This window comes from Macaca nemestrina, chromosome 9, assembly GCF_043159975.1.
Source record: "Macaca nemestrina isolate mMacNem1 chromosome 9, mMacNem.hap1, whole genome shotgun sequence".
Taxonomy (NCBI): Eukaryota; Metazoa; Chordata; class Mammalia; order Primates; family Cercopithecidae; genus Macaca; species Macaca nemestrina.
In genome coordinates, this window is record NC_092133.1 from 8,223,190 (window position 1) to 8,511,547 (window position 288,358).

General features: G+C 42.1%; 2 long non-coding RNA genes across 3 annotated transcripts; one reads left to right on the forward strand and one right to left on the reverse strand.

Moving 5' to 3' along the window:
* Positions 1-8,720: 8,720 nt before the first annotated feature.
* Positions 8,721-110,321, forward strand: LOC139356040 (uncharacterized). Of its 2 annotated transcripts, none has more exons than XR_011607411.1 (3): positions 8,721-8,823; positions 76,150-76,243; positions 109,421-110,321. It is a non-coding gene; the product is annotated as an uncharacterized lncRNA (long non-coding RNA). The 2 variants fall into 2 exon arrangements; XR_011607412.1 differs by lacking the exon at positions 109,421-110,321 and adding an exon at positions 80,508-80,720.
* Positions 94,615-137,608, reverse strand: LOC139356039 (uncharacterized). Its single transcript, XR_011607410.1, has 3 exons — positions 137,494-137,608; positions 133,543-133,669; positions 94,615-94,780 (listed from the first exon to the last, which is right to left on the reverse strand). It is a non-coding gene; the product is annotated as an uncharacterized lncRNA (long non-coding RNA).
* Positions 137,609-288,358: the final 150,750 nt, after the last annotated feature.

Genomic DNA, 288,358 nt, shown 5'->3' on the forward strand with positions numbered 1-288,358 from the left:
TTTGTTATAATTTCTGTTCTTGTACATTTGCTGAGGAGTGCTTTACTTCCAATTACATGGTCGAGTAAGTACGATGTGGTGCTGAGAAGAATGTATATTCTGTTGATTTGGGGTGGAGAGTTCTATAGATGTCTATTAGGTCTGCTTGCTGCAGAGATGAGTTCAATTCCTGGATATCCTTGTTAACTTTCTGTCTCGTTGATCTGTCTAATGTTGACAGTGGAGTGTTGAAGTCTCCCATTATTATTGTATGGGAGTCTAAGTCTCTTTGTAAGTCTCTAAGGACTTGCTTTATGAATCTGGGTGCTCCTGTATTGGGTGCATATATATTTAGGATAGTTAGCTCTTCCTGTTGAATTGATCCCTTTACCATTATGTAATGGCCTTCTTTGTCTCTTTTGATCTTTGATGGTTTAAAGTCTGTTTTATCAGAGACTAGTATTGCAACCCCCGCTTTTTTTTGTTCTCCATTTGCTTGGTAAATCTTCCTCCATCCCTTTATTTTGAGCCTATGTATGTCTCTGCGTGTGAGATGGGTCTCCTGAATACAGCAGACTGATGGGTCTTGACTCTTTATCCAGTTTGCCAGTCTGTGTCTTTTAATTGGAGCATTTAGTCCATTTACATTTAAGGTTAAGATTGTTATGTGTGAACTTGATCCTGCCATTATGATATTAACTGGTTATTTTGCTCGTTAGTTGATGCAGTTTCTTCCTAGCCTCGATGGTCTTTACATTTTGGCATGTTTTTGCAATGGCTGGTACCGGTTGTTCCTTTCCATGTTTAGTGCTTCCTTCAGGGTCTCTTGTAAGGCAGGCCTAGTGGTGACAAAATCTCTAAGCATTTGCTTATCTGTAAAGGATTTTATTTCTCCTTCACTTATGAAACTTAGTTTGGCTGGATATGAAATTCTGGGTTTAAAATTCTTTTCTTTAAGAATGTTGAATATTGGCCCCCACTCTCTTCTGGCTTGGAGAGTTTCTGCCGAGAGATCTGCTGTTAGTCTGATGGGCTTCCCTTTGTGGGTAACCCGACCTTTCTCTCTGGCTGCCCTTAAGATTTTTTCCTTCATTTCAACTTTGGTGAATCTGGCAATTATGTGTCTTGGAGTTGCTCTTCTCAAGGAGTATCTTTGTGGCGTTCTCTGTATTTCCTGGATTTGAATGTTGGCCTGCCCTACTAGGTTGGGGAAGTTCTCCTGGATGATATCCTGAAGAGTGTTATCCAACTTGGTTCCATTTTCCTCCTCACTTTCAGGCACCCCAATCAGACGTAGATTTGGTCTTTTTACATAATCCCATACTTCTTGCAGGCTTTGTTCATTTCTTTTTCTTCTTTTTTCTTTTGGTTTCTCTTCTCGCTTCATTTCATTCATTTGATCCTCAATCGCAGATACTCTTTCTTCCAGTTGATCGAGTCGGTTACTGAAGCTTGTGCATTTGTCACGTATTTCTTGTGTCATGGTTTTCATCTCTTTCATTTCGTTTATGACCTTCTCTGCATTAATTACTCTAGCCATCAATTCTTCCACTTTTTTTTCAAGATTTTTAGTTTCTTTGCGCTGGGTACGTAATTCCTCCTTTAGCTCTGAGAAATTTGATGGACTGAAGCCTTCTTCTCTCATCTCGTCAAAGTCATTCTCCGTCCAGCTTTGATCCGTTGCTGGCGATGAGCTGCGCTCCTTTGCCGGGGGAGATGCGCTCTTATTTTTTGAATTGCCAGCTTTTCTGCCCTGCTTTTTCTCCATCTTTGTGGTTTTATCTGCCTCTGGTCTTTGATGATGGTGATGTACTGATGGGGTTTTGGTGTAGGTGTCCTTCCTGTTTGATAGTTTTCCTTCTATCAGTCAGGACCCTCAGCTGTAGGTCTGTTGGAGATTGCTTGAGGTCCACTCCAGACCCTGTTTGCCTGGGTATCAGCAGCAGAGGCTGCAGAAGATAGAATATTTCTGAACAGCGAGTGTACCTGTCTGATTCTTGCTTTGGAAGCTTCCTCTCAGGGGTGTACTCCACTCTGTGAGGTGTGGGGTGTCAGACTGCCCCTAGGGGGGGATGTCTCCCAGTTAGGCTACTCAGGGGTCAGGGACCCACTTGAGCAGGGAGTCTGTCCCTTCTCAGATCTCAACCTCCGTGTTGGGAGATCCACTGCTCTCTTCAAAGCTGTCAGACAGAGTCGTTTGCGTCTGCAGAGGTTTCGGCTGCATTTGTTATTCAACAAATATTTCATATGTATTTTACAAATTAAATTATATGTGAAATATATAAATTTAAAAGGATGGCTGTGCTAAAAAATGAGCTAAACATTCCTAGGGATCAGAAAAAGAGCTACAAAGCAGAAAGACTGGGGCACTGCACAGGCAGGGGTGGTGAAGATTTTATTCCTGTAGAATGACCTAGACAGGAGCATCCTATGTGCAGCTGGAGACCAGAGTTTGCCCTTCTTCATACCACTGAGGGCTGGATCAAGCTTTCTAATATGTGAAAGGAGACAGGAAAAGCCCTAATTGGTGTTACCTGAATGTGACGGTGGTGGAAGGAAGCAGAGGGAACAGCAATGGCAGCACTTGGGCCAAGCTGCCCACTAGCCCAGTGGCTGGCCCTGGGATGGCACCAACGGCACCATGGAACTACACACTGAACTACCAGGCTGAGTCCTGGATCCTACAGTGGAACTCCTTTCAAAAGTGGAGTGAATCCTCTCAAACCCTGCCACTGCCTTATCAACTATGTGTATTCTAAATCCTTTGTTGTCATTTCAAGAATGTTCACAGTATCTTCACCAGGAATAGATTCCTTTTCAAAAACCACCTTCTTTGCTCATCCGTAAGAAGCAACTCCTCATCTATTCAAGTTGTATCATGAGATTGCAGAAATTCAGTCACACTTTTAGGCTCCGCTTCTAATTCTAGTTCTCCTGCTGTTTCCAGCACATTTGCAGTTACTTCCTCTACTGAAGTCTTAAACCCCTCAAAGTCAACCATGAGGATTGGAATCCACTTTTTCTAAACTCCTGTTAATGTTGATATTCTGACCTCCCATTAATCATAAATTTTCTTCATGGCATCTAGAATGGTGAGTTTTGTACCGAAGGCTTTCCATTTACTTTGCCCACATCCATCAGAGGAATCATTATCTATGGAAGCTATAGCCTTACAAAATATATTTTTTAAATAATAAGAGTTGAAAGTCAAAATTACTTTTTGATCCATGGGCTGCAGAATGAATATTGTGTTAGCAGGCTTGAAAACAACATTCATCTCCTTATACATCTCCTTCAGGGCTGCTGAGTGAGCAGATGCATTGTAAATGAGTGACAATATTTTGAAGGAAATCTCTTTTTTCTGAGAAATAGGTCTCAACAGTGGGCTTAAAATATTCAGTAAACCATGCTGTAAATAGGTGCTGTCATCCAGGCTTGGTTGTTCCACGTACAGAGCACAGGCAGAGTTGGTTTAGCATAATTCTTATGAGCCTTAGGATTTTCAGCATGGTGAATGAACATTGGTCTCAACTTAAAGTTGACAACATTCACCTCCAGCAAGAGAATCAGCCTGTCCTTGGAAGCTTTGAAGTCAGGCATTGACTTATCTGGCTGTGAAAGTCCTAGATGGCATCTTCTTCCAATAGAAGACTGTTTCATCTACGTTGAAAATCTATTGTTTAGCACAGCCACCTTCATCAATGGTCTTAGCTAGATCTTCTGGATAACTTGCTGTAGTCTCTCCATCAGCACTTGCTGCTTCACCTTGCACTTTTATGTTATGGAGATGGCTTCTTTTCTCAAACCTCATGAGCCAACCTCTGTTAGGTTGAAACTTTTCTTCTGCAGCCTCCTCACCTCTCTCATCCTTCACAGAATGGAAGAGAGTTAGGGTCTTGCTCTGGATTAGGCTTTGGCTTGAGGGAATGTTGTAGCTGGTTTGATCTTCTACCCAGACCACTAACACCTTCTCCATATCAGCAATAAGGCTGTTTCGCTTTCTTATATGTTCAGTGGAGTAGCACTTTCAAATTCCTTTAAGACGTTTTTCTTTGCGTTCACAACTTGGCTACCTGTTTGGCACAAGAGGCCCAGCTTTCAGCCTATCTTGGCTTTTGACATGCATTTCCTGACTAAGCTTAATCATTTCTAGCTTTCGATTTAAAGTGAGAGATGTGTGACTCTTCCTTTCTCTTGAATACGTAGAGGCCACTCTATGGTAATTAATTGGCCTAATTTCAATATTGCTGTGTCCCAGGGAATAGGAAGGTCCAAGGAGAAGGAGAGATACAGGGGAATGGCCAGTGAGTAGAGCAGTCAGAACACACACAATATTTATCCGTTAAGTTTCCCATCTTGTATAGCTGCGATTTGTGGCACCCCAAAACAATACAATGACAATTGCAACATCAAAGATCACTCATCCCAGATCACAGTAACGGATATATGATAATGAAAAAATCTGAAATAGTGTGAGAATGATCAGACGTGACACAGAGACACAAAGTGAGCACATGTTGTTGGAAAAATGGACTTGCTTGATACAACATTGTCACAGACCTTCATTCTGGAGAGAATGCAGTGCCTGCAAAGAACAATCAAGCAATGCACAATCAGACAAGCTATGCCTCTATCTTAAAATTGTGAAAAATAAAAAATAGTTTTTAGGTAAGACATAGGGGCCACAACTGCATTTGATGAATGGTATTAACAAATTATTTCTTTCCACCCCCTGGATTCATGCTTCAGGGTACCAAGAAAGAATGTTTTCTTGAAGACCCCTATATTCCAGATGGAGGATTCTAAGGGAATAAGCTTGAGACTTGTGCTTAGTCAATTTTCTGTCATCACAGAGCTACAGGATTCTTTGGACAAAGCTCAACTGGCCGTCACTTTCTTTCTCTGTGGATTGTCTGTTGCTGACACAGGAAGCTTCACACTCCTCCACTTAAGGAATTATTCCACAGTGTGGATGGGTCAAGGTAAGTACCTAGTCTAGAATGTTTGTTTGGTTTTGGTCCTGCTATTTAGAGAAAAATAATGATGGGTCTTTGGATTTGCTGAGTGGCATCAACATTGTTGAGAGTCTATCCCTAGAAAAAATTCACCAGCCATTACTGTTGTTACCTATAGTAAAGTCTTTTTCCTATAGCAAAGAAAATTCCAAATTTCAAAGTTTGAATTTACTTTTTAGGTTTCTCACATACTACTTGAGATCCTTACCATATTCTTAATCCTTTTTTTCTTGATCATGACATAAACCCATTCAAGGAATAGACTTCCACTAACTTTTCTGCCTTGTAATTGTTTCTCTAGAATATTAATGCTGCTTGTTTTCTTTAAACTTAGTTTTTCAGGCCAGGTATCCCTGCAATCCCAGCACTTTAAGAGGCCGAGGCAGGTGGATCACCTGAGGTCAAGAGTTCAAGACCAGCCTGACCAACATGGCGAAACCCCGTCTCTACTAAAAATACAAAAATTAGCCAGGTGTGGTGGTGCATGCTTGTAATTCCAGCTACTCGGGAGGCTGAGGCAGGAGAATCACTTGAACCCAGGAGGTGGAGGTTGCAGTGAGCTGAGATCACACCACTGCACTCCAGGCTGGGTGACAGAGCGAGACTCCGTCCCAGAAACAAATAAATTAAATAATTAAATAAAATTAGTTTTTTAAAAAGAATATATTTGCCACAGAAGAGAAGATGGTGAGTAAATGACAAAAATAGTTGAAGTTAAAAAAAACTGTATGGCAAGAAAGAGAAGAACTGAAGAACAACAGTTATCGAATTAGAAGGTGATTTCTGTGTTGCAAGCCCATAGCTCAGTGGTGGGTCAGTCACCTTGAATAAGATGCAGGGCATCCCCATTACTAGGCAGCATGGCAGGGCACAGATGGCATTGGACTGTGGCAAGGGTGTGGGGGTGGTAAGTAATGATATCAGGAAGGAACATTAAAAACATGTGTGCTTGTGCCACTGCACTCCAGCCTGGGTGACAGAGCTAGACTCCATCTCAAAAAAAACAAAAAAAACAAAACAAAACAAACAAAAAAAAAACATGTGTGCAGACCTGGCACGGTGACTCATGCCTGTAATCCCAACACTTTGGAAGCCCAAAGCGGGTGAATCGCTTGAGGTCAGGAGTTCAAGACCAGCCTGGCCAACATGATGAAACCCCGTCTCTACTGAAAATACAAAAAATTAGCCGGGCGTGGTGGTGCGTGCCTGTAATCCCAGCCACTTGGGAGGCTGAGGCAGGAGAATCGCTTGAACGCTGGAGGTGGAAGTTGCAGTGAGCTGAGATCGCGCCAGTGCACTCTAACCAGGACGACACAGGGAGACTCCATCTCAGAAAAAAAACAAATAATAAAAATTAAAAAATACGTGTGTGCATTCTGTATATGCCATACCTGGGATCCTTCTATTACCTCTTAAACTATAAGAAATGAATTTTTTCACCTTATTTTTATTGGGAGTTTGATCCCAAAAAAATACATTCTGTTGCTCAAATTTGACTAAATACTTCTAGGACAGAAATATGCAAAAATCCTCATCTAGAACAAGGTACTCCTGAGTTGCAGATGGGAAGGTAAGAAAAGAGTAAGTATGTGTAAGCATAAAAAATCAAAACATAGTCAAGCATCTAATTGGCCAACTACCTTCTAACACTTCAACACTTGAATCTTCCTGGCTACTTGCACAGAATTGTTAAAGTAGAATAAATCATTTGACATGACTGGGTTTTAGGAAAATATGTGAGAGTCATTCAGGCACAAAATCAGCTTGAAATAGATGAAATTTTCCATCTGAGTGCTTCTACCGGGAGAGAATGTTTCTAGGAGTGCAGTATTTTTAATCTTGTTTTAAAATAAATACTTTAATGTATAAATCACTCAATTGTAAAGGCACTTCAATTTTATTTTCCTTTAGTTTTGAGGTTTTGGAATTGCTCTGTGCAGTTCCAAGTAAAAGCTCTTAGATAAAAGTTGCATGCTGAAAACCACGGTCACAAATATGCAAGTACAACTATAAATTTATACAACACTCAAGCTGTTTGTAGTTTGCAAAATTTGATAATAAAATGCAGAAGTGGGGTTTCCATTTAACACTCTATGTAACTGGCACTGCATGTATAACTTGGATGCAGGCAAAAGATGGAAAATTCCATGCATGGAGAATCTCTCGTGGTTGGGGCAGTTTGCTAATATCTTAATGAGGCAATTATGATAATTATGAAAATCTTAGCTTTACATTATTTGTGGTGTGTGCGTGTGTGTGTGACAGCCTTCCCAAGCAAACACAGTATTCTGATTCAGCCGCATTCAATGAGGAAAATTTCTGTGCTAATAATACAAAGTGGATCTTAAACTGCTGCATATTAATCAAATTCATTTAAGTGCATTCATTAATTTGTGTGTATAACAGCCAAACTGCAAATGTGGAGTTTGCTGATTTTGCACAAAATACATATATTAATGAATGCTAAATCTTCAACATGAGTAATAGCTTTAAAAATATTTTCATAAAGCAAAATTCCAAGGGGTAATACTGAATAATTGTTTTCTTTCAAATATTTCCACTTTCATTTCATTTTGTGTTATTTGGCTTTAAATGGAAAAAATAAATATGGAAGAGGAAAAACAATTAAGAAATAAAGGGTAAGCCCAAAAGACCATAAAAAAATGCAATATTGGACAATATTATTATTAAATTTCCTACCTCTCCAAATCACTTAATTTAAAAATAGGTTCAGGGCACCTCAGGCATGGTCCCATCTCTATGTACAAAAGAATATGAATTTGAAGCTTAATCAGGAAAAAGCCTTTCATTTCCTGTGCCGGAATGGAGGCCAGAGAGGCAAGAGAAAGGGAGCCTCCACAGCACTGGGCGTGGGGGCCGAGGGGTGTCTGTACACCCATATGTCTAAAATGAGCGGAAAACCTTTACATTTCCTCCTAAATCAGAGGAACTTCAGACTTGTGCTAACAGTCAACAATACCTTTGTGATGTATTACTTTTTACCCTCAATGCTAACTGCTCTGAAGACAAGACTCCTTTCCTTGCCCCTGTATCAGTCAGCACAGTGCCTTGCATGGAGTACGCATTCAGTAAATGTCAATTTAAAAATAACTATTGAGGCCACGTGTGGTGGCTCATGCCTGTAATCCCAGCACTTTGGGAGGCCGAAGCTGGTGGATCACTTGAGACCAGGAGTTCGAGACCAGCTTGGGCAACATGGTGAAACCCCGTCTCCACTGAAAATACAAACATCAGCCAGGTGTGGTGGCAAGTGCCGGTAGACCCAGCTACTCACTCTGCAGGCTGAGGCTGGAGAATCGCTTCAACCTGAGAGGGGGATGTTGCAGTGAGCCCAGATCGTGCCACTACACTCCAGCCTGGGCCACAGAGAGAGACTGTGTCTCAAATAAATAAATAAATAAAATAACTATTGAACAAAAACAGAATACTGAGTTACGAGAGATGTAGACATAGTATATACAGGGTCAGAAGAGTCTGTGCAGGGAAACGTCGAGAAGGCTCCAGGTCAAGGCTGCATGCTGAACTTCTTGAACATGGGATCTGATATGATTTGGCTGCGTCCCCACCCAAATATCATCCTGAATTCCCATGTGTTGCGGGAGGGACCCGGTAGGAGGTAATTGAATCATGACGGTAGGTCTTTCCCATACTGTTCTCGTGATAGCGAGCAAGTCTCACGAGATCTGATGGTTATGAAAAGGGGAGTTTAACTGCGCGGGCTCTCTGCCTGCTGCCATCCACGTAAGATGAGACTTGCTTCTCCTTGCCTTCCATCCTGATTGTGAAGCCTCCCAAGCCATGTGGAACTGTGAGTACAATAAGCCTCTTTCTTTTGTAAATTGACCAGTCTCGGATATGTCTTTATCAGCAGCGTGAAAGCCAACTAATACAAGATCCTTCAGTTTCTTCCTTCCCTGCCTGCAGCTCTGTGCTCTGACTGTGTCCAAAGGGGGCTTGGCAAAGGACATTCTAAGTGAGGAAGTCAAACAGATGGAGCGAGGTGGGAATTCATAGGTGGCACTGGGTGAGCAAAAACAGTGGGACTGAGTGTGTACCATAGAACTCTTGTTCTGTGTGATTTGGGGGTGGGGAGGGAAGGACTACAGTGAAATTACTAAGATCGGCTCCAGGCGTACTGCATTTTCTTGTTAATTAGGAGGAATTTGCCAACTTTCTTACAAAGCATCCCTGCTTAAGAACGGTACTATATATCAGCGTTCCCCAAAATGTGTTCCCCGGAGCTCTAGTGTTCTGTGAGGTATGAAGAGGTGGGGAAAGTTCTTTATTTAACTAGGTTTGTAAAATGCTTCTGGTTCTTTGTGCTGGGAGATTTACATGGTACATTAGAATATCCAGGGCTCTGAGAAGTCCTGCCTGAAGACATCTGTATACCTTTCGTGAACCTACTACTTCCCCCAAATAATTTGAACACACATGTGAGTTTCCCGCAATGTTTATTAACATTTCATGGGGCATTATTACTGCTGCATGTCTGCAATTCCTCTGCTAAATATTATCTTGTATTCTACCATGCAAACATAAAAAAAGAACGTTTGTATTTGAGATCATGTTTTAGATCATGTCCTTTGCAGCAACACGGATGGAGCTGGAGGCCATTATCCTAAGTGGATTAGCACAGGAACAGAAAATCAAGTACCACATGTTCTCACTTACAAGTGGGAGCTAAACACGTGGATACAAAGAGGGAACAAGAGACACCAGGGCCTACTTGTGGGTGGAGGGTAGGAGGAGGGTGAAGAAGGAAAAACTACCTCTCAGGTACTATGCTGATTCCCTGGGTGATGAAATAAGCTATACACCAAACCCCTGCAACATGCAGTTTACCCATGTAACAAACCCGTACAGGTATGCCCTGAACCTAAAATAAAAGTTGGAATAAAAGGAAAAGGAAAAGAATTATCTTGTATTGTGATGGTCACAGGAGTCAAAACCTTCTGTGAGTTCCAATGGGGATTATTGATCCATACCCTTACGTTCAAGAACACATCTCAATTGTTTAGACACATGAAAATTTTATCTTCTTAGCCTCACTTGCTCTCTTGTCTTAGCTTGTTTGCCACTCTCAACATCAGAAAATTCTCCTGTGCATCTCATGTAAATGCCTTGTCTTACCCTTTAAAAGACCGAGAAAGGATGATTTCAAACCAGTCATTAGTCATTTTTCTCCTCAAAATGGTACAACTGAAACCTCCGTTTTCTTTTCCACAGACTCATAACATTCCCTTTCTACTTTCTTCTCAAAGGTCTTAAGTTGTGGCTCCTTCTTCCTCCACTCCAGGATCCTTCTAAACACTCAGAAGAAAAGGAGGGTAGAACTGGGAAAACTCATTTGGTGGACATTGAATGAATGCTCAATTGAACGTATTTGCCACGTTCAAAATTAAGTGCTAAATCACTGACCAGTGTTAAACGCTATGATTCTGGTTGCTGTGTTAATTCCAGTTATGTCAAACACTTCTCATCTTATATCCAGGCGGTCTTTCTTCTTCTCTTTCTTTCAAACACTTATCTTATATCCAGGCAGTCTTGCTTGCTTGCTTCTTTCCTTCTTTCTCTCTTCCCTCCCTCCCCACCTCCCTCCCTCCCTTCCTTTCTTCCTCCCTTCCTTCCTTTTTTTGAGATAGGGCCTCACTCTGTTGCCCAGTGGCGAGATCTCAGCTTGCTGCAACCTCCGCCTCCCAGGTTCAAGCAATTCTCATGCCTCAGCCTCCCAAGTAGCTGGATTACAGGCATGCACCACCACACCTGGCTAATTTTTGGCATTTTTTTAGTAGAGACAGAGTTTTGCCATGATGGTCAGGCTGGTCTGAAACTCCTGAGCTCAAGTGATCCACCCGCCTCGGGCTCCCAAAGTGCTGGGATTACAGGCATGAGCCACCGTGCCTGGCCTGTTTTTCTTTCTTAACTTCCCTTTTTACATTGGCTCCTGTTGGGTCTTCTCTTCTCCTGCCAAGGTAATTTTTGATTCTAATATTATTTCACAAGATATTGATCACCAATTCTACTTCTTTATGCAGAAAGTCTCTCAACTAGGATGATGAAAAGCAATCATTTCCACTAATAATTAAAGTCCTGAAACTTGTAAACTGTTCATAAATAAAAATAGAATAAGATAATAACACCACCTTCACACCCTGTACTGTAATACGCTTTCTCGAGTGGGAGAGAAAGGGTTAGGCTTACAGCTGGCAGGCCAGGGCTTACACCCATCTCACAACACTCTGCAGTAGGTAATCTGGGCAAAGCACAGGAACGTGACCCACATGACGTGATACCGTCAGTCATGTCTGCTAAAGTAGGACATTAAGAAACATTCATGCTTTACCAAAATCCCATCTCTCTACTCAAGCTCCTTAGGAGACTTTCTGAGCATATTTTTTATTGTCACAGACTATGAAATAAAGGGAAAAACAGTCACCAGAGGGCCTGGGTTCAAGTCCTACATCTAATCACTCAGTGGTTACATGGCTGTGGGAAAATGGACCTCAGTCCCTGTTTTCTCATCTGTAAAATGGAATGACACTGGACAGTTGCGAGAACGAAATGCTATAATATATATGGAAGCCCTCTACACATGTAGGACATTATACTGGCCAACGGTTTCCACACTGTGCTCCAGAAATACTAGGGGCTGCATGAAAGGGCTTACAGGCCATTGAGAGTGAACCTAGAAGGCCACCTGCAGCCCCTGCACCCCCATCTCTGGCCCCACAAACACTTGACTCATAGCAGAGCCATCCTGATCTGTTTTGCAAATAGGGCTCCCAAGGAAGAATTACTCGGAAAGATTTAGCCGACAATAAAAAGGGGAAGAGGGTGGAAAACTACTGACAAAAATTAATAATCCAAGTAAGTAACTTGTAATTACAAAATGACCATTTTGGATTCACGCATATAATATTCAGATTTGTACATGTAAGGTACACATAATCTAGAGATTTGAACAGTGGTACGTGTATTGTACAAATACTAAAAGTAGACCTCTGTTACATATAAAATCTTGTTGTTCATAACATTACCATGAAAACCTATGTTTTGACTCTCAAAAGATGGTGGCTTGGGTTTTTGTTCTTCAGAAATAAACATATCAAGTGATGCTGTTCATTAAATTGCATGGTATGAAACAACATCGCACATGACACATATACATGACCAACACAACCAAACATTAAGCTGCACCACATGAGGTCTCTTAATTATTAGCTGTCATATTGAGATTAAATTGGGCATTAAATTAAGTTTAAAGAGAGATTAAATTGTGACATGAGGTGCAGTAAAGACACAATAGGCATTGAAAATAAAAGGCAATTATTCAGAATAAAATCACAGTCTTAAGGTTCTGAATACCTGTCTGCTTTCAAATTTAAATTTAAGTTTATTTTGGTCTAAAAATAGGGATGAAAAGGTGAATTTCATTATCTTAGTTCCTTAATTTTGGAAATCTTGGGTACCACAGTCTATCAGAAGTTTTCTAACACAATGTTGGTGAGGGGCTTTTATATCAGATGTGAGTTAAGTTTCCATCAGTTTGTGTTATATTTTATTCTTTTATATGATTATTTTCTTTACCTAAGTTCCTTTTTTAGTAGATAAAATATCTAATATTTAGAGAGCTTCTCAACCTTTTTTTTCTTTTAATTAGCTCATACTGCTCATCTCTAACCTTTGCAAATATCCCCACTAGCCAAAAGGATTTTCTCAAACTCTAACTTCTATAATTTGCATTATGAAAATAATAAGTCTGTATATTAATAGTCTTCCTTCATTACACTATGGAGTTTATGCTGAGATTCCAACATGCCTTTCCACTTTTTCTGACTGTTTGAAGATCAACAATGCAGACCACAGGATGTAATCAAATCTGAAAAACACTGTCAAACATGCTCTTTTAAAACTGTAGCCCATGGGCTGGGCTTCTTGGAACCTGGGCTTACAGACTTCTTGTGAATTTCGTTTTCATTAGAAATGCTTTCTCCCAGAGACATAAGACACACACACAAAATTGACCTTACCTAGGGTGTATAAATGATGTAAAATAGTTTCTTTCAGAAACGAAACAATAAATTCACCGTTTTATTTGCATAATCAGTCAACACTGAAAATACTGTGATAAGCTTTTTACTTCAAGGCTTCCGAGATGAAATTCTATATCCAGGACAGAAGTGCCATATGTCTACCTAAAACCTTTCCTTTTCTGATGCTGTTCTAGGACATAGTTCAAGTCCATGATTTGTACGTAGATCTGGCATGGATTTTGAAATTTCATTAACAGGAACAAATCCAGTTTCTGTTGATTTCTTCACAGAAATCTTTCCACCGCTTCAGAACATGCCTGGTGACCTCATTTATATGAACACTTTAGCCAGAACAAAACTCAACAAGCCACTGATGAATCCAGTGAAAAGGAGAGACCTACTGAGCCTTTGGGAAATGTATGGTGCCTTGGATTGGTCCAGGGATCTGAAACCTAAGTCACTCATTGTACGCAGGAAGCCGAACATAAGACCTTCCACAAACACTTTCACAAACAGGGGTCTGTTTACAAAATGTGCTCCCAAAGCCCACGGTCTCTTTGCCAGTGGTTGTCTGTCAAACGTCCAAGCTCTGCGGTGCCAGGGCAGCTTCAATTATTCACGTTTCCCAGGCCACACAGCCTGGGCAGAAAATAGCCACAATGACAGTCACAAAGCAGATTCCTCTCATTCTACCCCCCGTGGAGTCAGAAAAACCCTGTGATATGTGCCATGTCCCTCCCCTTCCTTTCCAGCTGTTGTGTGACTGAGATCTCCTGCTGCTCTGGGGCCCTGCTTCACTCCAAGCCTCAGAGGTGGACACCTTTGATACCAAGGTGACCAAACTCTGGTCCTGGTCCTACCCACATGAGAGTCATCGAGCTCTGGGCTGGGGTACACCTGAGTGACACATTCCTCCAAGTCCTGTTCCTCCACCACAGATCACAATCTCATAAAGGTTTTGGCTTGCATTATGGGTAAGACAGCACTGTGGGGTGGGGTGGGATGGTGGGAGGAATGAGAGATGATGTTTGAGCAGGGAGGAAGAGCAGAGGCGGGCCAGCAAGAGATGGGGTTGGAAAGCCCAAGGCACACCTATTTGGGCAAAGCAGAATCTTATAGTTAACCCATCCTCTTAGGCAGTTTTTCTCACCAAAATCAGTGTCGCAAAGTAGTCGTACAGCCCCAGAGGTGAGATGTATTGTGGTAAATAAAACAGTCTCTGAATCCCCTTAGAACTCCAGAGGGATTCCAGAATTCCCTTGGGCTTCCTCCAGATTGGGCCTGGATAACTGCCCAGGTGGTCAGGCTTTTATCAGCCTCATCCTTCATCCACCATGAAAGGACACTTCCTGTTGGCCTCCTGTCGTCCCCCAAGTCAAGGATCCCTCCTGCAAACGACCCGGCTCCTTCCAGGAGCATGGCCCAGGCCCCTATGGTGGGCCTTAGGGCTATAAAGGATTTCTGGGTCAGGAAGGGAGACTGCAGCCAGCTTCTCCTGCAGCAGTGCAACTTGGGCACTGGTGGCAGCAGCTCCACATTGAATCTCTGGAGACCCATACAAAATGGCTGATGGATAATGACAGCAGGTAATGGTGCCAGGGGATGGCAGTTGAGTAATAGCTACTGGGTAATAGCTGCAGGGCAATGGCTGCAGGGCAATGATTGCTGGGTAATGGTTGCAGGGCAACGGCTGCTGGGTAATTACTACGAGGCAATGGCAGCCGGATAATTGCGTAATGGCTGCTGGGTAATGGCTCTGCTCCCTGGCCTACATGCAGCTCGGGTCAGCTGCCAGGTGGGATGGGTAGGTCTTATTTCCTCCCGGGGCACATTCTTGGTGAATGTCCACCTCTGCAGAGCTGCTGACTGAGCCCTCGATATACCGGGATCTGCAAAGGAAACATGGCCGATTCTAGGCAGCGAACCACCTCCCTCTGTCCTTACCTGGCATTCGCATCACCACCCTTTCCAGTGTGCTTCCCTGTGAGCTTTTCACCACCTCTGTCCCTCAACCAAAATTCATCTCAACCAAAATTCAGACTGAATCATGCAAACATGTATTTTTCATTTCTCTCCAAGCAACTATTTATAGTCTCATTAACAAATTTTAAGTAATATAAGTAAATGTTACCCAGATCATCTTAAAGACTTCATCTCACTCAATAAACTAAATATCTAATGAGAAATGAAAACTGTGGATATTCTGTCAATACAGGTTGTTATGTAAATCTTCTGTCTAGTTTTTTTCTTTGTGTTTAAGAAAAAATATTTGTTGGTGTTATAATTATTGTTAAATACAAATATTTAGGACAAGGTAAATGCATAAAATTTAGAAGTGGTTGCCCAGAGATAAAATTATTTGCCAAAGCTTTCATAACTAAGAATGGCAAAGGCTAGAACGATATCCTGGGTATTTTGTTTTCCCACACAGTTCTTTCATGTCCCCTCCTGGTGTCTGTCAGAATTTATAAATACCAACTGCAAATTCAAGCATTATTTTCTAAATCAAAAAGTGAAAACTTTTTGGAGGAAGCTCAAAGGCTGTGCCTTGATTAGCATAGACAACTAGATTAGAACCAGTGGCTGTATCTCTTGGAGCAAAATCTTCCAATTTTATTCTCGTCACTCCCTGGGGAGCAATTGCAATTGTGGGTGCATTGCACTCTGGCCTCCTTTGATCTCTTTATTCAGACCTCCTGTTTACTGTATTAAAACAATTCACTTCATTCATCAGCCAGTCTTTCTTTGTTCATTAGATCAAATTATTATTATTATTTTGGTTAAATGCACAAGGAGGTGCATTTGGACTCATTTCTGCATTCTCTGTCACAGATTAAATTTTATTTTTTCCATCTTTTGAAAGAGTTGTGCTATGGAGATTTCCTAGACTAAGTAGTGTGCTGATTTTCTTTTCCCTGCTCTCATCCCTCCTATTGGATGCAGAGTCGAGTTTCCTTGTTATCATTCTTGTTACCAAAAAAGCAAAGATGATCTCTTTGGAGATGTTTGGAGAAGCTGGGGATTCCATTTTCTAGTGATGGGGTCAAGATGTTTGGATTGGTGACAATCTGTGTCCATCCTGTTCCAATTCTCTCTGGAGTAGGGAAGATTGCCTTTTCTTTCTCTTCCTTGCTATGCTATTATTTGTCAGTCTTCTGAAGCTAGAAGGTGATGCTGTTTAGCATGTAAATAAACCAACACTTTTTCCAGTAAATAGCTCTGTCTCGCATTATATGCCAGGAGCTCTCATCTACACAAAGATGAATTCAATTCCTGCATTGTGCTTTCCTTTCCTGTCCTTTCACATAGGTTTTCCTATGTGAAAGGTGATCACACTGTAATTATATAAGTCCCTTTTACTTTATTTTCTCTGATTGTGCCTCTAATTTTCCTAGTCTCTTCATAGATAGCATTTCGCATTGCTAATATAAAATTTCTGTGGCAGCCTCTGTGAATTAATTTGCTTCCTATAGTCCAGTGTTTTATAGATGATGTAAATGAAGGATATGGCTTGCAGATCTATTTAAAGAGACGTGCTTATACTTCACTGTTCTGGCCAGATGAGTGGGCACATGCTTTTGCGTTTTTATTTGAACCCCACCGAAGTTGGTCATTATATTTTGAATGCCACAGCACGTCTATACCATTATTTAAAGGATCTTGTTCATTCATCCATATAATGATTGGCATTGGCTATAACTTGATGCAATGTTACACTATTTTAATTCTTTCTCGGGCAATGTTATCTTTGATCGCTTCCTATTCACTGGGAAAAAAAACCCCACACAATTGCAATCCCACACTATGTTTCAGTGATGATGCCAAGTGCTCCCTGGAATATAGCTATTCAAGACGATTTCTCCACCCTCAGGCTGCTCATTAAAGGGATGGCAGTTTCTAACTTTAATGAATAAGGTAGAGTGAAAATTCCACTCTTCTTTGAAAGAGACTCCGTGGTTTTCTTTTTAAAAGTGTTTTCTGCTGCCTATTTCTTTGTTTAATTGGAAATGGTGTACACTCCTACATAACCATGGCCACAACTCAATATGCAAAGTATTTCCTTGTCACATTTCCTTTTTTGTGGTTCAAGTGTATATTTTATCAAAGAATTCCAGAAAAAACTTTGTATCTTTCCCCCAAAAAACACACCATTGATTATGTATAGTGCATCTAGACTGTCATCTTGTCCATGGGTAGAGTGACTCCTATATTTTGGGGATTTTACCTCCCTTCTTACCAAATACTGATTTAATACATTCTTTTAAACCAAGGACATTTGCGGCAGCTCCAAGTCCTCATTGAAAAGTTTAGCAAGAAAGAGCCAAGTAAGAAAGAATGACAGGGACCAGTGTTTAGGAAATGCTGCCTTCTTTTCAAAATCCAGTAGCCCCAAACCCAGCCAAACTTGAGTTCCTTTCTGTGTTTTAAAGGCATAAATTCTCTTTCTTCTTTTTACATAAATGAAGTCTAAAAATTTCTATGTATCTCACAGTGAATCACAACCAGAAAGCAGGAATCAAAGTTTAACGATTTAAGACAAGTTCTGGGAGAATCAGTTGCATCCCAGAGTTACTGCGTTGGTGTAGGAGTAAGCAGGGTCTGCATCATACTAGGTCTTGGAGACCTTCTTTCCTTAACTCCCACAGTTAAGGCCAGTACCTGAACTCCTGAGCACCAGCAGATTCACAATTGTGTAGCAGTCAGATGAGAGACAGGGCCCCATCCATACTAGGATGTGTATTCAAACTCTGAAGGTACTAGAGGTGCTAATGACGACCCCGTTCCTCTCGTTATTGTTTATTTAGCACCTGTTCTGTGCATGACCGTGTTCGGGCATCTGGAGCATCCAAGATATATATGCTATGATCTGTACTCCCCTAGGGCTTTCAAAATAGTTGAGAAGATGCATCTAATTTATTTGAAATGAGGAGAGAACAATAAGAAATAGTTAAAACTAAATGCTGGCTATGCTCAGTTAGCATGGGACCTACTAAAAAAAAATCATTACTTATTTAAAATTCAAATTTCACTGGGGATCCTGTATTCTCTCTGGCAACCCTAGCCCTATAGAGGTGCATGGTCAACATGAGCTGAAATTGATGGTCCCATCACTGGCTTCTGCTAGCTAACATGCCACAAGTGGTAGAGTGACCACTTGCATGTGTATGCTGTCTTACTATTCACAAAGCATTCCATATACATATTTACATTGAATCTTCACCACAACCCTGTGAGATAGAGATCACGAATCCACTTTTCAGATGAGGAAAGTGAGACTCAAAGCCCTTATCTGAGTCTCAAATTCAATCATCAAGGGGGATGGATCCCCGACCCCAATTTTGCGATCCCAAATCCAGTGCTTTTTTACTACACCACAGTGAACCATATTGTTCCACAGCTGGTGGGCTTTCTTCACTTCACAAAGCTTCCATTGCTTCAGTTTGGCTGCCAAGTTTCCTATTGGAGTGGCAACTTCCTGTCCAAAGCCATTTATTCACCACTCATTGTTTCTGGCTAATGCCACCCTCAGCCTGTTAGAAGAGTGAAGGGCTAGGAAGAAAGTTGTGGGGGAGTTTGCAATGGTTTTCCCTGGGGCTTTTCTCTACATCCCGTGTTTGGAAGTCCTTTCTGAATGAACTCAAACTTGGACCGAAAATGGAGATCGCCCGTGACCCTGAACTCGTTCAGCAGGCACATCAGTCAAGTTGGTTGCCTTTTTTTATTCTGGAAAATTTTATTTTGCTAATAATGATGAATATGGAAGTGAGAAAATAACCTTAACAATTGTTATTTCTGAACTTTAATTGTTACTTTTCTTGATGGTGTAATGCAAACTGTAAAAACATTCAAACTATATCTGAACCTAAGATATAAAATAGAGATACTTCTCATAATTCCACTTTCTTTTTCCACTTCTCAGAAATCATCCTTATAACAGATTGATATATATTCTTCCAAGGTCCTTTTCTGCATTTCTACAAATATACATATTCTAATTTTTACAAAAATGCAATCGTGTTGCTTCACAATGTTTTCCCACTTAAATAATTATCTTAAACAATTCCATGTCCACACACATAGATTTACCTTTTTTGTTTTCAATAGTTGCAGAGTATTCCATTGTATGTATAGACCACAATTTAATTAACCAATATCCTATTAATGTACATTTGGATTTTTTCAGATTTTAAAAATTATAACCAATATTATACTTTTTGTGAATGTTTCTAGAGAATAGGTTTCTAGAACTGGACTGTTTAGGCTGGAGAGTGCACTTTTGATATGTGAAAAAGCATTGCCCAATGGCAATCTAGAAGGACTTTACCTACTGCCCCTTCTGTCACTTCCTATTCAAGTTTATCTTGAGATTTTTCACATCATCTTCGTTTTTACAAAGGACATGAATTTTTATCCTATATGTGTGACAAATATTTTCCCCAGCTTATTCTTTATCTTGTGACTTTGTTTATCATATTTTTTATTGTGCAAACATCTTTAATTTCCAGGGAGCCTCATTATTTAGTTTTGTGTGATTTTTAGCTTTCTCACTAGATCAGAAAAGCCTTCCCTATGCCAACATTGCATAAGTCACTCATGTCTTTTTCTAGTGCTTTCATAGTTTTAGATTGTTACATTTAAATCTTTGAAGCATCTACAATCTACTGTTATTTCAGTGTAAACAGTGTGATAGAGATCTAACTTCATGTCTTCCCAATGGCTAACCATCTTAGTTATCCATCTTTTACCCATTGATTTAAAATGCCATTGTTATCATACATTAAACTTCTATATATACTTGAGTCTTTTTCTGGACAGTGTATTCTGACCTATTGGCATTTCTCCCTATTCCTGAGTCAATATGGCACTCTTTAAAATGCTGAAACTTCCAATATATTTTAATATTAGTGAGGGCAAGTTTTCTTCCCCAAGCTCTTGATTCTCCATTTGCACATGCTTATTTTCACAGATGAGTTTTTGACTCATTTTTATCATATTATTATATCATATCGCAAGTCAAAAGTTTTTCATGGGAATTTTTATTTTATTGCAGTGAATATACAGACGCTTCTTGACTTACAATAGGATTTTGTTCCAATAAACTCATTGTAAGTTAGAAATACATTAATACTCTTACAAAATCATAGCTTAGCCGAGCCTAGCTTAAACATGCTCAGAACACTTATATTAGCCTACAGTTGGGCAAACTCATCTCACACAAAGCCTATTTTATAATGAGGAGTTGAATATCTCATGTAATTTATCAAATACTGCAGTGAAAGTGAAAAACAGAATAGTTGTATGGGTACTTGAAGTACAGTTTCTATCTACTGAATTTGTATAGCTTTTGCACCATCCTAAAGTTGAAAACTTGTAAATTGAACCATAAAAGTCAAAGTTCCCTTTACTACCAACCACGGTTTTGGTCTCAGTCCTCTCAGCCCTGTTAGCAACTGGGTACGTGTCCTTCCAGACCCTGACCTATATATTTACAGACTAAAAACACAAGTGTGCACAGATATACAACATAAATGGGTTTCTCCCAGGGCTGGGCTGACAGCCAGAACATACCAAGAATACTGAACTAGTTCCATACAAGCTGGTTAATAGCCGCTGCCCCCAAGCCTCCCTGCTGACCCACTCTGAGCTACCCCAGCTTCTAATATTTATTATTACATCAGATTTTGCACATACATTCACCAATGGCATTGGTTTGTATTTGTGTGGGTGCTATTTTTTTGTGTGTTGTGTTTTGATGTCAGGATTATACCAGCTCTACAGAGTGATTTAGGAAAAATTCATTTTTTAAAAGAATTATCTGGAAAAGCCTAAATGTCACAGTTGTTGGTTCCTTTGGCAACAATTGTTTATTCAGCCATCTGGTACTGTTAACCTTTCAGGGAGGGAGGGCAATGCGGGTACACATTTCTACCTACCTGTTACATTTATCTAGGCTTCTTGCTCTATTTAGGTTATTTCTTTAGTTGAGAAAATAGTGATAATGTTTATTTTCCTACAAAATTATTTACTTGTTGAGAGTGCAGGCTAAGGAATCAAGCAAGGTACGTTGTCCACATCCTACCACCACCACTTACTGTATTTTTTCAAGATTTTTTTTTTTTTTTTTTTTGAAACACTGTTCCTCTCGTTGATTAAGTCTATCACAAGAACAGAAAACCAAACACCGCATGTTCTCACTCATAGGTGGGAATTGAACAGTGAGATCACTTGGACACAGGAAGGGGAACATCACACACCAGGGTCTGTTGCGGGGTGGGAGCAGGGGGGAGGGATAGTCCAGGAGTGATACAGAGCCTACTCCCGTGATAAGGACGTTCATCCATGACTTAATCACCTCTTTTTTTTTTATTATGCTTTATGTTCTGGGGTACATGTGCACAGCATGCAGGTTTGTTACATATGTATATATGTGCCATGTTGGTGTGCTGCACCCATTAACTCGTCATTTACATTAGGTATATCTCCTAATACTATCCCTCCTCCCTCCCCCCACCCCGCAACAGGCCCTGGTGTGTGATGTTCCCCTTCCTGTGTCCAAGTGATCTCATTGTTCAATTCCCACCTATGAGTGAGAACATGCGGTGTTTGGTTTTCTGTTCTAGCTATAGACTTAATCACCTCTTAAAAGTCCCACCTCTCAACACTGTTGCCTTGAGGATTGTTTCCATCACACGAACTTTGGAGAACACATTCAAACCAGAGCAACAGTTTATTTAGATTCTTTTTTTTTTTTTTTTTTTGAGACAGAGTCTCTCTCTGTTGCTCAGGCGGGAGTGCAGTGGTGTGATCCCAGCTCACTGCAACCTCCACCTCCCAGGTTCAAGCAATTTTCCTGCCTCAGCGTCCTAAGTAGCTGTGATTACAGGCACACACCACGACACTTAGCTAATTTTTGTATTTTCAGTAGAGACGGGGGTTTCACCATGTTGGTCAGGCTGGTCTCAAACTCCTGACCTCGTGATCCACCTGCCTCTGCCTCCCAAAGTCCTGGGATTACAGGCGTGCGTCGGATTCTTTCAGTTTTCACTTAATGTCCTTTTTCTGCTCCAGGATCCCATCCAAGATCCCAAATTATATTTAGTCTTCGTGTGTCCTTAGGCCCCTCTTGGCTGTGGCAGTTTCTCAGATTGTCTTGTTTTTGTTGAATGACCTTGACAGTTTTGAGGTCATGCATTTTGCAGGACACTGCTCTATCAAAATTCATCTTTAGGTTTTTTTCATAAGACTGGGGTTATGAGTTCTTGGGAGGGAGACCACAGAGGTAGAGGGCCAGTCTCATCGCATCATCTCGAGAGTGTGTACTGTGCACAGGATTTATGATCGTGCATGTTGGCCCTGTTGACCTGGCTGGGATAGTGCTTGTGAGGTTTCCCTGCTGTAAAGCTACTCTTTTCCCCTTTTCCATACTCCAGACTTTGGAAGGAAGTCACTATTTTTAGTCAACACCTAAGGAATGGGGAGTTACATGTCTTCTATTTGAGACCAGAGTATCCACATAAATTATTTGGAAATCTTCTGCAAGGAGATCTGTCTATACTCCTCCATTTATTAATCTACTCTAATCTATTCATTATCAGCATGGGCTCATAGATCTTTATTTTATATTTCCAATACTACTTTATTTTATTGCTCATAGAGCTCCACATTTTCCACCCTTGGGATCTCTTTCGGTTGGTTCCTGGGACACTCTGACAGCCCCCATCATTGCGGGGAGTTTCTATGTGTTTGTTTGTTTTGAGCACTTGTTTACTTTCTGTCCCTAAAAGAAGCTCCAGGCTCAGTTTGTGTGTTTCTTGCCCCAGTCCTAGAATCCGTCGTTTCTCCAAGAAGACTTGGTTCCTTTCACCGGAGGATGAGATTAGCAAACAAGCTCTGGGTGCTTGGTGCGTTTGCTACTGGGATGTTCTTTTCCAGCTCTCTTTTAAAACAATGTACCGCCCTTGGCTTTGTCCACTATGTTATTTTCATAGCTAAAATTTTCCAGCAATTCAGTGAACTCTTCTAGGAAACAACCAAAGATGGGTTCCTTTCTCCCATCCCGAGGTGTCTCTTCCAGTCTCTCTAGTGAGGCAGAGGACCTCAGCTTCTTGGGCTTCTGAGCTAGCCCTGAACTCACGGCACCACTCCCTTCAGTGCTTCCTTATATTACACTCAATTTTGAAGATATTTTATGTGAGCGCAGCAGGTCTAAATTTAAGTAAAAATTTCAACTGCTTGTCTTGCTACCAGTGTAAAAATCTTTGTTGAGGTGACAGTGGAATGAAGAGAGCTTCTAAGCAAAGTCAAGCTCACTCACGTGCGGGCAAGGATCACTGCCACAACATAGTCCTCTTACAGTGTGTTAAATTTCTTTTAACAAAATTTACAAGATTTACTAAAAATATTATAAAATGTATAAGACTTAAAACATCTTCTTAGAAGAAAGTGTGTAATTATTCTCCTTGTATGGTTTTTTAATGACTTTACCTATATTTTACATTTATTTTCTATTAAGTGCGTTTTCTCCATTTTCTCCTTGATTAGAACTGCCAAGAGATTGGGTCTATTTTATCAGCTATTTTGAAAAACTAACTATTGATTTTATCTATCAAGTTTACCTTTTTGCTTTCTATGTCAGTAATTTCTAATTTTATTCTTGAGATGAAATATAAATTAACCTTCTATTTGATTTATTGTTCTTTCTTTTTCTAACTTCTAGAGTTAAATGCTTAGTCATTTAATTTTAGTCTTCTTTGTTTTCTAAAAAATGTACTTAAGGAAATAAATTTTCCTCTATTAAAATACTATTTTGGCCGTAACCCAAGAACTTTGATTTGTTGTACTTTGATTTTTTCAGCTTCTAAATGTTCTATAATTTAATTTGTACTTTATTTTTAACTTGAGTGTTATCTAGAGGAGAATTTTTTAATGTTCAAGGTTTTAGAGTTATTAATTTCTAGTTTAATTGAATTATAGTCAGAGAAAGTGACATTTATGGCTTTTACCTTTAGAAACTGAGATTTCTTTGTGACATAATATATAAATATTTTGAAAGGTTTTGTGGTTTTGAATAGAATGCCTGTTTTCTGTTTTTTGACCATACACTTCTGCATATATCTATTAAGTTAGAATTGTTTATTATGTTATTCAAATTCTTTGTGTCTTCATTTATTGGTCAATTTCTGAGAGAGCTGTATTAAATTATCTCACTATTTATTTTGTTAGTATTGCTTTGACTTTTCTCACAGTTTTTGTATTGCACAATTTTAGATATAAAAACATAATTATTTTATCTTCTTAGTAGATTGCTTCTCTAAGAAGACCAAGGCTGGGTGCAGTGGCTCATGCCTGTAATCCCAGCACTTTGGGAGGCCGAGGCGAGTGGATCTCAAGGTCAGGAGTTCAAGATCAGCCTGGAAAACATGGCGAAACCTTGCCTCTACTAAAGATACAAAAATTAGCTGGGCATGGTGGCATGTGCCCAGCTACTCAGGAGGCTGAGGCAGGAGAATTTCTTGAACTCGAGGGGCGGAGGTTGCAGTGAGTAGAGATCATGCCACCGCACTCCAGCCTGGGCGACAGAATAAGACTCTGTCTCAAAAAAAAAAAAAAAAAAAAAAAAAAAAAAAAAAAAAAATTTTTGCTCCATTTAATATTATTGTTCATCATTTTCACCTTGGCTTGCTTAATATTTCCACTAGCTTTCTTTTTGTTAAGATTTATTGAATTTATAATTCATATGGCAAGAACTCATAATATTAAGCATTGCCTTTTAAGAATAAGTAAATTTTTACAGGTTTGAGTCCTGTTTTTCCAAATGTGTTCTTAGGTATTTTATCGACTTGTGGCTGTTATAAGCGGGATCTTTTCTTCTACTATATATTCTAATTAGTGATTCTTTTATGTAGTAAATCTATTTATTTTTGAATATTAATTGTGTAGCCAGCCACTTTAAGTTATATTTTTTAACAAGAGTTTTCAGTGAATTCATTTGGGTGCTCTGATTATGAGTCACAATATGTAAAATAACAATAATCTGCCTCCTTCTTTTTCCTGTTTCTCCTTTGCTTCTACTGTCAGGTTGCGTTGCCCAACATTTCCAGCAAATGAGAGATGAGACTAGTCAGAGGCACGTCTCTGATTTGTTCCCATTTTTAAAATGAATGCAGGGTACTGGCTGTATTGTGGTAACAAGGTACACCTCCGATTAGAAATGTGTTTTGTTGCAATAACAGAAAAGTTGGGTCATAGCGATTCAAACAAGAAGTTTCTTCACTCCAGCCACAAGAATGCCAAGTAGACGAGTGTTATGGTTCCTTCCATGGCTCAGCTGTGTCATTTGTCAGAGTCGGCTGCCTTTTCCCTCTTGACTGCAAGAAGCCTGCAGTACTCTGGGAGCGTGGTGGTGGTTGTTCATTTTCAGGAATGCAGGCATTTCCCCAAAAGCCCACTCCTTACCTCTGCAGATGTCTCCTTAGCAAGGGATGCTGGAAAACCAGGGAACAGAATGGGCTTATATAGCCTGCCTTTCGTCTACTTTTTCAAATGTATTAGCTAGAGTTGCACAAAATATTGTTTTGAATTCCTTTAGCTCCCCTTGTATCTATGGTTAGTTTTCTATTCTTACTTTTAATGTTGCTTTTTTGTGCTTTCTCACGTTTTTCTTGATTCGTCTAGTAAGTAGTTTATTTTACTGTGGGTTTTTTTTTTCTTTTCTCTTAAAGAACTGCTCTTGGTTTTATTCTGCCATTTTTGCTTGCCAGTTTACTTATGTCTGCATTTATCTTTATTCATTCCTTACTTTTGCTGTTTGTGTTTATTCATTATTTCTCCAAATACTTGATTTGGGTGCCTAATTCATTGAGTTTCACTCTCTAATGATTAGTAGTGAAAGAATTTAAAACTGGGTTTTCCTCTGAGTACAGCTTTAGTATCTAATACGTGTTGTTTTTGTTGTCATTATTTTTATTTACTCTACATTTGTGGTTTCGAATTCTTTGGCCTGAGAGTAGTTTAGAAGATGCTTGCACATTTATTAGTAGGGGAGGGTTTTTTTCCTCCTTTGTTATTAGTTTTAATTTTATTGTACTGTGGTCAGAAAATCTGAACCATTTATGTTTTCTTAGAATTTACTAGTCTTGTTTATTGCTCAACTTTTACAAAACACATGAATACTTGAAAAGAAATTGTTGTTGATTATATTAGTCGGATTCTGTGAGGTTTTCTTGTTTTTGTTTTTGTTTTCCTCTCTTTACTTACTTATTTTTAGTCTATAGAGGCCAGTAGTGACTAAAAAAGATACGCTAAATTCTCCCATTACTGTCTTGTTTCAAACAGTTACCTTTTTCTTTCCTGCAATTTTCACTTTATCTACTTTGATGTTATATTGTTTGGCTTATAAAGATCAAGCAAACATGCATTTTCATAGTGAGTTTTATACCTCAGCATTATCATGCTTTTCTCCTTAACTTCAACTCTGTCTAATATTAATACTGCTGTATAAACCCTACTACTTTCCATTTGCTGCCTGCTGTAGCTTTGGCCATCCTTTTACTTTCTAAGTTTGTCTTCTACAGCAGATAGCTGGATTTAGTTTCTTATCCCAAATGTAAATTCTTTTTTTAAAAATAGAACTTAACTTTTATCACATTTGCATTTATTTTTATAATAGCTATGTTTCATTTCAATGTTTTAATCTTATTTAATGTTTTTGGGGTTTTTTGCTTCCTTGGTTTTTCCTTTGTGTTCTTTCTTTCACTATATGTTTTTGATTGTTTATTGTCCTGGGGGCATATGGAATGTATTTAATCTGTTTTAATTCCTAACTAATGGCTACCTTTACAACTTTAAACAATATGCTTAACTCTCTCTCCTTTTATGAATTTAGGATATGGAACAGTGTGAGGAAATTAGGACTCTTGCATTTATTTTGCTTGATTCCCTCTCTTTCTTCCTAAGTTTAATTGGTATTTTCTGATAGTTTTACTTAGTATTTATCTTTTATCCCAGTCTTTTCATATTACATTTTAATTTTTATATAAAACATTGTATTCACTTTATAATAGCAAGTTTTATAACTATTTTTCATGTTTCCAGTAAAATATTTTATTTTTTGCATGCATAAACTTACATTCTGTTAATCACATAATCACCACAGTTAGCTTTATTGATGTGGATTTGATATTTACCTCAAATCCTTTTAAACATTGGTGTACCTAGTCTACATCTTCTCTGAGTTCACCAGAGTTTATTCAGCAGTTGTGCTTATTCACATATAAGGACAATATCTCTCTTTAGTCCTTGCACATTTGTGAATGTCTTTGTGTTGTTGTTATGTATGAGTGCCAGTTTAACTGCATAGCAGAAGCCTTGGGTCACTCATCTGTTTTCCAAAATCTATAAATATCTGTTGCCCTTAAATATGGTTGAACTGAGCTTGATTTTTACCATTTGAAGAGACTTGTCCTGTCTTCAATTAGTGCAGCTTTCTTTATTTCTAAAGTTCAGTAGATTCCCCAAGATACGTCTTCCTATTGTTGATCATGATTTCATTGAATTTGGTGAGTCTGTTTGATGGGAAGATTCCATTTTTTCACCTCAGGAGAGTTTTTCCCATTATCCTTTAAATCTCTCTCTTTGCATCTTTTGGTGTGTTCTCTGTTTCAGGACATTGGTGTTTGTATATTGATCTCTGTGGCGTGCCCTCCTTACCTGTCACTATTCTTGTTTCTTATTGCATTCCGTTCAACTTTCGCAAATCTCTTCCTTAAGTCTATGACTTAGTTTTCTGCAAAGCCAATTTTTTTTCTTATTGTTAATAATGGATTGAATATTTCTGCCTTGGGGTTTATTTTGCCCTCAATTTCTTTCCTTAATTTCCCATCCCCTTTTTGTGTTATTCTTATGACAGTCATCTGACTGTCTATCTTAAGTTTCATGGGCATTCTGTTTTAGTAAATTTCCTTGAGAGTGTGAGTATTTCCGATGATGCTGTCATTTAAGCTGAGACCCACCGGGTAAGAAGACATCCTTCAGGTGGAGAACCGGGGTGCAGCTGCACCTTAAATGCTGCTGGCCCGCAAGCCTTCCCCATTCCATAGGTTCTGTCCACCTCCTGTCCTTCCCACCAACAGGAAAAGGGGACACTAACTTCATCTTCAGTCTTACACCAAAGGAAACTAATCCACTGTTTTCAGGTTACACTGACCAATCTTAAATCCCTAAAGAGTCAATTAACATGCCATCTATGTCTTTTTATGTTAAAAGTTCATTTCCTTGGTCTTCATTGCCTTATCAAATTTAAGCAGTAGTGCAGCCCAAGTAGAGGCGGATAATTGAATCATCATCATGTCTGCAAAACCAGATTGTGAAGTCTTTAACCCTGGTTTTGGGAGTTACTGCAAATGGCCGTCTGCCTCCCTGTTGGTTAGTTGTTACCGTAGGCTGGTTCCAGGAGGGAGATGCAGGATCCTTTAAGCTGCTTCTTATTCCCTGGCTCCCCTGCAGGTTATCACAGAGGTCTCTCTGCCCTCACTTTCTCTAGGAATCTTTCCTGGCTCTGCTTCCTGAGTCTACGGTCTTGTTCCCTCTTCTTCCATTCTTTCCATTGGCCTGCTCTGACATCTGGGCTCTTTCTTTCTCCCTAGGCCAACCTCTGGCAGGATATAGATTTTAGAAACCCTGCCCCTCCCACATCTACAGGTCCTACCTAGATCAAGTCCCAGGCTCCCACTTGCCCAGAAAGGGGAGGTGAGGCATTCACAGGAAAAATGCAAGATACGCTGTGCGTACTCAGGTGACAGCCACGCACATCCCGCATTTCTTGGGTGATTCTTATTTTGGATATTGGTCATGGTCTGTTGAATGGAAAGAGCGTTCCTGGTGTTTGAAAGCATATCCTGACACTCACCTCTAAGTCTCTTGTTTCCAAATCCGGGGTAGAGAAAAAAAAGTGAACCCACGCTTCTTGTTGATGTAGACCAGTGAGTCAGCAGGGACATGGTTGGCTCTGATGCAGGTGTGTTGGTTGCCTTGATGATTCACATCCCACAGGAAGAATTGCTATTAGCAACATGTTATTCTGAAATGGTGAAGAACTTGTGAGAAAGTGCCCAGTGAAACAAAATACATCTGCCCTCAATTTACATCATTGTCGCCTTCCTGAAAATGTCAGTGGTGGATATGAAAACCACGCAAGGAATATTTGTACTTAGATATTGACCAGTGTTAGGTACTGGGATTGGATCATCACAAGTGGATTTTTTACCTACCTGAATGTGCAATAGGACATTTAAAAGCTGTGCTGAAGACAGGATAATGCTTTGCCATATGGGACTGTCCCATCTATTGCCAGACCTGTTAACTAACTGCCAGCGGTGTTCACCAATCACTGTAACAACCAGAAAATACCACTCAAATTTACAAGATGCCCCCTGGGGTGGCACAGCTCCCCTTGAGAACTACCAGTTTAGATAAAATGAGTCTTCCTTTCAGATACCTTTAATAGATCCATTGGTCAGATTGTGGGGTAGAAGACCATCAAGCAAGTTAATACTTATAAAGATTTTAGAACAATGCTTGGCATGTTGTGAGCTCTGTATATGTGGTTATTATGTAAGTAATGCATCAGTGATCATCTAAACATGCCGAAGTTTGTTAAAGTTAATAAGCAGACAGTTATGAGGGCTAAGCCCATGTGACCACTTGATTTTTTTTTGGTAAATGATATGAAATGTACACAATTTATGGTGGGTCGTTATGTATGTAAAAGGTAAGGAGAAGAATCTATATGTTTGCTTTTATAAACAAAGACACATAAGAAGCTAGTGATATTGTTTGCCTCTGGGGAGGACTGGATGGCTGAGGGATAGGGTGAGAGGAAGGCTTCACTGTATATGCTTTTAAACTTTGTTTTTTTTTACTGAAGTGAATGACATGCCTAATTTCATATAAATAGTAAATACATTTTAAAAATTTTAAACAATTGAGCATGTATTTCAGGATATCATGATTCTGCATGGCAGTGACATATGATTAAGAGTTTAACATAGATGACTGTGTTATTTACTTTTTATAACCGAATGAACTTTGAATAGTATTTCTCTTCCTGCTTGGATCTCCATTATCCATTATTAAAATCAATGTCTACATTTCCTGATACCATATTGTTTAATTTTCACTGGACACAGAAATACACTTACACCGTTGGTGCTCAAACCCAGCTCTCCTCTTCCGATTCCCAGGTACCGGGGACTTTGGAGGCTCATACACAGTGAAAATTCTGCATTCGAATTCTAACTTGTTAGGCTTTCTGGGACAGAATGACTGTGATCCCAATGCAGCCAGTGAGTGGGTGCGAGGAGGCTAGCAGGGCCTGTGAGAAGTTAGAAGGGTTAGCAAACAAGGATTGGAGGATCAGGGAATTTCCCAGACATAGAATCTCAAGTTTGGAAGGAACCTTTGGAGACTACCCAGATGACTCTTCCTCCTCCCTCCTTCCCATCTCCTTCCACTTCTCCCCTCTCCTTTCTTCCAACTTTCCCACCTTTCCTTCTTCTTTCCTCCTCTCCCTCCCCCACTCTGTACTTCCATTCCCCCCACCTTTCCTCTCTCCTCTTTAATAGATGATAAAACCGAGGTTCAAAGAGAAGAACTTTCTCCAGAATTACTAATGAGTGAGAGGCAGAGCTGGAATTCAAACCCAAGCCTCTTTTCTTCCTAGAAGGATGCAGGTGGAAGAGGCTATTTCCCATCTTCATGACCTTTCAGAGCAACTGCTTTGCTTCCTTTCCATGTGCGTGGCAGGGAGGGGAAGGGAGCAGAGGTGAAGACATTGGACTTGAAGGCATTTCTGTGTTGCATCAACGTTTAGAAAACACTTGGGAAGCGTCTAAAAGACAGTAATTTCAAGGCAAGGTGATATAGTTACAGTCTGTAGTGATGAACGGGACATGAACCCCTGCTGGAGCGAGGCAGGGTGCAGGGAGAAGGTAGCCCTGAGCGCCCACCCTGTGTGCACCAAAGGGGTTCCAGAGCTAACAGAAAACAACATCTGGGCTCAGGGGCAGACCTTCTCCTCAGTGCTAATATGTGGAAAGATTCTGGTCCTTTCTGTGCTCTGTCCTCCCCCAGGCCCCTCAGCATAACTCAAAGGACTTTTCTTATATATATATATATTTTTAAAAAGCCATAAAAACGCTTATTTGTACTGTCAGGGTCTGATGTAGTTTGTATATATCTGTCCCCACCCAAATCTCATGCTAAATCATCATCCCCAGTGTTGGAGATGAGGCCTGGTGGGAGGTGACTAAATCATGAGGACAGATTTCTCATGTATGGTTTAGCACCTTCTCCTTCGTGCTGTTCTCATCATAGTGAGTAAATTCTCATGAAACCGGGTCATTCAAAACTGTGTGGCACCTATGCCCCCCCTCTTTCTCTCTTGCTCCTCTTCTTGCTTTGTGATGTATCTACTCCCCCTTTGCCTTCTGCCATGATTGGAAGCCTCCTGAGGCCTCCTCAGAAGCAGATGCCACTATGCTTCCTATACAGACTGCAGAACCATAAGCCAGTGAAACTTCTTTTCTTGTAAATTACCAGCTTCAGGTATTTCTTCAGAGCAGTGCAAGAACAGCCCAATACAGGGTCCTTGTAACACAAAGTGGAATCTAAATCTGATATCCTAGCACCAACTTCGTCGTGGATTTGGAAAGATCATATGCTCCCCTTTCTCAGGGGGAAGTAGAGACATCTGAAATTGTCCAGCCTCACCTCAGACAAGTGTCCCTGAAAGACTTTCTTTGGTCTCCTTTCACCGTCCACAAAAAGCCAAAGGTGATTAAAAAGATTCCCACGTTTATTTTCAAATTATGTCAGAAAAGTAGATTAAAGGTTTTATGCTTAGGAAAATGAGGGTAAATATTCAAACATAAATTATGGCAGTATTAATAATTGCACATTTGTGCTAAGTAACTAGAAAATTATTTGAGCATTAATTCCATTTACATATGTTCATTCAGATTTGTATCCCTGAAGCATGCAAGTATTTGGGGTTTGAAACATTTAATCACTTAGTAAGCAGCCCTCAATGGGATTGCCATTTATTTATTGTCTTTATTGATTTTCCTACACAGAAGGATGCTTGTGGTATACAGCAACTAACTGCTGAAGTGAAAGAACTCTATCTTTTCTAGTGCAGAACAAAAGCTTCTACTTTTTTTCCTTGGGATTTTTTTTTTAAAGAGCAACCTATTTTCTTTAGATCATCCCAGCTCACAGCCAGAATGCTGTTGCTTTCTTCATTTGCTAGATATTCTTCTCCCATTAGTATGATATTTTGTTGTTTCTAGACAGACACATTGAGTAGTACTTGATTTTCTGTTCAGGCCGAATTTTCAGACTTAGTCCTTGCCTGGAGTGTGATGGACACCTCAGCATCCCAGAAGCACATTTGGTTCTTAGTTGATATGTAGGATGGACCCCCAACAGGTTCTTAATTGATACAGGACACCCCCCTACAACATGATACCTGGAAAAAAACTGAGAATCCAATTCATTGGTCTGGACATGTCATCTTCCTTAATCTGTTTTAAAAGAAATATCCTTGGTGACTTTGTAATAAATTTTTTATTAATAAGAGGAACTAAAATAAGCACAGCTGCTCCAGTGGCTAACGCATGTTAAGTGCTTGGCATGGACGAATGGATACCAGCACCAGCCTCTCTCCTCATCTTCCCAACAGCAGGTCCACGGGGTGGAGGCCACTAGTTAGGCTGATACCTGACATTGATGCTTTTGTCATTTAAAATAGTTGAAGAATAATAATTTTAGATGTTTCATTCCAATTTTATCTCCATTTCACAGATGAGGACTTTGGATATTGGCAAGGTTAAGTAACGTGCATAGCCCACAGTCACCATTGGTAAAGGCAGGACTCAGACCTTGGTCTGAGGGACTTCACACATATTCCTGACATGACACCAGCCACCTTTCATCCATTTCAGCTGACATCTGTCTGGCTTGAGGCCGAGAGGGGACACCTTGCAGTCTGCCCCAGCAGTAGCCATTTGAACCTCCCCCTGGTGCCCTGAGGCTCAAGAGCACTTGGAGGGATAAAAGTGGGAGTTGACTTGATACATGAAGGAGGAGAGTGATGGCTTACAAGGTACCACTCATTTTCTGGAGTTTGGAAATCCACTTGCATCTTCATGGAAGCCAGGCACAGAAATGGCCACTGAGGTAGGTGTTCCCACCTCTCTGACCCTGAGTCCACCCTGCTTTCATTTCTGTCGCAGGTCTCTGTGCTTTCAAGAGGATGCATCCTGAGGTCATTCATCCAACAGCATAGTCATGGGACTGACCCTTCCCAGTGGAAGCCCTACTGCTGGGGCCCCACTCACCTGGGGCCAGGGGAGCAGTGCAGGGGGAGTCACTCCAGGTAACAGAGGACAGAGCCAGGTGACCAGAAGAAGAAAAGCCAATCCAGGCGCTCCCCATACTGAGACTGGATCTTATAGTATTTTAGCAGAGACAGATCCAGAAAGCAGGATCTGGGCTGTAGGAACCAGAATTCCAGATAGGAGGCCAGGCCCTGACAAAGGCAGATGTCCAGCAAGGGGGACGCTGAGGCCGGAGAACAGGCATCAGAACTGTTTGGGGTTCCCCAAACCCCAACTCAAACCAGCCTAAGCCAAAAAGAGGTTTGCAGTTTCAGGGCTAACCCCTCAAGGAGGTAGAGCATAACTCCCCACCCCTTAAACATCAGCTACACTTTGTCACTTTCTTCCAAAGACTAGAGAATACAAAGAGACAGAAAAGTACTTCTATGGTGAAAGAATTTGGCAAAGAAAGGTGACCGGGGTTAGCATTGAGACAGAAAAAACTGACATTCCAAAGCTGGTCTGGCTGTCAGATAGACCACACAATTTTCCAATTAGACACGATCTCATAGAATGCCAAACTCAAAGTTATTCTGAGACTGATAAAATGAGACAAAGCAAGGCTACTCTATAATTTTGTCTAAGCGCAGACAATAACAAGGTCATTATGCCACCCAGAAAAATACCAAACACCCCGTCTATCAGCCAAAATAAGTGACTGCTACCTCTTTACCAATTCTAGCTTTTTCCTTGCGCTGGTCTCCCCCTCCCTATAGATAAGATTTTGATCGCTATATCCATCTATATATAGGTAGGTTGATATAGATAAGGATCAGCGTGCCTTTGGCTAGAGCATTTACTATATCCATCCTTGGAAGAGAAATAAGAAAAAATGTAAAAAGCAGCAGCTAGTTCAAAATCCAAATTCCTATTTTATAGATATAGAATGTCCAGGTTGCACCAAGATTAACAGGATTTCCATCCATCCTTAGACAGTAGTTCTTTATGTAGGCTGTTCAACAGGGTTGTGCCAGCCTGCAGGGGGAAAAACCAGACCAAAGGAAGGATGCTCATTTACCAGCAGGTAACGCTAATCACCCACACAACTTCCTGACTTTGTGTTTGTTGCAGAAAACCTTATCAGTTCAGTAATTCTAGTTAATCTAACTAGATGATATAATTATGCTTGATTCCGTAAGGTATATAGCAGCGATCTCCTATTTTGGTATCTGTTTTCCAATAACATTTTGATGATTGTGGGGGAGCGGGAGCTTGCCCCAGTTTCGCCTCCTGATAGATAAGATTTATTGAGCTACCCAATCATAGAATTGCCCTGCTTTTTGACAGCATACAACCTAGAAGAAACCTCCGCTTCCTTAGACCCACCCCCAAATCACCCGACCAAAGCCAAAATCCTATAATAGATTCTTTCTAACATCCTCCCACTGAGACACCCTACAGCTCCCCATGCTGTTTGTTCTCCCTCACTGCATGGAGAAAGAAACCCAGCTTGTCTACCTACCATGTGTCCCTGGGGATCTGTTACTGAAGGACACTCACAGCAGCGACGATAAATCCTGTACCCTTGATATCATGTGGGATGAGAATTGCTCTTAATCTCTGTGGTCTGCCTCTCCAAGACCCGTAACCCCAGTCTAACCGTGAGAAAAGGATCAGACAAACCAGAATCAAGGGACATTCGACGAAATACCTGACCATCATCTTTCAAAACTGTCAAGATCAATGAAAGCAAGGAAAGTCTGCACAACCGTCACAGCCCAGAGAGGTCTAAGGATACCTGATGACTAAATGTGGTATTCTGGATGGGGTCCTGGAGCAGAAAAGGGACATTAGGGAAAAACTCATAAAATAGGAATAGTGTATACAGTTTAATTAAATTTTTTTTTCAAATAGAGTTGGATTCAGGGTACAATTAAAATGATGTTGATATCATTGTGTCTCTCCATTTCCCATGTTTCCGTGTTGGTCTTTCTTAGGCAGAGGTACCCCACCTAGAACAATGTGACTGCTGTAGCTCAGGCCTGTGTGTTCCTTTGAGCTTGAGAACCCAGGGAACAGATTCTCAGATCGACCTTGCCTCATCTTGTGCTCTGAGTGCCCAATCAAGGTCATATGTTCCTTCCTGGACTCAGAGGTCAACTCCACTCAAACCCCATGGGCCCAGCAAGACTATTAGGGACTGAGGGAGAGTTCGTTCCCCAGAAGAAGGGATGCTTGGCAGCAAAAGCACATATCTGGTACCTACCTCTTAATTCACCAAGAATGCTTTGGCAGGCATCTCATTTAGACACAATCCAACCTTTGCCCAGTGATGAGAGTGATGATGAGGGTAGATACAAGTGGTCTTGAGACAGCCACAGCACCACTGCTTCCCCCCGACCCCACCCCTGCCAGTCCCTTATTTGTGGAATGGGAGGGTATCTAACCACATAGAACCAAGGGATTTGCAATGCATTTCTCAATTATTTGAACTGCTGAATGAGGTGTCATTTGTCCAGGTGCGTGGGACATAGCACTGCTCAGTGAAAGCTAGCTTAATCTCAGCCTTTCCTATTCATAGCCAAAGAATTACCATGAATAATTCTCTCTCTTTATGAAGAGTTAAGCAATTATTATAAGAAGGCCACTGTGGTACCTTTATAGAACTGCATTTCTGCCATGAGTAACAGTGAAGAATCTTTTATGCTATTAACCTGTGTAAATTTTAGACTTTTAAAAATAGTAAGTTATATAGGTCACTGCACTATACCTGTAACTAATTGCAGCATTAGCTATCAAATTCTCATTGTTGGTTAATTTATCTTCAAAGACTCAAGAATGCAATTCAAGGTAATTACTACCTGTATGCCATGCTTCATTTATGGCCTCTGTGAGTCATGAATCTTCTTTCTATAACTGAAAACATTTAATGCAATTAATTCAAGAGGTCTGCCACGTACACCATATAACCAAACTTAGCATAAATTGTATAAATGTGTGTTGTATTTTATGATCGCATCCTGGAATTCTCACAGGAAATATGACATCTCCTAGTAACACTGGTTGGATCAGGGGAGGGAATAGAGAATTGTGTTATTCTTTCTTCATGTTAATGAAGGTTTCATTAATTTTTTTTCCCCTTAAAAGAAGACTAGAAACCCTTGAAATATTTTTGCAATGCATTTCTCAATTTTTTGAACTGCTGAATTATATAAACACACCTTGCTTCTATTTGATTTTGATTGCTTTCTTGGCCTAGTTTCCCTGCAAGCATTTGGTCTGATTGAATAATTTTTAGTTGTGTTTTCTTGCTGTGCCTGTGCTAATCTGCTAACGGTTGGTTTTTGCAGCATTGTTACAATCTACCGACTTTATCTTTTGCTGGATTTTTAAAGGGGTATTTTATAGCCTGTCATTACCATTCACAGTAGCTTCTGGGCACTGTCATTCCGGCAGCTGAATGCAGATCCCAGCGTGCCACTCGCCGGGCCCTCTGTTCTTAGAGAGAATCTCAGCGTCTCCCGTAAGAGCCACATCATCATTCCTCCAGCTCTGCTTCTTGGCACATTTTTGATTTTTCATTTTAGATGAGTTGTTCAAGTTTCAATTGGAGAGATAATGCCATTTAAGATGAGGATAACTCCGTGATGCCTCAGATGATTTAATTGCAGCCTTTGCCTAGACTGCAGCACGGCCAATAATGCCACGCCCTGTGTATGGGTAGCCATTGTAGCACTTCAGACGTTCTCTAGTAACAGGACCTTGATGCTGAGGGACAAAATCTGCATCCTCACCTGTCAGATAAGGTGACAATGTCTTTTTGCAAAGCATGTATTGGCATCTTTCTGCACAAGTGGTCTTAATTTGGGTCTTCATGGTGGAATATTTATTGTCTCTCTGTCATGCAAGGACATAGCCCAAAGGGTGAGTGTGGTTACCAGACCATGCTCTACACGTAGGAACAAAGGACCCCAGAAGCACATCTGCCCCGGACTCAACCAGATGGGCTTTGTTGTCCAGACAACATAGGCGGAGACCTCACATTTCCAGGTGAGTTCCTCAAACATCTATTTAACCTTAATCCCCAATATGTACCAACCACAGAGCTGTTTGTGGCACAGAAATAAGAAAAGGACCTGTTGTTAAGGAACTGACATTCTAACCTATTTGCTTATAAATGGGCATTTCTGTCCTCATTCATTCATTCAAGAAGCATGTGTTGGGTGATTGCTGTAGACCAGGACCAGGCTAGGTATTACAGATACAAAGGTGAACAGGCAGCTAAGACATTATCCCTGCCCTCATGGAGTTGATAGTAGAATTCTATTCCTAGGTTGGGGAAAAAACACAGCAGAAACTAGTTGAACATATAGCGATAACCACACAGCTGGCATGTAATTGGAAAGAGTAACTTACTGGGGAGGAATCAAAATGACTCCTCCATACCTCTGATGACTAGTGACCATGAGCCCATCCCTGCTGCTTCAGTGGCGCACAGGAAGTCTAAACGTGCCTTTCTCTCTCTCTCTCTTTCTCTCTGCCTCTCTCTCTCATTTAGAAAATATACCTGGCTTTCTTTTTACATGTCTTCACGTGAAGAACCTGTTGAATTACTATTCTGCCACCGTATCTTGGGAGGGCGTAGATATGGCTTTATTTTGTGACAAAGCATTGCTCACTATACTAATGGATAGAAGACCAAACACTTTCCCAGTTGTTTTAAGACAGATTGGGGTAGAAGTCAGCAAAAATATTTTCTAGAACTCATGTAAATTGATTGTTTACCTCCAGATTAATTTAAGGGGCAATAGGACTTTTGGGCCAAAATTAACATTTTATTATAATTACTGCTCTTTAAAGGAGGAAGTGCATATGATCACAAAGTGAAATAATTCACTGGAGTTGTTTCTACTGTTGCTTTCCTTTAAGGTAATGGTTCTCAACCGGGGGCGATTTCGCGTCCCAGGAGACATTTGGCAATGTCTAGAGAACTTTTTGGTTGTCACAGTGGAGGGAGGATGGGCTACTGGTGTCCAAGGGCAGAGGCCAGGGGTGCTGCTGAACATCCTACTGCGCACAGGACAGGTGCATCACAAAGACTTATCTGACCCAAAATGTCAGTGGTGCCAAGGTTGACAAGTCCTGCTTGGAAAATAATTTAACTGTAGAGACATTGCCATGTGCCATGTGCAGGTGGAGTTGCCAAAACCAGATGAATTTTGTGAAAGCACGTCCGGCCTTCTCCTCCTGCTCCCTGATTACCTTCTTTGTCTATTTACCCATCATTTAGTTCCCTTGTGCTGCAAAGCTTTTTGTCTTTTTTTATGGACTCAATACTTAACTGTATGAGCTTTTCATTACCCATTCTAAAATCGTGACTGGTTGTAATGTAAATTGTATAACACATCTTCCTGCAGCTTCAGATTCTGCAACTTAAACCTCCTAGGCTGCTTATCTGTCTGCCACCACCTACCTGCGTTTTATGCACTGCACTTGGCATTCTTGATTTTTCCTTTCATATTAATTTCAATGGTGCCCGGAGGGTACCTCTCACCATATAATAGGTTGCTTTGTGAACAGTTCCAGTAAGAGAACCATTCTGCCCAAACAGTGAGATACTCTGGAATGTAAAAAAGATATCCTCGGTGTATCATTCACATTTCTAGCAGACCAGTGTATTTTGCAATTGTACTGAAATTTAAATGAAGATGAATTATTTGTTTCTCCTTTCACTTTAAAAGGGCCCCCACTATTGCAGGTAATACTCTCAGCCACACAAAATGCTTAGAGCTTGAAAAGTTATCCCCTGGACATGGATGAATATTTATTTTGTACTTAAATCTGCAAATCATTAAGTGTCCCTTGTCCTGAGATGATTATTTTCCTCATAATAGACTTCTGTTGCATTCACATTGTTCCAGCTTTTGATTGACCATTTGGAATATGACAGTTGCTTGTCGCATTTCATTTGGCTGCGGTCTCCCCTAGTTCGTTTTTGCAGTTATCCCTGGAGCGTACTTTGCTTTATGTGATGTCTAAAGAAGCTCGCCTCTGTCTTTTCAGAAATCTTTGTCCTAATGAGAAAACTAAAAAGACTTTCTGAAAATGTTGATTTTTTTTTTTTAATGCGATGCCTTTACTTGGCAAGGAATGTGGAACACTTCAGATTTTCAGCGATGCTGGATTTGAGCTGTTCACTTGAAAATAAAGTCTGTTGCATCACAAGTGCTGGTTGGCATCGCTGTCCTCCTATCAGTGGATTAAGAAAAGGCACAGCGAAAAACTAGTTTAAAATTACCAGTCGGATATTTTACAGGTGGATCTTTGAGGAAAGTCTGCTCAGTGTCTCACCCGAGCGCCTGTGTGCTGCTGATTCTTCCTCTGAACTGTGTTGCACCTTCCCATCCCCAGACGAGGTCCAGCACGATCACACGGCTGCTGCTGGGCTGGCTCTGCCCGTTATTCTTCCATCCTGGCACCACGCTTCTAATTTATCCTGAATATATGGAGACTTGAGCACTGATGGGATAGATTAAAAAAAAAAAAACCAATGGCAATCTTCTCTCCAAAAAGACAACATAAAACTAGATAAAATGGTCAAAAAGAATCACTTCAGAATGATTCTAGAAAATGATCAAAGGCAGACAACAAATTGAGATGTGTGTTTGGTTTTTTTTGAAACTACTGGGGCTTGGAAGGAACAGTGGGAGACTGTGGAATTTCAGCTCAGGGCAGTGTGGTATAGTCTCATGATGGAATACTACTCAGAAATAAAAGCGATTAACTATTGACACATGCAACAATGTGGATTAATCTTAAGATAATAATACTGAGTCAAAGAAGTCAGACAAAAGTATGCATTGTGTGATTCCAATTATATGAAATTCTACAAAATACACACTAATCTATAATGACAGAAATAGATCAGGGGTTGCCTGGGGAACTGAGGTGGAGGGTGTGCCAAGAGAGGCAGGAGAGAAGGATTATGAAGGGGCAGGAGGAGAGCTTTGGGGATGGGGATGTATTCATTATCTCGATAGTGATGATAAATTCACCAGTGTACACATGTAGCAAAATTTATCAAATTGTACACTTTAAACCAAGTGCAATTTATTGTATATGGACTGTACCAAAATAAAGTTTTTTAAAGGAATACTGATCAATGGATCATACTGCCTCTAGCTTGCCTGCACCTCATCTACTTCCTCAAAACAGTTAACCTACAGGTACCTAGTAGCTATTCCAAAAATGCTCCTTGAACTTGTGAATGAGTAAAAGAGTGAACAAATGCACCCACTTATCAACCTATCCTACATCCTCAAATAAATTCCTCAGTATTATCATTTCCCTCTGAAGAATGGGAGTGTGGAGTTTACCCTTTTGGGACAATTTTCTTGGCTAGGTAGAAATTGATACCAGTATCAGAACACTTAAACTATGGAGCACTAAGTAGCTTTTAAATTTATAGCTGTAAAATTTGTGGCAAACACAGAGTGGGTGTTACACTCATAATTAGAGCTATTTATTTTGCTGTCGGGAGGTTCCTAAGGATTGCTTCTGTCTCCAGACCTATTTCTTAAATCAATAAATTGATATATTTTAGACTATACTTCATACAAAGTGAACCCACATGATTTGTGCTTTTATAATATTATTGTAGTTACCTATCAGAATTTAAGATTCTCTTCTGAATATTCTCTTAAAAATAACTGATTATGACGGTTATAAAAACTAGAACTCTAGAACCAATAACTATCAAGCCCATGAAATATTTATAAACCACCTTTATTGTGCGTCTTTCCCACTGAATCCTAATATGCATTGTGTGGTCATTTGTTCAGCTTCTTGCAGATATCGGGCTCTTGCTCTTTGAAGAGCAGTGGATGATTTGTGTCCCAGGGTGATTTATGCAGCAGCTATTAAGCAATCAATAGCATTTTGCTTTTTCAAACAGTTCCTTAGCTTAGTTAGTTTCATAAAGTATCACTTTCCAATGACAGAAGCAGCATCCTCCTCTAGGAAAGATCTAGGTCAGAATTAAATTGCACTGAAATGTTTTACTTGTCCATGCTCCCATGATGGTTAAGTTGAAGCCCTGGGTCAAATGAGGGGTGGTCCACCTTGGGTAAAGAGGATGAGCCTTGACCCACGACCTGGCTTCAAATCCTGGCTCCTCAACTTCTTGGCCATGTGACCTTGAGCAGATTCCCATCTGTTTCCCGACTGATACAGAAAACAGATATAGATTAGGGCCGGGCGTGGTGGCTCACGCCTGTAATCCCAGCACTTTGGGAGGCCAAGGCAGGTGGATCACCTGAGGTCGGGAGTTCGAGACCAGCCTGACCAACATGGAAAAACCCTGTCTGTACTAAAAATGCAAAATTAGCCAGGCGTGGTGGCACATACCTGTAATCCCAGCTACTCGGGAGGCTGAGGCAGGAGAATCGCTCAAACCCAGGAGGCAGAGGTTGCGGTGAGCTGAGATCGTGCCATTGCACTCTAGTCTGGGCAACAAGAGCGAAACTGTCAAAAAAAGAAAAGAAAAGAAAATAGATATAGATTATAAATGTCCTTGCAAAATTCTTCTGAGGATAAAATAAGGTAATAGTGACTTTTTAAAAGCACCTAGCACAGTGTTTAACATATAGTAGACACTCAGTAAATGTTAGCTTATTTACTTATTTGCATAGACTTTAATTTCCATTTCAGTTAGTGAATCCAAGTCTTCGTTCTGCTAAGCTGGGTCCCAGTTTTGGCATCAGAAAAATGGGAATAATAATCTTGTCTTCGGGATCAAAGCTCGGTAACTTACACTGAAGAGCTTTGCCAACGGCAGAGAATACATAAATATAAGATGGTCATTATCTCTCAAAGCTTGGCCAGGCATAATATTTGCTGAAGATGGGAAAGGACTGTAACTAAGTTTCAGTGGCCTCATTGGGTAGGATAACATGCTGAATGGACAGGCCTAAATACAGATTTTCAACAAAAATATATTCATCACTTGGCTTGGGTGTGGGTCTGTGCTAGGCACTGGGACACACTGGTGAGCAAGACCTTGTCTGTCCGGCTCAGATAAGGCAATGCTGGAGCCCAGACAGTGGCGGTAGATGAGGGCCAGTCAGCTCCACTCCCTAATTCAGTTGGTTCTGCTTCTAAAAGTCCATCTGTTATTTCCATTTCCACCTACTCCCTAGTAAAATTGCCTGTCTTTACATCTTTGCTACATGTGTATACATATACACCTATTTGTACACATGGCACTTCTCACTTGTTTCTAAATAACAATCGCAAGTAATATAGAACAAATTAAAAGAATGCATTTTTGCTCCCATTTCCAAAGATTTTCTTTTCCTACCCTTTACTGCTAATTTTAAATTTTAATGCAGTACAGACAGCAAGAGTGGCCACTGAGATTTCTACTTTGGGGACTTTATTGAGATTTTTATTTCCTGCATAATTCACATTTTGTTTTTGTGAATGTTTCATGAATGTTTGAAGAGAATATATATTCTCTAGTTTGGTTTAGAAAATTCTATTTTAGAATGATTAGGTCAAACTTACAAATTGTGCTACTCCAATGTCTTATGGCCTTACTTATTTTTGTGTCTACTCAATCTGTAGATTTCTCGGAAGTGTCTCCTTCTGCCATGATATCCTCCAATCTTGTTTCTTCATAAAACCTCTTCTGTTTGCTTTCCTTTACTCACGAAACACTAACATTTCTAACATTTCTTTTTCTTTTTCTTTTTCTTCCCAATGCTATAGAGTTAATATTTTTTTTAAATCCTACTATATCTAGGGTTTAAGGACAGGAGGAAGAATTAGGTTCCTAAGCCCAGTTAGCCCTACCCTTCTATTATTACTACACGTGTTCAAAAACTAGTATGGCCAAAAGTATGTGTTGGGAGAGATGAAGTCTGGGCAAGAATTCTGGGAGTGCTGCAGCCACAGAAGTTCTACCGCACACAGTGTGATCGTGGAGGACCGACCACAGGGGACACAGCATGGTTGCTATCCTAAGTGTACGTTTAGCAGCTTTGTCACCGTTTAAGTCTTTCTCTGCTTTGTTTTACATCCGTGAAATGGGGATAGCAACAGAACAGCCTTATTGGGCTTTTGTAGGACTGAATGAAACAATGGATGCAAAGCACTGTTCTATACAGCACCGTTCGACAGACATGGTGACATACAACGGGGCATTTCAGAGAGTGTGAGCTCCCCCAGGACTACAAGCATGAGAGGCAAGGCTGAGCTTTGAAATCTCTTCCTGTCGGCCTAGGCCTAGCGCAGCACTGGATACAATTAGGCACTTAATAGATACGTTTGATTATTAAGCTGAGTAGAACTATGGTTCTTACACTTGAGAAATTTCCACTCTAATTGAGAAAAGAGAACAAACAAAAACTCTAATTCCCAAGAACACGAATTAGATTTACATAGATAGGCACAAATACATCTCACCAATTGCAGGTTGAGGAGTTACCGGAATTACTAGAATCATTGAAAGATTGGAGGATAGGCACAAATACATCTCACCAATGCAGGCTGAGGAGTTACTGGAATTACTAGAATCATTGAAACATAAGGGGATTGATTCCATAAACTCACCTGCAACCTAGAATCCATTTTAGGCCCCTTTGAAATATCAAAATGAAAGAAAGCCTTCACAAAGAATGCAATTTAGTATGTTTATTATTTAAAAATCTTTGTGAGTGTGAGAGAGAAGCAGTGACTTGATAAAGATACTAAACATGTTTCAATAAATATATTAGAACAAACTCATCATGAACTAGCACCCATTGCACATCACCTAAAGGTGACTTTTTTAGCCAATATTGCTTAAAATATTTTTTTCCTAGTGTTTTATACCAAGCCACTTATCACATTCCTATTACCTGTGTGGAGACATTTGAGTCTGTGACTCTTTCAGAATATCCCATTGCTTTTAGAACTTGTTTAACCATTCTGTTACATGTATTCAACTTACCTAACTCTGAGAATAGATTTGATTAAAAAAAACAAAAAAACAAACAAAAAAAAACCACCTTTTGAATCAATTGCAATCAATAACAAGGGTAATCAAGCTGGGTAACTCCTTCCACTTTGGGGTGAAAATGAAATGTGAATATAATGTAAGAGTAAAAGCACTATTTATATAATGCTCAGCATATGCCAGGCATAGATATTAACACATTGGCAATTATTATTATTATTTATTTTTTTGAGATGGTGTCTCACTGTGTTGCCCATGCTGGGGTGAAATGGCACGATCTCAGCTTACTGCAAGCTCCGCACATTGACAATTATCAATCTATCCATCAGCTAACTTAACCCTTCCAAAGAAGCTGTGTGAGATAAGTAGTGGCAGAGCTGGGATTGGAACAGAAATAACAGGTCACTGTTAAAAGTTCTCCGCTCTTTCTTACCAACTGGGCCATGTTGCCATTTGGAAGAAGTTGGAATGGTTTTCTTGTCATAACTCAAGTTCTAACTCGTAAACTGGTTTGAACTTGGGGCAGTACTGGGGTTCTCGGCACCGTAATTGTAAAACAGACATGCCCAGTGATTATTTCAGATTAGTGAAAATGTGAAATAGAGATTTATATTGACATTTTTAACTGCATCACAACTGAGTTTCAGAATTATTCATTCTACTTTCTAGTGGTGGTTTCCTTTGGAAAGAGAGTCTGGCTTTTCTCCCATTTCCTTATTTATAAGAGGCAACTAGCATCTGCCCACTCCCTGTGATGATGTGAGGAATAATTACACATTGTGTGCTTGGTTTTGAAGAGCACTATGTTAGAGACATGCTCTTCATTAATTATGCATTGGCCTTTATTGCATACTTTATACTCCTTCTGAGACTATAGTCTTGACTTCTTTCACTGATGTTGTAACAAACACAGTGAAATTAGTTTTCTTTGATCATTGCCTGTGGTGATCAAAAAAAATTATTTCCTGAAATATTTCTCAAGGGACACTTGTCAGAGATGGGACAGCATACCAGATTGGCTGGAGCCACACTGGCTTCCTTGAATGAGTTGGAAGCCGGGTCAAAGGAGCCCAGTCATCAATGGGAGAGATAGGTGATTCTTAAAGGGAACCTTCTGGCAACCCCAAACAGCATGGCTGAGGGGCAACCACCCCAGCTCAGATTCTGGGAGCTTTGAGTATCCAGCCAGGGTGATGGGAACCAGCAGAGATGAATCGGACGTCTGGTGGGCAGCAGTCATTGTTCCAGAAGATCTGACCATGAGCCCCAGGGAGGATTAGGGCAGGATGCAACCCCTGTGGAAGGAGTTTAGCAAGAGCTAGACCGGGCAAATGGGCGAGGCTTCCTTCCATCCTAGTGGGAGGAACAAGCTGCAACCATGTAGGGAAAACTGAGAAGCCAGAGGAGAGACCCTGAGCCAACCAAAGTGACTGGGGGAAAAGGGTGCCTTGGCTTAGGAGCTGCAGGAATCCAGAGTTCAACCCAGGTGCAAAGGGCTATAGGGCTGGGAACCAGGAAGGACCCTTAGTACCATGGGGTCAGTGGAGGCAAGGAGCTGCAAGGTGGGTCCTAGAGACCAGGAAATGGGGGCTGCACATACCCTACCTCTAGCAGGGAGGTTTGGAAAGTGAGGCATGCCACCACACGGTGCAACTCCAGGGCCTCCATTTGCACTGCAAGCTGGGTGAATTTCGTCCACCTCTCCCTCCCACTCCACCCCCTAACCACTATAGAGTGCACAGTCTGCAAGGCTTCGGGCAACGTTCCTGAGCCTTGGTTCTCGTTGGGGGAAACCATCTGCAGATCTAACTGCCAGGAATCAGGGGAGTGGGCGAGGAGGCAGCAGCAATCATTCAGCCCCGGGGGCTGCTGGTTCCAATCAGCCCGACGCCATATTCCTCAGCTTTCACGGTTTCTGGCCACATAGTAAAGAAGAAAGAGCTACATATAGAGGAAGAACAGTGAATATTTAGGGCATAGAAAAGGAGATATAAAAAGATATCATGCTGTGTGGACATGGTTTTCCCATGGACGGAATTAGCTTACAGTGTACTGATTTCTGCTACAACTCTATCTTTGTTATCTTTGTTATACCAATATAACAGAGGTGTAAAGGACATTTGTTATCGTGGTTCCATTTATTCTGTACTTAGCCTTTCATTTTATTTTTAAAATAAGTCCTTGAACATGAATGGTCATAGAAAATTTACTGTCCTGTAATTGCATATAATCCCCAAACTTCATCCAAAAACAATTCTTGGGTAGCAGAAAACTGTCATATTCAATTGTGTGTCTTCATAGCAACAACCATTGGCGGGGGGAAGCAATTTCATTTGCTTCATTTTCATACAGAGGAGAAGTCCAATTGTGCTTCTGTAATGAAGTCCCCTCACATCAAGAGAAAAGACTATGTCTTTGAAATGTGCATTGAACCCAAATAGAAAAGTTAATTCAAAATAAAAAGCAATGATTATCTTGTGTTTATTAATAAGATAAATATTTAATAAAATATCCCTGTTTTTCCTCTTTCTATTAAAAACGTGGCAATTTGAAAGCATTTTTGGACATAATAGCACATTAAGAGCCTAAGCTACTAATTGGATTAAATTTTCCAAACTTCTCAGCATTTTTACCTATATTGTCACAGGCTCATTGAGTGACAACAATTTTATCACGGCCCTTTTATGCCTGTCTTGGGATCAGGCTTTATCTGAATATTAGGGTCCTAAGATGGACTAGGAAATCGTAGGGTATCTTGATGTCAGATCTCATCAATTTGTAATTTGGAGTTTTACAACATACCACGTTTGGGGAAGATCTTTTTATCCACCTGCCCCTCTGCCGGAAATCATCCCTCTCTTGTCACTGTCAGCCTCAGCTGGCCCAGAAATTCCGTTGTTTGGAACTTGACCCAGCTTAGAGTGGCCACCAAAGGGCTGAGCCACTACAGCAAGAGACTGATGGATTCACTCCTTATTTGAGCCTCTACACTTCTTTATATCTCACTTCCTAACATGGCTGTTTCCTGCTTTTTTATCTAGGAAGCGCCATGGCCCAGTGGCAAGAATATAGACTTTGAAGTCCTATCAGCTGGAATTTAAATCATATTTTCTTTCAGAAATTATATTGGTCAGGGTTTTCCAGAGAAACAGAACCAAAAGAGAGTTCAAAATCTGACAGGTTAGGCAGGGAAGACTTGCAGTTGAGTCCTGAGGCCATTTGCTGGCAGAATTCCTTCCTGCTCGGGGGGTTCAGACTTTGTGCTATTCAGGCTTTCAACTGATTGGACGAGGCCCACCCGCATTAAGGAGGGCAATTGGCTTTACTGAGAGTCCACCAATTAAAGTGTTAACCTCATCCAAAAAACACCTATACAGAAAAAGTCAGAGTCATGTTCGATCAAATATCTGGGTACTGTGTCCCAAGTCAGAATTGGACTTGGGTCATAACCAGCCAGTACCCCTGAGCCAGTGCCTGTTTCTCCTATTCCCTGTGTGACCCAATGCAACTCACTCAGCCTCTGTGGGCCTCAGGTTCCTCATCTGCAGAATGGGAGTACCAGTATCTGCATTGCAGAGTCACTGAAAGCCTTATATTAGACAATGGACTCTAAGCTGAAACTCAGAGCTAAAGTACATCTGAGCACCTTTTCTTCTGTCTCAGGGCATGTATGTGTATGTGCTGTACCTTCCCAAGGTGGCAGAGATTTCCATTATTGTTTTTGTAGTTATTTAGGTTCCTGTTGAACTCACTCGTTATTAAACAAATCGTTCTGGGTGCATACTGTAGGCCGGCACTGTTCTGGGCTGGGGACCTGGTTGTGACTAAAACAGAGCAGACCTTCACTCTGGAGTGTATCGTCTAGTGCAGGGTGGGCAAGACATACAGTAAGTAAGTCCTACCTAGGACCAGCCCAGAACCAGTGTGAGACTTTGAAGCAAAAGCACTGAAGTGGGGATGGCTCCTCTCTGTGAAATGTGATGAAACACAAAGGCAATATTAAACCACACAATCCGTGTGCAGCCGTTCAGTAAGTTCTGGTTTCTCACACAATAACCAGTTTGATGCTTTTTTAAAAAGTGTCACAAATAGAATTCTTGAACATGTTTCTTTCTCTGATGGCCTTGTTTGTGCTGGCTCTGGATGTCACTTCCCTCGGCTCCCAGCACGTGGGTCACTGCCCTGTTCCATGGGCTCATGGCACTGGCCACATCGTCACTCAGTCACTAATCCTCTGTCTCATGTCCTTGTCCTATGATGGATGCCTGTGACCCAGGAAGCCAGCAATGGCCTCTCTTGTCCCCTTGGGTCCCCAGTGCCCAGCACGTCCAGGCTTTGACTGAAGCTCAGCTGATGCTTGTTGTCATTGAATGCTCTTCTTGATTGTTTCACGTTCATCTCCCCACTAGGTGTGTGCCCCTTGGAAGGAGAACCGTGCATTTTCCTCCTTACCTCTAGAAATTAGCTCAGGACTTGCCACACGGTACATATTTACTCAAATATTTCCTATAAAATAAACGAATGAGTGAATACTTTCTGCTTTGGTCACACAGCAAGTCACTGTGGAACGGTGAAAAAGGAATCAAATAATCCTGTGTTCTTTCAGTTTGACCAGAATAGAAAATTTTAATCTCCCCAGAATTTAAGAGTTTTCAAGTCTCCTTAACTATATGAAATTTTGGGAGGCTATACACACTTCGGGTTTTCATCACAGTTCACATCCCTGTGCTCCGTGTAAAATGAAATTTGTATTTCTTGATCAGTAAGTGGCCTTAGGCTCTCAAAAGAACATGGCATTTCTCACTGGAGACACTATAACTCCACCTCTGAGCAGTTCTCTCCTCTCTGAAGGAAGTCTTTGAAAAGAAGTCATTGGAATTATTGGTCTCGCAAATAAACAAAGCTACCCTAGACTTAACCTTCATTACTGGGCACATGAAGCACGTACCCTGTATTGTCTGGAAAGCCTCCCAGGATGTAAATATCTTCCAGCCGTGAGCCCTCCAGGGAGCAGGCCTCCTTCAGCTGCAGAGTTGTCTTCTCTGCCTACTGTCTCCAGCCTCAAAACACAACCTCCAAGACATCTTGAACAAACAAATTACTGGGAACTTCAGTGTGTTCTTTAATGACTATCTTCCTGAGAGAGGCTGTCAGTTTGCAACGGGTGCACTTCCAAGTGACCTCATCAGATGTTTCACCGTGATAGTAGATGACGTTCTAAGCATTCCTGGAGCTGGCGTAGGAATCACAGGTGACATGGAGTTGACACACCCGAAGAGAGCCCCACAGGCACTGAAAATTACTCTTCTGAAGATTTTCCTTTTAGGTTTTTCTGAGATTTTGTAGAACCCTGGCTTTCCCTTATCTGAGAAGTTAATATTGCTCATGGCCAGAAGTTATAATAGGGTGATAAAGTGAGCTATGTGGAAAAAAAAAAAAAAAAGAGACTCTCAGGTGGCTTTGCTGATTTTCTTGATGTGGGACTTGACATTCGAGATCACATAGGAAGTGCAGGGGTAACGAAAAAATAGAGGGTGTTTTCGTACCACTCTTGGGAAAATTCAAACCTTGTTTCTGGTTATAAAAAGAAAAATCCTCATACTCATTGCTCATCCCCAGAAGGTAGAGAAGCCAGAAACTTCTCACTTTGGCTTGAAGACGGAAACATCTTGACTTATTCCCATTTGGGTTTAATTAGCATTTTCAACCAAAAGAAACTGATCAGATTGAAAACAAAGACAAGGTGGACTCATCATTCCTTAGGTCTTTCTTCTTTTCCCCTTGGTTACAAGGTTAAACCACAAATTTACCCAGTTGCCAGCTAATCCTGCTGCTGTTTTTTAGGACACCCATACTGGAGACCCAGCAGAGGAGGTGCACAGTCAGAATGATGAGAACAACGCATCTCCAAATGCGAGAGAGGACGTCAAAGAGCTGCATGTGCTCAGCTGTGTCTCTCCGAGACTGTGACTACGACACCAGGCACTCTATGGGCTATTTTGATGGTTCTTAGTTTCACAACACGTGGTAGAGTGATTTGCAATCTTAATTCCTCGTACCATTTTTAGTGCCGAGTGGGGGACACAATAGCAATCCTGTACCATTGCTTTAAAGTCACCTAAATAAAATATGTATGGCCTTCCTGTTACAGCACTTCTCAAACACTCTGTAACGGTCAAGGGCAATTTAAAAATAAATCATTGTTCAAACAGTCTGAGTTTTGGAAGGAAGTGCTACACCGGGAAAAGGGGTGTGACATTCAAGAGCATATTTCAATGCTGTGGAATTCCATGGCATCATAGCTTGTTACTACGCTGATGCTGGACATAGAGTGGGCACTCAATAAATACTTGTGGAGTTGGCATTGATCAGATCAGATAGACGGGTCACAACCTGCCCTGTGGCATCTGCTGTGCACAGAGAGAGCATCCAGTTCAGCTCTCCCAGGAGGAAGGGCAGAGGCAGCCCATCATTACGGCGAAGTTCAGTCAGCCTCCTATGCTGAATTTTCTCTAGCAAATATTCCCCACCCATTGAAGCTACGCAAATTAAGGATTTTAAACGCCAATAGAATAATTGTGTATATTATACTTGAATAATGGACAAATTAAGGGAATGACTTATCTCTTAATAAATGTTTTCAATCAAAATCTCCAGCATTATTCTCCTTTTTTTTTTGAGACAGAGTCTCACTCTGTTGCCCAAGCTGGAGTGCAGTTGCACCATCTCTGCTCACTGCAACCTCTACCTTCTGGGTTCAAGCGATTCTCCTGCCTCAGCCTCCCAAGCAGCTGGGACTACAGGTGCGTGCTACCACACATCTGATTTTTTGTATTTTTAGTAGAGATGGGGTTTTGACATGTTGGCCAGACTGGTCTGAAACTCCTGACCTCGTGATCCACCCACCTCGGCCTCCCAAAGTGCTGGGATTACAGGGGTGAGGCACTGTGCCTGGATATTCTTTTTTAATTTTTATTTTAAGTTTAGGGATACAAGTGCGGTTTGTTACATAGGTAAACTTGTGTCATGGGGGTTTGTTGTACAGGTTATTTCGTCACTCAGGTATTACCCAATAGTTATTTTTCCTGATCCTCTCCCTCCGCCCACCATCCACCCTCCACCCTCCACAGGGCCCCAGTGTGTGTTGCTCCCTCTATGTGTCCATGTGTTCTCGTCATTTAGCTCCCACTTATAAGTGAGAACATTTGGCATTACTCCTATTTGCTAAAAAACTATTACTGACTACAGAATTCATATTAAACTGTGCCATTTCGTGGAACATAATAAGGGGTTATATTTGTATGAACACGAGTGACCTTGTATACTGCTTGAGAAAGTCAATCTCCTGTCCAGGTTGCATAAAATTAATATACCTTAAGGGACAAAGTTATTTGTGTCTAACTCAGATAATGCAGGAAATCTGGCCAGTTGAATATAATGTCCAAAAACCAGATATGGTTTCATAAACAAAATATAAAAAGCATGCTTCGAACATTCAGATGTAACACAAAATAGCATATCCTGTCTGTATTTTTGTTTAATTTATCTTGAGTAAAGATGAGTTTAAAGCTAAATGGAGTGGGGATGGAGAGAAGCAATTAAAGTAAATTAACATGTTAAAAAGTGCCTACAATGAGTATATTAAAATACACTATTCACTAGCAAAATTTAGTGAGGCTGCATTTGCTTCTGAAGGTCTTACCATCACCAGAAAGGAATTCTTTCTCACTTAATCCATTTTCTGCTGCCTGACTTTACCCAAGCAATTCTGACTTATTCTACTGATCAAACAGGCTGAGCAAGATAATTATCTATGCATGGATGCTTTGGAGTAAAAGGCATCTCAGGAGTAGTTCAACTTTCTAATTTTTACAAAACAAAAGGAGCAAAAAAAGGGGGAAAGGAGCAACAGTGCTTAATACACAACTAATGAAATGCTAATGTGCACAAATGAGTTTTGAAAGAACACAAATATTGCTTTGAAATTAATTATACCTCTCCCATTGTCTTAAAAAATGGAAGATTGAAACCTGTATCGCGATGTTTACTCTGTTTAATTTTCAATTGTTTCTTTGATGTTTCAGATAGAAAGGTTTGCACCTGCAAAGAAAAAGGCTTTGAACAGATTGCAAACACTCTGCAAACACTTCATCAGGAATGTTAGTTGTCAGCCTCCCCCTAGCACAAGGGAGCCTTGATGATATCTTTGTGTGCCTTTGACTCCTTTTGATTAATAAATGCAAACAATTTTTCTCAGTAACCTCTGTTGCAATCTATGCATGACAATTAGGGACAACCTCTGGTGAAGGGATGCACTGAAGTCTGTTTTTGCTTCCTCTGCTGCAAAATAAATAGTTGATGTTTAATGCTTTTTGACAATTAGAGAATGAAATCTCTGCAGCTATGCAATTTCAGCAACTGTTTATTATTTCTGTTCCCTGCAATGAAGGATCAATGTTTATGACAATTTTAACTCCACTCTGGATGGACAATTTGATTATTTCTTTCCCAGAGTTTCATGTCCTATTATTGAATTCCTGGGTGCAAATATCATTGGCTTTTCACAAAATGAATTTGTGATGTTTCCATCAAAACAATCTATTGAGTGGGCATTATAAGGAAGCCAAGTGTGACTCCCATGGAATATTCCATCATTGCTCTCCAGGGTAGAGACAGCTGCCACAGCTTGTGAAAGGAGTCAGATTTGGTTCTGCTCTAAGCACCATGGCCTTCCATCAAGGATGGGCTGGCAGTGCCTTAGCAAGGTACATCCTTGTTGTAGGCACTGGGGTGTATCCAGCCTTCTGGAATCACAGTGATTAGACTTTTCTGCTGCTAAGGAGCCTTTGCTAAATGTGGAGATGGTAGAGGAAGGACAGGATTGTAGCACTGCACAACTCCAGGAGGCGCCATTCTCGTGGAATCTAAGCTGGATGATGACCTGAAACTACTGTATTTGCAGCGTTCTGATATGTTTGTGGTCACAGAATAGCTCAAGGAGTCACAGCCTGCCAAGAGCCCAAGCTTTGGTGACTGACAGGTTCTGCACTTACAGGGCATGATCTTGGGTGTCTGATGTGCCCATGGCTTCTGCCAGTTGTCCCTTATCTTTCTATCACTTAGTGATTTACCTATTATTCAATACACTATTTATTGGGCCCTTACAATAAACGAATCATTCAGGGGCAACTGTGCAGAGCAGGTGCCCCTGAAGGAAAGAGGATGGTTTGGCAGGAGATGGCTGGGCAGTGAGTTAAGTAGATCAAGGCCTGCTCAGGAGCCAGCAGGAAGGTGGTCTGAGTGTAGGCCAATGGGGGCCAACAGGAGGGTGGCCTGAGTGCTGGGAGGTAGCACTGCTTAGAGAGGGAGGTGGGAGGCAGAGCTGCCCTGTGGCCAAAGGATCTTTGGATCAGGCTAGTCCAGGAAGAGTGATGGACTGGAAAATAGCAAGGCCAGAGGGGTGGGGAGAAGACAAGCAAGGGATCTGAGGGGATGCGTTAGCCTCAAAGAACAGGGACAGGATGGGAGCCAATGGTCTAAGAGGCAAAGTCTGGAGACAGAATCTTCCTTACATGTAGGTGGGGCAAGAAGGCTGGGAGATAGAGTTTTGTGTCGCTTGAATAAGCTGATCTCACAGGCCGACAGAATTGCTGGGGACCTGCAGAAGCTGGGGCATTTGGCAAACCGTCATAACCACCGGACTGCTAATCCATTTCGAAACCAGGGACAATAATACCTGCCTGAAGGTGGGTCAGGAGGCTTTAATGAAATTGTGTCTATGAAGCAACTGGAACAGAGTATGTGGTAACAAGTGGCAGAAACAATGCTTTCTACGATGATAATTAATCTCCACTGGACATAGCGTTTACCTGAGGATCTCACTTGGCTGAATATCATACCTTCCCCTCCATATCTGTGGTCTTTAAGTTTTTGTTTATATCTTAATGATCTTGGTTCTTGTATATTTGTTACTATTAGTCATCTGAAATAATCTTTAGAAATGGATGAGGGTACATTATAACATTATAAATAAATATAGTTATCTGGGATAATAAGTGGATCTCATGTTCTCCAGATGAATTCATTCATCTATCTTATTTTCAAGGTGCTTTGTATTCAGAAAAGGATAAAATACCTTGGAGAGAAATAAGATGGAAGAGGGAAGAATTTCAATTTTGGATTATTATTTTTAGCTGGACAAATTGAGAGCAAAAAGTTCTCAAATTTTATGTGAAAGAAGATTTATGAGATATGAATGAACTGCTGTCAGATACCGCCTTATTATATGCCAGCTGGTCATCAGCATGGCAGGAGTTCAATGTGAAGAACGATTGCAGGGAATAAATTCTCCATTCTTCACACATGGAACTGATGTTCTGGACCTGTCATCACTTTGCCCTAATCCACTGGTGCGTTCTGACCTGAGGTGGTCGGGCACCAGGACCCCAGGAGGCTGTGGGATGTGAGGGGCCAGCCTATTGGAGCCCACATGGGACCAGGTGGAACTTGCAAGACGCAGCCTTCTCCCAGACAGCAGATCTGAGGGTAGCAGCCAGCAAGCCAGGACTTGCATCCCGTCTGCCACTTACTTCCTACCTGCATGAACTTAAAGACTTTTAGCCTCTCTCAGCCTCAGTTTTCTTACCTATAAAGTGGATGAAAATTATGCCCACATCAAAGGACTTTATAGGCTAACAGTACTTGTTGAGCACCTTACGCTTAGCCTGGCATACAGTTAATATGTAGTAAATTATTATTTTTCAAAATAGCAAAACTAATACTCTTGAATTTGGCCCAGTTGATACCAAGCTCTAATCAATGATATTATAAGTCATGCATATGTTTGTGGAAAATAAACTCTGAAGAATTTGGATCAATAGAGTGAAGGGAAAAGTTGAATCGTTATGGGGTTGATGCAAGCCTAAAAGTTGTCTTGGATCTGAATTGGTAAGCAATGCTTACTACTAATTTAGCAGACTAAGGTCTGTTCTCACACTGCTGATAAAGACATACCCAAGACTGGGTAATTTATCAATAAAAAGAGTTTAATGGACTCACAGTTCCATGTGGCTAGGGAGGCCTCACAATCATGGCAGAAGGCAATAGGCACATCTTACATGGTGGTAAACAAGAGAGAACGAGAGCCAAGTGAAAGGGATTTCCCCTTATAAAACCATCAGATCTCGTGAGACTTATTCACTGCCACAAGAAGAGTATGGGGGAAACCAGCCCCATGATTCAATTACCTTCCCCCAGGTCCCTCCCACAACACGTGGGAATCATGGGAGCTACAATTCAAGATGAGATTTGGGTGGGGACAGAGCCAAACCATATCAAATGCCCACCTTGCCTTCTGCAGAGGCTGACTGCTCAGGGCCAGCTGGCTTTGGCTCCTGCAGGTTTGATATCAGAGCAGGCAGCAGCAATGGTGGATTTTGAACTTTGGCCGGACAATTCTTTCTTGAGATTGGGACAAGCCAAACGGGAAAGGCACCATGCTCTTGTATGAGATCCTCTCCTCTCCTCTCCTCAGGGAGAGAAGCACCCCATTCTAACCCACATAGGAAGAGCCAATATCTCATTTTATCCTCAGGATAACTCCCGAGGGAGTGGGGAGGAACTGTTATGATTGCCATATCACCGATGAAATGGCTCAGACAGGCTCAAAGTCACAGAAGAGCTAAGTGGTAGCATGGGGTGAGCCCACAGGCAGTTTGACTGAAGGGGTGACACCCTCAGCCAGTGTCCTTCCCCTCTGGGTACGGAGCCTGTAAAGGTGTGCCCTGAAAATACAGAGGAAGGTAGCACACCAAAGAAGACTTTCCACAGAGACTGATTTTATTTCATATTTATGGACGCTAACGTAGAGAGAAATAATATTAAATGCATAGCAATAGATTAAAATACCCTTAGAGAAGACAGGTAATTAAGGAGCAAGGGTGAAAAAGGCTTGATTATTTAAAAGAAAAATCGTGAGCGTGAAAGGAGATCTTCTCGGAGCAGCCATCAAAAGAGTAAGGAAAATCTGTTCTTTGGGTAGGAGCAGTGTGGGCAGCATGGCGAATGTGTTGATTTGGAACACACCAGTAACGGAAGGGTCTGCGGTCATTACAGATTGAGGCTGCCATCGGCTCCTAGTGTGAACTTGTTATCGGAGTATTTTATAGTCCACCTGACCGAAAAGAACAACTGGACTGTGAAATGATTGAGCAAATAAAGCCGTAAAAGAGCCAGAGTGATAGTAATGGGAGATTTTAAGTACCTGAACACAGAGCAGAGTGCATTAAGTGGGTGAAATAAAGCTTGAAGTGTGTGTGGAGGAGGCGGTGGGGAGGGGAGAGTGGGAGGTGGGAGGAGGTTGGCGAGGAGGGAGGGGAGTTCTCCGGAGGGTACTGTCTAACTCAGCACCTAACGTATCGTATAGAACGCAGAAGGGGTAATTAAAACGAGCGTCTGCATTAGTGCGCTGGCTCCTAGCCGGGTCAGCCCCGTTCTTTCTCCTGGACTCTGCCCCCAAGGAAAGTCTTCCACATCCAGATTTACTACATCGTCGCATTGTTCAAATGGCACCGCTTAGTGTATTTGTTTAAAATTTAAATTGCATTTCCGGATTATAGTTTTAAAACATGTTTCTGAATAAATCTCAAAATGCCACTTTCTGTACTGATAAATAAATACATGTATTTTATAAACCACTTTATTATCATCACTTATGAGTAAAATCACGTTTTATTTAATCACTTCAAGACAAACCGCCTGGCCCGGGTTGCTTCAGGTGAGTGATGTGTCAAGTCCCCTGCCTTGCTCCAAGCGGCCGTGGCTTCTGGAGAGAACACCAAACCCTCACACTCACAGAGTAAGACGTGGCATAGGAGCCCAACACGTGGATGTGACTTGCACATCCACGAAGATGTGCAAATCAATGTGCATGGGTTATGCTGGCATCGAGTCAATGCAGTTAATGAGGGAATTGGGCAAGGGGAAAGCCACTGTCATTTCCTCCATTTTCAGGATGATGTGTGAGCCAGGTTATCCAGGCCGGGGTATAGGCCTGATCCAAATTCTCAGGCTGAGGGCTGAGGAACTGAGTCCAAAACCATTTGCCAGCCTGAAGGTCTGGAGAATGGGAAGGAGTGGTTAGAGCATTGACCCAGCGATGGCCTAGAGTGCAGTGTGTTAAGAGGGCTGGTTATCTGAGGGAGTAATCGAGAGATGCTAAATTCTGAGCTTGCGGATGCAAGAGGTAGAATGGATCGGGGGCAATCCAGGGTCCAAACCACCACAGAGGAGCAATTAGGCAAGGTGCAGGAGGCAGGGGTCTCCTTGGAGACAGGCCTCCCCTTTGCAGGTGGCCAACATCTCCTCTTTACCAAGGGCATAATCACTGAACTCAAGATTGTGATGGAATGAAGCGTCCCACCCTCCTCCCTGTCGCGCAAGCTAGTTGCCTTTGTGGCTGAGGCATTTTCTTTCTAGTGCACTCAACTCCAAATGAAAAGGCAGGGAAAAAAAGGGGGAATAACGGCATAGAGTTCCTCCTTCACAACGCAAAAATAAAACCCTGGCAAAATATTATTCTAGCTCTTTGTTCTGAGATTATGCTTTCCATTTTCGGGATGTTAATAATGGGCTCTGGAGGGAGTTTTTTTCTGGGCCCAATAGCAATGTTATAAAATTAAACATCCATGTGAGTGAATTGAAGTCATTATCTTGCAGAGTAGAGGAAAGCCTCTTGGATTCCAGAGCACCCTCAGACAGAGCACATCACGTCAGTTCTAATAACCGTTACTCCAAAATCATAGCTTCACTTAAGGGTTAGGCATTCGCCAACATGCTGAAGTTTCATCTCTCTAAATCATATCCCCAATAAGCATCTTTCCTGGTGGCTCCTTGGGGCTTGTGAAGCCAAAGAAAGCAGCATGGGGGGTTATGGGATGGACGCCCACATCACCATGGTGTCAGCCTGAGGCCTTCCCAGGCCGAGGCCTGTGGTCCTCCCAGACCTTCATCCCCTTCTCCTGCTGGTTGATGAACCCATGGGCTGAAGGTAGAGGCCGTGCTGAGATGCAGGGAAAGGCGTACCTCTGAGAAGGAGCCAAAGAGCACCCTGAGAAATATCCAGATTGGAGACCCAAGCACGCTGAAGAGCTTCTAAGCCCTTGAAAAGGACTCAGGGAAAGGCCCTTGCACACCGCTGTGCCGCACACTTGTCCACGTGGCTTCTAGGCAGTGCAAAAGGGCTCCTTCCTCCGTTGGGTGACTCATGGATTCATTCAGATGTGTCCCGGCGTTGCTGTTCAGTAGCTGCGAAGTCTTAGGCAACTTACTGAATCTCTCTGTTCCTTCATTTCTTTTGAGGGTAATGGTTGTACCTACCTCACAGGGTTGGGACAGTGAGGTGAATTCATGTGAAACACTGGAGTGGAATTTAATCAACAGTCAGGGTTAACCATGACCACAGTTAATACGGTGATTGTATCAGCAGGGGTCCTGTTGGGGAAACAGAACCTTTTTTTTTTAATAGAAAGAATGTAATGCAAGAAACTGCTTAAACAAACATTGGGGAACAGAAAAAGTTAAGGAACGTAACTGCCAGGAAGCAGCCGCCATCCAGCCAGGGTTGGGAAACACTGAGATGATTCTGTATCACCTTATTGTTGTGTTGTGTGCTATACCATTTTTATTCTCTACTATACTCTATTGTTATTATACTATATAACCTGGACCCTTGGAGGAGAGACCCCACAGAGACAAGACTCAGACCTCTGAGCCCTGAGGGAGCACAATGAGAACTTCTAGAAATGTGAAAAGAAAAGAAGAGAAGAGAAGAGGAGGGGAGGGGAGGGGAGGGGAGGGGAGAAAACCTAGAAACTATTAGGGAAAAAGCAAAAACGTTGCTGGGAAAACCCCGGCAGGAGAGCCAGCAAAAGGAAAGGAAAAGTTTCTTCTGGCTCCTCCTGCCGCCTTCCCGGTCTCCCTCTAGCGCCCCCTCTGGGGAGCAGCTCGCGGCGGCGAGCTGGAGTTTGCAGAGTCTGGAAGGCTGGGTTTGGGGCTTAGAGCCAGAACTTCATCACAGGCCCAGGGGGGTGGGGATGATGCTGACAATGAACTAGGTGACAGCAGGGAACACCCCAGAAAAAAGGTCTCTGCACTCATGCCATTTAAGGCCACTGAGATGGGCAGACACAGAAAAATACACACAGAGATAAATATGTAATTGCACACTGTGATAAGCTCCGAGAAGGACATGAATAGTGTGACGTATTTGGATGGGGTGACCTGGGGAGGGCTCTGTGAAACACCTGTCTAAGCTGAGATGTGAAGTACAGCGTGAAGGGCTCTGCCTAGAGAACAGGAGGACGAAGGTGAAGGTGGGGAAGTGTTCCTTTCTAAGCAGAAGGAACAGCACAAACAAGTGGCCAGAGGTGGGAAGAATTTGGTGTCGTGGTGGAACTGGATGTCTGGCTGGGTGTAGATGGAGTTGACAGCGGGTATGGTGCTCCTGTCCCACTCACCCTGTGCCCTAGCCTGCCAAAGGCAAACCGTATAGCTTCTTGGAGCTTCAGTTTCCCACCTTTACAACACAGGACGGTATCTGCTCCACTCTCTTCCCAGAGATACTGTGTGTGCAAGTGAAATAATGGCTAGTACATTTCCAAAGCATTCCAGAAATGCAAAATAGTGTTGCCATCATCTAGAGCTCAGGTCACTCTGGCGGCTCATCGTAGCTCTGCCGTCGCACTGACAGAGCGCATTAGTGTGGTTTTCTGGGGTAGAAGGTTCCGGTATGGCGTTAGCCTCACTCTCACCACCGTACGCTGTCCTGCTAGTACATATTAAAAGGTCCTATTGGCTGACGAAGGGAAGTTTATGTCGTTGGTTCTCAGTTTCCACAATCGCTAATCTTATGCATAAAACAGATATCTGTGGCAGCTCTGCCCCCAGATCCCTATTTATTTGCTTAGTGTAGACTTGTCTTTGCCACATTTCTGCCAAGAAAGACACGTTGAGTATGAAGATGGATTACCTCACTTGACTCCATGGCGGCATGTCTGTTCTTGGGGTCAGGATTCACTCACTCATTCCTTCAATAAATGCTTGAGCACCTGTTATGTGCTAGGACAAATACTGAATTACGGTTCTCTCTGAATACATCTTACAGTGTTTATACTTTAAAATATTTTCTTGGATTCATATTTATAAAATTCCAGAAATCCATTTATCAAGACAAATTTGGGGGTCAATTGCTAGTGTTTAATCTTGACATTATAGGTGAATATGTTGGATGATCTCCAGCAGTGGTTAGGAGCACCCTCTAGGCTCTCGGGGCTTCACTGCCCATTGCTGAGCTACATCAGTTCCCATACAGACGAGTTTTGTTTTGCCGCATCTTGTGAAGGCTGGTTGCTCTGGGGAGAATGTCCAGTAGCCAGGGGCTGGCTGGTACCTGTGAATTCTTGGTCCTAGACTAATTAGTTTTAAGCCAGGAAGGAGAGCTGGGAGTTAGAAACAGGTTATGCTGGGAAAGCCATTTCCTGGATTCTGCCAAGGATTAAAACTAGAGGACTCAGGCCACATACCCAGGAGAAAACCAAGACAGAGAAGAAGGGACAGTGTCCCACTCCTCCCTTGACTCTCCATGGCACGGGTCCCAGCACAGCAGTCAGCACTGGGAGCTCAAGAGAGGACGTTGGAACCAAACACATGAATACCAGTTCGCCATCCTGGGGACCATAATTTAATGAGGGATGTTTATTTTATTTACTGCTATGTCTTAAGTCTTTCCTGGCCACCCCATGCATGTCTTAGCCTGAGTGCCTCCTGATGTTCAGTGCATCCTAGTGACATCTTTTCCAGCAACCACCAGCTCCTGAATGGTTTTAATGAACCATTCCATTTCACCCACCTTACCTGAGTCGTAACCAAGATGCAGGTTTAGCTCATCGCTTTGGCTTGGTGCAGACAAGACAGCTCTGTGCTGCTCTTTGTTTTCCTGAATCTGTGGTTGGGGCATCTGCAGATTAGCTAATGGATGGTGCTCTGTCTTGCCAAATGTTAATGGTGTAAAATGTGATCATTTTGCTGACAAATGCAAACAGGTTTCATTCTGACTTGCAGTAGAAATAATCCCTCAATTTTGCAACCTGGGAACAATAGATTTCGTTGATGTTGATTACTCCATTTCTAGCTTCTTCCAGTGATACAGTGATTCTTTCAATTGCAGCTTTCAGGTGATATGTGTGTGATGTTTTCTCATTAGCACCCTAATGACAGATACGATGAATTCCATGTCGGTATTGCACCATCTTATAACTGAAAATGAATTTGCTAGAGCAGTTGCTGAAAACACATTGTCTGTCTTACTCTTTCCTGCTTGGGAAGTTGCTGTTCCTTCTCCCGAAGTCATGAAAAGCTCAGTGTCTCTGATGCAATGTCACACCCTGGTGTATTTCTTTACAGTTCAGTACAACTCCCTGAGGAACTGGCTTTTAGTATTAACCTTGGGTTAATATTAATAGTCTGGGAGTTTTTCCAGAGAATGTCATTCTACATATTTCTCCACTTCTGCAAATATATGCAAAATGTAGCCCCCCTCGTACCTCTCATTATGACATTTCTCCCCAAATTTTAGTTAAAAAATGCTTTAAATTTTTATAGGAATTTGGCATACAATTCCACACTGAAGAAGCCCATTGGTAGGACTCTGCTGATGGCTTCTAAATTAATAATGAAGAATTCATTAATTTATATTGCATTTCTACTACTATCATAGGCCATGGAGAGATAAGAGTGAGCCAAAACACTCCTCAGGGAACCCGTGGTCTTGTGAAAGAGAGAATGATTGCAGAAACTAAGAGCAACAAACCGTGGTAAGGGCTGGAAAGGAACAGGGAGCTCTAAGAACTTCTAACCCAGAACTCTACCTAGGCTTGAGGGCAGGGAAGGCTGCCCTGAGGGGGTTTCATGTGAGCTGAGCTCTGGAGGATGCTTCAGAGGCCTGAAGTGGGTGCAGAACATCCCAGGTAGATGTGCAAAGACCCAGGAGGAGTCGGGGGAGCATGAGGGGTAGGGAAGGCTGGGTGGGACCCAGTGGCTGTGGGGAGGTGGGAAGAGGGGAATCACACAAGGCCCACCAGTCCTGGTGAGCATTCAGATCTTGATCCTAAATACCGTGGGAAGCCAGAGAAGGGATGGGTGGTGGGTGGAGACGTGATCAGATTTCCATTTTGAAAACAGTCCCCCAGGCTTTGGCTGGAAAATGGGTTGAGAGAGGTCAAGGTTGGAGGTGGGCAGCCTAGTTGGGAAGTTTTCTTAGGAGTCCAGGAATGAAATGGTGGATGATGGCAGCTTGGATTTGGGGTTAGCAGGAAGATGTAGATGGATTGGGGAGACATTTAGGGGCTGAATGGGCAGAGCTTGGTAGTGGATGGATGGGAGCGGAAATATCAAGGATGGCTCTGAAGTTCTTTGCTTGTGCAGAGGGGTGGCTGGTGCACCAATTTACTGGCACAGGCCATGTGGAAAGGGGACCTGGTCACAGGGAAGGGTCAAGAGTCTGAGATGCCTTGACAATACCTCAGTGCATCCTTTGGTTTTCTTCATGCCTTTCTGAATCGTAAATTAGTCCAACTAACATTATCCACATCTGCCTAATACACAGCAGTGGGCTGCTGCAGCCAAGATTCTGGTAACCAGGTTAGAAAAGGGCAAGCAAGAATTCCCAGTGTTTAAATAGCCGCACGCTGGGTGGCAGGGGGCAGAATGAGCTCTGTGCTAGCCACACACAGGGAAAGACAGAAGGGCACCCACTGGGGCAGGTTCCTCTCCCAAGGAAGCTGCCACCCCCAAGGATGAGGCCTGCAGCGTGGGGAGGTAAGTTTTCTTTGGGGCTGTTGGCTGAGGGTCAAGCTATGTCCTCCAGCAGGCTTTCATCCACAATAGAGCTGGTATTCGATCGACTTCTGTCTGCCTCGCGCCATTCTACAATTGTCCCTTTACTCTCCAATGATGCTCAACTGCCTTTACTTCTGGCTCACCTCCGATCATTTCCGGCCTGAGGATGCTTTATGTTACCCCACATGCCCCGGGAGATGCCAGCACCAACTCTCAGGCCTTCTCCGTATGACCACTCTGCCCCATGTGGCTGGCTGGGCTCCTCACCCTTGTGCCCACACTAGAACATAGACACCCTCCCTTTCCAACCTCCTCCCTTCGGACCGGGCACATTCTTCATAGTCAGACTTCTCACATTCCTTCCCAACTTGGATGCCCTCATACTTTTCTCTTGCCTCATACAGAGAATTCTTTAGCTCAAGTTGTCCCCTCTGCCTGGAATGTGCCACCCCCTTCCCCTGTCTGGCCCACCCTCCTCATCTCTGGCTCTGCCTTGGCACCGCTTCCTTCAGGGTCCCCTGTGGCCACCGCTTCCCCTCCTCTGCCCAGGGTGGTCTCGTGCCTGCCCCTCACACATGGCCCTCCTGTTGCTCTCCCACATTGGTCTCTGAGGTCCTGCTTGTGTATCTGCCACCACCATCCACTACCAAGGGTCAGGAGAGGGTCTGCCTCACTAGCCCCTGCCCTGTGCCAGACCCACGGGAAACAAGTCGTGTTTGTGGAGAAACTGAAAGTGGTAGTTGTTGGAGGCACAGAAACAAAAAGTGTGCATTTTAATGGAATTGCTACACCTCCCTGGTGTATGGAGCAGGCATTTCCTAACTCCCTATCATCTAGTGTGTCCAGCACCTAAGAGATGCCAGGACAGCAATGGCGGGATGGGGAGGAGGAATGTGGACAAGACCAGGGCAGGACCCGGAAGGGAGCTCCGCCCCAGACACCTTCTCCTTGGGATTTCCAGCCAAGCAAAAGGCAGAAACAAGAAAACATGAAAAGGACGGCCACTTGTAAGTAGGATGATAACAAACATATGTACCAGAAGCATTAGTACTTTCAAAGCACTAAGCTTTTTGCAAGCATTATGTCATTTAATCCTCAGGACAACTCTGTGAGATGTTGAAGCTTTTATCCCCATTGTACAGATGAGGCACAGAGAGGTTAAGTAACTTACCCATGGTTACCCAGCTAGGAAGTAGGAGAGGTGGATTCAAACCCAGGCTGCCTGGCACAAGAGCCTGCACTCCAGTACATCAGGGAGGGCAGCAGCTAAGACATGTTTTCAAATGGGAAAATGCTTCCTTCCAAGACTGGGAGCCCAGTGTTATTAGTATCAGATTATAACAATGCACTGGGCTTTCATTAGAAACGTTGACGTGGTTCCCAAAAACCGTAAGCAAAGGCAGGCAGATCACAGTTTGCCTTTCCTGGAGAGAGGCCAAGGGGTATAGAAAAGGTGAAAGAAAAGTACTTTGTGAGCCTGGACAGGGGACGGGGGTGGGGTTTAGGCAGGACAAGGCGCGTTTTTTTCCGTATGAGGCAAGAGAAAAGTATGAGGGCATCCAAGTTGAGAAGAAATGTGAGAAGTCTCTGACTATGGAGAATGTGCCCGGACCAAAGGGAGGAGGTTGGAAAGGGAGGGTGTCTATGTTCTAGTGTGGGCACGAGGGTGAGGAGCCCAGCCAACCACAGGGAGGAGAGTGGTCATGTGGGGAAGACCTGAGAGTTGGTGCTGGCATCTCCCAGGGCACACGGGGTAACATAAAGCATCCTCTGTCCTGATCCTCTGGCCTGCTTCCATTCACGCATGACTTTAACCGCCAGCCAGGGTGCTGGGCCCAGTGACACGGTGGTGACAAGGCAGGGAAGGCAAGCTCCTGCCCAGGCGGACCCCATAGTCCAGACCCGGAATGATGTCCATATGTGGTAAGCGCCATGGTGCATTAGCATGGCAGTTTCTGCTGTGAGTTAGACACTGTAGAGACCCCTTCATGTTACAGACCAGGGAACATGAAAGTTGAGTTACCTGCCCAAGTTCACAGAGCTAATGACCCTCTGGCAAGAGGTCGATGTAGTGTCCAACATGCACGTAGGGCTCGGAGATGCGCTTTGAGCCACTGTGCTGAACCGCCTCCCTGTCTAGAGAGCGGCAGACCACCACGTTCAAACCCACCGCACCCTGAAGGCTGCCAGAGACTACAGCCAATGAAAGGCAAGGCAGAGACTGGAATCACCTTGCAGGACAGTGAGGCCGACGTGATTAAATGCCAAGATGATGACAAGACCATGAAGTTTGTCCAACAATGGAGAAGAACCATCATGAAATTCAGTTTTCTTTGGAATTAGATGGTTTTCATGCTGCAGTATCATTAGGAAAAGAAGAAAATGGAAACATTATTAAATTCCCAACTTCTTACTTAGATACGTAAGGGGAAAGCTCTTGAGCAGAGGCAGCTGGAGGCTGAGTAACAGGTTGGCTGGCGGAGGGAAGGAAAGGCTGAGTGCACGGCATGCAGTCACAGCGTTGGAAGAGTGTTTAGTTCCAGGGCAGTGGCAGATATGGAGGAAAAGCTACCAAGTAATGAGCAAATGTTCCTTTACCAAGGACGAAGAGGGATCTGTTGTGGAGAAGGTCCTCGTTAAGGCAGACGGGACATTCTGGTAGGAGAGGAGAGGAGGGTAACACAACCGTGGCATGGGGTGGCCGGTGAATTACACATTTCTCAGAAGAAAACCAGACAGATCTGAGGATTGTCTGAAAATATGGCACAGGTGAAGGGTTGCATTTTGATTGACGCACATGCAAAATACGCAATTAACTGAGAAATTTCAAGAGTCAATAAAAGTGAAGGGTGAAAAGAAGCCTAGTTGCAATCAGGGTGTGACCACACCATGCAAAGTGAGGGAAAACACAACACAACACGATGCAAAAGCTCCCACCGCCCCCACGAAACCAAACATAAAAGCAACCCTTTCTAAAAAGGTATGGAATGGGGGGGTATGTCATATTATGGCAGGGACATAGATAAGAAAACTCGAATTCATAGTTATGCTTTAAAGTCAGAGTGACCTCAGCTGAGCAACTCACTGGGAAAAGCATTTCACACCCTCCTTAGGGAAAGGAGGAGGTGACATGACCAAGATCACACTGCCAGTAAGTGAGGAACATAAGACGAGAACTTGGATTCCTCGGCTCCAAAGTGAGTTTGTCAACCGTGCCTTCTAAGCTGGGTGACTTTGAAATTTGATATTTAAAAGACAGTAGTTTCAAAGTTTTAAAAGACAGGAAGAAAAGCTTGGAAAAAAAAATTTTTTATTCTGGTAAAACATTTGAAACATATTCCATTTAAAGCATATTTATGTGCACCGTTCCGTGGCATGAAGTACATTCACGTTGTTATGCAGCCAGCACCAGTATCCATCTCCAGAACTCTTTATCATCCCAAACAGAAACTCTGACACATCAAAAAGCATCTGTTCCTCCACCTCCCCCTAGTCCCTGGTAACCTCTGTTCCACTTTGCAGCTGCACCATTCGACATTCCCACCACCAATGCACAGGACTCTAGTTTCCCCACATGCTTGCTAACTCTCGCTGTTTCCTGGGGGTGTTACTGTGTTGTTGTTGTTGTTATTTTATTTTATTTTTTGAGACAGGTTCTTTCTCTCTCTGTGTGTGTCACTTAAGCTGGAGTGCAGTGGCCTGATCATGGCTCACTGCAACCTTGGCCTCCTGAGCTCAAGCAATCCTCCCACCTCAGCCTCCAGAGTAGCTGGGACTGTAGGTGCGCACCACCATGCCTGGCTAATTTTTGTATTTTTGTAGGGACAAGGTTTTACCATGTTATCCAGACTGGTCTCAAACTCCTGGGCTCAAGTGATCCCCTTACCTTGGCCTCCCAAAGTGCTGTGACTACAACCATGAGCCACTGTGCCTGGCCCTGGTTTTTGTTGTTGTTATTGCTGTTTGTTTTTTGTTTTGTTTTGTTTTTAAGACAGTGTCTCACTCTGTTGTCCAGGCTGGAGTGCAGTATCATGATCATGGCTCACTGCAGCCTCAACTTCCTGGGTTCAAGCAATCCTCCTGCCTCAGTTTCCTGAGTAGTGAGACTATAAGTGTGCACCACCCTGCTCAGCTCATTATCGCTCTCATTTTAAAGATGAGGAAACTGAGGTTTTAAGAGTTCACAATAATTTCCCAACATGATATACCTAGTAAGCATTAGAGCCAAGATTCACCCTCACGGCTGTTCTACTGACTGTCAGATTCCTTCCCCTACAACACACTGTCGTTAAGTCCCAACCTCTAAACAAACCCTAGAAATATGGTTTGTACATATGGTCCTATGTAAATATTTATATATTACTTATGTGTGCACGTGAGTACACACACACACACACACACACACACACACACACACACACACACCCCCCTATTCAGGGCCTAGGGTAGGCTTTTAGATATAAAGTAGTAACCCACCTCTCTCCCCCTGCATTGGTCAAGATATTCCATTAGAGAATCACATGTAGGCCAATTCTGAAAGAAACTCAAATAGAACATCTGCAATGACACATAAGGGAGAGGCCATGTGTAAAGCATATTTACGCTTCATCAAAGCCATCTCTACAAGATAGTGTAAATTAAAGCATGTACAGACACTAACTATGATTACTCATTTACTTTTTTATTTTACTTTTTATTGTGAAAATTTTCAAACATACACAGAAGCAGAGAGCACAGTGTCATAAACCCTCTGGTACCCATCTTCTAGCATCTACCATCATGCACACTGTGTCATTCTTCTTTCATCAAGTCTCCATTCATTAATTTTAATTCTACTTATCTTCTCTGGAGTCTTTTAAATAAAATTCCAGATACCATATGGTTTCACTTATATGAATGTCCACATGTATCTCTGAAAAATAAGGACTTCTTAAAAAAAGTAGCCCAATACAATTATCATACTAAACCATTTATCTTTCCTTTTTCAACTTTTATTCTAGGTTCAAGTGTGCATGTGCAGGTTTGTTACATGAGTAAATTGTGTGTCTTAGGTGTTTTGTGTACAAATGATTTCGTCACCAAGGTAATGAGCATAGTACCCGATAGGTATTTTTGTTTGTTTGTTTGTTTGAGATGGAGTCTTGCTCTGTCTCCCAGGCTGGAGTGCGGTGGCACGATCTTAGCTCACTGCAACCTCTGCTTCCCGGATGCAAGTGATTCTTGTGCCTGGGTCTCCTGAGTAGCTGAGACTACAGGCGCCCACCACCACGCCCAGCTAATTTTTGTATTTTTAGTAGAGACAGGGTTTCACCATGTTGGCCAGGCTAGTTTTGAACTCCTGATTTTAGGTGATCTGCCCGCCTTGGCCACCCAAAGTGCTGGGATTACATGCGTGAGCCACCTTGCCCAGCCCTGATAGGGAGTTTTTTGATCTTACTCTCCTCCCACACTCCACCTTCAAGTAGGCCCTGATGTCTATTGTTCCCCACTTTGTGTCCATACGTACTTAGTGGTTAGCTCTCACTTATAAGTGAGAACATGCAGTATTTGGTTTTCTACTCTTGCGTTAATTTCTTTAGGATAATGGCCTCCAGCTGCATCCATGTTGCTGCAAAGGACAGACAGGATTTTGTTCTTTTTTATGGCTGCATAATATTCCATGGCATATATGTGCCGCATTTTCATTATCCAGTCCACCGTTGATATGCATCTAGGCTGATTCCACGTCTTTGCTATTGTGAATAGTGCTATGATGAATATATAAGTGCATGTGTCTTTTTTGTAGAATGATTTAAATTCCTTTGGGTATATACCCAGGAATGGGATTGCTGGGTCAAATGATAGTTCTCTTTTAAGTTCTTTGAGAAATCTCCAAATCGCTTTCCATAGTGGCTGAACTAATTTTCATTCCTACCAGCAGTGGATAAGCATTCCCTTTTCTCTGCAACCTCGTCAATATCTGTTATTTTCTGACTTTTTAGTATAGCCATTCTGACTGGTATGAGGTGTATCTCATGGTGGTTTTGATTTGCATTTCTCTAACAATTAGTGATATTGAGCATATTTTCATATGCTTGTTGGCCATGTGTATGTCTTCTTTTGAGAAGTCTCTGTTCATTTATTAAGTCACCAGATTACAGATACCACCAGGCCACCCAGTTTAAAACAGGGACAGGTAAACAGAGCATGGCGGCAGCACAAAATGAAAGTTTACTAAGTCAGAGCTACTCTGAGTCCAGCATTTTTCGCATCTGTCATTCCCTCCTTGCCACTGACCACCCCCTCCTCTCCTTTCCCCTGAAAGAATGGGTTTGTACTAATGGGAGGCCAACAAATTAGGATGCCAGTGACAAAGTTAAAAGAAAGGGAAAGAAAAGGGAAAAGGACAGTTATTGTCATTTTGCAGGCATTATCTGAAGTACCGTACTTTCCAATGGATTATGGGTCCTGAGTGAATTCTGAGTTATTTCTTCTTAGTCCTTAGTTCTTGCCAGGTTTCTCATTTGAGGATCCCTGCTGATTTCAGCAGTATTGGCTAAAATTGAGGGTTAATTTAGCTACAAGTCAACAGCCTCAGTGCCACTGGATCCTGCAAATTCAGGAAGAATTTTCTTTAGTTCTCCATACCTGATTTATAAAGGCTCTACTTTGCTTCCAGGAGTATAATAAATATTAATTAATTTTCAGTAATCTTACTTAACAGTTTTATAGTAGCTTCATAAAGCATCATTAAGATAACAGACCAAAGACTATATCAATACTAGGTGTTATTATCTTGCTTCATTAATTTTCAAAAATACAGTGTCTAAGCAATACCTTAATCATCCAAGTAAGTAGAATTCCATCATAGCGTTCTCCAAGGGACACTTTCCAAAGGAGGAGGAGAGTCAGCAGGTTTCTGGATTGGGGAGCAGGGATTGGGGAGGGAATCAGTGAGCATCTGCTTATTGTCAGCACTTCTCATAAATATTAGGACACCCAATAATCAGATGGAGAGACTGAGACTCAGAGGCCACTTGTCCCAAGATTATCAGTGAGTAAGATTATCAGTGAGTGTAAGTAGTAGAAACACAAGTTGAACGTATTTCCCACTTTCTGGAACACCAGATTCAAAGCTCCTGGCAAACAATGCCTTTTCCTACAGTGTGCTCCCATCCAGAGGGGATGCTCCCATCCAGAGAGGATGCTCCCATCCAGGCTCCCGGGAGCCTGTCTCTGAGGAGAAATATAAGGAAGTAGGAAACTCACAAATACGAGGAGTATTTGTCTCAGTGTGCAAGAATGGAAGAATGGAGTGTGATTTAATGATTCTCCTCAAGCGTAGAAGATGTTGTTTTACAGAAGATGGTTATGAACTTTGCTTCATTGACCTTGTGGGAAGTAACAGAGAAGAGAATGAGAGAAGATGGAAGCATTAGGAATTTGGAATAGATAAGGAGGAACTTGTAGATGATGATGGTGGATGGAAAGGGAACTGGGTACCACAGGACATTCCAATGTCCCACTGTACACTGTTAGAATAAAAGAATCTCATTGGGTTGCTCCTGCCTGAAGGTGTCATGCTAGACAAAAAGGAAAAGGTGCAGGTATACAGCTCATTCTAAGCCTCCTATGGTTTATTTATTTTTTAGTTTTTAATATTTGTGGGTACATAGTAGGTGTGTATATTTATGGGGTACGTATGTTTTGATATAGGTGTGCAATGAGAAATCATCACACCATGGAGAATGGGGTATCCATCCCCCCAAGCATTGATCCTTTGTGTTACAAACAATCCAGTCTAAGCCACAGTTTATAAGGGTTGTAGCTGTTGGTAGGAGAAAGTCACCACTGCTACACATGATTATGGGAGACCCTGGGGAAAACCCCTTCTGACATCCCAAAGTCATGGTGGGATTAACAGAATCTGACCCATGTCTTCTGATCTTAAGCAAAAATCTACCTATCCCTTTTCAGGTAATAGGCTGTGTATGTACAGCAAGGAAGAATGAATAGTTTTTGTAAATATCCTACCTAAGTCCTTGTCTGTCCAGAAATTATTCTTGCCTTTGGAAGGCACAATAGAGGTAAATTTGTATGCAATAAAATTCACCCATCTTAGGTTCAGTGAGTCTGGGCACAGGTACACAGTAGCATAAGCTCCACCCAATTGTGACATAGAACTCTTCATCACCCCAAAGTCCTCTCGTGTTCTGATGCAGCCAATCCTCTCCCTTAACCCTGACCCCTGGCCACCTACTTTTGTCACTATAGTTTGCCTTTCCTAGGATCTCATAAATGGAATACTCATCATGCAATCTTCTGTGCCTGTCTTCTTTCATTTAGCATGATGTTTTTGAGATTTATCCATGTTGTTTTCTGTATCCATAGTTTGTTCCTTTTCATTACTGAGTAATTCCACATTGAATGGATAAACTGCAATGTGTTTATCCCTTAACCCTATGATAGACACTTGGGTCATTTCTAGTTTTGGGCTATTATGAAGAATACTGCTGTGAACATTCATGTACAAGTCTTTGTGTAGATGTATTTCATTTCTCTTAGGTAGAAAGAGTATTGTTAAGAGTCATATGGCAAGTATATGTTTAACCTCAATAAAACTCTCAGACTGGTTTACAAAGTGGCTGTACCATTTTGTATTTTCACCAGCAATATATTAGAGTTCCACTTGCTCTATCCTCACCAATACTAGTTGATATCATCAGTTTGTTGTTTTGACACTAAAATGGTTGATTAATGGCCTCTCGCTAAGGTTTTGATTTGTTTCTGTGAGCATTTTCTCATTTGCTTCTTGGTCATTTGTAGATCTCCTTTTGTGAAGTGTCTGTTCAAACCTTTTGCTCTTTTTTTAAAAAAACGGGTTGTTTGTCTTAATTTTGGCTTGTTTAGTTGTAAGAGTTCTTTATATATCCTGGACACCAGCTTTTTGTCAGATATGTGTTTTATAAATATATGTATTCTGTCAGACTGTGGCTTACCTGTTCATTTTCATAACTCTGTTGAAGAGCAGAAGTTTTTAAATTTTTTGTGTTCTAAGAAATCTTTTATAGCTGATGGTCACAAAGTTTTCCTTTCATGCTGACATATAGAAGTTTTCTAGTTTTAAGCTCATACAGTTAGATCTACAATCTATTTTAAATTAATTTTTATGTATGATGGGAGGTAAGGATTGAGATTTATTTTTTCTATATGGCTAACGAAGTGTTCCAGCACCCTTTATTCAAAAGACCAAAATTTCAGGCTGGGCACTGTGGCTCACGCCTGTAATCCCAGGACTTTGGGAGGTCAAGGCAGGCAGATCACCTGAGGTCGGGAGTTCGAGACCAGTCTGGCCAACATGGTGAAACCCCGTCTCTACTTAAAATACAAAAAAAATTATCCAGTTGTGGTAGTGCACATCTATAATCCCAGCTACTCAGGAGTCTGAGGCAGGAGAATCGCTTGAACCCAGGAGGCAGACGTTGCAGTGAGCCAAGATTACACTATTGCACTCCAGCCTGGAATACAGAGTAAGACTCCATCCAAAAAAAAAAAAAATTCACGTTGAGTTATCTTGGTCCCTTTATGGAAAACAATTAACCATATAAATGAGTCTTGGTCTATATGTCTATCCTTATGCCAATATCATACTGTTTTATTACTGCAGCTCTACAGTAGTAAGCCTGGAATCCAGTAGTTTGAGTCTTCCAACTTTGTTCTTGCCTAAAAAATTGTTTTGGCCATTCTAGGTCCTTTGAATTTTCATACAGATTTTAGAATCAACTTGTAAATTTCTATTAAAAAATGCTTATTAAGAGTTTGATCAGAATTACCCTGATCAGAATTACCTTGACTCTATAGATCAATTTTAGGAAAACTTAGTATCTTCACAGTATTGAATCTTCTAGTTCCTGTGCATGTTACAGCTCTTCTCTTCATTATATTTTAAAACTTATCAATATTTTGTAGTGTCCAGGTCTTGTACATCTTTTGTTAATACTTCGTATTTTTGATGTTTCTATAATGGTATTTTAAAATGACATTTTTCAATTGTTCATTGCCAGTACATATATATGTCACTGACTTTTGTATACTGACCTTGTATTTTGGGATCTTGCTAAACTCATTGATTACTTATAGTACTTTATGGAGAGTCCTTAAGATTTTTTATGTATACAGTCATACTTCCTGAAAATAAAGATGGTTTTATTTCTTCCTTTCTAATCTGTATGACTTTTTTGTTATCCTATTGCAAACTTTAGGATTTCTAGTACAAAACTGAATAGAATCAGTGAGAGTGGACATCCTTGACCTATTTCTAATCCTAGAGAGGAAAATGCTTACTATTTTATCAAGTATGGTAGAGTATGATATTAGCTATAAGCTTTTCATAAATACCTTGTATCAGTTTAAGGAAGTTTCATTCTGCTTCTGGTTTATAGAAAGTTTTCAGGGACAAGTTTTATCAAGTTTTATCTGCCTTTTCTGCTTCTGTTGAGTTAACCACATGGTTTTCTCCTTATTCCATTGATATTGTAATTTTTAGTGATTGATGTTCTAACAATAAACCAACCTTGCATTCCTGCTATATGCATTTTCTTATTCTGTATTTGATTTTATAATATTGCTGACCCCTAAACAACACAGAGCTTAGGGGTGCTGACCCCCAGGCAGTCAAAAATTTCCATATAACTTTTGACTCCCCCAAAACTCAATAGCGTAATTTTGACCAGAAACATTACTGTAACATAATCAATTAACCCATATTTTGCATGTTATATGTAAGCCAGACAAAAGAAATGTTATTAAGATAACATAAAAAAGAAAATATATTTACTATTCATTAAGTGGAAGTGGCTCATCATAAAGGTCTTCAGCCTCATCATTTTCATGTTGAGTGGGCTGAGGAAGGGGAAATAGAGAAGAGGCTGGTCTTGCTGACTCAGGGGTGGCAGAGGCAACAGAAAATTCACAGGTAAGTGGACTTGTACAGTTCAAACCTGTGTTGTTCAAGGGTCATCTATATTTTCTTAAGGATTTTTGCTTCTTTGTTCATGCACGATATTGGTTCATAGATTCCTTTTTCTCCCCTGATGTCTTTATTTGGCATTGATATCAGGGTGATATTGGACTCAAAATAAGTTGGGAGTGTTTCCTCTTTCTCTATTTTCTGAAAGATTTTCTATAGAATTGGTGTTATTTCTTTCTTAAATATTTCATACAAGTCACCACTAAAGTCATTAATATCTAGAATTTTCATTGCAGGAATGATTTTAATTGAGAATTCATTTTTTATATTAATATAGGACTATTCATATTTTTATGTCTTAATGAGTTTATTTTGGTGATATTGTCTTTCAGGAAATTTGTAGGTTGGATGTGGTGGCCCATGCCTGTAATCCCACAATTTGGGAGGCCAAGCAGGGGCAGATCCCTTGAGGTCAGGAGTTTGAGACCAGCCTGGCCAACATGGTTAAACCTCGTCTCTACTAAAAATACAACAAAATTAGCCAGGTGTGGTGGTGCACACTTATAATCCCAGCTACTCAGGAGGCTGAGGTGGGAGAATTGCTTGAACTCAGGAGGCGGAGGTTGCAGTGACCCCAGATTGAGCCACTGCACTCCAAAAAAGAAATTTGTATATTTTGTCTAAGTTATCACGTGCATTGCATTGAGTTTTTCATAATAACTCCTAATTGTTTACCTAATGCCTGTAGAATTGTTGTATTAGTGTCTCTTCTCTCATTCATAATATTGGCACATTGTGCCTTCTGTCTTTCTTTTTAATCAGTCTAGATAGAACTTTATTGAATTTATTGACATTTTCAAAGAAAAGCCTTTTGGTTTCAGTTATTTTCTCTATGATTTTTGTTTTCTATTTCACTGAATTTTACTTTTTATTATTTCCTTCTTTCTATTTACTTTGGGTTTAATTTGCTCTTCTATTTCTAGCTTTTAAAGGTGGAAACTCAGATTATTGATTTGAGAACTTTTTCTTTTCTAATACAAGCATTTATAGCTATTCATTTCCCTCTAAGCACTTCTTTAGCTGCCTATCATAAATTGTGACAAATTGTGCTTTCATTTTCATTCAATTCAAAAAAACCTTCTACTTTCTCCTGAAATTTCTTTCTTTATCTATAGGTTATTTAGAAGTGTTTGTTTAATTTCCACATACTTGGAGACATTCCAGAGATACAGTCTGTTGCTGACTGCTAGTTTAATTCTGTTGTGGTCAGAGAACACATGTATTGTTTCAATCTTTTAAAATGTACTGAGACTTGTTTAACAGCCCAGCATATGGTTTATTTTAATGTTCCATGTGTCATTGAAAATAATGTGTGTTCTGCTCTTATTGGATGGAATAAATCTCAACTAAGTCCAATTGGTTGAGAGTGTTGACCAAGTCTTCCATGTATTTACTGACTTTTTTGAAATCATTAATGAAATATGAGTATTGAAATTTCCAACTATAATTGTAGATATTTTCTATTTGTACTTTTAGTTTTATTCATTTTGTTCTTGTATTTTCCAACCCTGTTATTACTCAGACCTACATTTATAACTGATTTATTTTCCTACCATATAACCCCATTGCCATTATGAATTATCCATCTTGGTCTCTAGTAATTCTCTTTGACTTAAAGTTTATTTCATCTGACATTATTATAGTCACTCCAGGTTTCTTATGCTAACTGTTTGAATGGCATATTGGTCAGAGTGTGATTTAAAAACAACAGCAACAGCAAGAACCACTAGGTGATAGGGAATATGCAATTTAATTGGGATTTGACCTTATGTCATTAGGGGAGATGGTTAAACAGTTTGTGTCTGTTTGTTGCTTCTGCATTTAGTGATGGGGTTGGCTCCGACGTTAGAGAAGCTGAAGGGGACCTGGCAGGAGCTGAAGGAGCCGCAGACCTGGCTGCTGCCTGCCCCATCGACAAGGTGAGACAGTAAATTAATGACAGCACATGAACTACAACAGTGCCTAGTGCCCTTACACCCACCTGCCAAGTGTTTGAAGAATATGCTTGCAGAGTCCAAGAATCAGCAATTAGATACAGTTTGCATTCAGATTTTGGGACTCTTCTTTTTGGTCCTCAGAACGTCCAGTTGCCCTGCCAGGTTTGGTTCTTCCCTCTGATGCCTCAAGCCAGTTAGGCTTCTGCTTACTGCTGCCCAAGCTCTGAGTAGGTCTGGAACACACATATTCAAAGACACAGCTCTTTTCACCAGGACCAGTCTGTCTTTCAAGGTGGGCCCTGCCCCCTGGTTTCTGCTTATTTTTTGGCTAGGCTTTTTGGGGTCTCTATGCATGTGCAGACATTAGCTATCATCCAGAGGTTTCAGCAGAGTTTAGATCTCAGCCCTTCTGTGGATCTTTCGTTTCTAAGGTGTCCCCCTGTACATGTCCAGCTGCTCTGCTCTTCTGGCCTCTGTATCTACCACCGTGAGTCATGAGAAGATATCCTACCAGTAGGCTGTGGTCTTCTGATGCCAGAGGCCTTGAGACCAGGTGACTCCAAGAGCCCTTCCAGTTCTAAGAAATCCCTAAATAAACTCTAAATTAACATGTATGCCCTTGGAATCAGGAAACATCTCATGCTATTTCCTGATGTCTTAAAGACAGCCTAACCCTATGCGATCTCACTCCTGATTGAAAGGTTCTGACTTAGAGTCACTTACCTTTCAAACTACTCATAGTCAAAATGCATATTGTTTAAATTACCAAGTTCTATTAAGATCATGGAGGTGAGAAGAAGAGATTGGCCAGAAGATTCTTTAGGTTTCACCACATAATCCCAATTCCTTGGATATTTGCCATCTCGACTATATGTGCCATGTAATTCATCTGTTGTTTTTGGTCTCTGATATTCAACAACACCCAACTATCTTCCACAGAAGAAACTCAGTCTTGAAATTCTGTAAGTAAATATTTTTCTCATGGCTACTGGTCAGTCAACTTTACAAGTGAACTGAGAGCAGCAGATTATTTTCATAAAAAATACAAATCCAGGAATACTGTTCAGAACATATTGCTGCAGTGCACTGAACATTTTTTTGTTTTGTTCTGTTTTGTCTTTGAGACAGAGTCTCACTGTGTTGCCGGGCTGGAGTGCAGTGGTGCAGTCTCAGCTCAGTGCAACCTCAGCCTCCTGAGTAGCTTGGTCTCTGAGATTACAGGTGCACACCACCATGCCGGGCTAATTTTTGTATTTTTAGTAGAGACGGGTTTTGCCATGTTGGCCAGGCTGATCTTGAACTCCTGACCTTAGGTGATCCTCCTGCCTAGGCCTCCCAAAGTGCTAGGATCACAGGCATGAGCCACTGTGCCCGGCCTGAACTTTTTTATTTTTATATGGAGCAAGAACTTCTCCATCCACCAAACTTCATTGTTGCATTTGCTAGAATAGAATGAAAATACCTTTCTGTAGTTGTGTTGAATCTAATTGTTTATAAACAAATGCACCTGCAGGCGAACGATCCTGAGTACTTCTTGCTTGTTTGGTAATTTATTGATATATATGTCTATGGCAGGAACTCATAACTCAAAAATTCCCAAACGATTCACCAGGCCAGCCACCAAGTCTTCTCAAATGTGTTGAGATGACCTGTTCTGTGGGCCATTGAAGGCAGATTTATGCTTAGGTTTTCTTGGTTGAGAATGAGTGGAAAGGAGGGTGGGAAGGAAGAGAGGGAGGACAGAAATGCGTGAGACTTGCCTCCTCTTCAACAAGTTCTCTGCAGAAGAGACTTTATGATAAATGTAAAAATATCACAGTAATCTCCAATAGGCAGTACATGCGCTTTAAAAAGGTAGGGGTGGGAGAGAAGTTTTTATTTTCAATTATAAAGCATCTTTTGCAAGTGAATGCATTTTAATACTTTCCTTGACTTAGCCAATAATCTAGGCCCATAGCTCTTTATTGGGAATATGGTTCCTTCAAAATCATGTATTAGTGCTAGATGTAAACATGTTAGTTTACACTGCAGAAGTCTGTAGTATTACAAAAGCATAACAGTATATCCACATAATGAAATAATATGCAACTGTCAAAAACAATGAAGAAAAGCTATACATACTGACTGGGGAAAAGATACCTTTTTAAGGGATAAAAGATATTTGCAGAACAATACACATAACATACCCCTATTTTATTTATATATTTTTACTAAAGTATATGTGCCTATTTTTTCATATCCTTTCAGAAGAATACCTGGAAGGAATATTCCAAGTGCAGGATTGTGATAATTTTTTCTCTTTCTGATGTATATTTTTATTTTTTATTATGAATTTATTTTTTGAGACTGAGTCTCGCTGTGTTGCCCAGGCTGGAGTGCAGTAGTGCAATCTCGGCTCACTGCAAGCTCCGCCTCCCGGGTTCATGCCATTCTCCTGCCTCAGCCTCCCAAGTAGCTGGGACTACAGGCGCCAGCCACCACACCCAGCTAATTTTTTGTACTTTTAGTAGAGATGGGGTTTCACCATGTTAACCAGGATGGTCTCGATCTCCTGACCTCGTGATCCACCCACCTCGGCCTCCCAAAGTGCTGGGATTACAGGCGTGAGTCACTGTGCCTGGCCTATTTTTAGGTTTTTTTTTTTTTACATTCTTCTGGAGAAAGAAAACAATGGGAAGAAAAGATCCCTGAGCCCAAAGAATTTGCCGGCATCACCTGCGTTTTCCTGAGACTGCACATCGCAATATGTCCGACTTCCCACGTTTGCACGTGTCTCTGGGTTGTCCACTTTCCCCCGGGCATTTGACTCTGCATAAGTCAGCACACACATGCACAGATTGCTGGAACCTGTCTGCTGGGGTTGCCTGAGCAGGCGCTCCTTCAACACACCTTCTTTAAGTGTCTGTGATGAGCAGAACCCCACTGTGGGACATCTGAGTCTTGGAGAGTTGGCCCCTGCCTTCCAGAGTTCCCAGTACCAGCCTTCCCAGGGAGGTGGACAATCCACGTTCACATGTGTAACAGAGGGGAAGTAGGGCTGTGTCAGGAAGATGGTCTGTCCACCTGTCAGGGCAGATGAAGAGCTCCACTGAGGACACGATGTTTTAAGTGGACTTTTGAGATGAGTTAAACCTCGTCACATGAGAGTAGAAGGGGAGGGCACACCAGGCCTAGAGGCAGCAGGTGGGCGAGAGGCGGCATGTGGAATGGCATGTTTAGGGCAGGTCACGTGGGACGTGATGTGGCATGTTTAGGGGAGGTCACGTGTGACGTGATGTGGCATGTTTAGGGCAGGTCACGTGATGAGAGGCTCATTCCAGGAGCCCAGGCTGCATGGTGGGATGTGGTCAGAAATGATGTCCTGAAGCCAACAGGCATCTAAACTGGGAAGAGCAAAATGGTCATATGTACATTGTAGAAAGGAAGCTCCGACGCAGTGGCACACGGTCAGGAGTGGAGGAGGCAAGTGGCAGGCAGACCTGAGGACGGCCTCAGCCACAGCCATGGGAGTGTAAAGGGTGAGGGGCTGGGGATCTCTTTGGATGAGCCAGGTGTGAGGGGGTCAAAAGAGGAGGATGGATCTTGCTTGGCAGGCAGAGGAAATGGGGACACCTTTAGTCAAGATATAGCCAGGAATTCCCAGCCTCAGCACTACTGACTTTCCGGGCTGGGTAACTGTGCACTGTGGGTCTGTCCTGGCACTGTGGGATGTGTAGCAGCAACCACTGAATGCCAGGAGAATTCCTCAATCTGTGTTGTGATGACCAGAAATAATCAGACATTGACAAATGTCCCTTGGGAGGTAGAATCACCCCCCAGTAAAGAAGTACAGGACTGAATCCCAGGCGGAAGGTTGAGGATGACAGGTGGAGATTTGGGCACCGTCAGCACACAGGTCACTGGAGATGGACCAGATCACTCAGGATAAGGCAAGCAAAGGAGACTCCTGTGCGCCTGAACATTTAAGAAGGAAGTTAAAAAGGTGTAGCAGTGAGTGGGCTAGAGAAGGAATATCAGAGAGGCAGGCATAGAACCAGAGGAGCACGGTGCCTGGAAGCTGAATGGGAGCTAGTGGTCATAGAGTTGTCAATAAGGCAGGAGTGGGGCTATGGACTGAATTGTGTCCCTTCAAGCCCATATGCTGAAGCCCTCACCCCCAATGTGACTCTGTTTGGAGATAGGGCCTTTAAAGTCAAATGGGGTCCTAGGAATGGGGCCCTAATCCAGTGGACTGGTGCCCTTATAGGAAGAAGAACAGACACCGAGAGTGTTCATGCACATAGAAAAGGCCATGTGAACGCACAGCAAGGAGGTGGCTGTCTGCAAGCCAGGAAGAGAGCCCTCACCAGAAACCAAACTCACCATCACCTTCCAGCCTTCAGAATGATGAGAAAATAGATGTGTGCCATTGAAGCCAGTCCGTGCTATTCTTATTGCAGCCTGAGGTGATTGAGACAGATGGCAATTAGTCTGGGCTTCTGGATTTAAATATCAGGAGGTGGCCAGTGTCCATGGAGCTGAGGAGAGGAATGGAGGTGCACAGAGAGATGGCACAGAGAAAACTCAAGCAGGCTAGATGGCAAAGGAAGGAGGAAGACAAGAGTTTGGAGTCATCAGGGAGAAGTTTAGCGGAGGAAAGATTTTTTAGTGTAGGGAAGTTTTGGTCTTTTTATTTTCTTGCAACTCAGTGAGGATTCTCAAGATAACTTTCCAGGCTTTTAATCTACTGGCAATGTGTACCGAGGCCTTGATGTGTCCCGATGTTATTTCCTGTGATTTTAAAAGTCCTTAAAATCGCTTTCTAAGAAAAAATGGAATATATATATTCATTTGCAAAAGATTGGTAAAGAAAATGTAGAGAAGAAAATAAAATATACCACCAATCTCATGACTCAGTGGTGAAGACATCATTTTCATTGTTACCATATGGGAGGATTTTCTTCCGGTCTTTTTTTCTTTGTACTTTTAACACAAAATTGGGATCATGCAATATATAGAGTTTTGAATTCTGCTTTCTTAAGCTGAGCCTTGAGTGATAGGTATTTCCTGTTGTTAAATACTTTTGAACGTTTAAATAAAAACCATAAAAAGCAAATGTGGGGAGCATGTGAGGGTGGGTGCATGTGAGTACGTCCTTTTCTTTTAAAATGGCAGAGTCTCTCTCTGTTAGGCAATCTGAGAGTTTTGATTTTTAATAACTACATGCAAGTCCAGCATGTGAAAGTGACATGATTTAAGCATGTCCCTATTTTAGGAAGTCAGACTGTTTCCAAATTTTGGGCACTGTGGATGCACAATGATAAACACCCCTGTACATAAATCTTGGCGTGTATCATTAATTCTATCCTTCCATTTTCATCCTGGTTATGAATCAGATGGTTCTGAGAAGGCAGCACTACACATTTTTTTTTTTGCAGTTTCATCTTCAAAAATGATTGTCAATCCTTCATGCCACAAATCCTCAGACTGCATGTCAGAGAGAGACCCTGCCATTCTAAGAGAGACAATGTGCTCACACCAATGGCACCCTCACTGATTTACTCCTTGCATTTCCTTTTCATGGTTCTTAATTAAATTTTCAACATGAACTTGAATTAGAACCTTATCTAGAAAACCAAAACTTTGAAAAGAATGTGGGGGCATCTTGGCCGGGTGAGGTACCACATGCTTGTAATCCCAGCAAGCATTACTGGGAGGCTGAGGCAGGCGGATCACTTGAGGCCAGAAGTTTGAGTCCAGCTTGGCCAAGGTGGTGAAACCCTGTCTCTATTGAAAATGCCTGAAATTAGCCAGATGTGGTGGCATGCTCCTGTGGTCCCAGCTATTTGGGAGGCTGAGGCACAAGAATAGCTTAAACCTGGTAGGTGGCGGTTGCAGGGAGCCGAGATCACATAAATGCACTCCAGCCTGGGTGACAGAGCAAGATCCTGTCAAAAAAAAAAAAAGAATGTTGGAGCATCTAAATCTCCTTTGTAGATTTCTGACCAATTGGAGGGAGTTAGAGCATCCAAGGGCTCTGTTCCTCTTTGCGACTCTGGCCCTGACCCAGGGAAAATAGAGGAATTCCTGCTACTCTTCTGCCTTCTTGTACACAGGTTTCTACCACAGGCACCACCCCTACTGCTGCCTGATGCCCATCTGCAGGCTGTTTATTGTTTTGGTACCAGACAGGGAAGGAGGGGACAGATCCTAGCTGGGCACCCACACACACGCACACACACAAGATGCTTACACTTCCATGGCAGTGTGGCAGGTAGATTAAAGAACAGCAAGAAGATACCCCCTACACACATGTACACCCCTCAAATGAGTTCCAAGGCACTGGCCAAGAATTCAGAACTCCATGAGGGTGCACGGCTCCGTGGAGCAGAAGCAGGTGCACCAAGCACAGCAAAGGTTTTGTTTCCTTGTTTGTTTGTTTCCTTGTGTTTGTTTGGGGTTTTTGGCTTTTCTTTTTTGCCTCATTTCCTGCATGGCACAGCTGGGTCCTGCCAGAGTTGCAGGGAAAATAGAGGAATTTCTGCTACTCTTCTGCCTTCTTGTGCGCAGGTTCCTACCACATATGGAGAGAAATTACACGTTATCTCCATGCAGTTCGATTTCAGGGAGTGTCACACACCTGGGGTCCTCCTGGTTCTCGAACCAAGGTCAGCAGTGGCAAGGGCACAGCCTCACTGGGAAGGGGAAGGGTGAGGCTTGGGGAACCCTAAGCTGTGTCTTGGCCTCTAGCAGGTGTCACGGTTCATGGGCCCTTGTCCCCCTGGGCCACCCTGACCTTTTGTGTCCTCTTCCCTGCGTGGCTCCAAAACTGAGCTTGGTTAGAAGAACTCAAGTCACTCTTCCAGATCCCCTACACACGTGCGAGTGCACACACACACACACACGTGTGCACACATACACACATGCCCACACACATCCCCCACATACATGCACACATATACACATGTGTCCACGCAGTCATACGTATTCACACACATGTCCCACACATGCACATACATGCCCCCACATGCACACACTCACACATACAGCCAACACAGGTGCTCACAGGTCTCTGTTGACACTGGACATCCTTGAAGTGAAACTTTTTCACCCTTAAGGAAACCTGGCCATCCACCCCAACCCATTTCCTTTCTTCTTCTTTTTTTCTTTTCTTTGAGACAAGGCTTTGCTCTGTTGCCCAGAGACTGACTGCAGCCTCAGTCTCCTGGGCTCAAGCAATCCTCCTGCCTCAGTCTCTCAAGTAGCTGGGACCACAGGTTTGTGCCATCATCAGGCCTGGTTTATTTTATTTTTTCAATTTTTGGTAGAGATGGGAATTTGTCATGTTGCCCAGGCTGGTCTCGAACTCCTCAGCTCAAGCAATTCTCCTGCCTCAGCCTCCCAAGTAGCTGGGACCACAGGTGTGTGCCATCATCACACCTGGTTTATTTTTTCAATTTTTGGTGGAGATGGGAATTTGTTGTGTTGCCCAGGCTGGTCTCGAACTCCTCAGCTCAAGTGATCCTCCTGCCTCAGCCTCCCAAAGTGCTGGAATTACAGGTGTGCACCATGACATCCAGCCCACTAACCCCATTTCTAAGAGGTTTTGTGACTGAGGGATGGGCCAGGGATATTTATGCCAAATAAGTACAGGCTCTTTACCTGGTCAAGCCCCAGAATAGTCCCCATCAGCCCTGACCCTGGACATCGCTTTCTTCATTATTTGCTTCTGTTTGGAAATCAAATTTAAAACTACTGTTAATAACAGCTAACATTTGGTGAGGGCTTCTGGTCCCAGATGCTGGGCTAATCACTTTAAATGCGTTATCTCATTTAATGTTTACCAAAAAACCCTTATGATGTAGATATTAGTATCATGATCCCCATTTGAGAAACTGAGAGGTTAAGCAATTCGTTCAAGGTCACTCAGTGAGGAAAGTGGTGGAGTTGGGATGAAAATTCAGGGGAGAGCTTGCCATCGAAGCCACTGGGTTTTGTCTCCTAGCCATCTGTTACTCTGTGTCCATCACCTATTTACTCTGTGCCCAGGAACCTCACCCTTCCGGGGGAAGATTCCTCCCTTCTGGGGGATGCCACCTCTGCCATGCCCAGTCTATGAAGTTCTGGCTGCAGCCCCCAGCTCTGGGGTGAGCACATGACCTAGAATTAAGTCGACTAGCTCCCCTCTTCCCTAGGTCCAGGGATCCCTCCGAGAATGGGGCTCCGTTGGTGCCAACAGGACACTCGTGGGCTTCCTCTAGACTGTTTCATCCCCTTAGACTTGAAAGGAGAAGCACGAAGTCCCGGGAGCTGCCAGCTGCCCCTGAGGACCCTCAGGGAGTTAACCTCAGAGTCCTCACCTATGAGAGACAGAGCGGAGGAGAAAAGGAAGATATCAACCAGGTCCTGGTCACAAACCTGGACCCCAGATCAAAAGCAGCCTAAAATAAGTTTCACCACTGACCTGTTTACTAACATGCACCAATAGATTCCCTTTAAGTTTGACAGCAGTTTGAGTTGCGTTCTCTGTGCGTTACAGCTTGGAGTCTTGACCGGCTGGTGGGTCTTCTTAGCTCTTCCGCTCTTCCATGAACCACTCCTGTGACAACACTTGGAAAGTGGCTTGCCTTCTCTGAGACTAGGTGCCCCACTCTACCCTCCTCCAGTGCAGGGTGACAGCACACCCCACTCTGCTGGCTGCTCACAGGAGTGAAATCCAAAGGCAAGAGAGCAGAAGGTAGTTTTTCTCCAATCAGAACAAATCCTCATGAGGTGTTGAGCTGAATTCTTCTTACAATAGTATTACTCGAATATGTGCAAACTGTAAATTAGGTATAACTTCCTTATGCTGATAGTTCTCATATATCTATAAAAACCAAGGGAAACTTAAAGATTCGATACAAAGCCATAAAATCTATAAGAGCTCAATTAAAAGCAGGAATTTAATGTAACAGATAATGCTGTGCCAGAACTAAAACATCCTCTCGCAATGTGATTCTCATGCCCGCTGGTCCCGTTCACATCCCTGGAGTTCCCTGAGTGTGTGCTCTTGCATGTCTCGTGGTGAAACCCGGATCTCACCCTTCTCAACCACAGCAGCTTTTCCCAGTTTAACTCCCAGACTCCTGTGTTTGTCCGGCATTCCCTGGCGTCATTTGGGGTTTCTTGCATGATGCGTACTTTTCATGGACAGTCCTCTGCTGTTTGCTTGTAGTTTACCCAGAAATCAACACAATTCTAGCCATGTTACAAGGATGTCACATCTCAATATTTGGTTACAGGGAAAGGTTCCACAATATGCTGACAATGATTTTTAGAAGAGTATTGTCAGAATAAAAGAACGAGATTTAAAACTTATTGTTGAGACATAGAGGAGTTCCAAGACACATCCCTGAATCCCAGTTTGGAAAACACTGGGAAAGTGGTGAAGATGATGGAGCTTGGCCGGGCGCGGTGGCTCATGCCTGTAATCCCAGCACTTTGGGAGGCTGAGGTGGGCAGATCACGAAGTCAGGAGATAAAGACCTTCTTGACTAACACAGTGAAACCCCATCTCTACTAAAACTACAAAAAAAATTAGCCAGGCATGGTGGTGCATGCGGGTAATCCCAGCTACCAGGGAGGCTGAGGCAGGAGAATCGTTTGAACCCAGGAGGAGGAGATTGCAGTGAGCTGAGATCACGCCACTGCACTTCAGCCTGGGCAAGTCCATCTCAAAAAAAGAAAAAAGAAAAAAAAAGAAGATGGAGCTTGAGAGGCCAGAGTTTGAGCACAACCACTTAAAGCTCTTGAGCCTTGGGCAAGTTATTTACCTTCCTGAGCCTCAGTTTTCCTTTTTTTTTTTTTTTTTTTTTTGGAGACAGGGTCTTGATCTGTTGCCCAGGCTGGAATGCAGTGGCACAATCTCGGCTCACTGCAACCTCTGCCTCCTGGGTTCAAGTGATTCTCCTGCCTCAGCCTCCCGAGTAGCTGGGATTACAGGCACCCCGCACTATAGCTGGCTAATTTTCATATTTTTAGTAGAGATGGGGTTTCGCCATGTTGGCCAGGCTGGTCTCAAACTCCTGACCTCAAGTGATCCACCGGCGTCGGCCTCCCAAAGTGCTGGGATTACAGGCGTGACCCACCCGCCCGGCCCTAAGCCTTAGTTTTTCCGTCTGTAAATTGGGAATGATAAAAGCATCACCTCGTAAGGTTGAGGAGCCACAGTAAATGAGTTAATAAACTGGAACACACAGTGGGTTGAAGAGTGTTCCCCCCAAAATCCATTCCACCCAAAACTTGTGAATGTGACCTTTTTTGGCAATAAGGTCTTAACAGGTATAATCAAGTTAAGATAAGATCCTACTGGATTAGGGTATGCTAATGACAGGTGTCTTTATAAGAAGTGGGAAACTTTGACACAGATGCATAAACACACACACACAGGGAGAATACCATGTGATGAGAGAGGAAGGATTGGATGGAGCTTCCACAGTCCATGGAACGCCAGGGACTGCTGGCAACCATGAGAAGCTAGGAATAGGCACAGAATACAGTCTCCCTCAGGGCCTCCAAGAACAAACCAACCCCGCTGACACCTCAGTTTTGCACTTCTGCCCTCCAGAATGTGAAATAATACATGTCTGTTGGTTTAAGGCACCCAGTTCGTGGCACTTTGGTGTAGCAGTCCTAGGAAACTAAGAGAGGTAAGCCCATTTAACACAGTGCCTGATGTGTACAGCAAGCACTTAATAAGTGATAGCTTTTTATTAGTAGACGAAGGCCTCAAGCATTTTAAGAAGTACATGATGATAGTACATGATAATATACAAATGCAAGTTTTTATTAGTCTCTTTTTCCTTCAATTTCAGCCCATGAGTCTAACCCATCATCAACCTCATCCAATATCATGTAGCACTTTATGGTTTACAAAGCTTTTCCCTACGGATTATTTCAGTTAATTCTCACAGTAACCCTCTGAGATAGATTAAAAAATAAACAATTCTTGCATACGGGCCAAGGAATCTTTTAGAGCTAATTGGCTGAATGCAATGTGGTATATCAGATTGGATGCTGGAAGAAAAAAAAGAGATATTAGTGGGAAAACTGGCAAAATCCAATTAAAGTCTGTGACTTGGTTCATAGTAATGGACTAAGGATAATTTCTTAATTCTGACTAACGGAACGCATTTCTGTGAGATGTTGACAATAGGGGAACCTGGATGAGCAGTGTACGAGAACTCTCTGCACCGTGTTTACAAGTTTTCTTTTCCTTGCAAAGTATCCAAAATTAAAAGTTTATCTTAAAAAAAAAAAGCTAACTGGAAATACTTTCCAGCTGATTTGAATACGTTGCTGGAGTATCACTGAGAAACCCTGGCAGATAAAAATATCTGATATATAGGGAACTGTGTCTACTCTTGCCTTTGCTTCCATATTTTTTCTTTTAAAAGGCTATAATTAATTTTTCCACTACGATAAAAGCTCAATATAGGACATTTGGAAGACATATAATATTGAAAGGACAGAAAAATATATCACCTATGGTACCACCACTTCAAAACCCCTCTCTGTGAGTATTTTGGTGTATCTCCCCTCCATTTCTTAAAGTTTGGTTTTATGTATACACACGGTATGCAGTATGTGGTCATCCTGTGTCCTGATTATGTAGTTATCACATTCTAGTTATCTAGAAACTCACATTCATGCTGGTGAAGGGCAACTTAAAACTCCCAGTCATAAGTCTTAGTGGGCACCCAGCACTTCCCTGCCCATGACCTCTCCTCCCCACTGAAATCACCTTCCTGCCCCTGTCCCCAAACCCACATACAGGCCCGCATGAGCTCTCCAGTCTCACCTGTACTCATACCTCAGTGGGAGAACAGAAGTGATCTGAGAAACATTCTCATCTTCCCGTGACCAATGTCCCCAGCCCAGCGGCTCCCGCCCCATGCCCTCTGTGTCCCTGTGTGGCCTGTGGAGGGAGCACCCTTCTCCCGGGGGAGCACCGTCACCCCACTGCTCTCTGGATTCTGTCCTCTCTTGCTTTCTCAGGAACTTGTTCCTCCTCCTGCCTCCTGAATCATCCACGTCTCCCCATTCACTCCCAACAGCAGAAAAAGGCCACCCTAGATCTTCACTTGGGGGACAAAGGCCTCCCTAAACCCCACGGCCCTCTTTAGGCATCACCCCTTTTCTCCGCTCCCCTCATCCACAGGACTCCTTGATGGAACTGACTCCAGTCACTGCCTCTGTTTCCTAGCCTGCTCCAGCCAGGCTCCTGATTTGCCGTCAGGAGGTGCCTGCCCCTCGTCCCCATGTTGAGAAATCCAGTACTTCTGTCTTCGCGCCTCCCTTGTCTCCTGGCTGCGCAGCACCCAGCTCACTGCTGCATCCTCCTTCATTTCCGTCTAAGTTTCAGCCCGCTCTGTGCCTCCCCTTCCATCAGACCTCAGAATGTGGCCCCTGCTCTCCTTCCTGCCCCCCTCACTCCTGTCCCGCTGCCCCCAGGACAGAAGCCACACTGCCCTCTCTCTCCTCCTCGAGCGAGCCCCCCTTGTCCCCACCCTAGAACATCTGCTCCAACTCTTCCCTCTGCCTGGAGTGCTCCTCCCACTGGCATTCCCACAGGTGTTCCTATCTGGCAAATACAACCTTGGCGTGAAGGTCACTCTATAGAGGCTGTCTCCCTGGCGGGCGGGGGCTGTTCTCTACCATCAGGTGGAGCTTTTGCACCGCTGGGCATTTCTCCTGCTGACTCATTTGCTTGCTTATAGCCGGTCTACCCCCATCCCACTCCCCCACTGGTGGCTGCGTCCCACCGGAGCTTGAAGTGCACCTGCCATGGGCACAACTCCATTTCCTGGGCCTGTGAGAATGCCTGGTACGTGGTAGGTGCTCGAGAAACATTTGTTGAATAAATGAATGAATGGTGCATATACTATTTTATACTCTATTCTTTTTTTTTTTCCTCGCTAAATGTGATGCTGAACCACTTCCACTCTTTCAAATATATTTTCCAAGGGCTGGATTGTAGTCTATGCTAAGGTCTGGATGTGGGTGTCCCCAAAAATTCTTATGTTGAAATCCTAACCCCCAAAGTGGTGGCATTTGGCGATTGGGTCTTTGAGAGGTGATTAGGTCATGAGGGTGAAGCCATTATGATTGAGATTAGTGCCCTTATAAATGGGACTCCTGAGAGCTCTCTTGCCCCCATTCTACCACGTGAGGACACAGTGAGAAGTCGGCATTCTGCAACCCGGGAGAATACCCTCACCAGAACCTGACCATGCTGACATCCTGACCTCAGACTTCCAGCCTCCAGAACTACAAGAAATAAATTTCTGTTGTTTGTCACCCATCCAATTTACGGTATTTTGTTATAGCTGTCCAAACAGTCTAAGATGGTCTACCTAGTTGAGACACTAAAATCTATTTAACCCTTTTCCTACTGTGGACATTTAATTAAGACTCTGAAAAATAACTTAGCAGCAAACATCTCTACATACAACACTTTTTATCTATTTCAGATTGTGTCCTTAGGAATGAGTTCCAGAAATAAATATATTAGTCAAAAGGGCTTTTTGTTCTTTAGGGGAAAACCACTTTGGCTGTAACTGTTCGTTATTAAATGATGCTGGTGTATATGCAGTGGTAGAGAGTCCTTTGTCCCACCAGGTGCTGTGGGCAGCAAGAAGGGACAGGAAGAGTAGCTTCTGCCGTCAGAGGCAGCAAAGGCTACTCTGTAGGAAAAACAGTGCAGAGACATGTGGCAAAACAGAACCACTGCCTAATGTGTCTATTGTACATGCTGAAGGGATTGACAGGTTGGAAGTGGCTTCTAGAGGCTGGGTAGCCTTCCAGGGAGATCACCGTGTCTCCTCGGGTTTTCCTGGAACCACAAGCTTCCACTTTTTTATTGCATGCTATAGTTTATAAATCAATTCCTCCGTATTATCTTGGGTAGTTCTCAGATGTGACCCTGGCCCCCATGAGATTTTTAGGGGGTGGGACATTCGTGTTCTCACTTGCAGACTGAAGCTGGGAGCAATGTGCCCAGGATCACACAGCCAGACCGCAAATCCAGAAGCCCTGACTCCGAACCCAGTGCCATGACCCTGTGCCAGCCCCGCCCTGCACAGTCGGTGCTCAGCTGCATTTCTGTGTTTGTTACCATGTCTCACAAAAATGGGTAGCTGGCTGGGCTTCAGAGTCGGAGGGTGTGTTAGAGGTAGGCTGATGTAGAATACTGGCAATGGAGTTCACACAAGTTCACATCAAGGGCACCTCAAAGACACAGTCTGGCATCCTCCAGAAAGCTGAGGCTGGGACCTGACCAGAGACCGCCCTCTGGAGAGATGAACCTTGAGTACACCAAGGATGCCATGGACAGAGATGACAAACAGGGCTGAAGTCAAGTCAGAAGTCTTGAGGACACTTCAGGTGGCAGCATTCACGTGAGCCCAAGTGTTTCTCTCTCAGGCCACTCTGTGCTTCTGCCTGATGAGGTGGGGTCTTAGGCTGTGTTTCAGTGAAAAGCTGTACATTCATAAAACAGTAAAGCTGGAAGGAGCTCATCGGTCATCTCGTCCTACCCATTTCAACGCATAGAACTGCATCCCCCAATCTTTTTGGCAACAGGGACCAGTTTCATGGAATTCAATTTTTCCACAGCAAGGGGTGCCAGGGTATGATGGTTTTGGTTTTCAGGTGAATCTGTTCCACCTCAGGTCATCAGGCATTAGATTCTCATAAGGAGCTTGCAGCCTAGATCCCTCACATGTGCTGTTCGCAATAAAGTTCACGCTCTAATGAGAATCTAATGCCTGATGATCTGACAGGAGGTGGGGCTCAGGCGGCAATGCTCGCTCGCCCACTGCTCACCTCCTGCTGTGCAGCGCAGTTCCTAACAGGCCACGGACCAGTAATGGTCCATACCCTGGGCGTTTGGGACTCCTGGTATAGAAAATGAAACCATGTTCAGGGAAGTGAATTTCCCAAGACCACACAGCAAGTTAGTAAGGAAGCCCAGGCAATATTTTCCTCCATAGTAGCATACAGCCTCTCATCTACACAGGATTATTAGAGAAATGCAGCTTTATTATATTCAAGCACTTAGAGTTACATCGAAAAAAAATCCCCTGTCCAAAACTCTTAAAGAAAGGACTTTTATGAATAGACATGTTTTATGGACAAACAAGTCTGTTCTTCCAGGGCCACTTGAAAGTAATTTACGTGTCTTCTCTCCTATCTTCCTTTTCCTCTGAATTTTGTTAGCACACTCTCTCCAGGAATGGACCACGGTGAGCTTCCACCTGGTCACTGTTGAGATTATCACAAACCCCAGATGATGGGATCTCGTGACTGAGGATCTGCTGCCCAACAAACTAACTGGATTTCACTGTTCGGTGGCACGATGACAAATAACTATGCAGGAAAACCTGTGGCATTTCCCAAGCAATCAGGAACTTGACCAGGGCAGAGATGGGGGGACAGGACTGATTGGCAGAAGGGGCGTAACGTTTTACTTTTTCCTCCTGTGCAGATCAAACTGCAGCTTTGCTTTTACCCCACCCAGACTTTCCATCAACAGCATGGGGTGAAGAGGGGAGTGGCAGCAGCAACACGGTCTACAGGGGAATGTTCCAGAAGTTGGTGATGGCATGCACGTGTGCTGTATGTACATGTGTGTACATGCATATGTGTGCATACATGCATGTGTGTACATGTGCGTGTGTCCATGCATATGCGTGCACATGTGCATGTGTGCATACATGTGCATATATGCATGTGTGTGCATGCATGTTTGCATGTGTGTGTGCATGTGTGTGTACATGTCCATACACTTGTGTGTGTGCATGTGTGTACATGGATGTGTGTGTGTACACGTGTGTATGGGAGTGTGTTGGGAGAGCATCAAAGCCTCTTCCTTCTTCCCTGTAGCTCTATGGCTCTCCTGCTGTCCTTTTAGACCTGTGCACACATTTTGATCATACTGTCAGGATGGAGGCTACATAGTAGTTTGTTAATAATTCTTGTAAAAGTTCTTTTTAAGACACTTGCACTGATGTTGCAAGAATTGATTCCTCTCAGAAATTAGATGCTGTGATTAGACGATCTTTTATGTTACATTGGAGCAATCCTTAAACAGCAAATCAGATCCCTATCTCATCAACCTTCTTGTGATAAGAAAGTCTTAAGGAAGACAACCATTTTTAACATACCTCTCCAAGAAAAAAAAAGGGGCAGCTCAGCCCAGGAATGCCTGAAGGAGACCAACAGTTAGTTTTAAATTTCCCTTCTCCACTCCCGAACATGCTTGCTTGTTTCTAAGGGTGGAGAGTTATTTTGAGCCAAAATTATTAAAATCATAATGAGACAAAAAGTGAAACTAGCAGAGTCTTTGGCATGGTGGGTCGAGTTTGGCAATATTTTTTTTGTCTTCCTTCCATTCATTCAATCCAAAATGACAGCCTTGAAAATTCTTCTGCGACGGTCACCATGTGCTAAAACATGACAACGCCCACAATGCAAAATTACAGATAGGGGTGTGTATGTGTGTGTGTGTGTGTATGTGGTCTTCTTAAAAAAAAAAAAAAAAAAAAAAGGGTAATGAAGTTGTAAATGTAGAATTTCTTTCATTACCTATTCATTAAAGATATGACATGAAAACAGAGTTGCCATGGTAATGGCTTTGTGGATTCTGAGTACATAATAAGAATTTCGTTGTTTACACTACAGCACAGATAACTGACGGGTGTTATTGTAGCCAGTGAAGTCTTATTTAGCTTCCTGAATGCCTGTGAGGGCAGAAGGGCTGCGCGGCCGTCCTCGCCACGCCTGTGTGCGGGCAGAGGCTCATAGTTGCCAAGGCACACACACTTTCGATAGGAAATGCATGCTGAGCTGTGCCTTCTCAAAACTCTTAAACTTAAATATTGAACATTCTAGACAAAAAAAAAAAAAAAAAGCCTATCCTGAAGGCTCTGAAATATTTCCACTTAATGTTTAACATGAGTCCCTTTGACTTAAAGAAAAGATTTTCTCTGCTAATATTTGGGCTATGCAATGAGACTGCCTTGTTTCAGATCTTGGCTCTTAAACTTATTAGCTGCGTGACCTCGGCCAAGTTACTGAGCCTCTCCCTAATCCTTGGCTTTCTTACCTGTGAAATGGGGGCAGTAGACATAGGCAATACAGACACAATATGCAAACACCACTTGTTGTAAGGATACGCACTGGGTGCCTGCCTGGCCCCCATAAAGTGTCCCCTGTCCGCGATGTGGTGGGATTGTCATTGTTTGCCATAACAGATTGATAAAGATTCATGGCTGATGACCTTCTGACCCAGCTCAAATGCCTCCTCTTCCATGACGCCCTCCCTGCAGCTCCACGTGGTCTCTCCCTGCCCTTCTCACAAAGCATCTTCCAGCTTCCTTTTGACTTTAATGATTTATGAGCTTATCCCTCTCTTTGTAAGGCCTCGTTCCCCCATCATGGTCCAGTGCCTGGCACAGAGTAGGTACCCCACAAAAGAAAAGTTTCATTTATGAAAAAATAAATTACTAAAACCCACTACGTGACCTCAATTCAGGAAATAAGGGTTTTAAAAAATTATTATTATTCTTTAGTTTTCTTTGGGGATGAGAGTAGCATAGGAAGGCCAAGATAATTTTTTAAGTCAACGCTTAAATGCATGACCCTAGGTTGAAAATGAGAGCTCTTAAGGACTAAGAAGCAATGCAATTTTTTAAACATCCTGCTGCCAACTGTACCTGGCCACCTTATGCTAGGGAGAAGAGCATAAGGCACCTAGGATACAAAATTTAACGTAGGCCGGGCGTGGTGGCTCACGCCTGTAATCCCAGTACTGTAGGAGACCGAGGTGGGTGGATCACTTGAGGTCAGGAGTTCGAGACCAGCCTGGCCAACATGGCAAAACCCCATCTCTACTAAAAATACAAAAATTAGCTGGGCATGGTGGCAGGTACCTGTAATCTCAGCTACTCAGGAGGCTGAGGCAGTAGAATTGCTTGAACCTGGGAAGCGGAGGTTACAGTGACCTGAGGTGGCACCACTGCACTCTAGCCTGGGTGACACAGCAAGACTCTGTCCAAAAAAGAAAAAAAAAAGATTAATGTGACACTTCACTCTCAGGGCCATTTACTGGCTATTATTGTCCTTTACACACCTCACACCTCTCACCCTTGTCCCGTTCTGTGTCCTGGAATGGGTGGTGGGGTTGGATTCTATGGATTCTATGAGGCAAAGCTTTCTTGGACCCATTCATATGAGGTCCTTTTTCTGTGCTTCTGAGGGAAAAATAAAACAGGACAAGAATGCTTCCTAACACAGCAGACGGAGATATAACCAGTGACACTGGCTGCTACACTTTGAAAACAGAGTGATACCATGTGGGTCTTATTTATAAGACAGACATTAATCCAGTTCTGCATGACAGTAGCACAATTTACTCAAAACATGCCAGGAAGTCTTCTAGCCCCTTAAAATACGTGTTCCACAGTCTTCATCTGCACTGCAAATCCTGATTGCTGGCATCTAGATGAGAGAAAGAGATTCACCGTGAAGACATGCTTGACATAGACTATGATTATATAACAAGAATTTTCATTGCCAGAAGTATTCCTTGGATAATTATACAAGTGAGGGGGAAAAGGTATAGGAAAAGAGAGAGAGAAACAGACACAAGTCATCTTCCCCTGCCTGTTGTTTTACATAGTAGAGGGGCTGTACTCACCACCTTCCTGAGATGCCCAACTAAACCGGAAAACGCCTCGACCCCTCATCATGCAGGAAGGCAAGTGGGAACCGGAAAGCTGACTCCAAAGTTTATATGAAAATGCAAGGGATCTAGAATACCCAAAGCAACTTTGAAAAAGAAGAAGAGAGTTGGAGGGTCTACACTGTCTGATGACAAGACTTATTACAAAGCCACAGCCATCAAGACGGTATGATATTGCCATGAAGACAGACACAGAGACCAATGGAACAGAACAGAGTCCAGAAATCAACCCATAGAGTGCCAAGCCAACTTACTGGGAAAGAGACAATCTTTTCAGTAAAAGGCGTTGGAATAAATGAATTTCCATATGCAAAAGAAAGAAAAAAAAAAACCTCAACCTTTACCTCACAGCATATACAAGAACATGAAATGGATCATTTGCCTGAATGTAAGAGGTAAAAACAATTATAACACTTCCACAGAAAACATAGGTGAAAATCCTAATGACATGTGTATAGGAAAGATGTCTTCAATACAACAAAAATAAATTTTTAAAAGCACAAGCTATAAAATAAAAAATTAGTACACTGACTTCATTAAAATTTAAAATTCTATGACCAGCTGTGGTGGCTCACACCTATAATCCTAGCACTTTGAGAAGCTGATATAGGAGGATGATTTGAGGCCAGAAATTCAAGACCAACCTGGCCAACACATTAAGACCCTCATCTCATTTTTTTAATAAGATAAAATAATAGTAAAATAAAATAAAAATAAAAAAATTTTTCTTCTTCAAAAGACACTGTTTTGAAAATAAAAAGGCAAGTCACAGACTGGAAGAAAATATTTGTAAAAATTTATCTGACAAAGAACTTGTTCCTAGAATATAGAGAGAACTTTTATAACTGAATAATAAGAGGACACACAACCCAATTTAAAAACGGGAAAAATATTTAAACAGACACTTTACCAAAGAAGATATACTACGGCAAGAAGCACAGAAAAAGTGCTTAACATTACTCAGTTAGGGAAAGACAGAGGAAAACCACAATGTGATGTCACTATACATCATTAGAATGGCTAAAATGAAACAGACTGACCATACCAAAGGCTGGTGAGGATTTGGAGGCACTGGAATGAATCCTCACGTGCCGTTAGTTGGGATGTAAGATGATACAACTACTTTTGAAAACATTTTGTCAGTTTTTTTTCTTTTTCTTTTCTTTTCTTTTTTTTTCTTTTTTCTTTTTTTTTTTTTTTTTTTTTTTTTTTTTTTTTTTGAGACAGCGTCTTACTCTATCTCCCAGACTGGAGTGCAGTGGTGTGATCTTGGCTCACTGCAGCCTCCGCCCCTCAGGTTCCAGTGATTCTCCTGCCTTAGCCTCCTGAGTAGCTGGGTTTACAGGTGCCTGCCACTGCGCCCAGCTAATTTTAGTATTTTCAGTAAAGACAGGGTTTCACCATTTTGGCCAGGCTGGTCTTGAACTGCTGACCTCGTGATCCACCTACCTTGGCCTCCCAAAGTGCTAGGATTGCAGGCGTGAGCCACCATACTCAGCCTGTCAGTTCCTTAAAAAGTGAAACAAAGATCTACCATATGACCCAGCCATTACATGTGTAGTATTTATTCATAAGAAATGAAAGCCTATGGTCATAAAAAGACTGTACATGAATGTTTATAGCAGCTTTGCTTGTAATAACCAAAAGCTAGACAAAAATACAAATATCCATCAACAAGTGGATGTATGAACAAATTGTAGTATATCTGTGTGATGGACTCAGCACTACAATGGAATGATCTACTGATACACACAGCAACACAGATGAATCTCAAAATAACTATGTTGAGTGAAAGAAGCAAGACAAAAAGTACATACTGTGTGCATCTGTTTATACAAAATCCCACGTAATGTATATTCATCTATCATGACAGAAAGCAGATCTGTCTGGAGATGAGGAGGGCAGTGAGGGTTGGGAGGAAGTGTCTGTGTTCATTGTGTTGACTGTGGTGATGGTTTCATCCCCTCGTTGGTGGAAGACCAGCAGCTTGTGCCCTGGCCCTGCTGACAACCAGTTGTCTTTGTGACACCATCAAGAAACTATTGGTGTGATGATAGCTTCGAAATTCCTGCCCCAGGGCAGGACCATCAGCCTTTCCCCCTCGGCTCTGGTCTCCATCCAAAACTCCATCCAAAACTCCTCCCCGAGTCTGATCCTTCGGTGTGTGGGTGCTGGTGGCTGTCTGCACGTGCCCTGTCTACGCATAGTGGTCATAGCAACAAGGAAAACTCAAGTGTGACTGAAATTTGGTACTTTCTATTTAATAGAATGATTCAATGACATTAAGTAACAATAAAGAATCATTGACTATTATCTTATAGATCAAGGAGAACTCCCATATCTCTTACCTCATGTAATTACCAATCATTAAATGGCCTGTACAAGACTATATCATTAGGAAATGGCAGAGCCAGGGTTCAGAGCCAAATCTGCACTGTCAGTCTTATATCAGTGTTTTCCAAACCTTCGTGAATTTTGTGCACCACCTATCCAATTAATTAGTTAATCTTTTTCTTTCAATTGATTACCCTTCATAAAACAATACATTGATTTTTAAGTTTCATGTCACTCTGTAAATGGAAAATAAGTATTGCCTGATCAAAATAAGAAAAAAAATCTATAAAAACAAATACAGTGGACACAAGACAATGTTATTAACAGCTAGCTTGATGCTGTCCTTTGCAGAAGGCTCTGAGCCAGAGGATGGCATTAGATGGGTGTCAAAGGCTAATACCCAACTGGGGCTTTGGTCCTGGCTGGAGTCAGAATTATTTGAAGGGGAATGGAGAGGGAATAACTTTCCCCACTGTGTGAGTCCATCAGTAGCTAGGGCTCATCTCTGTGCAACCTAAAGTCATCTCAGTAGCTTCACACATTATACTCAGCTACTTCTCCAGTTGTCACAGAACCCCATGAGGAGGGGAAGACCACCTGTCATTAATATTCCCATCTTACTTGCTCTATGCACAGGTTGGGCGGTATGGACAGCTGAGAGTTGGCTTTGCCTTGTGCAGTCTTGCGTCTGAGCCCTGTCTATAACTAGTCCTGAGTCATGACCTCAGCTGATGTCCACATGAGAGAAGAACAAGAGAGAGTACCACGTGTGGCTTCCCCGAGGGTGGCACATAGTGTCATGTGCAATGTGCTGAGGTCATATGCCGGCAGTGAGCAGGGTCTTCCACTGTACCCACCTCGAACCCACTTGGGTCCTCCAGGCTGTGCCTTTCTGTGCATTCATGCAAATAACTTACAAGCCTATTCAAGCCTGGACATTTGTTATCTTCCAGACTCTTCTTGAAGAAACTGCCCCCAAATATGTAAACTAAAAATTCTATGAAGCTCAAAAAGGGTAAAGAGCTACATTTTCTTCAAGTGCAGTTTTTTGTTAATTTTCCCCAAATGCTCTGAGTCTATCACTGACAGATTTTGAGAGAAGAATTTGCCTCATTTTCTTGTTGGTCATCCCACCTCAGTGTCCAAAATGTCCAGCATTGTGTGAGGGGTGAGGCCAGGGCAAGCCCATAACAGACAAAATGGGGTGTCCCCTCAGAGCCTCCCCAATGTGTCCCAATTGTCTCAGTTTCTCTGACTGCCCCCCGCTCCACCCCCCAACACACACACTTGGCTCAGTGGCCCAGGTTGTGTGGCTTCCAGCTGTGTGGAGACCTGGAAGAAAGCACACAGGGGCAGTTCCTGGTCATTCTCTGGCCAGCCTGAAAGGGCTCTCTTGTACCTGGCTTCTGTCTCAGGTAGTGGGGTGATTTCTTTGCCAGAAAGGCCTGCAGCACAAAGCCTGAGTGGCCAGCTCCCACCTTGCTGTGAATAAACTTCACCACCGAGGCTCTGAAGAGCAGCAACAGAGGAAACGGTTTCCAGGCATTTTCAAGGTCGGAAAGGAAAGTGAGGAACATAAATATGGAGCAGGCATTGCTGGAGCAGCACAGACACTGGCATCGGGCAACTGGAAGCAGAGAGTAGCTACACACAGCTGGGCACCAGCCACACGCATCCCTTGTTGTGGGTTTTTCTCTACGGAGCTCTCTGGAGCTGGCTGGTGTCCTCACAGTTTTTGGGTGGGGCCAGGAGCAAGATGTGATTTCTCAAGAAATCTGTCTTTTGTTAGATGTTATCTGGCCCCAAGTCTCAGGGTTTATATCACCCAGAAGCAGGATTTTAGATTCTTAAACCTTGAACGAAGTCTCAGAGAAGGAAAGCTACTCCCCAGAGCTGAGTCCAGCAAACTACCTCTGCCCACAGTGGACAGGATCAGTTCCTTTCATGATTACTTCCCCTGGCAAAGGCTGCTTCTCCCTTCTGGTCAACTCTGGTTCCTCTGGGACCATCAGTAAAGAATTGGCTCCTGGGGCTTCAAACCCTTCTGTAGGGCAAAGTCACTGCCTTCGACAAGTGAGGTTAGGAAAGGCCAGGAGTCCTGATACTTCTCATTCAATTTTAATGAGATGATAATCCAGCTCACTAAATTAATAGCTCTGTGTGGATGAAAGGGTGCTGGGGAGGATAGCAAGGAGTCCAACCTACCGGGTCCTAGACATACTCATCTCTGCAGCCCTGGCCAAGTCATTTATCTTCTCAGAGTCTTGGTTTGCTAATTTATGAAAAACAAGAATGAAATTGCTCCTTTGAGGAGGTGGAGCAAGATGGCTGTCTAGAACCTTCCAGCAATTGTCCCATCTAGCAGGAACACCAAACGGAACAACATTTACACAAGAAAACACCTGCATAAGAACCAAAAATCAGATGAGGAATCACAGTACCTGGGCTTAACATCATATTAAGAAAAGTGGCACAGTCTTGAACTGCCAGCACCACCCCTCTCCCATCCCTGTGCAGCAGCAGTGGCCGCATGGCATGGAGACAGAATCTATGTGCTTGGTGAAGGGAGAGCACAGCGATGGTGGTACTTTGTATTGGAACTTAGAGCTGGTGCTGTGCTGGGCTGCAGCCGGTGGTCTTGGGGTGTACTCAACCTAGTGAGACACCAGCCAGGGTGGACAGGGGAGCCCTTGAGTCATCCCTCCCCTAACCTCAGGCAGTGCAGCTCACAGCTCTGGGAGAGACTCCTACCTTCCATTTCAGGAAAGGAGAGGGAAGAGTAAAGATGAGTTTGTCTTACAACTTGAATATCAGTTTAGCCACGGTAGAATAGGGCACCAGGCAGAGTCCTGAGGTCCCCATTCCAGGTACTAGCTCCCAAATGACATTTCTAGACACACCCTGGGCCAGAAGGGAACTTGCTTCCTTGAAGGGAAGGACCCAGTCCTGGCAGGAGTTATCATCTGCTGACTAAAAAGCCCTTGGGCCTTGAATAAACACCAGTGGTTGCTAGGCAGTACTGGACGGGCCTTGGGCCATGCTGACTTCAGGTGTGATTCAGCACATTCCAAGCTGCGATGGCCACAGGGAGACATTCCTCCTGCTTAAGGAAAAAAGAGGGAAGAGTGGGAAGCACACTCTCTTGCAGCTTGAGTGCCAGTTCAGTCACAGTAGAATAGAGCACCAAGTAGATGCCTAAGGTTCTCAATTCCAGGCCATAGTTTCTGGATGGCCTCTCCGGATCTGCCCAGGGTAGGGGAACTTGCCACAATGTAGTGAAAGACACAAGCCTGGCAGGATTCACTACCTGCTGACTGTAAAGCCCTTGGGCCTCAAGTGAACATATGCAATACCAGGCAGTCATCACCCAAGACTTTGGGCAAGACCCAGTGCTGTGCTGGCTTCAGGTCTGACCCGGTGCCTTCCCAGCAGTGTTAGCCACAGGGATGCTTGTGTCAGTCCTCCCCCAGCTCCAGGAAGCCCAGCACAGAGAGACTTCACTTCCCTCTCTGTACTGAGAGAAGTAAGGGGAAGTAAGGGAAGAGAACAACAGTCTCTGCCCAGTAATCCAGGGAATTCTCCCAGATCTTACTCAAGACCACCAAGGTGGTACCTCTGTAAGTCTGCAAGAGCCACACCATTACTGGGTTTGGAAAAGCCTTCCCAAGAAAGGTGGGTACAAACAAACCCAGACTGTGAAGACTATAATAAATACTTAACTCTTCAATGCCCAGATACTGATGAACATCCACAAACATCAAGACCATCCAGGAAAACATGATCACCCCAAACGAACTAAATCAGGGACCAATCCTAAGAGAGAGAGATATATGACCTGTTAGACGAGAATTCAAAATAGCTGTATTGAGGGAGCTCAATGAAATTCAAGATAAGGCAGAGAAGAAATTCAGCATTCTATCAGATAAGTTTAACAAAGAGATTGAAATAATTAAAAAGAATCAAGAATATTATTTAAATAATATTTAAATAAATATTATTTTAAAAATATTTAATTATTTTTAAATAAGTAAAAAGAATTTTTCTAGAGTTGAAAAATGCAATTGACACATTGAAGAATACATCAAAGTCTCTTAATAGTAGAATTCATCAAGCAGAAGAAAGAATTTGTGAGCTTGAAGACGAGCTATTTAAAAATACACGGTCAGAATAGATAAAAGAAAAAAGAATAAAAAAGAATGAAGCACACCTACAAGATCTAGAAAATAGCCTCAAAAGGGCAAATCTAAGAGTTATTGGCCTTAAAGATGAGGCAGAGAGAGAGAAAAAGGTCAGTGTAGAAAATTTATTTGAAGACATAATAACAGAGAATTTCCCAAACCTACAGAAAGATATCAATACTCAAGTACGAGAAGGTTATAGAACACCAAGCAGATTTAACCTAAAGAAGACTACATCAAGCATTTACTAATCAAACTCCCAAAGGTCAAGTATAAAGAAAGGGTCCTAAAAGCAGCAAGAGAAAAGAAACAAATAACATACAAAGGATATCCATATGTCTGGCAGTAGATTTCTCAGTGGAAACCTAACAGGCCAGGAAAGAGTGACATGACATTTTTAAAGCACTAAAGGAAAAAACAAAAGTTTATTCTAGGATAGTATATATAGCAAACATATCCTTCAAACATGAAGGAGAAATGAAGACTTTCCCAGATAAACGAAAGCTAAGGGATTTCATCAACATCAGAACTGTCTTATAAGATATTGTGAAGAGATTTCTTCATTCTGAAAGAAAAGGATGTCAACAAGCAATAAGAAATCATCCGAAGGTACAAAACTCATTGGTAATAGTAAGTACACAGACAAACACAGAATATTATAACATTGTAATCATGGTGTGTAAAATACTCATATCTGGAGTAGAAAGACTAAAAGATGAAACTATAAAAAATGATAACTGCAATAACTCCTAAAGACATCATATAAGAAGATATAACCAGAAATAACGAAAAGTTAAAAAGTAAGGAGATGAAGTTAAATTGTAGAGTTGTATTAGTTTTCTCTTTGCTCGTTTGTTTGTTTGTATTTGTAATCAGTATTGTCATCAGTTTAAAATAATAGGTTATCATGCCAATAGTGATGGCTCATACCTGTAATCCCAGCACTTTGGGAGGACAAAGCAGGTGGAATGCTTGAGGCCAGAAGGTGGAGACCAGCATGGCCAACATAATGAAACCCCAACTGTACTAAAAATACAAAAATTAGCTAGTTGTGGTGGCACACACCTGTAGTCCCAGCTACTCCGGAGGCTGAGGCATGAGAATCACTTGAACCCAGGAGGCAGAGGTTGCAGTGAGCCAAGATGGTGCCACTGCACCATCACACCTGGGCAACAGAGCATCATGTCACCATGATGTTGCATCATGTCACCTGGGTGACAGAGCAAGATCCCATCTCAAATAATCATAATAAATGAAATAAAATAAAATAATAGGTTATCAAATGTTATATGCAAGCCTCATGGTAACCACAAATCAAAAAGCCTGCAGCAGATGCACAAAAATAAAAGGTAAGCAATTAAAACATACCACCAGAAAAAAAAATCACCTTCATGGAAAGTAAGACAAGAAGGAAGGGAGGGAAGACTACAAAACAACCAGAATACAAATAACAAAATGGCAGCATTGAGTCCCTCCTTATCAATAATTATAATGAATGTAAATGAACTAAACTCTCCAATCAAAAGACATAGAGTAGCTGAATGAATTTATACAAACAAAACCCAACAATCTGTTGCCTACAAGAAGCACATTTCACCTATAAAGATACACATGGACTGGAAAAAAGGAGATGGAAAAAAGGAAAAAAGATATTCCATGCCAATGGAAACCAAAAAAAGAGCAGGAGTAACTATATATTAGACAAAAAAGGTTTCAAGACAAAAACTATAAGAAGAGAAAAAGAAGGTCATTATATAATGATAAAGGGTTCAATTAAGCAAGACGCTATAACAATTGTAAATACATATGCACCCAACACTGGCGCATCCAGATACATAAAGTGAATATTATTAGTACCCCATTTTCAGCATTGGACAGGTCATCCAGACAGAAAATCAACAAAGAAACATCAGACCTAATATGTGCTATAGACCAAATGGACCTAATAGAGATAAACAGACTATGTCAGCCAATGGCTATAGAATATACATTCTTCTCTTTAGCACATGGATTATTATCAAGGATAGACCATATGTTAGGTCATAAAACAGTCTTTAAAAATTCAAAAAAATTAAAATCATATCAGGTATCTTTCCTGACCACAATGGAATAAAACTTTAAGTCAATAACAAGAGGAACTTTGGAAACTATACAGAAACATGAAAATTAAACATGTTCCTGAATAACCAGTGGATCAATGAAGCAATTAAGAAGGAAATTTAAAATTTTCTTGAAACAAATGATAATGAAAACACAAAATACCAAAATCTATGGGATACAGTGAAAGCAATACTAACAGGGAAGTTTTTACTTGTAAGTGCCTACACCAAAAGAAAAAGAAAAGAAAAACTTCGAATAAGCAACCTAATGATGCAGCCTAAAGAACTAGAAAAACAAGAACAAACTGAACTCAAAATTAGTAGAAGAAAACAAAAATAAAGATCAGAGAAGAAATAAATGAACTTGAAACAAAAAAATCCAAATGATCAATGAAATGAAAAGTTGGTTTTTGAAAAGATAAAATCAACCAACCGTTAGCCAGACTATGGAAAAAAGAAAGAGAACCCAAATAAATAAAATCAGAGATAAAAAAGGAGACATTATAACTAATATTGCAGAAATTCAAAAAGGATCATTAGAGATTACTATGAGCAACTATATGCCAATAAATTGGAAACCCTAGAAGAAATGGAAGTTCCTAGAAGTATACAACATACCAAATTTGAACCATGAAGAAATCTAAACCCTGAAAAGACCAATAACAATAACAAGTAATGAGATAGAAGCCATAATAAAATGCCTCCCAGAAAAGAAAACCCCAGGACCTGAAGGCTTCGCTGCTGAATTTTACCAAACATTTAAAGGAGAACTAATACCAAGCTTACTCTAACTGTTCCAAAAAAACAGAGGAGAGAATACTTCCAAACTCATTCTACAAGGCCAGTATTACACTGATACCAAAACCAACAAAGGTGTGAATATATGCACCTGATGAATACTGATGCAAAATCCTCAACAACAAACTGAATTCAACAATACATTAAAAAGATCATTCATCATGATCAAGTGGGATTTATCCAAGGGATGTAAGGATGGTTCAACATATACAAATTAATCAATGTGACACATCGTATCAACAGAATGAAAGACAAAAACCATACGATCCTCCGTCTCAAAAAAAAAAAAAAAAAACATACGATCATTTTGGTTGATCCTAAAAAAGCATTCGATAAAATTCAACATCACTTCATGATAAAATCCCTCAACAAACTGGGTATAGAAGAAGCACACCTAAACACAAGAAGAGCCATATATGACAGACCCACTACTAGTATCATACTGAATGGGGAAAAACTGAAAGCCTTTCCTCTAAGATCTGGAATAAGACAAGGATCCCCACTTTCACCACTGTAATTCAACATAGTCCCGGAGGTCCTAGCTAGAACAATCAGACAAGAGAAAGAAATAAAGGGCATCCAAATTGGAAAGGAAGAAGTCAAATTATTTTTGTTTGCAGATAATATAATCTTATATTTGGAAAAACCTAAAGACTCCACAAAAAAAAACAAAAAAACAAACAAACAAAAAAAACAAAAAAAAAACCACTACTAGAATTAAGAAACAAATTCAGTAAAGTTGCAGGACACAAAATCAATATACAAAAACCAGTAGCATTTCTATATGCCAACAGTGAACAATCTGGAAAAGAAATCAAGAAAGTAATCCTATTTACAGTAGCTACAAATAATAAAATACCTGGGAATTAACCAAAGAAGTGGAAGATCTCTACAATGAAAACTATAAAACATTGATGCAAGAAATCAAAGAGGACACAAAAAATGAAAGATATTTCATATTCATGGATTGGAAGAATCAATATTGTTAGAATGTCTATACTAGTAAAAGCAATCTACAGATTCAATGCAATCTCTATCAAAATACCAATGGCATTCTTCACAGATATAGAAAAAATAATCTTAAAATTTATATGAAACCACAAGAAACCCAGAATAGCTAGAGTCACTCTGAGAAAAAAGAACAAAACTGGAGGAATCACACTCTCTGACTTCAAACTATATCACAGAGTTATAGTGACCAAAACCGCATGGTACTGGCAAAAAAAAAAAAAAAAGACAGTCACATAGACCAATGGAACAGAATAAAGAACCCAGAAATAAATCCATACATCCACAGTGAACTCATTTTCAACGAAGTTTCCAAGAACATACATCGAGGAAAGGACAATCTCTTCAATAAATGGTGCTAGGGAAACTGGATATCCATATGCAGAAGAATGAAACTAGACCCCTATCTCTTACCATATATAAAAATCAAATCAAAATGGATTAAAGACTTAAATCTAAGACCTCAAACTACGAAACTACTACAAGAAAACATTTGAGAAACTCTCCAGGACATTGGTCTGGGCAAAGATTTATTGAGTAATACCCCAAAAGCACAGACAACCAAAGCAGAATGGACAAATGGAATCACATCAAATTAAAAAGCCTCTTCACAGCAAAGGAAACAATCAACAAAGTGAGAAGACAACCCACAGAATAGGAGAAAATATGTGCAAACTAGCTGACAAGGGATTAATAATCAGAATATATAAGAAGTCCAAACAACTTAATAGGAAAAAATGCAATAATCGAATTCAAAAATAGGCAAAAGAGCTGAATAGACATTTCTCAAAAGAGGACATACAAATGGCAAACAGATGTGTGGAGAGGTGCTGAACATCATTGATCATCAGTGAAATTAAAATCAAAACTGTAATGAGATATCATCTGACTCCAGTTAAAATAGCTTCTATTCAAAAGACAAGCAATAACGAATGCTGGTGAGAATGTGGAGAAAAGGGAACTCTTGTTCAATGTTCATGGGAATGTAAATTAGTATAACCACTATGGAAAACAGAATGGAGGTTCCTCAGAAAATGGAACATATAGCTACCATACGATCCAACAATCCCTCTGCTAGGTATATGTCCAAAAGAAAGGAAATCAGCATATTAAAGTGATATCTGCACTCCCCTGTTTTTTGCAGCACTATCCATAATAGCCAAGATTTGGAAGCGACCTAAGTGTCCATCAACAAATGGATAAAGAAAAGGTGCTACATATACACAATAGAGTACTATTCAGCCATAAAAAAGAATGAGATCCTGTCATTTGCAACAGCATAGATGGAACTGGAGGACATTATATTAAGTGAAATAAGCCAGGCACAGAAACACAAACTTCACATATTCTCACTTCTTTGTGGGAGCTAAAAATTAAAACAATTAAACTCATGGAAATGACAGAAGAATGAGGGTTAGCAGAGGCTGGGAAGGGAAAGCGGGGGAGTGGGGGATGGATAATGGGTACGAATATATAGTTAGATAGAATAAATAAGATCTAGTATTTGATAGCACAACAGGGTGATTACAGTCAACCAAAATTTACTGTACATTTTAAAATAGCTAAAAGAGTATAATTGAAATGTTTATAACACAAAGAAATAAATGCTTGAGGTGATGGATACCTCATTTACCCTGATGTGATTAGTATGCATTGTATGCCTGTATCAAGAGATCCATATACCCCATAAAAATATACACCTACTATATACTCCCCCAAATTAAAAATTTTTTAAATTATTGCTTTTTCACTGGTTTTTGTAGGCTCCAGTATTATTACAGCTAATTCTAAAGTCTAACATGCTATAGTGATGAGAGGTTGATAGCTCGTCCAGTGATGAGTACCATGTAACAGCTCAGTGTGGTTAGAGGAAGGGAGAGAGCTGCTGGTCACTGGGGTCTCCTGCCAGGTTAGTATGTGAGGCCAGCCGTGCTGGTGCCTTCCAGGAAAATGGGACACTAAAGGGCACATGACTTCATAAAATCCTCAGCAAGTCCACAGTCCTTAGTTAACCAAAATTTGTCCGCTTTCAGTTTTTCAAACAAAACACTATGGTGTCAATTGCTTGATTTAAAAGGATCAAAACAGACTGGGTATGGTGACCCACACCTGTAATCCCAGCACTTTGGGAGGCCAAGGTTGGTGGATCACCTGAGGTCAGGAGTTTGAGACCACCCTGGCCAACATGATGAAACTCCATCTCTCCTAAAAATAAATAAATAAATACTAGCTGGACGTAGTGGCATGTGCCTGTAATCCCAGCTACTCAAGAGGCTGGGGCAGAAGAATTGCTTGAATCCAGGAGGTAGAGGTTGCAGTGAGCCAAGATCATGCCACTGCCCTCCAGCCTTGGTGACAGAGTAAGACTCCATCTCAAAAAAAAAGAAAAAGTAAAATAAGTAAATAAATAAAATAAAATAAAATAATCAAAACAGAAACAAACTCCATTCTTTGCTACCCAGCCGACCACTCCTCTCTTATATCTAGGAGCTCCGTGCTGATCAGCGGCCTTTGATGCCCCAAGATGACCCGAGGGTCCCCAGGAGCCCCCGTGGTTCTCAACCTGCTACTCTGCAATCCCTGAAATTATTGTACATTTTTAAGGGCATATGCACATGCACGTTTTCTTTAGAAAGAGAAGAGGGTTCCTAGCTTGCATCTGATTTTCCAAGGGAACGATGATCCAAACAAAGTTAAGAGCCTTCATTGCTCACTTTACTCTGCTTTCTAAGGGGAAGAGTGAAATAGCTATTTAGCCTGGAGAGGTGGGGTTCTGAAAGCTCAGGAACTCCTCTCCCAGAGTTAAAGGGTCATCCTGTGAAAAGTTATTCTCTGTCATTAAAAAGAACGTGGTCAGCATTGAGGAATGGATGTTACGGAGAAGGGGATTCCCTTCAAAACAAGGACGGCCTTTTAAACAGTAAGAGTTGTATCGCCGGCCTCATTTTAAACAGTAAGAGATAGGAGTGCTGGCCACACAGAAGGTTCAGGTTCAGTAGAATTTGGATAAGTACTTGTCAGGGATGTTCTCAAAGAAATCCCTGCCTCAGGAGAACACTGAACTATAGCACTTCAGTGCCCATCCAATAAAACCTGAAGACTATGAAATCCACAGACAAAAACAATTGTTGAAAGTTTAAATTCCAACTGTTATATCCAACAATTATTAATGAAAGGCAAATAGATACAATCATTCCTCCAAATATAGATGATTCACTTATCTGTTTAAATTTTTTACATTTTTTTCTTTCCAATTTAATTTTTGAAATTTCTTTCATTCTAACTTCACCTCCTTGGTAACTCTTCCCCTACATATTCAGAAATGCAAATGATGGAAAAGAGTATCATTTTCCTAAATATAACTAAGTTATGGGCACTGTATATTCTCACAACCTTACTATTTTAGAGTTTAGAAGACAGGCGCAATTACTAGAGGTATACAGCATATAAAGGAACTTAAGTTCACATTATCTACTTGGTGTTGACGGGTAGCATTTTTACCTGTCAGTTAGTCTCCTATAGCCCATTGATAACCATGTTAAATCTGACTTCATGAATAATTTGATCCCTCCTGTTTTCCCTGAGAACCATACATTGTAGTTATTTGGTATTATGTATAATCATTTTCACACAAGGCGAGCTTTAAAAATTCATGCCGCACATTTCATACATGTTATTTCATAATGCTTAAATTTTTGAGAGGCAGGTGTTACACTGGACAAATGAGAAAATTATTCCAGACCAAATTTTCTGTTCTGACCTCTAATTTGTATTCATAACTAATAGTAAGAGGTGAAATTCTACACAGTAGAATTAAAGTGTGGTTTGCTCCTAAACTAAAAACATATCAAAATCGATCTCCTTCCCACATTTCTTGGTCTAACCCATTCGAAGAGATTAGGGTTGTAGGCGATATTGATTGCTGGGATTTTCCCCTTGAACAGTTTAAATAATGCCTCTTTGTCTTTTACTTTTGTAGGACATTCTTTTAGCAAAATAACCAGGAAGTAAGCAGTCCTCAGGCAGGCTTCATGTGAAAGTCGTCTTTGCAGAAGGGAGCTTCGGCTGGGAGCTCCAGGATCCCCGGAGAATGGCTCTGCTTCTCTGTATCTGACAAATAAGGCCAAAATGATAGATCTCTCGGCTTAAGGACATCTTACATATTTATGGACTGACATCTTTCTCCATCAAGATTCATGATCTAGATTTTCAGCTGCCAAGAGGGACCTCGGCCATTGTTCTAGCAAGTGGTGCATTCATATGACCTTTTCATTGTTCAAATTCAGAGAGCAGAGTGAATAAAAATCAGTGGCATGCAGATATATATTTGGAAGACAACAACGACAAAATCTTCCTTCTTCCGATTTCAAAAACAGCACGTCAGAGAATTTCACTTAAAAAACTTTTGCACAATTTGGGAAGGGTTTTATAAACAGCACTTGAATTTATGATCCAATGTTTCCAGAAGCCCGGATTTAAGATTAGTATTCTTCTTATCATTTAGCAAACTTTTTCAAAAGGGGCAGTCTGCCCTCCTACAATTTCAAATTTTAAAATCATATTTCCACATTTGGTTGAGGACTTGAAAACTGAATCCTGAGGTGAAATTGAAAATACTGATACATACAAATTCTGTGATAAACCCTAATTGTCCTATTAGGTATGCCACAGGATAGTACACATTGTGTGTATAACAAGCCATATCTCTTGTATAAAAGTTAACAGTATGATCTCAGGACTCATATCATGAGATGACTAACTATATTTTAAAATTATAGCCTACACACAACTGTTGAGTTGCTGAGGCTGGGAGACCTACTTGGTTTTCTCACTGTTATTAGGAATTCATGAAAATTGATTACCTGAAGAGCTGTCAGATCTTTACTATTTGATGGCAGAAATGATAGAAGCAACTGTTTGTTGTCACGGTTTCTTTAAAAAAAAATATTTATTAGAACTGCTGGAAATCATGCTGGTTAAAACAGGAGTTTGCAATTTTCTAAGTATTTTATGACTCTTGGAGGGGATTCATTATAATAACAGAGTACTTAGGTGACTCTATTTGTGTGAAACAGTGACCTCTTTGGAAATGCTAGATGGGTAATAAAATGAATGTACACTGCCCTTACAGAGATAAAAATATTGATCTTAGGAGCTCCACAGCCTAAAGACTACAGGTTATTGGAAAACAATGAAATACTGTCTTTCTGTTTCAGCATCTTAACAGTCCTGACTATCACTAGAGTATTTAACTGCAGGCAGAGTTCTAAAAAGAAACAATCAAAAATTTCTGATTTTATTTTTTGTTTGTTTTTCCCCCAAGCGGTTGAAATTAAGTGACTTCTTCCCCCAATGCCTGTAACATATTCTTGGATCAGCACTGTTAAGTAAACATGATACTAGAGGTTAAGAAATAGTTTAGTAAATTAAAGCCATCTGGATAGTTGGATTTAAAATGTTCTTCATTGCAAATTAAGATGACACCTTCTTGGTTACTAAAATAATTCCACTTTCCCACTAGTTTCCCAGACCCATCTTGGTGTACTGCATTCTCTATTCTGAGCTGACTCCCCTTGGCCTAATTCCATCAGACTAAAAACCTCAGCAGGACTGAGCTATTTACTCTTTACAAGAGCTTCACTTTAAATACAAAGGCTGTAAAGACATTGGTAGGTAAAAAGCAAACAGATAGAGAACACATCTGTGAAATGTTCCATAATTTTTTTTTGAGACAAGGTCTCACCCTGTCGCCAAGGCTGGAGTGTGGTGGCATGATCATGGCTCACTGCAGCCTCATTTCCCAGGTTCAGGTGATCCTCCCTCCTTAGCCTCCTGGTAGCTAGGACTACAAGTGTGCACCACCATGCCTGGCTAATTTTTGTATTTTGCGTAGAGATGGGGTTTCATCATGTAGAACTGAAAGAGATAGAGATACAAAAAACCCTTCAAAAAATCAATGAATCCAGGAGCTGGTTTTCTGAACAGATCAACAAAATTGATAGACCACTAGCAAGACTGATAAAAAAGAAAAGAGACAAAAATCAAATAGACACAATAAAAAATGATAAAGGGGATATCACCACCGACCCCACAGAAATACAAACTACCATCAGAGAATACTATAAACACCTCTATGCAAATAAACTAGAAAACCTAGAAGAAATGGATAAATTCCTGGACACATACACTCTCCCAAGACTAAACCAGAAAGAAGCTGAATCCCTGAATAGACCAAAAACAGGCTCTGAAATTGAGGCAATAATTAATAGCCTACCAACCAAAAAAAGTCCATGACCAGACAGATTCACAGCTGAATCCTACCAGAGGTACAAGGAGGAGTTGGTACCATTCCTTCTGAAACTGTTCCAATCAATAGAAAAAGAAGGAATCCTCCCTACCTCATTTTATGAGGCCAACATCATCCTGATACCAAAGCCTGGCAGAGACACAACAAAAAAAGAGAATTTTAGACCAATATCCCTGATGAACATCGATGCAAAAATCCTCAATAAAATACTGGCAAACCGAATCCAGCAGCACATTAAAAAGCTTATCCACCATGATCAAGTGGGCTTCATCCCTGGGATGCAAGGCTGGTTCAACATACGCAAATCAATAAACATAAGCCAGCATATAAACAGAACCAAAGACAAAAACCACATGATTATCTCAATAGATGCAGAAAAGGCCTTTGACAAAATTCAACAGCCCTTCATGCTAAAAACTCTCAATAAATTCGGTATTGATGGAATGTATCTCAAAATAATAAGAGCTATTTATGACAAACCCACAGCCAATATCATACTGAATGGGCAAAAATTGGAAGCATTCCCTTTGAAAACTGGCACAAGACAGGGACTCCTATTCAACATAGTATTGGAAGTTCTGGCCCAGGCAATCAGGCAGGAGAAAGAAATAAAGGGTATTCAATTAGGAAAAGAGGAAGTCAAATTGTCCCTGTTTGCAGATGACATGATTGTATATTTAGAAAACCCCATCGTCTCAGCCCAAAATCTCCTTAAGCTGATAAGCAACTTCAGCAAAGTCTCAGGATAGAAAATCAATATGCAAAAATCACAAGCATTCTTATACACCAGTAACAGACAAGCAGAGAGCCAAATCATGAGTGAACTCCCATTCACAATTGCTACAAAGAGAATAAAATACCTAGGAATCCAACTTACAAGGGATGTGAAGGACCTCTTCAAGGAGAACTACAAACCGCTGCTCAGTGAAATAAAAGAGGACACAAACAAATGGAAGAACATTCCATGCTCATGGATAGGAAGAATCAATGTCGTGAAAATGGCCATACTGCCCAAGGTAATTTATAGATTCAATGCCATCCCCATCAAGCTACCAATGACTTTCTTCACAGAATTGGAAAAAACTATTTTAAAGTTCATATGGAACCAAAACAATCCTAAGCCAAAACAACAAAGAACAAAGCTGGAGGCATCACGCTACCTGACTTCAAACTGTACTACAAGGCTACAGTAACCAAAACAGCATGCTACTGGTACCAAAACAGAGATATAGACCAATGGAACAGAACAGAGCCCTCGGAAATAATACCACACATCTACAACCATCTGATCTTTGACAAACCTGACAAAAACAAGAAATGGGGAAAGGATTCCCTGTTCAATAAATGGTGCTGGGAAAACTGGCTAGCCATAAGTAGAAAGCTGAAACTGGATCCCTTCCTTACACCTTATACGAAAAGTAATTCAAGATGGATTAGAGACTTAAATGTTAGACCTAAAACCATAAAAACCCTAGAAGAAAACCTAGGCAATACCATTCAGGACATAGGCATGGGCAAGGACTTCATGTCTAAAACAACAAAAGCAATGGCAACAAAAGCCAAAATTGACAAATGGGATCTAATTAAACTAAAGAGCTTCTGCACAGCAAAAGAAACTACCATCAGAGTGAACAGGCAACCTACAGAATGGGAGAAAATTTTTGCAATCTACTCATCTGACAAAGGGTTAATATCCAGAACCTACAAAGAACTCAAACAAATTTACAAGAAAAAAACAACCCCATCAAAAAGTGGGTGAAGGATATGAATGGGCACTTCTCAAAAGAAGACATTTATGCAGCCAACAGACACATGAAAAAATGCTCATCATCACTTGCCATCAGAAAAATGCACATCAAAATCGCAATGAGATACCATCTCACACCAGTTAGAATGGCGATCATTAAAAAGTAAGGAAACCACAGGTGCTGGAGAGGATGTGGAGAAATCGGAACGCTTTTACACTGTTGGTGGGACTGTAAACTAGTTCAGCCATTGTGGAAGACAGTGTGGCGATTCCTCAAGGATCTAGAACTAGAAATACCATTTGACCCAGCCATCCCATTACTGGGTGTATACCCAAAGGATTATAAACCGTGCTGCTATAAAGACACATGCACACATATGTTTATTGAGGCACTATTCACAATAGCAAAGACTTGGGACCAACCCAAATGTCCATCAATGACAGACTGGATTAAGAAAATGTGGCACATATACACCATGGAATACTATGCAGCCATAAAAAAGGATGAGTTCACGTCCTTTGTAGAGACATGGATGCAGCTGGAAACCATCATTCTCAGCAAACTATCGAACCAAACACCGCATGTTCTCACTCATGGGTGGGAACTGAACAATGAGAACCCTTGGACACAGGAAGGGGAACATCACACACCAGGGCCTGTCGTGGGGTGGGAGGACGGGGGAGGGATAGCATTAGGAGATGTACCTAATGTAAATAATGAGTTAATGGGTGCAGCACACCAACATGGCACATGTATACATATGTAACAAACTTGCACATTGTGCACATGTACCCTAGAACTTAAAGTATAATAAAACATAAATAAATAAAATCAGAAGAGAACATTCTGATTGCTACAAATGGTAGTATTAAATGCTACAAATGGTAGTATTAAACTGTTGTGATTATGAATAATTGTTTCCCTTTTTCTATTTACTCTGTTTATGTTTTTATAATATTGATACCCATGTTTCATGATTTCTTTGTCATCCATACACTGCTTTTCTTTTTTTAAACAGTATACTAATCATTTACAAACAAATACAGAAAAAGAGCAAAGTTTTAAGCTGAGCTTAAAGTGAATCTAGACAATTCACAGCTCTCCAAACAGACTGCAACATTGGTAAATTCATCAGTTATGAGCAGGTTGAATCCTAGCTTCCATTTTGTAGCATGACATAATTCTGAATTACGAATCTCCTTAGTGAAGGATGCCTTAGTTCTCCTGCTTAATGTGAGAGAAGATCTTTGGAGTACTTTAAGATTTGGAATTGTGTTTATAGGAACCTTAAGATTAGAACTTGAAATAATTATATTGAAAAATTGAATCTGTGCCCACAGGTACTGCAGTCACTCATATAGAACTTTTACTGCGTTGTGTCCTCAAGGCTAGGTCAGTGTGGGGAGGAAGTGGGGAGTAGTTTGTTTTATTCCTTTTTCCTTTCTCTTTTAACTTTTTGTGGTGCTTGTCTCCCTATTTTCATATGGATGATGTTAGCATAGAAACTTATTTGGAGAAATTGTGCTACAGCATCTTTGTTTTCATTCTTCACTGTTGATAATTCTAAAAGTGAAAAAGAACCATTTCAATGCGAAAAGATTAGTCTAATATTAAAGGGAAAGTGATCAGGGATGACTTCAGAATAGTCAAATATTCCAATTTTGTTTAGACCCAGAGCCAGGTCTATTTTGTCACTCTCTAGTTTAAATTCCAATGGTTATTTGCGGAGATGTATAAAGTATGCATTATGAATGAAGACAAAACCGTGGAATTTAATTTGCCAAGGGATCCTTTCACAGAAGCTATACATAGCTCCAGACATCAACTTTAGCCCAGCAAGGAATCCCCAGAGAGAAGAAATAAATCTCAAATATTGTCCACAGATGTGCAGTAATCAGAAACCACCCATATAATAAAGAAGTGCTCAGATTTTTTCTTTATCCTTCTAATTTTTTTCCTATGTCTCTTTCTATGCTACTCTCACTTGTTCCTCTCTCTTAAGACATATAATGAAAGGATGTGTCTGGGTCTTATCAGACATCTATGGTTTTCCTTTCCCTCCATAACTGTCAGAAAAAAGAAAGTGGATAGCAGTTATCTGTAAAGTATCCTGTATTTCACCTTTATTATCTGTATGCTACACTATCCTAGATCTAACCCCTTGACAGTAATAAAGAGAAAATCTTTTTAAGGAATTGATCTACATTGCTGCCTATTCTTCACCAGAGGATGTGATCCTTTCATTTATTACAGAATAATCGTCCTTATGCCAAAGTGTGTGATACAATATGCTGAAAGCATATTCTGAGCTATTTATCAGAATTCATGGCAGTGAGGCACATGGAGGAGCTTTGAGTGTCCTGCAAGGATAGTGGACAGGGAAGGGCTTAGGTCAGTTTAGCTCCTGGCCACTCAAAGAACCATAATGGCATGTTGCATTTAAGCAAATCTCTCAGTGAGGAGATCAAAGAAATGGCTGCCATTTCATTCTCCTTCATAGAGTGTTTCTAATGAGGGGAACTTTGTTGAGCGACAAGGACGATGGAAAGAGTTTGAGCTTTGAAGTCAGATGGACTTGGGTTTGAATTCAGCCCAATTATCCGCCATTATCTACTAGGGTGTGACCTTGGGACAAACCCTGAGTCTCTCTTTCTCAGCTTGCTCACCTCCTCTAAAGTGTTGGGGGAGCAGGGGCGGCAGGGAGGGTGGAGGTGGGCAGGAGGCAATAACACCTACCACGAAGGATTGTTCTGAAAAGTTAAATAGAGACTCCAGGACAAAATAGGCACAAAGTTGGCATTTAATAAGTAAATATTATAATTTTTAAACTATGTTTTATAGCCCATGTGAACAATATTGATACTAATGGTTTTGAGCAGTAATTCTCAAAGCATGTTTTGAGGGAACCCTGGAAGTTCTGATAATTTTATAACAATACAAAGATGTTATTTGTCTTTTTCGAAGTCATTCTTTTACAAGTGTATAGCAGAATTTTCAAAGGCTACATGATACGTGATACTACAATAGATTGAATGCAGAAGCAAATAAGAGAATCAACCTATCTTGGAATAAGTAAAACATTGAAAAGATTTACATATATGTAAAACAAGGCTACTCTATTTACTGTGATATTTTTAGAAAATACAGTTATTCCAGCCTGGGCAACATGGCAAAACCCCATTTCTACAAAAAGTACAGAAGTTAGCCGGGTGTGGTGGCCTGTAGTCCCAGTTACTCGAGAGGCTGAGGTAGGAAGACCACCTGAGCCAGGGTGGTCGAGGCTGCAGTGAGTCATGATCACGCCCCTGCACTCCAGCCTGGGAGACAGAATGAGACCAAGAAAGGAAGAAAGAAAGGAAGGAAGGAAGGAAGAAGGAAGGAAGGAAGGAAGGAAGGAAGGAAGGAAGGAAGGAAGGAAGGAAGGAGGAAGGAAGGAAGGAAGGAAGGAAGGAAGGAGGAAGGAAGGAAGAAGGAAGGAAGGAAGAAGGAAGGAAGGAAGGAAGGAGGAAGGAAGGAAGAAGGAAGGAAGGAAGGAGGAAGGAAGAAAGGAAGGAAGGAGGAAGGAAGGAAGGAAGGAAGGAGGAAGGAAGCAAGGAAGGAAGGAAGAAGGAAGGAAGGAGAAAATAGAGTTATTTTTCATAAAATTATTATGTACACTACCAAGTAGTGAGTGGTCTTAGATGTCTGATGTATTTATTTGTGTACTGGTTTAATGTAAAAAGTATTACAGTGGTCATAATTAAACTTTTGAAAAACCCTAGTTTAAAGCATGGCCTCAGAGTCGTGTGCACAGATGAGGGGGTACAGTTCTGACAATGATGGAGTGCCTTACATTGATCAGGTAATGTATATCAGACTAATTCTCCCTCAAAAAGAAATACAGGCCAGGAGCAGTGGCTCACACTTATAATCCCAGAGCTTTAGGAGGCTGAGGTGGGCAGATTGCTTGAGCCCCGGAGTTTGAGACCAGCCTGGACCACATGGTGAAACCCTGTCTCTACAAAAAACAAAAAAATTAGCTGGGCACGGTGGCATGCAGCTGTAGTCCCAGCTACTTGGGAGGCTGAGGTGGGAGGATCACTTGAGCCTGTGAGGTGGAGGCTGTAGTGAGCTATGAACATGCCACTGCACTCCAGCCTTGGCAACAGAGCAAGACTCTGTCTCAATTGAAAAAAAAAAATTAAATGATAAAGTTTGGATAAAGTCATTTTTAAAAAGGTTTAAAGGCCTGGAGAACAACAGAAGAACAGGCAGATTCTACATTTGTATGGGTTTTCCCTTGCAGGCTCTCCTTAGTCTGCTTGGCTCAGGGCAACTAGACTCAAGCAGAAAGCTTCAGGCTTCTTGGACTGAGAAGCAAGAAGACAGAGTTTGGGACAACTGAGAGTGTGAAAATTGAGGAGTTAATTCTTGAAAGGAGAGAGCCACAGAGAAGGAAATCCCAAAATCTATATATAAATGTACCCCAACTCTTTAGTTAATCCCAAAACAGTACATGTGCAAGTGAGACCCCAAAGATTCTAATAGGAAAACAGTATCATCCAGAAGTCTGAAAGAGCTGAGCAGAGTTTCGCCATACTCTGAACATAGCTACTTTTCACCATAGGGGAAACAGAATTCGGAGTTCACATGTTACCAAGTTAGATGAATTTGGTAAATACCTTGGATGAGCCATTGAAACCTCCGAAGGGCCACGCCTTAGGAGTAAAAACTGTCTCAAGAGGGATTCAATCTAAGATTAAGGAAATGCTGAAATAGAACTGCCATAAGAAAGTATAAAACCAAATATCCATAAGTTCAAGGTGATCTGTCAGTAATTTAACTGCCTGCTGCAAGAAAATGCATCACCCTTCAAAAACAAAGAAAGAATCCATATTCTATATACTATATCAACATATTTACAGTATTAGTATATAACCAAAAATTACTTGACAAGTAAAGAAATAAGATGGTCAAGAGAGCGATCAATCAATAGGAACAGATCCTCAGATAATTTAGATATTAGAATTAGCAGGTGAGGATTTTAGAATAATTATGATAAATGTGGATTTTAGAATAATTATGATAAATGTATTAAATGGTCTACAAGAAAAGATTAATAAAATGAGTGAAGATATAGAGAATTTCAGAAAAGACAAAGAAACCATTAAAAAAGAATCAAATGAAAGTTCTAGATCTGGAAAATTATAATAGCTATAATTCAAAAGTCATGGAATGGGATAACGATTGGATATAACAGAAGAAAGAATTGGTGAATTTGAAGACAGGTCAACAGAAATCATCTAAACTGAAGCACAGAGAAAAAAAAAGATTGAGAACAAATCAACAGAGTCCCAGTGGCCTGTGGGACAGTATTAAGCAGTCTAACATATATGTATTTAGGGTCCCAGAAAAGAAAAAATGATCCAAAATACATATGAAGAAATATTGACTAAAAATTTTCAAAATTTGGTAAGAAAAACCAGAACAAAACAGCAACTCAAAAATCTAAAAAACTCAGCGAATTGCAAGCAGAATAAATACAAAGAAAACCACATCTGGGCACATGACAGACAAACTTATAAAGGCCAGATATTATACAGATAGACACTGACAAACTGGTAGATCTTAAAGCATGGCTCTGCAAAGGATGGAATTGTGTTGGTTCAAATTCTGGCTCTACCACTTATCAGCTGTGAAAATATGGGTATATTACCTTATATTTCTATATTTTAATTTTCTTATCTAAGAAATGAGAATAATGTTAACTTTTTCAGGTTTTTTTGAGAATCAAATGAGTTAATTAGTATAAAGAGTTTAGTACAATATCTGGCATATAACGAGTGCTCAGCAAATGTAATCTATTATTATTTAACATTCTTCTGTAATTGTTGGTCATTACTATTAGACAAGGGAAATAAATAAAATTTATAAATGCGAGAAAGGGGGAGGCAAAAATAATTGTTTTCAGATATGATTGTGACTCATATCAACCAAAAACTTAATAGAAAGATTAATACAGCTTACTAAGGGTTCTAATTTAAAATTAATATATAGATAACTTATATAGTCAATAACCTGTTAAAAATATGATTTAAAGAAATATAAGGCCAGGTTCGGTGGCTCATGCCTGTAATCCCAGCACTTTGGGAGGCCAAAGTGGGTAGATCACCTGAGGTTGGGAGTTCGAGACCAGCCTGACCAACATAGAGAAACCCCGTCTCTATTAAAAATACAAAATTAGCCGGGTGTGCTGGTGCATACCTGTAATCCCAGCTACTTGGGAGGCTGAGGCAGGAGAATTGCTTGAACCTGGGAGGCGGAGGTTGCAGTGAGCCGAGATCATGCCATGGCACTCCAGCCTGGGCAACAAGAGTGAAACTCCATCTCAATTAAAAAAAAAAAAAAGAAAAAAGAAATATAATGAGAAATCCACTATAGTACCAAAAATACAATACACCTAAGAATAAAGTAGATGAAGAGCACATAAGATGCACATAAATAAAATTGTAAAACTCCACTGAAAAGCATAAAAATGATTTTTAAAATAGAGAAACATATTTTATCTTAGGGGGAAATATTCAATATTTCATTCTAAATCAAACTAGAATTCAGTAGTTTCAGTCAGATGTCAACAGAACATTTTTTGGAACTTGACAGAATAATTCCAGAGCTTATATGGAATAACTAACTTCTGAGAATAATATGAAAAATTCTGAAATAGAAGAATAATGGTGAAGCACTTGCCCTGGCAAACAGCCTGTCCTGGTAAGAGCAATAATCAGATGAGTGAAATGGAATAGAATGTATACATGCAAACCTGAGGTTAGAAAAGAAAACAGTATTGAAGGATGATGCCTAAAATCAATGGGAGAAGATGAATCATTCATCAATGGATGACATGGAAAAATTTGCTAGTCATTTGTATCTCTACCTCAATCCTTACACCTTAATAAAGCGCAGGTGTATCCAACTGTTCAATGTAAAATTGTAACTATAACTGTAGAGCTGCTAGTATAAAGCAGTGGGGAATAGTTTCATGTTCTTAGAATAGAGCCTTTCTCAATATAAATATCAAGGCCAAAAAACTATTAAGAGATAAGGTTGAAAATTGTATTATATAAAAACATTTAAGTGTATTCATGACAAAAGACACCATAAATAAGATCAAAGACAAACTATAAACTGGAAAAAAACTATAAACTGGAAAAATATATAAGATATATGACAAAGGGTTAATATTAATTTACACATATGACAATTTCAAACAAGGAATATCAAACAGAAAAATGGGCAAAAGACTGGAATAGGTTAGGTACAAAAGCATAAATGGCTTTTAAACATAAAAATTCAGCTCATAAATGCTTAAAGAAATGATAATTAAAACTACTGTAAATATTTTCCTATATCAAGTTGGCGAAGATTTAAAAGGGTGATAAAACATAGCACAGGCAAGAGTGTGGATTAACAGGCACTTTCATCTTCAGTTAATGGGAGTATAAATTGCTAAAACCTTGTTGCACAGGAATTTGGTGATAACTATCAAGTTGTAAGAATAGCAATGATTACTCTTGTCTTTTATTGACCTTAATGGGCATTACCTCTAGTGTTTTATCATGGAGCAGAATATTGGTATTGTTTTGTGTGATGTAATGAACACACATACCATACAAACATATAAAATTTTGTCTAGGAAGTATCCATTTATTTCCATTTTACTATGGGGTTTTTAGAAATAAGGAACAGATATTGAAATTTATTAAATGAGTTTGGAATCCAGTGAGAGTATATGGTAGAATACATGAATAGAGTTCTCTATATTAAACCATCTTTACTAAGAACTTCTTTTGGCCATTATTTCTTTAATATTCCATATTAAATAGGACATATATAAGATATAAATATACTAAATATCCATATGAATGTTCTATATTTTAATAGGAGATTTTTATTTTTATGTGAGTATTGAGGTCAGCCTACTCATTGTCTGTCAGTGGGCTGGTTAGTTTTTTGCATGCTGTCTTTACAATTTCTGGCTTTCTAACAAGATTTTAGGAGTTTTCCTTATTTCTCTGCTCTGGAACAGCTAATGAAGCAGAGGAATTATCTGTTCCTTGAAGGTTTGGGTGATTTGTCCCTGAAGCTCTCTGGGTTTTAGAACTTTGCAGTTTAAGATGAGGAAGTAACAACTTCCTCAGCCTTTTCCTTGGCTACGAGCCTATTTGGATTTTCTAATTATCTTTCAGTTGGTTATAGTCTTATGTATTTTTCTTGAAAGTCATTTATTTCATTTTTATATTCAAGTTGATCAGCAGAAAATTAAACAAAATACGACCTCAGAATCCTTCCCATTTATCAATATCTATGCTTAGTTTCCCTGTGTGAATCCTGGTTTTGTATATCTGGGCTTTCTCTCTTAGTTCTTGACTAATCTAGCTGGTGGATTCGTACGTGACATTAATTTTTCCCACAAAGAACTATATCTTGTGTTTGTGAATTATATCATTTTCTAATTTATTAATTTCTAATTTATCTATCTTCATTTACTTCTTCATTCCTAAAATTTATGAATTATATTTTTAAAAATAGACTTTTTGAGCACAGTTTTAGTGTCACAGGAAAACTAAGCCGAAAATTCAGTTTCTTTTCATTACTTGAATTGGTTGCTTGGATCATGTTTTCCTCCCTGTTTTATTTAATAAAGTGCTTAATGGAAAATGTCCTTGAAGTCCAACTTTTGCTATATCTCAAAGGTTTTGAAGTCATATATTTATTGTAGCTATTTCTAGTGATGTTATCTAGAGTTACAAGTTTTATTTACTTTTTTATTCAAAAAATATATCACACAGGAAGGTTTTGGGTTGATTTGCAGGGTTTTGAGGATTTGTTACTTTCCTACTTTTGTTATTAGCTCCAAGACTGAGTGTTTGTCAGAGACTGTCAAAGTTTTTTCTTCTTTAGAGAAAACAATGTTTTTATTATGGTTTAATTCTAAAAATGTGTACATGTTCCATTAGCACTGTGTATATAATATCAATTAGATCTAACCTATTAATTATATTATTCAGATTTCCTCATGCTGGTTTTTGTTTCCTATTTGGTCACTAAAGAGGAATTTGAAGTCTTTCATTACAACTTTATTTCTATTTGTTTTGTCTTGAATTTCTAGAGAATTTGCTTCATGTATTTCAATGAAGTTTATTATTTAGTTAATAAAGTTTATAACAATTTTATCTTAACTACACAACCCTTTGTGTCAGAAAAAACCCTTACCTTGCAAGTGATAAAAAACTCAACTCAAACTTTTAGAGAGAGCCAGTATGGCTGACTAGACACAGCCAGGAAGAGCCTCTCCCACTGAAAGAGACCAGACCATCAAGTAAAACAGCACACTCTGAACAGATCTTCAGAAAGAAAGCATTGAGCATGGACAGAGAGAGGACACACATGCTGGGCTAAAAGGGGAGAAAGCCAGGAACCCTACACAGGATGACCAAGCACCAAGACTCATTCCTGGATCTCAGTGGCTCCTAAGGAAGGGAGGAGAGATACAGATGTGGAGTGTCTAACTCTTTCCATGGACCTCTGGGATCCTAGCTGTGGGAGACCCCCACAACCACCACAGACATCTGCCTGGAGTGTTGGCAGAGACAGAACTCTGGAGAGTTGGCAGAGAGAGAACTCCAGTATGCACAGAGCCCAGAGGTGCAGGAATGACTGCAGTGGAGCACAGCTATGGGTGTCCACCCCCCAAGACCTACCATACTCCTCTAGGCAGCTCTAGCCTTTGTTGGCTGCCAGACCTGGACAGAGCAAAGCTGTCTTGCCCATGGGGGGAAAAAAAAACAGTCTGATCTGAGCATCCCTCTGTCTGCCAGCCTCTCCGAGGGTTCCTGCTTGGCTGCACCTACTTGCAATGCAGCCTCAGCTTGCCAGCAGTCGCTGCCATAGCTCTTTTACCAGCGGACTCCACCTAACCATTGGGATGCTTTTGCAGACAGACTCCTGCCAGCATGCACCTGCTCACAGCCCTCCCCCACCAGTGTGCACTCACTTGCAGTCTTCCTTTACAGCCCCTTGCCTCATTGGCACACATGTGCATGGGCCCCCACTACTCCAACCAGCACACACATCCATGGGGGTCTGCTGATGTCCTGCTGGAGTGCTTTTTCCAACAGCCCCCATCTGAGTGTTGTTGCTAGTGGACTGGGAACAACTGAGTCCCTCCAGCACGGCAGGTGCTTAACCTAAAGGGTCCAGAGAACAAAGCTGCAGGCATAGTCCCAGCACCCCAGGGTTGGAGCACATAGCCCAGGAGTGCTGAGTTGAGCCTTGGCCCTCTGAAAGCATCCAGAAACAAAGCCAATTGACTAAACCTCACTTATACCACAGCAAAACCTTCAAGGACATCAGAGAACATAAAAGCAAAAAGCCCCAACCAAAAGACAGCAACTTCAAAGATTAAAGGAATGTCAGCCTACACAGATGAGAAAGAGCCAATGCAAGAACTCTGGCAACTCTAAAAGCTAGACTGTTTTCTTGCCTCCAAATGACTGCACTAGCTTCCCATCAATGGTTTTTAACCAGACTTAAATGGCTGAAATGGCAGACATAGAGTTCAAAATCTGGACGGCAAAGAAGCTCATCAACATATAGGAGAAGGTCGAACCCCAATCCAAGGAACACAGTAAAATGGTCCAAGATTTGAAAGATGACATAGCCATTTTAAGAAAGAACAAAACTGAACTTCTGAAGATGAAAAATTCACTGCAGGAATTTCAGAATGCAATTGGAAGCATTAATAACAGAATAGACCAAGCTGAGGAAAGAATCTCAGAGCTCAAAATCTGCTCCTTAGAATCAATGCAGGCAGACAAAAATAAAGACAAAGAAATTTTTAAAATGAACAAAAACTCCAAGAAATATGAGATTATATAAAGAGACTAAACCTATGAATCATTGGCATTCTTGAAAGAGATACAGAGAGAACAAGCAACTTGGAAAACATATTTGAGGATATTGTCCATGAAAATTTCCCCAACCTAATGAGAGAGGTTGACATGTTTAAATTCAGGAAATTCAGAGAACCCTTGTGAGATTCTATACCACACAAAGATCCCCAAGACATCTTAAAGGCAGCTAGAGAGAAGGGGCAAGTCACATACAAAGGGAACCCCATCAGGCTAACAGTGAACCTTTCAGCAGGAGCCTTACAAGTCAGAAGAGATTAAGGGCCTATATTCAGCACCCTTAAAGCAAAGAAATTCTAACCAAGAATGTCAGGTCCAGTCAAATTGAGTTTCATACGTGGAGGAGAAATAAAATCCTTTTAGACAAGCGAACACTAAGGGAATTTGTTACCACCAGACTTGCCTTACAAGAGATACTTAGGAAGTGTTAAACATGGAAACGAATGACCAGTACCTGCCACCACAAAAACACACTTACATACCATAGCCTACTGACACTATAAAGCACTATATAATCAAGTCTACACAGCAACCAGCTAACAACAGGATGACAGGATCAAATCCTCGCATATCAATATTAACCTTGAATATAAGTGGACTAAATGTCACACTTTAAAAGACACAGTGACAAGTTGGATAAAGAAGCAAGACCTAACTGCATGTCGTCTTCAAGAGACCCATCTCACATTCAATGACACCTATAGTCTCAAAGTAAATGTATAAAAAAAAAAAATCTATCAAACAAACAGAAAACAAAACAGAGCAAGGGTTACTTTCTTATTTCAGACGAAACAGACTTCAAATCAACAATGATCAAAAAGGACAAAAAGGGGTATTACATAATGACAAACAAGAAGTCTTCTTAAACAAAAAGACTTAAGTATCCTAAATATATATGCCTCCAACACTGGAACACCCAGATGCATTTTAAAAAGTTCTAAGCCAGGCGTGGTGGCTCACACGTATAATCCCAGCACTTTGGGAGGCTGAGGCAGGTGGATCACCTGAGGTCAGTAGTTCGAGACCAGCCTGGCCAACATGGTGTGAAACCCCATCTCTACTAAAAATAGAAAAAAAATTAGCTGGGCATAGTGGTACACGCCTATAATCCCAGCTACTCAGGAGGCTGAGGCAGGAGAATTGCTTAAACCCAAGAGGCGGAGGTTGTGGTGAGCCGAGATCATGCCATTGCACTCCAGCCTGGTGACAAGAGCAAGACTCCATGTAAAAAAAAAAAAAAAAAAAAAAAAAAAGTTCTTAGAGACCTATGAAGAGACTTAGATAACCACACAATAACAGTAGGAGACCTCAACACCCCACTGACAGTGTTAGATCGTTGAGGCAGAAAACTAACAAAGATATTTGAGACCTAAACTTGACACTTGACCAAATGAACCTAACCAACATCTATAGACTACTCCACTCAGCAACCACAGAATATTCATTCTTCTCAACTACACATAGAACATACTCTAAGATCAGCCACATGCTCAGCCATAAAGCAATTCTAAACAAATTTTTAAAAAATGAAATTATACCAACCACACTGTCAGACGACAGCACAATAAAAATAGAAATCAATACCAAGAAGATCTCTCAAAACCATACAATTACATGGAAGTTAAACAGCCTACTCCTGAATGACTTTTGGGTAAAGAATGAAATTAAGACAGAAATAAAAAAATAATCTTTGAAACTAATGAAAACAAAGACCCAACATATCAGAATCTCTGAGACACCACTAAAGTGTTAAGAGGAAAGCTTATCATGCTAAATGCATATATCAAGACATTAGACAGATCTCAAATTAATGACCTAACATCACACCTAGAGGAACTAGAAAAATAAGAGCAAACCAACCCCAAAGCTAGCAGAAGAAAAAATAACCCAAATAAGAGCTGAACTGAACAAAATTGAGTCATGAAAATTTACACAAAAATTCAAAAAACCCAAAAGTTGGTTTTTTGAAAGAATAATAAGACTGATAGACCACTAGCTAGATTAATAAAGAAAAAGAGAGAAGATCCAAATAAACACAATCAGAAATGACAAGATGACATCATCTCACCAATCCCACAGAAATACAAAAAACCCTCAGAAACTATTATGAACACCTCTTATGCACATAAACTAGAAAACCTAGAAGAAATGGAAAAATCTCTAGAAACATACAACCTCCCAAAACTGAACCAGGAAGAAACTGAAGTCCTGAATGTCTAGACCAATATCAAGTTCCAAAATTGAATTGGTAATTTTAAAAACTTCCCAACCAAAAAAAAAAAAAAAAAACCTGGAACAGATGTATTCACAGCCTTTATACATATACAGATGTATAAAGAAGAGCTAGTACCAATTCTACTGAAATTATTCCAAAAAATTGAGGAGGAGGGATTCTTCCCTAACTCATTCCATGAGGCCAGCATCATTCTGATATCAAAACCTGGCAGAGACAAAATGAAAAAAGAAAACTTCAGGCCAATATCCCTAATGAACATAGCCGCAAAAATCATCAACAAAATACTAGCAAATCAAATCCAGCAGCACATCAAAAGGCTAATCCACCACAACCCAGTAGGCTTTATTCCTGGGATGCAAGATTGGTTCAGCATATGCAAATGAATACATGTGATTCAGCACATAAACAGAACAAAAACAAAAACTACATGATCATTTCAACAGATGCAGAAAAGGTTTTTTATAAAACTAAACATCTCTTCATGATAAAAAGCCCTCAATGGACTAGGCAGTAAAGGAACATACCTCAAAATAATAAGAGCCATCTATGACAAACCAACAACCAACATCATACTGAAAGGGCAAAACCTGGAAGCATTCCTCCTGAAAACTGGAACAAAATAAGGATGCCCACTCTCACCACTCCTATTCAGCATTGTACTGGAAGTCCCAGGCAGAACAATCAGTCAAAAAAATAAATAAATAAATAAAAGGTATCCAAATAGGAAGAGAGTAAGTCAAACTCTCTCTTCACAGGCAATATGATTCTATACTTAGAAAACCCTGTAATCTCTGCCCAAAGGCTCTTAGAACTGATAAGCAACTTCAGTAAAGTTTCAGGATACAAAATCAAGGTACAAAATCAATAGCATTTCTATACACCAATAACCTTCAAGCTGAGAGCCAAATCAAGAATGCAATCCCATTCACAATAGCCACAAAAAGAATAAAATACCTAGGAATACAGCTAACCAGGGAGGTGAAACATCTCTACAATGAGAATTCTGAAACACTGCTGAAAGAAATCAGAGATGACACAAACAAATGGAAAAACATCCTATGCTCATGGATAGGAAGAATCAATATTATTAAAACGGCTATAGCAATTTATAGATTCAATGCTATGACTATCAAACTACCAATGCCATTTTTCACAGAATTCGAAAAACAACTATTCTAAACTTTATATGAAACCAAAAAGGCTTGAATAGCCAAGGAAATTCTAAGCAAAAAGAACAAAGCTGGCTTCAAACTATACTACAAGGCTACAGTAACCAAAACAACATGGTACTGTTACAAAAACAGACACATAGACCAATGGAACAGAACAGAGAACCCGAAATAATACCATACACCTACAACCATCTGAGCTTTAGCGAAGTCAACAATAACGAGCAATAGGGAAAGCACTCCCTTTTCAATAAATGGTGCTGGGATAACTGGTTAGTCATATGCAGAAGATTGAAATGGGACCACTTCATTTCAACATATACAAAAATCAACTCAAGATGAATAAAATACTTAAATGTAACAACTAAAACTATAAAAATTCTAGAAGAAAACCTACAACATACCATTCCAGATGTAGACCTTGGCTGAGATTTCATAATGAAGTCTCCAAAAGCAAATGCCACAAAAAAAAAATAGACAAGTGAGACCTAATGAAGCTAGAGAGCTTCGACACAGGAAAAAGAAAACTAGTGACAGAGTAAACAGGCACTACAGAATGGGAGAAAATATTTGCAAATTATGCTTCTGACAAAGGTCAGATATTCAAAATCTATAAAGAACTTAAACAAATCAACAAGCAAAAAACAACCCCATTAAAAAATGGGCAAAGGACATGAACAGACACTTCTCAAAAGAAGACATACAGATGGCAAACAAGCATATGAAAAAATACTCAACATCACAAATCACTAGAGAAATGCAAATCAAAACCACAATGAGATACCATTGTGCACCAGTCAAAATAGCTATTATTAATAAGTCAGGCTGGACATAGTGGCTCATGCCTATAATCCTAGTACTTTGGGAGGCCAAGGCATGAGGATCGCTTGAGCCCAGGAGTTCAAGACCAGCCTGGACAACATGACAAATCTCTGTTCCTACAAAACATTTAAAAATTAGCCAGCATAATGGCATGCATCCATGGTCCCAGCTACTTAGGAGACCAAGGCAGGAGGATTACTTGAACCCAGGAGGTTAATGTTACAGTGAGCCATGTTTGCACCAGCACACTCCAGCCTGGGCAACAGTGAGACCCAGTCTCAAAAAACAAAAACAAAAACAAGAAAAGCAAATGCTTATACACTGCTGGTGGGGATATAAATTAGTTCAGCCACTTTGGAAAGCAGTTTGGAGATTGCTCAAAGAACTTAAAATAGATCTGCTGTTCCACCCAGCAATCCCATTACTGGGTATATACCCAAAAGAATATAAATCATTTTACCAAAAACACATGCATGCATATGTTCATCACAGCACTATTCTTAATAGGAAAAACAAGGGATCAACCTAGATGCCTATCAACAGTGGATTGGATAAAGAAAATGTAGTATATATATACCATGGAATACTATGCTGCCATAGAAAAGAACAAAATCATGTCCTTTGCAGCAACATGGATGCAGCTGGATACCTCTATCCTAAGCAAATTAATGTAGGAGCAGAAAACCAAATACCACATGTTCTCACTTACAGGTGGAAGCTAAACACTGAGTACGCGTGAACACATTATGGGAACGACAGACACCAGGGCCTTCTTGAGAGTGTAGGGTGGGAAGGGGGTGAAAGTCAAAAAACTACCTATCCATTAGTATGCTCACTATCAGGGTTTGTACACCAAACCCCAGAAACACACAATTTTCCCGTGTAATGAATCTGTACATGTACCTCCTGAACCTAAAATAAAAGATGAAAAAAGGGAACTTGTTAAAATAATAATAGAATTTACTAGTTCTTGTAACTAACAAAATAAGCTTTAGGTTAGGCTTGATCCAGCAGCCCCAAACAATACTACCAAGAACTTCAATTTCTTTCTCTTTCTACTCTGTCTTTTCCGGTGTCTGTATATATTGTTTTGGGGCCCATCCAAAAGCTAAAAAGAGTTTATTCCCACCCCAAGACACGAGGCTAATAATGGGAGAATAGTAACTTCTCAAAGGGGAATCAGGATACTGCTGAGGGAATTGCTTCTGGAAAAGCAACCAACAAATGTCCGTGCACTGCCTTCATAAGGTAGTTGCTTCATTCAATGCCTTTTTCCTTGGAATCTCCTTTATTCGATAGTCATGCTACAGTTTGCTTCATTTCTTTCTTTTTTTTTTTTTTTTTTTTCGTTCTGCTTGTCTTATTTTTGCCTATCCTAGATAGTGTGTTTCAATGTATTTATCTACTTGTGTCATTTAGAAATGAAACCACATCCATTGATTCACCCTCATGAATGATATGTCTAAACTATCTCTGTTCACTCCTGCCCTGCATGAGGCAGCTAACATTTTCTCCTGGTAACTCCCTGGCTCATTGTTGACCTTTTTACCCTTGCCATGTGTGAGTGCTCATGCTCGTGATGCCCTGTCTTCTAATTCTCCACCCCTGTGTTCAGACAAGCCCCAATTACTGTCACAGCCATCACTGTCCTCTCTGTGTGTCCATGAACCTCTGCCCACTTACTGCCACTGAGACCATTATACTTCCTGAGGTTGCCCCTTTAGTTCCAACCCCTTTTACTGTCTAAGGGCCTTTTTTCTCTTATTTCCTCAAAGTTAATTTTCACCACTCCTGCCTGCACTCACGTTTTCTTCCCAAAAGGTTGATTTCGAGCCTCTAGTGCTGTGGCACAGGCTGTGTCCTGCCCATGGTCTCCCATTCCCCAGCTTTCACCTCTAGAAGCCAAAGGAGGCTTGCTGCAAATGCTGCAACGTACTCCCTGCAAGCTTCCTCTCTGGCCAGGAATGGACTGGGCTACGGACAGGAAAAGCCAAACATTTTAAAGAGGGATGCCCAGAAAGCAGCTTCATCCAGATACACGGGAGCCCGTGGCTGGGTTAACGCAGGCTTTTCTTCACTTTCTGCTAAAGGTCCCAGGGGGATAGAGCTTACCACAGTCACTGACCTGTTAATTCATTCCTCTTTGGCTTTCCTCCTGTCCTATCTCACGTCCCCATGCCACTGCCAGTATCTCCTGGAGTCACCTCCCAAACAAAGCTATGTAGGCCTTGAATCTTTGTCTCAAGGTCTCCTTTTGGGGAAACCCAAACCAAGACAGCCCCCAAAGATAAGAACAACACTATTTTATGCTTTGCCATGAAAAACTTGAGTGAAAGTATTCAGTGAATAATGAATATGTCTCTTTAATTTCTAAGTACAGTAGCCCTACTGATAATTACAGCTTATTTGATATAAGCTCAACTGAACGCAATAGCACATGTTGACCACCTTCTCTGTGCAATGTGCTGAGTTAGGTGCCAATGGTGCAGACGAGAGGATTAACAAGCATCAGGTCCAGCCACAAAGGGCTTAGAAGGAGAAGGAGTTAAGACATTTACATAAATCCCTCTGATTCCAGAGAGTGTTATTAGTGTGGAAAGTGATAGAAGCACCTTTTCTTTTGAAAAATCTGTTGTTTTTTTTATATAATACCTTAGGAGACTTTAATTCTAATCACTTCCTCCAGATATCGGTGCTATTTTATAAATGTTCTTATTTATCTTTAACCCAATGGAATTCCTAATATTGCTTTACACAGGTCATGTCTGTTTAGCTGCATATATTCTCTTCCCTCTCTTCCCTCCTGCATCTCAAGGTAAGAGCTCATGGATTCCATCCATCTGGACCACATTCCTTTGGCCTAAAGTCCATATTTTAGAACTTCCTTTAGTTAGAGGTCTACTGCTAGCAAAGTGTCTCAGTTTTCTCAAAAGGTAATTTATTTGGTAAATTATTCTAGGTTGATAGTTATTTTCACCTAGTATAGTGAGGCTATCATTCCACTCTCGGTTTTTGTTGTTTCCGTTGGGAAGTCAGTGTTCAGCCTAATTATTCTTTTGAAGACAAGAGGGTAATTTATTTCCCTCTGGGATAGTTTTTGAGATAGTCTCTGTTCCTGGTATTGCTCAGTTTCACTGTGGTGGGTCTAAGTTCAGGGATCCCTTTTATCTATCTATCTTGTTTGGGATTCACTGGACTTAACCTGTGGATTGGCATCTGTCATGAGTTCTGGGAAATGACTGGTCGCTGTTTCTTCAAACATTACCTCTGTGCCATTTTCTTTCTCTTCTCTTTACAAAACTCTATTTAGACAGATATGTTGGACCTTCTCATTCCTTTCTTCACATCACTTTATCACTCTTTCTTCTTTTCCATATCTTAATTTCTCTGTGCTTCACTGTGGGAAAGTGTTTAGACCTATACTTGAGTTTATTAACTCTCAGCAGCTGTGTCTAATTGCTTTCCATTGAGTTTTTAATATTAATCATACTGTTTTTAATTTTTAAAATTGTATTTGTTTATTTTTCAAATCTGCTCAGTCATTATCTATAACCTCTTATTCTTCAATTGTATTTTCCTCGTTTTATTTCTTTAAACATATTAACTATTCTTATATTCTCTATCTGGTAATTTCAACAACAAAAGTCTTTGGGAGGCTGATTCGTCTCTCTTTTTCTGTTGACTTTCACTCTTGATTACACAAGATGTTTTCTTGTGTTTTTTTATTATGTGTATATATTTTTTGGAACTGTTTAAGTGTAGGTTATTTGAGATCCAAGTTGAAGGTGGATTTTCATAGGGAGGATAGAGGCGGTTTGCTTCTGCCAAGCACCTGGGAAGATAACCAGCCTGGAACCATTTTAAATCCACCTGAGATGAATTATTGCCTCAATTAGAATGAATTCGGCTGCAAATCTGCATGGGGGCAGCTTGCACTTATGAGTTCCCATGGAGGCACACTATCCCCAGCACCATGGTTCAACAATATATTTGCTTGCATTTTGGGAGATGAGAGAAAGGTGGTTTAATTTCCAGTTCACTCTTACATTGACAATGTAACCTTTTAGACCAAAGTTACTCAACCTCATTATGACTGACATTTTGAACCAGATAATTCGTTGTAGGAAGTTGTCCCATGCAGTATAGGGTGTTTAGCAGCATCTTTGATCTCTACCCACTAGATGCCAGCAGCACCTTTCCAGTCATGACAATCAAAAATGTCTCTGGACATTGCCAAATGTCCCCTGGAGGCAAAATCACCCCAGTGAAGAAACAACTACCGCTTTCAAGTACCAGCAGGGGTTCCCCTTTTACACTCCATACTTGGGTAGATCTTGAGCCTCTCTCCTGTTCCCATGGAATTATGAAAATCAAAGTTCAAGGTTACCCTGTTCAGCAAAGTAGGTTGGGAAAACCAACCTCCTTCAGTGCATCATTTCTTGTTGGCCTCTGAACGTTCTATACTCATTTCCCAGCTCACTGACACTTTGAAAAGGGATGTGTGTGTGTGCATGTGTGCACACACGTGCAGGTATGTGTTTCGGGGTTACTTGTCTGCCACGTTACCGGGAACAGGAGCGCTTTTAACTTTTTTTAATATCATTATGTCCTTTCACCAAGTCTCCATTATCCTCACTTCTGTAAAATTTTTACTTTTAACAGGCAAATAATTACTATCAACGGTTGCCTGAAAAAAGAAAGCAAAAAAAGAATGGTGAAATAGGAGCAAAATGACAAAATTACAGATAATTTCTTTTAATCAACATTTCTGCACCTCCTCCCATTATCAAGCTTTATAGGAATAGCTTTAAAATTACCAAGATTGAGTTTCAGTTTCTTCCCCTTTACTTTTCCGTTCTTTATCACTCACATCAGTGGAGTTCTGGAGGCGGCTCACACCTGCTCACGAGGGCTGACTGTGCACATGTCTCCCCAACTCCACAGTCAATGAAGCCATCTTGGAGGTTGGAATAGGCCATGTTGGGAATATTGACATCCTGGAAGTCAGCAAACACTACAAATCAGATTTCTTGTTTCTCAGAGAGCTGGTTGGCCAACATGTATCAGCACAGCACAGTCACAAATGGGCAAAACACAGATTATAATAAGAAAGACAGAACTTGCTCATTTTGTTTCTTGATAATTGACTCAAATGTGTATGTCCACCTAGGTTTTTTCTTCTGTTATGGGCTAAATTATGTTCCCTCCCACCCCACCACCACCACCAAATTCCTATGTTGAAGCCCTAACCGCAGTACCTCAGAATATGGCTGCACTTGGAGATCGGGTCTTTAAAGGGGGAATTAGGTTAAAATGAGGTCGTTAGGGTGGGCCCTAATGCAATATGACTGCTGTCCTTATAAGAAGGGAAAATTAGGGCACAGGCACACACAGTAGCAGAGTCATGTGCAGATACTGAGAGAAGACGGCCATCTACAAGCCAAGGAGAGAGGTCTCAGAAAGAATTAACCCTGCAAACACCTTGATCTTAGACGTCTAGCCTTCAAAATGGTAGGAAATAAATTTCTGTTGTTTAAGTCCCGCAGTCTGTGGTACTTTGTTATGGCAGCCCTCAGAAACAAATGCACCTTTTTAACTTGATTTTTTTTGTATTACTAGTACACTGCCACCCTCAGCATGCAGATCTAGGCCCAAGAGTACCTGTGATTGGGACATAGCACCAAGGAGGCCAAAATCATGGAAATCATGGACTTATTCACAGGAAACACAGAGAGAAAAATTATCTCCACAACTGCAGAATGCCTTTAACCTCAACTTGCAACTAGGCAAAGATGTTTGCTTAATCTATCCTGGTTGCCTAAGGCCAGCCCAAGAGAAATCCTGACCCCCCCATCAGTACTTCCTAAAAAAATGCCCTTAACATTCAGGCCCTGCTGGTGGTGATGTCATCTTCTTGAAGTCAGCATGTTCCATTTTTCATAACCATTATCATAACACTTCCTGGCTGGAGTCTAAAATGCCAATTCTCTCTCTCATTGCTCTTGCTACGTCATTCCTAAAACCAGCTCGATGTGCCATTGAAGACAAGATTCCAGTCTATCCTAATGACAGAGAAGAGAATTTCTCAAAACCTTTATTTTCTGTGAGAAACTGTGAACCCTTCCTATTGATGCTTATTTATAATGTATTTGAATAAATCCTCTCATTACTCAACCGGACAGGAAAACTAAACTTTGACTCAGTGGATGCATGGAGAATAAACGAGGGCAGGAAAGCGGGATGTAAGTGGAATTTCCTTACACCAAGCGCTCCTGGTTCAATGGGTTTTATTTCTACTTGGCACTCTTTTTTTTTTTTTTTTTTTGAGACCGAGATTTGTCACCCTCTTGTCACCTAGGCTGGAGTGCAATGGCATGATCTCCGCTCACTGCAACCTCCACCTTCCGGGTTCAAGTGATTCTCCTGCCTCAGCCTCCTGAGTAGCTGGGATTACAGGCACGTGCCACCATGCCCAGCCAACTTTTGCATTTTTAGTAGAGATGCGGTTTTGCCATGTTGGTCAGGCTGGTCTTGAACTCCTAACCTCAGGTGATCCACCCATCTCAGCCTCCCAAAGTGCTGGGATTACAGGTGTGAGCCACCACGCCCGGCCCTACTTGGCACTCTTTTGCTGCTGTGTCTTTTCGTTCTTTTATTTTTTCTTTCCTTTATTCTTGCTTTTCTAATAACTCATGGAGCACAAAGGGGAGCTCACACTGGCTCCTTGATTTGCTGTATACATCATTTGAAGTGTTACATTTTAGAACCTAATTTTTAAAAATCATTTACACTTCAGGGTAGAAAAATAGCAACATTACTAGAAGATTCAATTAAATTATCCCAGGTTAATGTGTTCACTGTCAGCAATGAATAACCACAAGTGTATAGCCAATGAATAGACTATAAAGCTCTATTTCTTTTGCAGATCTATAGTCTATTCTGTGGGCATATTAAAATATATTTTCTAATAAAAAAAAAAGAGACACCCTTTTGTTTACTCTTTTTCACAGCAAGTTACTACCTATCATTCCCAGGACAATGGTTTCCTTAAAACTACAATAGCTTTTATCTCTTCAAGCCCCAGAGGACACTGGGAAAATCTCTCACTTGGGTTAACTTTGCTGAATATATTTAACCAGTAAATTATTTGCCTTCCCAACTGGAAGAACCAATATACATTTATGTTCTAGGAATGGTTTGTTTTACTAACTTTATGAGTGAAGACCTCAATAGTAGCAAAGCCGAGGGACATTTAATTAAGTTATATTTGCTTTTTCATGATCTTTAGCTCTAGCTTATAAATCAAGAATCAATGAGTACTTAATTTCCTCTTATAGCATTAAAAGTAATTGCTTCATAAATTCACTTTAGTAATCCAAATATTTGCACACAGTACAGCACAAAGAGAAGTTGTTTCACTGATGAGATCCTAACTTTTATTTTATTAGTAGAAAATGGAGCTTGCTCATTTTATAGCTTATGATTTTCCTGGCTGCCTCAAATTCCTTTTTGAAGCAGACAGGATATAAATTTAAAATAAATACAATTATGACTTTGCCTGAGAAAAAAAGTCAGTCTACTTATTTAAAATATAAAAAGAAATCATATATTTCTATGTAGTAGAGTATAACCACAATGAGTACATTTTTCCCAAACAGTTGTGTATGTTCAAAAGGCAACAAAAACATTTCCAAGCCTGATTTAACCTTTACTTTACCTGCATATTTTAATTGAGGGTGGGGTGCACAGAAAAAGTCTTCATAAAATTGTTATCTGTCTTGCTGAGCAGTTGACTATTGCTAAACCTGCTCTGCCCCCAGAGGCTGAAAGCATTCTGTATTCTCTTAACTGTTCCATTAACAGTATTTCCCAAAATTTAGGTACTACATGAAGACCTACAGAACTCATCTGCAATGTCTGAGTCATTCAAGGCTCCATGAACCAAAGACCATTTGCCTGGTGGTACAGATGAGAACTAAAATGAGAAAAGATCTGAGCCCAAGGTCATCTGGCAAACCAAGGTTATCTGGCAGCTGGCAGCTGAGGGAGCTGGGAAGGAACTCACGTCTTCAAAGGGCACACCCAGAGCCATGGCTGCCCTCAGCTACTACAATTTATGGATTGTTTCATTGTACACATATTTTTAGTACCCACTGTGTGTCAGATACACACAGTAGGTACTGTGGAAACAGAGTAAGCAAGAACGCCATGGCTCCTAGTGGTAGGGAGCTCTACAGTTTAGTGACAAAATGAATGAACCTAGAAAACATTATCCTGAGTGAAATAAGCTAGTCACCAAAGACCACATATTGTATGATTCCATTATATGAAGCGTCCAGAACTGGCAATCTATAGAGACAGGAAGCAGATTAGTGGTTGCCTAGGGCTGGGGAGGAGGGCCGGATGGGGGAACAGCGGGGATGGGAGGGGAGGAGGAGGATAGATAAAGGATACAGAATTTCTTTCTGGGGTAAGGAAAATGTAAAATTGATTGCGGTGGTCCATGTACAACTCTGCGATTATACTAAAATCATTAAGTCACTGAACACTTCAAATGGGTGAATTGTATGGTGTGTGAACTGTGTCTCAGTAAAGCTGTTTTTTAATAAAAATAGACACAGCACCTTGAGAAGCAGGCCTCCCGACGGGGAGCTCACTCGCTTGGTCTCCAGCTGTCTGTCCCCCGCTTACAGGCCTCCTCTGCACACATTCCCCAAAGGCTGGGCCTGCCCTGGCACTGCGGACAGCCCAGGGGGCATCATGAAGCCACAAAATTGTCCCCCACCTCCAACGTGCCCGCCCTCAGCATCCGTGCTCTAACCTTGAGGATCGTGTGGGGCGTGCCTGGGCGCGCATGCTCCGGTTACACAGGATGCCCTCCGCCATGTCTTTGCATTGTCAGGAGCTTCTTTGCAATCAGCAGCAGCACCGGCCCTCAGAAGGGCGCCCCCACCCGGACAGCGGCTCTTCAGTTCCCTGGGATCCTGCTACCTTCTGACCCCTGTCCCAGGGTTCTGGGCTGAACCCAACTTCCAGAAGCTCCTGGAGGTCTCCTGTAAGGCACATCCGGGGCCACAGCATACCCTCGGCTGATCCATAGTTTAAATGACCTCATTCCAGAAAATTGTCATTAGAAACATCGGCACTACACTTTGTCTTGTCATTATGAGATTCAGGTTCACCCTTGACACCTCCCATCTTGGTGCGTTCTGCCGGCAACCCTGGCTTCTGCGGCTCCACCTGGTGACATATATATATATATATCTTTGCAGCCTCCACTCAGGGCCACGGCCTCCACACACTGATCAATATTCCCTTCTATGTTCTCATACAGTCGACGCACACTGATTTTGTGATACGGAGCCTGGGGCTCCAACTGGCCTACGGGCTTCCCAAATCCAGGGGCGCCCGCTTCATCTTCCCAGGGCCCCACACCCAAAAGGGCGCCATCCCACTGGGATTATTCAGCTTGAATTGAGTTCAGTCATTTAACAAGCAGAGACTTGGATGGGGAGCATGTAGGCAGAGGCATCAGAGTGCTGCTTCCCAAAGCCTGAAAAGAAAAACAAGCGTGTTTCTTTAGTGATATCAAATGAGACAAAGGAAGGAAGGAACCGCCTGAGGTCACAGACAACCAACCGTCAGAGTGGAAGATTTCCATTGAAGCGCGATGGAATAATCAAGATTTATTTTTTAAATATTGTTATTAAATAAACATTACAGAAACTTTTGCATATCCAACTTATTTATAGCTTAAGGCATAAAAAACCCACATTAGTATGTTGAATTATAAGAATTCACTGCAGCCTGCTAACTGACAGCACATCAAATTATTTGCAAATATTTTCTGGAACAGTAACCTCGAAGGATGCCAGCCCCATTCACTGTAACCTTATCACAAGACAGGAGCCGAGCGCAGAGATGAGTTCCAAAGCAAAGGAAGCTTTCCTTCCCTGCAACCTCTGTGTCGGGTGTTTGAACAAGGAGTTTATCCCCCTTCGCTCAGCCAAAAGCCTTGCTTGTTTCTCTTGGGCATTTACGTTTCTCTCTGCTACACTTTAAAAAGATGTTATGCAGAAGCCTCTCTTGAGGGGAGAGCATAGTTCTGTGAAAATTATGTAATCATTTTAACAAAGGGTCTCTAATTGATATGAAAAGGCAAAGGCAAAATAAAAATGAACTTCAGGGTGAACAGTACAAAGTCTTCGTTTCCCCCACAACCCCATGGTGCAGCTTCTGTGTTGCGTGGGAAGGCAGCGCACTCAGGACCTTGTATATTTTTGGCCTTGTGGAAACCATGGTGGCAGATTCCTTGAGGGAGTGATTTTTCTTTAATATCCAATATCGTTGCCTTTCAAATGTGTTCATTTTTTTCTAACATTCAACATTATCTTCAATACTTCAAATAAATTCCTTTCCATCAAGAAAATATATTTCTTTTGATGAAAAGTTATTATGACCCATTTAAACAATTGTGAAGTGGCTGGGTGGTTTAAAAACTATATCTAGATCATTTCGCAAGGTTGGCACAACATCTGACTTCTAAAATCAGCATTTGCCAAATATGTTAGCCATACTACAGTTGCTAAGCTAACGAGAAGACACTAATCACTTGGCATAAATGTGGCCTTGTTAAAATTAAGCAAAATTGATTGCCTTCAACATAACCTTTTGTTTTTGTCTCCAAAAATCTGCTTTGCACATTTGGTATAGGTAAGAACACATTGCTTACCCTGACACTAACATCTTTCATGTCTTAAACAGCTTCTGTGCTTTTCTTTGTTCTCTCACCATTAAAAATGAGCCCATATTTTGCCATTCCTCTGTGAATCCAACAGTTGTTTATTAAGCACCTACTATGTGCTCAGTGCTATACTATTAAATGTAACTCTGTACTCCATGGTGCCCAAGGACTACCATTGTGTAAATTAAGCACTACTAGGAAGACTAGACTAGTGTAGTCTAGCTAGTGAATCCAGCACACTGCTGATAGACAGTAACACTTCCAAGTGACTTTACAACTTAAAATCAAAATGAATTGTTTCACTTAGCTTATCAGTTTTCTTATATTCTCAACAACATATTTTTAAAAAGCAAATCTACACAACTACCATGCACATGACTCCGTGATAAGCACAAAAGGAGCAGAAGACATAGATCCCTCCTCCAAAGGGGTATATAAGTGAGCTCAGTAGACGAAGCACCCGGTCTATAACAAGACAAATAACATCAAATTCTTAGAGCCTCAAGAAATGTATCAAGAAAAGAGTGGAGGAACTACCATTTGTTGACCATCTACTGTGGCCAGGATGTTTCACATATGATGAGTCTCCATCCAGGCCTGCGTATCCCAGGGGTACCCTATAGCACACAACCAATGGGCAAGTGAAAAAAACACATGCCACAGAAACTGTCTGAAACCATTCACCACGTGGAAGAGAATTTTGATCGTATGTGTCTTTGTAAACTTGAAAGATTAACGTATATATTTTCTTTTCAATTGAAACCTGTTAATTAAATGTACATGCATGTACCTGGGCCCGCTCCTGATCTACTGCTTCAGAATCTCTCCTGTTTGCCAATAAGAAACATTAGCATATATTGATTATGCTAGTCATATTAACTGATTTAATCCTTAACCACTGAAGAAACTAAGGCTCAGAGATGTCAAGGCATTTGCTCAGCGCAGCAAAGCTAGCAAGTGGCAAAGAGGAATTGGAGGTAGGGTCTTTCTGGGTCTATTGAGATGATCAGGTGGGTTTTGTCCTTTATTCCATTTGTATGGTATATGACATTGATTCCCATGTTAACCCAACCTTGCATCCTTAGGATAAATCCCACTTGGTCATGGCATACAGTCCTTTTCATATGTTGCTGGATCTGGTTTACTAGTATTTTGTTGAGGGTTTTTGTCTCTATATTCATAAGGAATGTTGGTCCATAGTTTTTTCTTGTAGTATCTTTATCTGGTTACAGATGTCTGAGTAACGCTGGCCTCTTAAATGAACTGGAAAGTGGTCCCTCCTCTTCTATGCTTGGAAGACTAAGTGAAGGACTGCTGTTCATTCTTCTTTAAGGTTTGGTAGAATTTAGCAGTGAAGTCATTTGGTCCTGGGCATTTCTTTGTGGGAAGTTTGTTGATTACTAATTTAATCTCTTTACTCCTATTTAGATTTCCTATTTCTCCTTAAGTCAGTGTAGGTACTTTTGGTACTTTTGATCTTTATAGGAATTTGTTCATCTCATCTAGGTTTTCTAATTTGTTGGTATGCAGTTGTTCCTGGTATTATTTTGTAATCTTTTTTACTTGATACTACTGTTCCCTCTTTCATTTCAGAAATTTGATTTTAGTAATGATTTTAGTAATATGAATCTTCTCTTTTTTTCCTGCTCAGTCTAAAGGTTTGTCAATTTTTTTAGCTTGTTGGTTTTTGTTTATTTTCTCTGTTGTTTTTCTATTCTCTATTTTATTTTCATCCCCTACTAGCTTTGAATTTAGTTGCTTTACTTTTTCTAGTTTCTTAGAAGTTTAGTTTTTCAACTCAGATCTTGCTTTTTAAAATATGGCTGTTTAGAACTATAAATTTCCCTCCAATCACTATTTTTGCTACATCTCATGAATTTTAGTATGCTGTGTTTTCATTTTCATTGATTCAAAGGCTGTTCTAATTTCCCTTGTGATTTCTGCTTTGACTCATTGGTTATTTAGGAGTGTGCTGTTTAATTTCCTCAAATTAGTGATTTTCCCAAATTTCCTTCTGTTATTGATTTCTAATTTCATTCCATTTGGTTGGAGAACATACTTTGTATGATATCAACCCTTGTAAGTGAATTTGGATTTGTTTTATGGCTTAACGTATGGTCTATCCTGAAGAATATTCCGCTTGCACTTAAAAAGAATATGTATTCTGCTGTTGGGCAGAGGGTGCTATAGGTAACTTTTAGGCCTACTTAGTTAATAGCATTGTGCATATCTTCTATTTCCTTGTTTATCTTCTTCCTGGTTGTCTATCTTTTATTGAAATTAAGGTATTGAAGTCTACAACTATTATTGCTGAATTGTCTATTTCTGCCTTCAATTCTGTCAGTTTTTGTGTCATGTACTTTAAAACTCTATGTTATGTGCACATGTGTTTATCATTGTTAAATCTTCTTGATATGTTGACTCTTTAATCATAAAATGTCTTCCTTTGTCTCTAGCAACATTTTTTTTCTTAAAGTCTATTTTGTCTGATATTACTTTAATCATTATAGCTCTTTTCTGATTACTGTTTGCCTGGTATACCTTTTACCATCCCTTCACTTTCAACCTATTTGTGTCTTTGAATCTAAAATGTGTCTCTTATAGACAGCATATAGTTGAATCATTTTTTACCCATCTGCCAATATTTGTCCTTTAGTTGGAGTGTTTAATCCATTCCATTTAATATAATTACTGGTAAGATTTATGTCTGCCATTTTTCTATTTACTTTATATGTCTTATGTCTTTTTGTATTTCTCTATTCCTCTATTACTGCTTTTTTGTGGTATTTTTTCATATGTTATTTTAATTTTATTATCATTCTTTTGCCCCTCCTTTTTTTTGAGACAGACTTTTGCTCTGTCGCCCAGGCTGGAGTGCAATGGTATGATCTTGGTTCACTGCAACATCTGTCTCCCAGGTTCAAGCAATTCTCCTGCCTCAGCCTCCCAAGTAGCTGGGATTACAGGTGTGCGCCACCATGCCCAGCTAATTTTTATTTTTAGTAGAGATAGGGTTTCACCATGTTGGCCAGGTTGGTCTCAAACTCCTGACCTCAGGTGATCTGCCTGCCTCAGCCTCCCAAAGTGCTAGGATTACAGGCATGAGCCACCATGCTCAGCCTTGCCCCCATTTCTTAAAGTTATTTTCTTAGTACTTGCCTTAGGGATTACCATTAACATCTTAATACCAACCTAAGTTAAATATTATCTAAAAGCTATGCTCTTACATGGCATTATTTTCTCCTCCTATTCTTTGTGCTGTTATTGGCATACAAATTACATTTTTTATACACCATATGTCAGTTGACACAAATTTATAAGCATGAAGAAAAGAAGAATTACCAACAAAAATACATTAATATTGCCTTTTATATTTACCTAAGTAGTTACCTTTACTGGTGCTCTTTATTTCTTCATTCTTATCAAATGTTCTTTCGTTTCAACCTTAAGGACTCCCTTTAGTATTTTTTCTCAGTCAGATCTGCTAGCAACAAAATCTCCCTATTTTTGTTTATCTGGAAATATTTTGACATCTTCTTCAGTTTGAAGGATAATTTTGCTGGATATAATTCTTGTTTGACAGTCTTTTCTTTCAGCATTTTGAATATGTCACTCACTGACTCCTGTCTCCCATAATTTCTGATAAATCTTGTTGAGAATTCTGTGTATGTGATGAGTAGCCTCTTTCTGGCTGCTTTTAAGATTTCCTCTTTGTTTTTGGCTTTTAACAGTTTGATTATGATATATTTAGGTGTGACTCTCTTTTCAGTTTACTTGATGTTTGTTGAGCTTCTTGAATATATAGAGCGATGATTTTTATCAAATTAGGGAAGTTTGGGGTGATTAGTTTTTTAAATATTTTTGCTGCCCCATCCTCTCTCTCCTCTCCTTCTGGTATTCACAGTATGCATATGTTGCTATGCTTCATGGAATCCCATAGATCTCAACACTGTTCACTTCTTTGTTGTTGTTGTTGTTGCTGTTTTTTTCCTCTCTCTCTTTGTCCTTGGACTGGAAAATTCTCTTATTGACCTGCTCAAATCTGTTGTTAAGCCCTTCTGGTAAATTTTTTATGTCAGTAATTGTACTTTTCAATTTGAGATTTTCTATTTGGTCATTTCTCATAATTTCTATCTCTTTTGATATTCTATTTTTTGGTGAAACATCATTCTAATACTTTAATTTTTATATGTGGTTTCTTTTAGCTATTTTAATATTTTAAACAAGTAAATCCAGTATCTCGACTCCCTTGGGGATAATTTCTATTGACTGGGTTTTCTTTCCCACTGTGTACCAACAATGCTTTCTTGTTTATTTGCAAGTCTTGTGTTTTTTGTTGTTGCTGCTGCTGCTGAAAACTGGACATTTAAAATAATATAATGTGGCAACTCTGTAAATCAGATTATTCCCTCTCTGCAGGGTTTGTTGTTGCTGTGGTTGTTTTCTTGGTGACTTTTCTGAACTACTTCTGTAAGGTCTTATTCTTTGTTGTGTGTGGCCATTTAAGTCTTTGTTCAGTTAGCTCAGTGGTCAGCCAGTGATGGGGCCGAAATTTCCTTAAATGCCTATTACCAATAAGTTTCCTAGTCTTTGCTGAGGAGTTTTGTGTGCATGATGGGGATATCACTTCGAGTTTAAAAATCAGTCTTGCCCTTCACTTCCTGCTTATGCAGAGTCTCAAAATTAGTCAAAGCGAAGAGCGTAGAGCCTTCTCAGGTCCTTTCTGAGCCGGGGCATAGCTCTTGGGCATGTGCACAGTCCTAAACATGTGCCTGGCCTTTAGATTCCCAAGACTATGTCAAAGCCTTTCAAAGTCCCCTATAGACATTTCATTTCCTAGATTTTCCTTTTAAGCTTTTAGGTTTGTGTTCTTTTCCCCAAACTGTTATCTACCATCTTGGGAATCTGCAATGTTAAACAATTGCCTAATTGTTTTAGACAACTGTCCCTGGGGGAAAAAAGCTGTTCACACTGGAGGAGCTACCAGTCAGATCAAATAAAGACATCCTTGTGTGGGGGGTCTTCCAGAAACCACTAGACAAGTCAGAGAGTGGCAATTCTCTGGAAATGAGGCTTTGAAGGAGCTTCAGCTCTGTTCTTCCCTTTCCAGTGTCTGCCAGGCCACTGTTTTTTGCCATGATTGCAGACTATTGGTTTTCGAGGTTACTACTACAGAGCTCAGGACTGGGCAACGGTAATAAGGCCAATTAGATTGCCACAAAGCTTGCATTTCGTACAAAAATGCATCTGTTTTTCTTGAATAAATGTTCCCCAGATTGCTGCAAGCCTTTTGTTAATTTCGGCAAATGTTGACTCTGACCATTTTTGCCGATGATCTCCTTGTTTCTATAGAGGAGATGATTTTTGGAGGTCCTTGCTCCACCTTTTTTGCTGATATCACCTCAACCTCAACCATCCTATGGTGCCTTTAAGAGGAAAGTATGATTCATGGTTCAGAAATCAACAGTGAGAACTCTGCTCTTGAGGCTGCAGTGGGCTGGGATTTATGGAGCAGAAGGAACTTAAAGAGAACCTTGAAAGAAAGAATTTTAAGTAGCCTACCTGATAGGGTAGGGAGAAGGGTACAGCACCTTCCAGAAAGAGGAAATACTGGGGTGTTTATTGTTGTAGTAAATTTTCTCTTTATGTTTTTAGTTCAGACAAGAAAGTCACAATAGACTCAATATCAAAAAGTACAAAAGAAAAAAAATAGATTTTCAATGCCTGCAAGCCTCTGATTCTGTCTCAGATTATGCACTGTACTAAGGAGGGAGATCCTGTTTCTCATTCGACATATTCAGAATTGCCACTCTATTGTTACACTCTGCATAGTCAAACACAGATCACGTCTTCCCAGACAGCACTTGGAGAGAAGCATCTCTCTTTGCTACATGGTTCAAAGACAGCCATGGGCCAGCTTTGATCAGTCAAAATGATTATCCACTGGTTCTTGGGTAGTTCTTTTATAAATACTTGTTCCTGGTCAGGCGCGGTGGCTCACGTCTATAATCCCAGCACTTTTTGAGGCCAAGGCAGGCAGATCACCTGAGGTCAGGAGTTCAAGACTAGCCCGGCCATATGGCAAAAACCCATCTCTACTAAAAATACAAAAATTAGCCAGGCATGGTGGTGCATACCTGTAATTCCAGCTATTTGGGAGAATCACTTAAACCCAGGAAGCAGAGGTTGCAGTGAGCCAAGATTGTGCCATTGCACTCCAGCCTGGGTGACAGAGTGAGTCTCGCTCTGTCACAAGGAGAGAAAAAAAAAGTTATTCCTTCGTTCCTTTGCTAGCCATTTGTTTATTGGACACTCACTGTATGCCAGACACTGTTCTGGGTGCATGAAGTACAAGATATGGTCCCTCATGTTGTGGAACTCATATTCAAGATAAGGTGATGGGATTACAGGCAAGTTTTCCAAGCAGTGTGGACAGAATAACATCAGAACACTGAGAGAGCCCAAGGGAGAGACATCAGATGCAGCTAGAGTAAAAGGAGGGCTTCCCAGAGGAGGTGGCACACTATCTGAGCTTTAGGGGCAAAGAGTCTTGATAAAAAGTTGGTAGAGGGAAGGGTAATGTGTTAATTTTCTAGGGCTGCCATAACAAAATGCTACAGACTGAGTGTCTTAAACAACAGAAATTTACTTTTTCACACTTCTGGAGGCTGGAAGTCCAAGATCAAGGTGTTGGCAGGGTTGGTTTCTGCTGAAGCCTCTCTCCTCGGCTTGCAGATGTCTGGCTGCCTACTAAGTGTTATCATGTGGTCTTTCCTCTGGGCACACTCATCGCTGGTGTCTCCTCCTCTTCTTGCAAGGACACCAGTCCTATTGGAGTAGGGCCTCACTCTATGACCTCATTTAACCTTAATTACTCCTTAAAGGCCCTATCTTCAAATACAGCCATACTGTGGGAGATGGGGGGATTCAACATACGAATTTGGTGGGTGGCACAATTCAGTAATAGTCCAGCAAAAGGTTGGAAATGGGAGGAAACACTGAGTCTGATGTGCACTCTGTAAGATATGCACTTTAATTTCTGCTTTTGCTTTGCCTACCAGCATTTCTACTCCCCAGTCATCTCAGTTTCCTGAGTTGATATGCCCCATCTCACTTCCTGAAATAAAAGAATACACAGGAGTCTTTAAATTTTCTCTATTAAAAAAAATACATCTAACAAATCTAAAGGAAAAAAGCTTAAAGAAAGAAGTATCACTGGGGCAGATACAGATGACTAAATACTAAAGTATTAAAGCACTCAAGTATGCTAACTTACTGTGCTCCCTTCTGTATGTAGACTTGTTATAAGGATGCTGTGGCCCAGCCAGGACTACATTTCCCAGCTCTCTTTGCATCAAGATGGGACCATGTGACTCATTTAGACCAATCAAATGTGAGCAAAAATAAAGATGGACACCTTCAGGCCCAAGAGGGCTAGGGCATAGGTCTTTATCCACCTGCTGAATGAAGGGAATTGTGAGGCCCTGGAGGAGCGAGTAGCCATGAGCTGGAAGGAGCCTAGGTTCTTTGTGTTGGTACTGGACTTGCCCTAAGCAAAACTTCACTTCTAGTGTGTTAAGCTAGTGGGATTTCAGAGTTTTTCTTTTACAACTACCTGCATTATCTTAACTAATACAAACATCGTTAATCCTGAAATTTCTTTTTTACATATTCCTTTCTAGTTCTTATCAGCATGCATTTACTTTTACATAGCTGTTATCATAGCATACAGACGATTTGTATTCATTTCTTAACATATAGATCTATTAAGATATTTTCCGTGTCTACCATTATCTTTATAGTTATCATTTTCAATAACTAGATAATATTTCACTGAACAAAAGTAAACGTGTCCATGACTGAACATTTGGTTGTTTTCAATTATTTTTGTCTTTTGGAGAAAAAAAAAAAACAACCAACAACAACCCAGTGCTGTGTTCTCAATGGGGTAGAAGAACCTATTGTCAAACAACTTTACCATTAGCTGGTTAATGTACACAGAGAGCTCAGGAGAATGAGGCAGACTTCCACATTCCCTTCCAGGCTTGAGACTTTGGAAATGGCTCGTCCACTCTTCAGCTCATTGGCAGCTTCTCAGCAGGCATGCGCTCTTCACTCTGGGCTCCTCATGCCACCTCACTTGGCCTTCCCTCAGAGTCACTTGCAATTGAGACCCATGCTGGAGGACCCTGGAGGACCTCATTCCCTTTCCTCCAGCATTTGGTTCTGTCCAGTCCCATCCAGGGAGACCCAGAGGATCCCTCCACAATCCCTGTCTCCCACAGACACAAAGACACAATTTCTGATCTTGCCTTGAAGCCTGGCACAACAATCAAACACCTACCTCGAATCAGTCTGGGGTGTGGCAGGAGACAGAGAACAGATTTTAATTATGTCATCTGAGTATTGTTTCACAAAGATATGATCTATAAGGTGTGAGCACAGAGTAGCAAAACCACACAGAATCATGCAGTAACACCGGGAAATGATTTCTGGAAACTGGCAAAAGATTGTCGCCCTTAGCCCTCACTCACTTGATCACCTCAAGGGTCATCTTTCTGGGGAAGCCTTCCCTGACCCTCTGATCCTCTATGTCTAGTTCCTTGAGGGCAGACACTGCACCTGCTAAAGACTCTGCATCCTGGCACCCACCAGGTGTCCAGGCATCCCCTGGGACATAGTAGCTGCCCAATAAGTGTTTGTTTAATGAATAAATTCACCAATGAATGAACGGATTAAAAGGATGGAGAAAGTAGCAAGAAAACTACGAAAACAAGCATAGACTCTTGATGCCATATTTGTCAGTGTTTGTACTTTAACTGCACAATCAACTGTTAAAGGTTGCCATAATTTGTCACTATCCCTAAAATTAGGAATACAGATTACAGCATCTGTTGGAAAACCCAAATTTTTTTGAAATCTTTCAAATGTGTTAAGCATGCAACTACCAGAATAAAAATATGTATTTAATAACCAGAGAAATACAGTAAGACTTTTCAGGCAATTAAAAGGAACTCCTAACCCAACCTCTCACCAAAAGACAGTCTAGTAAGCAGAATAAGGATTGAGAGTAGTCAGTAAAATTTGCTCAGCCAAAGGAGAAAAAAAAGAAGAAGAAGAAGAAAACAGAAACATCGGCAATGTGTGGTGGCTCACACCTGTAATCCCAGCAATTTGGGAGGCCGAGGTGAAAGGATCACTTAAGGTCAGGAGTTCGAGACCAGCCTGGCCAACATGATGAACCCCTGTCTCTACTAAAAATACAAAAATTAGCCAGGTGTGGTGGTGGACACCTGTAATCCCTGCTACTCAGGAGACCAAGGCAAGAGAATCACTTGAACCTGGAAGGTGGAAGTTGCAGTGAGCCAAGATCACATCACTGCACTCCAGCCTGGGCAACAGAGTGAGACTCCATCTCAAAAAAAAAAAGGAAACATGTCTTTAAAATCCCTGTATACAGAAACACATATTTTTTATTGATCCTAAAAAGAGGTAGCCCTCTACAGAAGAATTAAATGATTGTATATTTTTAGCAGCTTTGAAAATCCACTTTAGGGACCAACAGACCTTCTGATTTTTATTTGTTTGTAAAATATTTCCTTGTTTGAAACAGCAATTTATTGTCTGTTTTGTATTTAGTAAAGATATAAATTAATAAAAATTTTATACTTCAAAGTATTATAAAATGCCTGTTAGTCTCGTATTGGGCAAGGAAATATACAAAAAAAAAAAAAAATCCATCGAGATATACTACCAACAGATGGAAAGAGGAACAGGTATCAGGATAAGGGAAAGAGACCAAGAGCAATGGACAAAGAGATTTTTTTTAAAAGTGAGTCTAATAATAAATCCCTCAAATGAGCTGCATTTTGGGGCAGGAATTCATCTACTCAACTCACACTTCCCACGTTTGTTAAGTATAGGACACGAAGACTCCATCAAATACAATCTCTAGGCTAATCAGTGTGACAGGTCATTTAAAAACACCACCACCACCACATTTTGGAACCAAAAGACTGGAGTTTTAGGATGGAAGTGCCCTTTTTGCCTGGTATGACCTTGGAGCCCCCGTTTGTCCCTACACCAGAACCATACAGATCTCAGGCTTTTTTGTTTGTGTGTTTGTTTGAGACAGAATTTTGCTCTTGTCACCCAGGCTGGAGTGCAATGGCACGATTTCAGTTCACTGAAACTTCTGCCTCCCAGGTTCAAGCAATTCTCCTGCCTCAGTCTCCCAAGTAGCTGGGATTACAGGCACACACCACCATGCCAGGCTAATTTTTGTATTTTTAGTAAAGACAGGGTTTTGCCATGTTGGCCAGGCTAGTCTCGAACTCCTGACCTCAGGTGATCCACCTGCCTCAGCCTCCCAAAGTGCTAGGATTACAGGCATGAGCCACTGCACCCGGCCTATCTCATGCCCTTATGTAGGTAGAAATGTTTTGATAAGCTGTAAATCAGCAGTGAATGTGTATGCACATAATGTTTTGAAATATTATTCAACACATTTTTCCTTCTGGTTGGTTCCTGTTTTTTCCCTTTCAATTTAAAAATAGACTTTTGAAAGTCCATGCCTGGGCCATTGTTTGACAGCCAGCCTTGCCTTTAGTTTGCAAGCAGCAAGAACTTGAGAGAGAAAGGGCTTTGAGATTTCTAAAAACTTGGCTCTCAAAACTAAAACCTGGTGGACTAGGGTGGGAACGTAGCGTACGGGAGGATGCGTGCCAGAGCAGGGCAGGCTAGAGAAAGTGAGGAGCAGGGAGCTGGGATTTACCCGCTGGTGGGGGTCCTCTTCTCTGTCCAACCCTCAGGGTGGCATCTGAGATTCCCCTGATAGATTTGGAAACCCAAAATTAGAGAACCCAGAACTGATCCCCAGTGGAACTCTGATAGGAAAGAGCCTTGAAGAGAATTGGAAGAGTGATGCTGGGTGCAGCTGTGGGCAGAAGGGAAATGTCATGCACGTCCATGTGAAGAGACCACCAAACAGGCTTTGTGTGAGCAATAAAGCTTTTTAATCACCTGGGTGCAGGTGGGCTGAGTCTGAAAAGAGAGTCAGCGAAGGGAGATAGGGGTGGGGCCGTTTTATAGGATTTGGGTAGATAGTGGAAAATTACAGTCAAAGGGGTTGTTCTCTGGCGGGCCAGGGGTGGGGGACTCAGGTGCTCAATGGGGGAGCTTCTGAGCCAGGAGAAGGAATTTCACGAGGTAATGTCATCAGTTAAGGTAGGAACCAGCCATTTTCACTTCTTTTGTGATTCTTCACTTGCTTCAGGCCAGCTGTATCTATACGTGCGGGTCACAGGGGGTATGATGGCTTAGCTTGGGCTCAGAAGCCTGGCAGGAAGAAGCTGCTTCCTCAGGCCTAAAGCAAGCCCCTGTGTGTGTGGAAAGCAAAAGGTCGCCAAGGAGCCAGGATGATAATATGGTTTGGCTGTGGCCCCACCCATATCTCATCTTGAATTCCCATGTGTTGTGGGAGGGACCCAGTGGGAGATGATTGAATTATGGGAGTGGGTGTTTCCTGTGCTGTTCATGATAGTGAATTAGTCTTATGAGATCTTATGGTTTTAAAAATGGGAGTTACCCTGCATAAAGTTTCTCTTTGCCTGCTGTCATCCGTGTAAGATATTGGTTTGCTCCTCCTTGCCTTCCACCATGATTGTGAGGCCTTCCCAGTCACATGGAACTGTAAATCCAATTAAACCTCTTTGTTTTGTAAACTGCCCAGTCTTGGGTATATCTTTATCAGCAGTGTGAAAATGGACTAATACTGTAGACTGGTATCAGTAGAGTGGGGCGCTACTGAAAAGATACCTGAAAACGTGGAAGTGACTTGGAACTAGGTAACAGACAGAGGTTGGAACAGTTTGGAGGGCTTAGAAGAAGACAGGAAAATGTGGGAACAGTTGGAACTTGTTAGGAACTGGTGCAAAGGTGACTTGTCATGTTTTAGCAAAGAAAATGGCGGCATTTTGCCCTTGCCCTAGAGATTTGTGGAACTTTGAACTTGAAAGAGATTATTTAAGGTATCTGGCAGAAGAAATGTCTAAGCAGCAAAGCATTCAAGAGGTGACTTGGGTGCTGTTAAAGGTACTCAGTTTTATAAGGGAAGGAGAGCATAAAGGTTCAGAAAATTTCCAGCCCAACAATGCAATAGAAAATAAAATTTCATTTTCTGAGGAGAAATTCAAGCCAGCTGCAAATTTTTGCATAAGTAACAAGGAACCAAATGTTAATCCCCAAGACAATGGGGAAAATGTCTCCAGAGCATGTCAGAGACCTTCATGGCAGCCTCTCCCATCACAGGCCCAGAGGCCCAGGAGGAAGAAATGGTTTCATAGGCTGGGCCCAGGGTCCCTCTGCTGTGTGCAGACTAGAGACTTGGTGCCCTGTGTCCCAGCTGCTCCAGTTGTGACTAAAAGGGGCCAATGTCCAGTTCAGGCTGTTCCTTCAGAGGGTGGAAGCCCCAAACCTTGGCAGCTTCCACATGGTATTGAGCCTGCAAGTGCACAGAAGTCAAGAACTGAGGTTTGGGAACCTCCACCTAGATTTCAGAGGATGTATAGAAACGCCTGGATGCCCAGGCAGAAGTTTGCTGCAGGGTTGGGGCCTCTCGTGGAGAACCTCTGCTAGGGCAGTGTGGAAGGATAATGTGGGGTCAGATCCCCACACAGAGTCCCTACTGGGGAACTGCCTGGTGGAGCTGTGAGAAGAGGGCCACTGTCCTTCAGACTCCAGAATGGTAGATCCACTGACACCTTGCATTGTGCTCCTGGAAAAGCCACAGACACCCATTGCTAGTCCATGAAGGCAGCCAGGAGGGAGGCTGTACCCTTCAAAGCCACAGTGGTGGAGCTGTCCAAGACCATGGGAACTCACCTCTCACATCAGTGTGACCTGGATGTGAGACATGGAGTCAAAGAAGATCATTTTGGAGCTTTAAGATTTGACTGCTCTACTGGATTTTGGACTTGCATGGGGGCCTGTAGCCCCTTTGTTTTGGCCAATTTCTCCCATTTGGAATGGCTATATTTACCCAATGCCTGTACCCCTATTGTATCTAGGAAGTAACTAACTTGCTTTTGATTTTACAGGCTCATAGGTGGGAGAGACTTGCCTTGTCTCAGATGAGGCTTTGGATTGTGGACTTTTGAGTTAATGTTGAAATGAGTTAAGATTTTGGGGGACTGTCGGGAAGTCATGATCGATTTTGAAATGTGACAACATCAGATTTGGAAGGGGCCAGGAGTGAAATGATACGGTTTGGCTGTGTCCCCACCCAAATCTCATCTTGAATTCACATGTGTTGTGAAAGGGACCTGGTGGGAAGTGATCAAATTATGGGAGCAGGCCCTTCCTGCGCTGTTCTTGTGATAGTGAATGGACATCATGGGATCTGATGGCTTTAAAACCAGGAGTTTCCCTGCACAAACTCACTTTTTGCCTGCTGCCATCCAATTAAGACATTGACTTGCTCCTCCTTGCCTCCTGCCATGATTGCAAGTCTTCCCCAGTCACATGGAACTGTAAGTCCAATTAAACCTCTTTCTTTTGCAAATTGCCCAGTCTTGGGTATGTCTTCATCAGCAGTACAAAAATGGACTAATACAGCTGAGTGTCACTGGCTGGTGCACACAGCAGGGCTGTGGGTGGGCTGTGAGCTAGGCATGGTCCTTCCTAGGGCAAACATCCCCAAAAGCTGCTATAGGGCAAGGTCCATTCTCTGCCCAGTCCAGCCAACACAGGCCGAGGTAGACCAGCTGGGGAATCACACCTGGAATCAGCGTGGGTTTACTCAGTTTCCTTGTATGGGCAAGATGGGTGGAATCGGGGGTCTGGAAACAAGTTAACTCCCAGGGTACATAAAGTGACCATCTTTGCACATTCAAGTTTGTGATTGGCAAATGTGCCTGCAATACATGAATGCTATGGGCTTTGCATTCAAAGTGCTTTGGAAACTGTCATACCAATGTGTATTACTATAATTAATTGCTTGCTAAAAGAGAGCTATAACTGATTTATTCAGCAAATGTTTATTGTCTGGGCACTGAGAAAGGTACTGTAAATACAGCAGGAAACAAAGCAGCAAGGTCCCCCCCGGGGGGTTCCCAGCCTGGTCAGGGATGCCTTTCCTGAGAGGGTGACATTGAAGGAAAGAGTCAGAAAACTGACTCTTTGGGAAACAGCAAGTGCCAGGTATCAGGGGTTTGACCCAGGTGTGTGCGTGAGGGCAGCAAGGTGGCTGGCATGGCTGGGCAGAACAGGGAGGAAGGGAGAGGAGCCAGGCTATCAGTTAGGGGCAGGGGCCGCCGTGGAGTGCCCAGGCCATTCTCAAGATTGACTCTGACTCTGCATGGGATACAGGCCATTGAGGGTTTCTAGCAGAGGAAGAACCTGATATGCGATGAACTCAGGAAGTGGACGGGAGAGCCCTGGGGACACCTGCCCAGATGACAGCCTTTCATGGCAAGAACACACGTAAACAGGAGCGTGAAGAGCCATACCTTTCTTGGGAACTCAGTGAGTTTTCTTTTTGATGATCCTATTTGGTCTCTCAGATTTATTACATTAGGGAAAAACTTAAGATCCAGCAGAGCATTGCTGTGAGAAAGAAAAGGGGGCCACCAGCATTTGTCCATTTTATAGCTCAGGATACACAAAAGAGACAGAAACATTTGCCCATGGTCATAAAGCAAAACAGTAGGGGAGAGGGCCAGATGCCAGGCCCCATATTTCCAGCCCTGCCACACTCACCTGGCAGGTGCCACCACCAAGGGTGGGCAGGGCCTTCAGAGGGGAGGCCAGGCCCTGGGGGCCAAGGGACAGGCAGGTGGCAATCTGGAACAGAGTTCTTTAATCTCTCTCTCTCTCTCCCTCCTCCGCCCCACCCTTCCGACCCCGCCCCCCCTCCCCCCACCTCTCTGCTCCAGACACGGAATGAGAACAGCAACCTCAGGAGGGTGAGAAATAAAGAACACAGAGCAGCGGCAGCGAGGTGCTTTATGGATGACGGCAGGATGCTAAATAACGGTAATGCAGCAGGGAAGGTGCAGCATAAACGATGATGGAAGGAATTCTGTCACCATGACTCAAGTTTTACAAGGCCAACTGGGAGCCCAGGGCCGTCTGCCTTCCCTGTCCGGGTGATGGAACGCCCCTCGGCTCAGCACCCCGGGCCTTGCCTGAGTCTGCAGCTTTGGGGCTGGGTGAGGACGCCTCTCGGAACTGCCTTAGCGTCACTAACAGCAGCTCACAGCGCATTTACACGGGGCCGGGACGTCTTCCCTGTGACGGTGGCTTTCTGATTGATCTCACCTCTATCGTGTCCTAATGGAGATGGTCACGGGGGAAATAGATAGCCACAGTCCTGTGACAATCGGCCCCCACTTCTCACCTTCTCTGCCTCTTCCAAGGCTAAGGAAGATCACCTGGTTTATGCATCACAGGGAATGCAAGCTGGGGCTGGAGCAGCTTTTTATTTTATTAATATTTTTTTACCTTTGCTTTGCTGCCCGCCCTCTTGACTCTTCACTGCCCCCCTGGTTTTACATAGATCCTGGTTCTCCCTGCACGTCTGTACCCTCAGCCAACTAATTTATTGATCGGCTCTCACCTAAGGCCAAATGAAGTTCTCCTTTATTGAGACAATTTCTCAAAGTCTGTAACTTGCAGACAACGACTTCACCTCACCTTCTCTTTAATTGAGAGTCACTCACCACCCTGGGTCCACCAGCCATGTGCCTGTGCACCTTGCATGTTAATTTCCTTTTCACCCTACTGGCTGTATGCTTTGAGGGCTGGCCAAATGATAGAGACACAGAGAACTGCTTCCTTTCCTTTTTTTTTTTTTTTTTTTTTTTTTGACAGGTTCTCACTCTGTCACCCATGCTAGAGTTCAATGGCATAATCTTGGCTTACTGCAGTCTCACCTCCTGGTCTCAAGCACTCCTCCCACCTCAGCCTCCCGAGTAGCTGAGACCAGAGGCACACACCACCACGTCCAGCTAATTTTTTAAAAATTTTTTTGTAGAGAAGGGGGGTCTCACTGTGTTGCCCAGGCTGGTCTTGAACTCCTGGGCTCAAGTGATCCTCCTGCTTCGGCCTCCCAAAAGTGCTGGGATTATAGAGGTGAGCTGCTGCTTTTATTCAGTTCTTCCCTCAGAAAGTGCCTGTTGAATGAACAAACACCACACCACTCCTGCCCCCACGAGAGGGTCAATGGGATTTGGACACGGGCTGGCCCATGGATTATGAATCATCCTTCTTTATTGAGTCACAGAACACAAAATAAGGAATTATGTTAATTGTCCCGAATCATTTTTACCTAAAAGCTACTTTTATTTGAAATGTCCAGGTAGTTGGGTAAAATTGGAGTTTGCTAAATCGTTTTTTGCCAAACCCTCAGCTAGCTCCCTCTGATCTGTCAGCTCTCGTCTCTGCCTGTGAAGCTACAAATGGGGAACCCAGAACTGCTTCCCATTGGTTGTGCCCACTTGCCAGATTCTAGCCTTACAAAACCCTGTCCTCTAAGATGAGACTCTAAAATAGGCAACCTATTTCAATCCTTTTATTTCACTAAAAGTCATTGAAAGAAAGCACAAATCCTGGATTAGTACATAACTTCTGTTTGCTCTTTTACTAATGAAAAGACTGAAAACCCCCAAAACAGAAATTCTCTCTTCTCTACCTTGCTAAATCACTAGCTTAAGAAGAAGGCAGGGCATTCTAATTCGAACTAGACCCAGCGCAAGCTAAGATGTGTTTTAGATTATTTGAATAGCTAATATATTCACAAAGAAAACATTTTTTAGCAGGAAAAGGTAACCAGGAAAAAGTCTTCTTCCCAGCCATCCCTTCCTCTCTCAATTTCCGCCCACCTCCATTTGCACGCACAGGTAACCTCTGTTTTGATATTCTTAATGTATTCTTCTAGGCTTCCTTATGCAAATCAAGCAACTATTAATATAGATTCTTTGGTTACCCCCACATATACCTTCACATGTTATATGCACTCTTCTCCTTTGCTTTGTTCTGCATGATTGTGTATCTTACAGATCTTTTCTTATTTAGAGGTCTTCCTCCTTTATACATGGAATTCCATTGTCCTTAATAGAGAGCTTCTTTCTTTTGACATGGTATTCCATTGTATGGATGCCTCATCTGCTTAACTAGCCATCTGTCAATGGTCTTGGATTGTCTTTACTCTTGTGATTACCATGCAGAAGTGAGTAACCTGGTATACACAGCATTTTGCATGTGGACTAGTAGATCTGTAAGACAAATCTCAGAACTGGAATTCAAGGCCAAAGGGATATACTTTTCTCATTTTGATAGGTATTGTCAAATAGCCTCCAGAAGGGTTGCACCAGTGTGCACACCCAACAGCAATGTATACACATGTCTGTTGCCCAGAGGCCCACCAAAAGGGTATTGTCAAACGTGATTCTCTTCCAATCGATTAGTTGAAAAATAAAGTCTGTTTTCATTTGCATTTCTCATAATGTGAATGAGGTTAAGCATTTTTTCATATATTTAAGGAGCAATTTGTATTTCCTTTTCCGTAAACTATGTGTTCAGAAGCTTTATCTGTTTTCCTATCTTTTTTTGTTTTTTTCTTATCTGTTCCTAGAAGCTCATAACGTATTGGGAAGGTGCTATGGTTTGAATGTGTCCTCCCAAGTTCATGTGTTAGAAACCTAATCCCGAATGCAACAGTGTTGAAGGGGGTGACTTTTAAGAGGCAATTAGGTCATGAGGGGGCTCTGCCCTCATAAATGGATTAATGCGATTATCGTGGGAGTGAGTTCATTATCTCAAGAGTGAATTTGTTATAAAAGCAAGTTCAGCCCTCTCTTATCCTCTCCTGCACATTCTCTCACTGCATGATGATTTCTGCCATGTTATGACATAGCAAGAAGGCCCTCATCATATGCAACTCCTTGATCCTGGACTTCCCAACCTTGAGAACTGTGAGCCAAATACATTTCTATTATAAAGTACACAGTCTTCGGTATTCCATTATAGGGACTAAGACAGAAGTTTAGTCCTCTTACTGTGATAAATTACAATTTAACTGTCCTGTTTTCATTTGTCTTTTGGCTTTGCTTTGTATGTTTTCTTTTTTGCTTTTTTTTGTGTGATGTGATTGTGGTTGTTTCACTGAACAGAGGGCTTTTATAATTGTGTAGTCCAATGTATCCATTTTTTATGGGTTCTTGCTTTTGTGTCATAGTCAGAAAGACCTTCTCCATTCCAAGATTAAAAAGGAACTCTCCCATTTATCTTCTAATACATTAATGGTTTTCTATTTTACATATACATCTTTGATTCATTTAGAATTTGTCATAATGTACAGGGTAAAGTTTAGATTATTTACTTTTCCAGATGGCTATCCTTTTATCTCATTTTGTCATGTAACCCAGAAAAGAAAAGAAGCCATTACTATCACAGTTTTGTTTTTCATCCTTAGATACACATTGACTTAAGGATCTGTTCTTGAAGCATCCTCCTTATTGCTTCCCTACATCTCCGCTATATGTTCAAACACCAAGAATTCCTTGCCATTATGTTTGCTAGTCCATCTTCCCAAACACCCAACCTGCTTGTCTTTTGTCATTTTAATTAAGCTTTTTATTGAAATGTGACATCCATACAGAAAGGCACACCGTTCATAAATAGCCTTATGAAGTTTTAAAAAGTGAGGACCTCCAGATAACCATCCCTAGCTCAAGATCTAGAACATTGCAGCATCCAAGAAGGCCTGTCAGACTCTCTCCCAGTCTCTGCTCCCACTCACAATTTCTATCAGCAGGTTAGTTCACTTGTTAAGATTTGTATCAGTTAAAGATGTATGTACTCTTTTGCATATGACTCCTTTCTTTCGTGTGGTGCTTATGAGATTCATCCATGTTGTCCCACATTGAGTCCTTCATTTGTTTTTGTTGCCATATAGTGTTCCATTGTGTGGATGTAACACAATGCATTTCTTCTTTTTAATGCCGCTATCTGGATTGTTTCCAGTTTGGGACTATTACATGTACTGAAGCTGTCAACATCTTTGGCAGGTCTTTAGATGCATCTTTGTGAGCTTTTCTATTGGGTATAGAGCTAGAAGTGGAATCGCTGGGTCTTAGGGGATTGCACATGGTTGTGTCTGGCCTCTGCCGCTGTTTGGTCTCTGTTTTTGTGCTCGGTTTAACAAAAATTTAGTCAGTTAAATCCACTGGTATTTGTTGGGTCCCTGCTGCATTCAGACACCTTACATAAACTATCTCACTAAATACCATGGCCCTGAGGTGTCACTGCTGCTCCTGCCCCGAGTTTATAGCCAAAGAACCTGAGCAGCATCACACTCTCTCAGTTGAGAAGTTTCGCTGGTGAATCTGTAAAACACCGAAGCTATCATGTTTAATAAAGCTACTTATCTTCTCAACAATTTGAGCTTCACTCTGTTTTTTTAAAAACAGGCTTTAAAACAGGAATGGACTTTATTATGGATACAAGAAGAAATTGCTAAGCACTAAAAGAGTGAGTGATGTGAGTGATTCAAGTCAACATATATTATACTTAAGTTGTCATTTAAATTATGGTGGGTTTTTATGTCTACAGATGCTTGAATAAGAAACATCAAATATGTCAGATATAATAAGAGTCCATTTATTTATTCGTTTACTCATTAATATTTCTCAACAAATATTCCTAAGCCCCTGCTCAGGACTAGAATGTCAGGACTGGAGCACAGCTCAGGTAAAGTGACAAAGTAAGATAGGAAAATATTACAAATGTCCTAGATGCTGAAAGCTAAGATTCTACAGCTTCCACTGAAACCAAAGCAAAAAACTCCAAAGCATTCTGACAAGTAGTATCAAGGACCATGTACAACAAAGAGCTATTAGAACAAAAGAGGGAGTTGGGAAGGCTTCTCAGAGATGAGACATTTGGGCTGGGTTTTGAAGGATAAGTAGAAGTTCTCTAGACAGAGGAGCAGAGGAAAGAACTCATGAAAAAAACCCACAGGTGCATAGTCAAGAAATGATATTTTATGTGTGCTACAGGGTAAATCAAGAGAAGAAGTGAAAAATTAGGGGGAGCAAGTGACAGATGTCAATCATTTCAGAGAGAGCCTGAATGCCGAGGATTTAGATTTTATTCAGTGTGTACTTGTGAGCAGAGTAATGACCCAAGTAGATTGGCAGCAATTCTGAAAAATGTAGAAAACATAGAATTGACATTTTTTTAAATAATAAGATACTATTTGAGACACTGAAGGATCCTCATTGGAATTCCTAGTTTTCAGCTTCATGCCTGGGGAGAAACCTGCTTTAGAACAGAAAGGTTCAAAATTGGAAGCCATGGAAGTTCTCATTCAATTAGATAAGGACAGGTTAGTTGATCAAAATAGTCAACTAAGCAGAAAATCAGAAAAAAAATCATAAACACCTTAAACTTTCTTATTAAATTAAAACAAATAAATTTATATGTATTTGACAGTAGTCTAATATGGGTACAAGGCCTCTTCTCTGATACTCGAGGGTATTTCAGGTGTATTTTTTACATGGATCACACCATAATATATTGGCATTCATTTCTTGTTGCAGGTACTTCATATAGAGCAAGAATTAAAGATATTTATGAGTAATCTCTGAATAATCTTCTAGATTCTTATAAATTTTCAATTTTCAATTTTTGTGACATTTTGCAAGTTTTCAATGACATCTATATTGAGTCTTTTCAGTAGCATTCAACTTGTATTGTATAGACACAATTCTTTTTCTTTGTCTACTTGTATCTCATTAGTTCATGCAATATTTAATTAAACTACCTGACTATGATAACAAGTGAAGATGACATGAACAGGTTTGGGAACACAACAGGCTCTGGGTAATGACTGGGAAAAATACACAGATGTTCTAGACGAGCGGTTCTCAGTACATGATCACTAGACCAGCAGCATTAGCATCACCTGACAACTTATTAGAAATGGAAATTCTCCAGCCTGCTCCAGACCTATTGAATCAGAAACCCTGGAAGCAGAGACCAGCAATTTGCATTCTAACAAGCCCTACAGGTGATTCTGAGGCTCCCTAATGTTTGAGAACAGAAAGAGTAACCTACTCATCCCAAGCTTTCCATGCAGTCACCATTATGTTTACTTGACGCAGGGAATGGAGGGCAGCAGTTCATCTGATCACAGCTTAAGAGGGCTTCTCAGCTGGGCGTGGGGGCTCACGCCTATAATCCCAGCAGTTTGGGAGGCTGAGGCAGGCAGATCACGAGGTCAGGAGTTCAAGACCAGCCTGGCCAACCAACATGGTGAAACCCCATCTCTACTAAAAATACACAAATTAGCCGTTGATGGTGGCTGTGGTGGCAGGTGCCTGTAATCCCAGCTACTCAGGAGGCTGAGGCAGGAGAATCACTTGAAACCAAGAGATGGAGGTTGCACTGAGCCGAGATCGTGCCACTGCACGCCAACCTAAGCAACAAGAGTGAAACTCCGTCTCAAAAAAAAAAAAAGAAAAAGAAGCCTTCTCATACATACCTCTAGGGATGTATGCAGACATCCTCTTCTACCTAAATTGAATTAGTCTGTAGCAGATTCCTCTGATGCCCCACATCACTTTCCCTGGACTGCCTCTGATCTCAGCCACAGCTGGATTGGGCAGTTCTGTGTGAGCTACAACTCCCACTGCACAGACTGTCCATCTTTTCACCTTCTGTCTCCTGTCCTTCAATCAGGGGACAAGGGACAATGCTGGAGCCCTTCCTTACACTTCTCAGGAGATCCCAGCTGAAGCAAGCCCCTGCTGCCACACTGTGAAGATCATACACGCTTTGCTCCTTCCCTCATTCTCGTTACTCCCTCACACCTGCTTCCTGGGATGCTTCCCAAATAAACTGCCTGCATCCAAATCCTTGCCTCAGGCTCTGCTTCCAGGGAAACCGACTAAGACACACTCATCTTTCCTTAATCAAATGCCTTTGATGTATTTTCATCTCAGCATGTGTATTTTATCTCATTTCCCATGAGTGATTGATACTGTATTTCATTGTATATCACGTCTATAGAAACTTATTTAGCTACTCATCTACTCGTAGACAGAGTGTTCCAAATTACAAAGTGATGAAAATTGTTATACAAAAGTCTTTGTACTCTTATGCAGATATGTCTATAGGGAAATTTTCAAAAGTAAAATTGCTGTGTCCAAGGGTATAAACATTTAAAAATTGTATTAGTGCTGCCAGCTTTCTCTCCAAAAAAGCTGTGCTAATTTGAACTCACACCTAAAATGTGTGATACTCCCTGTTACACTATATCTTTGCCACTACTTAGTGTTTGTGATGGCTAATTTTATGTGTCAACTCAACAGGGCTAAGGAATGCCTAGATAGCTGGTAAAACACTATTTCTGGGTGCATCTGTGAGGGTGTTTCCAGAAGAGATTAGCATGTGAATCAGTGGACTGAATGAAGAAGAGCCCTTCTCACCAATATGGGAGGGCATCACCCAACCCACTGAGGGCCCGAATAGAATGAAAAGGCAGTGAAAGGGTAAAATTTTCTATCTCTACTACAGCTGGGACATCCATCTTCTCCTGCCCTTAGACATCCCTGTTCCTGGTTCTCAGGCCTTCAGATTCAGACCATTGGCTCCCCCAGTTCTCAGCCTTTAGGGCTTGGGCTCATACACCACCACCAGCTTTCCTGGGCCTCCAGCTTGCAGACAGCAAACCATGGGACTTCTAAGTCTGTGAACCAATCCCTCATAATAAATCACTTTCTCTCTCTATATATATATCCCATTGGTTCTGTTTTTCTTGAGAGCACTGACTAATATGGTGTTATCAATCTTTTTTAATCACATAGGTTAAAATTGGTATCACATGGTTGTTTCATTTTATATTACTCTAATGATGAGTTTGAGCATGAAAATTATTTATCTAGGTCTTCTCAGTGTGTCTCAAAGAATTTGATACTTTTAAGTTTTGGACTTGCATATCTTTTTAAGGTTTAATTATAAGTATTGTGTAGTATCATTTTACTATTACAAATGATCTTCCTAATATTACAGTTTTTAACTATTTACTGCTGGTGTATAGAAATGCCACTGGCATTCATCTATTGATTTCGTATCCAGTCACCTTGCTGAATTCTCCTTTAATTCTAACAATTTGTAGCTTATTTGTGGTTTCCTTTATACTTAGTAATTTCATCTGCAAATGATGACAATCATATATTTCTTCATTTCAGATTGCAATATCTTTGATTTATTTTTCATGTCTTTTTTATTTTTTGACTAGGACTTCCAGGACAATGTTGAATATCAGTGGTATTAGTGGACACTTTTGTCTTATTTCTACAAATCAATATGATAAAAGCAAACAACCTAGATGAAAGATGAAAAAGACATGAACCTGTAAGTTCACAGAGGAGGAAGAAGACATAGACTGTACATATAAAAGAGATGTTCAATTTTGTTAGTACTAAAGAGATGCAAATCAAGACCACAATGACATGCTTTCTTTTTTCTTTTTTTTTTTTTTTTGTTTGAGACGGGGTCTCACTGTCACCCAGGCTGGAGTGCAATGGTGCAATCTTGGCTCACTGCAACCTCCGCCTTCCGGGCTCAAGCAATTCTCCTGCCTCAGCCTCCCAAGTAGCTGGGATTCCAGGTGCCCACCATCACACCCAGCTAATTTTTGTATTTTTTGTAGAGACGGGGTTTCGCCATGTTGGCCAGGCTGGTCTCAAACTCCTGACCTCAAGTGATCCACCTGCCTCAGCCTCCCAAGTAGCTGGGATTACAGGCGCCTGCCACCAGGCATGGCTAATTTTTGTATTTTTAGTACAGAGGGGGTTTCGCCATGTTGGCCAGGCTGGTCTCAAACTCCAGACTTCAAGTGATCCATCCACCTCGGCCTCTCAAAGTGCTGGGATTACAGGTGTGAGCCATCGTGCCCAACTGAAATGCTATTTTATGTCCTATCAAACGGCATAAGAAGCCTGACATACTAACTATCGTACAGGAGATGTGGACCAGTGTAATACCTTCGACCTTGCTAGGGCCTAGGAAATGAAGGGGAGCTTGCTGGAAATGTAAGCAGTGTCATTGTTCCAGGGCTTGGGTTGGAGGGTGGACACGATGCCCACTGCAGTCATCGATAAACATACAAATAAGTAAACAAAAGGGGGGATAAAGGAACCAATGCTGAGTGTGTGTCATAACCAAGAGTTAAAATGAACCCTATCCTAGGCATCAAAAGCCCATCCTAGGCATCAAAAGTCCAGAAAAAATAAAAAGGAAAAAGAAGCCTAAAACAGAAAGTAAAATTCGTTTGCAATTCCATTAGTGAGAGACACTTTCTGAACACTCAGTCCATCTTATGCACATATGTAGATAGATGATATTGGTAGACGAGAAAGAGAGACACAAACAAACAACACAACTACAATAAAGTGGGGGTCATTCTGTACATGCTACTTCATATATTTATAGGTTTCTTCTATTTTTTTTTCTTTTTTTTTTTTTCCTGTTGCCCAGGCTGGAGTGCAGTGGCATGATCTTGACTCACTGCAGCCTCCGCCTCCTGGGTTCAAGCAATTGTTCCTGCCTCAGCCTCCCAAGTAGCTGGGATTACAGGTGCCCACCACCACGCCCGGCTAATTTTTGTTTTTACTAGAGACAGGGTTTCACCATGTTGGCCAGGCTGGTCTCAAACTCCTGACCTCAGGAGATCCACCCCCCTCGGTCTCCCAAAGTGCTAGGATTACAGGTGTGAGCCACTGCGCCCAGCTCTTCTATTTATTTAAGGAGCGTAAAAAAAATTTTTTGTTGTCTTTTGTGACTTAATCTGACACTTTTCTGCTCATAAATGTTTTGAAAGAGGAAATGTTTGAAAGATGGTTTTATCTGGGTGCTGTGGTGCACGTCTGTAGTTCTAGCTACTTGGGAGGCTGAGGTGGGGGGATCACTTGAGGCCAGGAGTTGGAGGCTGCAGTGCACTATGCACTCTGATCTGGACTGTGAATAGCTGCTGCACTACAGCCTGGGCAATATAGTAAGATCCTGTCTCTAAAAACAAACAAAATTTAATTAATTAATTTCCTAAAAAGAAAAATAGTTTTAGTAAATGATAAAGCAGCTAAAGAAAAGAAAAATAAATAAATTTGGCTCTCATATTTCCTTTGTGGATAATTGAAAAAATAGTGCTACTGACAGAGAATTAAAAAAATGAAAAATCTAATAGGGGAGTTTATTTGGGGCAAAGATGGTATGTATAACATTAGAGATTTCGAGTTGAAAATGAACACTCGGGTTGGGAATTTGGTTGAAAATTGAAGCTAGAAGTTTGGCTATGAAAATACAGAGATAGAAATTTTGGAGTCATCAAAGTAAGGATGATAGCTGAAGCCAGAAATATGACATTAGTGATGTCTAAAGAATAAGAAGGATTTGAAAATACGGTTTGTGTTAAAGGAGCAATATTACAGAGAGATGAATGAGCAGAGGCTTCGTGAAAATCCACTATTCAGGAGAGAAGAGAGAGAGAAGAAAAGAAAACAAAGTATCCAGAGAAGAAGAGATCAGAGAGAGTGAGAAAGAGAGCACGGTGGTAAGTGTGGGGAAAGAAGGCAAGAGTTTGAAGGTGGTAGGGTCTAACGCAGCACCAAAAATGGAGGAGGATAAGAAAGCACTGCTGGTGGAGTGTCTGGAATGGAAACCGGGTTGGAAGGAGTGAAGGGCAGTGAAAGAAATGGAAATAAGCCAGGAGTGTCCCAGAAGGCTGCAGCTCTGTGCCATGCACCAGCTGTAGGCCAATCAGTTAATCCTCCGCTCTTCGCTCTTCGGGGTGGATATTACCATCGCTGCCCCAGGGGAAGGCCTGGAGAGGTTAAGGCCATGCCCTTTGCAGGTAGGTGGGCTGGGATTCTGACCATGCCCTTTCTGCTCTGCCATGCTGTCCCTATTCCTCCGGCTTTGAGAACCACGAGGCAGGAACTTCCTATTTGCCCAAGGCTGAGTGCACACCTGCACTAGGAAATGCTTAACCACTGTTTGCTGGGTGAATGGAAGAATGAAGACCTTTTAAGAAAAGTTCTCAGAGGCTCCTCCTTGCACCCTGGGGACCGGTGCGTCTTTCCCCAGCACACATTAGCATACTGTCAAAGCCTGAACACCATGCTTCTCTGCCTCATTGCTTAGGATACAAACATGTATCTTGCTGTGCAGAGAGTAAACCACTAGTGGCCAGATTTTTTTTTTAAACATTTTAAATAAGTACCAAGGGACTTGAGGGCAGCAGGGTGAAAGTCCTTTAATTTGAACTTTAGCATCTTCATATCTGTTATTTTCTCCAATATATGGTACGGAAATACTGAGTGAATACGTATTTGCTAATGTTCCTGAAATGATTTGAGCATGAAAAGCCTCAAGAAATCAGATTTGCTGTTTTCCACAAGTAATAGAGAAAATGTGATATCTGGAGCCTCGATTACACAAGAGAATTGTGTTTCTTTCTTCTTTTTTTAAAAAAGTCTGTTTACTGACGAGGAGGAAAAAATAGCAATAATGGGGAAAAAATCTGCTTTCTGCCTAACACATGATTCAGCTGACAGCACAAAGAATCAGATAATTCTACAGGAAACTGACAAGCTAGATAGTGATTGGGATGTAGCTGTAGCGTTCTTCTCTAAATACCCGCGATATTACTGTCTGATGCTTAACATTCACAAACCATTAGACCCAACATGTATATTTATGGTTTGATAATCAGCTGTCATTAACAGATGAATAAACAACATAATGTTCATGTTTAGAAGGAACATACAAGTGGAAGGAATACTGCCAACAACCCAAGAACATTTACCTTGATTCCCTCCATAAAAAATAAAGACGAACAAATCTCTGTAATTTTAATAGTTAAATCATATCTGCTATTCTGTCTTGGCTGGCAGAGCTTCAGACGGATTTCTCTTTTTCACACAGAATTTACCATGTCAACCTGGCTTATCTGTTAGAAGAAGTTGCATTAAATTTACTAGATTAAAGATGATCATTCTGTGGTCCTGTCTCCACAGTCAGCCCACAACAGAGTTGATGTAAACAAACACGTTCAGCAACGTCTTTCAGGCTGACAAAATTATTCAGTACTTTTAGTTGTTTATTAGCTTAGGCAAGTCACTTAACCTCTTTGTAGCTCGAAGTCTTTCACTGTGATGCAAAAATAATGCTATCTACTCTAGCTACCTCATTGGTTATAATAATGGACCCAGAAGAAGTGTGTCAAGCAAAACTCTAAACACAGGAGTATTTTGTGGATGACAATGTGACTATAGCATCTTAATTCCAGTGCGATGGGAAATTTACATACAAATACATCTGCTTTGGGTTTAGTGGCTGGGGATCTCCTCTGCTACAGGCCTTTCAAAACTCAACAATACTGCCATCCACATTCATAGCAGCATTACCCACGACAGCCAGAAGGTGAAAGCACCTCAAGCTTCCCACCATGGATGAGTGGATGAACAAAATATGGTTTATTCATCCAATGGAATATTATTCAGCCTTTAAAAGGAAGGACATTCTGACCCATGCTGCGACATATATGAACCTTAGGACCATATGCTGCCAAATAAGCCAGCCACAAAAAGGCAAATACCATACAGTTTCACTTACATGAGGTGCTTCAAGCTGTAAATTCTTACAGATAGAAAGTAGAACGACGGTTGCCAGGGGTTGAGGGGAGCAGCGAGCAGGTTGCTATTTAATGGGCATAGAGCTGAAGTTTTGTGAAATAAAGAGAGCTCCGGAGATTGGTTGCACACAGTGGGATGCACTTAATGCTACTACACTATACACTTAAAATGATTAAGATGATCAAGTTTATGGTGTATTTTACAATAAAAAATGAAGGTTTGCTGGGTGTGGTGGCTCACAACTGTAATCCCAACACTTTGGGAGGCCAGGACAAGAGGATCACCTCAACCCAGGAGTCTGAGACTAGCCTGGGCAACGTGATGAGACTCCCATCTCCACAAAACTAACTTTTTAAAATTAGCCAAGTGGAGGTGTGGACCTGTCGTCCCAGCTACTCAGGAGGCTGAAGTGGGAGGATCTCTTGAGCCAAAGAGACTGAAGCTGCAATGAGCCATGATCGCGCCACTGCACTCCAGCCTGAGTGACAGAGCACAACCTTATCTCAAAAACAACAACAAAAAAATTTTAATTAAAAAAGAGTAATGAATCAATTAAAAAAAAAAAAAAAAAAAAACCTTGACATTAGCCCTCCAGGTCAAGATTGCAGACTGCTTCCTAGCATTTGTCTCCTTTCTCCTGAGATTCCATTAAAGTAAAAGTGAAGGAATTTTTAAAATGTGGGAGCCCAGACCAAAGAAAAAAACCAAAGGAAACCATCAGAGAATACATGATTTAAACCAATTTCCAGATGATGTAAAGGTGATGGGGGAGTCCTGGCTGCTGAAACAGAGCAAAGGGAGGTGGATCCTAGCCAGGAGTTGTACACAGAAGAGGTCAGTCTGCCCAGAAGTGTCCCCAGCGTCTGCAGACTTGAAAACTGCAGATCTCCAGTGGGCAGTGGTGAGAAGTTGGGCATTTGTTAAAAGCCTCTATTCTGAATGGTCCAGCCCATATACACTCACACATCGCTTTCTCTGCAGGCCAATCTGGGGTCAGCCAGGCATCATTACCTACGAGGAAAACCTAGAGTTCTTCTCTAAATAAATCTATGTAAGACTCTAGGGTGAACCAAGGCAGCTAGTGAGAGTGCTCTTGGCCCAGGGCCTCCTCACTTGGTGCATGGGACCAACCCATCCTGGAAGCTGGCCCTCCTGGAAGCTGGCCCTCGGTCCCCTGCACCCCAGTGAATGCTGAGCCTTCAGGTCAACAAGCCCTAAATGTGCCTCAGGCCCCCAAGTAGGCATTTGCATTTTCTTGTCTTTAAATATACCAGACGAGAGAGGAGAATCTGCACTATGAAAAAGATAGATAAATAAACAACAACATCAGCAAAAATGACTCTGTAAGAAACAGAGATAACTGAAGAAATAGACAAGGAGTTTTTTTAAACTCCCTCTAATATCCTCCAAGAGATTTGAAATTATAGTGTTTCTTTAGAATAAGAAAAAGATACAATTTTTTTAAAAAAAGAACAAGAATTATAGACATATAACGAAAATAGATCTGAAATAAAATAATAAATGAAATAAAAATAGAATAAAAAGACAAGGGATAGAAGATGATGTCAAGAAAATCTTGTGAAATAAAGAGAAAAAAAGGGCAGAGAAATAGGATATTCAAGAGAAAAGTTAATAAATAGAAAGGACTGGTCCAGGAGATCCAATATTCATTTTAAAATATTCTAGAAAGAGAGACTAGAAAAAGCAGAAAGGACGAAGTTAGCAAAGAAATAATGAGAAAAAATTCCTAGAGCAAAAAGGAGAAGTGAGACTTCAAATTAAATGCATGATAGTGAAAAAGACCACGGCTAGACATACCAAGCGGATATTCTCCATAGACTACCCCAAAAGAACTTCCCTTTTCTTCCTGCTAGCAGCTCTCCACATTCTGAGCTTAGGTAGCAGGCAGAGATCCTATGACATCAGGAATGGCACGCCCCTCTCAGCCCCAGGGGATCAACTATAACTGATTTTAACCAATCCTAATAAATTCCAGTGTCTTCTACCAATGAGTGTCTAGGAGTCAACATGTAGCTAGGTTCTGGCCAATGAAATGTTCAAGAGATATGGAATAAGAAGCTGTTCTTTCACAACAAAATTCCGAACCTCATGAAGAGAAATGATTTTCTCTGCACCGGTGCAAGGATATGACGTGGGAGCCATCTTTCAACCACGAGGCAACAAGCCAAGGATGACAAGATTCTGTTCCTTCCACATCCTTCATAAGGCAGGACAGACAGAAAGGGCCTGAGCCCTTGATGATGCCACTGAAGTGGTGCTTCTAATCTGGGACCACCTACTTCTTACAAATATTGCTTAAGCCGTTGTTAATTGAGTATTTTTGGTGGTTTTTTTTTTTTAAACGCTAAAAAGGTATTCCTAACTAATATAGTGTATATTTATAAAATTTCATAGCAGCAAGAATTCATTAAAAAAAAAAATCCTAATGGCTTCCAGAGAGAAAGAAATTACCTAGAAGGAAACTGAATCGGCATCAGACTTATCAGTAACCAAATGGATACTAGAGGTCAGCAAAGCAAGATCTTCAGAATCTGCACGTTTATCATTTCAAACCTAGTGCATTGATCAAGGTCTTGGCTGGAAACAGCGCACTCCAAAGGCATAATTGGAGAGTTTGATGAACTTTCTCGTTTTCACAAATACAAGATGAAGAGAATGTATTTCTAATACATCTTTTTGAGAAAGTTACTCAAGGATGTAATCTTTTTAAAAAATTTCAATAGGTTTTGGGGTAACAGGTGGTGTTTGGTTACATAAATAAGTTCTTTTTAAAAATTGTTTTTATGTCCATAGGTTTTGGGGGAACAGGTTGTATTTGGTTACATGAGTAAGTTCTTCAGTGGTGATATCTGAGATTTTGGTACACCCATCACCTAAGCAGTATACACTGAATCCAATTTGTAGTCTTTTATCTCTCACTCCCTCCCACCCTTCCCTCCAAGTCCCTAGAGACCATTGTATCATTCTTATGCCTTTGCATCCTCACAGCTTAGCTCCCACTTATGAGTGAGAACATATGATGTTTGGTTTTTCATTCCGCAGTTACGTCACTTAGAATAGTAGTCTCCAATTCCATTCAGGTTGCTGCGAATGCCATTAATTCATTCCTTTTTATGGCTGAGTAGTATATACATATATATACACACACACTATATATATGTATATATATACACACACACATATAGATATCTCTCTCTCACAGTTTCTTTATCCACTTGTTGATTGATGGGCATTTGGGCTGTTTCTATATTTTTGCAATTGCAAATTGTGCTGCTATAAAAATGTGTGTGCAAGTATCTTTTTCATATAATGACTTCTTTTCCTCTGGGTAGATACCCAGTAGTGGGATTGCTGGATCAAATGGTAGTTCTACTTTTAGTTCTTTAAGGAATCTCCACACTGTTCTCCACAGTGGTTGTACAAGTTTACATTACCACCAGCAGTGTAGAAGTGTTCTCTTTTTACTGCATTCAGGCCAACATCTATTATTTTTTTATTATGGCCATTCTTGCAGGAGTAAGGTGGTTTTGATTTGCATTTCCCTGATCATGAGTGATGCTGAGAATTTTTACATGTTTTTTGGCCATTTGTATATCTTCTTTTGAGAATTGTGTATTCATGTCCTTAGCTCACTTTTTAATGAGATTGTTTGGTTTTTTTTCTTGCTGATTTGTTTGAGTTCCTTGTAGATTCTGCAAATTACTCTTTTGTTGGATGTATAGATTGTGAAGATTTTCTCCCACTCTGTGGGTTGTCTGCCTACTCTCATGATTACTTCTTTTGCTGTGCAGAAGCTTTTTAGTTTCTTTGTTCCAAAAAGCTCCTAGAACTGGTAAATGATTTCAGCAAAGTTGCAGGATACAAAATTAATGTACACAAATCAGTAGCTCTGCTACACACCAACAGTGACCAAGCTGAGAATCAAAACAATAACTCAACCCCTTTTACAATAGCTGCAAAAAAAAATAAAATACTTAGGAATACACTTAATGAAGGAGGTGAAATGCCTCTACACAGAAAATTACAAAATACTGTTGTAAGAAATCATAGACAACACAAACAAGTGGAAACACATCTCATGCTCATGGATGGGTAAAATCAATACTGTGAAAATGACCATACTGTCAAAGGCAATCTACAAATTCAATGCAATTCCCATCAAAATACCACCAGCATTCTTCACAGAACTAGAAAAAACAATCCTAAAGTTCATATGGAACCAAAAACGAGCCCGCATAGCCAAAGCAAGACTAAGCAAAGAGAACAAATCCGGAGGCATTACACTACCCGACTTCAAACTATGCTATAAGGCCTTAGTCACCAAAACATCATGGTACTGGTATAAAAATGGGCATATAAACTAATGGAACAGAATAGATAACCCAGAAATAAAGCCAAATACAGTCAACTGATTTTCGACAAAGCAAACAAAAACATAAAGTGGGGAAAGGACACCCTATTCAACAAATGGTGCTAGAATAAATGGCAAGCCACATGTAGAAGAATGAAACTGGATCCTCATCTCTCACCTTATACAAAAATCAACTCAAGATGGATCAGACTTAAATCTAAGACCTGAAACTGGAAAAATTCTAGAAGATAACATTGGAGAAACCCTCCTAGATATTGGCTTAGGTGAAGACTTCATGACCAAGACCTCAAAAGCAAACGCATCAAGGATGTAATTTCAGCCATACAAAAAAAGTGTTAAAACCAAAAAGGAAAAAGGAGTGGGAAAGTAAGAAATAGGCAGTAATGAAACTAATCAAGAAATCCCAGAACAATGTTATATAGCAATATTAGAAAGTAGCCAGTTCATGGCCGGGCACAGTGGCTCACGTCTGTAATCCCAGCACTTTGGGAGGCCAAGGCTGGCAGATCATGGGGTCTGGAGTTTGAGACCATCCTCCGGCCAGGATGGTGAAACCCCATCTCTACTAAAAATACAAAAAATGAGCCAGGTGTGGTGCACATGCCTGTAGTCTCAGCTACTCAGGAGGCTGAGGCAGGAGTATCGCTTGAACCCAGGAGCCAGAGTTTGCCATGAGCCCAGATCGCACCACTGCACTCTAGCCTGGCAACAGAGCGAGACTCCATCTCCAAAAAAAAAAAAGCAGCCAGTTCAGGTTATACCATAAATCAGTAATCTCCAATAAGACTGTTTTCAACAGGAAGATTGGAATGAATTCCAAGCAGTAAGTGAGAATGGAGTGGTAAAAGCCGGGCGCGGTGGCTCGCGCCTGTAATCCAAGCACTTTGGGAGGCCGAGGCGGGCAGATCACTTGATGTCAGGAGTCCAAGACCAGCCTGACCAACATGGCGAAACCCCCTGTCTACTAAAAATACAAAAATTAGCTGGGCGTGGTAGCACATACCTATAATCCCAGCTACTCGGAAGGCTGAGGCAGGAGAATTGCTTCAACCCGAGAGGCAGAGGTTGAGCCGAGATCTCGCCACTGCACTTCAGCCTGGATGACAGAGTGAGACTCCGGTTCAATTTAAAAAAAAAAAAAAAAAGAAAGAAAAGAAAAGAAAAGAAAGAAAGAAAGAAAGAAAACCTTGTGGCTCCCACAGCACAGGTAGCTAGCACAGAATTTGATGAAACCAGTTCTGCCGGGTCCCGAGCTCTGGCTGGAAGCCCCGTGTCCTCTGACCTGTGTTGGCTGTAAAGGGAAAGTAAGGGCAGCAGAGGATCCAGAGCACAGGATGCCTACACTATGGCACCATGTTTCCCAAGCATCTTCAAAAAGAAGGAAAGGAAAAGCAAATCCCTTGCAGTGGGGGACTCCTGCCCGTGGGGCAGTTCTCCAGCCAAGAACACTACTCCTGAGGCACAGCACTAAAGCTTCTAGTTCAGTGAGACCCTTAGAAGACCCTTGTTCCTTTGGGGACAAGGAAATTTTTTTTTTAATTGAACTTTTAATTGGAGAACCGTTTTACATTTACACAACAGTTGTGAAGAAAGTACATATTTTCCATACACCCCACACCCAGTGTCCTCTATTATCAACATCTGAATACACCAATGTTGATACACAACTAACTAAATAATCATTCACTGTTACATAACTAAATTAGAATTCAGGTAACTGAAGAGTGATAAAAAATTGTTCAGATTTCTGCAGTTTCCCCCTAATGTCCTTTTTTGGTCCTAGGATCCCATCCAGGACATCACATTTGGTCGTTACATCTCCTTCGATGAGGTGTCACCATCTCTCCTGGTTGTGACAGTTTCTTAGGCTTTCCTTGTTTCTGATGATCTTGAGGGTTTTGAGGAGCACTGTCAGTGATGTTGTAGGATGCCCCTGTATTGACATTTGCCTGGTGTTCTTCTCCTGACTAGACTGGGGTTACGTGTTTTGGGGAGGTAAAGTGACCCTCGCATCGCGTCATTTCAAGGGCGCATGCTCTCTGTATCACTTTTCACTATTGCTGTTAACCTTGATCACCTGGCTGGGGTAGTGGTTGTCAGGCTGCAACTTTTTTTTTAAAGAGAACCCAGAGTGGTGGGGGCAGGAAACACAAAGTTCCCCAGTCAGTCATTGGGCGTGATAGTCAATGGAGCCATGACTGCTTCTACTTGTCAGTTCCTGGAACCATGCATTCTTCCTACTGGAGAGACAGGACCAGCCATCTACAGGTCTCTGAATGTGCATACTGTGTCCTGAAGTCTGGCACCCATCCTTCCAGAGGGTTCCCCTTGAGCTGGCACTACAGCTGTGCCTCTAGAAGGCTGTCCCAGCATTCACTGAGGCTGGCTGCTCCTGGATGGTACGGTATGTAATATAAGCCACCAGTTCACTTCCACACTCCCCTCCCTAAGAGGCAGGTCCCTTGGTTGAATGCTATGGTGGGTGGGATTTCAGGCCTGTGGACCAGGCCTTCTATAAGCCATCAGACAACAGTGCTGGCTGAGGCTCTGTGGACAATAAAGGCAGCCCATACCTGGAATAATGTCTCCCTTTGAGGATGAATCATTGGCCATTCCAGAATGCCAGGGCCCAAAGAAGCTGACTTGCCTCCAAGTGTCTGGTCTCTTCTAGAAGTAGTGCCATACCAGAGGTTCCACGTGGGTCTCTGTGGCTGCAAGCTGGACATTCAGAGGAAGCAATAGCTAGAATTATCTCATTAAGTTGAGTCCGCGCTTTTGAGCTCATGCATAGCCTCCACTTCTGCCACCATGGCCCCTCCATTCACGCGCTTATACTCTTGCTTCTGCGTGACCAATGATGAAGTGTGGTTAATGTCAACTAGCCAAGTCATTTGTCTACCTTGTTTTCCAGTTCTTTATCTACAATGGATGTTTCTGGTGGGAATTAATATGTGATACAAAAATCTTCAGCACTCTGCCCACTCACACTTGTCCACACCAGCCCTCCTTATCTCTTATTTTTCTGTCTTTTTTCTTCCAGTGCCAACCAGTTGCCAAGGTCATTGACCAGTGTGTAGAAATCCACGTATCTATTCTCAGTTGTGCCATTTTTCCTTCCACATAGAGCAGATGGCACTATCCACCACAAAAGTGGTCCTTGGTCTGGCACTTACCCAGCAGTTAAAAAGAGGATTCAGGATGAGAGGAGTTGTCTCAGGATTGGTGGGCTGTGGGAATCTGTTTGGGATTTTTCTCAGGAAGGGGAGTCAGATTTTTCTAATGGCCCCTTCAGGGATCAATACAAGACACATTTGCAACAAAGCCAACTGAATCTCTTTTCTTGCAGCTGCCCTTGGGCCTACTGTACTCATCATACAAAAGAGTGTGTTCAGAGTAGGCACAATAATGAATGTAACTCACCAACATGACCTACACCATACCATGCGTTACATACTGATTATCACTACCATTCATTGAGGTTCTTCTATGAGTCAGGCTACAGGACAAGTACTGTGTCCTGTACATTCCCTGTGTTATTACACTTCATCCTCATGACTACCCTATGGGTTGGCGGTTTTACTATTATTTTCATTTCACAGGTGAGAAAATGGAAGCTCCAAGAAGTGAAGTAACTTTAACACCCAAGTCAGTCCAACTCCATGCTCAAGCATTCAGATCCTCAGGCCTCCAATAGAGTCTCCTGAGAACAACTATATTGCTTAGAAACACAACATGTATGTAGCTATAGTATCAATATACCAATATACATTTAAATTGGTATAATTGACTATCTGATAAGAAGGAGAAATTAAAAATGCCCATGCCTGTGCCTCTCATTGGCTGGATGAATGGGAAAACATTGGGGGCATGATGTTGGAGGATGGACCCCATGGGAAGATGCTATCCATATGGGCCACCAGGGACACGAGCATCTCTGAAGAACGGTTGAGAAGGATGGAGAATAGATGCATAGCAGGTAATCATCACATGGGCCTGTCCATCCCCCCCAACTAAAATGTAAGCTACAAGAATGCAGAGCTGTAGGGACCTTCATCTGTGTTGTTCTCTGATGTATCTCAAACACCTGGAAGTGTGTCTGGTACCGAGCAGATGAATAGTCAACATCCGTTAAATAAATGGAGGATTTATTGCCTGACCCAGTTGACTAACCAACATCACCTGGGCCAGAAGTCAGCAAACTAATACCCTCCGTCCACTCGTTCGTGTGTTGTCTGTGGCCACTTCCACACAATAACAGCAGATTCGAGTAGGTGCTACAAACATTGGCCCGCAAAGCTGAAAATATTTGCTATCTGGCCCTTTCCAGAAGAAGATTGCCAACCCTTGCTGTAGGGAGACAGTGCCGTCCTCCAGAGCTCCAGTAGCAGGCCTAGGAGCCAGAGAGATGGAAGGAGCCGGCCATCAGGAGCCAGCAAACCTCAAGATTTAAGCATTTAATGGGTGGGAAACCCATTCCTGAGCCCAGAATTCTGTTTAGTGGATTACCTCTACACAAACCCCAAATGGCCCTAAAAGAAGGACGTCTTCTTATCCAGAAGAAATTCCCTCACCCAGACATCTCAGCCATAGATGAGAATAACAATGCCATCAGCAGATAGAAGCTTCATCTGAGGAGCACAGAGGTTTCTTGCTTCATTCATCTTGCTGACTTATGTGATAAAGAGGATGGAGAGAACCCAGGATGGTTCTACGCAAAGAGCCTCCATTTTCCAGGCTTCCTGGGGTTATGCAGAGTGGAGAGGTGGCAGTCCTGTTCCCCTGCATGCCCTCTGCCCACCAGAACCCTCTCCTTCTAGGGCCCTTCAGGTTTTAAAGTCAACCCTCACTGCCCCCCCGCCACCCCCACTGTTTCTGCCTCTGTTTTAGACCTGAACCACAAACTTCAGCTTATGTACTTAACTTTTGGATGTGGCAAGCTGGGCACATGGGGTTCAGGGCAACTTAAATTTCCTAAAGGTCACTATTGTGGCAGGGTGAGGTGCAGGGACCTTCTCATGGCTCTAGGCCACCAAAGCCCATTGGGCAGGGGCTGCTCCCACACTGCTCCTCGCTCTGTTGGTCTTTAATCAGTCTTCCTCTTGGTCTCCCTGCAGAACAGGCCACTGCAATCATCACTTTCCCATCTTGCTGTCTGTCAGCACTTACTGCAACAGACAACCAAACAGACAATCCCATGGTGCCAGAAATACCTTTGCACGGACCTCATTATCAAAAATAGAATGCAATCAAGAGCAGCGGAGGTTACAGTAAAGTCACCAAAAATTACCCAAATGTCCCTCTGAGCTAGCTCATACGTTTTAAAAGTGTGTGGTGGGTGAAATGAGCCTTCTATGTTCCCAATTTTGGCTCCTCCAAATGAAGTATTAATACTGCTACTACTGTTGCATTTGACAATATGAAGAAGCTTCCAGTGATCGGGAAGTTCTTGAAACCCTCGCGGAGCATAAGCTCCAATACCACAAGGCAACCCCCTTCACAAAGCCCACCAGAAAACCATAGGCATTCATCAGACTACAATTGCGTGCAGTCAAAAGACATAGTCTTTACACCTATGAAATGTCATATTTCCACCCATTGACTTCCTGGATACCCACATTAAGTCATTTGCATCTGAGATCATCCAGCCAGAAAGAGTAACTGAGTCCTGATTCACAGTAGCAACGTTTTGCTGACATAGTGCTTTATTCACTTTCCCCAGTGATTCTTCCTTTGAGTGAATGAGTTATCCTCAAGGGTTTCAGTAACTCCCTGATCAACTTATGTGCCCGAGGACTCACACCTACATGACCACATAAATTGTGGTTCTGAAAACCTGCAGTGAATACAGATGTCTTTGTCTGTTCAGCTTATTACTGGAAGCTTCTTCATATTGCCAAATGCAACAGTAATAATATTAATATTTAACTTGGAGGAGCCAAATCTGGGAATATAAAAGACTCGTTCCACCCACCACATATTTTCAGAACATAGGAGCTAGCTCAGAGGGACGTTTGAGTCATTTTTGGTGACTTTACTGTAACCTCCACTGGTCTTGATTGCATTCTATTTTTGATAATAAGGTTCACGCAAAGGTATTTCTGGCACTGTGGGGGTTGTCTAGTTGGTTGTCTGTTGTAGTAAGTGCTGACAAACAGTTGGAATGAAAGCTTAAATACTTATATAATCTACAGAAAAATGGACTCACATCTGTGGGTAAAATAAGCAGATAAAATAGTGCTCAAATTAGATTTGATTCCCCCCCCAGAACTGGCAATGCGTAAATAAGGCTGGCAAGTGACGGCAGGCATCAGATGACACTGAATAAGAATGGCAAAACTGCAATGCCAGCTTGGTTCCAGGCAGCTACGGTCAGGTGATTTGCCCATCCATAAAGAAGCACATGGAAAAGATTGCAAGAGTTGGGATGCTGAGATGGCAGAACTGTGATTTGAGGAATGCCAGCAAATCAGTGTTCAATCAGCATAGATGTTTGTCTGAAGTCCAATAGAACTGCAAGTCCAACATTTAATTCACTTATGCCAATTTCCCCCACCATCCCCCATAGGCACAAGATTGCTTTAGTCAAATGTATCTCTCATAGAAGAAAATGATCAGTCTTATTTGTTCTATTTCACCAGTTACTGAGGAAATGGATAAGACATTTCTGGTGCCATTTTGGAAAAATGAATCCAATGTAGGTCACATTGGAATGAAAACAAAGCTGCCCTCTGCAGCTAGCATTGCGGAGGTAATAATGTGTAATAATATTACAGTAGTAATATTATTAATATTTCACTTGGAGCTCCTTTTGGGGGTAATAAAAGCATAAGGAAAAAGCAGGGAATAGTCTGCAATTATGCATTAGCTAACGCATGTAGCTGTCCTTGCCTAGGCTTGGAGTTATGGGTTTGCGTTTTCTTTTCTAAAACACTTTTTTTTAAACACTGACATCTTGGCCTTGAAGACAAATGTTTGTTCACTTGCTTAGAATAAGAAATGGGTTGTGATGGCTTGGAAACACAGAATGCAGTGGGGTTTTTCTGGCTTTTTGTTTTTTTAAGAAAAAAATTCAGAATATATAACCACCAACAGGACCTGAAGGGAGAGGGTCTGGTCTAAAGCTTCTTGCAAGGCCATCTCAATGGCCTTCTTGTGTACACATAGAAAAATAAGAGAATTGAAAAGAAATCTGTTTAGGTTTCAAACTGTTCAGAAAACAAAGCATAGTTTCCTCTTCGGTTTTCTATTTTGTAAACATTTCGTACAATAATGTACCCCACATTTTAATTTGACTGACCCACCATGGGAGGGCAAGTCGAATAGCTAAAAGGAAGTCTTTAGGTATGATGGCACTGGAAACAATTCAGAACTCAGAATGGGGGCAGGTAGAATCTGGGGAAGAGGAGCTGTGGTTTGAACAGGGAGTTTGCTGACCGTGAACTTGAGTATCATGCCTCATGGGCCTTGAATAAGCAGAGTCGGGGTCCCCGGTGCTCAAGCTTCTAGCTGAAAAAGAAATAGGATTATTTTCCCGCAGGGGTTACTGAGGGAAGACTCACCCTGACCAAGGAGGTGCTGCTGAAGGCATCCATCAGGTGCTCTGCCTACCTGCTGGGGCAATTTTGAAGGGAGACCAATAGAAAACCAAGAGCTGAATGCCTGAGAAACATCTCCCCCGCTAAAGTCATTTCTGGGGCAGCCCCTCCACACTGCTGATACCTGTGTCCAGATGGCCACTTTGACCTTGGCCGCAGCCACTCAGGTCCTCTTCTGTCCATGCCGGGCCTGGCCTTGGCTGGAACACTACGGAGGGGCAGGAGGGGGTGGCCATCTGGTGTGGGAGGCGTTGGCTGTAGGTCCTCTCGGGAGACAGGTGGTTCAGCGGCAGGAAGGACTTACCAGGCTGAAACTAATCAGAAGATGGGCTCGCTGCTGGTGTGTGCTGGAAGCTCACAGAAATGTTACGGAGCAAGGCAGGCAGTGGAGGGTGGAGAGGCCGGCAACGAGGAACTGGGTCACCCTCATCACTCCTCCCTTGGGGTGGCCCTGAGTGAAATCCCTGGACCACAGATCTAACCAGCAAAGGAAAAGCCAGCACCCCAAAGTAAGAAGAGAGACCCAGGGGCCATGAGGAGGGGAAGGTCCTAAGACTGGAGGCCTCTACCTCTGGACCACTGCCCCAAGCTTGTGTGTCCCCAGCCTTTGATGGCCACCCCAGTGGCTCCTTCTGGAAGGTGACTGTGGTTTGGTCTGATCCAAAGGGACTCCTGGAGCTTGGGATGCCATGAAGAGGGAGCAGTGGCATGAGGGTCTCCATCCCTGGTCCATATGATCTGCCTCCACCAGCCTGGTGTCACCCAGAGCTAGAGGCATCACCAAAGAACTCCAGGAGGCCACCCTCTGGCATGGAAAACACATGGACCAGAGCAGCCCCAGCCATGCCATTCACTCACTCTTGACCTTGGTGAAGCCATTGAGCTCTGCAGACCACATTTGTTCACCTAACAAGTGAAGAAAATGAACCTGGTAGATAGACTGTCTCTAGATTCCTCTCAGGGAGTGGTGACTTGAAGCCAGAAGATTGTGAGTTTGAGTCCTAGTTCTGCAACTTACACGTTATATGATCTTGGGGGAATTTACCTTCATCACCTGAGTCGTCATTCTCTCATTGGAAACATGAAATAATAATGCTTCATTTAATCCGAAGATTAAGTGAAATAAATCTCTCAGGGGGGTGGGTGGTACAGTATAGGTGACTCCTTTTTCCCAGTTGTCCTTCTTCCTGAAGTCCCTTCAGTTTAAAAATTCTGCAATTCCATGGATACCAGGGAAAACCCAGCTTAATCTATAACATCTTTAGAATCTTACCCCATCAGGGCTGACTTCCTTTGCACAGGATTCTGTAAGAAGGTACAGGTGCCATGTGATCTCCTGGACTGGATGCCCCTGAGCAAGTCACCTGTCCTTCTGGCTTTGGTTTCCACATCCACAAAACAATGAACAGGGCCCTGGGCTAATGCCATCCCCGGAAACCCTGTGTCTTTCTTGGCTCTGGATTTCTGCTTCAGTGGAGTCCTGCTCTCATGGAGATTCATGCTCAGCGGATGTGGAAGGGTGCAGGTCTTCAGGTGGGTGACCTTGACCACGGGAGTGCATCAGGACCACCACAGAAGCTTTGGCAAAGAAAGTGCATCCAGTCCAACCTGGGGCAGCATTCTGGAGCTCTGCTGTGGAGTCTGAGGGTCTGCTTTTCCAAACTCTGGGGTTTAATGGAAATAAAGAAGCCAAAGTCTAGGAGACAAAAAGCACCAAAGGAAAAATTAGAAAACAATAAAGAATTTGCTCAGAAAAAGGAAGGGCTTGTCTGAGACTTTCTTCCCAGGTTGTCTTTGCAAAAAAGTCCAGATGAATAATTCCTTCTCTCATTAATTCAACATCAATTTTTGACCTCCTAGTAGAGTATATGTCACACTGCATACTGGGGTTCAGAGTCCTGAAATGAAACAAATCTTAGAGACAGAATCTTCCAGAGTCATGACTCTACAGATAAGGAGAATAAGGCCCAGGAAAGGATGTGACTTGGCCAACATACCACAGCCAGAGGCTTGAGAGGACTCGAATCCAGACCCCAGCTCCCTCCCCCAACCTGGCAGCCCAGCAGCAACCACAGGCACGTTTTGCTTCATCTGTCAGTGTTTTTCTGCTGATTTCAAGGGAAAATCCATCTCGTGTTACTAAAATCATAAGATCTGGCCACCGGTACACTGGGCCTGTTCCCCACAGGCAAGGATCTGCAAGTCATGTTTCCCTTGTCTGGGAGCTGAGGGCCTCAATTGGCCACAGGCCCACCCTCCACTGAGCTCATTTATTTAGGACACCTGCCTGGGCCCGAAGGCAGTGAGTTTGCAATCCCTGCCCAAGGGAGGAGAGGCTGAAAGGAGGAGAATGTCATGGATCCTTCTCCCAGTTCCACAAATGAGGACGGCTGGTGAGTTTACTGAGCCTTCCATGAATTCTTCATGGTGAAATTCAGTTAGACATTTAAGGATAAAAGGAGAGTCATGTAAACCTAAAAATTAAAAAGCGTAACGTATATGTTCATATTGATATTTATTGTCCATGGGATTTTCAGTGAGCCTGAAACCATGGGCCCCAAAATATGGGGATTCTTTCCTAGGGGACCTTGATATCCCCAATGGACTCTAAAGGTTTGAAAAGGCTTTACTCACCTGTTTTCCTGGTGCCATGCAGGTGACCACAGAGATGAACTGGGCTACAGGTTCTGCCTGTTTCCCATTGCCTTTGCTGGCTGGGATAAGTTGTCCCCTCCTCCAGATTCTAACCCAACTTCTCATCCTCACCCTCCAGCACTTGGACTGCACTCACTAGGAATTCAGAGAGGAATTTGCCTCCACACTCTGCATGAGGGAAGAGAGTTCACCCAGGCAAATTAACTGTGTTTGCAAAGCAGAAGGTAAATGTTTAACCTACAGAGAAGATCATTCCATTTGAAAACGCCTAGTCATCCTTTTCTGCAGACAACCCATCTACCAATTATAGAGAATTAAGTTAAAATAGGTCCAGCCTGAATGTCTGCCCGGCCTCCCTTCCTGAGAATGGGGAAACCTGGTTGTGCAAGGAACTTCGAACATGGTACTCAACGCAGGCGTTTCACCAACTGTGTTAGTCTGTTCTCACGCAGCTAATAAAGACATATCCGAGACTGGCAACTTATAAAGGGAAGAGATTTAATGGACTCACGGTTCCACATGGCTGGGGAGGCCTCACTATCATGGCAGAAGACAAAGGAAGAGCAAAGAGACGTCTTACATGGAGGCAGGCAAGAGGGTTTGTGCAGGGGATCTCTCATTTTTAGAACCATCAGAACTCATGAGACTTATTTACTACCATGACAACTGTATGGGGGAAACATCCCTCGTGATTCTATTTTCTCCACCTGACCCTGCCCTTGACACGTGGAGATTATTACAATAGAAGATGAGATTTGGATGGGGACACAGCTGAACCCTATCATCAACTCAGGTGAGCTTTCCCCAAATTTACTTTGAATGAGTCAGGCTTTAGGGAATATCTACAGATCAGGAGCAATGGATCAAGTCTGTTTAAATCATTTTGTTAAAGGACCATAAAGCTGGATGGTGGTAGAGGACTAGCCGTTAACCAGGAAAACATCACTGAGCTGCTCAGAAAGGCAGGAGCCCATAGAGTAAGACTGTTTAGGTAGGAGTTGGAGAGATCTACATAAACACCCTTTTCACTTGATTCTTCCAAAAGATTGGGGGAAGAGGATGAAAGGAGGAGAACACAAAACCAAAAGGTCAAAGTGAGCAGAGCAATTGTGCCTGAGCTGTTGTCCTCTCCGTTCTGCCTTCTCATAGTGTTTTGTGGGGGGGGTTTTGTTGTTGTTTTTGTAGAGACAGGGTCTCACTATGTTGCCCAGGCTGGTCTCGAGCTCCTGGGCTCAAATGATCCTCCCGCCTCTGCCTCCCAAAGTACTGGGATTACAGGTGTGATCCATGGTGCCCAGCCTTGCCCTCTCATGGCTGCTGGTCAAAACTGCCTTCATCTCTACACTCAGCACAAGTGTGCTCCCTCCACAGATTCCTCCAGTCCCCCAATTCCAGTACAATAACCTCCAGCCCCTTCTGCCACCCAGATCTCCCACAGTGCTTGGCTCCCACCTCTGCTATCTCAGCTGTTCACAGCAGGCTGTGTCTGTCAGTGGTCAGTTCCTTGGAGGTGCAGGATCCTCATCCTACTCATTTTGTGTCTCCCCTGGCCCCATATACATCCCAGAGCACCTAGAACAGTGTTGAGCCCAAAGTAAATGCTCAGTAAATGTTTGCTGAAGTAGAGAAAATGACAAGAGTTCAGAACTATAAGGAAAGATGTGGGAAATCTATAGGATAATGTATTCAAGAAAGTTTGGATACAAAATATTGCAGGGCCAGATATTCTGGTGAAAACAACGTCACTTGGGAGTTGTGATCATCAGCTTAATTGCTCAGTGTGGGTCACTGAGTATCTACTCTGTGCCAGGTACCATGAGTGTTTCCATTATCTATCATAGCTGAGCAAAAAAAAAAAAAAAAAAAAAACAACCAAAACATAGCAGCTGAAAACCAGGTCCTAGGACTAGGGTGAAGCAAGTGGGGGTCCTAGAGCAATTTAAGGGGGTGCTCACTCCCAGGGTCAGCCCAGAGAGTGAGCACCTCATTGCGTTTTTTGCCCCAGGGGCCTCTCCTGCCCCACCATAGTTTTCACCATGCTTAAAACGACAATTATTTTAATGTAATTCACGGTTCTGTGAAATAAAAGGGCTCAGCTGGGTGGTTCTTCTGCTATTCTCATTTGCAATCTCTCTTGTAGTTGCAGTTGATTGGCACCTGGGCCTGGAGTCATCTAGGGGTTCTACTGAAATGCCAGGACAGCTGGGCCTCTCTCCCTCTTCATGTGGTCTCAGGGTCTCTCTATGTGGTATTGCCATGTGGTTTCTCCAGAAAGATAGTCTCACAAGGCAGTTCAGCGATCCCAACAATAAGTGTTCCAAGAAGGGGAAGCCAAAGTCCTCTTCAAGGCCTAGCCTGGGACTGGCACAACTTTGCTTCTGCAGCATGTTCTTGGTCACCTCAGTCTTAGGACCAGCCCAGATTTGATGAGTAGGAAAATAAGCATCACCTCTCAATAGAGGATGTGATAAAGAATGTGTAGCCATCTTTAATCCACCATCATGAATTAAGACAGAGAATAAGCCATTTCCCAATCCAAAGAGGGATTGCAGAAATAGGAAGGTTGGATGAACTGGGCTGGGATCTAAGCTTGCTACTTTCTCTGAGTCTCAGTTTTGTCATTTATAAATTGGAGATACTAATACCTGCCCAACAGATATTTATTGAATGTCTGCTACATGCTAAGCACTATGATAGGTACTGGAAATACAATAATGAACTTGACCCTGCTCCTCCAGAAATTATATTATAATGAGAGAAGTAGATTGTTTAAAGGGGAACCACATAAATAAATTATATGTTGGAGTAAGTTCTATGAAGAAAAGAAGAGTGTGCTGAAAGAGAGAAGACCAGGTCTGGGAGGAGAGGAGCAGACTCCTCCAGGACCAGGATAGATCAGGAAAGGTCTATTTCCAAGGTGGCATTAAGCCAAGACCTGACTGTGGAGGAGGGCTTCATCCTGAAGGGAGCTGAGCACTAGGGGAGACTGGGCAGAAGGTGGCATGGGGGACGTCGTAATTCTTTGAATGGGAAGTGAAGAGAAGGCTTTGTGGAGGGAACACGTTTGCTCGTTGGCTTACCACTAACCCTGAAAAATTAAGTAAAAGAAAACTCTATACAAGCATTTTGCAAATACATTATAAGCAGAGAATGCCAAGCAGCAACAGCTCTAGAAGTGAATAGGATTTGCTATTGACTAATTTTATTGAAGGCTTGAATGATAGAGCAGAAATCATCCCGCTAGTGTTTTTAAGAGTAATAAAGCTGCTGCAGCCTTGCTTTCTCCCAAAGCCCTAATCTCTCAAGAATGTTTTTTCCCCATGTCAGCACCAAGAGGCACGGGGATGGTTAGAGTAACACCTCAAAACCATCACTCCTTTACCTCCATGGAACCCCCCTTTCTCATGAGGCTTTTATCATCCAGCTATATCATGTCTATCTCATCTCCATGCTGACATCTTCCCATCTCCCAATTGCTTCCCCATATTCATCAAGAGCTGACAGCTAGATCCTGTGATCCCATCTTTCTCTCCACTGCAGACCCTCCCAGCACACTGCATGGTTTAACTGTCAGCATGCATGCTCATCTAACTCAAGCCTCCTAGCTCCTTCACTGCCACCCACTCCCACGGCTTATCCTGGGCCTCATCATCACACAGAACTGCTACACTGTGGAAATACATCAGGGCACCACTCCAGCGACAGTCGCCTTACCTCCTCCTGCCCTTCTCACTTCCTCATCCCACCACACAGGCTCTGACACATTTCAAGATCCTTACAGCCCAGTGAGCTTTCCCTGGGAGTCTTTCTAGCTTCCCTTCCATCTTTCGTGATTCTAAACATCATGTTTTTCTGAGCCCTGCCTTCGTAATGTCCTCATCCTTATCATTACACCACATTTCTAAATAAACCCTGCAGTACCCCCCATCCTAACTCCCCATTCTCTCCTAAACCCACTCCAGTCAGGTTTTTACCCCCATCACTGCATTAAAACTGCTCTCGGCCGGGCATGGTGGCTCATGCCTGTAATCATAGCACTTTGGGAGGCCAAGGCGGGCAGATCACTTGAGGTTAGGAGTTCGAGACCAGCCTGGCCAACATGGTGAGACCCTGTCTCTACTAAAAATATAAAAATTAGCTGGGTGTGGTGGTTGACACCTGTAATCCCAGCTACTCGGGAGGCTGAGGCAGAAGAATCTCTTGAACTCAGGTGGCAGAGGTTGCAGTGAGCTGAGATTGCACCACTGCACTCCAGCCTGGGCAACAGAATAAGTTCTCTCTCAAAAACAAATCAAAACAAAACTGCTCTCATCAAGATTACCAAAGACCTCCATGCTGCTAAATCAGTTCCGAGATCACATCATAATTGACCTATTGGCAGTATTTCCTTCTCCTTGTTACATTTTCCTCACATTCTCTCTGGGTTTCTCTCATTTTTTTTTTCTTTGATAAAATTTTTTATTTTCAATTTTTGAAAAAAATTTTGTAGAGACAGGGTCTCACTGTGTTGCCCAGGCTGGTCGCAAACTCCTGGCCTCAAGAGATCCTCCTACCTTAGCCTCCCAAAGTACTGGTATTATAGGTATAAGCCACTGCACCCAGCCTCTCCATGCTAATTGCTGCTTCTTGGACTTTTGCTGGTTTTTCTTCTTCACCCAACTTAATTTTGAAGTGCCCCAGTGGTCAGTCGTTGGTCTTCAACTCTGTGTCCACACTTACTCTCTCAATAATCTCACCCAGACCTTAAATGAAATGTATATGCTGACAATTCCAAAAATATGCATGTCTCTAGCCCATATGTATCCCCTAAACTCAATACTTAAATATCCAATAGCCTACTCAGCAAACCTCTCAAACTCAACATGTCCACAACTGAACTTCTGATTTTTTTCCCCAAAAAATATTTGTACCATCCCCAGTCTTCTCCAACTCGATTGGCACTAACTCTATCTTTACAAATTTCCAGGTCATATTTCTTGGAGTAAAATTATATTTCTCTCAAACCCCACATTCTAACTTGAAAATATATCCAATTCTGGTCATTTCTGAATAACTCCATTCAAACAGACCCTTATTCAGAAACAAAATATGAAAATATGACTACCTAAAGGCGCTGGAAAGCAACCCAGAGAAGGCCGATTCTGGAGAGGAGTGAACACTTGGGAGAAGGGAATGATGGTGGATGAGTTTCTCCATCTTTTGTGAATGTTATCCAGGTGAAGGCTCAAATATACACTACGTTGAGCAGTTAAAAGTCCAATAGAAAACGCTTGGCCTTTCTGATTTAAAGGATCAGAGGAGAGAGTTGAAGGCAGTCATATCTGATAAGAAACGAGGGGAGAAATGTTGGAAAAAAGAGAACTGCAAAAGTGAAGCCCCAGATGCTGGGTACAAACACAACCCAAATCCCTGGCTGACACTACACCGTGCATGAGAAGGACAGATTCCAAGAGGCCCAGCTAAGGCTGAAAGGCTGCACTGATATTTGAGTTGCCCCCTACCACAGGGAAAACAGAGTTTGTACTTTGTCTCCAGCCGAGTTAAGTGCCTGTTTAAACAAAAAAGAAAGATAGAAAATCACCCTTCAAAGGAATATAAAGAAACCCAGTGTGTTCACAAGATAACGTTCTCAATGTCAAGATACAATCTGACCAGGTACAGTGGCTCACACCTGTAATCCCAGCACTTTGGGAGGCCGAGGCGGGTGGATCGCCTGAAGTCAGGAGTTCGAGACCAGCCTGGCCAACATGAGGAAACCCTGTCTCTACTAAAAATACAAAAATTAGCCAGGCATGGTGGTGTGCACCTGTAATCCCAGCTACTCAGGAGGCTAAGGCAGGAGAATTGCTTGAACCCAGGAGGCAGATGTTGCAGTGAGCTGAGATTGTGCCACTGCATGCCAGCCTGGGCAACAGAGCCAGACTCTGTCTCATAAAAAAAAAAAAAAAGATACAATGCAAGATGACTCAACAAACAAAACAGTCAGAAAAATACAACCTATTTTCAAGAGAAAAGACAATTTTTTAAAGACTACCTCCTCTGTATTTCAAATGGTTCGTGATAAACATGTTGTAAGATATTAAAAATATACATGTCCAGAATCTAATGCCATCTGACCACCTCCACTGTTGTTGCCCTGTTTAAAGTCACCATCATCTATTGCTGGGAACACTGCCCCAGCCTCCAAACAGATCTCCCTGTTTCTACCTTTGCCCCTCATAGTCTACTCCCAACATAGTATCCAGAGAAATCCTCTAACAAAATAAGTCAGATCATACCAGCCCTCTGCTCAAAACTCTTTAATGGCTATCATCTCACTCATCGTCAGCTGAAGCCCTCACAATGGCAAATACAGCCCTAGATGAGCTATCCCCCTCTACCTCTTTAACCTCTTCTCCTCTGTTTCTTTCCCTCGCTCCCTCTGTGCCAGCCACATCAGCCTTCTTGCTGTTCCTTAAATACCCAAGCCGTGCTGCCACCTTAGAGTCTAGTATTCCCTCTGCCTGGATACTCTTCCCCCAGACACCTGCTTGGTTAGCTCTCTCTCCTGCTCCAAGCCTTTGCTCAAATTTCACTTTCCCTGACCCCAGCCCCCACTGAACACTACAACCTGCTTCCACGCCCCCTCCCCAAACCTCTTCAGCTGCTCTAATTTTCCTTTTTTCCGTATGACCCATCCCCTTCTGACATATGATGTAATTTCACTCGTGGTTGTGTTATGTCTTCCCAGCTAGATTATAAGCTCCAAGGATAAAAATCATTGTCTGTTTTGTTCACTAATTTGTCCCAAGTGCCTAGTCCAGTGCCTGGTTCAGAGTAGGCACTCAATAACTGGGGAAATGAATGAATACATTAAATATTGCTAAAGAAAAATCATACAATTGTGAGGACTGATGCCATCTAAATCAATGTCATGCTAAGCACACACTCCTGTCTCTCCTCCCTTACAAGTTCCCATAGAAATCACAAAATTTGAGATATTTTTAAAGAAAAACAAACACAAAAACAAACCAGTCCTGAAAAACAAGAAATAGAGTCTGCAGCTGACCAGATAATTAGAGAAAACTCTAGAAGATCAGCTACAGATGAGACTGGATTGATGATTAAACAAAGCAGGTAGTCAACAAACACGTATCCAGCATCTTCTATGATTAGACACTGTCCTAAGTGCTAAGGTATGGCTGTCAGTGAATGTTCAACTCTCAAAGAGTGTGGGGAATGTAGGAAAAAATAAGCAAGGAAAAAATAAATATTGTTTTGTGTGCATAACCGCTATAAAGAAAATAATGCCTGATAATTTGACAGAGTACTTAAGTGGTTGAATCCTAGTAATAACAGGAAAAGGAGTAGGAAATGACATTCATAAGGTAGACAAGGGCCAGATCATATTTGAAACCCTGCAAGTTGAAATGGGAAGCCAGTGGATGGATAAAAGCAGAGAAGTGACATGGTTAGATATAGAGTTTTAAAAGATCTCTCCAGTTTCTGAGTATAGGATGAATTACAGGGGAAGAAGACAAGAGTAGAAGTAGGGAGATGGTTTAGGAGACAATGACAGTAATCTAGGCAAATGAAGACCACAGTGGGGCAAGGGAAGAGCAGTGAAGATGCAAGAAATAGTTTCAGTTGTGAATATGTGTGCAGCTACTGCCAAAAGGAATTGCTAATACATTGGATGCAAGGTGTGAGGGAAAGAGAGGAATTTATGGTGAATACTGCTTTTGGCCTGATCAACCAATGGATGGTGATACCATTTACTGAAATGCAAAAGACGTGGGTAGGCTCAAACACACATGCCATGGTTTGCCAAAGTTATCTAGGGGGCTTTCCCCAGAAAGCATATCCAGATTCTAATACTTGGGGTTTATAAACTGGCAGTTTTCACTCTGTAAGAAACATTGGCATAAAATAGGCTATGATAGAATCTGCAGTTAGTAAGAAAGGAAAATTACAGTTTAATCTCCTTCATGAACATAGGCACAAAAGGCCTAAACAAATATAAACAAATCAAATTCAATGATAGATAACAAGGATAAGACATCATTATTAAGTAGGGTTTATTCTAAGAATGCAAAGTTGGTTTAACATTTAAATTCAATCAAAATAATGTACTACATTATCAAATTATATAATCACCTCAATAGATGCAGAAAAAGCATTTAATGAAATTCAATACCCATTCATAATAAAAATAGAAATAGTAGAGAACTCTAAGCTCAGAGCATCAAACAAAAAGCAGAAAAATATAATTTAGTGAACATCATAATTTGTTGGAAACATTTTTCCAGGACATTGGGAATGAGACAAGATTGCCTACTACAACTTTGGTTCAACATTGTACTGAAGGTCTTAATTGCTATAATAAGGCAAAAAATAAAAGTTTAAGGATAAAGGAAGAAAAAACAAAACTACCTTTAGTCAAACACGTGTTCAAATATTAGAAAATTGGAACGAATATTCAGCGAAGTGAATTTAAGGTCGTTGGATATATGCTTAATATACAGAAATTGATTGTGCCAGCAACACACACATAGAAATTAAAATTTTAAATTCTATCATTTATGATAGCATCCATAAACAAAATATCTAGGAATAAAGCTAACAAAAGATGTTGCAAAATCTATAAACACAAAAACTGGCAAAACTTTCATGGAAATTAAAGACTTAAAGGAAAGAAGGAAGGAAGGAACAAAAGAAGGGAGAGAGGAAAGAAGGGAGACCTAAACCAATTATGGTATATAGCAAATTTATGAATTTGAAGAGTCAATATTATGAAGACATAAATTGTTCCAAAATTGAGTTTTAAGTTCAATGCAATTCCAATCAAAATTCAGAAGTCTGTTTAAATGTGTGTGCAAACTGACAAGTTGATTCTAAAATTTAGAAGGAAATGATAAATGCCCAAAATCACCAAGACAATCGTAAAGAAGAATAAGACTGGAGGACTCACATTACCAGATATCAAAATTCATTACAAAGCTACAGCAATCAAGGCATGTGGTATTGGTGCAATGATGGGCAGATAGAGCAATGGAACAGAACACCGAATTCAGAAACAGATCCACATGCATACTGTCACTAAATTTATGACCAAGGAGACACAACAGTACAATGGAAAAAGATGATCCTTCCAACGAATAAAACTGAGTCAATTGAATATCCATGTGGGAAAACTGCATCATAACCACTACCTCACACAATTAACAAAAAGCAATCCTAGGTGAATTGAAGGTCAACTTGTGAAAGGGCAAACAATAAAGCTTTTAGAAAATAAAGGATAATATCTTTGTGGCTTTGAAGGAGGCAGAGATATCTTATGCATAACATAAAAAGCACTAACCATTAAGGGAAAAAGTTGATAAGTTAAACCACTAAAAATTAATAACTTCTAGTCATCACACAACATCATTAAGAGTATAAAAAAGATAAGCCATGAGGATTGACAGGGGACTCACTTCCAAAATATATAAAGAATTCCTATACCAATAAGAGAAAGATACAGAATCCAGTAGAAAACTGGGCAAGAGACTTGACTAGGCACTTCACAAAAGAAGTTATCTAACTGGCCTAAAAATATATGGAAAATTTCTAAACTCATTAGGCATTAGGGAAATGCAAATTAAAACCACTATGAAATACTAATACATAGTCACCAGAATGACTCAAATTAAAAAGGCTGATACTACCAAGTGCTGGTGAAGATATGGAGCAACTGAATCTCTCATACATTGCTGGTGGGAATTTGACAGTATCTACTCTGTCTGAATATATACACATTCTATAGCTCAACAATCTACTACTTAATGGAAATGTGTACAATATGTTCCTTAAAATACGTACAAGAATGTTTATAGCCATGCTACTTTTAAAAGCCAAAACCTGAAAACAACTTTGGTAGTAGAACTATTAAATAAATTATGATGTAGTCCTATGGAATACATATACTTTTGGCCTGATCAACCAATGGATGGCAGATGAACAAATGATTACTACTCACAACAACATGGGTGAAATTCACAAACATAATGTTGAGTGAAAGAAAACACTCTATGGATATGTTCACTTTGTGAAAATTTATTGAGTTTTATAATTATAATTTGTGTCCTTTTTAGTATTTGTGCAGAAAGTTTACTTTAAATAAAAATGAATATTAAACTCATAACAAAATGATCCATCTGATAAAATAATAGCCAAAAAACAAAAACTTTTAGAAATTAAAAATATTATGGGCTAGGTGTGGTGGCTTACACCTGTAATCCCAGCACTTTGGGAGGCTGAGGCAGGAGGATCACTTGATCTCAGGAGTTCAAGACCAGCCTGGGAAACATTGCAAAACCTCATCTCTACAAAAAATACAAAAATTAGCCAGGCACGGTGGTTCACACATGTAGTCACAGCTACTAGGAAGACTGGGGTGGGAGGATCACTTGAGCCCAGAAGGTCAAGGCTACAGTGCAACATGAGTATGCCACTGAACTACAGCCTGGGCATCAGAGTGAAACCCTATCTCAAAAAAAATTATTATGCAAAAAAAATTCAGTAGACCACCTGAATAATACAATGAGCATGGCTAAAACCCAGACTGATAGGCTGGAATAGGGATCAGCAAACTCTTTCTGTAAAGGACCACAAAGTTAATACTTTAGGCGTTGTGGGTCATACAGTCTCTGTGACAGCTACTCAACTTTGCCTTTTGAGTGACCATAGACAATATGTAAATAAATGGGCATGGCTTGTGTTTCAACAAAACTTTATACATGAATTCTGAAATTTCATGTAATTTTCACCTGCCATGAAACATTATTATTTCTTTTATTTTTTCAATTTTTCTTTTTAAGTTTATAAAGAAAATAGGTTTAATCGACTCACAGTTCTGCAGGCTGTACAGGAGGCATGGCTGAGAGGCCTCAGGAAACTTACAATCATGGCAGAAGGCAAAGGGGAAGCAAGCACATCTTCACGTGGCCAGCAGAGAAACATGGATGGCAGGAGAGAGTCAATCATTTGAAATCCATTATTAACTCAAGGGTCATAAAAAAATAGGCAGTGGGCCAGATTTGCCCCATTGGCTGTAGTTTACAGACCCTTGGTCTACAAGATCTAGCCAAGGAAAACTTACATAATTTATGGTGGAGAAAAACAGAAAATCAGAAAAAAAGAAATAAGTATGATAGACCCAAAAGGTAAAACATTCATTTAGTTAGCATTCCAGAAGCAGAGAAAAGACAGTAAATAAAGGTGAAAGCAGTGCCCAGGGGATGAGTCAAAGAAGGTCCACACCTAGATATTTTTGGTGACATTTCAGAACTCTAGAGATAAAGAGGAAATTCCCTACTGTTCCAGAGAGAAAAAAGCATTTTACCTGGTTAACCTTGAGAGTTCAGGCTGAACTCAGACACACTGAATGCTGGAAGATGGTGAAACAAGGTCTTAAAGTTCTTAGAAAAGTGTTTTGGAGTCGAGAAGTCCATGAGTAGCCAAACTGTCAGTGAAATGTGAGGGCAAATAAAGATACCTTTGGAAATGTAAGGAATCAACAGTATCTCTGGTGTAACGTGAAGATCCTGAGACAGCTTTATTCTTGATTCCCTGGGAATCAGTATGGGCATGTTTCTTAAGTGCACTGCTGTGATGGAGACGTTTAGAATTGCAGACACAGTTCGCTGCTTGCACTACAACTATGACTTCCCACGCACTTTGCTAACAAACCCCAATTTTCTTGAAAATAAGATGGCAATGTACTTCAGGCAGACAGTTCGGAAGGTTAACTATTAATTAGTCTAAACTATTCATCCATTCTCTTTGCTACTGGATCAGTCAGGGGTAGGCATGTGATGAAATTCTGCTTCTGAGATATTAGGGGAAACTTCTGGAAAGCTCCTGAGCAAGATTTTCCTTGCAGATAAAAAGAAACACACAAGAGAAAATGACTCTTCCTCTCCTGCTCACACTGCTGTGTCTGCCCAAGAAGCAGTGAGCTGAGGCACCTATCTGTACCATCAGGTGACAAGCCTGAGAACAATAGGTAACATGAGATTATGACACAGTGGAAAAATAGAAAGCACCTGGGTCTTTGATAATATCTGAGCTGCTTAATTAACCCACCCTTGAACCAGTCTACCTCCAGAATTCCTGGTACATGAGATAATAGCATTGCCTTTGTTTAAGTCACTTCTAGTTGGATTTTCTGTTATTTCCAACCAAAAGCATCTAACTGATAGAAGTGATGAAGTAAGACTGGACAGCATTTATCCACCTACATATTTGTAAAACTATGCCTGTCTGACCAGACGTGGTGGCTCATGCCTGTAATCTCAGCACTTTGGGAGGCTGATGCAGGAGGATTGCTTGAGGCCAGGAGTTCAAGACCAGCCTGGGCAACTTAGCAAGACCCTATCTCTAGAATAAATAAATAAATAACAATAAAAAATTTAAAACTATGCCTCTCAGACCTAAACTAGGGCCATAGAAGAAGGGATGCTGGGGCTACTGAGAAGGACAGGCTGCTAGTTTGGGGCCTCTCTGGTCTAGAAAGAAAAAATAATCTGAGTAAAATGGTCAAAATCCATTAAGGCAAAGTATTATTGGTAAGATCAGGATGGACTCGAATGTCAGATGCTGAAATGTTGGAGCAGCAAAAGCCTCACTGCAAAACCCAAGCCCTGCATGAGGGTAGGACAAGAACATTGGTTGCCTGAGCTCTAGGGAAACAGTAGCTAAATTACGAAGACCTCTCAGGACTTACAACCACTTCCATCCAGCCAGGACTTAGGTAGGACAACAGAAAGATTCTCTGCAAACTGCCTGTAAGCACCTGGTTGACATTCATTCACCTTACAGAAGTTGCTCATTCTAGGATCTGCACAGCCAGAATAAGGGGGCAAGCATCAGCCCATTGTCTTGGGGTCACTCTCCTGGGCTCTTCAGTATCCAGTACACACACAAACAACTCAACTCAATGCCATTTCCTCAAGGGTCTTCTAGCCACAACTGAAGCCATCAGAAGACAGGCAGCTGGGCTTTGATTTTTCAGTGATATTCCTTGAGAACTCACCAGATTTGTCAAGAAAAGGATATGATTTAATGGCCATGATGACCATTGAAGTGAAATCATTTTATGCTTATGTACCAACCAGTGTAGTGATTCTCAACCCTGGAGGCATCCTACAATCACCTGGAAATTCTGATTTAATTTGTCCAGAGTGGAGCCTGGGCAAGGTTTTTGTTAATAGCTCACCAGGTGATATTAATGTGTTTCACAAGACAAAACCCTTTTGCTAGGAGATAGGTCATGCGAGTTAAATGTGTGGGCAGGGATAGGCTGTGGTTAGGCATTACTGGAGGGCTGAGTCCTTTCTAATTCCCATAGTTGTTTGAGGGATAGTGAAATCAAATCTAGATCTGTTTGATTGCAAAGCCCATGGGCATAACAAGTAAGATCTACTTCTTTGCATCCTCCTCAAACTATCTCTAGTTTGTTATTGTTGTTATTGTTGCTGTCATTAATTTGGATTTGGAAATAACTCAAGAAAGTCGGACACAGCTAAGAAATATATGCAGTCCTCAGATTAGAAACAAGCTGTTTTCCAAGATTTTGGTTGTTAAGTCAGCCATTTGTTGTATATAAAGGGTCAATCAATGGAGGACTGCTCTTTTCATTTTGTTTTTGTTTTGTCTTTCTTACTTTTTTCTGCTATTCACAACTTGACCATAGAGCGCGTCTCCCACGCTGACTTTGTCCTTCATTACTTATTGTCCAGTTCACACAGGGATGTGCTGGATCGGCTTTTACCAGCTCACAGCAGCTAACTGTGCACATCCCTTCCCCACTCTGCATTTGGTGACATTACATTGGGAGCCTGAAGTCATCTGTGGTAGAAGTGTTTATGCCATGGAAATCAGCAGATGCTACAAATCAGGGCTTCTTCCCCAGGGAGCCCATTGTTAAATATTCACTAGCACACCACTGAGTTCACCTCTTCATATGTTAAGAAGCCCACAAAGCAGATGAAGAGGCTACTCACTGTTCCCCAGGGAGGACTGACTCTGTGCATCTCTCTTCCCTCTCTACTACCACCCTTCTAAATTATGGTAAGCAATAAGAAGGGTCTAAGTCAACAAAGGAAGCAAATGAGAGGAAGACCTTCAGCCAGAGTGGGGCATGGGACACTTCCCAACCTTGCCTCTTGTCCCAGCTGCATGACAGCAACCCACTCTAGAAGGGCTTCAGTGGCCTCTAGCAGGCAGGACTGGACCCAGCTTTGTCACCTGCCCTGGCCTTCCCCGAATGCTGAGGCATAGGTTGCTTCAAGGTCCTACTGGACTGCCACACTCACGCCACCTGAAAGTGTGGAAAGGGCAATGTCCATGGGGTAAACCTTTGAATAATGGGAGACAGAAACCCTTGGAGCCCTTGGAAGACAGGCCTGCAATGTCAGACAGTCCACTGTGCTTCATAGGCCAGAGCATCCCACATGGCTCTCCCTGCTACCCTGTGCCACATCCCTTCTCTGAGGCTTCTCCTACCTGGGATTGCATTTCCTAGCAAGGTGGTAGCTCCTTAGCCCTTGTCTCTGTATAGCCCGGACTAGGACGAAATTTATGGAGGAGAGAGAACAGATGGTGAGGTGGAGCTGCTGAGGCTCAGCTGTGGGAGCAGTAGCCAAGAGCACTGCTCGAAGGAGCTGGAGCCCTGGGCGGGAATGGGGCTGGTCTACCCTCACAGACCCTGGATGCCCACGAACAAAATACACTCTGCATGATGGAGGACAGGACAGAAAAATAGGCAGGAAAAAATATTAGGGAATTTAATGTCATCTGTAGTTTTAACCAAGGATCAGAACTCCACTCGAGGCAACTCTGGAAATAAATACATGGTCAGACGACATCAGAAAGGATGAATCCACGCTGTACAAGACACTCAGCAAAACAGAGAGCCAGGACACTGCCAAAGACTCATACCATGAAAAAAAAGAGTTCAAATTTAAGTACCCTGAAAAGGAATTGACAGTGCAATGCAATCCATGAAATTTGATTGGATCCTGGTTCCAAAAAGAAAAACAATGGACACATATATGACATTGAAACAACTGGGGAAAACCGGAGTGGTTATTAGATGACTTAAAATTGCTTTGGTTTTCTTAAGCATGATGAAAGTATCATGATTATATTGGGAAAATGTCCTTACTTTTTAGGAGATACATGCTGAGTACTTAGGAATAAAGTATCATTTTGACTCCAACTTACTTTCAAATAGTTCAGAAAATCAATACATGTGTTTCAATACAGATACATACATTATAAACACAGGCACTCACACCTATAGGTAAAACAAATATATCAACCTGTTGTCAGCGGTTCTCGGTGAATCTAAATAAAGGATATCCAGGTGTTTATTGTACTATGATTTATTTAAATTCTTCAATTTATAATAAAGTGGAAGAGGGGAAACAATAGACCAATAGCATCAAGATTCCAAGTGAAATGTTTTCTTTATTTAAAAAATGTATACATGTATGTACCCATATATATAATTTCACATAAATGCATAAAAGTACTCATATCGCTGATGCTTTTTAAAATATCGTCTAAGGCTGTGCGTGGTGACCCATGCCTGTAATCCCAGCACTTTGGGGGGCCAAGGCAGGTGTACTGCTTGAGCTCAGGAGTTCGAGACCAGCCTGAGTAACATGGCAAAACTCCATCTCTACAAAAAGTACAAAAATTAGCTGGGTGTGGTGGCACATGCCTGTAGTCCCACCTACTTGTGACACTGAGGCAGGAGGATCACTTGAGCTCAGGAGGTGGAGTTGGCAGTGAACCGAGATAGTACCACTGCACTACAGCCTAGGTGACAGAGTGAGACTCTGTCTCAAAAATAAAAATAGCCAGGTGCAGTGGCTCACGCCGGTAATCCCTGCACTTTGGGAAACCGAGATGGGGAGATCCCTTGAGGTCAGGAGTTCAAGACCAGCCTGGCCAACATGGTGAAACCCCGTCTACTAAAAATATAAAAATTGGCCAGACGTGGTGGTGCAGGTCTGTAATCCCACCTACTCAGGAGGCTGAGGCACAAGAATCACTTGACCCTGGGAGGCAGAGGTTGCAATGAGCTGAGATTACGCTGCTGCACTCCAGCCTCGGCGACAGTGAGAGTCTATCTCAAAAATAAATAAATTAAGTAAATAAAATAAAATGCTGCAGTAGTCCGTTTTCACAGTGCTATAAAGAACTGCCCGAGACTGGGCAATTTATAAAGGAAAGAGGTTTAATTGACTCACAGTTCAGCATGGCTGGGGAGGCCTCAGGAAACTTACAATCATGGCAGAAGGGGAAGGGGAAGCAAGGCACCTTCTTCACAAGGCAGCAGGAAGGAGAATGAACACAGGAGGAACTACCAAACACTTATAAAACCATCAGATATTATGAGAACTCACTCGTTATCACGAGAACAGCATGGGGGAAACCGCCCTCATGATTCAATCACCTCCCATCAGGTCCCTCCCTCCGACTCAGGGATTATGGGGGTTACAATTCAAGATAAGGTTTTGGGTGGGGACACAGCCAAACCACATCAAATACCATCTAATTTTTTGTCTTCCTTTGTTTCCTGATTCACCCTTGTGCCTCTCCTTTTCCTTCCCACTTCATATGGGCTCTGCAACATCAACACAAATAACCTATGCTAGCAATTTAGAATGAGCCTTTCTTAATGTTCCATGCTCATAGAATCATATGCAGAGATAAATATCCACATGTATGTACACATCGACATATATATGTATATACATGTAAGGGAGTTGAAACTTTCACAAGCATGGTATTACTAGTATTTTAATTTTAAACACTCTGGTGGGTGTAAGTGATGACACATTATTTAATTTGCAATTCCTTTACCACTCATAAATTTAAGACTTTTTTCATGTTTCCTGGTTTTTCTGAGTTGTTCTTTCTTGAACTGCCTATACACATCCTTTATCCATGTTTTTATGGTTGCTTCTATCAGCTTTTTATTGTCAATTTGTAACAGCTATTTGTATAAAGTATTGCTAGAATGGACAAAAGTTATTTTTTGTATATTTATCTTAAAACCATCCACCTTCTGAATTTTTCTTTAAAATATAGTTCACTTGGCTCTTCTCATCCCCTGATTCCACCAACCTTGACTAGAAAATATTTTTTTAAAAAAAAATCTATCAATACAACAATAAGAAATACAAATTTTGGTAGTTTGTTCCTAAGTGGATTTTTTTCTAGGTTTCTTTTTTTCAACTTTTATTTTAGTTTTTATTTTATTTTATTTATTTATTTTTTGAGATGGAGTTTCACTCTTGTTGCCCAGGCTGGAGCGTAAATGGCGCAATCTCGGCTTACTGCAACATCCACCTCCTGGGTTCAAGCAGTTCTCCTGCCTCAGCCTCCCAAGTAGCTGGGATTGCAAGCACTCGCCACCACACCCAGCTATTTTCTGTATTTTTAGAAATACAGAAACATGGTTTCACCATGTTGGCCAAGCTGGTCTCAAACTCCTGACTTCAGGTGATCCATCTGCCTCGGACTCTCAAAGTGCTGGGATTACAGGCATGAGCCACCGCACCCGGCCTTCAACTTTTATTTTAGATTCAAGGGGTTCATATGCAGGGTTGTTACCTGGGTATATTGTGTGACGCTGAAGTTTGAGGTACAAATGATCGTATCTCCCAGATACTGGGCATAGTACCCAGTATTTAGTTTTTCAGTCCTTGTCCCTCATCTTTTCCCCATCTAGTAGTCCCCAATGTCTACTGTTGCCATCTTTATATCCATGAGTACCAAATGTTTAGCTCCCACTTATAAGTGAGAATGCACAGTATTTGGTTTTCTGTTTCTGGGTTAATTTTGCTTAGAATAATGGCCTCCAGCTGCATCCATGTTGCTGCAAAGGATATGATTTCATTCTTTTTTATGACTGCATAGTATTCCATGGAGTTTATATACCACATTTTCTTATTCCAGTCCACCATTGATGGGCACCTAAGTTGATTCCATGTCTTCATTATTGTGAATGGTGCTGTGATGAACATGCAAATGCTGTGTCTTTTGATAGAATGATTTGTTTTCTTTTGAATATATGCCCAGGAATGAGATTGCTGGGTCAAATGGTAGTTCTAAGTTCTTTGATAAATTTCCAAACTGCTTTCCACAGTGGCTGAACTAATTTACATTCTCACCAACAGTGTACAGCTATTCCCTTTTCTCTGCAGCCTCAACAGCATCTGACTTTTAATAATAGCCATTCTGACTGGTGTGAGATGGTATCTTATTGTGGTTTTGATTTGTATTTCTCTGACGATTAGTGATATAGAATATTTTTTCATGTTTGTTGGCCATTTGTGCGTCTTTTTTTGAGAAGTGACTGTTGATGTCGTTTGTCCATTTTTTAATGGGGTTATTTGTTTTTTACTTGTTCAATTATTGGAGTTCTTTATAGATTCTCAATATTAGACCTTTGTCAGATGCATAGTTCGCAACTGTTTTCTAGCATTCTGTAGGTCGTCCATCTACACTGTTGATAGTTTCATTTGCTGTGCAGAAACTCTTTAGTTTAATTAGGTCCCACTTGTGAATTTTCGTTTTTCTTGTAATTGTTTTTGAGGATTTAGTCATGAAGTATTTCCCAAGGCCAATGTCCAGAATGGTGTTTCCTCGGTTTTCTTCTAGGATTCTTACAGTTTGAGGTCTTATATTTAAGTCTTTAATACATCTTGAGTTAATTTTTGTATATGGTGAAATGTAGCGATCCAGCTTCATTATTCTGCATATGGCTAGCCAGTTATCCCAGCTCCATTTGTTGAATAAGGAGTCCTTTCCCCATTGCTTATTTTTGTTAACATTGTCAAAGCTCAGTTGGCTGTAGGTTGACAGCTTTATTTCTGGGTTCTGTATTCTGTTCCATTGGACTATGTGTCTGTTTTTGTACCAGTATCACACTGTTTTAGTTACTGTAGCCTTGTAGTATAGTTTGAAGTCAGGTAGTCTGATGCCCCAGCTTTGTTTTTTGCTTATGATTGCCTTGGCCATTTGGGCTGTTCTTTGGTTCCATATGGATTTAAATTTTTTTTTCTAATTCTGTGAAGCATGTCATTGGTAGTTTAATTGAAACAGCATTGAGTCTGTAGATTGCTTTCAGCAGTATAGCCATTTTAATGATATTGATTCTTTCAATCCATTAGCATGGAATGTTTTTCCATTTGTTTGTGTCATCTATGATTTCTTTGAGCAGTGTTTTGTAATTCTGCTTGTAGACAGCTTTCACCTCCTTAGTTAAATGTATTCCTAGGGGTGTGTGTGTGTGTGTGTGTGTGTCTATTGTAAATGGGATTGTAGGGCTCTCAGTTTGAACGTTATTGGTATATGGATGTACAAAATGATTTTTGTACACTGATTTTGTATCATGAAACTTTACTGAAGTCATTTATCAGTTCTGGGAGCCTTATGGTGGGGTCTTTAGGGTTTTCTAGGTATAGAATCATATTATCCATGAAGAAAAATAGTTTGACTGTTTCTTTTCCTAGTTAGCTGCCTTTTATTTCTTTCTCTTGCCTGATTACTCTGGTTAGCACTTCCAGTACTATGTTGAATAGGAGTATTAAGAATGGACAACCTTGTCTTGTTCCAGTTCTCAAGGGGAATGCTTCCAGTTTTTGCTTTTTCAGCATGATGTTGGCTGTGGGTTTTTCATAGATGGCTCTTACTGTTTTAAGGTATGTTCCTTCGATGCCTAGTTTCTTGAGGGTTTTTATCATGAAGGGATGTTGGATTTTATCAAAAGCTTTCTTCTTGTCTATTGAGATGACCATATGGTTTTTATTTTTAATTATGTTTATGTTGTGAATCACATTTATTGATTTGCATATGTTGACCCAGCCTTCCATCCCAGGAATGAAGCCTTGATTGTGATTAATTAAATTTTTAATGTGCTGTTGAATTCAGTTTGCTAGTATTTTGCTGAGGATTTTTATGTCTATGTTCATCAGGAATATTGCCCTATAGTTTTCTCTTTTTGTTGTATCTTTGCCAGGTTTTGCTACCAGGGTGATGCTGGCCTCATAGAATGAGTTGGGGATGAGTCTCTCCTCCTCGACTTTTTTAGAATAGTTTCAGTAAAATTGGTACCAGCTCTTCCTTGTATGTCTGGTAGAATTTGGCTGTGAATATATTCAGTCTGGGGATTCTTTAGTTGGTTGTTTTTTTTTTAAACTACTGATTCAATTTTGCAACTTGATGTTGGTCTCTTCAGGGTTTTAATTTCTTCCTGATTCAATCTTGAAAGATTGTGTGGTTCTAGCAGTTTATCCATTTCCTCTAGATTTTCTAGTTCATGTGCATAGAAGTGTTCATAATAGTCTCTGAGGACCTTTTGTATTTCTTCAGGCTTAGCTGTAATGCTGTTACCTTTGTCATGTCCAATTGTACCTATTGGATCTTCTCTTTTTTTTTCTTTGTGAATCTACCTAGTGCTCTATTGATCTTTATCCTTTCAAAGAACCAACATTTGGTTTTGTTGATTCATTGTATGGATTTTTGGGTCTCAATTTCATTCACTTCTGCTCTGGTTTTCATTGTTTCTTTTCTTCTACTAGCTTTTGGTTAGTTTGTTTTTGTTTTTCTGGTTCCTCTAGGTGCAATGTTAGATCATAAATTTGAGATCCTTCTGATTTTTTCAGGTAGACGTTTATTTAGCACTATGAACGTTCCTCTGAACATTGCTTTTGCTGCATCCCAGAGATTTTGGTATGTTGTGTCTCTACTTTCATTTATTTTGAAGAATTTTTTGACATCTGCCCTAACTTCATTGTTTACCCAAAAGTCATTCAGGAGCAAGTTGATTATTCATGTAATTGTGTGGTTTTGAGAGATCTTCTTGATATTGATTTCTATCTTTATTCCACTGTAGTCCAAGAGTATGTTTGGCATAATTTCTATTTTTTAAATTTATTGAGACTTACTTTATAGCCAAGCATGAGGTCAATCTTGAAGTATGCTCCATGTACAGGTGAGAAGAATATATCTTCTGTGGTTGATGAGTAGAGCATTCTGTAGATGTCTATTAGGTCCAATAGGTCAAGTGTTGAGTTTAAGTTTAGAATTTCTTTGTTAGTTTTTTGCCTCGATAATCTGTCTACTGTTGACAGTGGGTTGTTGAAGTCCTCCACTATTATGTGCGGTTGTCTAAGTCTTTTCATAGGTCTAGAATTTTGTTTTATGAATCTGGGCACTCGAACATTATATATATTTAGGATAGTTAATCACTCTTGTTGAATTGAACCCTTTATCATTATGCAATGCCCTTCATTGTCCTTTTCTTACCATTGTTGATTTAAAGTTTGATATGAGAATAGTGACACCCACTCCTTTTTGTTTTCCATGTTTGTGGTAGATCTTTCTTCAACTCTTTACTTTGAGCCTAAGGGTGTTGTTACTTGTGAGATGCTCTCTTGAAGACAGCAGATGGATGAGTCTTGTTTTTTATCCAACTTGCCACTCTATGCCTTTTAAGTGGGCCATTTAGACTATTTACGTTCAAGGTTAATATTGATATGTGAGGTTTTAATCCTATCATGAAGTCGTTAGCTTGTTGTTTTGTAGTTTCTATTGTGTGGTTGCTTTATAGGGTCTGTGGGCAATTGTACTAAGTGTGTTTTGTGGTAGAAAAAAATACAAATTTTGAAAAAAATACAGTACAATAAGTATTTACATAGCATTTACATTATATTAGGTATTATAAGTAATCTAGAAAGTATTTAAAGTATATGGAAGGATGAGCACAGGTTATATGCAAATACTACCCCATTTTATATAAGGAGGTTGAGTAGCCACAGATTTTGGTATCCACAGAGGGTCTAGAAAAGGATTCCCCATGAATACTAAGGGACAACTGTATTTTTTTAACTAGAGATTTTTTTTGTTTTTGGGTATATTATAGTATCATCTGCAAAGACCAAGAGTTTTTACCATTTTTCTGGTATTTATGCAACTTATTTTTTGTTGTATTACATTTGCTAAAATCTCTGACAAAATCAAGCAATAATAGTGATAGCAGTCATTCTCATAGTTTCTGATTTTCATTAAAATAATTTTAGAATTTTACCTTTTAGAACAATATGTACTCTTGGGTATTGGTAAACAGTCTTTATTTTATTTAATCAGCATCCTTCTATTTCTATTTTACTTAGAATTTGTCATGCAAATGTCTGCTGGGCTTTTATCAAATGATTTTTAAGCATACATTGATATGCTCATGTGGTTTTCTCTTTTAACTTTTGATAAAATGACTTAGTGTAAAAATATCCCTGAAACGGAACCATCATTATTCCTAGAATAAACCTTCCATGGACGTACAGCACAAATTTTTGTTACATATGAATATTCTATTTACTGATCTTTTATTTAACATTTTTGCAACTGTATTTATAGTAAAAATGGTTCCTAGTTTTGTTGTTGTCTTTCTTGTGGTACATCAGACTCAGGCAACAAATTTACTTTGCCTTTTTCTTAAGCTTGCATTAAATAACATTGGACTTACTTGTTTTATAACAACTAGATACGACTCAGTTTGAATCTTCTGATCCTACTGCTTTTTCAACGATAGATCTTTAAAATTTTTTCAAACTCTTTTGTGGTAAATAGTCCTTTCAATTTGTCATTTCTTCTTCAGTAAGTTTTAGTAAGTTGTATTTTACTAGGAAACCCATTTCCTTTTGTGTTTGTATCTGTTGCCAGAGAGTTGCATGTGCTGTTCTATTATAATATTTGTAACATTTAAAATTTATTTATCTGAAGTTATGCCCCATTGTCATTCGTATACATACATATTTTGCTTCATTTTATCTTAGGGTAACATAAGATTTGTTTATTTCATTGGTATTTTCAGTGAATAGTTGGATTTATCCAGTCTTTGTACCAGTTTTTGCTATTTTATTAATTTTGGCTTTTTATCTTTATTAATTTTTTTCTTCATTTATTCTTGTTTATTTTGTTGTCTTCTAGTTTCCTAGGATGAATATTTAATACTCTTATCATTTTATTTTTTAATATAGAAGGCATTTAAGGCTCTAAAATATTTTATAAATACAGAATTCTCTGTGCCCCATAGGTTTTGGTATAAATATTCTCCTTTTCATGGTTATTTAGTGGCATGTAATTTCTCTTTGATTTCTGTGCTCCAACAGCTAATTGGGAGTGTATTGCTTAATTTCTTATAAGTTAAAACTCTTTTATTGCTCATTTATTTTGTTATTTTGTTGTTTCTAATGTGGTTTTTTTGTGACCAACTTAAATACAATCAAGTTCTGTAAAAATCTATAGATATAGAAAGAAATGTGTATCATCTCTTTTGAGTTGTGTAAGTTTCTATACACATTTATTAAATCAAGTTGCTTATCACAGTTCTGTTATTCTATATCCTTACTTATTTTTTTCTACTAGATCAGTTCAATTCTGAGAGAAAAGGAGAAATGTACCCAAATCTTTCACTATAATTGTATTTTTATTGGGCTGTACTTGCAATTCAAATATTTTTTAGATATAAGTTACGATATTGCTTGGTGCATATACATTTTGGATGGTTGTAATTACTAATAAATTATGATCTTTCATTGCATACTTTCTCTATTAATTTTTTTTAGTGTTTCTACTTCAAATTTCACTAAGTCTGATTTTAACAGTCCAGCTTTCCTTTGATTGCTTTTGTTTAGTATCACTACCACTCCATTACTTTCAAGTTTTTTCTATCATTTTCCTTCAAATATGCACAAATTATATTTAACTGACTTTGGTTTTTAATGCCAAATATGACAACCTCTGTTTTTTGGGGATTTGTCTTTTTGAGACAGAGTCTAGCTTTGTCGCCCAGGCTGGAGTGCAATGGTACAATCTTGGCTTACTGCAACCTCCTCCTCCCAGGTTCAAGCGATTCTCCTGCCTCAGCCTCCCGAGTAACTGGGATTACAGGCACCCACCACCATGCCCAGCTAATTTTTGTATTTTTAGTAGAGACAGGGTTTCACCATGTTGGTCAGGCTAGCCTTGAACTCCTGGCCTCAAATCCGCCCACCTTGGCCTCCCAAAGTGCTGGAATTACAGGCATGAGTCACCACACCTAGCTGACAATGTCTGTTTTTAATGGTAAAGTTTAGTCCCCTCATATTTAATATAATGACTGATATACTTGATTTTATTTCTTCTGTCTTACTTTGTATATTATTTAAAGTATTGTATCCTCTTTAACATCAGGAATAACAAAATAGCAACATGAGTTCTTGAGATCGTTTATCTTCATATAAGTGTGTGTGTTTGTTTGCTTATGTATTTCCTAGCTCAGTCTGCTGAAAAGACTTACAAACAATGACCAACTATTTGCCTGCTCTGGCTGTCATAACAAAGCACCATAGACTAGGGGGCTTAAACAAAAGAAATTTCTTTAAATTTCTTTTGTTTAAATTTCTTTTGTTCTGGAGGCTGGAAGTCTGAGATCAAGGTGTCAGCAGGGGTGGTTTCCTCTAAGGCCTCTCTCCTTGGCTTGTACATGACTGTCCTCTCCCCATGTCTTCATATGGGCTTCACTCAGCATGTCTGTCTGAATTTCCTCCTCTTGCAAAGACACCACTCACATTGGATGAGGGCTCATTGATACTATCTCATTTTAACTTAATTCCCTCTTTAAAGACCCGCTCTCCAATTATAGTCATATTCTGATGTACTGAGGGTTATGACTTCAACATACAAATTTTGGAGGACACAATTAAGCTCATAACATCACCCTCATCCAGTAGCAATAGGCATCTCTACTACCCAGTCTTTTAGACTAAAATAAACAATGCCTATTGGAGAGGCTTCTGTGGTATGACAAAGTTCGATTTCTTGACCTGGGAGGTGGTTACAAGGGTGTTCATGTTATAAAAATTAATTAGGTCGGCCAGGCGCAGTGGCTCATGCCTGTAATCCCAGCACGTTGGGAGGCCAAGGTGGCCGGATAATCTGAGATCGGGAGTTTGAGAACAGCCTGGCCAACCTGGCGAAACCCCATCTCTACTAAAAATACAAAAATTAGCCGGGTATAGTGACGCGCGCCTGTAATCCCAGCTACTCGGGAGACTGAGGCAGGAGAATAGCTTGAACCTGGGAGGCAGAGGTTGCAGTGAGCCGAGATCGCGCCACTGCACTCCAGCCTGGGCAACAGTGTGAGAGTCCTTCTCAAAAAAAAAAAAAAAAAAACATAATAATAATAAATTAATTAATTAGGTCATATATTTAGTTTGTGTTTTTTGGTGTATGTATGTCATTTTACAGCAAAAAAGATTAAAAAGCATCAGGCAAATTCCAATAGAGAAGTGCCCTGCAACAAACTTGACCAGCTCGCCTCAAAACTGTCCTGGTATTCAAAACAGAGAAAGCCTGAGAAACTGTCACGGCCAAGAGGAGGATAAGGAGTCATGACAGCTTCAATGTAATGTGGCTTCCAAAATGGAATCAGAAAAAGGATGCTACATTAAAACAGAAAAAACTCAGGCCGGGCGCGGTGGCTCAAGCCTGTAATCCCAGCACTTTGGGAGGCCGAGACGGGCGGATCACGAGGTCAGGAGATCGAGACCATCCTGGCTAACACGGTGAAACCCCGTCTCTACTAAAAAATACAAAAAACTAGCCGGGCGCGGTGGCGGGCGCCTGTAGTCCCAACTACTCGGGAGGCTGAGGCAGGAGAATGGCGTGAACCCGGGAGGCGGAGCTTGCAGTGAGCTGAGATCCGGCCACTGCACTCCAGCCTGGGCGGCAGAGTGAGACTCCGTCTCAAAAAAAAAAAAAAAAAAAAAAAAAAAAAAAAACAGAAAAAACTCAATAAAGTAGGGATTTTAGCTAATAATTTATCAATATCGGTTCATAAATGGTGACAAATGTACTATATTCATGTCAAATGTTAATAATAGTAGAAACTGAGTGTGAGGCCTATGGGAACTCTGTACTATCTTCACAGTTTTTCTGTACGTCTAAAACTCTTCTAAAATAGAAGGTTATTATTTTTTTAAATCCAGGAGCAGAGAAAGGGTACAATTGCATAAGAAAGACATTGTTCAAATATGAAGAAAAATAAAATGTGACATGATTTTAAGTGATTGACAGAATGCAAAAATGGATAATCCATTTGAACTTCCTCTTTTGAGTGGTCCAGGAAGAGTGACATTGGAACCATCGGAAAGAAAACAGAGTCGCAGCACAAGACTTGGTTCTTCCATGAAAAAATATTTGCAAAATCACATTTGTGTAAATGCTGCTTATTGCTTTTAAGTCCATAGAATTTATTTGTAGATAAAGCAGAATAAAATGGTAGCATTCTTTGCAAAGTAAAAGTAAATATAGCAGGTCCTTGAATGTCATTTCATTTGATGATGTTTTGCTATAACGTTGACAAAAAGAAAACAATGGATTCCCAGCAGAGGCCACCCTCTGGGTGAAGTTTGCACCTTCTCCCTGTGTCCACCTGGGTTTCCTCGAGGTACTCCAGTTTCTTCCCACATCCCAAAGCTGTGCAGTTAGGTGGATTAGTGGGTCTACATTGCCCCTGTGAGTGAGTGTGGGTGTGTGTGTGAGTGAGTCCTGCGTTAGATGGCATCTTGTCCAGGATGGGTTGCTTCCTTGTGCCTTGAGCTGCTGGGAGAGGCTCCGATACCTGTGACCCTGAACTGGAATAAGCGGCTTGTAAAATGGGTGAATGTATAAATACAAATGATTATAAAATAAAAATTCATCAAGCAGATGATAATCATACAAACGTCCAACCTTAGATGATGCAGTAGGATGGTAGGAAAGCACTCGGCGAGCCTGCCACATTTAGTAGGGGTTGTTTTTGAACTGTGTGGTGGTAGACCGTGTTCCTTACCATTTTCACTTTGTAAACATTTATTCCTTGATTTAACCCACCACCACTATGACAGCTGTCACTCACTGATTCACCAAAAATTGGGTACATCATTATCTTGTTTTTATCAATCTTCCTTAATTAATGTACGTTAATAATTATATGTAGAGCTGACATTTATTTCAATGTTTATTAGAATTGTTTTGGTCATTGGTTAGAAGTTTGGTGATGTTTCTGTGACCAGAAATATGCCATAGGAACTTAACTCTTGCTTATATCAATTAGCCTATGGTAAAATTGGTTTGTTATATGTTGTTTCACTCACAGTTACAGTTTCTAAGAACTTACCAACCATGTTGAGGATCGACTGTATACATTTTAAAGAAGTTGAAAAGGGGCCAGGTGTGATGGCTCATGCCTGTAATCCCAGCACTTTGGGAGGCAGACACGGGTGGATCACGTGAAGTCAGGAGTTCGAGATCAGCCTGAACAATATGGTGAAACCCCGTCTCTACTAAAAATACAAAAATTAGCCAGGCGTGGTGGCGTGCACCTGTCGTCCCAGCTACTCAGGAGGCTGAGACAGGAGAATTGCTTGAACCAGGAGGCAGAGGTTGCAGTGAGCTAAGATCGCACCACTGCACTCCAGACTGGGTGACAGAGCAAGACTCTATCGAAAAGTGTACAGAGATAACAGAGGAGTCAGGAAGACTGGGCACATTAACCTTTGAAAGGGGGAAGTGAAGAGTACTCTCTCTAGTTAATAGAACAGAAGATAGAGAACAATGTGATTTTTAAACAATATTTTAAAGTCTTATCGAGGTATAATTTACACACCATGAAATTCACTCTTTAAATGTTCAATTCAACGATTATGAGTAAATTTACAAGGCTGTGCAATCATCACAATGATCCAGTTTTAGAACTTTTCCATCACCTCAGAAAGATCCTTCCTGCCTGTTTGCAGTTACTCCCTGTTCCCAGTCCCAGTTTTTGGCAACCTTGATTTCTGTCTCTACAGAGTTGCCTTTTCTGGACATTTCACATACATGGAATGATACAATATGTGGTCTTTTGTTTCTGGCTTCTTTCACTGAGCATAATGTTTCCAGCACTCATCCATGTTGTAGCATGTGTCAGTACTTCGTGCCTTTTAACTGGTGAATAATATCTTTGTACGGATATGCCGCATTTTATCTATTCATCAGTTGATGGGCACTGGGGTCGTTTCCACGTTTCAGTTATTATGAATAAATGCTGCCGTGAACATTCCCATACAAGTCCTTGTGGGAATGTATGTTTTTGTTTGTCTTGGGGAGATATATGTGGTACTAGAATGACTGGGTCACATGGTAAATTTGTTTAACTTTTTAAGAAACTGCCAAACTGTGGATAATTAAGTGTATTTTTATTGGCACAAACTATTTAAAAATCTAAAAATAGCGATGAGTGATATAATCATATACGGGGAGGGGATGGTGAGAGCATATATATTTAATGGTTAAAATGATTACCTGTGTGAGGAGGGACTGGTGAGCCAAGGAACCCATTGTAAGCCCCTCTGAACAACTTTCTTGTCAAGCCATGTGTAAGTGTTACTTTGATTTGAAATTTTTTAAAGTAGTATCAAAACATCTCATGTACCCCATAAATATATACACCTACTATGTACCCATGAAAATTTAAAATAAAAAATTTTTGAATAAAAAACTAAAAAAAAATTTTTTAAAGAAAAGGAACTTTTTAAAGTAAAAGATAAACAAGTGAGAATGCTTAGACAGCGAGGAATGCAATGGGGACTGGCCAGAAGCAAGATGATGGATTGGGATGGGTTGCTCATGGCAGAGATGAAGAAAAGGGGGAAATTCTGCTGATTTTTAGAAGAAATATTTGAAAAACTGGACAGTCTTATCAATCCATGCACTTATATCAGAATTGCACACAGTCATAATTACTCACAGTCAAAAGATTGTGGCAACATGGAAAAACCTCTGTGCTCACAATAATGACCTGGGTTGATTAGAATTCTCTAGAATGTGATACTTGTCTGTCTGGCATGGTGTCGTGTGGAATGACAGATTTTCAACAGACTTCCTTTAAAAAACAAAACATTGGATCATTTAATACATTTTCAGCCCAAGCAATGCATATTCAAGTAAATGGGGCTCAAACATGGGGTTTTATTTTTCTCACATACCAAGGAGTGTAGGGGTAAGCAGTTTCCAGGGCTGGTCCAGCAGCTCCATTGCACTGAGGCTCTGAGACCCTCGCGCTGCTCTTGGCCTCCCATAGAGTCTTAAGACAACTGTGGCAGCTCCAGCTTCATTTCCTCATGTGGTAAAATTCATACATAACAAGAGGGTGAGTGGTTCTTCTCAGACATCCATCTCTCTCATCTTCTTTTCCAGAAGCCCCAGGAGACTTCCATTTATGTCTCACTGGCTGGGACTCGATCACATGCCCAGCCTGGGTGGCAAGGGAGGCTGGGACAGCAAGTCACCAGTGTTTTCCATCTGGGATAAGATGCAGATTCTGCCAGCCAAGGAAAGGAACTAGGGCTGGCTAACAAGTAGATGTATTCATCAGGTAGGACTGCCATCACATAATGCCAGACTTGGGGGCTTAAACAACAGAAATGTAATTTCCCATGGTTTCAGAGGCTGGAAGTCCAAGATCAAGGTGTTGGCAGGTTAGTTTCACCTAGGGCCTCTCTCCTTGGCTTGCAGATGGCGCATTTTCACTATGCCTTCATGGTCTTTTCTCTGTGTGTGCACTCCTGGTGTCGCTTGTTTTTATGAGGACCCTTATGGCCTCCTTTAACTTTAATTCCCTCCTACAGGCCCTAGCTCCAAATACAGTCACGTTGCAGGTTAGGGCTTCAACCTGTAAGTTTTGGAGGAGACAAATCAGTCCATAACAATAGATAGCCAGAATCATCCACCACAATCACCAGATTGTAAAATGATTTTTGGCAACTATTTCTCTCTGAATTATATTAATAATATAATGGCTAGAGCACAGATATACACACACACACACACTTGCAGGCCCTTCTCCAAATACAGTCATGTAGGGCCTGTGAGAAGGTAATTAAGGTTAAATGAATATAACACAGAAATATATATATATATACACACACACACACATATGTGTATATAGATGGCATATACACACATCATACACACAAACACTTGTGTTTTCTTCATTTTCAGTTTCTAAGTGTCAAGATCTCGGGACAACGGATTTTCCCTGCGTTCACCATCAGAGCTGTGAACTCTTCCCCCTGTCTTCTCTATCCCAGAAAACACTCTCTGCCTATCACTTAATATTGCTTACAAGGGTCTTGACTTTTAAGCAATGCGACATTCAGTGTGTATTTAAATGCCATCCATTACCATCAAATGGTGACATTTACTTCATTTGTAATTCAGAAAAAGAAAACAGATATTCAAATACAGAAGAGACACTCATATCAAAGATAATGGACCCAAACAATTGCCATCCCTTGTATTTCAAGTTTGGAGAACAGAGCTAATAAAAGATTAAAGAGAAGGCCCAGGAGCCCCGGGAACAAGTTTGAGCAATCACTTGTCACTTGAGGTTAGCACAGAAGTTATTCTAACAAGATATTACTTGCAGAATTTCCACCATAAATCTTTTATGAAGTCCAAGAATCTCGGTCAAGACATTTCCCATGCAGGATTGTCAGAAATAATGCTCCTTCATAGTTTCCTTTAAAACCTGAGGATAAGAGATGCTAAGTGCCGAACCCACTGACCTTCACATAAACCTAATATTGTTATTGATTTTCCTCTCCTCAAAGAGGCAAAATATATTTTTTGGAAGCAACCATTAACAAGCCTGTTTAGATAAGCCCGGACAAAGTATTTACTTTGCCCTCTTATTTGCTTGAAGCAGAAGCCCCTGGTTGGGTGTAATTGATACCTTTTGATTGTTTTGCAGCCCCCCAGGGCACAGTAAGGAGGAGGCAGCAGAGGTAGCCTCATTGGAGGGCAAAGAATACTGTAGAATTCCAGCGTCTCAGGAACCTTCGCAGGCAGTGCTGACCTTCCCAGTTAGGCAGGATTTCTTATTCTTGGATTTCAGGAAAGAAGTCCTCGCTCCCCTCAGTAGTCCTGCTCTGGCGCCTTCCTCCAAAGTCTCCTCCCCAGGCATCCAATAGCCGGTTGCATCCATTGCAAGTGTCTAGATTTTGTTTGTTTCTTTCTTTCTTTTGAGACGGAGTCTCACTCTGTCGCCCAGGCTGGAGTGCAGTGGTACAATCTCCACTCATTGCGACCTCCGCCTCCCAGGTTCAAGCAATTCTCCTGCCTCAGCCTCCCACATAGCTGGGACTACAGGCGCATGCCACCACACCCGGCTAATTTTTGCATTTTTAGTAGAGACGGGGTTTCACCATATTGGCCAGGCTGGTCTCAAACTCCTGACCTCAGGTGATCCACCTGCCTCGATTGCCCAAAGTGCTGGAATTACAGGCATGAGCCGCTGCATCTGGCCTAGATTCTTTGTTTTCTGTTTTTGCACGTGGATGTCCAGTTGTTCCAGCACCATTTGTTGAAAAGACTCTCTTCCAGCCATCACATTGCCTTTGCTCCTTCGTCAAAGACCAGCTGGCTATATTCATGTGGGTCTATTTCTGGGCTCTCTATTCTGTTCTGTTGATCTGTTTATCTCTTCTATCATCAATACCACACTGTCTTGATTACTTGTAGCTCTAGAATAAGTCTTGAAGTCAGGTAGTGTCAGTCCTCTCATTTTGTTCTCCTTCAACCTGGTGTTGGTTATTCTGAGTCTTTTGCCTCTCCATAAAAACTTCATAATCAATTTGTCAATGTCCACAAAATAACTGGCTGGGATTTTGACATCCATTCCAAGTGAAAAATTCCCTCTGCCACAGTTGTTTTCTCCTTTTACTTACATCCTTTTCCATTGTAAATGAAAAAGAAAAGGAAAAAAAGTACTTTTGAAGAAAATGCCAGCAGGAAGTTTTATTAGCTGGATTGGGTACATCAAAGTTCGCTGGAGCTCAGTCCCCAGAGGCCATTGTGTGGCTGTCAGCCTCACTGGGAGAAAAGCTGGGCTCATTGTTTATTGCTGGTCAACTGCCAAGGTCATCTTATACATTAAGATGACTCTCCTGGAATCTAAGACTAATTAAAATTAAAATCCATCGGTTTAGATGATGGGAATGTTTGAAATGGAGCAGAAACACACACTTTGAGGAAATCATATGTGTAATACCTATATGATAAATGTATCCTCTAGGCTTTTGGTTAAAAAAAAATACTGCTAAATAGATTGTTAATGTTCTGATGCATGCTGATATTTTTGATCTTCCCAAACGCTGTAAATTGGATAGTTAAAATATACAGTACATTAAGCAAGGCAGTTATAAGAGGGGGAATGATTTTTAAAGTAAACAGAGATCGGGAAGGTTACAGGATTTTTGTTATGCCGCATAAAGTGATTTTAAAATATTTTAAATTTCAGCAGAGCAGGTACTTACTGTGGATGAAGCCCAACAAAAGCAAAAATTGATTATCAGCTATAATACTGAAAATATGTTTTCTCTTTTGCTTGTTGATGCTTGCCAATTCTAAAAACACATGTCCAAAATTCTTACAGATCTCTGCAATTCCTGAGACTCAAAACTAATGGGTGACTTGAAGATTTGTTATATATAAACTTATAGAAAATTTTGTTGTTATGTTTTCATTTTTTAAATGCAAGGTCTTTTGCACCTAATGCACCTGTGTTCTTTAATAATGAACATAGTTTTCTTACATTGAGGGTGGAGTATAGATTGGAATAGTCTCTATGGAAGACAATTTGGTGATATCAACCAAAAATGTACATGCACATAACCCTTGACTGAGCAGTTTTGTCCATAATAATTTATCCTACAGATCTATTTGCAAACATGCAAAAAGATGTATCAACAATAGTATTTGTTGAAATACTGTAATCACCAACAATTAGAAGTAAACTCAATGTCCATCTTTAGGGAACCAGCTAAAAAATTATATCATAAAGAATTTATATTCATAAAATGGATTATTGTCCAACCTTTTTTTAAAGTGAAGAGTCTAGAGAGAGAGAGATAGAACTGACCACAAGATGTTCTGTCAAGTTTAAAAGAATAAGTTACTGAAAACTGTTTATAGAATGCTACCATTTGTACAAAAACTACACACATATAAACCTACTCTCTATCTCTGAAAAAATTCTTCAGACACATGTAACAGTTGTTGACTGTAGCGAGAGGATCTGGGCGGCCAGGGTGGGATGGGAAAAGGATGAGATCCTCCCATGTCTAATCATTTGTACCTTGAATTTGTATAATGTGCCTCTTTTTTCTGTGCAAAAACTACTTATTTGGCTAATAAGATATAATGTATTTTAACTAAATTTATAATAAATTTAATAATAGAAAAACTAAATATAAATGCTAAAAAAGGAAAAATAATTACAACCCATATTTCCAGCACCCAGAATTAACCACTACTAACATTTTGCTATATTTGTACCCAGTTTTTTACCCATGTTTATTATCTTTCAAGATGATACAACCCATATGAACCCATTGTCCTTTAAAAAAATGTTAGAACAATCCAGATAAAGCTAAACTCCCTTGACCTTCAATCCTTGCACATGCCCCTCCCACTTACCCAAAGGAGGCTTTCTCATGGATTGTGCTCATCTTCGCATCTTAAGTAATAATTTTATAGTCCTATTCATCTACAGAAAGCATTTCGTGCCTTTAAAAATTTACGTAAGTGATATGAAATATTCCTTATTCTCTGATTTTATTTTTTCACTGCAAGTACATTTTTTTGAGGTTTATCCATTTAATACATTTAAATCTTGCTTGTGGTTTACTAGTTTTTTCTTTTTTTTTTTTTTTTTTTGAGACAGGGTGGAAATAGTAATAATCACTGCCAGCACCAGGTGGTGTGTGCACACGGTGTCCTGAGCATCATTTCCTGTGGTTTACATGGCTTTTCTCGTGTAACCTTTACAACAATCCTATCAGGTGAGTCCTATTCTGTAGATTCAGAAGATGAGCCTCAGAGAAGTGTGGGTAACTTGTGCACAGTCATATGGCTAAAATGTGGTAAATGACCTCTAATCGTTTCAAGAACACTGCAAGGTAGACTTGTTAGCTCTCATTCTACAGGTGAAGAATCAGCGCTACAGAGAGGTTGCCAGGTCTCTGCACTTCCTTTCCCTCTGTCCCCATGGCTTCCGGAGTCACATCAGACTCATCCTGCACCCAGGGCCTGCATTGATAAGACCAGGGAAGCCAAGACCTGCCCAGCACTAATCTGTTGGGACGTGGGGATGGATGCAGTACCCTGCCCGGTCTGATGCGGTTTCTGTTCCACCTCCTGCCTCCACATCCCTGACACGCAGGCCCCTCACCTTGCCCTTCAACTTCTTTCCCTTCTGTGTCTCTATTCACATGGCTTCTTCCCGGTGCCTTGAATTTTCCTTCCTCTCTGCCTGTGAGTTCCTGCTTCCAAATGTCTTTTATTTGAATGAAATTTACAGACTGTGCAGTGTGAAGCCTTTGTCTGCTCATTGCCACTCGCCGTGCAGGGCCACTTTTCTGTCATTCCATAGTTAGCCTGCACAATCTATGTGATTCCAGGGCTGGTCTCCAGACCTGAGTGGGTGCACTCCAACCGAGTGAGTTACAGAACCCTGTACCCCAGCCATGCTGGTTGGTTCTAAGATGGACATTTGATCTAAGTCAGGCCAATTAGGGTCTTTCCCAAACTTTCTCCCTCTCTTTGGGATTAGAAGCTATAAGGATAATGTAAGCATGATGATATGGTTTGGATCTGGGTCCCCGCCCAAATCTCATGTTGAGTTGTAATCCTCAGTGTTGGAGGTGGGGCCTGGTGGGAAGTGATTGGATCGTGAAGGTGGTTCCTCATGGTTTAATACCATCCCCCTTGGTGCTGCTGTTGTGTTAGTGAGTTCTCATAAGATCTGGTTGCTTGTCAGTGTGCAGCTCCTCCCACCTCCTCTTGCTCCTGCTCCTGCTCCTGCCATGTAAGACGTGCCTGCTTCCCCTTCACCTTCTGCCTGATTGTAAGTTTCTTGAGGCCTCCCCAGAAGCTGAGCAGATGCCGGCATCATGATTCCTCTATGACCTGCGGAACACTGAGCTAATTAAAGCTCTTTCCTTTATAAATTACTCAGTCTCAGGTATTTCTTTACAGCAATGTGAGAAAGGACTAATACACATGGCTACTACTTGCCACTCACCACATGTAAAGAACTTGCTTGGAATACAAAGAGCTAGAGGCAAACAGGCTGAGAGATTAAAAGAGCGATAGAACTCTGATGTTATTTGAACCCCTGGATCCAACCCATTCCTGATCTCCTCTCAGAAATTCCAAATTACACATCAAAACACATTCCCTTTTGTAAAAGTTATGTTTTATGTCATAGAGTTTTGAGTACTTCATACCTCAATATAGGAAATAGATATTTTATAAATTTAACATTTATAGCATTTCCTTATAAAATGAAAATGGCAAAGCTTTATAATAATCACATAAAAAATAAAGCCAGGAGTTATGGAAGAAAATTACAATATCAGCATCAGTAATCCATTTATTTCTGTATTTTTAGTTCTTTAATATTAAGAAAATCTTGATTCAAGCAAGTAAGTAGTTTTTAAGCAGCTTACATGACTACCTTAAGATGTCCTCTTAGCTAAGTGATTTCAAAAACTTAAAAGAGGAGTAGGTCAGTTTTAGATCTAATCTGAGCTATCACAAGCATAATCAGTTGTTTTCGCCAGTGGTGTTCCATGAACCATTGTGAAACAGCTCATGAAAGCTGAATGTTAAATTTTCAGAAATTTTGCACACCTTTTTTTAATCAACTATAACTGGAAATTGGCCATGCTGAGAGTATGTATGCCATAGAAATTAGAAATAGTAGAAAACAGGGTGGAGGTTTTTCCCTAGAGAGTTGGTTGTTAAATATTTGGCAGCACACTACTGGCTCTCATTCTTTCTCCTTTTTTATTACACTCTTACATCCACATAATGAAGTGTACAAATCTAGTGTTCTTTTAATAGATTTTTACGTATATATGCCCTCTTTGCAAATAACCATCACTCTGATCAAGAAATAAAATGTTCGCAATGAAAACATTCTCACACGCCCCTCACTAGTCACAGCTCACACACACACAGAGAGACAAGCATGATCACTATTATGACCTCTTTTTTATAGATGAGTTTTGCCTATTCTTAAGCATCTTATAAATTAACACACGGTGTATTCTCTTTTGTGTCTGGCTTTTTTCATTCTTCCTTGTGTCTGTGAGAGTCATCCATGTTGTTGAGTGTAGCAATAGTTTATTCTTTGTTTTCTTCCTGTGGGGTATTCCATTCCATGAACACACCACAGTGGAGTTCTCCATTCTACTCTTGATGACACCTGGATTGTTTCCAGTTTTTAATTAAAGCCAGTATGTATATTTTTGTGCATTCACCTGTGGGTATATGCACTTTTATCTCTTGGATATATACCAAGTAATCTAACTGCTGGGTTCTAAGGGATATGTTCGCTCAGCTTCAATCAATACTGCCAAACAGGTTTCCGAAGAAGTTATACAAGGGACTCTCTCACCAGCAATCCATGAGAGCTCTCGTTGCCCCACTTCCTCCCCACCACTTAGTTTTAAGTCTTTTTTTTAAGCCATCCTAGAGAGTGTGCAGTGGTGTCTTATGATAATTATAATTTACATTTCCTGAGAGTAATGAAGCTGACCATATCTCCACATGGTTATTCGCCACTCGAATATCTTTTTCGTGTGTGAAGTGCCTGCTCAAGTCTTTTGCCTATTTGTTTGTTGGGTTTCCTCTTCCTTATTGGCTTGTACATGCTCCTCCTATGTTCTGGATACAAGTCCTTTGTCAGACGCGTGTGTTGTAAATATCTTCTCCAGTCTTTGGTTTGCCTTTTCACTCTCAGTGTATTCTGATGAGCAGAAGTGCTTAGTTTTAACGAAGTGAAATTCGGCAACCTTTTCTTCTGTGAATAGTGTGTGTGAGTGTGTGTCCATGTGTATTAGTCCTTACCTGTTTGTATCCTCACACTCATGCCTCCTTTAAGATGGCTTGGCATCACCCGTGACTATGAGGATATACTTCTCTGTTTTTCTTAAGATGACATATGGTTTTATTTTTTCAACTGCCTTCATGTTTTATCAAATGTAAGTCAGACAATAAACCCTTAAAATTCACAAGTTCTAAAATAATCACAAGACAGCATGATCATTGGACTAATAATATATTATGTGAATGGGTGCCGGGCGGATGCACTTGAACCTGCCTAGCCTTTAACTGGGCACAGCGTGCGGGTTGTGTGATTTGGTTTACACAGCTAAATTCGGGGGAAAAGGCCGTTGAAGAGCCACAGTCTTTTTCACAGTGACACACTTATTGGAAATTCACACCTGTGCACAGGGAAGACCCTGGGAGCTTTATTTCATAGTCAGGCCAGGTGACGAAGCGGTTGCCCCAGCTGGTTGAAATTGAACTGTCACACATTAGAATGAACATGATGTTTTTTTAAAAAAAAATTATGGGTCCTAAAACATTTGTCACAAATATATTCTAAAGATAAAATTTAAGGCAAATATGTGATGTCCATTGGTGACTCTGGCATGAATATCACTGTCTTGGGACTTAAATAATAATAGAAAATTGAGAAGAAATTTGCTGTGGTCATCCATCCCTGAAAGATCCCCAAAAGCCCCCGGACCAGCCTGGAAACTCCACTGATGGAAGACAGATGACTCCACTCTCATGACCAGTAGAAACTACTTGCCCCCAAATCACCAGGAGCGCTGTCCTTCATTGTGATGATCTACAGAAATTTCGAACGTTCTGTAAAACGTGCAGTAGCAATCAATACAGATTTACATCTGCATTCTCAACAAGTCTTTAAATATTTATGTCACTGCTTTACTTAAGTTACTCACAGAATTATACTGTATGTGATCCTTACACATTCAACAAAATGTTGATTAAATATCCACTACTCTGTTTCGTGTTCTGCGTTAGGAAATTACATTCTTTGAGTCAGCAAACAGGCAGCAAGCAAGCCAACCCGTCAAGCAGGATGAACTGATACCGCACTGGCTGTAACGTGCTTCTCAGCAACTGCATGTATGCCACGGAGCACAGAGCCATAGCTGGAAAAGGAAATGAAAGAAAGATCTACAGACCTACTATGTGCCATGTCATTTACTAGTCACCCAATCTCATAAGAAAGGTATTGTAACTAATGAGGAAATTGAGGTTTGGGAGAGTTTGCATAACTTGTACAAGATCACACACAGCTTCCCCGTGTGTGGAGGCAGAAGGTGGGAACCGGGATTTGAACCCAAAGTCTCTCACTCCTAAGTCGTCATCATGGTGGCTGCAGTCTGGAGCAGGGAGAAGAGCCAGGGCTGCGTGAGAAAGTTTATTTTATGTCAGGTGTTTCTAAGTAGGTTGGAAGTGGGTTTAAGTCTGAATATATTGGAGTAGCTTTCTTTTGTTTGTAGGAGTCTGTAGATTTCTCACTTGCTGAATTTTACAGTTGAGGCTAGTGTTTTTGCTGATAAATGCCCATGGACAGGCTTTTCAATTTCCTTTTCATTCCTGGAGATATTATTTAGTACATTTCTTTGATGGCTGGCGATGCACAAATCGGTTTTAATATCAATAATGTACCATTTGGAAAACATTCAATTTCTAGACCCGCCAAAAAAACATCCCTCCATGTCAGGATTTATTGAATTCAATCCTAGGAGGCTGGGGGAGAGTGGAGTTCCTTAAGCAGAAGAGTAAACAGATGGTCTTTGGAAAGTGCTCGCGTTCTTAAGCACTGAATTAGTTTTGGACAGAATGGAGTCACATATGCCAATGCGTGTTGGCCAGCAGAGTGGTAGCAGGAAGACATCAAAACTATCGTGACATTCTTCAAACCTTTGGGCTTAATTTGGGCCTCAGTGATCTGATAGAAACAGTTACAAATTGCCAGCTGCCCCTCAGTTGGATAATTTAGGGAAAGAAGCCGTGATTGGCAGTCAGGAATGGGATACCCAAAAGGGGGTTAGAACAGTTTAAAGCATTTGATGTTTAACATCCTTCAGGGCCACCTCCCACAAGGACCGGAAGCCAATAAAGCCGTAATTGCCACCTTTGGACCTCATCCAAAATAGTAACCCCCTGCTATGGTTTGCATGTGTCCCCCAAGGTTTATGTGTTGAAAACTTTCTCCCCAACACAACAGTGTTGGGAACTGGGCCCAAATGGGAGGTGTCTGGTTCATACATGGAATAATGTCGTTATAGTGGGAGTAGGTTTATTATCAAAGCAAGTTCAGGCCCCTCTTGCCCTCTCTCTTACCCTCTCACCTTCTGCTATGGGATGATGCAGCAAGAATTCCCTTGCAATGGTGGCACCTTGACATTGGACTTCCCAGCCTCTACAACTGTGAGAAATAAATTTCTCTTTGTTATAAAACACTGTGTCTCTGGTATTCTGTTATGGCAGCACAAAATGCACAAAGACACCCCTGGGATAAGCCCACTGGCACATCATCAGTGGGGCTCAGTGGCTGTTCAAGGTACACTTCTCAGAATTAACCCTTCCCCATCTGGTTCCTTCACACTCCTCCCCTTTTGGAAATATTTCCCCTCGGTGTTAAATGGTCCTCTGAACCCAACATCATTTTTTTCCTGTTTCTTTTTTTTTTTTTAAGGGATGAAGTCTCCCTATTTTGCCCAGGCTGGAGTACAGTGATACAATCACAGCTCACTGCAGCTTAAACCGATCCTCTCACCTCAGCCTCCAGATTATCTGGGACTACAGGTGTCCACCAACATACCTGGCTAGTTTTTTATATATTTCTCTTGTAGAGATGGATAAGGTCTTACTATGTGGCACACGCTGGTCTTGAACTCTTGGCTTCAAGCAATTCTCCCACCTCAGCCTCCCAAAGTGCTGGGATTACAGATGTGGTTCACTATGCCCAGCTCTGAGCCCACCATCTTAACATGAACGTTCTCACTGGATCCTGTGGCCCTGCTCGACGCCACCTCCCGTCTCTTGTCCTTCTGCATCTGGCACTTCCATCTCCTCTCTGCAAGTCCCCACCTGAAGTGCTTATGACCTGGTTTCACTCCCAGCACCCTGGCTTTCAGAAAGCCACTTTTTCTTTTTTTTTTCATTTTTATTTTTCACTTGCATTTTAGGTTCAGGGATACATGTGCAGGTTTGTTATATAGGTAAATTGTGTCATAGATGTTAGTGTACAGATTATTTCATCCCCCAGGTAATAAACATAGTACCTGACAGGTCATTTTTTGATCCTTACGCTCTTCCCACCCTCCCTGGTATCTGTTGTTCCCCTCTTTGTGTTCATGTGTATGTACTCAATATTTCACTCCCACTTGTAAGTGAGAATATGAGGTATTTGGTTTTCTGTTCTTGTATTAGTTCACTTAGTGTAATGGCCTCCACCCATATGGCTGCAAAGGATATGGTTTTGTTCTCTTTTAAGTCTGTGTAGTATTCCAAGGTGTGTATGTACCACATTTTCTTTATCCAGTGCACCACTGATGGGCATTTAGGTTGATTCCATGTCTTTGCTGTTGTGAATAGTGCTGAAATGAACATACACGTGCATGTGTCTTTATGGTAGAATGGTTTATATTCCTTTGAGTATATACCCAATAATGGGATTGCTGAATCAAATGGTAGTTCTATTTTCAGCTCTTTGAGGAATCGCCACTCTACTTTCCACAGTGGTTGAACTAATTTTCACTTCCACCAACAGTGTATATGTGTTCCCTTTTCTCTGCAACCTCATCAATATCTGTTATTTTTTGGCTTTTTCATAATAGCCATTCTCCTAATGCGAGATGGTATCTCATTGTGGTTTTGATTTGCATTTCCCTAATGATTAGTGATATTGAGCTTTTTCTTCATATGCTTGTTGGCTGCATGTATGTCTTCTTTTGAAAAGTGTCTGTTCATGTCCTTTGCCCACTTTTTAACGGGGTTGGTTTTTGCTTGTTAATTTAAGTTCCTTGTAGATTCTAGATATTAGACCTTTGTCAGATGTATAGTTTGCAAATATTTTCTCCCATTATGTAGGTTGTATGTTTACTTTGTTGATTGTTTCTTTTGCTGTGCAGAAGTTCTTTAGTTTAATTAAGTACATTTGTCAATTTTTGTTTTGGTTGCAACTACTTTTGGTATCTTTGTCATGAAACCTTTGCCAAGTCCTGTGCCCAGAATGGTACTTCCTAGGTTATCTTCCAGAGTTTTTATAGTTTTAGGCTTTACATTTAAGTCTTTAATCCATCTTGAGTTACTTTTCACATATGGTGCAAGGAAGACATCCAGTTTCACTCTTCTGTATATGGCTAGCCGGTTATCCCGGTACCATTTATTGAATCGGGAGTCTTTTCCTCATTGTTTGTTTTTGTTGACTTTGTCAATGATCAGATGGTTGTAGGTGTACAGCATTATTTCAGGCTCTCTATTCTGTTCCATTGGTCTATGTGTCTGTTTTGTACCAGTACCATGCTGTTTTGGTTACTATAGCCTTGTAGATTAGTTTGAAGTCAAGTAATGTGACGTCTCCAGCTTTGTTCCTTTTGCTTAGGTTAGGATTGCATTGGCTATTCGAGATCTTTTTTGATTCCATATGAATTGTAGAATTGTTTTATTCTAATTCTGTGAAGCATGTCATTGATAGTTTGATACGAATAGCACTGAATCTGTAAATTGCTTTGGACAGTATGGCCATTCTAATAATATTGATTCTTCCTATCCATGACATGGAAGGTTTTTCCATTTGTTTGTCATCTCTGATTTCTTTGAGAAGTGTTTTGTAATTCTCATTGTAGAGATATTTCACTACCCTGGCTAGCTGTATTCCTAGGTATTTTATTATTTTTGTGGCTATTGTGAATAGGATTGTGTTCTTGATTGGCTTTCAACTTGGAGGTTGTTGGCAGATGTTTGTCCATTATTATTTTTTTTGTTTGTTTTTGAGACAGAGTCTTTTTCTGTCACCCAGGCCGGAGTGCAGTGGCGTGATCTTGGCTCACTGCAACCTCTGCCTCCCAGGTTCAAGCAATTCTCCTGTCTCAGCCTCCCTAGTAGCTGGGTTTTCAGGCATGTGCTACCACACCTGGCTAATTTTTGCATTTTTAGTAGAGATGGGGTTTTGCCATATTGGCCAGGCTGGTCTCAAACTCCTGACCTCAAGTGATCCATCTGCCTCAGCCTCCCAAAATGCTGGGATTACAGGTGTGAGCCACCACACCCAGCCTATATGTTAATTTTGTATCTTGGAACTTTGCTGAAATCCCAGTCACCGGTAAAGATCCTGGCACACAGCAGGTGCTCAGTAAAGAAGCATTAAATAATTAAGCCCAGTGACCTTTCCTGCAGCTCTTCATTCTCCAACTGCTCTCCCACATCAAGGACTGCTAGTCACATGCTCCCCACTTATACCTACCTCCCCCATTGCTGGAGCCTCAGGCCCTCCTTCTACTTCTCATATTACTTCTGTCCTAACTCCCCTGCCACTTCCAAATCCTTGGTCACTTCTTTTCCAATGGTTTCCTGATGGAGACTATCATTTTCCCCAGGCTGGGGATTCCCAAATCCCCCCTCCTTTTTAAGTGTTTTTTGTTTGTTTGTTTGTTTTTTGTTTTTTTTTTTTTGTTTTTGAGACGGAGTCTCGCTCTGCCGCCCAGGCTGGAGTGCAGTGGACAGATCTCGGCTCACTGCAAGCTCCACATCCCGGGTTCACGCCATTCTCCTGCCTCAGCCTCCCGAGTAGCTGGGACTACAGGCGCCCGCCACCTCGCCCGGCTAGTTTTTTGTATTTTTTAGTAGAGACGGTGTTTCACCGTGTCAGCCAGGATGGTCTCGATCTCCTGACCTCATGATCCGCCCGTCTCGGCCTCCCAAAGTGCTGGGATTACAGGCTTGAGCCACCGCGCCCGGCCAAGTGTTTTTTAACTAAGATGAAATTCACATAACGTAAAAGGAGTAATTTTAAAGTGTACAATTCAATGATATTTTGTTCACTCCCAATTTTGTGTGCCCACCACCTCTATCAAGTTCCAGAACATTTTCTTCTCCCCCAAAGGAGACCCTATAACCATCAGGCAGTCACTCTTCCTGCTCCTTCTCCCCAGTCCATGGTAACCATTAATCTCCTTACTGTCTCTATGGATTTACCTATTCTGGACAGTTCACGTCAGTGGAGCATACAATGAGTGATCTTTGTGTCTGACTTCTTTCACTCAGCATAATGTCTTCAAGGTTCATCCACATTGTAGCATGTGTCAGAACTTCATACTTTCTTGGCTTTTATCCATTGTATGGCTAGACCATGATTTGTTTATTCATTTGTCACCTGATGGACATTTGGGTTGTTTCCACCTTTTGCTGGTTGTGAATAGTGCTGCTTTGAACATGAGTGTGCAAGTTTTTGCTTGAACACCTGTTTTCAGTCCTTTGGGTATACACCGAGGAATGGAATTACAGAGTCAATTCTATGCTTAACTTTTTGAGCAACCCCCAGATTTCCTTTAATAACCCTAATCTGGTCACCTGGATCCTCACTGGTAGAGGCAGTGCTCATCTTCACTTCTGGAAGTCACCTCACACCAACCAGTCCAGAATTGGCCTTGTGCCCCTGCTCATGCCTGCTGGTGGTCTCACTGCAAGGGCCAACATTCCTTCAGTTTCCTAGACTAAACTCCTTGTCAGGGCCAAATCTTCATGAAACACTACTTTTGTGGTCATTCCAGGTTTTTCTTTCACCACACTCTCCAATCCCAGTTCTCAAGATCATCCAAAGACAGGGCATGTTGTATCCATTCATTCCTTCATTCATTCATTCATTCGCATACTCAACCACCATCTATGAAGGCTGCACTCTGTGCCAAGAGCTACAGAATGCAAACTTGTAGGAAACAGAGTCCCTGTCCTCGAAGAGCTTGAATACAAGAGTGACTAAAAACTCCTGGAAGCGACAGGTGTCTACAGAGGCATGATATAGATCAGCCTCTAGAACGGCAGAGGCTGAGGTGACCCAGTAAAGGATCATGAGTGAAGGGACATTTGAGCAGGGCCTTAAAGGGCGTACTCTAACTAGAGGCAAGAGAAAAGGCCTGGGTGAGACAGAGCCAATGCTATGAACCGTGGGCTTCTGAGCAACAGCACGTGCCCCCCACTAGAAACATCCCAAGGCTCAGACAGTGCATGTCAAGGTTCGAAAATGAGGACCCTGGAAGAGAGGTGGAGACTTTCCTTGGGGAGCAGTGGGGAGCCAGGGGAGGTGTTGTGAGGAAAGAGGGCATTGCCATGGGAATGCTAATTTAGGAGGGCTGATTAGCAGTGGTGTGGAGCCTGCATATGGGACCAAGCCTGATGAGGGAGCCCACTTAGCAGGCCAGCATTTCCCACTGTAGGCTATTTATGACCTCAGTAAGTGTTAGGTAAAAAAAGGGTTGATTTTTTAAAATCTGTTATAATATGACCAGATGTTGAGACGGAACACAGTGGGTGATAAACCCCAGAGTACTTACCATGCTGTCCTCTAGCCTTTCCTGAGTGCTCAAAATAGGTCACAAGAATAACTTTTTAAAGAAAATAAAATATAACTCCAAAAAAGTGTGGTTATGTAAGTTTGGGACACACTGGAGTGAACAAAGTTAAATCAGGTTATTTACAGCAGGCCTTATCAGAGCTTCTGGGATTCAAATGTGTGCCGTTAATATGAATTTCCAAATGATGAGTGTTGGAGGCAGAGATTCTCCTACTGACTTAACCGTAGAACCTTCATCCAGATCCTAATACTCACCTTCTACCAGTGTAGTCTGGGAAATACAATTGCAGTCCTGCCAATTAGAACAGTGGGCGCCTCATTCATCTCACCTACAGGATGAAGCTGGCAAAGGAAAGCCACAGATCAGAGGTCACCACAAAGGAAGCACTCTTAGGGCTTCACATATAGCTCCCAGTATTTGGGGGCATTGAGACCAAAGGCACATTCTTGACTTCAAGGATCTTGGAGTTCATTCTGGCAAGAGGGAATTATTCACAAACAATGCAACGCCTGTGTCTAGCAAGAGACCCAGTAAAGACTGTGGTTGACCTGGAGCAAGCTCTTAGTGATTGGCCACTCTCCTTCAAAACAACACTTTTAAATATTTGTTTAACAGTCAGAGGGGTGGAAGAAATTTTTTTTTTAATTTACAAGAATAGCATAGTTTTTCTTTTTGGTTGAAATAAGCAACTTATTGCATGTACTGAGCAGAATATTACAGCTTATTTGGCACTGTCTTTCCTTCAGCAAATTTTTGACACCCCAAACTGGAGAGCATCAGCCCCTCATCTGCGCTAAGGAGAGTGGTGTTCTGTGTGGGTATGGTGACAAAGACTCATTCAAAATGCAGCTGAAATTTCTTGTTCAGGTTTTGCTGCCAACAGGACATTTCTCATGCTGCTGTAGTGCATATTTTCATTTCTGCTGTGTTCTGTGATTCACCAAACCAGTCAAGTGTCGTGTGGGGAGTGGAGTCATATTAGATTATATAAAATGTAGATAATGAAAGAAATTCCTCATGCACAGTAAATAGCACCATGCCATGCACTCTTTTCATTTCAGAATTTGGTGTCCTGAGATGCCAGCTCCAGCTAGCTGCTGCCAAGGGGCCCCAGGCTAGAAGGTGTGGCCTGAGGTTGCTCTGTACCTTGCCTGTGCCTGGTGCAGCATCACTCACTGGGCTGGCACCAGCAGGGAATTTTCTACTCCACTGGCTTTCTCCTTTGGTGGGAATGGAACTAAGTTACATTTTACCCATTGGGTAAGGAGTCATATGTGGAAGCCTGCCTTAAGAAGCATCTGTGATTGATACCATTGATGTTTACAGAGACTGAGTGGTCCCCCTATATCTAATCCCTTCTCCTTCCACTGTAATCAAACTCTTGCTGGACACACAATGACTGAATAGCAAGACTACATTTCCCAGACTCCTTTGCAGCTAGCTGAGGCTATTTTATTAACTTCTAGCCAATGGGATGAGAGTAGAAGTAAGGTTGTATCTTTAAAAGGAAGGGATGTGTCCTACCTTTCCCCCCATGCTCCCTCCCCTACATGGTGGCCAGCCATGTTGCACCATGCACGAAAGAGCAATACATTAGGGACTGTGGAGCCACAAGAGAGAAGGAGCTTGTGCTCTGATGGCTTTGTGGTGCAAACCCACATTCCTGCTCAGACTTTCACATAAGTGATGGATACCTCAGTTAAGCAATAGTATTAGGTCTTTGTCACACACAGCTAAAACTGTATCCTAATACTGACCCCTTAGAAGCCTCCTGGCCGCTCCCCTGTCCCTAATCAATGCACAGGGGAGGCATAAATGAGAGGTGAGCAATCCCCTTAGGAATCAGGAAGGCTCTTCAGGAAGGTAACATTTCAACTCGATCTTGGAGGATGTGGAGTTCGGACAACCTGAGTAGGACGCAGGAAGAAATTGGGAGGCTCAGGAAGGAGAAAGGACAATTCATTAACCAATTTATTTCAACAGTTCTGTGTGTGCGCATGAACACACACATACACATTCACAAGTCCCCAGAGGAGCAGGATAGAGGCGGTGGAGGAATTCATGAGGAGCAGAAGAAAGCATGCCCATTCAAGTTACACAAGGGGGAAAGAAGTAAAACTGGATGTGGTATCAGTTAGGAGGCTGTGGCTACAAGAAGAAAAACCCCAGCATAAACTGGCTTCAGCAGAAGGAAGTCGTTGACTCACAGGGCACCAAACTCCAGGTGGACGGGGTGTCAGGGATGGTTGACCAGGCAGCCCAATGATGTCACCAAAGTCTCCAAGTCCAGAGCCTGCCTGTCTCTCTGGTTCTACCATTTTCATCATTAGCTCTGTCCTACAACCGGTTCACTCCTGGTTATAAGACCACTGACTACAGCAGAGCAACAGGCTGCTGCTTGCACATTCAGAGGGAGAAAGAAATCCTGGCTCTCTTAAGAGTAAGGTGAACATTCTCAGAAGCTGCCAGAGAAAACCTCAAATCTCAGCAGCCAGCACTGGGCCCCGCCATCGGCAAGCAGAACACGGACCTCAGCCCCGCCTTGCCCACCCTGGATCTGAGTCCGCTCCTCCATAGCCTGGCTGCACCACGGTGGGAGAAGCGTGCAGTGGGGATGGGGGCTTAACACCAATGTGCCCCTAATATTTCCCTAAATTAAATGGGCCAGAATTATGAAATAACTCCAGTCAGGTAGCTCTGCTTCTTCTGAATCCAGAAGGAAGTTCTTCAGCTCAGAATCAAGAAACAGAGAATCTTAACAATTTACCTACACTTTTTCCCCTTTTTCCAGTTGAGCTGAAAATGTCAGCTTGGGAAGGGAGGGGAGGATTGAAGATGAAATGAGTAAACAAGGTAGCCCTCTCCTGGGGCCCAGGGAAGAGCAGGCATTCGCCTGGAGGTAATATTGAAGGTTAAATACAGAAGAAGAAATAACACAGTACACAATTATAGGCGTCCATTCTTCTGCTTAAAATGGGGAGTAAAGGTCACAAATCAAATCAAATCACTGCATTAAGTCCAGAAGTCACCTGCCTCCAATCACCTAAAGTCCCTTTGTTAGCGCACAGTAAAGCCATCCCTGTTCCATTAATTAGAAGGCCAGGGCTCTCCAGAGGGCAACAGCGCAGCTAACAGGCGAACATCCTGCAGCCCTCAGGTTAATTGCCCCATTGAAGCTGTGGGCTCAGGGCTCTGAGCTGAGGTGGCCACGCTGCTAGAGTGTCTGCCACACCAGAGGAAGTTTGCATTGGTTTGAACAAAAAAAAGAAAATAAGGGAGTGCACTCCCACTGAACTAAACAAATTCAGCACTGTCCTCTGTTCTGAAAATCAGGGCTTCCGGCTTTCCTGGTGGCGGAAAGTCCCTGTTTCTTAAAATACTGGTGATAGTAGGTGAGTTTGAGTTTTTAAATGTCTTCTCGATTCGAATACATAAAAAGTTAGCAACTCTATGTCAGTGCCCAACATTGTGTGTTCTGATCACACTAGACTGTGAAACCTACAGTTGGGACCACCAATCAGGTCCGCCCTGGACTGCAGGAGAACTTCGTTTATGTCCCCGTCTCTCTTCCCTTAGGGGCAGGGACCCTGAAGTGTTTGCCTTCCTTCCCCCACATCTAAAATAGTCTTGGTCATAGACTTAATTTATTTGACAAAACCTCCCACTCAGCTCTTCTCCAGACCGAGGAATTCCATGTCCAGCACCATTTATCCAGGCTCCCATTTCCAGCCCTTCCTTCCTGTTCATCCTTGTTTTCCCTGTAAAAATTCTCCACGTTTCGTCCTCAGCACTGCGGGACCTAGAACGCCCACTGAGCTGAGCTCAGTGCAGGGATTTGCAGCAATGGAGCCCTGGGTACCCGGGCTGGCCGGTTTTCCAGCTCCAGGAGAATGGTCCCTCCCTACAACCTTCCATGGCTCTCACTGTTACCTCAGGTCCTTTCCTTGTCTGGTTCCGAATCCGCTTCCCAGAGGCTTCCTTCTCAATGCTCCGTGAGCAGTCTTGTCCCCAACGATTGGCTCCGTTGCTGCCTGCCCTCTTCCCCAGCCCAGTATCTGCAACCATCCTGACCAGTAGGCAAAACCATCTTAAATTAATTCTGTTTTCTGCTACAGTGTCGTTAAAGTGCTAATGTAGATACGGTCTTTCTGTTTTTAAAACAGTCCTAATAACCCAAGAAAACTTTACAGTGAATGTGCTGTTTGTCCCAGTCAGTGTCAGGATGATGGACACACGATGTTGGACTCTGTGCTTCTCCATCTGACACCAGTCGCCTGTCAGGCTTCCTTTGTTCTGGTGCACCATAAACCACACTTCTTTCATTAATCTCAATTCTACATATGGGACACAAAGGCCTTTCTTTGCTGCAGATCTACAGAACTCAGAGTAAAGAGCCAAACAATTATTCAGCTAATTTGATTGACATGGACATCTACTGTGAGCCACTAAAACCAGAACCAGGGTGTGGCACAGATCTTAAGAGTCAGGTCTTAAGTGTCTTACAGAATGACCCCCTGAGCTCAGCAGATTTCCCAGAGCATGGCCAAGTGTTTACTCCTCTTTAAGCAGCAGCAACAGCCTTGTGGTTGAATTTGGTTTGGGATAAGTTGATACTGGATTGAGAGTGTATGAGATGATACTAAAGAAGTGCCAGAATGCATTCTCAACCCTCTTTATCTACCAAACTCATGAAAGTTGACACAAAGAGAAGTTGCTATAAGCCACCGTTAATATCATGGATGCAGTGCTCTGGCAGGTGCTACATTTTGTCCTCCAACCTGGGCCACTCCAGAAAAGGCGCTCGATTTCAATATGACTTGAGAGCTCTTGATCCTCTTACCCAACACAAGAAATTACATTTTGTTTTAGAAAGTGCCAAACTTACTTTTTAAAAAGTGTGATAAGCACTCACCTACCTTTCACTTACATTCATCGATTGTTAACATTTAACCACATTTGCTTCCTCTCCCCGCTCTCACCACCCCTCTCTGTCTTTTGCATGTGTGTATAATGGATTTTTTTTTTGACTGAACTAATTGAGAATAAGTTGCAGAATCATGACCTATCACCCCTGAATACTTCAGCATTAATTTCATAAGAACAAAGACATTCTCTTACGTAACCACAGTATGATGATCAAATTCAGAAAATTTAACCTTGACACCATACTATTCTCATGGAGTCGTTATGCAAACTCCCAGTTGTCCTAGGAACGTCCTGTAAAGCAACGTTTTTCTGACTCCGATCCACCCAGCAAGGACATATTGCATCAACTGTCATGGCTCTAGTTTGTGTCTTACAGCGACCAGATCTGAAGCTTGTCTGCCTTTCCTGACGCTGGCAGCTTTGAAGAGCACAGGCCAGTTGCTTTGTAGCATATTCCTCAATTGAAGTTTGTTGGATTAGTCTTTGGATTCAGGCCATGCATTTTGGGCAGAACCATAGCAACCCAAGTGACACTGGGTCCTCAGTTACATCAGCGCATCTGCCTATTGGTGACTTTAGCTCCGGCCTCTTGGTTAAGATTCTGTCTGCCAAATTTCTCCACTGTAAAGTATAAAAAACAAACAAACCAAAAACTTAGGATTAATCAACAAGGTGCAGGGGAACACTCTGAGACCTCAATTCAAAGTACTTGGTTAAAGAGTGGAAAGATAAGCAAAAGTCAAAAGGGTCCTGATCCCAGCTGTCATGAAGTTCAGTCTGGTGGAAGATGCAGATAAGCACCTCCTCATGACGCAGCACCTTCCCATATTTAGGGAAGGAAGCAGGGAGTGAACATACTCATGAACTTCTCATAATACAAAGCCAAACAAAATCAGTTTGCAAGAGGGGTCTTAGCTAATTACAGGCACCAAAGTACCAAACACCTACTTCCAAATGGAATGATTGAGAAAGGCGTCCCAGGAACGCAAAGGCAAATCACCTGCAATTATAACAAGCAAAAAAGCCACAGGAAAAAGGTGCACATGAACAATAAATACATGAAAAGACGCTTGAGCTCATCAGTAGCCAGGGAAATGCACATTAAAATAATGAGTGTTTAACTCAGCATAGAGTCAAAGAAACAAAAATGTTAACAACACACAGTGCTGGTCAGGGAACAGGAAAGCTGCTGGAAGTGTGAACTGTTCCCTCTTTGGAAATGAATCTTGCAAAGCTACTAACATTTTAAACACCAATGCATTTTGACCCAGGTCTCTATTTGAATTACTTCCTTAGATCAAGAAAGACATCCGAAAACCAAGTGTAAGTGGTAGAATTTTAATCTACAACAACAAAATCTTGAGAAATGTCACAATCTTTTATCTCTGTGTGTGAAATTTAACCTTGTCAGAGACCTTCATGCAGTGAGCTGGCGGATGATGCAATCTCAGTTGTTTGGGGAGTTTCTGACACCTTCCTAGATTCTTCAAGGGCCCTAGAGGCCTAGCGTTATCTAGAACATCAGACCAAGTTGGCCTCCATAGTACATCTTGTGGGCCCAGGAAAGAGGGCAGCTCCTCTGTTTCTGTGCTCAGGGCTTTAGCTGGTCTCCTCAGGTACACCACATCCCCCACTACCCAGAGGGCCTGCCACCCCCCCTCCCAGGAAATCTGGGGGTCTGGGGTTCAGGTTCCAAAACAAAGCCTTTTCCCTTTTCTCAACATTAGGTAAAGCTCCTCACTGCTTCCACTTCCCTAGAATTTGCTTCCTCTAGATTATTTTTCTAAGTGAAGTAACTCAGGAATTGAAAACCAAACATCGTATGTTCTCACTCATAAGTGGGAGCTAAGCTATGAGGATGCAACGGCATAAGAATGACACAATGGACTTTGGGGACTCAGGGGAACGGATGAGAATGGGGTGAGGGATAAAAGACTACAAGTTGGGTTCAGTGTATGCTGCTGGGGAGATGGGCACACCAAAATCACCATAAGTAAAGAACTTACTCATGTAACCAAATACCACCTGTTCCCCAAAAACCCATGGAAATAAAAAACCTTAAAAACGTCGTTTCTCTTCCTCTGTTCCCAGAGACCCTCCCAACTAAGGCTCCCCCACTGTCCCTCAAAAGCCTATGTAGGGGCCCCTTTGCCAGGCCACACCAAAGCTGCCAACCACCGTTCTTTGCTTGTGTGATGAAGCCAACCCACCCTGACTCCCCGAGGGTGGGGGATGTATTCTTTATCTTGGCACCAGCCACATCGGGGGTCTGGCAAATTGTAGATCCTTGGTCAGTGTTTGGGGAATAAGTGCGTATAATTTTCCATCATTTTTAATTAGCAAGTACATACTTTCAATACAGAATGGTTCGCGCTATTATGTTCCACTTGATAGCCAGCTTTTTTCATACAACAATATATTTTGACTAGCTTCCTTTTCATTGCATCTTCTCCAAAATATAATATGCCATTACATAGATGTATCATAATTTATGGAACCAACCTCTTACTATTGTTTCCGACTGTTCATTATTATAAGCTCTGCTGTGATGGACTTTACAACTCTATTTTTACAAACATCCAGAATTATATCCTTAGAACAAATCCCTATTTGTAGAATTGCTCCCTCAAAGGATGTACAGAACCATAAGGCTTTTCTTGAGCGTTGCCAGATTGTCCTCTAGAAAGGCTGAGCGAATTCACAGTCCTACCGGCGGAGAGAGAATCCGTGCGCCTGGCACACTAACCTGGTCTGGTTTTTAAACAAACACATAAGCAAGTTGCAAACTGAGGTTTGGTTCTTTTTTACGGGATGCAAGAATCTTCAGGCTGCCCAGTTCCCACCACCCAATTCACTTGCTGCACTTCTCCAGAGTATATTTTAGATCTAAAAAGAAAAAAATCACTCCCAGTGCTCGGAGTCCCATCACATAGGGCCTGTTGCCTCATTAGGAACAATAATGTGCTCCACACAATGCTGATTGTTTGGTGTCTGAGTAGGGAAGAGAAGCAAAGGAAGGAACCAACGTCTGCTCCCAAATATGTCTGCACAACTGGTATCCGAAGGCAGAACTGGGCCGGGGAATCGAGGCAGCTCTGGGGAAGCTTGTCAGCACTCCAAGCAGTTTTACGGAATGCGGGATAATTAGCATACACTCATTTCTTACTTCTAATATTGCTCTCCATCATAAAAGAGTCATTTTCTCATTTTAAAAAACTGGGGAAGCAGAAAGAATGGGGGCAGGGAGCTCATCTATAGTCCACCTCGCAACAGCTGGTGGATGTTCACTGCTTCTTCAAAGAAGTTTCTCGTCCTCTATATAGATTACTTCTTTCATGTGATTGCTGTCACACAGCCCTGTCATGTTTTTATTCACCAACATACTGTAAGCATTTTTAAAATCTTGATACAAACTCGCAGTATACCTATTTTTAACAAGTGCGTAATATCCCTTCCGGTGGATGGGACATAGCACAACCATTTCCCCCACTGGACCCATAATGTTGCTGGGAGTGGTGGCTCACACCTGTAATTTCAGGACTTTGGGAGGCTGGGGTGGGAGAATCACTTGAGCTCAGGAACTCAAGGCTGCAGTGAGTGGTGACTATGACACTGTAATCCAGGCTGGTCAACAGAGTGAGGCTCTGTCTCAAAAAACAAAGCAATTTTCTACATAAAACATTGGTATATTATTTTGTCACTTATCACATATGACCATAAGTGAAGAATTCATTTAGAAGAGAAAGAAAAAAAGCACATTTAGAGATGCTGACCCCCTTGACAATCAAATGAAGGCCATAGAATGGTCATCTGTGACTCTTCTCACCACATCAGATATTGCCAAAATCACAGACCCAATGCAGGTTGAAGTATTTCCCCACAGACTCCAACCTGGGATCCCATTTCTATCTCCATACACGGTGCAGCCACCAGAGCAGTGGGAACTTGGCTCGCGAGCCTTGTGGGGATGCAATTACAAGAAAAAGAAAATAGTCTGTTTTTGTTTTGCAGCAATTCCTCATTCCTGCTTATTAGCTTCTTTGGTAATTTTGACTTTCCAGATTTTACCAGCATTATACTTTTGGTGACAATCATCAGTTTGTGTCTCTCTGTTGCTTCTCCAGTTTCTTGTTACCCATACCTTTCTCTGTGTTTACTTTGTTATTCTGGTAAAATGTAAACTACAGAAGCTTCCTGAGAAGTGAGGACAGGGGATATAAATTTTTTGAGACTTTCTTTTTTTTTTTTTTGAGACAGAGTTTCCCTCTGTCACCCAGGTTGGAGTGCAGTAGTATGATCTCAGCTTACTGCAACCTCCACCTCCCTGGCTCAAGAGATTCTCATGCCTCAGCCTCCCAAGTAGCTGGAATTACAGGCATGCACCACCATGCCCAGCTAATTTTTGTATTTTTAGTAGAAATGGGGTTGCCCATCTCTGGCCATGTTGCCCAGGCTAGCCTCAAACTCCTGGCCTCAAGTGATCCACCTGTCTCTGCCTCCCAACGTGCTGGGATTTCATGTGTTAGCCACTGCACCTGGGCTTTTTGAGACTTTTTGAAGTCTGGAAATGTTTATTCTACCCTCAGATTTGATTGATAGACTGGGTAGAATTCAAGATTGAAAATCATTTTCCTTCCAGGCCAGGCGTGGTGACTTAAGCATGTAATCCCAGCACTTTGGGAGGTCATGGTGGGTGGATCATGAGGTCAGGAGATGGAGACCATCCTGGCCAACATGATGAAACCCTGTCTTTACTGAAATACAAACAATTAGCCAGACGTGTTGACACGTGCCTGTAGTCCAAGCTACACAGAAGGCTGAAGCAGGGGAATCGTTTGAACCCAGGAGGCAGAGGTTGCAGTGAGCTGAGAACGCGCCACTGCACTCCAGTCTGGTGGCAGAGCAAGACTCCGTCTCGAGAAAAAAAAAAGAAAATAATTTTCCTTCCATATTTTGAAAACATTGTTCATTGTCTTTTAGCTTCCAGGGCTGCCTCCAGGCTGAGACTTCCAAAGCCAGTCTGACACCTGATCCTTCGATGTGACAGTTCTCTTGTATTATGTTATGTTTTATTTCTTTTCTGAACGTTTATAACATTGCTTGTTTGTCCTCATGGCTTGAAATTTCATTATATGGCTCTCTTTTGATTCATTGTAAATTCATGAACCTCTTCAACCTAAAACTGTAGCTTTTCATGTGGAAAATTTTTCTTGAATTATTTCACTTACTATTTTCTCCTTTCTATTTTCTCTCTTCCTACTTTCTGAACCAGTCCACTAATTTCCCAGTCATTTTGTTTTCCATCCCTTGGTCTTTTTGTTCAATTTTTGAGCGATTCCTCAACTTTATCCTCCAATCCTTATTTTGGGTCTGTCATTTCTAGCAGATATTTCATCTTCAAGCAGTCTTTTCTTATTGGCTAGTTTGTATTGATTTGTAGGAGTTCTTTGTATAATCTGGATAGAAGCCCTTTGTCTAATGTATAAATTGAAAATATCTAGCTTCACTCTGTGGCTTATTTTTTCTTTCTCTAAATGGTGTCTTTTGAGAAACAGAAATTCTAAATTTTAATGAATTTTAGTTAATTTTTAATTGTATAAGTAGTGTTTTTTTTTTTCCAGTTTAAGAAATATTTGCCTACCTCAATGTCATGACAATATTCTCCTATGTTTCCTACTAGGAGTTTTATTATTATACTTTCACATTTATACCTATGAGTCCTCTCAAATTGACTTTAATGTGTAGTGTCTGGTAGGTAGTGCTCAATGTCCTCTCGTAGGTTTGCTTTGGTGTCTTTCTTTCATGTTAGATGCTTTCTTTAGATGTCTGGCAATCCTTGGTCATTTTCTTATGTTTAAATGTGAGGAACTCAAAATCTGTTTAAAAACTCCAAGTATGTGGGTAGGTAATGACCACTATGAGCTTCCCTATATATGTTCATCTAAAAACCTGCGCATTCATCTCTTCACGGTCTTTGTTCTTGTGCAGGACAACCTCCATAAGGAAGATTTCTTAAGTCCCCAGCCTGGAGGCCCAGCCTGGGTATCAGCCTTCCAAGGGTCTAGGGGGAGAGAACTGGGGGTACCAGCAGCCACTCTACGTAGGCTCCCTTAGCCCATCGGGGTTCCCAAGTCCTTACCCCATCCTCTGCTGTACCTGATGTCCCAGTGCAGAGTTGCCCAGCTTCATCTTCTCCAGAGAATAATGTGCAAACCTATGCAAGGCCGGGGGTGAGGGGAACCACCCCGGCCCAGCCAACAGAGCAAGGAAGCAGAACTAGGGACCTCACTGTTTCTGAAACAACTCTCAGTGTCCCCGAGACTCACCTGGTGCCACCCACTCCTGCGTGTTTTGAGGATTCAGCTGTGTACGTGGAGTTGATTTTCCATTTTCTCAACCACCAGCTGGGGATTCAGCCTTCCCAAATCTGCTAAAGCAGTTACCACTCATCCATCTGTTGCTCAGAATCCCAGACTGTGCTGCTGTTCTCCTCTCATGTTCTTGAAAGTTTATGCCTTTCAAAAAAAATCTCCTTACTGAAGGAGGGGGTAGAGGAATAAAATTAGTGTGTTCAATCTGCCATCTTTACCTGGAAGTTAAAGAGATGGGCTTCTCTTTTTTCTAAGTATAAGCTATTTTTTAAAAAGAAAGCAACTAACAACATGTATCAAGAAACTTAGGAATATCCATACCCTTTAATTTCACTTCTAGACTTCTAAGGATTTATCTCAAGGAAATCATCAGAAATGGAGGCAGAAGTTTTTATTTTAGTGTTCACCATAGTGCTATGTATAAGGCAAAAAACTGAAAACAAATGAAATGCACAACAATATAGAAATAGTTCAGAAAATTTTGGCATATCCATAAATAAAATAAAAATACTAAAAATCATTGGAAGTAATACATATGGGCTTGGTGGGGTGGCTCATGCTTATCATCCCAGCACTTTGGGAGGCCGAGGAGGGTGGATCACTTGAGATCAGGAGTTCAAGACCAGCCTGGGCAACATGGCAGAACCCTGTCTCTACTAAAAATACAAAAATTAGCTGGGCATGGTGGCACAAGCCTGTAGTCCCAGCTACTCAGGAGGCTGAGGCAGGAAGATTGCTTGGGCCTAGGAGGTGGAGGTTGCAGTTAGCCAAGATCACACTGTTGCACCCCAGCCTGGGCAACAGAGTGAGACTCTGTCTAAAAAATAAAAATAAAAAATAAGAGAGAGAGAGAGAAAGAGAGGGAGAAAAGAATATGTATGGGAAATAGGAAATGTTCATAATGTAATTAGTGATGCCAGGATATAAACTATACATTCAACTTCATCCCTCTTCTGGAGAAAGAGGGAAGGAGAGAGAAATAAATGGAAAGAAGTACATCCAATGAAAGAGGCAGGGGAGAGGAGAGGCATGAAGAGAAAATATAGGCCAACCCAGATTTTTACGCTAGTTGTCGTTAAACACTATCGCTATAATCAGAAAAACAATTGTTTTAGAATTGAAAATAGGGTCTTGCCTTCTTTCAGCCATCTTGTCCCCCTAATCGCTCCCTAAACATGCAATTTGCTTATGTGCCTCCATGTTGTGACTCATGTAACCCTCCTGCCTGGAACAGACTTCACGTCTAACTCCTACATAGCCTTCAGGTCCCACCTCCAGCGTCCCCTCCCTTTAAACCCCTGTCACTCCAGGTTGACTTGGCATTCCACCCTCCTGCGCCTAAGCCCAGTGTGCGTGTCTTTATTATCATGCCTTCCACAGTATTACACCCAATGGTTTTCTTTTACAGGAACTTCCAGAGGGGGAGGGGGAACGTATGTCCGATTCACCACTCCATCCTGGCACAGAGCAGAGTTTAACTCATGGTAAAATCATAAGCATTTGAATGGAGTGAAGTTGATGGGTTGAAGGAGTGAATAACATTTTCACAGGCCACCACTGGGGGCTGGGTCGTGTATTAATCTACGCGCGCCTACCTTTCCATGACTATGAAATGTTAGACCTACAATGCCAAACTCAAGATATCTGTGTTCATCTCGTGACTCCTACCCAAATGATCGTTACAAAATTTAAGAAGAAATACACTGCAAACATCTTAGATCAGCCTCACAAATCAGTCTCAGAGGGAAGTGGCATACCCTGCAGGACGCAGCTGCAGTTGACAAGAGTGGCTCAAAGCACAGGGCTCTGTAATAATTATCATTATTTAACAGCATTCCACAAGGAACCATTACAGGAACAAGGCTTGAAATTACAGTCAAACGATTCCCCCTTCTCTTCGATCTACACACACAAGCCCCCAGTGGCGCGGCAAGAGGGGTGGGAATGCTGTAATTATTTCTAACTCTCTCCCCAACCCCAAAATACCATCTTGTCACATGGCTTGTCATTTTTGTGCAGCTCTGTCTATCATAACTTGTCATATTTTCCCAGCTTTTATTGCAGTTCTCACGAAGCACATGTATTCCTGGTGGAATCGTGGCTGATGCTGGAAGATTCTTGTTAAAACCCGCTGAAACTTTGTCCTGTCTCTGCTCCTGCCTCAGAGGGCTTGGGAACAGTTCCCTCCTGAGTGTTATGGGCCTGGTGCTGCCAGGATATAAGCTTCCTGTAGTGTAGGGGGTGCCTGGCAGCCTTGCCCAGAGCCCCAAACCAACAGCCAGTGGTGGCATGTGGACTCTGAGGGTCACCCTTAAAGGTGGAGGAAAACCTGTCCCTGCTGGCTGTCTTCTGGGTAACTGTAATGTTACCAAAAAAAAACAAAAAAAAAAAGCAACTTTCTGCATAAAACATTGGTGTATAATTTTGTCACTTATCACATAGGACCATAAGTGAAGAATTCATTTAGAAGAGAAAAAAAGGCACATTTAGAGATGCTGACCCCCTTGACAATCAAATGAAGGCTATAGAATGGTCATCTGTGACTCTTCTCACCACATCAGATATTGCCAAAATCACTGACCCAATGCAGGTTGCAGTATTTCCCTGCAGACTCCAACCCAGGATCCCATTTCTGTCTCCATGCCCAGAGTGAATCTCCCTTGCAGAAATTCAATCTACACAGGAGTAAACACTTGGCCATGCTCTGGGAAATCCGCTGAGCTCAGGGGGTCATTCTGTAAGACACTTAAGATCCAGCTCCTAAGATCTGTGCCACACCCTGGTTCTGGTGTTAGTGGCTCGCAGTAGATGTCTGTGTCAATCAAATTAACTGAATGATTTTTTGGCTCTTTACTCTGAGTTCTGTAGATCTGCAGCAGAGAAAGGACTTTGCATGCCACATATAGAACTGAGATTAATGAAAGAAGTGTGGTTTATGGTGCACCAGAACAAAGGAAGCCTGACAGGCAACAGGTGTCAGATGGAGAAGCACAGAGTCCAACATCCGTGTGTTCATCATCCTGACACTGACTGGGACAAACAGCACATTCACTGTAAAGTTTTCTTGGGTTATTAGGACTGTTTTAGAGACAGAAAGCCACGTTTTAAAAACAGAAATATCCATTGGGGAATCTAGGAAGAGGGCAGAACTCCCAAAACAACGGAGATTGCATCACCTGCCAGCCCAGTTTTTTGGGTGTGGGCTTCAGGCTCTCAATCCAGGTAGCTGTTTACAATGGACTCTGGTGCTTTAAGGCCAGCCAGCTCCCATTCCGCTTCGAAAAAGCATTCCAGTCTCCCTGCGGGAAATTACTTTACCTGTGGGATTGTAGGCAGGACCCTGCCTTCACCAAGCCAAGGGCTCTTAGGCTGAGCCCTCACTGAGTGCAGAGCTTGAGCTGGGAGCCAGGCATCCAGGAATGGATGGAGATCCCAGCATTCCTGCCATGAGGCTACTCACACAGGTCTGCTTTCATCTCTCCCTTCCCCCCAACAAGCTTCCAGCAGTGCTCTCCCTTCCCCCCAACAAGCTTCCAGGATTTCCGCCTATTGCCAAACCAGGTCTCCAGGCTTCCCACTGCACCCAGATGCTTTTCCAATCACTCCCCTTGTGCTTAGGTCTGCAAAGAGTTTCTGTTGCTTGCAGCCTGAGCCCCCTGGCCCACCCACTTGCTCCTCCCTTTTCCCAGGGTCCTCAGAGGCCGCTGAGAAACCCTGACCTCAGAGGGGCTGTGATAAAAAGCCTTCTCTCCTGGATCACACCTGCATTCCCCGCCTCTAGACAAGCCCCCTTCCCCAGGAGCCTCCCAGCTCTCCCCCTTTACCAACCCCCTCCCTTCTCCCCTTTGGACACTTGTCTCATGGGGGCTACGCGCTCCACTGGCTGACGGCCACCCCATTTGGCGAATGGATCTTGCTCCATCTGCTTCCACCTTCTAGAATGGTGGCCCCACCCTAAGAGGCAGCTCTGGGGCCACCTGCTCCATAGGGTCTTTGCCTCAGACCCCAGAGGGACGTGACATCCCTCCCGGACAGCACTTCACAGGCACCCTTCAGGACACGAGGCATGTTTCATCTTCTGTTACAGCCACTTCTACACACATCCCTTACACTTCCCAGCAGGGGGGACACGTCAGCAAACTATGGGAGATGCCAGAATCTCCCTAGCATGGCCCCACGCTGGTGTGCAGCAATGGGGCTGTCTCCACCGGCTGGCTCAGCCAAGCCCTGACCCCGTTCCTGAAGCAGGCCAGCCCTGTCCGCACGGCCACAGGACAGCCTCTGTGAGAACATGTGCCCGTCTCACTCACCGTCTCTCAGGCCTGGGCTCTGTTTTCCATTAAATGTCAAGTTCAGCGGTCCATCGTGATCGGAAAGGGCACGCTTTTGCTGGCATTAAAACATCTTATTAACAAGATGGACAGATCCAATAACAAACACTTAAAAAGCAGGTTAGGTTCAGAGCCTGCACCCGGGAGATATACCACTTTCCACAGAATAAAACTCAAAGGACTTGGTTCCACTTTCAACCTCTTCCATCCCCCACAACAACACACACACACACACACACACACACACACATATAAACATACACATATATACACGCACGTATAAACACACATGCACACACAAACACTTGCACATGTATATATACATGCGCACACACAAATACTCATGCATACACAAAAACATATACATGCATACACAAACACACACAAACGCGCATACACAGCCTGCACCCAGCTGCAGCTCAGCAGGACAGCTGCCCCTCCCACACGCCCTCGTCCTCCTGCCCCCAACCACTGCTTATGCTCCGTCTGAAACACCGTCTTCAACTCTCCACCCAGTAACATTCTTTTGGACCTTCAAGGCCCTGTGAAGACCCACCACCACCAAGAAGCCTTCCCACCCATCTCTAATCTAAGTGAATCCCACCTCTCTTTCTCCCAGTGCTTTTCATAGCCTTTTGATGGCACTGACCATGCCCCCTACCGCCGTCCCCCGCCCGTCCACAGGGATTAGTATATGTGTCAGTGCCAGCTACCAGATCGTAATTCACAAGGGGAAAGAGAACTAACACCTCTGCTCTAATTTCTTCATCTGCAAAATGGGTATAATCACAGCCATAGGATTACTGTAAGAATTAGATGAGTTAATACGTGCAAAGCACTTAAAGCAGCACTTGGCACAGAGCACGTGTTCTGCATTAATTGAGTGGCTGCAATGAACTATATGCCGACCTCCATGTGCTATTACTGTTAGAGATGTGGAAACTGAGACCCACAGAGGTCAAGCACTTGCCCCAAAGTTGTCAAGTCATGAAGTAGAATCAGGGGACTCACACCCAGGTCTGGCTGGCTCTGAAATCTACCTTCTTCCTGCCCCACCTCACTCCCTGGACTAAGATCATCCCTGGTCATCCAGAGCCAGCCAGAGCACATTGCCCTTTTGAATTTTGAGGAAGGAAATCACCATGCCAACCCATCTTTCTCTCTCTCTTCTCTTTTTACTTATTTTATTTTATTTTTTTAATTTTTTGAGACGGAGGCTCGCTCTGTCACCCAGGCTGGAGTGCAGTGGCACTGCCTCGGCTCACTGCAACCTCCACCTCAAGTGATCCTGCCTCAGCCTCCCGAGTAGCTGGGATTACAGGCATGCACCATCACTCCTGGCTAATTTTTGTACTTTTAGTAGAGACAGGGTTTCACCATGTTGGCCAGGTTGGTCTCAAACTCCTGACCTCAGGTGACCTGCCCGCCTCGGCCTCCCAAAGTGCTGGGAGCCACTCACTCACAGGGGTGAGCCACCATGTCCGGCCTCTCTCTCTCTTTTTAAAGAAAGGGTCTTGCTCTCTGTCACCCAGATTGGAGTGCAGTACCATGATCATAGCTCACTGCAGCCACTAACTCCTGGGTTCAAGTGATCTTCCTGCTTCAGCCTCCCTAGTATCTGGGACTACAGGCACATATCACCATGACCAGCTATTATAATTTTTTAAATTTTTTACAGAGACAAAGTCTCGCTATGTGGACAGTCTGGTCTCAAACCCTTGGCTTCAAGCAACCCTTCCACCTTGGCCTCCCAAAGTGCTAGGATTACCAGCATGAGCTACCATGCCCAGCCCCACCTTTCTTTTAAAAGAAACCCCCCACCCCAAAATTGGATATCCATATGCAGAGGAATGAAATTGGACCACTATATCTCGCCATATACAAAAATCAATTCAAGATAGTTTAAACACTTAAACATGAGACTTGAAATTATAAAACTACTAGAAGAAAACATAGGGAAAACACTTCAGGACTTTAGTCTAGACAAAGATTTTATGGCTAAGATCTCAAACGCACAGGCAACGAAAACAAAAATAGACAAACAAGACTATACTAAAGTAAGAAGCTTCCACACAGGAAAGGAAACCATCAACAGAGTGAAGAGACAACCTGTGAGTGGGATAAAGCATTTGCTGCATCTGGCAGAGAATAACTCCCAGAATACACAAGGAACTCAAACAGCTCAACAGTAAAAAAACAAATGGCCTATTAAAAAGTGGGCAAAAGACATGAACAGGCATTTCTCAAAAGAAGACATACAAATGGCCAACAGCTATATGAAAAAAATGCTCATCACTACTAATCATCAGGGAAATGCAACTCAATACCACAATGAGATATCATCTCACCCCAGCCAGAATGGCTATTTAAAAAGACAAAAACTAACAGGGATGCTGGTGAGGATGCAGAGAAAATAGAACTCTTACACACTGTTAGAGAGAATGTCAATTAGTACAGTCACTTTGAAAAACAGTATAGAGACGTCTCAAAAAGCTAAAAATAGAACTACCATGTAACCCAACAATCCCACTACTGGGTATTTATTCAAATGGAAAAAAAAAAACAGTATATTCAAGGGTACCTGTGCTCCCATACAGCACAATTCACCATAGCAAAAATATGGAATCAACCTAAGTGTTCATCAAGGGATGGATGGAAAAAGAAAATGTGGTCTAGGTACAGAATGGAATACTATTCAGCCATGAAAATAATGAAATCTTGTCATTTACAGCAACTATGGATGGAGCTGGAGGCCATTATGTTAAGTGAAATAAGCCAGGCACATAAAGACAAATACTGCACATTCTCACTTATATGTGGGAGGGGGAAAAAAAGGAAAAAGAAAAAGAAAAAAAAAAAAACATGGATCATATGGAGGTAGAGAGTAGAATAGTGGTTGCCAGGGGCTGAGAAGTGGGGAGAGGATGAAAAAAGGTTGGATAATAGATACAAAAATACAATTAGATAGAAGGAATCAGTTCTAATGTTCAATAGCATACCAGGGTTACATATTTCAGAATAGACAGAAGAGAGAAATTGAAATGTTCCCAACATATAGAAACGATAAATACTTGAGGTGATGGATCCCCTAAATACCCTGACTTGTCATTCCACATTCATGCATGTAAAAATAATACATGCACCCCATAAATATGTGCAAATATTATGTATCCATGAAAAAAGAAACCCCCCCACTGAGGAACTTACATCACAGATTAGTGGGGTTCCCAGTAAACTCAGCACTTGCTGATCCAGTCTGATCCCACCCTGTGCTCCCCACAAATGACTCCAGGCAAGTTTTGGGGTGAGATGGCAGCAGGATTGAGGGTAGGAGGTGAAGGTCGATCTGGTTATCTGATAGCAGTATGGTGCTTTCTAGAGCAGGTCTCGATGTGCCGTATTTCCGCAGCAGGAAGGCCTCCAGGGAGTGGCGCTCATGAAGCTATCCCCCACCTCCCCAGAACTTCGGTGCTGAGTCCTCAAGGGCCAGGAGATGCCCACCCTCAGCACCCACTGCCAAGGGCTTCATACTCCACACAGCACCCCAGACCAAAGGGATCCGTCGTGAAGTTCACCTTTTTATTCTTCTCAGTAGTGGCAGCAGGCCAGGGGAGGCCTGCCTGGGAGCCTCAAGAAGCTGTTTTGCCCATAGCGTCTCAGTGGCAGGATGAACCCAGGCAGGAGCCAAGGACGTGTCCGTGTCCCCCCAGGGCCGGCTCTGCCAGATGTCTTGACACACAGCTGACAGCCCAGTGGGATCCTGCTTCCCTTCCGTACCAATTACAGACAGCATGACACAAGAGACTTCGCCTGGACTCCTATACCATCGCCAGCGCTTCATATCCACAGCGGGCGTGCGGAAGCCAGACGTCCATCCCCATTCGGGGCTCTTGCCGTTTGGAAATGAGAACTCGGCAGTACCCTGAGATCTCATCAGACTCCACCCTGAGGCGGCGCTGCCACTGCTCATGGAAAGAAGGAGATGTCAACGAGGGATCCACAGTCACCATCCTCTAAGCAGATGCACCGTCCGAGGCGTGAGGTCCCCCAGGACAGTCGGGCTTGACATGAGGAAAGCAGCTCAGTGTCCATTTGACAAGACGGCTTCAAAGCTGACTCATTCTGGGTTTTTTTGTTATATCTATTCCAAAAACTAACACAGATTACTTCTCTCTCCCATATACACACACATGCACACATGGACAGAAATATGATTTCTTAGGACACAGCTGGCACATAGGCTGTACCAAAGAGTAGAGTTACAGGCTGGGCGCAGTGGCTCACGCCTGTAATCCCAGCATTTTGGGAGGCCAAGGCAGGTGGATCATTTGAGGTCAGGAGTTCAAGTCCAGCCTGGCCAACATGGTGAAACCCTGTCTCTACTAAAAATATAAAATTAGCCAGGCAGTAGTGGCACGCGCCTGTAATCCCAGCTACTCAGGAGGCTGAGGAAGAAGAATCGCTTGGGCCTGGGGGCAGAGGTTGCAGGGAGCCGAGATCCTGCCACTGCACTCCAGTCTGGGCAAGAGAGTGAGACCCTGTCTAAAAAAAAAAAAAAAAGTAGAGTTACAACATGTTAAATTAAATTTAATTTTCAGATATTTAAATTTTTAAATTATTCAGTTAAATTTAAATTTTAGATAAACAATGAATAACTTTTTAGTCTAAGTATATCCCAAATATTGCATGGGTCATACTTATACTATAAAATCTTTTATTGTTCTTCTGAAGCTCAAATTTTACTGGGCATTCTGTATTTTTATTTGCTGAATCTGGCAACCCTACCAAAAACCCACTCACTCCAGGCACAGTGCAGATGTGGTCGCGGAGGATGACAGGTGCTGGGAAACCATGCCTCAGGGCCTGGCTCCCGCAGAGGCCCATTGAGAAGTGCCTGCCTCCCATTCCTGGCCTGTCCATCCTGCGGTACCGGAGCCTGGGTAAGATCAGAATGGGAAAGATGCTGCTGAAGGGCGGCCACAGTCCTGTTGCTAAAATGCTCCATCCTTAGCTGTCTGCATCTCCCCACTCTGTTTCTGCACCTGTACCCTGAGCCCCTTCTCACCTCCCAGACACTGCCTCATTTGTCTGGTCCTTACCCCTCTGGAAGACCCCTACCCTTCCCATTCAGATGACCCCACACACTCCAAGTGGTCACCCCCTCATCACAGGACCCTCCTGTGATGTGTCTCCACCTCCAGCCTCACCCTACAACTGCTGCTCAGCTGTGCTTCCTAGGGCACCGCTGGTTCTCATCGTGCCACCCCCCCTGCTCCATAACCTGCTCTGGCTCCCTGCTGCTCACCAGGTGATTCCTTAGCCTGTAATCCAAGCTCACTCCAACCGTACTCCCCTCCCAGGATTCTCTCTCTTTCCCTCCCCTGCACCCCTTCCTGCCTGTTCCTTTGTTACCCTCTGCCGGGGGTGCCCTGGCCTCCTCTTCTCTAGGGACTGGGCTCTACACATTTGTCAAAGCCCAGGACACTTTCCTTCCCTGCACATACTGCTCTCTGCAAAGTGTCCCTTTCAGGCACTTGTCTACTTGTCGGCTCGCTCATTGTCTGCCTCTGAACCTCACCTCTGCTATTTCATAAGCTCCATAAGAGCAGAGACCTGGTAGCCCCAGGCTTGCAGCAAGTAGGGAGCTGCAAGAGGTGTGCTCGGGAAATGCTGTTGTCAAATAAATAAAATGCCACTTCTTCCAAGAAGCCCTCTCAGATTTCCCCCAGCTGCCTGTGATCCTGCCATGTTCAGAACCCATGTGGCACTGGAGCAGTGCTGTGTAGTGCACTGATCATTTCTAACTTTTATTTTTTTGTAGACGAAGTTTTGCTCTTGTCGCCCAGGCTGAAGTGCAATGGCGCACTATCTCAGCTCACTGCAACCTCTGCCTCCTGGGTTCAAGCGATTCCCCTGCCTCGGCCTCCCGAGTAGCTGGGATTACAGGCACCCGCCACCATGCCTGGCTAATTTTTGTATTTTTAGTGGAGACAGGGTTTTACCATGTTGGCCACACTGGTCTCCAACTCCTGACCTCGGGTGATCTGCCCACCTCAGCCTCCCAAAGTGCTGAGATTGCCACTGCGCCCGGCCCGATCATTTCTAACTTAGATTGTAGAGTTTGTCTTATTTCTCCCGCTGGACTGCAAGTCCCTGGAGGGCAGAACTCAAGCCTTACTTGCTGCATTCTGTGCAGATTGTATGAACAAAGGCATCTGTGAAAGCATGAACAAATACAGGAAATTGGGCTATGGCCCAGGGGCCTGCAAAAGGCCTTGTGTAAGGCCATCAGGGTTCAAGCTCTCAGCACCAACTCTCCCCAAACAAGGCCTTGCCTTTTTCCCCAGGGTGGCTGGGATCCAGACCCCTGGTTCACCCGCTAGAGCTTCCAGTGCTGCCCCGGCCTGTGTCCCAGCAGCTGCATCCTGGGAGTAGGAAATCCCAACTCCGTGACCTATTCAGGGTGGAAGCAAGGCTGCGTTTGAGGGGCGCTGCCGCCTGACTCACGGCTCGAAGCCCACTCAATGCCACGATAGGGCTCAGTGTGGCTAGAAGGGAGAGCAACAGGCAGGAAGCCCCAGGACGGGGAGGTACTAGGGTTTGGGTACAGAGAGGATGCTCAGACTGAGCTTTCTCTGGGATCCATCCTGGAGCAATTTGGGGGATGCACCCCCTCCCCACCCCTGCCACCAAGACTGCCCAGCAGTTCCCGCAACAACACGACCCTAACAATTATGGGAATTCAAGGCGAAGATCACCAAGATCTTCTTTGCATTCTTTCCCCAGTTCATTCATTCAACAAATATTTATTGAGCGATGATCTGCCAGGGAGGAGTGCCATCCACACACCAGATACCTCTGGTATGTTGTCACTAATTCACACCTCCGCTCATTCTACAGGAAATGGAGGTTTGGAAAAATGATGCAACGTGGCTGAGGCCACCTGGTGAGTGTGTCCAGGCCAGTCCAATTCCTGCACACTTATTCAATGTCCCCCATACCTCCTATTAGTTTTTTATTGCGTTTTGTTCAAGAAAATGCATGCCTTTGTATGCTCTCCAAGTACACCTAGCTATAGGTTTCAAACTAAGAGGAGAACGCTCTTTCTTTCAGTCATTCAGCAAACAGTTTCTGAATGCCAACTGTGCATCAGGTCCCGAGGATAACCCACCGGGGATGCCTCTAAAGACAGACAAGACCTGTCACCTCCGACAGAGTTCACAGTCAGTGGGACGGTGGAGGGGAACAGCAATGCAAAGGGAGCCATCACTGAGCCGTCATCCTGGCTCCTGGACTTCTCTTCTCACCCATCTGCAAGGTCAGAATAAAAATAATAAGTGTGTAATCTTCAATCCAACATGCCACACACAGATAGACTGCACACCCACTCACCCCCACCGACACACACATACATACACACAAAATGAAAAGAAACACTTAATGTTGCAATGAGCATCGTTTTGTTTTCATACCTCTGTTTCATTTTTTTCCCGTCACAGCCTACGGTTTTGCTATTGTCTCTTTTCACCTCCCTTCCTTTCCATGTTTTCCTGATATGACAACCTTGTGAGAAGAACATTGGAATCATCAGGCTGCATGAGAGGTATCATTAGAAGTGCACTGATATTATTGAAGACAGGGCTCATTAAAACAAAATAATAAAGATCCAGACAATAGCAGGGAAAGCAGGTTGTCTGGGTGCCACTGCGCAAAATACTTCGTTAGTGTTCCTAATTAATACTAACAACTGTCACGGAATAAAAATATCACACCCCCTAAGATCTGCCTGCCTATCCGGCACTGTTCTAGCTGAAAAGCCCCCATATCTCTTTCACTGTGATCCCTTTCTGAAATAATTGGTGTGGTTTGATTGATGATGCGGATTCCTCTTTAAAGGAAAACACACTATTTTTCATAATCAGTGCTGGAATGCATAATGAGCAGGCTGGTGGTGCCTTCAGCGTCAGGTCTGTCAAAGCGCACGGTTATTTCCATATTGATGCAAACTAAGATATTACGCTCCCTCATTACGTTGACGTGGCACATCTTTCAACAGTCAGCTCCGAATCATACATTCCTTGCAAACAAAATTACCTTCATTTTCTCCTTTGGTTCAGCGGAGCTAGCAGTTAAAATGTGCCCTAACAAGCTAATCAACTAATTTTTAGAATATGTTGGAACCGTTTAATATTCTAAAAGAAAACAAGAAAAAGTTGCTAATGGGTCTGCAGGCATAAACAGAAATAAATAGACAACTGGTTCATTGAGCATTAGCATACTTAAGTTTGAGCCAGTCACGGTGGAATTCATTTTGCAAGTCAAAAAAGCAGTATCTATTTGTATCCATAAGCCAAACAACTTCGTTTACTCGGTACATACTTGAGTAGATAACCTTGGAGTGAAGGTAACAAGGAGAAAGGATTCTTTGGAAGAGTGGTATGTCCTCTGAGAGGGGGGAGTGAGGGGCTGAGAGGGGAGACACGGCTCAGGGAGGGACTGAGCTTTGCAGTTTGGGGTTGGCCTCCTAGCTCTGCATTGAAGAAATGCTCAGCTGTGTCTGGAGGTGGTCCGAGGGCTCAGAGGGACCCCAAAGCCAAGTGCATCCCAAGGGGGATGACAAAGGATTCTTTCTATGGTGGTCATCAGTGAAGGAGCCTTGGAAAACACCTGTTGAGGGCCTGCACCTGGGGCTGTCCCAGACAGGTTGACAGGAGCAAGCAGGCTCAGACAAAGCTGGGTTTGCATCTGTGTTAGTCCATGTTCATGCTGCTGGTCCAGACATAACTAAGACTGCATAATTTATAAAGAAAAAGAGGTTTAATGAACTCACAGTTCCACGTGGCTGGGGAGGCCTCACAATCATGACGGAAGGTGAAAGGCACATCTTACATGGCATCAGGAAAGAGAGAATGAAAGACCAAGCAAAAGGGGAAACCCTCTGAAAACCATCAGATTTCTTGAGACCACATGAACAGCACGGGGGAGCCCACCCCGGGATTCAGCTCTCTCCCACCGGCTCCCTCCTGCAACACATGGGGATTATTACAATTCAAGGGGAAATTTGGGTGGGGACACAGAGCCAGACCGTATCACCATCCCAGAGCCACAAGGTTCGCGCCAGCTGTTTGACCTTGGGTAGGTGTGCCTGAGTGTCCTCACTGTGAAAACAAAGGAGAGGTAAATGGCTCCTCCTCTTCGGGCTGGGGTGCGGGTTAAGCGCAGTAGTGGACACAAAAGGTTGGACACATGGCAAGCTCTACTTGGGTGTCAGCTATTATTCCAACTCTTCCTCCATGGGGACCCTAAGACCCTAAGACCCTGCTCTCCAGGCAAGCCCAACTCCCCTCCAATCCCAAACATCTCTATGGAGTCCCACCTTCCTGCCTTTGTTCACACACACCCCCCTCCCAGCCTGGCCTGCCGTTCCTCCCTCACCATCTTCCACCACCTGGATCCTGCCTATCTTCATCTTTCAAGGCCCTTCTCAAAGAGACTGATGCCCCAAAGCCTTCCTTGATCCCCACTTAACACACTTACCAGCAGGCACAGTTTCTTCTAACTTTGAAGCTGATGTCAAATTTCATCAAGATAGCACAAACAACTGCCTCCAACAACCCCTCCTCGGGGTGGGAATGGAGTCTTGTTTCTTTAGGGCCAACATTGGACACGGTGCCCAGCACAGAGTAGATACTCAGTTCATGTTTGCCAGAGGGACATATGAATGGATGAACAGACAGACGGGTGGATGGATGAATTGGCAGTAATTTACTTTTTTTTTGTTTTTCTTTTTTCTTTTTGAGATGGAATCTCTCTCTGTTGCCCAGGCTGGAGTGCAGTGGCACGATCTCAGCTCACTGCAACCTCTGCCTCCCGGGTTCAAGCAATTCTCCTGCCTCAGCCTCCCGAGTAGCCAGGACTACAGGTGTGCGCCACCATGCCCAGCTAATTTTTTGTATTTTTCATAGAGATGGGGTTTCACCCTATTAGCCAGGATAGTCTCAATCTCCTGACCTTGTGATCCACCTGCCTTAGCCTCCCAAAGTGCTGGGATTACAGGCGTGAGCCGCTGTGCCCAGCCAGTAATTTACATTTTTATTATAACCCTTCCCATGTTTCTCACTGGCTGACAGTCATTGGTACATGTATTTTCATCCCTCGCTATGCTGTGCTGTTCTCAGGAGGCCTCCCCACCCCATCCTATGTACACATTTTGGCCCCTGTGCCGAGCATGCCCGCCCCATGCCACTGAGGACCTACCACTACTGGAATGCACGGTGTGCTGGTGCCATTACCTGTGTGCAGGGTAATATTCAACATTTTTAACAGCCTGTAGGGTACTGATATGGACAGTGGGACAGATGTTGGCAGATAAGCCAAAGAGAGGTATGCTGGCTCCATTCCAACCCACAGTGGTTTGAATGTGAGCCCTCCAAACCTCAGGTGCTGCCAATGTGGTCGTATTAAGAGGTGGGGCCTTTAAGAGTCAATTAGGTCATTGAGAGTTCCTCCCCTCATCAACAGGATGGAGGCCCCTATAAAAGAGGCTTCGCACAGCCTCCCGCTGTGAGGACCCAGCGTCTCTCCTCTCCTGACTGGATGCTGGTGCCTTGATCGTGGACTTTCAGCCTCCAGAACTGTGAGTAAATAAAACCCTGTATAAATTACCCAGTCTCTGGCATTCTGTTATGGCAGCACAAAACAGACTAAGACAGTACTTGGTACCAGGTGTGGGGTACCTGCTTCTGTGTCTCTCCCTCATTGAGACCCTGCTGAGGCCAGAGTCAGGATTAACTCTCTGTGCCCAGCACAGTGCCCGGCACAAAGTAAGCGTCACTCAGTGGAGGCTGGATGGAGCTGACAAGTTGCCTGAGGCTGGCCAGGCCACGCAGAGAAGCTGGGTGACTCCACCCCTGCCCCAACCCCTGCCCCTGCCCCTCCTATGGGTGCAGTCTCCAAGGCCACTTCCTACAGTCATACAATAAGCACTTTCTGTCCTCAGCCAGTCCAACTTCACTATATAGTGAAGATCAAGGAGTGGCATTTTTCATTCTGGCATTTCTTTTTTTTTAGAAAAACTAAAATGAGGCCGGGCCCGGTGGCTCATGCCTGTAATCCCTGCATTTTGGGAGGCCGAGGCAGGCAGATCACCTGAGGTTGGGAATTCAAAACCAGCCTGACCAACATGGAGAAACTCCGTCTCTACTAAAACTAAAAAATTAGCCAGGCGTGGTGGCACATGCCTGTAATCCCAGCTACTTGGGAGGCTGAGGCAGGAGAATCGCTTGAACCTGGGAGGTGGAGGTTGTGATGAGCTGAGATCGTGCCATTACACTCCAGCCTGGGCAACAAGAGCGAAACTCTGTCTCAAAAAAAGAAGAAAAAAAAAACTTAGATGAAACGTAACCTGCTTGGCAAGGGCTTATAATTTTCCACAAAGATCTTCCTATGGCTCTTGACATGGGACCTAATTATAGGAGAGTGACAATGCCTTCCTTCTGCACAGCATTTTACCAATTCTCCAACATCCACACTGCCCCACTGATTTCATCACTCTTCACGTCAGACCTGGGAACTAGATACCATCATCCCCGCTCTTCAGAGGGGAAAAGCTGGCACTCTGAGAGGGAGCAATTTGACCAAGCGCTTTACTAGGAAGAGCTGGGGCCAGGACTTGAACCCAGGTCTTGGACTCCTGAGCACATTTGCTTTTCTGTGCCCCATGACACTTCTCCAAAAATCTGTGAAATTCACTTTTCACTTAGCAAATAGCTCCTGAATATCTACTTGATGCCAAGCCGTGTTCTGAGAACCAAGTGGGGGAAAAGAGCCCCGGAGGGAGGAACAAGCTTGACATGTTCAAAGAGAGAGGGGGGCCAGGGCTCTTCACTGGAGCAGAGATCACGGGGAGATAGGAGATGAGTAATGGGTAGGAACTCAAGTTGACTTTCAGATCAGAGGACTTTTAAGAGATTTGCATAATTTATATCCTTTTGAAAGCCGTCGTCTAAATGTATAAACACAGCTATGAATTTTCCTCTTTGGAAGAAAACCATATGCAGAAATTGGTAAGCCCAAACCTACAGTCAAGGAGTAGAACATCATGCATTGACATTAAAAAGAAACGCTTAAAGCTGAACATGGCAACCTCAATTTAAGGACATGTTTGTTTTATGCAAATATGCTTCTAAAGGTAAGCAGATACTCATTGCAACAGTCAGATAGGCACAGATGAAAAGGAATGAGAGCATGCCCTTGGTAAGTAGGTGAGAGGCTGGCAGGGGTGGGGACAGGTGATGTAAAGGGGAAACTGAGGCTTTCTTCAGCAACAGCAGAGAGCCCTGTTCCATCACACCGCCACATATTAGCAGGTGATCACTGTGAAAACCCAGAACCATTATTTAGAAGGTAGAATTCGATTCCATTTACTCACCTTATAAGGCAGGGAGGTGTCAACCTATGTTTACTTTTCTGATTCCTTAAAAACATTTTTAAAATAAAAGATACATTTAAAGGGCCACGCTTTCATTTTCTAGAAAAGGAGGCACAATAAATTGTTATAAAAAGACCCTCTAAAATTGCATTTAGAGGTCAGAAAACAGCAGAAGTGGCTTTAGCTGGGGCACCAGCAGACACACTTTGGGATGTTTTAGCAATAACACTGGGCAATGTCACAGACACAGAAAACACATACGTCAATGTTGCAGGCTAGCTCTGGCCTTTGTGCAGATGTGACCTCAAATACCCACGTGGGAAGGGGTTGTCATGGAAACAATAGCTCACCCTCTGGACCCGTGAGACAAAATGGCCCCAGGCATCTGAGCCACCAGCTGGGTGGGTGGGCACAAGCGGAGGCAGAAGCTGGGCAGAGGACAGCACGGTCCACAATGCTTGTGTCCTTCCTGGGCCTTCCCATGTGAGGGGCTGGGGCGTGAGGGAGACCAGCCTCAGCCCTCAAGAAGCTCCCACTCCAGAAACAGCCACTGAGTGAGTGTAAATTACCCTACTCTAGGGGGCAGAGGCAAGTGCTGGGATTGGTGGGGAGCAAATTTGGGGAGTCAGAGGATGCCACGGTGACGTCTGACTGCAGAGACTGGGGAAGCCTTTCTCACAGATGTGGACTTTGGCTGGGTGCTGAGGGAGGGATAAGACTGCAGAGAGCAGTCCAGGCAGACGGACCCATGTTCATAACTGCGTTTCGCTGCCGTGTGGTGTGTGCAAGAGCAAGACCAGAGAAAGGCAGATTTTCAATATCGGTGATAACCTCAGTATAAAAACTGCACAGATTTTTATCTAGCTCATAAGAGTCTTTGCAGAGAAAATATTTTCTTTAAAATGCAAGTTGTAGCTCTTGGAGAGGCTACCACATACAGCTAGATTTGAAGGCCTCTGATGTTGAATGTTTCTAAACACCTTAATGGTTCTTTTCAGGTCTTGACTTGTGTATGATAGCACAGCAAACGCCTAGAAATTAGCATCAATAGGAGATCGGGGACTTTTTACAACATTGCATTCTGGGTACGTTTTTTTAAATTTTGTAATAGAATTATACTTAAAAGTCCAGGCTGGGCACGGTGGTTCACACCTATAATCCCAGCCTTTTGGGAGGCTGAGGTGAGCAGATCACTTGAGCCCAGGAGTTCCAGACCAGCCTGGGCAACATGGAGAAACCCTATCTCTATTAAAAACAAAAATTAGCAGGGTGTGGTGGTATGCCTGTAGTCCCAGCTACTCAGGAGCCTGAGGTGGGAGGATCACTTGAGCCTGGGTAGGTCAAGACTGCAGTGAGCTGTGATCATGCCACTGCACTCTAGCGTGGGCCACAGAGTGAGACTTAGTCTCAAAAGAAAAATAAAAAGTCCAGATTAAAAGAATACTGAATTAGTTACAGAAGGAGAAGCTCAGTTGCCACAGTGAGGCTCAAGGCCCTCCCCTCACATCCTGGCCATGGTACCATCAGCCCTCCATCCCCACCCTGGTTGGAAAGAAGAGATGCTCATAGTGAGCCTCCATCATAGGCTGCAATGCCACACATCTGCCGTTCTGTAAAAGTCACTGAAGGCAACTGGAAGATAGTTGAGCTCAATCCATGTGCAAGTCAGCAAGATCATGACCATGGCAGGTAAATCAAGGTAAAAAGAAATAGGCCTCCTCCAATGGGGCCCACCGGGGAGTGTGGTCAGGGGAGCTGCCTGTTGGGTGAGTTTCGAACTGGGTTGTGTGGTTTGCTGGCAATCTGGAACCACTCACATTCGCTCCATTCTTTGGGTTCCACTTGGGACCTCCAAATTTTTGCTGCAGGGGATGAAAAAAAATATCCTGCCCTGATAGTCGAAGCAGACAGTTATAGGGTTCCCATCTGGGGCACGGTGAACAGAATCACTGGATTTGCCCAGTGTCCATCAGGCTTGCTCCCACAGACTCCCACGAACTCCCAGAGTCCATCAAGCAGCCACTGGGCCAGGTCAACTGAACAGCATCTGCAAACTCAACAAGGACTCCCACCCTGAAGTACCATGGCTGCTTTGCTCAAAATAGACTTATTGACTGTGGCCTTCTGTCTTGTGTATTAATTAGTCCACATTTTCAAAGTGCTTTGATGATGAAAAGTGCTATTTAGGAGCCAAGTTTTGATGGTTATTTCTGCTGTTATTTATATAATGCCACATAGACATTGCTACATGGCCCTGGGATGACGGCGTGCTTCAAACAAAGAACAGTCCTGCCCCAGCAGAGATGGAAGATTCCAGCACAATTACCAAAACAAAACACAAGCAAAATGGAGCACAGATGAATCAGACCCTTTCTTTTTTTTTAATTTTTGTTTTATTTTATTGTATTTTATTTTATGTATTTGAATCAGAGTCTCGCTCTGTCACCCAGGCTGGAGTGCAATGGCACAATCTCAGCTCACTGCAATGTGTGCCTCCCAGGTTCAAGCGATTCTCCTGCCTCAGCCTCCTAAGTAGCAGGGAATACAGGCACACACCAGCTAATTTTTGTATTTTTAGTTTAGTAGAGACGGGGTTTCACCATGTTGGCCAGACTGGTCTCAAACTCCCGACTTTAGGTGATCCACCCACCTCGGCCTCCCAAAATGCTAGGATTACAGGCATGAGCCACTGTGCCCAGCCTCTTTTTTTAATTGTATTTAATTTTTTTTTTTTTTTTTTTTTTTTTTGAGACAGAGTCTTGCTCTGTCACCCAGGCTGGAGTGCAGTGGCGCTATGTAGGCTCTGCAATCTCTGCCTCCCAGTTTCAAGCAATTCTCATGCCTCAGCTACCCAAGTGGCTGGGATTACAGATATATGCCACCACACCCGGCTAATTTTTGTATTTTTAGTAGAGATGGGGTTTCACCATTTGGCCAGGCTGGTCTTGAACTCCTAGCCTCAAGTGCTCCTCCCACCTTGGCCTCCCAGAGGGCTGGGATTACAGGTGTGAGCCACTGCTCCTGGCCTGATTCAGACCGTTATAAACATCCCAACTGGAAAAGAGAAGACGATGGGAGAATTACAGAGTTTCAGGGAGGGCAGAAGGTGAGTCTGGGAAGCATCAGCTTGCTGGACACTGAGGTAAGAGAAGCATCAGAAATGAGGGGCCTTTGATTGCTTGTGAGGCTAACCCGCTGTGGACTCCCCAAGAGACCCCACATACCACAGGGTATTCATCCCACACTTTCACCTGTGTTGCTCCCGTTCTTATGGATGGGAAAGCTCAGATGTGCCCAAAACAGAGCTCTTATTTCTTGGCCAAGTCTCACCCTAGCAGAATGATCTTAATATTAACCCAGTGTAAAGAGATGGACAAAACATTCTCCTGCAGCTGGCATGTGAATTTCAAGGGACTCCCATCTTTATGAGGAAAAATTAATTGACAGATTCACTTGGAACAGAAGCAAAGATCCCAGAGGCCTGAAGGACGTGAAGCTGCCCTCTAGAGAGAGAACTGGAGGAGCAGGAAAAGAAGAGGAGGAATTGGGGGACGCAGAGAAGTGGCCCAAAACTGCATAAAGCACAATGTAGAAGTTTTAGGAGCTTCGGTAAAGTCACCATACTCATGACGTGCTGGTGCAAATAGATCTTTTATAGAAACCAATGAAGGGGGTGAAACTATGTGTACAGGTGATGGGAAAGAAACTGAAACATCTTATGTGGATTTGGATGGGGGCATGAAGAAGGGGGCTTGAAGGAGAGACTCCAGATTCCCATGGGCCATGATCATTGGGAGTGTAATGATTAACATTGTGTCAACTTGATTGGATTGAAGGATGCAAAGTATTGTTCCTCGGTGTATATGTGAGGGTGTTGCCGAAAGAGATTAAAATTTGAGTCAGTGGACTGGGAGAGGCAGACCCACCATCAGTTTGGGTGGGCACCATCTAATCAGCAGCCAGAGTGGCTAAAATAAGGCAGGCAGAAGAAAGTGGAATGAGGAGATTTGCTGAGTCTTCTGGCCTTCGTCTTTCTCCCATGCTGGATGCTTCTGGCCCTTGAGCACCAGACTCCAAGTTCTTCAGCTTTTGGACTCTTACTTATGCCAGTGATTTGCCAGGGGCTCTTGGGCCTTTGGCCACAGACTGAAGGCTGCACTGTCAGCTTGCCTATTTTTGAGGTTTAATTGACTCACAGTTCAGCATGGCTTGGAAAGCCTCAGGAAACTTACAACCATGGTGGAAAGGGAAGTCAACACGTCCATCTTCACATGGTAGCAGGAAGGAGAAGTGCTGAGCAAAAGGGGAAAAGCCCCTTATAAAACCATCAGATCTTGTGAGAACTCACTCACTATCATGAGAACAGCATGGGGGAACCACCCCCATGATTCAATTATCTCCACCTGGTCCCATCCTTGACATGTGGGGATTATTACAATCCAGGGTGAGATTTGGGTGGGGACACAGCCAAACCATATCAGGGAGTCAAACCAGTTTTACCCCAATTCCTGCCTGGCAGAGAGCCCCAGCCCTCATCAGTGGCACAAGAACATGAGTTCTGAGAGAGAAGGGGCCACACCTGAAAGGAAGATTTGCCAAGAAGTCAATGAAGTGTATGTTTCAGGGCTCCTCACTTACCTAGGCCCACTCCAAGGCAGCAGAAAAGCCTCAGCAGTTTGTATTTGTGATTTTATTCTTTCAAAGAGGGTCCTCCCAAATTGCATAAGCTTTGGGTCACAAAAACCTGAGCCTGCCCCTGCTTGTCTGCTTTTTTCACCACTTTATCCTCAGAGCCTCCTAGAACCATGCCTGACATACAGTAGGGGACTCTTAAATTTTTGTATTATATGAGTGGATGAACGGATAGATTGATGGAAGAACATGAATGAATGAATGAATGAATGAATGAACAGAAGAAGGGAGTGAAGGAGAGAGGAAACATGAATGAATAGGTGATTGGATGAACAGAGGGAGGAAGGAATGGATGGATAAAGGGATGGATGGAAGGGAGCAAACATGGATAGATGGAGAGTTGGATAAAAGGAGGGGAAAGGGAAAGTAGGGTGAAAGGGAAGAGAGAAGAGAAGGGAGGGATAGCAGGGAGCAAACATGGATACGTGGAAAGTTGGATGGATGGATAGATGATAGAAGGGAGGAGCTATGATGGACAATAGATGAAGGGAGGCAGGAGACACGATGGAAGGACAGTTGAATGGATGGATGGATGATGGACAGATGGATGGATGGATGAAGGCAGGAAGAAGGGGTATGGGTGAAACAGTGATGTCCAGCTTATAACTGAAGAGAAATTGAAAGCTTTTGGCTAAAAGGGAAGAGTTCCATTTTAATTTAATCTATACAATGCTAAAAATTATCTTATTTGGAAGGGGACCTCATGCACAAAACAGATAATTTCCAATAAAGAGCCACCCACAAAGATAGAAGTGCTTACGAGGAGGCCTCCACTGCCATAGATCAAACATTAAACATTCAAATCAGAGGAAAACAAAACCCCAAGTTCTGTTTATGTTTCTAGTTTCAAGGTTAGCTGTTTCTTTTTAAAGTTTCCATCTTGATTAGTTCATTAGCCACCATTAGTAAATTTAGAAGTGCTTGAATTTCAAGAAGAATGTTTTCTCTCTAGCCTGCCTTGGCACAGCAGGACCTGGGAGCGGCAGGGCATTCTGCTGACTTTTTGTTTTGCTTTGTTTTGTTTTGTTTTGTTTGGGACAGAGTCTCACTCTGTTACCCAGGCTGGAGTGCAATGGCACGATCTCAGCTCACTGCAAGCTCCGCCTTCCGGGTTCACACCATTCTCCTGCCTCAGCCTTCCGAATAGCTGGGACTACAGGGGCCCGCCACCACGCCCAGCTAATTTTTTTTTTTTTTTTTTTTTTTGTATTTTTTAGTAGAGATGGGGTTTCACCGTGTTAGCGAGGATGGCCTCACTCTCCTGACACTGTGATCCACCCGCCTCGGCCTCCCAAAGTGCTGGGATCTGCTGACATTTCTAATGGAGCTGGAACCAACAGCTGAGGGTTCCTTGACAAACAGAGAGCCAAATCATGAGTGAACTCCCATTCACAATTGCTTCAAAGAGAATAAAATACCTAGGAATCCAACTTACAAAGGATGTGAAGGACCTATTCAAAGAGAACTACAAACCACTGCCCAACAAAATAAAAGAGGACACAAACAAATGGAAGAACATTCTATGCTCATGGATAGGAAGAATCAATATCATGAAAATGGCCATACTGCCCAAGGTAATTTGTAGATTCAATGCCATCCCTATCAAGTTACCAATGACTTTCTTCACAGAATTGGAAAAAACTACTTTAAAGTTCATATGGAACCAAAAAAGAGCCCACATTGCCAAGAAAATCCTAAGCCAAAAGAACAAAGCTGGAGGCATCACGCTACCTGACTTTAAACTATACTACAAGGCTACAGTAAACAAAACAGCATGGTACTGGTACCAAAACAGAGATATAGACCAATGGAACAGAACAGAGCCCTCAGAAATAACACCACACATCTACAACCATCTGATCTTTGACAAACCTGACAAAAACAAGAAATGGGGAAAGGATTCCCTGTTCAATAAATGGTGCTGGGAAAACTGGCTAGCCATGTGTAGAAAGCTGAAACTGGATCCCTTCCTTACACCTTATACAAAAATTAATTCAAGAAGGATTAGAGACTTAAATGTTAGACCTAAAACCATAAAAACCCCAGAAGAGAACCTAGGCAATACCATTCAGGACATAGGCATGGGCAAGGACTTCATGACTAAAACACCAAAAGTAATGGCAACAAAAGCCAAAAAAGACAAATTGGATCTAATTAAACAAAAGAGCTTCTGCACAGCAAAAGAAACTATCATCAGAGTGAACAGGCAACCTACAGAATGAGAGAAAATTTTTGCAATCTACCCATCTGACAAAGGGCTAATATCCAGAATCTACAAAGAACTTAAACAAATTTACAAGAAAAAAAAATCAAACAACCCCATCAAAAAGTGGGTGAAGGATATGAACAGACACTTCTCAAAAGAAGACATTTGTGCAGCCAACAGACACATGAAAAAATGCTCATCATCACTGGCCATCCGAGAAATGCAAATCAAAACCACAATGAGATATCTCACACCAGTTAGAATGATGATCATTAAAAAGTCGGGAAACAACAGGTGCTGGAGAGGATGTGGAGAAATAGGATCACTTTTACACTGTTGCTGGGACTGTAAACTAGTTCAACTATTGTGGAAGCCAGTGTGGCGATTCTTCATGGATCTAGAACTAGAAATCCCATTTGACCCAGTCATCCCATTACTGGGTATATACTCAAAGGATTGTAAATCATGCTGCTATAAAGACCCATGCACACGTGTTTATCGAGGCACTATTCACAATAGCAAAGACTTGGAACCAACCCAAATGTCCATCAGTGATAGACTGGATTAAGAAAATGTGGCACATATACACCATGGAATACTATGCAGCCATAAAAAAAGGATGAGTTCATGTCCTTTGCAGGGACATGGATGAAGCTGGAAACCATCATTCTGAGCAAACTATCGCAAGGACAGAAAACCAAACACCACATGTTCTCACTCATAGGTGGAAATTGAACAATGAGAACACGTGGACACTGGGTGGGGAACATCACACACAAGGGCCTGTCGTGGGGTTGGGGGAGGAGGGAGGGATAGCATTAGGAGAAATACCTAATGTAAATGACAAGTTAATGGATGCAACACACCAACATGACACATGTATACCTATGTAACACACCTGCACGTTGTGCACATGTACCCAAGTATAATAAAAAAAAAAAAAAAAGGGTTCCTTGTTCATGGTTAAAGGTTCATGAAGAGATTAACCAAAGGAAGGGTGAGAAGTGCTTGTCTATTCTTCACTTGTTTCACCTGCAGGCCCTCAGTTTTCAGGGGAAATCTGAAGGCTTGAAGAGGGGAGAAAGACCTCCTCCATTCGCTGAGAGTTACTGTTCAATGATTTGTTATTGGTGATCTGCCATCCAGCTTCATCTTCAAAAGCTCCACCTGGGAAAAGTTTGCTGTAGTGACTTGTAAATTGAAATGTGTCCCCCAAAAGATATGTCCACCTGGGATGTCAGAATGTTACCTTATTTGGAATAAAGATCTTCATAGATGTAATTAAGGTAAGGACCTTGAGATGAGATCATCCAAGATGAGATAAATCTGATGTAAGAGACGGGAAAAGGAGAAGACACGCAGACACAGGGAGAAGCTCACGAGAAGACGGAGGCACAGATTGGAGGGATGCAGCCATGAGCCCGGATGCCTGGAGCCACCAGAGGCTGGAAGAGGCAAGGAAGGATCCTTTCCTGGAGGCTTTGAAGGGAGTGCAGCCCAGCTGACACCTTGATTTCAAACTTCTGGCCTCTAGACTGTGAGAAAATACGTTTCTGCTGTTTTAAGCCAGCAAGTTTCCGGTCATTGGCTGGGGCATCCCTGGGAAACTCATCCAGATGCTTTCTCTATGTTGGCCCAAACGGGGCTATGGTCAGCACGGACTCACTGTGATGCAACTGTTTCCTCCTCCCCTCAACTCTCCTTTGGTGATATAAAAATCTTGTCTAAGTGGCTGGGCACAGTGACTCACACCTGTAAACCTAGCACTTTGAGAGGCCAAGGCAGGAGGATCACTTGAGTCCAGGAGTTTGATGAGATCTGGGCAACATAGTGAGACCCCCTCTCTAAAAAAAAATTTGTTTTAATTAGCTGGGTGTGGTGGTGCACACTTGTTATCCCAGCTACTTGGGAGGCTGAAGTGGGAAGACCACTTGAGCCCAGGAGATCAAGGCTGCAATGATCTATGATTGCACCACTGCACTCCAGCCTGGACAACAGAGCAAGATCCTACCAAAAAAAAAAAAAAAGGCCAGGTGCGGTGGCTCATGCCTGTAATCCCAACACTTTGGGAGGCCGAGACGGGTGGATCACAAGGTCAGGAGATCAAGACCATCCTGGCTAACATGGTGAAACTCTGTCTCTGCTAAAAATACAAAAAATTAGCCGGGCTTGGTGGCTGGCGCCTGTAGTCCCAACTACTTGGGAGGCTGAGGCAGGAGAATGGCATGAACCCAGGAGGCAGAGCTTGCAGTGAGCCGAGATCATGCCACTGCACTCCAGCCTGGGCAACAGAGCAAGACTCTGTCTCAAAAAAAAAAAAAAAAAAAATTGCCAAGGGAAATGGAAACTATCTAAGTGAAATGGTAATTGTTTTTAAATTCCTCTTTCCTCCAGGATACAGAATCCCAACTAGTTAGACAAATGTAAATATTTGGAGAAGTGGCTCTGTCCTTATATTTGTTGGATGTACCTATATGGCCCTCATCACATTTTCATATCCATCTAATAGAGCTTATAGTTATTTGCAGCATGAGTTCGTATGATTGCACCTAATAAAATACATATCCTCGTAGAACAGTGCCACATCACATGATGCCTTTTACATGGTAATTGCCCCGTAAGTCTTTATCGTACTAGGTGTGGTGCGTGATGTTCACTTCTGAGATGACGCTTGCTCTGTCATTTTCTTCACTGGGAAAACATAGGGTCCAAAATTTTAATTTAAAATTTAGGAAAAACATTTATTCCTTTGGAGGAAAAAAAATCTTATTTTATCAGAATCATAATTATCCAAGTTAGAAATTAATACTTTGATATGGCTAAAAAAAAAAAAAAGAAATCTGAGGATCATTCCTAAATCATTATGCATTGGGTACATTTAGCAACAACATTAGGATTAAAAGCAGCTGTTAGAAGATTCTGATGGCACTAACGAGAGTAAGAATCATAGCTACTATTGATTGAGTGTGGACTCTGCTAAGTACAAAGCCAGATGTTCTCACTATTCCAGTGATTCTCAACCAGGGATGATTTTTGTCCTAAGGGGATATTTGACAATGTCTGAAGACATTTTGGGTTGTCACAACTGGGCAGGAGAAACAGGGGTGCCAGTGGGTAGACCAAGGATGCTGCTTAAACATTCTACTATGAATAGCCCAGATGATGAATAGTGTGAGGGCAGGAAGCCCTGGTGTACGTGGTGTCATTTAGCCCTCTGCTCAAGCTCACCAGTAATGCCTGTTAGGAGGCGACCGATCCAGCCTACAGATAAGGAGACTGTGTTTCAGGCACGGTGGATAATTTGCTCATATTCCCATGGCTAGCTTAAAAATCATTCCTTTACTCTATAAGGATATATAACAAAATAGCAGTTATCTACCAAAATAGAAACTTGGGAGGGAAGTCATGAAAGAAAAAGAAAGAACTCACAAATACTCAGCATTCGGCAGCATGTGGAAATGCTGCTGCGACTTTGGTGACTGAGTATGTTTCCGGATGAATACATCATGAATACATCATACATCACAGAACCAAGGGGAACGTGTTCTTGTACAATCTGCCACCCCAAGTTTGCCTCTTCTCAGATTTTTTTCTCTGCTTATCATCCGTAATTGGATAACTTTTCTCCAATTTTCTCCTTGCAACAGCGAAGATAAGGTTTCTGTTTAATCATCCTCCTCTAAGCACTCGCAATCAGTCAGGATATTGCTGCTTTTAAAATAAGACAATGACATTTAATGACTTTCATTTTTTCCTCTACAAAAGATTAATTTATATGCTGGAGTCATCGTTTCATTGGAAAACTCAGTCTATTCTTTTGTAAATGCTGTGATATGATTAACAACTCAATCCCACCCCCTTACTTTTTTAACTTGGTGGCTTTGTCTGTGTATATTTACCTTCACAGTCTAATTTAGCCTTTGCTTTGGCTTTAGAATGAAATGAGTGAGAGGAGCAGAGGCGTCATGCCCTGTCCTCAGAGAGGTGCCCTGGGCATCAACCTGTCCCATCCTGGGTATTGCTGGTTCATTAGCAAGAGAGAACCATGCCGGTGAGTGAATGGAACACTTTGGCCTCACTTGAGATGCCTGCCTAGCTCAACAGAGGCCCCCTGTGATCTAACTTTGACATTCCCATCTCCCGCTGCATCCTTCCACATCCTCAGCTCCAGCTGCACCAGGCAGTTCCCTAGTTCAGAAATAGCCAATGTGTCCTCACATTTCCACATCTCTTAGCAAGACTTTTCCTTCTGCCTGGGTTCCTTCTCTCTGTTTCTTCCATTAAAATCCTGTTTATCCTTCGAAGTTCACGTCAAATGTCTTGTCCCTAAAGTCTTTGTGGATTCTGCTATTAAAAGGGCGCACTCCCTCCTGGGCTCACACAGCCCTTGCTATCAAGGCTCTTGTTCTATTCTGCCATTTACCGCTGGGCCCCACCGAAGCCTCACACAGCTCTGGGCGGCCGGATCATCCCAGATCCCTTTTTTTTCTCTTTTCTTTTCTTTCTTTTTTTTTTTTTTTTTTTTTTTTTTTGAGACAGAGTTTTGCTCTTGTTGCCCAGGCTGGAGTGCAATGGTGCGATCTCGGCTCACCACAACCTCCACCTCCCAGGTTCAAGCAATTCTTCTGCCTCAGCCTCCCAAGTAGCCAGGATTACAGGCATGCGCCACCATGCCCAGCTGATTTTGTATTTTTAGTAGAGACGGTGTTTCTCCGTGTTGGTCAGGCTGGTCTCCAACTCCTGACCTCAGGTGATCCACCTGCTTCAGCCTCCCAAAGTGCAGGGATTACAGGCGTGAGCTACTGCGCCTGGCCCATCTCAGATCATTTTACAGATGAGGAAGTCCAGGTGCAGAGGACTTCACCAATGTGCTCAAGTGCACCCAGTTATTCAGGAGGCTTAGCGAGCTGTGGGCTCAAACCCTCCAAAACCTTTTTTGTCCTTATAAACTCAATGAAAAGCCCTTTGCAGTACTGAGAAGGAGAAGGGTCTGAAGAATTACACAGCAGAGAGGGGTCACCGTGGCCACAGCCAGATGCCTCTGAGGGGAGAGTGGGTCATCTCCCCCAGCTCACTCACTGCAAAAAGTGGGCTGCACCTCCCCAACACAGCCCTGTGAACCTGTTTCATTTAGAAATGACCACATTAAACACGCAAACATGAAACTTTCTAAAACGGTGCCATGAATCCGTATTAATAAAATGTATTTATCCATCATCTATGACAAGATTCTCACCACCAAAAAATCACATCACTTCATGTCTCAGGCAGAAGGAAAGGTTTCTGCCAATCCTCAGGCCAAGTCCTGGCATCAGCCACTGCTTCTCATTCTTCCTGATGTTAATGGTTAGTGTGACCTGTTTCTTAAGAGAAACGATGTCCTTTGAGGATGCAGCCTTGCTGTCCCTATTGTCTCTACTGCTCACGGATGACTTGATCCATTGTGGCAACTTCATGGTGTCCCCAAAGCTTGTACATGACAGAAACTGGGAATTCCTCTTGCAAGGGGAGGAGTGGGGAGATGCAGTCAGGAAAAAGAAATCCTAGTTGTAAGAGTTCTGTGCCAGAACAGTTTGCCTCTCTGTGTGTTCCTTGATACCATAACCCAGCATCGCAGACAGAGGAGTGGTCCCATCCTTCCTTCCTTCTAACACCCCGCCTACCACCCTCACTGTCTGCCACAGACTATTTTAACTCCATACTGTCCTTCAACCCAGTGCTACCCAGTGTAAAATACGCCCTCCACCAGATTGCCTATGGCCCGGAAAATTGTGGCAGGCAGAGCTGTAGGCACTTTGGAGGTCACCTGTTGAGTGACTCTTAAACTCTTTCGGTTCCAGACCCCTTAAATAATTTGGTAAAAAAAAGGTTCTGCACTGACAACACCAAATGCTGGCAGGGATGTGGAACAGAAACTCGCATTCGTTGCTGGTGGGAATGCAAAAGAATGCAGCCACTTTGGAAGACTTTCAGTTGCCCACAAAAGTAAACATACTCTTACCATAGGATCCAGCAATCACACTCCTTGGTATTTACCCAAATGAGCTGAAAACTTATGTCCACACAAAAGCCTGCATGTGGATGTTTATAGCAACTTTCTTCATCATCGCCAAAAGCTGGACTCAATCAAGATGACTTTCAGTAGGTAAATGGAAAAATAAACTGGGGTATATCCAGACAATGGCATATTATTCAGCACTAAAAAGAAATGAACGATCAAGACACCAGACATGGAGATTCCTCAAAGGCAAATTGCTTAGTGCAAGAAGCCACTCTGGAAAGGTTACATACGATATGATTCCAACAATATGAACCCGGAAAAGGCAAAACCATGAAGGCAGCGAAAAAAATCAGTGGTTGCCAGGGGTTACAGGGAGGGAGGGATGAATAGGTGGAGCTCAGAGGATTTTAGGGAGCACTAAAACGACCCTGTCTACTGTAATGGTGGATACACATCATTACACATGTCCAAACCCATAGAACGGGCAACACCGAGAGTGAACCCTGACGTGAACTATGGCCTTTGGCTGATAATGATATCAGTGCAGCTTCATCAAAACAAATGCTCCACTCTGCGGGAGGACGCTGATCATGCGGGAGGCTATGCATGTGGGAAGCAGGGGTTACGCGAAAAATCTCTGTACCTTATGCCCAATTTTGCTGTGAACCTAAGACTGTTTTAAAAAAACAAAATCTACTTTAAAAAAAAAAGAGCTCTCACCCTATCCCCAGAAAAATGCACATGCACACAGGGTTTTACCTACAGTTTCGGGGGTCCACAGACCTATGAAGCTCCATGGTATTGAGACCCATGATCCAGTCCAAGAGTCCAAGACCAGCACAAAGGGCCAAAATCGTGCAGCCAGACAAGTGTGGGGCAACTCTTCAGATCCTGTGCCACACCCTCACCCTCCCCTCATGCTAAATCACACATGCCTTTTCCCTGATTATACATGGGGTCATTCATTAATGAGGAATAACATACATATCAAAATAAACAACTCAATCAATGTTCACAAACCAAACACACCAACCAGGTCAACAGACAGAACGCTCTGAGCACCGTCCTCATCCTCCTTATGCCCCAAACTGTCACCCACACCCACAGAGATAAACATCATTCTGATTTCTATCACCATAAGTGGGTTTTTTCCTTTTTTTTTTTGGACGGAGTTTTGCTCTTGTGGCCCAGGCTGGAGTACAACGGTGCGATCTCAGCTCACTGCAACCCCCGCCTCCCAGGTTCGAGCAATTCTCCTGCCTCAGCCTCCTGAGTAGCTGGGATTACAGGCATGGGCCAACACGCCCAGCTAATTTTGTATTTCTAGTAGAGATGGGGTTTCTCTATGTTGGTCAGGCTGGTCTTGAACTCCTGACCTCAGGTGATCGCCCCCCTCGGCCTCCCAAAGTGCTGGGATTACAGGCGTGAGCCACTGCATCCGGCCAGGTTTTGCTTCTTTTTGAACTTTATATAAGTATCCTCAAATAGTATATACCCATTTGTGTCTGGATCCTTTCACTCAAAATTGTTTGGCATTGGCGCAATGTTTTTTGTTTTGTGAGCATATCAGTGCTTTACCATCACCCGAAGCTGTGACTGTCTTGCCATTTCAGACTTGGGAGACTAGGTGGCTATTGTCGTTGCTGATTCCATGAGAATGTTAAACTGGATAATATATAAAATGCAAAACAAAACAAAATCAAAATGAAAATAAAAATTAAAATTAAAAACCAAAATTGTATTTGGAAGTTTCATCCATATTGTTGTGTATAATTGTAATTACAATGTTCCCTAGTATGACTATGACACAACTTAATTATCTATTTATGTTAATGGACATTTGGGTTGTTTCCATTTTGGGGCTGTTGCAGATAATGTTGCTATGATGTGTCTTTTGTTGAATAAATGTACATAATTATTCTGAGTATATGCCTGGTCACAGGGTATGAGTTACTTTTAAATGTATATGTAATAACAAAATGTGTTTTCAAAGTAGAGGTACCAACTGACACTCCCACCAACAATGAAAAAAAGTTTCATTTGCTTCTCATACTCTCCGACACATGGTAATGTCAGTCTTTTCAAGTTTAATCATGTTAGATAGGTGTTTAACTATGGCTTAATATGCATTTTCCTGGTGAGCACCGAGGTCAAGCACCTTTTCAATGTTTTTTGGTAATTTGTATATCCTCTTTCGTAAAACATTTTATTCACATTTCTTTCCCAGTTTTTCTGTTGGGTTATCTTTCTTCTTACTGGTTAGTAAAGAGTTCTTTGTATATTCTGGTCATGAGCCCTTAGTCAGATTTATATATCGCAAATATCTTACATCATTCTTAGGCTTGCCTTCTTATCCCCTAATAGTATATTTTGGTGAACAAAGATTTCTTTTTTTTTTTTTTTTTTTTTTGAGACGGAGTCTCGCTCTGTCGCCCAGGCTGGAGTGCAGTGGCCGGATCTCAGCTCACTGCAAGCTCCGCCTCCCAGGTTTACGCCATTCTCCTGCCTCAGCCTCCCGAGTAGCTGGGACTACAGGCGCCCGCCACCTCGCCCGGCTAGTTTTTTTTGTATTTTTTAGTAGAGACGGGGTTTCACGGTGTTAGCCAGGATGGTCTCGATTTCCTGACCTCGTGATCCGCCCGTCTCGGCCTCCCAAAGTGCTGGGATTACAGGCTTGAGCCACCGCGCCCGGCCAAGATTTCTTAATTTCAATGTAGTTCAACTTACTAAGCTGAATAAGCTTATTTATGATTAATGCTTTTTGTGTCCTGCTTTAGAAATTTTTGCCTGATGTTGGGTCATGAAGGTATTCTCTACGTTTTCTTCCAGGAGCTTTATTGATTTATTTTCATATTTAGATCTATGATCCATCTGGAATTGCTTTTTGCATATGTTATGAGATAAGAGTCAGGTTTCATTTTTTTCCATATGAATATTCAGTTGTTTCAGTACCACTTATTTAAAAGGCTATTCTATCCCCAATGCACTGCAACGCCAATCATCTTTGACATAAATCAACAAACCTTGTATGTGTGGGTCTGTTTCTGGACTTTATTCTCTTCTGTTGGACTATTTGTTTATTCTCGTGCCAATACTATGCTCTCTTGATTATTGTAGCTATATAATGACTCTTCTTATTTAGTAGTGTTAAGTCTTCTAACTTTATTCTTCTTCAAGATTGTCTTGGTTATTTTACTCTTTGCATTTTCATGTAAATATAAGAATCAAATTGTGAATTTCCACAAAAATCATCCCTGAATTTGGATTGGAATTACATTGAATCTACAGACTAATTTGAGAGAGATTTGATGTCTTTACAGTATTAAATTTTCTAATCAATGAACATGGTATATATTTCCATTATTTAGGTATTCTTTAACTTTGCTCAATAATAATTTGTACTTCTCATGTTGCTAGAGCCTTACACATTTTTCATTAGATTAATTCCTAGATATTTATTGTCAGTTGTTATTTTCTTTTACCGGAAATGGTTACTTTATTATACTTTGTGATTTTGTTGTAGCTCTGAAGAGAACAATTGATTTTCACATGTAGACTTTGTATCTAGATCTTGCTAAACTGATATATTAATTCTGAAAATTCACATTTTTTTATTTTCTACATGCACATCGTGTCATCTGTGAATACAGATAGTTTTATTTCTTTCTCTTTAATTATGTTGTGTGTTTTTGTCTTTTTCTTGACTTACTGCACTAGCCAGGACCATCAGTAAAATGTAGAAGTTGTGACAGCAGCCATCCTTGTCTCACATGTAACTTCAGAGGGAAAACTTTGGATATCTCACCATTAAATATAATGTTTTGCAATAGAATTTTTGTCCAATTTAGAAAATTCTTTTTTATTGCCACTCTTAGTTTCTACTTTTTATCAAGTGCTTTTATCGCATTTCTCTAGATGATCGTTAGTTTTTTTCCTAAATTATTCTGTTAATGTGGTAAATTATGGTAATCAATTTTTGAATGTTACACTAAATTTACATTTCGGGATAAACCCAACATGCTATGATATATTTTCCTTGCAATATAACTTGTATTCAATTTAAGGTATTTTATTTAAGATTTTCATTATGTTTATAAGAGAAATTTGTCCACAATTTTCCTTTCTCATGATGTATTCATCAAGTTTTTATAAGATTATGCTAGCCTCATAAAGCAAATTGGGAAGGGACTCTTCTTTTTCTACTTTTCAGTAGAACTAGTTGGTTGTTTATTTCTTAAATGTTTCATATAATTAACCAGTGAAACCGTCTGAATGTGATGCTTTCTTTGTGAGATTCAGTGACAGAATAAGTCTTTTGGTAAGTTTTTTGATAGGCATAGAACTATTCAAATTTGCTATTTCTTATTGAGTCCATTGTAGTAAGTGTTGCTTTTCTAACATTATGTTTGTCTATCCTGGTTTTCAATGCATTAGAATAAAGTTGTAGTATCATCTTTTAATATCTGTAGAATCTATAATTATATCAGTTTTTCAATCCACATTTTGGTTCTCCCTCTCTTTTTCTCTCTCTCTCTCCCTCTTACCTTCTCTCAAATTCTAGAAGTTTGTTGACTTTATTAGTCTTTTCAAAGAATAAAATGAATAAATTATTAATTTATTTATATTATGTGTTCATTCTATCATATTAATTTCTGCCTTTGTCTTTCTTATTCCTTCTTTCTACTTTCTTTAGATTTCATTTGCTATTCTTTTTTAATTTCTTGACATGGAGATTTAGACCATTAATTTTCAGCCTTTCTTCTTTTCTTATTTATTTTAAAATTACAAATTTCCCTCTAAGCAGAGTTTTAGGTACATCTTTTTTTTTTTTTTCTTTGAGACAGGGTCTCACTCTGTCACCCAGGATGGCGTGTGCAGTGATGCAATCATGGCTCACTGCAACCTCAACCTCCCAGGCTCAAGCAATCCTTCCACCTCAGCCTCCCAAGTTGCTGGGACTACAGGTGTGCACCACCATGCCCAGCTAATTTTTCAAAAATTTTATAGAGCCAGCGTCTCCCTGTGCTACCCAGGCTGATCTTAAACTCCTGGACTCAAGCACTCCTACCACCTCCACCTCCCAAAGTGCTGGGATTACAGGCATGAGCCACCATGCCCAGCCACATTCCACTTTTTTGATATATTTTCATTTTCATTGAATTAAAAATATTTTATAATTTCTGCTGAGAGTACTTTTTACCTATGAGTTAATGGTAAGCATATTGCTTAATTTCTAAATATTTGGAGAATTTCTAATTAACTTTTTAAAAATTGGTTTCTAGTCCAGGCATGGTGGCTCATGACTGTAATCCCAGCACTTTGGGGGACTAAGGAGGGAAGATCACCTGAGGCCAGGAGTTCAAGACCAGCCTGGCCAACATGGCAAAACACTGTCTCTACTAAAGATACAAAACTTAGCCAGGTGTGGTGCCATCCTATAGTCCCAGCACTTTGGGAGGCTGAGGCAGGAAGATCACTTGAGGTCAAGAGTTCAAGACCAGCCTGACCAATATGGTGAAACCCCGTCTCTACTAAAAATATAGAAATTAGCCAGGTGTGGTGGCACGCCTGTAGTCCCAGCTACTTGGGAGGCTGAGGCAGGAAAATCACTTGAACCCAGGAGACGGAGGCTGCAGTGAGCCAAGATTATGCCACTGCACTTCAGCCTGGGTATCAGAGTAAGATTCTGTCTCAGAAAAAAATTTAATAAATAAATAAATAAATAAATGGTTTCTAGTTTAATTCCACTGTGGTCAGAGATTATCCTCTGAATACTTTGAAACTTATTTAGACTTACTTTATGATCTATCACACGGTCAATGATAAATGTTGGTAAATATTCTATGTAGTCTTGAAAAGACTGTTTAATCTGTCATTTTGGAGTAAAATGTTCTATGTCAATTAGGGTCAAGTTTGTACATTGTGTTATTCCAATATTCTTTTTTTTTACTGAAGTTCAGCTGTATGTTCTAACAATTACTGACAGAGGTCTATTAAAGCCTGCCACTATAACTGTAGAACTATTTCTTATTTTATCAGTATTTGCTGTGAAGCTATGTTATTACGTTTCTTGATGAATTGGCTTTTTTATCACGATGAAATGTCTCTGTTTATCTCTGGTAATGCTCCCATCTTAAAGTCTGTTTTGTCTTGTATCAGTAAAGTTACAAAATCTTTAACGTGGTTGGTTTTTCAGGGTGTATTTTTTCCTGCTGCTTTACTTTAAACCTTTCTGCATGCTACATTGAATTTGTGTCTCTTATCATATAGCTGAATCATTACAGTTGGGCTTTATTCTTTTATCTATTCTGACAATATTTGTATTTTAATTGAATCCATCAATTTACACTTAATTTTATCTACATTTAATGTACTAAGATATGTATTCAAATCTATTGTTTTCATATTGCTTTTTATTTGGCCTGTATGGTTTTTTTTTTTTTTTATTTCTTTGTCATTCCCTTTTTGCCTTCTTATGGATTAATCAAGTATTTTGTGTTACTCTTATTTTCTGTCTACTAACTTGTGAATTATACATTATTTTTGTACTCTTTAAGTTGTCACTGGATTACAACATGTCTTCTTGACTTATTTGAATATCATTTAAATTAGTGCTTTTATCATTTTCTAAACAACTTGAGGAATTCAGAGCCTTTTAAGTCCATTTGCATCACTTTCTCCTTCCTCTTGTGTTACTGTTGTCATGCATCTTCATTCTATATCTATTTCAAAGCCTGAAAGACAGTATCATGTTGTTCTGTACAGTCAGTGTACTTTTACCCAGAGGCTTACCCTTTTCTTTGCTCTTCATTTCTTTCCATATTTTTCTAATTCCATCTGGGATCATTTTCTTTCTATCTAAAGAAATTCTTTTAATATTTCTTTTAGTGCCAGTGTCTTGACAACTAACTTTCTGGTTTTACTTGACAGGAAATGTGTGTATTCACTGTTACTTTTGAAAGATATTCTTTTTGTGTATAGAAATCTGAGTTGGTAAGTTTCTTTTCTTTCAGCACTTTAAAGTTGTTATTCCATTGTTTCCCGCCTTCCATCATTCCTGCCAAGAAGTCCATTGTAAGTCTTATCACTGCTCCTTTGAAGATAATATTGCCCTGTTCGCTGCTTTTAATATTTTTTCTTTGTCTTTAGTTTTTGGCAGTTTCACTATAATGTGACTAGGGTAGTTTTCTCAATATTCCTCCTGGCTAGAGTTTGTAGGTCTTCTTGAATTTGTGATTTGATGTATTACCTCAGTTTTTGAACGTTCAAAAATCCCTTCAAATGTTATTGCTGATCACTCTCTGATATGGTTTGGCTCTGTTTCCCCACCCAAATCTCATCTGGAATTGTAATCCCCACATGTTGAGAGAGTGCTCTGGTGGGAGGAGGTTGAATCATGTGGGTGTACCTCCCTCTTCCTATTCTCATGGTAGAATTCTCATGAGATCTTGTTGTTTGATAGGTGTGTGGCTCTTCCCCCTTTGCTTGCTCTCCCTCTCTCCACTTGCTTACCCTTTGCCTTCTGCCATGATTGTAAGTTTCCTGAGGATTCCTAACCAGGCTTCCTGTTAAGCCCATGGAACTGTGAGTGCATTCAATCTCTTTTCTTTATAAATTACCCAGTCTCAGGTAGTTCTTTATAGCAGTGTGAAAATGGACTAATACACTCTCCCTCTCCTCTCCTTTAATTACACATAAGTTTGACCTTTTCATCACCATTTTCTTTATTTCTCTCCTGTTTTTTCTTTATAATTTTCACCTTTTTTGCTCTTCAAGATTTAGTCTGAATATTTCTTACTAATCTGTCTTCCAGGTGACTAATCATCTCTTTAGTGTATAAAATTTGCTATTAAACATATTACATTTTAAATTTGTGGTATTGGCTTTTTCAGTTTTATACTTTTTATTTGGTTCTTTTTATAAATTTCAGTTCTCTGAAGAAATTTTCTGTCATCTATTTTTCGAACATATCAATTACAGTTAATTTCAAGGTCCATGTATAAAAAGTGCAACATCTGATTTACCTATGGGTCTGTTTCTATCTTCTGATTTTTTTCCCCTCTTTTGATACTGTTTCTTGGTATGCCTAGAATTTTTTTTTTTTTTTTTTTTTTTTTTTGAGACAGCATCTCACTCTGTCACCCAGGTTGGAGTGCAGTAGCATGATCTTGACTCACTGCAACCTCCGCTTCCTGGGTTCAAGTGATTCTCCTGTCTCAGCCTCCCAAGTAGCTGGGATTACAGGCACCCGCCACCAAGCCTGGCTAATTTTTGTATTTTCAGTAGAGACGGAGTTTCACCATTTTGGCCAGGCTGCTCTCCAACTCCTGACCTCAAGTGATCTGCCCGCCTTGGCCTCCCAAAGTGCTGGGATTACAGGTGTGAACCACCGCACCCAGCCTGGTATTCCGTGAATGTTTAATTGGGAGCCAGATATGGTATATGAAAAATGGAGAAGGTCAGGATAATGATGTCTTCCTCCAAAGAAGCTTCAACTCTATCATCTTTCAGATAGCTAGAGTAAGAACAGATGGCTTCCAACCCAGTCAGTGACATTGTTGACCTTAGTCTGAGTAACAGTCTTTCTAAAGCTCTAGTTCACACCACCTACGGGTATAACCCTCCAGGTGTCCAATTCAGAACCTTACTTACTGGGAGTACTTACTAGGAGTAATTCAGCTTGGAGTACTTACTAGGGCCCCTCCTCCTAGGCAGCTCCTGAATTCAAATATTTATCTCTCCAGCACCATGAAACTGCCAATAACTTGCTGTTTTCTCGGCCACTTTTTTCTTGGATTCCTAGCCTCTTGCCCTGTGCAACTATGACTTGGTAAATACCTAAATGTGAAAAGCATCACATCCTGGGCTCAATTCCTTTCACTTCCCTTCTTTCCATGATTTTGACTCTTTATGTTCTTGTTTACCTAAGTGGCCCCAATCTCCAATTTTGTTTCCCTAGCCCTGCAAGATTATAAAAATTCGACTGGCTTCTCTGCCTCTTAGCAAGGACTTTTTACCAGACTTTTCAGCCTCTTGTCACAAGCAAACTTCAATAAATCACCCCAAAGTAAAAGCAACATATAGAATGTTGAGCTAAACTCAATGGTGCCTTAACACTCCAAGATGTTTGACTCTCAAATCTTGGCTATCATGGCAGATCTACAGTGCTTTCAAACAGATGTTTTTGGTTTGGGGTTTTTATTTAATTTTGTATGGATTTTCTAGTGGTTCTCAGTGGGACTGTTGGTCTAATATAAGCTTCTCTGTCATACACAAAAGGCAAAAATCTCATTAAGTTTTATTTCAGCATGGAATTCAGGATCCAAACAACATAACCCCGACTATTCTTACTAGTTTTACTTCCTGCCTTCTCCCTACATGGGCTATGCACCTTGCTTTTTCTCCTCTCAGCATTTGCTCCTATTGTTTCTCTACCAGAAATGTCATCGCCTGCCAATCCCACCTGTCATTTTCCAAGACTCATCAAAAATACCACTTTTTCTGTGACTCCTGTCCTCATCCCACCTGCAGAATGTGATCCTTTCCCTCCCCGACCACCCAGCACTGATCGGCCACTGCCTTGTCTTTGAGACATTGTGTTCCTATCCTGTAACACTAAGCTTGGACTTAGATCATTCACATAGGCTTGAGGGCAACATTACCTCATTCAGATCTATGAATCAACTTGAAATTTAATATATCTGTAGTAGTCAGGAATCTTGGATTTAAGTGGCAGAAACTTAAATCAGATTGGCTTAACCAAAACAGAAAGGAATATAATGGCTCAAATAACTGAAAACTCCAGATATAGCTCTATTTCAGGCACACCTGGATCCAAGAGCTCAAATTATATCTATAAAAAGCTGTATTTCTATATCTTTCTGTTTTGCTTTCTCTCATGTTGACTTTATTCTCTAAAAACACTTCCCAAACAGAGCAACACTCCCCAGCAAGGGTTTCCTAGCTGCACCAGGCCACCGCCTCCCAATCATTAACTTCAGAGGAAAAGACAGAACACTTTCCAGCAAGTGCTCAAGCAAAAGTTCTGAGATGCATTCTGATTGGATGAACTTGATCACATGCCCATCCTAGATCAATCATGGTGGTCAGGGAGATGACATACTTTACTTGCACGGCCCAGGTGAGGTTGGATTATCAACTCCAATCAAACCAGGAGAATTAAGAATGGAGAAATGGTGTTCTCCTGAGAAAAATTAGGGACCTATTATCAGAAAACAGTGATGACTGCATGCTGACAAGGCAGAAACCACATTCTTTCATTGGGGTGACAGCCTATCAGGAAGGATATTATCTAATCCATTTCATGAATTACACCCGGAGACCCAGCTGTTCTAATGAATTGAAAAAACAACAGCCTTGTGGCTTGCTTTCTAATGCTGGCATCCCACAGAATTCCACCCAACACTAATCTGAAACTCTGAAATCTGTCTTACTGATAAAGCTTCTGAAACCTTCTGTGACCATGATTCCTTTCACAATGCTAAATACACCAGCTCTTTGCAACAACCACTTTTCTTACAAAGCTCTGAATTCCATTACCCTATCTTGACTGAATCACCCTCAACAGATGAAGAATCTTGGCTGTCAGTTCCTCCCTAGTGAGGATTACCTGTGGTTTAGGGAGGAGTCAGCAGCTTCCTCCCCAGGGAGCTGTTCCCTTTGTCTCTTATGGTGTCTGCTCCTGGGGTAGGGGCTGATGCCAGCACTCACCGATGGGAAAGAGGCTCAGTCACTGCCCTCCCAGGTGTTGGTGACCCTGCCTCTTCCTCAGGCTGCTAGTTTCCTTCTGGAGTGATATCCAGCAGCCAGCCTGCTGTAGACAACACAGTTTCAGCCCTTCTTGCTGAGAAGATGTTCTACTTGAATGCTGCAGCAAGTGCAGCAGATGTCTTAACGCACTGTGGCTGTTTTGCCAGGGAAAATGCTATTTTTAAGAGGAATAGATGGTAATGTCAATGTGCATAACCTTTGATACAGCACCCCTGTTTCTAAGAATTTATCTTAAGGAAATTATTATAGACACACAAAGATACACGTAGAAGGAAGTACGCTGAAACATTATCCTCAATAGCAAAAAGTTTAAAAAGGAAAGGGCCTAAATTTTCGTCAGTATCAAAAAGACCACAGAAATGATGATCTCAGCTGGGTCATGGGCCCTTTTGCAGCCATTAAAAACCATGTGCTTAGGACCGGGCATGGTGGTTCATGCCTGGAATCCCAGCACTTTGGGAGGCCGAGGTGGGCAGATCACTTGAGGTCAGGAGTTCGAAACCAGCCTGGCCAATATGGCAAAACCCCATCTCTACTAAAAATACAAAAATTAGATGGGCATGGTGCTGGGTTCCTGTAGTCACAGCTACTTAGGAGGCTGAAGCAAGAGAATTGCTTCAACCTGGCAGGCTGAGGTTGCAGTGAGCCGAGATCGCACCACTGCACTCCAGCCTGCGTGACAAAGCAAGAGTCCATCTCAAAAAAAAAAAAAAAGTGCTCAAACATTCACTAACTTGGAAAAGTGGTGTAAAGTGTTCAAAGTGCAGTAAATGAGAAAAAAGGCTAAACATTAGCATATCCAGTTTATATTTTTTAAAAAGATTAATCTTGATGTATAAACTCACATAGAAGCAGTTCTAAAAAGACATACACCAAAACACTAGCTGTGGTTACTGCTGGCTGGTATAATGACTGTTGATTTTTGGCTTTGGTGTATGAAGAACCATCATCTCATTCCCTTCTGAGTGAAATGGGAAAACTTCTGCACCCTTCCAAACAGCTTCATCCGCATCAGCATCAGACCACAAACACAACATCTGTTTTAAAGAAATTTGCTTCTGTTAACTGGGCTCCAAAGGACAATTGCAATTTTTTTAAAGCATGAGTATTAGCCCCGAACATGGTTTTATTGGTGGCAAAAAAAAAAAAAAAAAAAAAATTGTAATGCTATAATGCTGGGAAGGGACCAACTTTCAAAACCAGAAGCAGGCTTCGGAGGCCAAGAGTCCCAGCTTGAACATAAAAGCCAGAGACGGGCCTCCCGTTGGGCTGGTATTTGAGACAGCTCCTCTTCGGTTGCTGGGCTGCTGGGAGATTTCTCTCCCATTTCCGAAACTCTGAAATGCTGTTCCATTGTCTCTATAATACATTTTCAAAGAACAAAGTACGTGACAAAGATGAGGCTCCAAAGGTCCCTTCCAAAGCCAAGGTCTGCTCAGAGATGGTACAAATCAAACAGAAAGTTTGGCCAGAAGACAAAAGGAGGTGAAGAAGGGCTCCGTGTCTTCAGGTGGCTTTGTGCTGTAACCCACAGGTGATAAAGGCACCAGGCAAAGATTTTCTTCGCATTTAAATATGTGATTTTCACTCTCCCTGGATCCCTTGATTGTTTGTTTTTCCTGCTTCTTGCTACATCTTAAATTTGAACATTATTTTAAGCAAAGTTGTTGTATGTTAATTTACTTTACCAAATACACAGCTATCTCCAGGGCTGACATGATAGATGGAAACTGCAGTGGCTATTGGCCCCAAAGGCAGTCATTTGTGTTTTGAAATTCCTTAATTATATATGTACACAGCGCCTCTAATAGCCCCCGCAGAGGCACCAGGCCCGGCCGGAGTCCCTAAACACTGTCACACAAACAGGAATAAAAACTTATAAAGGGGGAGTTTTAAATCAGCGGTGGGGATAAACCATATTTTTAAAAATCTGTAATGTCAAATATAAGACATTCTAATCACCACATCTATAATTACAAAGCAGAGTAAATCACTAAAAAAATTAAATGTCCTCAATATGATAAAGAAGAATAATTAACTTTTAACTCAAAGCTCGCATCCTGATGCTGGATGACTCAGGCTCACCCTTGGGAAGTATAAGGACGACAAAGGAAATCAACTTTCAAAGCTGTGAGGAGACTGCTGATGGCTTCAGGATGGGCTCGCGTCTTACTGTTTTACACAGCAAAACAAACAAATGAGCCACTGAAATGATCACGCATAGGCGAGTGCCTCTGTGTAAATACCCAAACTTTGAAAATAAAAAAGCCTTTCTGTTTTACAATGTACATGCTTGATGAAGAAGTAGCATGGATATCTCTTTGCATGCACAGAGCATTTCCACAGAGTGCTATTGGTGTGGGCTCACGAAGCCCAGTGGCCCAGCTGGGCATACAGCATCATCCAAATTTTACAGAAGAGGAAACCGAAACTCAGTTGGTGCCTGGTCTATGGCCCCATGGTCAGAAGTAACAGAGCTACGACCAGAAATCCAGTCCTCTGAGCTGTTACCCTGCAGTGCAAGGGCCTTCAATGCAAAGGATAGAAAGGCAGTCATGTGGAGGTCACCTGTGCCATGGGGCATTGGCCCAGGTAGGACGCAGCATGGGGCTGGCACCCAGAAACACTGGCCAGCCACCATTGGAATGGCCCAGTGAGAAGGCGTGGCCACCATCTGGAGCCCAAGTCCCTACTCCTGTTGGTGGTCCCAACTCTCTTCTAGGGAGGTGGCAGCAGCAACCTGGAGACAGATCCCAGGCTTGCCGTTGTCCCCTAGGACACCTTGGGCAGCACGCTTAATGTTTCTGTAAACAATAGGGTCCCCTTCTTGGCAGGCAGGCTAATACCTGCCCTGTATAATTCACAGGATTGTTGTGAGGATTAAAATGAGGAAATTCACGCTTAGCACGTAAGCCAAGAGGAACTGCTGGTTTCATCGGAAGAGAAATGGCAGGTAATGAATTAAGCATGTGAAGGTGCTTGTGAATTGTGAAGTGTTCACACAAATGAGGGCTGTTATTATTATTCCTCTAACAAACAGTATTGAGAAGACAGCACAGCACTGGACTAGGTTCTCTAGGGGATGCCAAGTGTTGGATGAGATGAATTCCCCATCCTTAGGGAGCTTGGGCTCTAGAAAAGCTTCACAAAATTAAATGAAAATGCCCTTAGCCACTCGAGAGTCAGCAGCAGCAGCAACTGCAACCCCAAGCTCTTTGTGAGGGCTGCAGGAAAAGATTATCCGAAAGGGTTTCGGAAGCGCAGGAAGAGGTCCCAAGAGCTGAGAGTTTTTGCAACGAGGTGGCACCTCAGAGGTCATCCAGGGTCTCAAGGGTGGTCCAGGAACCAGCAGCATCAGCATCGCTGGGAGCCGGCCAGCCATGCGGAATGTCAGGCCCCGCCTCAGACCTGCTGAGTCAGAATCTGCAATGTAACCAGATCCGTGGTGATTCATGTCCACATTCCGGTTTGAGAAGCCCTGGGCTAGTGGATCCCAACTGCTTGAATTCCAGACTGGCTGACCCGCCCAGCCTGGTGGAGGAGCTGCCCCGGGAAATCCACCCCACTCCACAGCCTCCCTGTGAGGCCCCTGCCCGGAAGGGCTCAGCAACTCTGAACCAGCCGCTCTGCCACGTGGGGCTCTGTCTTATGCATTGATTCAAGGCTCATATCTGAAGGCCCCATCCTCTGGCCATCCTAATATGAATAGGCCTCTCCCTAGCAGCGGTTACAGGTACCTCTGCAAGCCTGGCTTCAGCGCCTCCAGAGGCTGAATGTCCGATCATTGCACGGGGGTTCCCCATGGTCTCCCAAAGTAAGTTTTGTATCAGCTACATGGCCTATATGCTAAGTCAGACCATCCCAAACACACGCTTCAGGTTTGGTGAGCAACCACCTGGCTGTTCTTGTATGATGCAGTAACCAGCAGAAACGCCATTTTATCTATGGGCATGAGGACCCTGCCACTCCAACAGTCAGTGACGCGTTCAAAACCTGCACTCATTAGTGACAGAGCTGGGGCTGCGATCCTGGTGACTGCTGCCCATCAGCACCCTCTTGCCTCCCTTTGCATCGTAGTGGGATGGAACGTCTACCATAGCATGGTGGGAGGGTGGAGCACCTTCTGTCCACATCTGCTCCGGCAGCCTAGCAACTATGGCTGGGATGTCTAGGAGCAGCCTACAGGGGAAAAGGGCTCCAAGAACATGTTTGAAATAACTAAATGGGGCCAGGCATGGTGGCTCACACCTGTATTTGGGAGGCCGAGGTGCGTGGATCACCTGAAGTCAGGAGTTTGAGAACAGCCTGGCCAACATGGTGAAAACCCATCTCTACTAAAAATACGAAAACTAGCCGGGCGTGGTGGCAGGGGCCTGTAATCCCGGCTACCTGGGAGGTTGAGGCAGGAGAATCGCTTGAACCCAGGAGGCAGAAGTTACAGTGAGCTGAGATTGTGCCACTGCACTCCAACCTGAGCAACAGAGTGAGAACGTGTCTCAAAAAACACTTTTAAAAATAAAATAACTAAAGTGACCACAATAAGACCACACACCCATGAGGATGGCTATTATGTAAAAAGAAGAAAAAGAGAAAGAAAACAGCAAGTGTTGAGAAGGATGTGAAGAAATTGGAACCCGTGTGCATTGTTGACATAAATGTAAAATGGAACAGCTGCTGTGGAAATCAGAATGGCAGTTCCTCAAAAAAAAATAAACATAGAATTACCATATGATCCAGCAACTCCACTTCTGGCTGTAGACTCAAAGAAACTGAAAACAGTCTTTAAGAGGCATTTGTACACCCATGTTCACAGCAGCATTTTTCACAATAGCCTAAAGACGGAAACGACCCAGACATCCACATGTGGATAAATGGATAAAGAAAATGAGGTACATACATACAGTGGAATAGTATTCAGCCATAAAAAGGAAGGAAATTCTAGCACATGCTACAACATGGATGAACCTGGAGAGCATTATACTAAGTGGAATAAGCCCATTACGAAAGGACAAATACTGCATGATTCCATTTATATGAGGTTTCTAGAGTAGTCAGATTCATAAAGACAGGACATAGAATAGTGATTGGCAGGGCTGGGAGCGGGTGGGAATGGGAAGTGAGGGTTTAATGGGGATAGAGTTTCTGCTTTGTAAGATGAAAAGGGTTCTGGAGATGGACGGTGGTGATGGTTGCTGTGAATACACTCAGTACTACTGAACCATATACTTTAAAATGATTAAAATGGTCAAATTTTAGGTTTTGTAAATTTTTTAAGACTTCATGCAATTTTTTTAAATCCGAAAAATGGTGTTCAGAGTCTTACTCTTCATCCTGTCCACATGCACTTTGAGCCAATAGCAGCAGGTAAGAAGTGTCCACGCCGTGTAGAAGAGAGTCAACTGATTTAGGAGTTGAGAGAGTTCAAGTCCAGACCCATCTCCCTTTGATGCCTCCGTGAATTTGGATGAGACCACCTGCCTGCCTTTTGGAGCCTCATTTCAATTGCAGCCAAAAGCATTTGACAATCCCTATTGTCCCTGCCAGATTTCCAGCATCCGATGCTTCTCCCCAGAGCTCAGTGGTTCCCGCATTAGTTTGCACAGAGAGCTTGTTAAATATTCAGATTCCTGGGACCCAGTCCCAGAGATACCGATTCAATCAGGGCCTGGAAATCTGCCATGCATCAAGCAGCCCAGGTGATTCTGATGCAAGGATTCCTCAGAACACCTTAGGAAACACTGCGGTGGGTCACACCTGGACTTTTTTACTGTTATTGTACAGTTTGCTGGGGGAAAAAAAAAGGCAGCCACTTACTAGCTATTTGACCTTAGATAAGTTACTTAATCTCTCTGTTCCCGTAGTCTTTTATTTTGCAAATGGGAATTACAATAGCACTGACTTCATAGATTTGTTGCGAGACTTCAATAAAATAAGTAGGTTCAAGGAAATGAAGTGCTTGGAACACTGTCATAGGGTGAGTCCCATGAAACAGACTGGGAGACTCTGAGATTTGCAGGCAGGGGGCTTACTGGGAATGCCCTCAGGGGTCGGCGCCTATATGAGCTGGGGGTTGGACTGTAGGGAAACTTGAACAGTGATAAAATCGCCACAGTGGTCTCAGATGAGCCCCTGTGAAGAAGGTCTGGGGTTCTGATGATCCATCAGCCAAACTGAGGTCTTTGTACCTCTCCGCCACAGCCCAGTCATTGGGTGCAGCTACAGTTGGGGAGTCCTGGGAAATTTTCAGACAGGAGTGAGCTGGGAGCCTCAGCTGGCAATTTCCCTGGCTTGTTGTAAGGGGTCTCTGGGCAGCACCTCCCAGCATCCTCTACCCCGTGCCTGCAGGTAGCGGGCACTCAGGAGACATCCATCCCTCCCCTGACTCCCCACTGCTTCCCACTGCCTTCGCCATCACCTTCCTGTGCACGTTACCCCACTGCTTTCCACTGCCCCCACTTCCTGTGCATGTTACCCCTTCCTGTGCACGTTACCCCTTCCCGTGCACGTTACCCCACTGCTTCCCACTGCCTGCGACGCCACCTTCCTGTGCACGTGACCCCACTGCTTCCCACTGCGGGCGACGTCACCTTCCTGTGCACATGACCCCTTCCTGTGCACGTGACCCCACTGCTTCCCACTGCGGGCGACGTCACCTTCCTGTGCACGTGACCCCTTCCTGTGCACATTACCCCACTGCTTCCCACTGCCTGCGACGCCACCTTCCTGTGCACGTGACCCCTTCCTGTGCACGTGACCCCACTGCTTGTGGTGACCTGGAGAGAGAACGAATGATGACCCCTTCCCGAGGCCCGTTACTGCAGACACACCTCAGAGTCCTGAGCAGGTCAAGGCCTGCCCCCAGGAGGTGAGCCTGTTGTCCCTACCTGGTGACCGATGGCTAAGGCCTGTAGCGTGCATACGGCCAGGTGTTCACTCCCCACTGAATTCACTCAGTCCTCTTCCAACTTCCTCGCTGCCATTATTCCCCATTTTACACAAGAGAACACTGTGGCTTCGAGAGGGCCAGGGCCTTGGCCAAGCCCACAAAGGTAGAACATGGTGGAACTGCAATTTAAGCTCAGGGAGTCTGGGCCTCAGGGGCGTGAGTTTAACCAGTGAGCTCTCCTACCCCTCAGGAGGCTACAGGGTATGACTGGATTGGAGTGGATGCTGGTGTGGAAACAAGAAGAGGAGCTGGGACCCCCCACCCCGGGGCCATCCCCCTGAGAGCTGGGGCTGCCCCAGGCTTTGCTCTGCAGACACACCTGGGAGGCATCAGCATGTTGTGCTTTCTCATCAAAGGACTTAAAATGGAGACCTGGCTTCCCCTGAGTTCCCTCTTTGCCCCATTTCCCGCGGTAGCCCAGGACGTCACCTCCCTCTCTGGCCTCAGCAGCAGTGAGGGTGACACAGCATGGTCTCTCTGGCAGCGTCCCCAGGCCAGTGTCAAGAAGTGGCAGTGCCTCCAAGAGAAAGCCCACAAAGGACTGTGCCCAAGACTCTGCCCCATCAGCGCGGCTCCCTTACCAGCCCTCAGCCAGCCTGTGCTGCGGACTCCAGCGCCCTATGAAAAGCCACAGGCTCCCTTGGGCCTGCCAGGTCTCACCTCCAGTTCTGGGCCACCCGACTCCTGCCCCACCCTTGCCCAGCGCCTGACCCCTGACCCTTACAGTGCACCATCCACAGCTTCCCTTCCACCCTACAATGATGGGGCGCCCCGGGCCAGGGCCGCTGCACCTCACCCCACCTCATCCAGGCTCCCAGAAGGCATGGCCCCAGGACCCACCAGGCCAGGAGGAGTGGCTGGGTACACGGCATTTAGGAGCAAGATCCAAGTTTGCTCTGATCCAGGAACTCCAAGAAGTAACTTCCAGGTTACTTTCAGTCTACTCCTCTGGTGTGGGACTTGCTTTCCACCAGCATCTTTTGGTTCCCAGAGCCCGGGAGAAAACACTGACCTCTTCAGGAAGTTGGGCTCTCCCCGCACCACTGCCACCCAGCTTGGCAACCTTGGCCAACATCTCAGTGTCCTTGTCTGAAGATAATGAGGCACCCAGCTGAAAAGGCTGTTGGGAAACCCTCCGGGCTGATGCAGAGCCCCGACCAGCAAGGCGGTTGAGGGTGGTCATTGCCATTAGCTGCCTCCCGTGCCAGCACGGGAGGAAACTAGCGCTAAGCGGACCACACGGGTCCCAGAGGGCAGGGCTACCAGCTGAAGGGTCACATTTAAGCGCAAAGCCTCAGGGGAGGAGGAGACGGGAACAAAAGTGGCCGGCTATTCAGGCCAGGGCAGGCTGAGGTCAGGAGCCAGAGAAGAGGAACCAACAGGGAGAGGGCCAATGCCAAGGGCAGCCACCGGTGCCCAGCCTCTGAAGGCTGCCCCACAGACCTTCCATTCAGACCCACCGAGCCCCTCTTCCTGTTGAGCTGCAGCCAAACAAGCCCCAGCATGGTGGAAGCAGTGGATGTACTGTTTGAGGACCTAGGTCCCTAGGCCAGCTCTGCCCTGAGCTGCCTTTGCTGCTGAGAGAGGTCAAGGACAAGATCATACTCTAGTTGGTGCATAAGCCAAGATCCATTGGAGGCCCGGCTTCAGAGTGGACATTTCCCACCTTGGGTGTGCGCTGACCTGTCTAGACTGCAAAGCGGTGTAGCCAGGCCCTGTGCCTGTTGCTCTTCCACTCCCTCACACACCCGTTGCCTGGCCCGCCAAGGAGGCTGTGCAGCCTGAAGCTCTCAAAGGCCTCTACCAAGGCCTCCTCTTCCTTCCCACCCAAGCTTCCGGCAGCCTGGCTCCAGCCTGACCCAAACCCAGATCAGTGGCCAAGCAGGCAGAAGGTGCTGATCAAAAGGGCCCTCAAAGCTCATTTCATCTAATTGTGAGTGTTCACAGAGAAAGGGCTGAAAACGGAGCTGGCGTCAACAGTAAATCATGTCTGCGGGAAGAGGAGAAGCTTCCCTTGGAAATTAAGGAATGACTGTCGACAGGCCGGACCATCAGAACGCCAGCTGCCTAATGAAGCAATAAAGGCCTTTGTCCCCCCACTTCTCGCTGCTCTGCTCTTACATGTACAATTATTACAAAAATCAAAGAGACGAATGTTGCCTTGAGATATGATTTCCATATTGGTATGGATTGTATTATACAAGCAGTACAATACGCTCCATTATCATTTTGATTATATGCGCCTTTCATTTGCACTATTGGACCATTATCTGCCGTACATTCATTACATTATAAGAAACTGGAACTCTATCCTTGCAATGAATTGTAAAAAAGGATTTCTATTTTTTGCAGATTGATATTTCAGGGGAGAACATTAAACAGCAAACATTATTTGTAAAGTTTTTTTTTAACATAAACTCTTAAAAGAAGGAAATAACCCTGATATTTCTAACAGACAGAAAAGCCCCAGGCTAGATGCAATAAATGATTGCAATTTAGAATGCATGTACTATTAGGGACTCCTGATTAAATTGTAAGTTCCTTGAGAGAAAGAAGTCAAATAGATGAGGCTGGGGAAGCAGCCTGCTGATTGGGAGAGAACAGATCCTGTCCATGGCGAACAGCAAGACGTGGCTCCACTGGCCTCCAGGCTGTAAGGCTAGGTTCACAGGGAGCAAGGGAAGTTTCCAGGAAAGACGGGAGTTGTCCGGGAGTCTGGGTGGGATGCTGAAGTCTGCCAAGTTCTGGGGTCCCTGTGGAGAAACCCAGAAGAGGGTTTATCTGGTTGTGACTCAAAGGCAAATCAATTCGTTCGCTGATCTGTGGAGGTGAGGAGCCGAGAGAAAGAGCCGTGCACATCAGTGCCCCCAGTCCCGTGCTCTCAAACCCTGCTCTCAGGCATCAGGCATCAGGCATCAGACATGAAGCAAGGACTCCGCGTGATTCCTCCTGCTGCAAAGGCCACACAGGGGCTGTGATCCAGGCAGACCAGAGCTCACACCTGGCTCTGCCAGCGCCAAAGAGCTGTGTGTCCTAGGGCAAAGTCCTTTGCTTCTCCGATCCTCAGTTCCTCCACTGATAACATGTGGCTGATACCTCATGTAACTGGGTCACAGGTTTGCTAGGATGAGCCAATAAACCTAGAGGTGGGAAAGTCCCTTGAAAAGCGTAGCCCTGCTTATTATATGAATAATAAAAACACAATTTCTGTGTTATTGCAAACACCATTACTCTTCCCAGCTCAGCCTGTCTAAATCACAGGCATCTCTCTGTCACTCGGGGCCTAGCTCAAATGCTACCCCCTCCATGGGACCCTCCCTGCTACCCCCAGTCA